This window comes from Myodes glareolus, chromosome 7 (genome assembly GCF_982192425.1).
Source record: "Myodes glareolus chromosome 7, mMyoGla1.1, whole genome shotgun sequence".
NCBI lineage: Eukaryota > Metazoa > Chordata > Mammalia > Rodentia > Cricetidae > Myodes > Myodes glareolus.
The window spans coordinates 73,522,013-73,754,441 of NC_142032.1; the positions used below are offsets into that span (position 1 = coordinate 73,522,013).

Sequence of the window (232,429 nt, forward strand, 5' to 3'; positions counted from 1 at the left end):
AGCCCTCCACAGACCCAAGTGCTCTGCAGAGGGGGTGGAGGCAGAATCCAGAGGGCAGGGGTCGAGGAGTTAGGCAGATTCAGAGACAGAGACGCCACCGGTGTGCTCAGATGCATAGAATTAGAGTAAGCACAGATTTGAAGTGGGGTCCAAAAATCTTCTGTTGCTTTCTGTCATCCAAGCTTACAAGAACAGGTCAGGAGGGGTGCTCAGTGGCAGAGCTTGGTGACAGAGGACACAGGCTGAGGGCACAGGCAGGGGTTAGGAGCCCAGCTCAGGATCTGCCCACTCTCCTAGTGTGTGGCCAGGTGGAAGTAGGCTTCCAGTGGACATGCAGGGTTTACAGGGGCCAGAGGAGAGTCTGTGCTCCTGGCTAGGATGTGGCCTTCTCTGCACTAGAAGCAAAGCATTATTGGATTAATTTTTCTTTTATAAATCCAATACACAGAGGAGACAAATTCAGAGGCAGGAAAGCTCGGAGGGAAAGGAATTGAGACCAGAGCCCTAGACAGTCTCATGCTCACTGTACAGCTCAGCTAGGCCTGGACTGGCAGCAATCCCCCTGCTCCTACCTCTCAAGTTTGGGGGTGGGCCTGGCTGTCAAAATACTTTGACAGTAAAAGTAATTTGAATTCCATGGCCAAAAGTAATCTTCATTAATACTACATCAATAGCCGTGTTATGTATACACATTTTCCCTCACATTCCTGTATATTATTGATAATGGTGACACTGTTTCTCTTTTTCTTTCTTTCTTTCTTTCTTTTTTTCTTTCTTTCTTTCTTTTCTCTCTCTCTCTCTCTCTCTCTCTCTCTCCTTTTCTTTTCTTTTCTTTTCTTTGGTTTTCCAAGACCGGGTTTCTCTGTAGCTTTGGAGTCTTTTCTGGAACTAGCTCTTGTAGACCAGGCTGGCCTCGAACTCACAGAGATCCACCTGCCTCTGCCTCCCGAGTGCTGGGATTAAAGGCGTGCACCACTACCACCACACGGCTGATGCTGTGTTTCTTGATGTGGGGGAAAGTGATGGATGGTGTAACCAGGCACTCTGACAAGACATTAGTATCTCCAAGCACAAGACTCACAACCAGGCTGTGTTCTTTTGCGGTGGAACAAACTACACACCCTCTTCTGGAGCCTTACTCACTCCCCCATCACAGTTCATAGTCTGCTCTCTGACCTTGAGTCTGTCGGCTGCTTCCCTCCCAGCCCAGGGCCAAGGTCACGGTGTGACTGAGTGGTCTATGTGTGTAAGGAAGTGCCTCACAAAAGCTCCGAAGGACAGATCCGCCCTCTTTATGTTGCTTCTTCCCCTTTGCCCCAAACTTTCCCACACGTAAGTTTTCTCTGGAATGGAGAAGTATTATTGGAAATAAAAGAACCTGAACCCTCCTGGCATCTCCCCTATCCTCTGGGTACCTACCACTCCTGGGACATTACTGGCTAAGAGAAAAATCCTTGAGCACCTCCTAGTGGCCACACTGGGGACGTGTCCCATGCCCCCCCCCCCCCCCCCCCCCCCGAGCTCAACCTTTGGCCTCAGCTCTGTTGATCACTTTCTGTAACAACTAAACTCAAGGGCTCAGAGCCTTCAGCTCACCCCTAGAGTCCTCAGCGTGCACACTTCAGGGATTTCTCAGGAGTTGAGTAGTATGTACGCCAACGACAAAAACAAACGCACATAAATGGAAAGAGCTCTAACGCCCCTCCCTGGAAATGCTACTTGCTGGCATCCCCTTGCAGGGATGGCAATGACCCACCCCTGGGAGGGGAAAAGAGGAGCAGGATGCATAACTAGTATTCCAGCTTTGGGCGAATGTCCAGGGGCTGCTTTTTGTCTCACCTGGCATATCCCAGATCCTGAGGGATTGGAGGCGAAGAGTCACCTTCTTATTTGGAGTACCAGCACACCTGCCATGCTGCAGAGACACAGGTGAGCAGCTCCTACAGACAGCATGGCAGCTCCCGTGATGGGGGTGATGGGGAAGCTGTGTGCACACGCTCAGGCAAAGGTACCTCTCTAGAAACGAGCGATGAGGCCCGAGAACCACTGCTGAGGGTTGTTGTGAAGAATTTCCCACATAGAGCCAGTCTCTGAAGACAGAGAGGTGGCTGTTCATGCAAGTGAATACACATGTGTTGTGCACAGTCCTCTCTACCCCCCACATACATAAATATACATGCACACACATACCCTCTTCATCCCACACAGTACATATATGAATACATATGTGCTGTGCACACACCCCTCTCCACCCCCCACATATATGAATACACATGTATGCACACACCCTCTGCATCCCACACAATATATATATGAATACACATGTGCTGCGTGCACACACACCCTCTCCACTCCCACACACAGACATATATGAATACACATGTATGCACACACACACCCCCTCTCCACCCCCACACGCATATATGCACCTAAACGAAAACGTGGAGAGGGAAGCACAGCCCAGTCAAAACAGTAAATAAACCTCCAACTACGCCATAAAAAAGTCAGATGAATCATTTCATAAGAAATTAAAAAGAATCTTCTTAGAGCAGGTATGGTGGGTTGGGTGCAGGCCTGTACTCCCACCACTGGGAAGTAGAGGCAGTAGTTCAAGGTCATTCTTGATCATACAGGGAGCCTGAGATCAGTCTGTCATAAGCAAGCAAGCAAAAGACTGACAGTTGCCCAGTATGCCTCAAGGTCGCACAGACAGCTGGGCTTGTGGAATAGTCTCTTATACCAGAAGATACACCAAGGCAGGAGGGTCATAAGTTCCCTTTAGGAAGCAGAGAGAGAAGGAAGATGATGGCCACCTTTGCCCCTATCTTCAGTCTCATTCCTCTGTGTTGTCTTGATGCGGTCCTTCAGCATTGTAAAGGAGACTGGAAGCACGCTGCTCAGTCCCTCAGGCAGGTACGGGAGGAGCCAGTACAGCTGTTTCCTGCAGCCTCTCACTGACAGCGCAGCATCCCAGCAGGCAACCCCAGGGAAGAGAGGTGACCAAGTGGAAAATAAGCGTGAAGCCAGGCAAGGAGCAGTCCAGGGGTTGGCCCATATGCCCCATAGAGTGTATATATACACTGAAGGCCAGGGAGCAGTTATGTATGGGTACTGTCCTAGAGTTAGGGTTTCTATTGCTATGACGAAACACTATGAGCAAAGCAAATCAAAAAGAAAAAGGTTTATTTGGCTTACACTTCCACATCATATCTTACATTGAAGGAAGTCAAGACTTGGACTCAAACAAGGCAGGAACCTGGACGCAAGAAATGATGCAGAGATCATGGAGGGATGCTGCTTACTGGCTTGCTCCTCACGGTTTGCTCAGCCTGCTTTCATATAGAACCCAGGACCACCAGGCCAGGGATGGCACCACCTCCGAGGGGCTGGGCCCTCCCACATCCATCACTAAGACAATGTCCTACCCACTTGCCTGCAGCTGGATCTTGTGGAGGCATTTTCTTAATTGAGCTTCCCTCCTCCCAGATGACTCCTGCTTGTGTCAAGTTGACGTAAAACTAAGCAGCACAGGTACCAACTCTGGAAGGTTTCTAAGGAATAAAGCTCCTAAACTTTCAAAGGTATAGACCAGAGTTCAGTCTCCAGTATTGCATAGAACAGGGAGTGCGGCACATGTAACCCAGCACTTGGAAGGTAGATACTGGAAGATCAGAAATCAAGGTTATTCTTGGCTATATGATAAATCTAAGGCTAACCTGGTCTATATGAGACTGTCTCAAAAAAAGAAAAATAATAAAAGGGAAGAAAGGAAGGAGAGAGAGAGAGAGAGAGAGAGAGAGAGAGAGAGAGAGAGAGAGAGAGAGAGAGAGATTTCAATGTGATTCTTGGCTGTTGGGGAGAGGCAACAGGACAGCCCTAGAGCTGACCTGGATCTCACAAGTAGATCTTGGCTATAAACAATGTCACAGGACATCAGCATTGGACAGGCCCTCTGAATTGTGGTGAATCAAAAAGAACCGAGACCGCTCTGTAAGCATGCCTGACACAGGCAAACCTGAAACTGATTTGAACCACAGCAAGGATCAAATGTCTCAGTCCTGGCTTCTAAGGGTAGCTCTGCCTCCCTCTTCCCGGGTTTTCTGTGTCTTTTTAAAGATGTCTTGCAGCTCCCCCTGGTGGACTTCCTGCTTCACTGCAACCACAATCAACTTGTCGCAACCACACTCAGTGTTCCTAGCGGTTGACCAGAGGAGGGGTTTCTCCTTACCCGGCCCTGTGTATAAGAGCATATAAATAGCATACAAATCAGACATTTACCAGCAACAAATCACGAAGAAGTTTATTTTGAAACACTTGTTTGGTAAACATAGTTCACTGTTTATTAAGGATGAAAGCAAGTTTGCACACTGGTGAGAAGGCACACATTTATTTTCACATAAAAATGAGATCTTGGTTGAATACTTGATACTGCACGATTTAAAGTATCTCCAATGTTTTTCAGAGTTGGTCAATATTTAGATTTTATAATCGTCAATGCGGAGAACACACCTTCACATGAACACACAGTACAAAGTGTCAAAAGGCACAATGGCCCTTATAAGAAATTGTTGGAAATTCTGTCCCAATCCCATGTCAAAATCCATTTAGTGGAATTTCAAGAAGCCTAAATTAGCAACTCAGTTTCCATTTAAAAATCAAGCATCCAAATAACACAACCTCCAAAATGCTAATCAGATACTTGGGTTCTGAGACGCAATGGCAGGAAAACATAAAAGCCACCGTTTTCCACAACGAAATCCTCAGAGCAGAAGACTTTGCATTTACAGTAAAAACACTGTCGCCTGTCCCATACGGCAGCTCCCGATGGAAGCCGAGGTGTTTCAGGCAATGCCACTGACATCGTGTGGTGCATCAGCCTGTATGCATGGTGCGCACGGCTCATGTTGTATGTTTAGAACCCAGGCTGCAGTGAAGCTGCAAAATGCAACAAGACAGCCAGAAATGTCTTGAACTCGTGCATTTTGAGTTTTAATTGTTTTTGAGCATTGCAGGTTCAGAAATCTTCTTCTATGGTCAAATTTTTCTCAATCCCCACATTCAGTTATATAAACCATATGGGGACAGTCACCCAGTTTAAGAAACCGGGGTCCAGAGCACAGTGGCATCTTCAGCCCAGGTAAGCCACGACCAAAGAATTCAGCTTAGGAGCTAGAGATGGCCCAGTAATTAAGAGCACTTGCTGTTCTTGCAGAGGGCTGGTGTTTGGTTCCCAGCACCCACGTGGTGGTGATAACAAAGGGACTTGACGATGGTGGAAGCCCGTGACAAAGACAGGGAGCAAAGGAAACGAGTGGGGACCGAGAACCAGATAGAACCTTCAAAGGGACACTCCCAGTTACCTGCAGTTAGGCCCCACCTCCTGAAAACGTTTCCAGAACCTCTTAAAATAAACCAACAGCTGGGGAACCAAACATTTAACACACGACACTGTGACAGGTGCTTGATATTGAGGTCGCCTGTCTTAGTTCGGGTTTCCATTGCTGTGAAGAGACACCATGCCCACAGCAACCCTTATAAAGGAAAACAATTAACTGGGGTTGCCTTATTATAGTTCAGAGATTTAGTTCACTGTCATCATGGTGGGAAGCATGGTGGCATGCAGGCAGACAGTGCTAGAGAGGTAGCTGAGAGTTCTACATCTGGATCGGCAGGCAGAAGGAAGAGAGTGCCACACTGGGCTTGGCTTGAGCCCATCCCCAGTTAGACACTTCCTCCAACAAGGCCACACCTCCTAAGAGGGCCCCTCCCTGTGGGCCAACGCAGTTTATTTTCAGTCAAACCTCCATACCACCATAGACTTTGTGTGTAAGCTTGTCTGAAAGAACACAGAATCACACAGTGGCCTCCATCAGAGTTTCAAAGCAGGGCGCACAAGTAGAGCTGGTCTACTAAAAGAAAGAGGAAATAAAATACAAAGACATAGGAAGCTGGGCCAGGCATGATGCCACATACCTGTGACCCCAGCACTCGAGAGGTTAAGGTCAAGGAGTTCAAGGTCATGTGGATCTGTGCAGCAAGTGAAACGTTAGCCACACCCTGTCTCAAAAATAAGATATTGCAGCAAAGCAAAAAAAAAATGCCCCTCTGACAAAATGAACACATAGCTCCCATCTACAGGGGAAGCAAAGGCAAGCTCCAGAATTAACCTGTTTTTTCTGATCGAGGTATCACTCCAAAGCAAAGGACATCATGGTCTGTTATTTGATGTTCTAAGGGCTCCAGAAGAGATATGGACCAACCGAATATAGGTGACAAACAACCCTAGGAAAAGGATGCTGAGATAAAGGAAAGCACCAGAAGATGTTGCCCACAAGCTACAGAGAAACCTGATGCACCAGAGACTCGCCCAACCAAGAAGAGGAAAGAACCAGGAAGATGAACAGGCAGAAGAGGAAGCCGATTTTGGTGACATGCTTTTCTTACCTGTAAAATACGGAATCTCCTTGCATATAATGTGTCCCTTTTGGAGAAAACAAAAGTGGGGCTGTCAGGAACACACGTGTCAGTAGCTTTTCTGTCACTGCGATGAAACACCGTGACCAAGGTGAACTTAAGAGTTTATCCTGGTTTACCATCCCAGGGGATGAGCGTCCGTCATGGTGGGAGACGCGGACACAAGCAGAGCGGAGCGAACACATCTTGAAGCTACAAGCACAGGGCAGAGAGTGAAAGTGAAGTGTCTAGGGTTTACCCCAAGCTCACCCCCCAGGGATGAACTTCCTTCAGGAAGACTGCATCTTCCATAACCTCGCCAAGCCGCGCCACCAGCTGGGGACCAAGTATTCAGATGCCTGAGCCTATGCGGGACGTTTCTCATTCAAAACACCACGCTCTGTCCTGATAGTCCAGTCAACAGCTACTGGCTTGACTGTCCAGCGTAGGGTCATAAACCCCACGAAGTTTCCAGCAGGCTCCTGTCCACACACAGTGACATCATCAGTCATCTCTGATGAAGCTCCTATGGAAGAATCATCCCGCGACTTGAACAGCACCGTGTCATCATCCACACCAAAGGAGGCCACTGTTCTGGTGACGTTCTAGACCAGTGGTTCTCAACCTGGGGGTCGCAACCCGTTCCCAGGGGTGGCCTAAGACCGTCGGAAAACACAGATATTTATATTATGAGTCACCATATGGTGAATGGAAATAATTTAATGGTTGGGGTCACCACAATGTGGAAAACTGTATTAAAGGGTCACAGCATTAGTAAGCTTGAGAACCACTGTTCTAGACAGCTTAGCATTATATATAATTATTATATTACACATATTATATTATCTATATTATACATAATGCCAAGCTGTCTAGAACAGCATATATACATATAATTTTTTTCAAAATTATTTTACTAAGGAAAAAAGAGTTTACATGAGAGTCACATTACAGTATTACATGGAAAAAAGTTAATAAGCTGGAACATAGACCCCTGAGGCTGGGTGGATAATGGATAAACACAAACAGATGAAGAAGTATCTTAAAAGTAGCACAGTGAAAAAAACTAGGTAAATATTTCATATGCCAAGAAAGACAAAAAAAAAATCACAATATGTATAGTTTCTGGGTTTGGGGATGAGGATGCTTTCCTTGCCTGTATTAAACATCTTTTTAGATGAGAATATTTTCTTAAATGGTGCAAATAAAAGAGAAAGCAGGAGAGGTGAGGATCCTGTGAGCAGAGCGAGCGAGGACCCTGGGTCCTCCCTGGCAGGGCCAGGCAGTGGGCGCTGGGCAGGAGAAGCGAGACAATTCCCTGTCCCCGCTCAGTGGGGCCAGAGCTCTGCCAATGGAGCCCACATACAGAGCAAATGTAATAAAGACTCAGAGGGACCCAAGGATGTGGTCCATTGCCACCAGGCCCGTGGCCCACCACGAGTGAGTCTGTCTCCCTCTCCTTGTGCTGCCTGGGTGGCCGAGTTTCAGCCACCTTGTAAGTCACAGCAGAGACTTCTTCTCCATCTTCTCTCCCAGACACTCTGACAGCAGTGGGGAGCTCTACAATGAGTGACTCGTAGCTACTGTGCCTGGGGCAGAAGGGGGGGAGTTAAGGCGAGACACAGGCGCTCGGTCTGTCTTTTACACTCACACACCACACATCCTGCCGGTGCACATGTCCCAGTGGGTACCGGCTCTCCCGGTCAGCCCCAGTGACCTCCCTGCATCTGATCCCTGGGACCCCCACGGTGGAAGGAGAGAGCTGATACCCACAGGTCAGCCCGAAGCCTCCACGTGTGACACAGTGAGTTCCCAAAGATGTCCTCTGGCCTCACCCACACACCGATACGTGGCGTAATAAAGAAAATTAAATCCACGCACACTCCCTAGTGCCTGCTCCCTGCGAATACGGCCGTCCTTAGATATGGCCTTTGCGGACGGAACTGTGGATCTCAAGATGAGATCACCCTGGATTGGCAATAGGCTCTAAGTCTAACCATGGTATCCTTAGAGAGGACTGGATATGGAGGCACAGGCCTGTAAGCCCAGCTAAGTCCGAGGCTCAAGCTGCAGAACTGTAAATTCAAGAGCTGCCTGGACTGCAGAATGCGCCCAAGGCCAGTCTGAGCAACCCCGTCTCAAAACAAGAAAAAGAGGCCTGGAGTGAGAACACTTACTACAAGGGAGTGTTTGAGACATAGAAACACGAAAGGTTGAGAAGGTGGTGTGAACCGAGGGGTTGGAGTGTTGCCGAGGATACGGCAAGCTGGGGGAGGGACGGAATGGGCTGTCCTTGCGTGCCCCGACCTCATCTTGACTTGGAACTTCTGCAGCTCTCAGCTGCTATGTTTGTAGGGATTTGTGCCAGCAGCCCAGAAAACCAACTCCTTTCCACCTCCTCCGTATCTCTCCATCTCATCCTTTACCCTAGTCTCCTTGTAGGTCACAGGTCCAGGTAGGGGCATCTGGGAACCTGGCTGCGACTAGTCGGGTTGCTAAGTGGCTAATTACCTGCCTCCCACCAGATGTCCCTGGGTCATTTCTACCCCCACGTAGAGGGGTAGGTCGTGTTTCAGGGTTGGTCATGCACCAAGGGGCGGGAAAGAAAGTCTGACGGCTTTCTACTTCCTTCACACAATAATAAAAGGAAACAGATTTTTGCCAAATGGCTGAGGCTTTGTAAAAATGAAATCTAAGCTAATTCAATAGATCCACTTAATTATTTAAGCCCGAGTCAATATTTCTCATTTGCTTCCTCTTACAAACCCAGACACGATAATGAAGGAAACGCTATTTAAATCAGCGGAGAAAGAAAGGGGGCCCAGACAGAGGCAGAGACTAAACCTAATAAGACTTAATGAAGGCAAGAAAGGATTCAGCCATTCCCAGAAAATAATTCACAGCCACGCTTGCTGCTAAGACTCAAAGAAAAAAATTTATTTACAATAGAGAATTTTATTTGAAACATGCATTTTTTTTAAAAAAAAAACAACAACAAACCAACCAGCAAATGTGGATCAATTGTACACTCTTTAAGGCAAGAGTCCCTATGCAGGCTGCATACGTTCATGTCACATCAGATGCTGCTCACCAAAGGACAAGGCCAAGGTCAGCAATTTGTCTTTTTTTATAAGAGAATCTGACACTCTCCCTGATACAGGAACTCTGAGGTCAACTTGCTATGAATTATACTAGAAAATGCAAACGGAGAGCAAGAAATCCCGGTAGGTCTCGGCACTGCATACGGTCAAACCAACCTTACTTAGAAAGGGAACACAGTAGTGCATATAAAGTGAGAAGAGAGCCTGTCCGCGGAATCGGAAGGGCGACAGTGTGCCGACGGTCGTATTGCACGCAACGGCCAAGTCCAAGCACTTGGTTCCAAGTTAGCTTTTCCCCATTTTGGCAATCAGTTCGTCACAAATTTTGGTGAGTTCTTCTAGCTCTTTGTTCTGAAAATGAAAGATAAGAGAGGTGTTCTGAAATAATACACACGCAAGCAACAGAAATGGACATATGCATACACAAAAGGAAAAGAAGACAACCAGGCATGATTAAAGGTGCACACCTTTAATCCCAGCACTTGTCAAACAGAGGCAAGCGGATCTCTGTGAGTTTGAGACCAGCCGGATCTACATAGTGAGTCCCAGGCTACCAAGCCAGTCACGGGGCTGAGGCGATGACTCGGTCGTCATAGTGCTTGTGTTCTAAGCTGATGGGTCTGAATTCAAACCACGGGACCCATTTTTTTTTCTAAAGCAAGCCAGGTGTGGCAATGCACACCTATAAGCCCAGCACACGAGAGGGAGACAGAGGAGGATCCCCTAGGCCGATGATCAACCCTGTCTCAAAAGGAAAGGTGGACAGAGTAACTACAGAAACCAAGAAAGTAAAAAGGGATCGTGGTTGAGGGGGCTGGAGAGGGGAACAGCAGGACTCAGAGGTCCCTCAGAAGTTGAAGGTGAATTCCTGTCCTGAAGACACCACTCGCTTCGGACACAGGTCTCGGCAGAGTCGAGGTGATCTAACTTAAAAGCCTCCTTCCTGCTGGTCTGGTTTCCCTAGCACCAGAGAGTGCTGTGTAAACCATGGAGGGAGGGAGGCAATCAATAGTTCTTTCTGGCTATGACACCTATGAATCACAACGATCAGTTGAGCAAGATGTCCCTTGGGTTGCAATAGTGGCACTCATCTTGATAGCAACCAACAACTCTCGAAATGGACTAAGGTCTGCTCAATAGGAGCGACATCATGCCTGGTACTGGAAACCTAGCCAACTGCCCAGGGCCAGTGAGGTCATGGAGCTGAGGGAGACCCTACTACCACCACTGGATTAAACCAGCATAATTCCTAAGTGCTTTCTAAAACTTACCCTTAGAATGAGAAATGGAGTTCTCACCCAAAGAAGCTTCTCTTTGTGGTAAGTGGAGACCACTGCAGAAAACCTCAACTGGTCATCATGCAGTGGAGTGTGAGAACTCCAGCCTCAAGGATATATCTATAACTCAACTCCTGCCACCCAATGCTCAGGGAACATCACAGAAGAGAGGGTGGGAAGATCCTAAGAGTCATGTTGAATGACTATGTCTCCTAAAAATGACAAGGGAGCTACACCCATGATACCCCAACTATGTGGCCAACAAGACTCAAACAATGACAATATCAGTTAGACATTTTAACACGAAAGGGGGAAGTCTCAAGGGGCCCACCCCTCGACAAACATCTACAGGCAACTAACAACCGCTGGAAAAAGAATTAGCTTCTCCCATGGATGAGCCCCCTTAATTGGTTATCCAACGCAAAGTGGTTAGCTCTGAAATAATATACGCACAAGCAACAAAAATGTACATATATACACCAAAAAGAAAAGAAAAAAAGGCCAGGAGTGGTGGTGCAGATGTCTTTCTGTATACTGTAATACATTGCTCTGCTTTGACCTATGGCAAAATAGAATATTGCTAGGCAGGAAATTTAAACAGATATACAGGAGAAGAAGGGTGGGGCCAGGAGGAATGCGAGACAGCCACCCAAGAAAAGAGATGCCAGCAGCAGCCTAAAAGATGTCAGAACAGAGGTAACACCGTGGCCACATGGTGATACACATATTAGTAGAAAGGAAAGAGCTAGCCAGTAATAAGCCTGAGCCATCGGTGAAGCAATTATATTTAATACGAGCCTCTGAGTGATTATTTCATAAGTGGCTGTGGGGACTGATGGGTGGGAGAGAAATCAGTTCCGCAGGACCAGGTGAGACAGAGAAAAACATTTAGCTACAAGGTGTGGCAGCGCATGCCTTTACTCCCAGCACTTGCCAAGCAGAGGCAAGAGGATCTCGATGAGTTTGAGGCCAGCCTGACCTGCTAGTGAGTCCCAGGTCAGCAAGGTCACACTGAGACCCTGCCCCAACAACAACTATTACCAGTCAATCAGAGGCAACATGGGTCTCATGGGGGACAGCACCTACCGAGTCTCTCGGTCTCCCATAAGGCTAGTAATCAGAGGAAATAACTGGAAGCGAGGAAAGTTTACATCCTAGCTATGATGTAGCTGGGGAGCTTGGGCAAGTTGCACAGCCATCCTGAACCCTGGCCTCCTTACCTTTAATACGTAGGTGAGAATGAGAGGAGGTAAAAAGTATGGAGTTGTGTAAATGGAAAGACTCAGTGAGTAGACCACAGAGGAGGGTGGCTGAGGGCTGGGGTGAGGAAGAGCTGGCCTTGGTTCACCGCTTTCCTGACAAAGACCAACTTGGAAGAATGCTAATGTTATTTAAAAGATGCCCAGTAGGTGGCGTGGTGGTACAGGTGTCCTGCAGGAGTCAAGGCAGAGGAAGACACTGTCTTCCCTGCAGAAGCCACCCTTTGCCCATCCTTGAAGCTCAATCAATGGCAACTACACACACGGGCACAGATATCAGGGCAGCAGTTCCTGTCCTGTAGGAAGGGGATCCAGCTGGGAGACAGCCCACAGATACGGCTCTCCATGAAGGCTTGAGATACCAGCAGCCCAAGGCTGTCTTTGTTTATGCACAAGTGCCCAGCGGCCCTCCCTGAGGATGGAAAAATCTGCATCTAATGCAGCTAGTTTTCCTTTGAGAAGCTGAGGAAGGTTGGCCTCCACCAGCCCCTTTCTTAGAACCTCCTGCAGCACTGTCCCAGCTTAGTCAGTCCATGGCTGTCCCTGGGTTAGGGCTCCAGCACTCCACACCATAGTGTGTCCACACCACAGTCCGTGCCCATGCAGGGGAGAAACCTGAGCTGTTTGGGGCGGTGGGGGGGGGGGGGAAGGAAGCCCTGACTTCCAGCCGCCTGGCCACGGCCTACCTCCTGCCAAAAATGTAAATATTAGGCCTCAGCCCACATAGGCGCTGAAAGCCCTGGCCACTACCTCCACTCTGACGGTCATGAATGCCTACCACATGCCAATCACCAAGCTAAAACCATCCCAGATACTGTGGCACCCCTCAGCTCCCACACTGGCCCTTCAAAGAAAGACGGTGTCATGCCATTTGCCAGGGAGGAAACTGAGCTTCAGAGAGGTTAAGTGCTGTGCATAAGATCACACAGCCAGCCAAACAGAAACAGATGTGATCAGCCTGGAACTACATAGCTTTGTTTCCATGTCTATGAGACTTAAAAGGCAGCAGTTCCCGGCAGAAGCCCTGGAGATCCACACAGAGAGGATGGGGTGAAACCCAGCCCCATCAGCCACCACTGGGGCAAACTGCCCCATCATGGGGCCCAACATCTTCACCCCCACCTGCCCTGGTGAAGGCGGTTCTGAGATTCTTGTTTTGTTACTTGTATCTACAAGGCCTTGTTTGTTACATGTTATCTGCTGCCCTCCAGGTGCAAACACCATGATTAATTCCTTCCTCCGGGAGCTTAGTTCAGAACGAAATTATGTTTGCAGATATATTTTGTCTTTGCTGTTATCCCAAACCATGCCCCCCCCACCCCCCACCCCCGCTTCTTTGCATCTGTGTATTTCAATCTACCAGAAAACACAACACCGCTACTTTCCTGCAGTTCTGATCAGGCCAAGGGCCTCGGAGACATCCACCCTGGCTCCTGCTTCAGGAACTAACAGTGTGGCAATCTAAAAGCATCTCAAATGGATTCTATACGGTGGGAACACTGGTGACTTCCCAGACACACAGACCGACTGGGAAATGCGGTCTTTATTTTAATGGAGCATTCCGCTTCTATAAAAACATACAAAGACTCATCGGCAACCCCATAATGATGCTCGGTGATTGTCAAAGACTGAACAAATGTGTGGGTTTGCAGTTGTGTCCTGTCTTTGCGGAGACTGCTATGGACAACCAGCAGAGCCCAGAAGTCCCCGGCGGCTGCAGGAGCTGGCATACCGCACTGGTCCAGCCTTTTCTTTCTAAAACATAATTCTTGTGGTTGACGGCCAGCAGTACTCTGTGCATCCTCAGAAGATGGGGCTAAATAGGATTTCACACGTGTTTTCTCTCTCTTCTTCTTTTCTAAGTGGGGTGGGGTCAGTATCACACTTGATATCAGGGAAATTCTCTCATCTAAAGTATTCTCAGGACTAAAGGGGACCAGTGAAATGAGATGGAGGGTGAGGTTCGCCAAGGCCATATGTGTGTGAGCAGCTGACCTGCTTCATCACCAGGCTCTTTCTGATAGCACCTAGCGGGACAGAGCCAGTACCTACCAGGGCAAAGGTTACTAAAATTCACCTAGACACCCTTTGTCTCTTTGGACCACATGGAATTGGAATGTTTCTGGGATGGCAGAGGTCTTCACCGGGACATCCTGGGAAACTGCATATAGTAGGCTAAGCACCACACTGGAAATCAGGAAACCTAGGCACAGCGGTCAGAGGAGGTTTACCCACTGATCACACACCCAGAGGACATCTGAACGTGCCTGGACCCACTGCTGCCCATTCTCTGTCAGGGGACTGGTGGGCTCCTCACCTACTCCCTAGTAAGAATGAGAGTTAAAGAGGTTCAAGGGCAATGCCTGGCTTGCCGACAGTGTTTGACAAATACTTCACCAACAATGCTGTGGAAGAAGGAGACGTGGAAAAATACCATATGGGTTGCCATCGCAGGACAGGCAGAAAGGAAAAAACAAAATCAAAAAACTGGACCTAATACAGGTATGGTCACAGACATCAGTTTACATGGAAGCTTCTCTGGCTTTGCTTTGGAGCCGTGCTTCCAGCTTCCCAGCCTTCATTACCAGATAGACTGGCGAGAGCCAGCGAGTGGTCTTGCAGCTATGGGTACCTGACCCCAACCCTCTTACCTTCTGCTCCAGCGTCCTTTCTAGCGCGTCCACTCGCAGCTGCTCCTTCCGCAGGCTGGCCTGGTAGGCTGCTTGTTCTTGCTGGGCTTTGCCTCGAACCTGGGCAATCTCTGCATTGGCCCTATTAGAACAAGGAGCACCGGAGGTGGTTTCATGGACCCCTCCCCTCCTCCCACGTCCGAATAGAGACTGAGGTCTGAGTCCAGCCCCACTAACTAGAGCCTCAATGTAAGCACACTAAGAATCCCACCCTTGTCATGACATGTAAAGGCTTTGGGTGCCCCCAGCATTACAATAGAATCCTTCGCTTATCTCAGCCGGCAGTGGTTGAATGAGAGTTTAGCCCAAGTCGTAAAGATTAGCTACCCTTTTGCAGGCCAGTGTCAGAGTACTGCTGGAGCACCTGGCCTACGTGAATAGTGAGTTACCTGTCCAGCTTCTCCTCCGCGTGCACCTTCAGGGCCTGGTACCTCTGCTCTTCTTTCTTCACTCGGGACAGATACTCCTGTGCGCATTTCTTCAGCACCTCTTCATTCTGGCACGGCAGGGCCACAAGAAGAAATACTGAGGGGCACACCAGAGCATCCCGAACAGCCAAATCTGACTCCTTAAACCTCCACAGAGGTCCTGTTTACAGTGGCTTGGGATGGGCTTCCTGGATCCTCACCCTGCACGCCCTCCCCCAACCGTTATTGCTTCCCCACCCCCACCCCGACTCCGCCTGGCTCTGCAGATCTACCTTGCGGAAGCCTTCCAGGACCTCCTTCATCTTCTCGTATCTCCTGAAGAGGTCAGCCAGAGACTTTTCCACAGAGTTCAGGTCAGCCAGGGCTTGCTCCTTCTCGAGGACCAGCTGCTGCACAGTTTGGTGGGAGACCGATTTCTCTCTCTGTTCATCCTCTGGCAGGAGAGACAGAAGTCAGACAGCGCAAACTACGTCTACTCAAGTGCAATGCAAGTGTTTCCTTGGAAGGAGCCCTCCCCTCCCAGAGGGTCCCAATGGGACAAAACTCACAGACCTGATAACAAAAACTTGGGGCCATGGCGCATCGTGTGGGTTAAGTAAGAGTCAATCTTTAACCTGCTCAGTGCAGCCCCTTGCACATCTACAATGGAGACCCCGGGAGTCTACTTTTCCTTCACTAAGCAGATCCACACTGAGTCAGACAGAAAACATTACTACTGTATTTTCTGGGAAGATGAGATTGAAGGTGCTGTTATGGGCCCTAGGGGTAACTCTTCCTAAATGGTATCAAGGCCTGGACTCTTGGCAAACCGAGACAGTTATCTGCAAAGTTCATTTCTCAGCAAGGCAGAGCAGTTCCACTTGGGCCCAGTTTAGTTACTGGTTCCAGTCTGAGCAACAGCTCTGTTCTCGCCCATCCCCCTGACCCTCAGCCACCCCACAATGACGTCAGCTGTCTCTACACTATGGGACAAACCGTCTCTGACATGAATGCAGCTTCCAACCTGTGCACCAGCCTTTGCCTGGGTGCAGATGGAGTATGCAAGGCACGCCTCACTTTCCTGATGACAGCTGACTTTATGACACCCCCTGGCTTCCATCCGTAGCACCAAGAGCTCCCGGGAGAAAACAAGCAGCCCAGCAGATCTTGTCACTCCCCAGGTCACCTGGGAGGGTGCTACCTATTGCCCAGGACTGGCTGAGAGCTGGCTGCAGCTGAAGGCACCAACTGCAGGTGAGGCTATCTCCTTCTGCTCAGAATCCGCCTGTAAAAACCTCCTCTTGGATTGAGAATAAAACCTACGCTGCATCCCACATGCCTACTCTGGCCCTGACAGCCCCACTACCTCAGGCGGCTCCTGCTCCAGAGCTCAGGAGCCCTCGAAAACTCCCAAGGGTCCCCCATTCACTGGTCTCGGATTTCTCACCACTTCCTGTCCATCTGTCATATGAAAAGACATGCCTGTGTCTGCATGTGTGGTTGGGCCCCTTGTGGGTTCTGGTTCTGTTATGCTCCAACATTCCCCACTGCAGGCTTGGGACAAAGGCTTCCCGCTGCCTCTTAGGGTGGTAATTTTGGCAGGTTGGTCAGACTGAGCAATGCGCAGATGAGCACAGCCGGATGTGCCCATGAATGAATCCGAAGGGCACTTGGATCACGAGGACCGTGATCTTGCAAATGCATTCATGACGTGGTGGTGTTAGAGGTGGCAGAAGGCAGGAGGTGGGGCAAGGCTGGAGGAAGGAGGTCACTGAGGCCAAGTCCTAGGGACTGATGGTGCCCTTGCTTCTTCCTGTATCTCTTTTCTCTTCTTCCTGTCTGCCAAAATATGAACTGCATGCCCTCACCACCACAATGGATGGATTGTTCGGAAACTGTTAGGCAAACATCAAAATCTTCCCTTGAGTTGAGCCTGCCTGTCAGGTGTTTGGGAAAAGCAATGACAAAGTAACACAGCCCCCGAAAGTAACCTGGCCACTGTCCTCAGGCGCTGACAGTGGGTCTGTTGGGGTCATTGCTCTGAGCACACAAAACATTTCCATACAAGTGATGCTGCCACGTGGTCCACACAGTGCACAAACAAGGGCAGCCGCACAGTGATCTGTACAAAGTTTTCTTGTCCCCATCTTACAGCAGGAGAAAAGAGGGTTTGGACAACAGTGTCTGTTCACTAAGATGCAGCATAGCCCAGGCTCAGATCCAAAAACAAAAGCATAAGCATGAGTAAATTCCACCTGAACCTCCTGCAACAATGGACGGTTCCCACCAGGACCAGCAAGTGCGGATTTGGGCTATTTGCCCTTCCATTTCTGATAGGTCAGCATTTTGCTGTGTCTTAAGTTTGGCATAGTATTGCTGTGTGGTATGGTGGGGTCACGGACTGAATTTTAGCTCCAAGCCTGACAGAAACATGTTGAAAAGCTCTGCTATTTTGTGGTTTCCAAGCTTTGCGTACAAATCAAGGCGGCTGTCAGATGTGAGCATGCATTAACACCAGCAGGAGGGCTATTCAAACAGACACGTCCATCCTGCCTTTGGACCCAGCAGGTCAGACCAGGGCTTGGAATCTGCACAAGTAACAAGAGACTCAGATGTAGCTGGCCCAGGGCCCTGCCTGGACAACCACTGGCCTAGGAGATGCCTAATGTTCCTCCAGCCCACTCCAGTCATCCCAGGGTTCTTAGTATTCACAGCAGCAGCCAGAAGCTACCAAGGGAAGTGGCTTTGGAATCTAACAGACCAGATTTGAACCCCAACTCTGATACTTCTCTGCTGTGTGACCTTGGGCAGGTTTTCAAACTCACTGAGTCTCCTAGCCAAAACCAGGGGATGGCAGTGTTTCTAGGCCATAGCATTTGGGGACACTAAAAAAGAAAATGAATACAAAGATCTTGGCACCCAGGAATTGTCTGGAATCAGTGACCTGTTATCAATAGCATATCCCTGTCCCTAGAAACATCACTCCCGACAGTGTGTCACAATGGCCTGGGAAGCACTGCCTTCTAAATACAGAGAACTTTCTAATGCGAGTAATCTTCTTGCTACATCCACATTCTTAAAAGAGAGCATTTGCAAATGCTACTAGCTTTTACTGCCCGGATTTTTAGCTGTTTCCTTTATTCCCAGCATGTTGTACGATGTCCATTCTGAGCTGATCTGTGGTCATGTATACATTTCACCAAATGGGCTGAAGGAGTCATTTATCAAAGTCCATCCAATTTCCTGCATCTAAGATGTCGCCGAACCTCAGCTTTCCTTCTGTCACTTTTAAAAATAGAACTGCCCAGTTCCCAGGAGAGCCAGGCAATGGCAACACAGCACAAATCTTTTGCGTGACCAATGAAGCTAGGCTCTTAGAGTCAGGAAATCAGGGTCAGCCCAAGGCACATGAACAACCCTGAAACAGGTTTCTGGTGCTTGCAGGCAAATCCCTAGTAAATCGGATGGGGGATGCAGCAAGTACACAAAGCAAAAATAACAAACCAGAAAAACGAAACACAAAGGGTCACGGTGGGTAGGGATCAGATGGGGTGGGAATGGGGAGCATTTACTTACCAGGCTTGCCTGCTTGTTTTGCAAGCAAAGGGGAAGAAGCAACAGAAAATGGAAGCAAAACAGATAATCAGGCAGTTGTTAGGAAAGCAGAAACAAAAAAAAATTGCAACAATCTGGAATGCAGAAAGCACAGGGGTTCCTTTTGGTCCTAAATTCCAAGGAGCTAGTACTGAGTCTTTAACAAGGCACACTTTCTTCAGAGGAGCTGGAGAGGCGGGATGAGGAGGCATGGAACATGGGAGAGCCACATGGAGGAAGGGCTAGCATGGCTCAGAGGAACCACGGTCTACTTTGGAACACTTCTACATGTACTCTGGCCCTACATTGCCGAGCTCTCAGGCCCGGGTTCTCCTTTCTGGGCAGGGAGAATGAAAATGGAATGGAAATACGGGATTCAGACGAGACCCAGAAGTGTTTCTTTAAGTGAAGACATTCTCTTTCCTAGATGGCAAGCAGGTCCACCCACCTTCCCAGTCACGTCGCAGGCTGTCTATGTGGACCCTGACATATCTAGTGGTCTCACCTAGTGACCCTCCACATCAACTGACATACAATTTTTCTCGACTAGAACAGCTTTGGAAAGTGAATGAGGAAGAGGCTGGTGAGTAGGGCTAGTGACGACACATCCAAGTGAAGATGCTCCCAAGCTGGGGATGTTGACGCCAGTCTCATTGAGCCATTCTGGGGGTTCTCTTGAGAAAACTGTTCTAAATAGGAAATACACCATGCCTCTGATACCCACTTCTTTGATTGTCGAAGACCAAAATGTTCCAACTTCTGACAGCTGCAATTCATCCAACAAGCAGGCACTGGCATCTAGTAACCCCTCTATTACCATAATGGCAGACTGCCCTGAGGTCAGCCAGAGAAGCCCCTTATGCTTGGAGTCCTCCAGGGTGGACTACTGCTTCTCTCCAAGTCCCCAGCTGCGGACAACAAGCTGGCTGTGGCAGCATCCCCTCAGGAGCCACAGCTCACCCCTTTCCCCTCAACACCCCACCTGCATCTGCCTGAGTCTTCTCAAGGACACTTGCCTCCCAAGACACCAGGAGCCCATGGGTCTGATAACCCTTTCCACGCCGAGAGATAAACACGCTTCCTCTCTTGGTGCTTTTGCCAGCACTTACAGACCCCAGAGTTTGAAAGTTTTTATCTCAGCCATGTGCTCATAAATTTCGTTCTGATGTAATACACCCACATTGATAGGGCTGCATGTGCCTCGGGGGCTCCAGGTGGAGGCTTCACTAATGTGAGCCACAGTTGCACTCCTGACAGTGTGGGCCATCCAGCCATTGGCCTTCCTGCTACCTCAAGGACTACTGAGCTGTTTATTTTGAAATAAGTTACAGATAGGTGGAACTCAAAAAGCCAAACATTTGCTAGGTGTTCTTCTAGGGGACCTGTTCACGCATGTCCAGCATGAGCACTTGGTTGACAGTGACTTGCGTGTTTACCCCATAAACCCTTAGGTGGGTAAAATTATTTTTAAAAACGGATTATCACGAACCCAAGCAAATAAACAGATAGCTAGACGTAAATCAACATGAACACCAGTTCCCCAAGACTATTGATATTAAAAACTGGACTTTGGATTGTCTCTAAGACATTCATTATAGAGAGGGAGGATGGGAGGAAGAGAGGACAGAAGAAAGAGAGGGAGGGAGGAAGGTCTTTCTTTCTTTCTTTGCAGACCTAAGCATCTGTCAGCTCTGGCTGCCAGGGATGCAGTGTTCTGATGGAGGTGTCTTATCTCAAGGAGAGCTGGGATTGGCTAACAGGGTTCGCCAGTCACAGAGGATGGGTATTGGGTAGGGAGTTGCCACAGGTTCTATCCTAGCCCTATATCCATTGGTTAAAGTATATGGATATTTAATCATTTGACTCTAAACTAAATTAGGGGTTAGGGATTTTAATTCTATGCTTTTCTGCAAGCAAAATCCAAAACTCCCATCCATCCCAGTGGCCAAACCAAGACTCTGTCCTGACATGGTGGAGCACCCCGGCTGGGCAAGTGAGGGTTACGGAGACACTGGGTAGCATGAAGCCCATATTCTTGTGGGTATCTTCAGGGTACAGTCACAAGTACAACTGCTTTTAGAGGAGCTGGCCCTGAGTCTTGCAGCCCAATCCCCACACCCACTGCCCTCCCTGCTCCCCGCTCCCCAGAGTTGGGCCTGATCACCCCGGTCACGACACCCACCGATCATCTGTGCGATGGTCTTCTCATATTCAGCCACGATTTTCCTGGAAGAAAGGCAAAGGCACGCTGAGCTGTGGTAACAGGATGGTGCCAATCTCTACCCCACAGGCAAGGCTCGCACCCCCGTTCTCTTCCATTCATTCATCAGGTTTGCTTTCCTGGCAGACAACCCTCAGTCCAGCACACTGCTCCACCCCTGCAGCATCTCCACGGCCCACTATGTGAAACAAAAGGCTCCATCTTCCACCTGATGACCGGAGCCTTCAACACCCAGGTCTCACCACCTCCATAAGCTTTACCACCTTCTAGCCGGCTCACGGACACAGTGGCTTACCATGGACAGACAAGCCCTTCCTTGATCTAGGCTTTCTCATGCCAAGTGTAGCCCAGGTTGCTTACTTCCTTCTTCTATTTCAACCACACAGAATCTGTTGCTCAGGATCTAATTCAAATGTTTTCCTCTTCAGGAAGCCTTCCCTGATTTCTCTTGGCGTTCGCTCTTGAAGTTCCCTAACATTCTCTCTGTATTGTCTCCGCTGATGGAGTGTGTGTGCTCCTCAAAGGAAATACAATGCTACTTGTTATTCCCTTGTGCTTTTAAATTAATAATAATAATTATTATATTTTGAAGGGTGAGACAGGGTCTGCACTATAACCCTGGCTGGTCTGGAATACATATGGATCAGGCTGACCCTGAACGCACAGAGATCTGCTTGCCTCTGCCTTCCAAGTGCTGGGATTAAAAACGTGAGCCACCATGCCTGGCAACTTCCCCGGATGAATAGTGAAAAGGCGAAAGCAGCCCTCCGCCAAGTGCAGTCTTCTGAGGCTGCAGGGTTCACCTGGTCGATCTAGTCATCAGGAAAGTGACAGTGGGAAGCAGGGGGGAGAGTGGGAAGTGGGAAGTATTGGGAAGCAGTGGGAAGCACTGGGAAGCAGTGGAAAGTACTGAGAAACAGTAAGAAGTACTGGGAAGCAGTGGGAAGTACTGGGAAGTACTGGGAAGCAGTGGGAAGTACTGGGAAGCAGTGGGAAGTACTGGGAAGCAGTGAGAAGTACTGGGAAGCAGTGGGAAGTAGCAGGAAGCAGTGGGAAGTACTGGGAAGCAGTGGGAAGTACTGGGAAGCAGTGGGAAGTACTGGGAAACAGTGGGAAGTACTGGGAAGCAGTGGGAAGTACTGGGAAGCAGTGGGAAGTACTGGGAAACAGTGGGAAGTAGCAGGAAGCAGTGGGAAGTACTGGGAAGCAGTGGGAAGTACTGGGAAGCAGTGGGAAGTACTGGGAAGCAGTGGGAAGTACTGGGAAGCAGTGAGAAGTACTGGGAAGCAGTGGGAAGCAGTGGGAAGTACTGGGAAACAGTGGGAAGTAGCAGGAAGCAGTGGGAAGTACTGGGAAGCAGTGGGAAGTACTGGGAAACAGTGGAAAGTAGCAGGAAGCAGTGGGAAGTACTGGGAAGCAGTGGGAAGTACTGGGAAGCAGTGGGAAGTACTGGGAAGTAGCAGGAAGAAGTAGAGCTAGAATGAGGTTTCAGGAAGATGTGATGATGATCTGGAAACAGGCTGTGACCATCCAGGTTAGTGGTTCTCAATCTGTGGGTCACCACCCGTTTGGGGATCACGTATCAGATGTTTACACTATGATTCACAACAGTAGCAAAATGACAGTTATGAAGTAGCAATGAAATAACTTTACGGTTGGGGTCAGCACCACATGAGGAACTGTATTAAAGGGTCGCAGCATTAGGAAGGCCGAGAACCACTGTTCTGTGTGTTTTGCTTGCTGCTGGAAACGTGCACAGGAATGCAAGCTGACTGTAATCGGGGGAGACACTTTTACGGTCTACACATTTATCTGACTGGATTCTTTATCTCATGTACAGTGTTATTCTAAAAACACGTGTAGAAGCTAAAGAGACAGCTCAGCAGTTAGGAGCTTATGTTTTTCCAGAAGAGCCAAGTTCAGTTTCTAGAACCCATATCGGGTGGTTCTCAGCTATGCGCCAACTCTGGGGAGGGATTTGATTCCTCTGCTCCCAAGGGCATCTGCATTCATAGGCACAAACACCACACACAGATACACATAATTATGAATAATGAGCTGGGCATTGGCGGTGTGCACCTTTAACTCCATGATTTGGGAGGCAAAGGTAGGCAGATCTCTATGAGTTCAAGGCCAGCCTGGTCTACAGAGTAAGTTCCAGGACAGCCAGAGAAACCCAGTCTCAAAATAATAAAATAAAATAATTAAAAGAAAATCTCTTGAAAACTCCATGTGAAAATATGAGCCTTGAATAATAACGAAGAATGAAATTCTTCTATGGGAGACCCCGCTGGAGGTGAGGACACGTCAGCACAAACCGCCATGAAGTCACAGGCAGTACTTCCAGGCAGCAGGAAGTTGAGCTCCACTGACCTCATTTCCATCACTTCCCGCCTGCTTTCTTCGTATTTGTCCCTCCACTCGGAGACTTCTCTCTCCTTGGAGATAACCTAAGGTCAGGGAGAAGAGACAGGCGGAGCCCAGGTGAGCGCATTCAGTTCTGACCAAATCCAGGACACGTCATACACACACGGGATGAAAACATCTCACATAGAACCAAGATTCCATCCAGAGAATTCTCCAAGCAGGAGAAATAAAGATTACCTAAGGGCCACGGGGAGGAGGGGACCATGATGAGGTATTGTCTACAGCACATCAGTCATACCTGTTAGCATGGTAACTAGGCAGACCAGAACCCACGTGTGCCACCCAGCCAGCTTGCAGTGTTTAGAGGACGGTCTGTCTCCAAAGAGCAGCTACATGGGTAATTACGGCTACTGACAGCTAGTAGATTCAGGCCCTATCCCAGCGTCAAGAATATGGACGGCCCTTGACACCACAGGTCTCATACCTCTGCTCTGGCAACTTGGAGTGCAGAATCCAGGTCTGGCTGCTGGAACAGAAGGCCCGGAGGTTTCTCCACCTCGGTGGGCCCGATGCGGGAGTACAAGGCAGTTTTGGAGATGGAGACATCTGGTGGGTGAGCAGCTTCCCTCTGTGGGTGGTTTTGGTGTTCATTAAAGAGAGAAAGAAACAGGACAGTCAGCACTAATGGCACGACAGACAGGGCTGCACGCATTGAACCGCATTCAACCGCTCAGCTGTATGGTTTCGAAAACAAAGACCGTTGGAGGCATGAGAAAATGCAAAGACTCACGGATGGGGGTAATGCCAGGTCCAGGGGATGGAAAGCCTTCATGTTGCACATATGCAGGCACACAAAGGGGCTAATGAGATGGCGGCCTCTGTAACTAGGAGCCCTGGGGGCTCAGCCTGTCTGTGGCCTGCTTATCATGGCCATTTATCAGGTGCCGAGCCAACTAGGCACTGTAAGCAAAGACCAGCCATTATTCTGTTGGCCCCACTTCCAAAGGAAAGTCTTGCTGGAGACTGATTCTGAATGCTGGTCTATATTGCCTGGTTTTGAATAGCTGAAGATTAGATCATTTTTGTGACCTGCCCACATCTAAATTTGCTTTCCTATGGCTCAAGTTTACAAAGATGTGATCTGCCCAAAATTTGAAGCCTACTAGTGTATCAGTTTTGTCTAGGTTTGAGAGATGCTGCCATTAAGTCTGCTCTATAATGGCGAAGAGGAAAGCTGGGGTCAATGACAGTATCTATCTGCGTTTCCTGGCGAAGTCTACAGCAAGCAATGCGATGCCCTACCCCACCCAATCTACAAATAGGGGTACATGGTTATTCTTCCTTTACGTAGAACATTAACCAAGTTGCAACACAGTGTTAGGAGCATTGTCAACCAGCATGGCCAGGCTTGTCAGCCTATCTCCACGGCAACAAAAACATCAATCAGCCACTCTCAGTCCTATGCATTAACCTCCCGGTGCTGGCATGGCTGCCGAAGCTTCCACCCTCGTTAGAATACAGGTCAGTGCTGCAGTGGGAGGCGATGGTGGTCTACTGGGCAGAGCGGGACTGCTCCATCCTTGGAGAACTAGGAGGGAGAACTGAGTACTACACATAACACCTCAGTTTTGTAGACGGGGCGAGGAGACAGGAGGGTGAGGGCTGAGAAATGCACAGAGAAGATGAGAGCTTCAGTGGGCATGGGAAGGGGTGGAGCTGAAGGCCCAGCGGCAGAACGCTTATAAACACAGGAATCGCTAGCCCTACCAGTAGCTCCTCACTAGAGTACCAGGGCTAAGGGCCTAAAAAGGGAGATAGAAAATGCAGGTAGAAGAGCAATGGATAGGACTGGAGGTGGTGACAATTTAGAACCATTAGTGTTCACATGCAAGGTGCACACAACAGTTTAGCTGTCCTGGAAAAACACCTGCTGGGACTTGTTCATTGTCCCTGCCTGCCCTGAAGATCTTGAGCTACCCCCCAAGTGACTCACTGACCCGGCCTACCCTCAAGACTTTGGGCTTATCCTCAAATGGCCCTCACGGACCACCTGATTCTCACTGCTCATGCCTGCCCTGAAATGCCCGGACTCACGCTCAAGTGAGTCACATGATCAGCCGTCAGAGTTAGGAGCACACAGACCTGGTCAACCAGAACAGAGATTCCGTTCACTGTCAGATGGGATGCCATGAACGTCTTTCTCAGTTTCTGGTCCCAGGGAAGTCTGTTTCTAGGACATCTACCTAGAGCACAAGCTACCAGCCCCTGGCAGCAGGCAGTCGGATCCCTCAGGAGAAAAGTGCCCCTAGGCGGCGGGGCAGAGGCTCCGCGTGAAGGGTTTTAGCTCTGTTCTTGGAAAGATGCTGCTTCACTGAAGGAAACGTCCCAGTAGTAACTGGAAAAGCACAGCCCGAAATCGCCACTCAGGAGTTGCAGTCAGAAAAGCTCACAAACACAAGATTATACAGAGAACTTAAAAAGAAAAAACAAACTCTAGTCTCTTCACTTTTAAATGTGCTCTTTGAAAAAAAATGGAGCTACAAGGGGGCTGAAGAGATGGCTCAGTGGTCAAGAGCACCAGCTGCTGTTCCAGAGGAGTCAGATTCAATTCCCAGCACCCATATGTTGGTTCACTTTGTTGTTCCAATCCCAGAGGATCTGACACCCTCTTCTGGCCTCTATGGGCACTAGGTATACACATGGTGCAGATACATGCAGGCAGGTGAAAACCCCATAAAGTACATTTTTAAAAATCTGAGAAAAAAAAATAAATAAAATTTCAAAGTGAACATGTTGAAGCTGTTAAATTCAGCCCGGAACTTCTGAAGACAGATGCAGGATGTGAGAGGCTGGGCCTAAAGGTTTCTCCAAATGAGATTCAATTCTACCTCAAAGTAAAGCAACTCCTAGCAGTGCGAGAGTAAAAGAATAATGAAAATGAATTACATATCACACAGGGCAGGAGCTAAATATGACTAAGGAACACATTAGAGACGGTCAATATGCCTGATGTCCTTTGTAAAACAAGGAAGGAATGAAAAAAATAAACACAGATTTCTAAAAGGATGCAGGAGTCAGACCCCAGATGCCGCTCTTCATCCACAACCTCTTGGCATCTTCAAAGCAGGGAACGAACAGTTTCGGGACCACCTAGACTCCCCGCCTCCTCCAGCTATATATGGGATGATGAATTTCAGGACCCACACCTCAGGCCTTCCTTTTAAGTCACAAATGTTCCCAAGTGAACGTAAAGGTTTGTCTCTCACTAATATTTTAAGATCAGTTATTTTTATAACCAGTGCAATTTCTCTTGCACTTAGACCTGCTGCTTCACACAGGCCCAAATGCCACCAGTTCCAAAGGCACAGATCTTCGCTGCCACCTTCAACCCGCTATGCTGTCTCGAGTCCCGGAAACTGTGAAGTTCCTCAGGCCACTATCTCCCTTTCAGATTCCTGGGCCATGATTCTCGCTTTAGGGTTTGGGGGCAGGACATCGCCATCATGGCACTGTCCCCACAGCAGCAGGAGGCAAGCTCAGATCTGAGACTTCGGGGCCACACAGGTGAGGTCAGGCACCAGGAAAGCCAAGGTAAGGCTTGAGGTCTCAGGGAGGGATCTGGGCCATGCGGCACCATCCAGGCAGGAGAAGGACCTCGGCCGGATGCTACACATCCAAATCGGACAGCAAGTGGTTTCCAAGCGCAGGAGTTGCAAGCCCAGATGAGACACTTGGAGACTTGGAGCCACACTTCAGTCCCACTCCATGGAAGGCATCATCACTAGACATCACCTAGCTGTGCCTGCCCGTCACGTCAAGGCTAAAATATAGGCTCCAACCAGATTCTGAAGCTGGAAAGCAAACTGAAGCCCATCGACGAGTCCTCTATCGGTCTTCTTCAGACTGTTTTGTGGCTTCCAGGGATGTGTCCCAACTTTGGACTAAGCAGCGAATGGTGGACGAAGGAGTGACTTCTGTGAGAAGCTCATGAAATGATGCTGGTATCCTTGACAACAACACACTGCCCTTGACCAGATGCTGGACTGCTCGACAACAATACACACCCCACTCTTGCTCCAGCTCCCACCAACCCTAGGCACCTGCTCACCTAAGCCAGGTCTCTTGAGGGAATCCCACACAGCCTCGCCCTCCGTGTGGGGACTGTTCCCAATCTAAAGCTTGCCATTTGGATGATCATGTTCCTAAGTTGCCTGAACACATCTTTCCGTCTTCCATCTCCATCTTGGGCCCCCTTATCCAGGCCAACGGGTCTAAAGTTTACAACCAGTTGGTCATTCATGCAAAATTTGCCAGTATGCCCGGATACCCATATCTTCAAAGGCCAAAGACAGGACTGCTGGGCAGTAATCTCAGGGCTGCTGCATTACGTATTGAGAGGGCTTACTCAGACTCATTCCTTGGAAGACTAATGGACGCAAGTGGGAGAAACAGAATAAGAAAACCACAGCCCAGAGGGAGTGGGAGTTACTATATGAAAATAAATTCTTTTTTTTTTTCAATTATAAAGCTGGACAGGGTATGTGAGCATGACTTTGAGAAGGGGAAAGGGGCAATCCAGGAGGCGTTGGAAGGGCAAACATGATCAAAATACATTGTATGCACGCATGACATTCTCAAAGAATATTTTTAAAATAATAAAAAATAAAAAGAAAGTCACGGCCGACACCAGCCCAGCTCCTAGGGACTGATCCTGAGCAGGAGGACACAGACGGCTCACTGCAGTTCTATGGAAGCTGACCCAGCACCTCAAAGCTGCTCTGAATTTTCATCCCCTTAAAATTATTCCCTTCCTCCTAAGTGATTCCATTTTTTTGTGATCCATGATTTTTTTTTGGGGGGGGGGTCTTTTGTTTGTTTCGTTTTTTGAGGCAGGGTTTCTCTGTGTAGCCCTGGCTGTCTTGGAACTCGCTCTGTAGACCAGGCTGGCCTCGAACTCAGAGTGATTAATGGTTTAGAGTGGTGTGTCAGGAAAATGGGACTTCATCACCCACGTCTGAGACTCCAGGGCAGAGAAGGGCCAGCAAGCACAGACACAGGAGAGAAGCTCACAAGGGGAATCCCCCAAATGAGGTCAAGGGATCCTCTAGGGGCTGACTGGTTACAGTCAGAGCATCTATTTTCCATGTTCTGTGATCTCCAGGTATTTTCCAAAAGTGATACACATTATTTATTGGAAATGTCCCTGCCCCCAAGGTGGCACTAGCTCTTCCTCGACAGTTTCCCCAGCTCTCACTTCTGAAGGACAGCAGGGTGGAGAGGGCTTTCTTCCTCTCAGCCTGCAGTCTGTGTGGCAGTGCCATCTAAAGCAAAACCAGAACACATGTTCTGAGGCTGCCAGAGACAGGGCGTCAGCTCTTAGCTTCTGAAAAGCCATCTCTAGCATCTTCGTAGGAGGCAGGGTACTCTCCTTCTAGGAGGTTTTGTTCTTGGCCGGAACTACTTACCAGAATATGTCCAATTCTACTTTAATATTCTCCGGGACAGGTAAACACCGTATGCACAATGGTCAAACTTTTTAAAAAATTTATTTATTTTTATTTATGCGCATTGGTGTTTTGCCTGCATGTGTGTCTGTTTTGAGGGTGTCAGATCTTGGAGTTACAAACAGTTGTGAGCTGCCATGTGGATGCTGGGAATTGAACCCCAGGTCCTCTGGAACAACAGCTAATACTCCCAACCTCCGAGCCATCTCTCCAGCACCCACAGCAGCCGAACTTTATAAAGCTATTCTGTAAAGATCAAAAAATAAATCTGGCAGGGCTGGGTTGTGGGGATGGATGGGGAGCAGGGTCCTCGGCGCTTGGTGCTTTCTGAAAATCTCCCTTCCGCGGCAGTTTATACTTTGGCAACAAGAACAAAGATGCCTCTGAGTTTTGTTTCTTGCCCCTGCCCTGTGTTCCACTGTTCCCAGTCTGGACATCCACACTACGACCACCTCCGGTTTTCAGGAGGGAACCCAATTTGGGCTCTAGCTAGGGAGATCTATGTGTGGGCGTTTGGGATTTCTGTTGCTATTCCACAGTGGGGAGAGCCTCACAAATGATCTGCTCTATAAGATAGAGAGGAACAGGCCGGCCCATTGGTGACCCCAGTTCTAGCCCCCACAAGCTGGTGAACTCTGGATATGTGGTCCCAATTCTCAATCTGTCTAGTGAGACTTCGCTCTGCTCTCCCAGGAGAAGTGCTGTGGAAGATGTGAACGGCAAACGGAAGCAAAGTGCTAGCTTGCAGCAGCCCTTTTTGCTAACGGCACACTGGTATGTTGGGTGTGCAGGCGCAAGGCTGCCATCCACAAACCTGGTCTTCCCCACCACAGGCAAACCAGCCTCATCTCAGAGACTGGAAAACTGAGGCTCAGTCAGGTTCTCTAACTCATTCAAGGCTCAAACTACAGAACAAAGTGGGGTTCTGCCCTGGTCCAACTTCAAATTCACTGGGCTGGTCGAACTCCAGGTAGGCAGAGAGTAGGACTGAGGTCACAGCTCACCAGCAGCTTGAGGGTGAGATGCCACCTACACGTCATCACTATACTGCTAGGAATTATTACCCTAGGCCTAGAAGCAGAGGGAAGACCCCGAATGTCTTATCAACGTCACATTCCACGCAAAAGTCAAGGGCTGGCATGCTTGGTCTGCAAACCAAATGGTCTGCTACCCCTTCTGTGAAGAAACATAAAAAGCATCATCCTGTGATAGGCCGCCTCTCAGCACGCTGCCATTCTGTATTAGCAACAGGGTAACAGAAAGGAGCCGCTGTGGAGAGGGTGTGCCCCGCAGCCTGAGATGTCAACTGTGTCTCTTTGTCCTCATCTAGATCACCAACCAATGTCTGGAGCAAGTCTTGTTCTCACTTTCTACTTATTGTCTCTTAGCAAAGTTAGATAGAAACGTCCAGAAGACAGGAAAGTTACAAATTACTTTATCCCACAGAGAGACAAAGAGGGGGATTCTCTTCTGGTCCTGATGAAGTAACCTGTTTTACATACAACTAGCCTGACATATAACTCGCTTTGTTATTCCCCGTGCTCTGTGGGGGCTTCTCCCACTCTCTGCCCGGTGGCACGCCCTCAGCCCCACATGTGCGCAGGGTGTGTTTGCGCAAGAGTCACACTTTTAGCTTCAGAGAAATCACACTCCATGGGACACCCACAATGCCCGCCTGGCCAGTGGTTAGCAAAGCAGCCCTGGGACCCCGCGGCACACACAGCATTCCCAGAAGGCAGTGCACTGCAGCGGCAAACAGGTACCTTGGCGTCCTGGCGGCTGCGGGAAGCCAGGGCGATCTGCCTGGCCAGCTTCAGGGCTTCTATTCGCATGATGGCAAACTCTAACTCCTCCTGCCCGAGGGGTAGGGGGTGAGCAGACCATAGGGAAAGGCATCAAGACAGACAGAAGGTTTTCCACATCCAGGAATGAATGTGCCACATAAATGCATATGATAGCGCTTGTGGGAAAACATACGCTCAGCTTTCTCTCACAACCAACACCTCAGCAGATCATGAAATAAGGGTTTCATTTCCTTTTTGGGGAAAAAGAAAAACAAAACAACAAAACCCCTCCCCTTTGAAGGTGTGTCAAGAAAAATCATGCAGTCGGATGCTAACCAATTTTCCAAACAGGACGGCAGTTTTTACTCTACGGCAGTCTTTGATTTCTTTCCTTTTTTTTTTTTTTAACGTTGACCAGCGCTTGCTGTCAACAGCCAGGCATCTCTCAAGAGGCCTGCTAACAATCTCTCTGGTCGGCCTCACTTCCTAGTCCAGGGAGATCGCAAATTAAGCTGTTAAATTTCCGCAATAGAGATAATTGTTTTGTATTCCAGAAATAAGATGGAGTCCAGATGTTGTCTCAATGGGAATCTGGGATCATCTTATGTATTTAAACAGCTTGGCCTGACCTGATACCTTTGGTTTAGTGAATAAATCATAAACACTGCCTGTGGGGCTATCAATACATCAAGAAAAATGACTTTGGGGGCCAATTTCACAATAGAAATAGAAACAGTCCGCTCAGTACGTAATCACACAATTTGTATAATTCTGGCATCCTGGCTATAGCACAGACATATATCAGTGTTTGAGATGAAATACTTCAACAGGACATTCCCAATATTGCCTCATTAAGTACTGCCTCGGCTCAGAATTTGGCTCAGGGTTTCATTTTCTACTGAGGTTTTGACAAACTCCCAAAAGGTCACATAGGGGCTACAAACCTGAAGTTTCTGAGCAAATACTGGGGGGTTCTTTTCTGCTAAGTCAGCCTCCAGATAGTCAAGTGCACCACAGAGAGAGGCAGGATGGGCCAGCCTGCTGAGGAGGGCATCTGCAGACGCAAAGGCACCCTCCGGAGCTGTCTGAAGGCCGGCAGAGAGGAAAATGGAAAATAGAGGAGAGTAGAAAGATATTGATTTCAAGCAAGGACCACACACCCACACACTGCGCATTGCTGCATTAAGGCTAAAGAGAACATCAATTAGTGGCCAACACTCAGGTTGCCATTTGAACTGAGACTGGCAGGCCCCGCTCCTCCTCCCAAAAGCTGCGCCTCAGGAGCCCTCCCCTGGTCAAGGTCACCTTGTCTCTGAGCCAGAGCAGTGGAAGCCACATAACCACTGCTATTCTATCTGAAAATCTCCACGAGTGGGGGGCAAGCTAGTTGACGGGTTTCAAATGCCAACATAGGTTCATCAAAGAAATAGCACCAAGGATACATATCAAGGAAGGGCCATTCTTAATAGTGAAAAGATGATTTCAAACAAAAAGGCACCTTCTCGTAGATTAGAAAGACTTCCAAACTGGAGGGTAACTTTGCAGGGGATGAACCACGGCCAAGTCTACCACAGGATATATATGTGCGAGATAGATTCACATCTAGACCCTTTTGCTGTTCACTGATTGTGTTTCCAGTATTCAACCCAGCATCCAACTGCCATAGGCATAGGAGGTGCCCTGGGAATGTCTGTAGCACGAGACAGATCAAGTTGCCTAACAGAGAACAACGCACCAAATCAAACAGTTTCAAACTGGCAGGAAGATCGCTAGGAGGAAGGCGAAAGAAAAAAAAATACAATCAAGCCAATTTGGTTTAACACACGTGGAAGACTCTCAGGTGGTTATTACACACTCTAGGGAGAGCACACGTACCATGCAGGGACTGGGGAAAACGAGGCCTCATCTCAGGGCCCAGGGCCCTGCAAGGCTTCAGGAGGGTTTGGATGAGGAGAAGTTGAAGCCCTGGACCACGAGCAAGAGAAATCACCTATCACTGCGACCCAGGATACACACAGTTGATCCCCAAAAGAGGACGATCCTTCCTCTACCCTCCCTTGTTTTTCTATACAGGCTAGAGAGGCTGACCAGTTTGTCTGTCAGGCAAGTTCCAAGGAGGAAAAAATGGAAAACACACCCGAGCAAAATAAAGCACTTGGCTGAGAACTGCAGAGCCACCATGGTAAAACTGAAGGCCTTTCCCTTGCTGTGAAATACAGGGTCTCACAGGCTGGCCGCTGTGGTCCAGAATCAGAGTGGGGCCCACAACCAGGTGAGGAATGACCTCATCAGAGGGCGAAGCCACAGAGCCCCTCAGACAACACTTACAATTTCAATGGCCTCTGTGGGGGTGCCCAAGGCCATGGCTTCCAGCTCCTTCTGGGAGGACTTCTCTGGCACCTGCAAGAGAGGCTCCTGGTTGGAGACCAGGCCTCGTGTGACAGGATGCTGGAGTTTTGTTGCAGCATTCACAAGGGCTTCGGTTTCCTCAAAACTTGACCTGAGGAAAAGAAGTCAATCATTAGAATCGTCTCCTTGGAGACTTACAGAAGTCTCTTAGGAAGTTTTCAACAGCCCACAAAGACATCACTTCTAAGTCTGTGTCCAAGGAAAGACAAAGGCCAGGTCCTCAGTAGCCATCCACCTAGAGGCAGACTACGGTCCAGCCACGTTTAAGAGCCAACTGACAAGGGAAGGACACAATACGAATGCCTTTGGCAAGGGGACTGAGCTCTGGAGTTTCGGGACCAGTCACTTGTGTGTTCTGTTGGAAAGAGGTTGGGTATCATACCAGCTTTCCTTTTTTAGAAAATGGAGGCAGACACCTTTGAGAAGATAAAGTCAGATGCTGCATGGATACAAAGCACTCCACACAGTGCCTGCCACACTGGGCCACTCCTGGAGAGATGGCATCACTGTCCTAACACCTGCCACCTGGACAGAGTTCCGTCTGCAAGACCCACAGTAAGTCTGAGAGACCAAAGCATGAGCTTCCAGTCCTGCTCAGCACAGAGCAAGCGTCCAGCGATGGATGGGACGACCTAAATAATGGAGCAATGCCGTATACTTTCCCAATCAAAGGCTACGCCATTCAGAATGTGGACACTGGCACAGGCAAACACATTAATATCCACGTTAATAAGAAATGTCTGCCGTGCATGGTACATATGCTAGGCACTCCATATATTAGCTCCTGGAAGCCAGGTTCCCTATGTCTGCCACTTAACCTGGGGACAGACAGTCTTTAATCTCCCCAAATCCCTAGAGGTCACTTTACTCCTCTCACTTTACACAGGGAAACTGAGGCATAGGACGCACAAGTAACTCCTACCAGATACAGAGCTGGGACTTAAGTTTTCAGTGTTGTAGCACACTGCTCCTATTGGACAGATGACAAAGTAGAGTTGAGTATGAACACTCTGTGTGTCTGTCTGTCTGTCTGTCTGTCTACTCGAGGGTACTGCCAGTCAGCCGCTGCACCTTTATTCACAGGGCCCTCAGAAATAGCAGTGATGCATCTGTGCCCTTGTGGGCAGACCGAATTAGGGGCTACTTGCAGACATGCAATGGAATGAAGTCAGACTAACAGTGGGAAGGCAGACAAGCCACAACTCTCTCATCATAAAAGTCATACCCCGAACATGGAGTTGGGGAATCCGACATCCGGACCGGAGGAGACTTGACGGGGCTCTCCTGCGAGGTGTCAAACATAAGGTACAAGGCCTGCTTCTTCGGAGTGTCATCTTCCTGCTGCAAGAAGCAAAGTCACACGTCCATTAGCTGGGCACAGTGGCCTGAGTATGCCACCCAAGTGAAGAAAACACTCACTGACAAGAAACAAGCAAGCCTTCAGTTTTCTCTCGCTCCCAGAAGAGAGGAGAAAGCAGGCGGTGACCAGAAGAGGGTCAGGAGGGTGGGAGAGAGGGACCGTGGAGATCTAAGGTGGGAATAACCTGCTGCTGCTATGTGCCCTGTTCTGATAGTGCTCGGGGGCCACAGTGGCAAACACCAGTGTCTTGGATGCAGAGTGAGCCAGCCACGCTCTCAGTCCTCACAAAGGAGTGGGGGAAGACAGCATGCTGACCCCAGGGATGAGCTCTGCCACTGAGGCCCTGAGGTGGTCTGAATGAGGTGTCTCCCATAGTCTTGGGCATTTGACTACTTGGCTCCCAGATGATGATGTTTGGAAGGTTTAGGAGGCATGGCCTTTTTGGAGGAAGCTGTGTTACTGGAGGCGGGCTCTGAGACTTTAAACTCCTATACCGTCTTGCTTCTTGTTTGAGATGTGTCTCGGCTCTGCTATTGTGGACTTTTATTTCTCTAGAACCATAATCTCAAATTGCTCATGGTGTTTTCTCACAGCAGCAGAAAAGCAACTAAGACAGACCCCCAAAGAAAGAGAGGGGGCAATGGGCTTGGCCAGAAACGACAAAGCATCTTTCTTCTCGGCTGGTCAGGAGGGTCATGATCAGAGGCTATGGGGGCTGCGGCTCAGAACTCGAGAGTCCATCCATGCTCAAGGCCTAGAGGAGAGCGCAGGTGGATCTGGGCACTGACTATACAATCAATGTGTGGCTCACAGGGAGCAAGAGTTACCGGTAAGGTGGTTACACTAGAGTCCCAAGACCTGGGGCGATGAGTCTAGGAACGGGGTCTTGCGTTTCTGTTATGGGACAACTCTGAAGGACCCTGTGCAGCCTTGCTGGAAACCCCACAGAAGCTGCTAGGCCAGGGTAGAGGAGGAACTCACGGGTAAGGAGGAGCCAAGCTTTTCCATGTATTCGATTTCATAGGAGTTTCTGTAGTCCAGCTCTGAAAACAAACAGGCGACGTGAGTACCGGGGGAGACTGAAGGACCTGGCCCAGCAGGGGGTGTGCTGAGTTTTGGGGGACCATCAGTGACGACAGTCTTCAAATCCAGCCTCCAGCGAGGCACAGTTCAGCTATCATCAGACAGTCTGTGAGCTTCCTGCTGGTAGGAGCTATTGCCCTTCGGAATGTGAATGAGCCCCAAGGAAATGAAGTCATGTGTTCACAACACACAGGTCTGCAATGGGGGACCCATGCACTTCTATGGTGTTCAGATTGGAGGTAGAGGAGTTTGGGGGAATGTTTTTTCCTGACTCTCAAGGGCTGCACTTAGGATGACATGGCACAGTGACATCTTGGACCTGTACTGTAGCTGTCCCTCTCTGTGAATTCAGGAGCTGCAGGACAGGCAACACTTCTCCAGGGTTGCTTTGTCAGCTGGATATTTCCCTCAGTTCTACTGGTAGTTTCAGGGCTGAGATCTGACATTTTGAGGTTTTAGGGATCTCTCTTGAGGTCCTGTGATCACAGTTACTAAGGAGAGTACGTGGGTTCAGTGCCTGCCTGAGCTATAGAGATAGGTTCAAAGGCAGCCTGGGCAACTTAATGAGACTTTTGTCTGAAAATGGGAAAAATTAAGAGGGCTGGGGATGTCATTTTAGTGGGAGTGCTTGCCTGGAATGTACAGTGCCCTAGGTACCATTCCTAGTACAGGAAGGGAGGGAGGGAGGGAGGAATGGAGGGGGAAATACTTCTCATCTGCTTTAAATTCTGACCCCCAGAGAGCAGGCATGCAGGCAAAGTCAAGGAGCACCCTCTCACACCAGGCCACATGCAGGTGGCAGGCTAGGAACAGTTCTACCATTAGCACCAAGTGGCACTTGTTTCCACAACTAAGGAGGGGCTGAGTCACTGAAGGATAGGGCTACTTCACACTGAAGAGGTCCATAGTGACGTTTAAAGGATCCTCTTGTATCCAAGGACCACTTGGGAGAATGACCTCACCCCGTGGCATCACAGAGCAAAGAGGAAAGGACCGCTTGTCAGAATCTAATTGCTAGAGCTTTTACTAGGGAAGTGCCCTGGGCGGGGGATGAAGCATCTTCATTTTTTAGAATGAAGTCAAAGTCCAGCTTATTGAACTGCTCTGTGCCTGCCGATTCAACAAAACGAAACTCAAAGTGCCACACTGTCCTGGGTGACAGGACCAAGTGTGACAAGAAGTTCTGCAGTTAGCTCTCCACTCCGAAGAATCACGGCCAGACTTACTGTTGCTCAGCCTAACATTCCTCTTTAAACACAAGCGATGTTTTACTAAGAGGAGATGGACAGAGAGCCCTGGTGGAGGAGGAGGAGACTACGCTCACCTTCTCCTGCCCCCTTCTCAGTCTCTGTCATGAGACAACCTTGGTGCCCACCCAGGCAGACAGCTTGCTCGCTGCTGGATGTGGGCAGAAGGGGCAGATGCAGTTGTGCGTAGAGAGGCCAAGTGACTATGCAGATTTGTGGGTCTAAAAACAATTGTTCAGGGCTGCAGAGATGGCTCAGTGGGTTAGAACAGGCACTGCTCTCCAGAGGACGGGATTCAGTTCCCAGCACCTACACAGAATGGCTCACAACCACCGGAAACTCCAGCTCTTTGGATCAAATGTCCTCTGGACTCCAAGGGCACCCATAATCACATGATACAGAGAAGCTCATGTAAGCACCCATGCACGTGAGGGCAGGGAGCCTGGTCTACTCTCACCGCCACAGGATATAACAATGAAGCCAGGCAGGCGCCTGCACAGATCACCTCAGGCCTTCTCAGTGTGCAGTCTCTGTTTCCTGTCTTAAAGTGGGGAACTGCAGGATCTGCCACAGAGCTCAGAGGAAACGAAGCCCTGCGTGTAAAATGATAGCCCCCACTTTCCTCTCCTCTCCTATGGAATTACCATGGCTGTGCATGTGTGTTCAAACAGTAATTATGACGTCCAACCCAACATTTCCTTTTCCTGTGGTGACTTCTGAGGGATGAAGTCTCAGCTGCAGCTGCAGCCCTGCGCTGACTCACTCTGAGGACCCCATCAGCGCCTGCAGATGTCTGGTGTGCTGAACTTCTCCTTACTAAGAGAACAAGAGGGAAGACCCAACGAGGGGCTTCTCCATCCAGAGCATTACAGAAGTGGTAACAGCAAAGCCAATGCCCCGTAAAGTCATAGTGTCTTCATGTTGGGTGGGTGGATTCTCCAACACTCAAATCTTTACAGTCATTTCCTAAGGAGGCAGGTTTCACAGAGTTTTGTCTCGAAGTTAAAACTATCATACGCCTATTTTCAGAATTCTTTCTCTCTCTCTCTCTCTCTCTCTCTCTCTCTCTTTCTCGTGTGTGTGTATGCAAGTGTGTACAAATGGTCTACATGTATGTGAGTGTTTGCCCACCACAGTGTATGCATAGCTGTCAAAGGACAACCTTGCCATTCTTTGCCCTCCACTTGTCTGAGGTGGGCTTTCTTGTTTTGTCTTGTTTCTTCAGATAAATACGGCAGGCTAGCTGACCACGGAGCCTCTGGAGAGTCTCCTGTCCCTGCCCATAGCTCCCTGCAGGAGTGCTACGATCACAGACCCATGTACTGCACGTCAGCCTTTTGACAGGGGTTCTTGGGATTCGACCTCAGGGTCTCACACTGGCACAGCAAGCACCTTTACTCCCCGAGTCAGCTCACTAAGCCCTCCCTATTTGCTGGATTTTTGCAGACACAGTTATCAGAAAGCTTAGTGACTGTGTTAGCACATGTCAACACACTCCCAAATCAAAAGTGTTTAATTCTCAGTACAAGCCCAAGCTTGTTTCTAAATGCTTTTTCTGGTATTCAGATTTGTTTGTTTTTTAATCTAGCTCAAGAGAGGTGGGCCAGTGGGGAGCTGGAGATATCAGGTGGGAAGTGAGATGCCTGTGTCCAAATGTCCTCGCTGCTTCTGGGGCATTAGGCTTCTCTGGTCCCTATACTTCATGCGGATGATGGCTGTTGCAAAGTTCAAACAGACTGAGCCGACGCTCGGCTGTTTATGTACCCTGGCCTTGCGTTTCTTTTATCTCAAACCCATCTTTAGCACCTATAATATTCATGGTAGTTAGTGTGGGGACATGGAAAGGAATCGGAATGTTGCCTTTAGTAAACAAACAGCCTAGTAAGGAACAAGAAATGCACACATATCTTCATCATGGTGCTAAGAGCCCCCAAATCAAGCATTAAAGGCAAGCAGGGAAAGGAGTGGCTACCCAGGCAAAGGTTGAGACAGGCAAAGGTGGGAAAGGGAGAGTGGACTTCTGGTTCTATCTTCCAGACTGCTGGGACTGTAGGTGTGTGCCACTATACCTAGTACTATGTAGTGGGGAATTAACCCAGGGTTTCATGCATGCACGCCACCAACTGATTACACCCCAGCCCTAAGATACATGAATTATTCAAGCCAAACAACCAGAGAAGAAGCAGAAACTGAATACACAGCACAAAGGAAGACACTGAGATACAAGTGCTTGGGATCTTTCCACATCAATCAAGTCCTCATTAGCAAGCCTCGGGAAAACCTCTGGCTCCAGGCTTGGTTAAACTGTGTGACCACATTGTCTGACCAGTCTGTGGGGGATACGAACAATGACGGCACCAAAAGACCCACAGGCGGGTTGACCTATAGTCAACGTCCTGTGCCACCGATGTTCCTTTGGAGCTGTGTCTTTCAAAACTACAGAAGGTATCAGAAGTCATCTAGCCAAGAACAAGCAAGTGAGGTTTCAGGATCTGGGTTAGAGGGGACTAGTCTGGTTCTCAGCAGGCATCATGTGGTCAAGGGGCAGCAGGTCTCAAGCCTTAGCTTTGCATACAGCGGGAAGTGTACAGGCTGTCACACGGGTAATGGTTACCTGGCTGGCAAGTATCTTTCCTGGCTCTTTGCCCCCTAGCGACAGTATTCTCCAAGGCAAGGTGTGGGTCGGGCTGGCCACCGAGTTGCTTACCCTCTGAGGGCGAATTGAATTTGGTCTCATTTACAAAGTTAGACAGATCCGAGGGCTGTGGGAAGTCCTGTTTGTCAGCATCCAAGTCTACTGTCATACACGTCCACTTCTGGCTGGTGACGGCCAGTTTCTCCTCGTCTGTGGCATGGACCACTGCAGAGATTGCTGGGGGTGCTTCCGGTGTGGCAGCTGGAGTGGAGTCCTGTGAGGAGAGGGAACAGTCTCTTCTTTGACCCAGTCTCAGAATTCATGCCCCTCAAATCAGGGAAACCCCTCCACTTATTTCCCTGGGACTCTGATCCACAGTGTCCCCAGAGGAAACATTCCTCTATTGATCTCCTTTATTGATGATTGATTTTAGAGAGTGACCATGGCTTTACCAAAATTAATTAACTAAAAAAAAAAAGCTAGACATGGTAACTCTTGTCTGTAATCCTAATTAGGCAGGAGGATTCCTGGGAGTGTGAGGCCAGACTGGGCAAGGATGTAAGACCCTTTCTCCAAGGACTGGGGATGTGACTTGATGGTATGCTGCTTGTTTAACTTGCATGTGCACAGTCCTGGGCTCAATACCCAGCACTGAAAAACAATAACAAAAAAGCCTCAGTATGGTGGTTCACCCCTGAGATACCAACACTCAAGAGACTGAGGCTAGCCTGGGCTATGTAGTAAACATCAGGCTAACCTGAACTAGTATGAAACCCTGTCTCAAAACAAAACAATAAAGGCTGGAGAGATGGCTCAGAGGTTAAGAGCACTGGTTGCTCTTCCAGAGGTCCTAAATTTAATTCCCAGTACCCACCTGGTGGCTTACAACTATCTATAATGAGATCTGGTATCCTCTTTTGGTATGTAGGCATATATGCAGGCAGAACACTTTATGAATAATAAATAAATCTGCTGTAGGATGATGCTCTTGTACCCTGCAAAGATTTGTCACTCATACTGGTTTAATAAAATGCTGATTGGGCAGTAGCCAGGAAGGAAGTATAGGTGGGTCAACCAGACTAGGAGAATTCTGGGTAGAGGAAAGGCTCAGTCTGCAGTCACCAGCCAGATGTAAAGGAAGCAAGATGAGAATGACTCACTGAGTAAGGTACCAAGCCACATGGCTAAACATAGATAAGAATTATGGGTTAAACTGTAAGAGCTAGTTAATAATAAGCCTGAGCTAATAAGCCAAGCAGTTTATTATTTTTCTAAGCCTCTGTGTATTTTGTCGGGACTGAACGGCCGCAGGACTGGGCAGGACAGAAACTTCCATCTATATAAATCTTTTTAAAAAACAAAACAACACCAAAACAATAAATAAGTCTCTGTCTTGATTATCTGAGACACCCCAGTCAGTTTTATAGTTGTGCCATCAGCACTATCTAACATTCTTCCCACCAGTTCTTATGAAAAGGGGGTTTTACTGCCTCTACACAGCGAGAACCCAGGGGAGAGTTACAGCTGGACCTGAAGTCTCCTATCCCTGGAGCTAAGGTCCTAGTATGTTCTTTCACCTCCACCTGGTCAGCAACTGAAGCTGGTTTGAATATGAAGATCAACTTGTCTTATAACCCAGAATGGTAGCAAGCCTACCTGAGGATTACCTTCCTTGGTCTAGGAGGAGAGTTTTAAGGCATGGTTCGAGCTTGTTAGAAACACCACTAAGAGGGAAATAGACTCATAATGAATTCAAGCCCCCACTTCTTTTTCTTAAAGACTTATTTTGTGTATATAAGGGTTTTGCCTGTGTGTCTGTATGTGCATCGTGTGTGTGCAGTACCCACAGAGGCCAGAAGAGGGTGTTAGAACCCCTGTACAGACAGTTGTGAACCACCATGTGGGTGCTGGGAACTGAACTTGGATCCTCCGCAAGAGCAGCAAATACCTTTAATCGCTGAACCAGTTCTCTAGCCCCAAGCTTCTTAAGAGTAAATGTCCCTCATCTTCCTGCTCTAATTCTGACGGCATAATTTGGTGTTCCTTATACACAGTGAGTCTCTGCCCTTTTTCTCACTCTGTGTCCACTGATCTCAACTTGATGCAAGTTCTCAGCAGGTTAAACGGTCAGGAAAGACAAAAGAATTTCTGCTATAAAATCTAGCCCTCATTTTCAATTAATTCCTCTCAGAACACACCTTGATCTCTACCAAAGTGATGTGGATCAAAACACTCCATGCCATAAAGAAGAAAAAAAAGGAAAACTCTTTTCTTCCTGTTTTTTGGTTTGCATGTATACAAGTGTGCATGGCGCATGTACATCCGTGCAGGAATGTGTATATGCATGTGTGTGTGTGTGTGTGTGTGTGTGTGTGTGTGTACAGACAAAGCAGCATGAACTTCCTGGTCAGCAGTGTAATGCTCAAGGGATCAAGGGAGTGCTGTACCTGAGAAGGTGGATCAGACAGAGGGGACCTCTTTGGTGACTTCTTCACCCTAAAAGTGTCACTGTAAATAAAACAGAAAACGTAAACACGGGGTCACAGATCATTCCCAAGCACCTGGCAACCGCCCAGCCCTCCCGCCTACTCAAAAGCTCATTCTGACTTTTTAGCCGACATTATTTTTGCCCCCGAAGAGCCATCAAGCTAGAGACCTTTAACAAGAAGCCACTTTGGAGAGCTGACCCAGAAAAATGCAGCTAAATTTAACTAACCGTTCTTACTATCATGCAGCAAAGTTGTGGTGAGGAGAATCATTTCTAAGCCAGCTAAGGCTGGGGGAAGGGCTGCAGGCTCATGACTAATTAACAGGATTCAATTTTCACATGGGCAAGGAGACACGGCTCTTAATGAATAGCCAGCAGAGCCTACATGGAAACAGAAAGTTCTGGATCCTGTGGAGATGCAGGAGTCCTTTGTGCTCACAGGAACACAGAGCCCAGTGGGTTCTTCTGCTCTGGAAGCCTGAGTAGGGTTCTGACTGAGGAATCAGGAAGAGGGTATTTTATGCCTTTCCCTGGCTGTGGGTAACGGACATGACTCCATCCTCTTGTCTCCGCTTCACATAAGGTGATGGAGGTGGGGCAAACTGACCCCAGGAGAAAGGGACGGCTGTGAGCATAAATAGTACTATCTGGTCCATTAGACAGCATGCTCTTGGGGTCATAATCAAAAGTGAAAGCCCTCAACCTGCAAACTGGTCCTCCCTTCCTGGTGTCTAGCTCTCCCCACTATGGTGTGAGAATGAGGCAAAGCCAGAGCTTAGGTGTGGAGGAGGCAGGGTCCGTCAATTAAAATCCCACCACCCCCCTCTGTTTTCCCTGTTAACTAAGGAGGTAGAGAAATCTGACACCCAAGTTCCTTCCTTGTGTACTCTCAAATAAAACACTCCAACAATGGCATTTGATCATAAGAAAAATACCATAAATGGTTATTTATATCATTTATGGCATTTGCCATCAAAACCAGTCCAGTCCCAACATAAGGCATATATTTATTCATGCATATAAATATATAATTGCTTTATAGTTGCTAAATGACTTGAAAATACTAAAGCAGCTGCTTGGGTAGGACAGAATTGGGAGCCTCCATGCTCTCCTGAAGGCTGCCAGAAGCCTGGGTCCAGGTCAGCTTCCCCGGTAAGAGCAGGGAGAAGGCACATAGATTCAGAGCCCCGAGCTCTGCCCTGGCTAGGGTACGGAGCACCAGAGGTATACGGGTGGCCAGTTGCACTGATGCATGGCAGAGATACCCACAGATGACACATGTTAGCATCCAGCCTAGACATAAGTAACCAAGAACATGAACCAAATCACTCTGGCAATGGTTCTCAGCCACGGGTTCCACTCCGAGTGGATCCCACATTCCCTCTGGTTTCTACAAGCATGAATTTGGAAGAGACCAAATGGTACTGCCTCGGCGTAACAAGAAACAACCTCAGCCGTCTCTGCCCCAGGCTTCACGCAGCGCTTAATATGAAAGCATCCCTGCGACTGAACACAATCACCCGCCAGCCCAACTGACAACAAAAGAATGGAATTGGGTGTTAAAAACCAATATATGGATTTCAGAGGAAGATACAGGGGCGGGGACTGGGGGGTGGGGGATGACAGGCAGGGGCAGGCTTCCATTTCGGACAGACAAGCAGGCAGCTGTTGGCTAACCATGTTTTCACAACCAAGCAGTCTCGTGCTAATCATGATGAAACAGATAAGTAACCTTGACTGCAGGGGAGCCCTGACCCATCACTGCCAAGTTCTACACAGAACTACAGCAGCCACCACAGAGAAGAAAGGAAAAGGGGTGCGAGCAGAGACCAGGCAGAAGCCCCACATCGGATGCAAGAGGCAGATTGCATTAAATTTACTTACAACAGAGAACACACAGACATCACATCTTCAACCATCCTAAGACAAAAAGACAAAGAAGAGAGACAGACAGAAGGAACTGACAAAAAGATAAATCTGCAGACACCGGGCACTAGTGGGTTAGGATGTGGCAGCCATCCATAGCGGATTCTGCTCCAGGGCGCACGGTCCAGCACAGTCCAGCCTTCTGGGAAGGGGTTGTTGCCAAACAGCTTCCTCTCTAGCTCTGACCACACAGAGGGTTGGTACCTAAGAGCTCTGCCTCCGCAGGAGAGTCTTCCAAACCAAAAGACCCACACTAAGGGTGTCAGCAGGATACAGGGTTAGCTTCCTCAACCTTCTTAGCTCTGATGAACAAAGGGGAAAAAAACGACTAGGGATGTACTATACTATCTTGGGTCAGAAGAAGGGAGTGCCTACCAGGTGACTCTCTTTCTAAAGATGAGAAGTTATGGATTTGAAGTGTAAGCATTTCTGAATCTTATTCCACTCTCCCCACCCCCATACAGGGGTTCTATGTGTAACAGCCCTGGCTGTTCTGGAACTCACTCTGTAGACCAGGCCAACCTCAAATTGAAAAATCCGCCTGCCTCTGTCTCCCAAGTGCTGGGATTAAAGGCGTGCACTACCATCACCTGGTTAATATTTCACTTTTAAAATAAATTTCTACATGGATTTGGGTGAGTGGGTAGGTAGGGAGGATCTGGGAAGAGTTGGGGGAGGGGAACTGTGAACAGTATATTGTACGAGGGGGGGGAATCTATTTTCAGTAAAAGTTAAAATTAGTTTTAAACATAAGGTTCTAATATGAATCTTATAGAATCTCTATGAAGGGTCTGGTTGGGGAACAGAGCTAAAAACAAGTTCATGTTTGGAGCCAGACCGGCCTTCAGTTACTGTAAGAAAGTGACCGAACAACTTAAGGCCAAAGCAGAACCTGAATTATTCTCAGATATCCAATGCAGATGGGTCACCCTGTGTTAGTAGACCCAGAGGGTCCAGCCTGGGATGGGAGGCTGAATCTCCCACCTGATTAAATTACACTGATGCTTCCCAAGAGAGCCAGGATGTCTGTAGCAACTGGACACATGGTCCTTGGCTTACAGATAATCAGGAATGGACCTATAGTTGACAAAGTTGGACTTCTCAGGATGAGTGCTGGGCACCAACACAAAACAGCTAGGGACAATTGTTGGCAAGTGTTTGTGGGCAAAAGCCATTCTTCCTAGGGATTATAGGGCTTACTTCCCCCCATCCAGGTCCCACCGATCTCTTCAGGTCTTATAGATACTTTCAAGTCTTATTTGAAAAAGATGTCCAATGGAAAGGCAACAAAGAGCCCATTTTTTAAAATAGGCTCACTGGAGGGCAAGCAGCGGCTCTCCTTCCGGGGTCTCCTGCAGCCTGCTGCCCTATGTGGCCCCTGAGTTAAAGAGACATCAGCAGGTAGAAACAAATGATATAGATTCTGAAGGGTGTATATCCCAACCAATCCAAAGGCAATGCCTATGCTAACCAGGGAAGAGTTCAGCCACCAACAGGAAGGTAGCCAGGCCTGCTGCTTCTCTACGGAACTTCCCATATTCCCCTGGAGTTGAAAGGTCATCATTAGCTAAACATAAAACTTCAAGTCCCTGATTTATTAAGGCAAAAGATCAAGGACTTTGTGGGTTCAGGGATAAGGAGATGATACAGCCAGAGGCTGCAGAAAGGAAATATGTATCCTGCCTGCTTGGAGAAATGGCCACAAAAATGGTGTCATTACAGCAACAAGGGGCAGGATGAGGGCAGCTGGGGCTTTTCCAGGCACAGGCAGGACCAGAAGTCACAGTAACGCACACCCACTCTGAATCCTCGCCACCTCCCTCCTTGAACTTACGTCTTCAGGGGAGTCTTCTTCTTCTTGGCGGGCTTATTCAACCCATCCCCGTCCACTTCGACGGTGCTGGCTGGGATCTCAAAAGAGGCTGGGGATTTAGAAGGTGAGCTGGGGGTCTTAGAGGATGTCTTAAAGGGGTCAAGGGACTCTTCACAGGCATCAGGGTCAAAGTTGTACGACTGCTGGGGCAGTTTGGGAGAGTCTTGCATTTTTGAGGTGGAGGAAAAAGGGTTAAAGTTGGGGTCGTCCCACTTGTCTATATCAAAGGTGTAGGTACCTTTAGCAATAGGGATGTCATTGGGTTCAGTAGGGGACCTTGGAGGTGAGGCAGGAGTGTTGTCAAGTTTCTCAGGTGTCTTTTTCATCTTTGGCCTCCTTAGGGGCATTTTGGCAACTGGCTTCTTGCCTATCTTTTTGGTGGGAGGGGCGTTTTCCTGCTGACTGTCCCAGTTACTCTTGTCCTCAGAGTAGTCAAACTCCAGCCTCACTGAGAGTCCTTTGGCAGGCAAGTCCTCCTGCCCCCCACTCTCTGATAGGGTCACCTCCACTGCCTCAGGGGCTGTGGTAAGAGGCACTGATTTCCTCCCCACAGGGGGTGAGTTCTGCACTCTGCCACCTCCAGAAACCGGAGGGCTGACGTCTTCCGCCCTCTCCAAAGTCAAAGGACAGGTGGCCGTGTTCACAGCAGTGGGCTCCAGGGGTGTCTCTTCTGACAAGGTGCACCCAGTGCCCTCAGGTGTGGCCGGCTCCGTCTTTGTCTCTGGCGCAAGGTGCTCCTCGCTGGGGACTGGACTCTCTTCACCTGGCTCCTGCTGGGTCTCCTTCACTGGAGGGGTGTCTGTGGGTTTCTTGGTGGCCTGTTTCTTTTTTAAGGAAGGTGGCCGTGTTTTTTTAGTTCGCTTAAGGGTGCTGGACGCACTGTTGGATCCAGTCCCACACGCATCTGTGGCAAGGGCCCCAGCTTCGGGGCTACCCGGGCAGGAAGCACCGTCAAAATCGCTGGCTTGCAGGCTGAGCGAGCGGGACAGCGTGGACTTGGAAGACGGCACGGATTCGGTGGATTTCCTCCGCGTGCTCACTTTACACTCCTGACCCTTGTAGTCGGCAGAGCATGGCTCCACGCTCTGAAAGTTGTCCACCAGCTCGATGCTGTCAAAGTCTAAGTTGTAAGTTCCGCTGCTGGCTATCGGCTTGTCCTCATCAAACACCGCCGAGGAGGAGTGCGAGGGACGGAAAGGGCTTCCTTCCACGGAGTTGCTGCGAGGGCCATCGGGAACCACAGCCGGCTCAGAGCTGCATCCTGAGGAAACAGAGACAAAGCAGTCACCTAAAGACATGGGACACTGAGAGCACTTCTCACTCTGTACCAGATGCCCACTCTGCAGAGCAGAGGTTGATGAACTCCGAAAACGTGCATCCCGTATGGGCAACAAATCCCGGGTTCATTGCAGCACTGGCTCCAGACCCTGGGCAGGTTTCCCTCAGTTCCCTCATTGGTATAATGGGAACGAATCAGAAAAGAGATGAAGGCTTGCTGTAGGTCATTGTCCTTATAGCCTATCAGCCAGTACCATGGCTACCAAAGCATTCGCTGACTACCTACTTACTTACAAGAGACTCTCAAGATCAGGCCTGATGACAGTCCTCATGAAGAAGGGTTTGCGGAGGGTCATTGGACCCTAACCTATATACTGACTCCTTCCTATACACTCAAGCTGGGTACGGTCTCACTGTAGAGCGTGGAATGCCACTCGAAGGGAGGACTATCTTTGTAGCTATGGAGAAACTGTCATCCTTGCTGAGGTGACTTTCTGTGGTGTGGCTGTTTTGGGGTTACCCACACTCTGTAAGTCAGTCCACGCTGTAACCTTACCAGGAAAGTCACGAAACAAAGAGAAAGTATCTTAGACAGAAAGGGCTATGTGTGCAAAGGCCCTGGGATAGGAGAAGCCCTGGGGTATTGGTGCCGGAGAATTGTCTGTATTCTGTCAATCATGTTTTAAACAAACGCTGATTGGCCAGGCAGGAAGTATAGGCGGGAATACCAGACAGGAAGTAGAGGTGATGCAATGAGAACAGGAGAATTCTGGGAAAGAGGAAGCTGATTCCTCCCATTCCTGCCCAGATCACTGAAGCAGCAGGATGTGATCTGCCCCACTGAAAAAGGTACTGAGCCACATGGCTAACATAGATCAGAATAATGGGTTAATACAAGCTACAAGAGCTAATAAGTAGCCTGACCTAATGGGTCAATCAGCTTTATAACTTATGAAGTCCTTTGTATGATTTTCTTTGGGGCTTGCTGGCTGTGGGGCACCGGGTGGACAGAAACCCCAACAAGCAGGGCCCCTTCATGATACAGAGCATCATAAAAATGATGGAGCTGACACTGTTGAAGTCAGGAGCAAGATGGGAAACAGAGAAGGCAAGCAAAAAATTGTCAACCCTTGTATATAAATTAAATATGGTCACAGTCAACTCTGATCCGGATTGCTTAGGCACTGAGAAGAATGTGCAAGGCTTTATGTGAGGTGCACTGAGCAGGACTGAACTAGCCCTTCACCACCTGCCCCTCCAGACACGACCTGGACGCGCTCCCACCAACCTGCCCTCCTACCTTGCTCTGGTTTTGCCTCCTGTCCATTCTCCATCCTCTCCTCCCAGCTTTTTACCTCCTCCAACCCTGTCAGCCAATGGGGCTGCTCCTTATCTTCCAACATGCCCAGGGACAGCAAATGTCAGTCAAAGGACGCCCAACGCTCTCACTGCCCCACTACTCCCAGGAAACCCTTGCCCGGATTTCTGGGCTCCCAGCTGTACTGCCAGAAAAGGGAAAACATTGTCCCGTGGTCTGCAGAAGGCAGAACATGAAACAGAAAAGGCAGCAGAGCACGGACGGACCGTGGACTGTGCACATGGACAGACGTTATAGTGCATTAGCCCCTCTCTCCAGGTAAGCTTCCAGCTTTAGTCCGGGAAGCCATTATACTTGAGTTTCAGATAAATGGACAGTTTCTAAGCATATGTGTCACATGAGATTCAAACTGGCCTGGGTGTCCTGCATCTTCACTTTCTCAATAGCTGTCTTATCCTTCGTTCCAACCACCCAGGTGTGGGAAAGGCTCACAGTCAAATAAGCCAGCCTACTGTAGACTGCACCTTACTTCCCCCCACTCTGAGCTGTGGATGCTCTCGGCTGTCAGCGGGGTGGGGGTGGGGGTGTCCTCTCACGGTGCTTCCTAACTTTGCTCACAGGGAAGCCCTGCAGCTGGCTCCCCAGCTGATGAAGTGGGAGACGAGAGCACAAGGAAATGGTAAACCTCCCAGGTTCAGAAAAGGGCTTGCTCACCTGTTTCCAACCCAGGACATTTCCCTCAGAAAGCTCAATAAACATTCCTTGTACTATGAGTACCTGGGGAAGCCTGCTTGTCACTCTAGGAGCCAGCGCTAGCGCCGGGCCTTCCCCTCTCTCCCCTAACCCTAACTCTACTAGGCACACATGCCCTGAGCATTTGCAGCCTCAGGTCCCAGTTTCCTACCATCCCCCAAAACACTTGCTTCCTTCCCATCTCAGAACGGGTATCCACCTTTCTTCCTTCTGAGGTCACTTCCCTTCTTCTCTGAGGCCCTTGGGCCTTCAAGCACAGCTTCCTCCTGTCAGCAGCAACCTCTTCTTCCTGCCCCGTGGCTGCTCCGGGATACTTGGTTCAGAGGTGGAAAACCAGAGATCACTGGTGGGGGCATTACATGGACTTTGGCAGCAGGGAGAAGGGCCCCAGTCAGTCCTTCACTCTGTAGACAGACCCTCCAGTGCCAGCCCTTCCCTGTGAATCTGCTCCATAGTCTCGGCAGCCTTCAAAGGTCAGTAGTTTTCCCGCATCAGTCAGCAGATGCTCAGCTTCTCATCCGCTCTATCCTCGCGCCTACTCAGCCTGGTTTTCCTATTCAGAAGTGCTGTTCCCTAATTAAGCCACTGGCAAAGAACCCAGTTTTGCTGTAGTTTCTTATCCCCAGCCCAAAAGATGCTTGGGGGCAATCCCTCATTGTGGGGAGCCAGCCTGTTTGGTGTAAGAATCCTCACCTCATCCTTAGCTCTGACCTACTAGACGCCAGTAGCACTTTTTATCCTAGTGGTGACAAAATGTCTCCAGACAGTGTCTCCTCTCCCCAGGAGGACAACACTCTCCCTAGTCGGGAGTTGCTATTTTACTGAATGGTTCTCAGAGCAGGCGGCTCTTCCCATGGTCCTTTACAAGGTTGGAATGGCCTCTCCATGTCATTGCCATGGGCAAGCCCAGACTTGCAAGGCAAGCATGTCCAGTTGGGTTCCCACTAGATTGTTACATAGCCACATAGATCTGCATAAAGACTTCATTCATCCTAAACCTGGGGTGTCTCCACCTCAAGACAGGGTGACTTCAACAACAGAGAAGAAATGTGTTTCTCTTTGTGCTGAGTTCTAAGGCCAAAGTCCACAATGGAGGTGACAGCAAGTCTGGTCTTTCTTAGGGCTTTTATCCTTGGCTTTCAAGTCTGACTCTGTTGTCCTTACATGGCCTTTTCTCTGAGTAGATATAGCCTTGATGTCTCCCTTTTTCTTTTCTTTCTCTATCTTCCTTCCTTCCTTCCTTTCTTTCTTTCTTAATTTCTTCCTTCCTTCCTTCCTTTCTATTTTAGTTTTTTGACAGGATTTCTCTGGGTAGCTTTGGAGCTTGTCTTGAAATCCACCAGGCTGACCTCGAACTCACAAACATCCACCTGCCTCTCTCTGTCTCTGGGATTAAATGCTTGCTTGTACCAACATGGCTGGCCTGATATCTCCTCTTGCTACAGGCTCCCCCACCCTAAGACTCCACAAACCTTAATTACCACCTGAAAGGCCCTATCTCTCACATATCACACCAGGAGTGAGGACTTTCATGTGGGGATTTAACAGGTACACAGTCCAGTCTACAACACCGGAGCTGAGCAATACAGCAGATACACAATCCAGCCTACAGCACCTGTGCTGGGTAAAATACCTTAAGCTAGACAGACGTGTTCAGAAACCAGAGGGAAGTAGAGGAAAAAGTGTCCTGACAACTGACGTCACCCACCTGAAGTCTCCCTACCTTCAGCAGAGGCAACATTTCTTAGCCTGCTGGAGTGTTTCCCAAGTGACACGCGATGGCTAGAGCTTTCCCTTCTGCTCGGTGAACTCTCTCGGGGACAGGGATGTAAAGGCCAGAGTGAGCCCCTGCCATCCTGACATGCTCAGATTCTCAGCTGACTAATAAATCGAGCCCACAGGAAGCACAGTGGACCACCTAAGCACACTAATATGGAAAAGGTCTCCTCTTTCAGCAGGCTAATGGAGATCAACAGTAATGGATTACTTGGTCCTCTTGTGGCATTTTGCCAGTGGTTGTATGCTGTGGGACAATGGTCTTGTACCCGTCACTTATATTGTATTGCTTTAACAAAACACAGATTGGACAGTAGTCAGGCAGGAAATATAGGCAGGGCGACCAGGCAGGAAGTAGAGGCGGGGCAATGAGAACAGGAGAATTCTGGGAAGAGGAAAGACTCGCCTACAGTCATTATCCAGACACAGAGGAAGCAAGATAAGACTGTCTCGCTGATAAAAGGTACCAAGCCACATGGCTACCACGGACAAGAATTATGAATTAATGTAAGTTATAAGAGTTAATAAGAAGCCTGAGCTAATATGCCGACCAGTTTATAATTAATATAGACCTCTGTGTATTTCTTTGGGTCTGAATGGCTGCAGGATCAGGTGGGACAGAAACTTCTGGCAACAATTATGGATAAGGAGCTGCATCAAGGCTCCCCAGCAGGGTCACAAAGGGAAGTAAGAGGTGTGTAGAGGACCAGGGCCTGGCTAGATTCTTGGTTTCCCCACCTAAGTTTCCCTGGGTGAACACGACCACAGTGGGTCACTGAGGTCACCGTGCTCTGGTTTCCTCACCTGTCTATGCAGCCACAACCTCTTACCATCTTTCTGACATGAGCTGAGTGGGGCTTTGGACTGGCTGCAGTGGGCTCATGCACCTCCTGCTCAACAACATCCTCCTGCACCTCCTGCAGACATCCAGGTGTCTGCAGAACACCTGGGCTCTTCACCTTACACACGGGGAACATGTGTGAGGCTACACATCAGAGTCCCCAACAGCTCCACTTGTTCCAGAAAGCCGGGTACATTCACATCAGGAAGAGTAGGAAAGACACCTGGCCCAAGTGCTGAAGTACCCAGACCCAGCTCTGAAAAGCCCTGATCCTCAACTTGTGTGTCTTCAGCCTAAACATCCATGACCCCTCAAATTCCCATGAGAATGAGAATGAGAAATCTCATTCTCAAAGCAAGACCTCTGAGAGGGGATTAGGTCACGGGAAAGAGTGTTCATGGGATTGATTAATACCTTGAGGGAACTTGTTGGTCCTATGCACCATGTGCTGGCACGGCAGGCTGAGTGCCGTGGGTTAACCTGATCTCCTCCAGACACCAAATCTGAACCCCCGGCCTCAGAATCAAAGCAACATACTTCTGTTATCCACCATCTACTCTGTCTACAGGTAGGCTGGCCAAGGCTGAGGCTGTGCATTTGGGCAAGCTATTTCATAAATCTGTTGCTGTTGCAAGCCAGGGGTTCTTGTGAGGATGGAACGGAAGGCCACATGAATGCCCAGCATAGGGCACAGTTGGTGCCAGGACATAACAGCCCCAGCCCCTCAGATCCTGCCCACGCCAATGACAGCGGCTCCCTGTTCTGCAGTCCATCTCATTACCAGGGGCTTGGGCCATGCCTGGGTTTTTCAGAGATGAGAGCAAATGTCAGTATATACAGGAACAAGCCTCCTGTGGCGACCCAGTGACAGCAAAAGCTAACGTTGAGAGACACGGTCTAAAATCAGAGACCAGAGAGCCATCTCTTTCCAACAAGGGGAAATGTGTAGGCACATGGGCCACTGAGCAGCTCCAATCACCATCAAGACCCTCACAGAGCCCTTCCTACAGGCTAGGAGGGCTGCCAGCAAGAATACGCAGACAACTTTGTCACTACCAGAAAATGCTCCAGAAAGGATAGCAAAGAACTCACCTCAGCTCTTCCACCATGTACCTGTGATCATCTAATTCCTGCTCCCTGACCATCCTGTGGGGCTCAGCTCGGGCTGCAGTTCTCAGGACCAGCTGACAGAGATGCTCAGCACAGGGCTGAGCGCCAGTGGGCATAGCAACGACTCAGCACCTATGAGGCCAGAAGCACCGAGCAGCCACGACACAGACGAGCTGCGCGGGAGGGCAGGAAGCTAGAGTTCCCATCCCAGAGTCTGTCACGTGCTGCAGGACGAAGGGAAGGTCACGACCTCAAAGGGAATGCTATTCAAATAAAGGATACTTTGCTCTCCAAGAGGGACATGAAGCAGACAAAGGTCCTATGACGAGCCTAACACAGGGAAAGTTCATAAACCAAAGCTATTATTTAATCAGGTGAAAGTCAAGTACGTCTCCCATTGATGACATCGCCTAGTGTTTTACAGAGACTAGAGGGAAGAGAATTCACAACATGCAGGCTGCTGCCTTCCTTTATACACAGGAAAACTGGACTCCTCAGTCGGGGACAGACGCAAGGTGGGCATCCCGCATTGTGTCCTTCTGTGCCATGGAGCACAAAAAAAACGCTCATAGGATCCGACATTCAGTAAGAGACCGCTTTGTAAAACAGGTTTCCAGGAGGAAAAACCATGTTTGTATTCAACAGTCAAAGGTCTTGCCTATTATTTCCTGTGGTTCCTGGGGCTCCTTTAGTGACATTCCAGGCATTCTGCAGAGGAAGACTATAAACAATAGATTTTCCCCTCCTGCCCTTTCTTTCCCATGGTTTTCAGAACAAACCTTTCTCTCCCCAGGGTGACCCCACGCAAGCAGAATGGATGGGAAGATGGGGGAGGGGAGGGCGGTTTCCAACATGTGCAACAAATCAGATGATCCTTTGTACAGCCCAAACCAAGGAGGTGGGTGCTTTCTGGAGGCACAGTTCCTAGTTCAGGTCTCCTGACTATAATCTCTATGTTGACTGGCTCTCCGCAATTTTCAAAGAGGTGTAAAGTCTCTGTTCAAAGACTCCAAGGGGCGTAGTCAAAGGTTCTGAGGGATTGTGACTCAGCAGCAATTAACATCTTCAACCCCCTCCACACAGGCTATCTCTTAAGCCTCTATAATGGCCATTCTTTTATGAACTGTCATTTAAGCAAAAGATGGGTTGTGTGTGCTTGTTTTTAAGAATGGAGACAGTCCTCTGCTTCATTGAAAAAGAAGTTAAGGAGTGGCTGGCGCTGCCGTCCCTGTCCGGGGGCAGTTACTGCTCCTTAACAGTTTGCACACCACAGTGACGAAGACTGAGAAGCCAGAGCTTGGCAAATGGGAACTTTTCATTGACATCTGACCGCCAGGGAGCTCCTGCACCACTGTGCCCTGCACTCCAATCTTGCTCTAATGCTCACTATTTCAGACTGGACTCAACTCATTCACAGCATGGCCTATACTTCAGACTAAATGATGAGGCTCCAAAGCACCATGGCCAGACCTATGGATTTCCCAAAACCAGTGGTGCACTGGGATATACATCTAGTGTGCCCTGGGATAGACATTGAGTGTGCACTGGGATATACACCTAGTGTGTACTGGGATAGACATCGAGTGTGTACTGGGATAGACATCTAGTGTGTACTAGGATAGACATCGAGTGTGCCCTGGGATAGACATTGAGTGTGCACTGGGATATACACCTAGTGTGTACTGGGATAGACATCTAGTGTGCCCTGGGATAGACATCGAGTGTGTACTGGGATAGACATCTAGTGTGTACTAGGTTAGACATCGAGTGTGCCCCGGGATAGACATTGAGTGTGCACTGGGATATACACCTAGTGTGTACTGGGATAGACATCTAGTGTGCCCTGGGATAGAGATCGAGTGTGCCCTGGGATAGACATTGAGTGTGCACTGGGATATACACCTAGTGTGTACTGGGATAGACATCTAGTGTGCCCTGGGATAGAGATCGAGTGTGCCCTGGGATAGACATTGAGTGTGCACTGGTATATACACCTAGTGTGCACTGGGATAGACACCTAGTGTGTACTGGTATAGACACCTAGTGTGCACTGGTATATACACCTAGTGTGTACTGGGATAGAGACCTAGTGCGTACTGGGATAGATACCTAGTGTGCACTGGGATAGACACCTAGTGTGTACTGGGATAGACACCTAGTGTGCACTGGGATAGACACCTAGTGTGCACTGGGATAGACATCTAGTGTGTACTGGTATATACACCTAGTGTGTACTGGGATAGACATCTAGTGTGCCCTGGGATAGACATCGAGTGTGTACTGGGATAGACATCTAGTGTGTACTAGGTTAGACATCGAGTGTGCCCCGGGATAGACATTGAGTGTGCACTGGGATATACACCTAGTGTGTACTGGGATAGACATCTAGTGTGCCCTGGGATAGAGATCGAGTGTGCCCTGGGATAGACATTGAGTGTGTACTGGGATTGACATTGAGTGTGCACTGGTATATACACCTAGTGTGCACTGGGATAGACACCTAGTGTGTACTGGTATAGACACCTAGTGTGCACTGGTATATACACCTAGTGTGTACTGGGATAGAGACCTAGTGCGTACTGGGATAGATACCTAGTGTGCACTGGGATAGACACCTAGTGTGTACTGGGATAGACACCTAGTGTGCACTGGGATAGACACCTAGTGTGCACTGGGATAGACATCTAGTGTGTACTGGTATATACACCTAGTGTGTACTGGGATAGACATCTAGTGTGCACTGGGATAGACATCTAGTGTGTACTGGTATATACACCTAGTGTGTACTGGGATAGACATCGAGTGTGCCCTGGGATAGACATCGAGTGTGCACTGGGATAGACATCGGGTGTGCACTGGGATAGACATTGAGTGTGCACTGGGATACACATCAAGTGTGCGACGGGATACACATCTAGTGTGTATAACCCAAGCTCCTATTCACAGTCTGTTAGAGACCTCAGAGCTTTCCAAAGTCGTTCTCCAGAACAGAAGAACCCCAAGTCAGTCCTGATGGAGCCATCTGAGCACATGGATCCACTTATGCATCGTGCCACTGTCTGTGTCCTCGCTTCAAGCCTGGGTGGAACGGGATGGTTCTGATTTGGGCTATTCTGAAGACAGCCTTGAAGGAGATGCAAGGATAGGGTATGTTTCAAAGGATGAAAACAACAAACGTCTCCACTTAATAATGGAATTACTGACTTACAGCATTCTCTATACGAGGGATCCAGGGGCCCTTAGTTCTTGTCTAGGTCACCTTTGGATCTAACCAACCAGGAAGGAAGCAACAGCAAAGTACAAAATTAATGGATCACACAACCTAAAAAATGCAGATGATCATAAGAAGCAAATTTACAGTGCCAGTTGGGCATCCCCACAGAAGAGATGCTACATCACTGTTTAATCTTGTCTCAGCTGGAACAGCCGTTCTAAGATGTGAAACCATCTTGGAGGAAGTTGAGATGATGGAGGAGGGTTACCATAACACTGTTCCAGGTCAGGGTGTTTAGCATCCTAGAAAGTCTGTTGCCTCCACTGCCCTTTGAATCAGTGTACAAATGCCAGTATGGACCACTGAACGCCTGATTCCAAGAGACGGAATGGAGGTTGTGTCTGTTTTTATGTGGTATAATTACTCAACTATCTAAAGTTTGAGATGGAGCAAGATAGATGGTTCAGTGGTAGTAAATAGCTCCAACCAGCAGTCAGAGTATTGGGCAGGAAATCCCGGAAGAGGCACCGAGGGTCACAAAAGAGACCTCCCCCTATGCATGACTTAATGATGTGTTTGAGCTATAGGTCTACAGAGTGTTTGTTATTCGGCTACTTTCCACTAAGAACTAGGGGTGAATTTATAAGCATGATGTGGAAAGTACCTTTTCATTTTGTGTTAGGACACAAAATAGAGGGAGGGACACGAAGTCTTAGATCTGCAAGCAGGTCTCTGGCTCCACCAGTCCTGTCGGCCCTCAGTGTGAAGTCCCCATTCCATGAAAACTGCTATGCTCTGCTCACCAGCAGAAGGCATCCCAGTTGTTCAACCAAACCTTGGGAATACTTTCTAAATCAGAGGCTTGTGTAAACCTTTGGCAGGAAAAATAATCCCATCCATTTTTTTTTCTTTTTAAAACAACATCAACATCAAGACCAAAATGGTATTTTCAGTGACAAAGCACTTGCTTCCTGACCAGGGCAAGGGTGAGCCCAGACTTAGGCCTGTCTTCCTCTGCTGCCGGCTCCATCCCTGCTAGGGATGCCTCCAGCCAGACTATGGGTACTCAGCCCAAAGGTCCCAATTCTATTCTTGGTTCCTCTGAAGACAAAGTAGGCCATCAGGAAAATAGGGTTAGGCCAGGAGAAGAGGTGAACCTTAGAAGTGAATGCCCATAGAACCTAATGCATGATCTGCAGGGAGCTGACTCTGTGTATACTCACCATGGGGGAGGGCTGAGGCCTAAAGGGGGCCAGAGCAGGGTCTAACTAAGGATAGAACCGTGTGGTTCCTGTGGGGTCATTTCTATCTGGCTAAGTCTCTTTTCAGACCTTGTATTAAACTTCCCATTAGAGGTGGCGCCAGCTTCTCTGGTATAATAGGGAAGCGTGCAGAACAGCATCCATCTGAGAAGATCTGTTCCGACCCCCAGTAATGGCCACATCTAAATTGTACTTGAAGGTGCTAATTAACTCCAATGAGGAGAGAAGAGATGTGGGCAAGTGTCAAGCCATCAGGAAACCCAAATGTCCAAGGGGTCATCCTCTACTGACTGACTCTTCTTACTCCTGGGCTGGGAAGCACTCCCCCAGCCTGGGAGAGTTGTCCTTGGAATTCAAGTGTAGTAGAGTGAACTGACTGAGCTGTCTCGTGTCAAGATTCATACGGGAGAAGGGGTCTATCAGATTCTGCCTCAAATTTCCATCACCCAGTTACCTCAACCCTCAAACCTCCCCAAGCCCGCAAGAGCTCAATCAACAGAAACACTTCTAGTACGCACCCAGCACAACCCACTCTATGTTTACCCTTAGACGCCCTAAATACCAGTAAAGCGTAAAACATAGCCAAGAGACAGGGCATCAACCAGTGTGGGCTGTGGGCTGTCTAAGAGTCAACTCTGTCCCCTAGAGCCAGTGGTTCCTGATATCTGGTTACCTGGTTCTTCTGGAGCTGGTGGAGTGCTGACCTCAGGCTCTGGGGTGACTTCAGGGGGTGGTGGAGGTGGGGCTGGCGGTGCTTTGACAGGGGTCGTTGATTCAGGGGTCTCAAAGGCTTCCTCCGAGTCGGAACTCCTGGCAGAGAGAGATACGAAACATAGGTAAGACCGCCAAGTAGACATGCTGAGGGAAAGGCATGGCCTTCTTACTCTCTGACAAGTAGATTTGGGGCTGACACTCAATTCAACTGTTGAGACAGGTGTGAAGGTCACCTCTAAGCATTTTTCCCAGGAACTCTGTCACAGGCACTAAGATCTAATGGTAGGCTCTTTGAATGCAGCTTGAAAGACACATGTCCGCCTGGTGACAAATCACACCCAGTGGGCTCTGTGGATACTTTTTGGTGTGCATTACCTGGCACCGAGTCAGCCTAAGACTGAGTCAGGCTAAGAGACGAATAGTTTTTAAGGTCACCATGATGGCGGCAGTCTACCTCCAGAATCTTCATCTTGTAAATTGTTTGTATTCACTCTCTCCACCCCAGTCTGCCGTTCTTTCTACCCTCTGCCTTCCCTGTGCTTCCAGATATTTACTGGTCTCTTCTCCTGGGCTGAATGAAATCACCATGCAGATGGCTGGCTTTGTTTTGCACAGTACCCAGGGCCTAAAACGGAAGGCAATGAATGACCATCTGGAGAGTGAACGAGTGAGAGTCAGGAAACCTGCCAGTGGAGAGCATACCAGACCAAGCCACAAAGCACAGCTAGCAGCTCCTCAGTGGTGTGGCGACAGCCCTTGGTGGTCCCTAGGGAAGGCTCTTTATGCAGAGACCTGGGCCAAAAGCCCACCAAGGAAAGTTTCTCTTGGTAACAAGAAGTCAGTGGACAAGCCTTCTCCCTTCCTTCTGCCCCAAGCTACCTGATCTCAGCCAGAGGAATGGGCAACCCAGTTATAAGTTCTCTTGCTGCCTATAAGACAGGGGCATCAGTTCACTGGCTCAGGATGGCCACAGGATCGAGGCCAACCTGGGAGAATAGACTCTGTGGGGAGCAGCAGTGTGCGGCCCCCATCTCAGAACAGTTCCAATACACTGATCCCCCGGCAAGGAAGGAGGAGGCTAACTACCAGCAGGGTGGCTACACAGGATGGCTAAAGATTTATAAGCAGGTCATGTCACAGGAGACAGGGCATGTCAGCATTCAGCACACTAGATCACATGGGTATCAGTGAACAGGAGCCTCCCCCAACACTGTGAGAGGCTCCCAACTGCTCAGCTCCACAGGGTCATGGAACTAGTGACCTTGGAAGAGGCCACCATCTTCTAAAGACCATTAGCTGGCCAGCACAGTGTCAGCAAGCGACAAACCCCTCTGCAGACCATTAGGACCCAGGAAATGAGCCGTTTGATGAGTTCTCTTTAGAACATCTACATCAAGGCTGGAGATGGGGCTCATAGGAAGTTATTGTCTAACACGTCCAAAAACATGGGCTTAACTCTTAACACAAACCAGGCATAAGGGTCTGAGTCTGTATAATATTAGCACTTGAGGCTGAGGCAGGAGGATCAGAAGTACAAGGTCATCCTCAACTATGTATCATGTTTGGGACTCAAAGAAATCAACAAACACATCAGAACTGTTTTTATGGAATCCAATGAGCTAAAGCCAACTTTGTATCAGATTTCACTAGCAAATACTTAAATCTCACAAACACAACAGGGAGGCCACTGATTTTTCACTCTCACATATCAAGGCTAACAGACCTAGCTTTTGTCTATGGAGAAAATTTAAGCTCCATCCAAACTTGGACAACATCAGATTGGTAGGTGGAGTTTCAAGAGTATGAAAACACAGGGAGGTTACACAAATGAACAGCAGAGAGGAATGAGTGTCCCGATCCAGGCCTGGAATGTCGTCCTGGGAACCAGCGTCCTCACCCTAGCATCCATACCATAAACATCAGGGACAACCATGACAAAACACAGTTAACTTGCCTCTTTCTGAAGCTTTCCTGGGCAGTGAGCAGCCTGGAATCCCCACGGCTGCTCACTGCTGCCCACATCCAATGGGTCCATTCCACTGGGGACCACATCTGCCAGGAGCCAAAAGCCATCTCCATGGAAAAATAGTCCCAGTTCCCGCCTAGAATGTTCCTGCTCGCATCTCTTGAGATCTAAGCATCTTTCATGACATCAACAGAAAAGAAAGCTGCCCCGGTCCCCCAGCAAGGTATGCCCTGAGCATCTTCTGGGTTCAGAGGCTCCAGGCCGCCTACTCAAGCCACGATGCAAAGAGAGAGGGACCAAAAGCTTATCCTGTTGCTTCTGCACCCCTGGTCACTGGTAACTCAAGGCTTTGGAACACAAAGGGCCCTGGTCTTTCTCAGTGGCACAAGTGACAAGGAGGGGCCGGATGCTCTTGCATCCTAGCTGTGAATTCCAATGAGGTTCCTACTGCAGCAGCTGCCAGCCTGCACACCTGCTCAGAAAACCACCATTCACCCGGGGCCTCGGGTGGGCAGGGCATGAGGACACTGTGCTCATTGCTCCTCATCATCCTTTTACTATGAACTGTGTGCATCAAAACACCACGGGCCACCGTGGGCCACTTCTGGTGCTGCTGGCCTTGTTTGCATATTTCCACACTGCCTCCCAGGAGCAGAGAGCAAGTTAATTAGAGAAGGCAGGCAGCAGCCTTTAAAATTCACTCTTTCCTCCCTGCTCAGCTTCCCCAGGGGCTTAAAAAACTCTTGCAAGAGCGAGAATTTCTGCAGTCCGCCCACCACGAGTCTGTGCACAAGAATAAAGCAGCTGGGTAGAGTCCCACTGCTCGAGTCCCACCGTGGTGTGGCTGTTTGCTTTTTTTTTTTTCACTAGCAAAGTACAAATAATTACACAGCTGAGACTCCACACATTTTCATAATGGAAAAAAAGGAGGAAATTAATTTGTCACAAATATGCATCAGAAACAGAAACGGCGTTGCAGTTTGCTAAAACCCCTCCAAATTTCAAGAAAATATGTTTACCAAGACGTGTAAATGTTGTTTACCATGTAAGTAAATACAAGAGTTATAATATATATATATATATATATATATATATATATGTACACACACACTATATGTGTAAATACAAGACATTAAACACAAGGCTATAATCAAGACTAATATATGCATACATATAACACACACACATGCATGCACACACAGATGTGCACACTTCTATATGAAAAGTACAACAGCCAGCATTTGTGGAACATTCAGTTATGCATCAGACACCAGCCTAGGTCTATCGTGTACATACATCTATCTGTCATCTTCAGAACTGCAGGCTGGGGATATAGCTCACTTGGTAGAGTGCTCGTCTAGCGTGCATACGGCCCTGCATCCAATTCCCAATTCCCGCCACTGCACATAGTAGGCAGGTGGTATACAAAAACCAAAACAAAGTAACTACAACAACGGACAACTAGCCTGCCTGATGGAGAGAGGCCTGTTTCACAGACGACCCAAACACGGTCTAGTGAAGCAAGCTGTTTTGCAAGGCTGTGCAGTTAGGAAATGAGAAGAACAAAGCTCAAATCCCAAACTGCCAACCCCTAAAGTGTGCCTTCACTACATCTATGGCTTCCAATGTCTTTAGCAAGCTCAACGTTTATGTTCTTATTAAATAAAATCTATCCTAGAGAACAAGTAGGCCATTTAAATGAACTTGTGAACGTGACACGGGGGATTGGGGCATACCAGCCGCAGCACTATCCCTGCTGATCTTTCTCCTGTTTACACAATGTTAGGGAAAGTCTCATATATCCAAGGGAGGGATCACTAACAGCCCTGCATGTTTAAGGGTCTATCCTGTGATCACTGATTCTCTGCAAGGCAAACAGGGCAGAGCAGCCCTCTAACTGCACAAGGCAATTTCTCCACCAGTACCAGGCAGTATTTGGGAGAACACGCAACATCACAATGAGATTTACAGATGAGAAGATGAAAATGACAGATTGTCCTAGCCACGGAAACCGGGGCCTGCGGGGCTCCCCAGCTGTGTTAGTACAGTCTAAAAACATTTCTCAGCGTAGGGGGTGTAGTTCGGTGGTAGCGCCTTTACTTGCCTGGCACGCTCAATGCTTAGGGTTCAAGTCCTAGCTACAAGGACACACACACACACACACACACGCATGCACTAAATATGAACCTCTACAGTGCTCTGAGCAGTTGACAAATGCCTGTTCCACACAGGACGAAATCCACGACTCCAGTGACATGCTTCAGGAACGGTCCCCCAAACAAAGAGTCAGGGAGAGGGGAAAATGTGGACTTAAGTTCAAGGGTTTGTTTCCCTGCACTTGTGGCTGAGCTTCAACCTCAAGATTCACTTGTCAAATTACAACAAAACAGTCTAAGATCAGAAGCCACAGATACACGACACAGACACACACATTAATTACAAATGTATCTGTGACACACGAACATATGTGCATATAACCGAAAAACGAGTGTTTTTAAATGAAGAGGTACTATAGTTTTCCAACATGCCATTGATTGCTTACATTTTGCTCGAGTTTTACTGGCGAGAATCCAAGGGGCTTTGTTAGACAGGGGCCTGGTGTCCCAAAGAAACAACCATGCAACGCAGTGTCTCAGCAACACAGAGCATTTTACTTCTGCAGAAGGCTGCACAGTTGCTATAAATGCACCAGCAAGCACACCTGAGCACACCCATGGTCCTACTGGGCTTCTGGTCGAAGTGCAAGGGTCCTGTGCCTCATGCTGGGCCGTCAGAGCCTGGCCTCTCGCTCTTCTCCAGATGGCTACCTCTAAACCTGGCGGGTGAGCCAAGAGTAGCTTCTGCGGACAGGACGCAGCATGGAGGGCATACTTCTATCTTAGAACACTGTTGATTGGGGAAGGGACTTGTGGTGCGAGGTGTCTTTATTAAAGTCTTTTACTGTTTGAGACCAGGCTGGCCTCAGATTTGAAGAGAGGTGGGATTAAAGGCGTGTGCCGCCACACCCAGCCCTACTAATTATTTCATTTAGCCCTTCGATAGAAAAGATGGGACATTTAATTGGTATTTCCCATACAGACCATACAATGCTCTAACTCTGAATCTGAATGAAAAATCAGGACACAGTTACTCCATCTTCTCAAACAGGTAAAGAAACAGATGCAGAGAGCTGAGTTACTTAATCCAGTCCCTAGCCCGTTCATTGCAGCCACGGTGTAGCAATACCTGGGCTTGCCTTCATTAAGCCCCGCCTCCCAGCAAGAGACTCCAAATAACACGTGCACTGGAAACCTAAGGTTCCCTGTCTGATTACTAAGAATTAGTTCAGAAGCATGGCTCCCGAGGAAGGGGGTTCATCTGCACGTATCTAGGCCAACTCCTCAGAACACTAGATTGCAGTTCCCAACATGACAGCGACCAGGGACCGGATGGAGGGCCCTGGGAACACATATCTGCAAGGAAACGACATGGGGCAAGGCCACAAGATCCTCACATCAGCCTCACCTTCTGCTCGAAATGGAGCGTTACCATGACATAAACCTTAGCTTCTCACTGCTGCGTTCAACACGAGCGTGGAGCCCATGAGCCCCCCAAGGTCTCCCTTTTCTGAGTCCCTATTCCCTCAAGACCAAGCTCAAGTTAAAACCATGGCTTTAGCCAAAAGTCCCGCTTCCGGGAAGATTAGCCTGGCGAGTCTAGTCCAAAAGACCATCTGCTGTCCCTGGAGAGAGAGGGAACCCTTCCAGAAGCAAAGCTGAGTTCTCACCAGACCAGTCTCTTTCCTTTGCATCTCATGTGGGTAAGCATTTGATGGGTTGGTGTGTATTTTTAAAACTGCTGCATACTGGAGTCTATTCATCCAAGGATTCCACTGAATGACAACTTTAGACAGCCTTGTCAACAAAAGCCATCCTGGCCAACACCCACCCACCCACCCATACGGGCACACACAAAGACACACACACAGAGGCACACCCAGAGGCATGCATGCACACTCCTCTTCCTCCTGCCTAAGACAACTGAGCCAGATGAGTAACTTTCCAGGGAATGACTGACAGGAGATTTCACTTCAATCTGCCCAATCTGAGTCTGGGCAAATCATTTGATCTGCAACGTCATCCTACACAGACAGTAAAGGTGGGACATGACTCCAACATCACCAAATACCAAGATTCATCTTAGACAGTGACTGAGGGACAGACGGTCAGGAGCTGTGGTCCATGAACAAAAGCTGTCACTGGCAGACCGGACTGCTAGAATTTTCCAAGCTGACACCTATGGTCACCCAGAGAAAATTTATGCAGATGGTGGCATATGTAGCTCAAGATTTCCAGCACCTGGGGCCTGTTGGGCTCATGGAGTTGGTTCTATTTTCAGATGCAGGCGGCTATGTGGAGAGGTCAGGAGGGTTCAAAAAAGGGAGAACACAGACAGGTGGGGTGGGGCATCCCTCCGCTCCGGCTCGAGCCAGTGATAAACTGAGCACAGCTGAGAGACAGACTCGGCTTCGGGTTGGTCAAGGCAAATGTGGAATTTATAACAAGGTTACGGGAGCTTATGCAGAGAGAAATGCGAGCTCCAGCCATTTTTTAGATGGTTCAGCTCTCGGCTCAAGGCTTAAATTCTAGAAAGGTAGTTTCAATCGGTCCATCTTCAGCCGTATGCCTATGTCTTAGCTAAGAGAAGGCAGTGGACCTTAACCCCAAGAGATGAGGCAAACAGAATTCCCCAAAAGGCAGTCAGAAAGGGGAGGGGATAGCGGATAGCCCAAACACAGACTGCCCCCACACACAGCCCTCCTGGACTCATCAATGAACAACTGTGCAGCCTTAATTAAATAAACCACCTGACCACTCAAGCTCTGAACTGCCTGTCCATCAAATGGGGGTTGCTGTAACTATAAGGAAAAGTCTCCCCATAATTGCTATTTAGAGACAGGAGTGGTAAAGCTAGAAGGAAGTTGGCACAGGGGTGGGGGGGATTTCCCAGAAGCCCTGTTCCTATTTGTGCACCTGACATACTATTGTAAAACCCTGGCCTCAACTTTCATGATTAAGTCTCAACTTAATATAACAGAATGGCTGGGTGGCGGTGGTGGGGCACACCTTTAATCCCAGCAGGGAGACAGAGACAGGTGATCTCTGTAAGTTCAAGGCCAGTCTGTTCTACAAGAGCTAGTTCCAGGACAGGCTCCACAGCTACAGAGAAACCCTGTCTCAAAAAAACCAAAAAAGGAATGCTTTAAGCCTGAAAGGAGAGACTATCCTAACCCACAGCCAAGGGATGAATCATGGGACCCTGAACAACCTCACAAAGGCATGATAAGAGGTAGCTGAGAGCTACCACGGTATTTGGAAGCTGTGTCTCCTGAGGTTAAATATCCCGGTGGTGGCTGCAGATAGGTCGTTCCTGCTACACCAGAAATGAGGGCACTAGATCACTCCCTACACGTACACAGATCTGCTTCTGCAAACACCTCCTTATGACATCACTTACATGGGAATTCCGACACACACACACACACACACACACACACACACACACACACACACACACACACCTGACTTTATGGGTTTGAAAGGAACAGGGGAAGAGATATCCTAAAGAGATCAGTTACAATTGTAGTTAAAATTCCGGAGGTAGTTGGGGTACCCCATGAAACACGCATTTACCTCATAAATAAGTCATAAAAACTCACTAGGATCTACAACGAAGCACCCACCACGCTGCTGCCCTCCTTTGGAACAGTCATTCTTTACTAGATAAATTTCTGCTTGCACGGGCTGGATTTTTTCTTCTAGGAAGACAGTAACTGAGAGCCCCCAGCAATGCAGTTGTAACTCTGACGATGCAAGCACTGGGAACTTGGGGAATGCACTGTGCGAGCCAGCTGGGCACATCTTCTATCTTATTTGGCTAAGGCTACTCAGTTGGTCTTGAAAGAAAATCGGGAGGCTAGAGAAAATGTGGCCGGTGCTTTGCCAGGACAACTGTCGAGAGAATGTCCTGTAGAATGGGGGTGAAGCTGAATCACAGGAGCTCAGCCTTGCTCTTTCTGACAGGAAGACACAACTCAGCCTCCCGGGAAAGGCAGTGTTTCCAGAATGGAGGAAGCCCCGTGTGGCAATGGGCACAGGCGGGCATGTACAAGTGCGCATGCGGGTATGTACAAGTGCGCATGCGGGAATGTACAAGTGCGCATGCTCAAACGTCCTTCGCAGACGGTCCTTTGTTACCACTCCAGGGCCCTCTCAAAAGACACCACCATTCTGGTGGCCCCACGACTGGAGACACAGAATGTCAGAGTTTGGCTCCCGGGCTCATGGTCCCATCGTTGATAGCTGCATCTCGTTAGGACTGGCAGAAAAGCCAGATGGAGAGTCAAGACTTGGGAGGAGGAGGGCTGTCAGATGGCTCAGCAGGTAAAGGTGCCTGTCGCCAAGTCTGAAGACCCGAGTTTGATCCCTGAAACTCACACGGTGGAAAGAGAAAACAGACTTTCACAAGTTGTCTTCTAATCTCTACATGTGCACTGTGGATACACACACACACACGCATTCAAACACATACACGCTCGTGCACACACACACACACACATTTTAATAAAAAAAGAAAGAGAAAAAGGCACTCAGACTGCCCTTTATTTCCTTGCCTTCGTACAATATACTCTAGAAATCTCATTTTGTTGCTGAACTCTTTGCTGAAGTAAATTTACGTTGCAATCTTTATTTTTGCCTTGAAGAAGTCGCTATTAAACCCAGGGCCTTGTACATATCAAGCAAATGCCCAACCACTGATCTATATTCCCAGTCCCTCAGTCAGAATTTCTACTTTAAATTTAGATTTGCTAAAAATTTAATCAGAGGGGCTGAATGGCTCAATGGTTAGGAGTGCCTCATTTCTCAACACCAAACATCAGACAGCTCCCAACTGCCTGCATGTAACTCTAGCTCCAGGGCATCTGGTGCCCTCTTCTGGCCTCTGTGGGCATCAGCACAAACGTGTGTATATACACATGCAGACAACAAACACACATAAATAAAAAGAGAAAGTAAAAATCTAACTGGAAACAAGACAATAACGGACATGAGCAAAAAAATGGATATATCACACTGAACTCAGGAAGACAGAAGCTGCTCACAGGCTGTCACCAGTCACAGCCTCAGGGACAAAGGCAGTAATGTCCCACCTGGTCAGAAGCCACCCAAGTAGACAGGTGTTTTTACCCACCTACAACGTATGTGGGTTCGTTGGGCCCAGAAAACCTCTCAGCTCAGCCAAGCCATGTGCACGGAGCTCACGCTGAAAGTGCTTCTGTCCTCTAGGCTCGCCTGGTCTCTGGGAACATACCAAGCTTTCTTCACACAATAGGTCTGAGAGGTTTGGCATCTAGATCGTGAACCCAAATCAAATGAGAAGAGACAAGGTCGAGCTGGCGACCAGCACACGACAGCGTGATGAGAGCAGGAACCAGGTCCTGTTGTCAGATTTACACTTCTTTCTCATGCGGCCGAGCGCTGCTGGCAGGCCAGCTGGGAGTGTCTGCTTTGACTCACTTGGGTTACTGTCACAAAGGCCCTTGGCCTGAGACAGTGATGCTTGGGGAATTATATTTGTTTATTGGAGTTTATTACATGTAATTGAAATCCAAGGTGACTTATCAGCCATCATACCTAAATCACTGGCTATGGCTCTGATGGTTTTGTTGCATTAAAACAAACTGGCATATAAAGGACTGAGAATATCTTAGAATTATGAAAATATGTTCTTCCTGTTATCAATTATATACCAAATAATAATAGATTATTTTAGTCAAAACTTGTCTGAAGTATAACCTGGGATCACTGCCCTCCTTCTGGCACCTTTAACCTTCACTTCCTTCGTGTGTCTGAAATCCACTGGTTTCTCACCTTCATGGTCACTGTTCTCACACCAGCACCCACTCCTGTCCCTGCTGATCATCTCAGAGCAGTTAGCATGAGTGACCTAAAGCTGTCTGAACTCAGGGCGAGCCCTCTCACCCCAGACAAGGTCAAGTCCTCCAGCTGCTGCATGGCTCCTCGCTTGTCCCAACAAATGGTCATCATTACTGCCACCCACGGCCCAAGCCTTCAGGAAGACTTTATTCTCTCTGTCTACCTGGTTCTCCCAAGTATGGGAACCAGCCTTGGGAGAACTTGGCCAGCCTCCATCCTGCCACCATGGCTCTCCATAGCTCCATCAGCCTGCAACCCTGACCCCTAGCTCTGTGATGGATGGGCTGCTCCTTTGCTCTCCATGTCTGAGCTCCAGTGGGCCACCTTATCTTGCATCTCCAATATGCAGCAGTGCCAGTGCTTCTATCTGATTACCTGATTACAGTTCTTACTAAATATTCAAATGGGATTTGGTGCTTAAATTTACGATTCTTCACCCACAGCTGCTTTAGCGCTCTCTCTCTCTCTCTCTCTCTCTCTCTCTCTCTCTCTCTCTCTCTCGTCAAAAGAGGGGTTCAGTAAACTCATAGGTCCAGGTTTTTAAAGAAACTGGAAGCACAAGCTAGCTTTAGGTATCCCCAGTGTGTTGACAGGAAGGATACACTAATTCTAATTATACAGTTTTAACGCTGTAAGGGCTGGTGGTGTTAGTGGGTAAACACTAGCCCTCTACCTAGCAGTATGTAGAGGACACCATAGCTACAAGCACAGCGCCATGGCCACTCCAAGCATCGATTACTTGGGGGAAACTAAGGACCAAGGCTGGTAACAGCCTGTCCATATTGAGAGCCAAATCTGCAGATGCTCAATTTCATAATTAATAAGCATTGTACGGCTGCATTCCTTAAGCTGTCAGAATTAATATTGTAATATACACAAGGAAAGTAATTTAATTTTATACTTTTATCAGTTCAGAATTTGTAATAAGGGGTCAGAGTTTGAGCTGACTAAGCTGCATTCTGTATGAGAGAAGAATGTGAAACTACTCCATGACAGGCAATGCCGTGAGAGAAATGTGCATTTCCAGGCACCGGGCAAAACCCATGGGCTGCTTCGCTTCATGTGCTGTTTTTGCAAGCCATCTCTTCATTTTCATTATATGCAAAAATAGGAAGGCAAGGGAAAAGGGATTTAACTCCTGCTGCTTCTTATTGATCAAGGGAACTGTTTGCAGACTGGCATAAAAAAGGCTCTAACTTTCTTCGCATTTATTTATTTGTGAGTGAGGTACTGGGCACATACCATGGCTCACATACAGAGGTCAGAGGACAGCTTGAAGATGTCACTTCTTCTCCCTGGGTCTCTTGCTTAGGGGAGGTATCATTACCCATGAGGCCATGTCGCCAGGCTGCCTGGAATCACCAAGGGCAACCAGACAGAAGCTGACCCTGTTATACGCTCCTTAGGATGCAGGGGTTCCCCCTCTTGTGTTCCCAAGATTGCTAATTGTTCCAGCTCTGCATTCCACGAAGGTGCTTTGAGGGTTCTGGAACTATTTTCCCTCCGGGGCTAGCTCTGGACACACCCGTAGATTATGCCAGGCTTAGGAGGACACTGTCGTCCAGCGACACCCCACTCCCACAGACTTCCTTTTTCACTTTTTTTAAAAAACAGAAATCGTTTTCGTCTCACAAGAAGCACGTCATTTGTCCAAAAAACCTCTGAGATTTCTCACCCTGACTCAAGGGAACTCCGGTGGTCCTTTTAATCGTCTCCCTACAACATGCAATTTGCTAAAAACCACAGTTTCGGGCAGACTGTCTCATTTGGCAAGCTTAAAGCAGACATCCTTCCCATTAGGGAAATAGCTGAGATTACAGATTCGTACCCTAGAAGAAAATGGAGTGGGTAGTTTATTGGGAGTTAAAGAGGACTAGCTTGGGTTCAGGCCCTCCACTGAGTCTTAGTTTGAGCTGTTGCCAGACTCTATTTTTCCCTTTGTATGTCTCTTCATATTGGGATATTGGGGCGGAAGGTTCTAAGGGAGGTGGGCGTGTATCGGGGGGAGGGGGGATGTAGGCTGAGCTAGACTAGAAGACCCCAGACTGAGCCTAGTCACTGCTCAGCGAGAGCGTTCAACAGGAGGTGAGCACAGGAGCTGCTCTCTGTTCTGCTGGCCACTGACATGAATTCAATCTTCAGCAGGGTCTCCTTAATATGGAGCAGATGCGCGTCTCTGCAGCTTCAGAAACAACTGTATCAAAGGCTCCACCCTACTACTGTCATCTGTGGGAGCCATCATGGGAACGGCTAATTGTTCCTTGTTCTGCATTACAGGGAGGTGCCTGGAATGGTCTGGAAGAAAATACTTCTTTCCTCCAGAGGCTAGTTTTGCATTAGGGAGAGCATGTGCACACCTGTAGGCCATGGCAGATTCTTCCAGAAGAGACTCCTTGAATAAGTGACCTTAAGCTTTCCTGGGGTACAGCGACGTAAGAGTAAGCATGGCAGAGTAAGCATTAGTCTCTTGGAGAGCTGTGAAGGACAGAAATGCACAGAGGGTGTGTATGCACTGGAGGGTAATGCAGGGTGAGTATGAGGATCAGGCACCCTTTTGTATTTGTATCTGGGCATGCTCAGCTCTGGTGGTTCAATCATGTGCTCTAAGCAAGGCTGGTCATATGACCAGGTGCATAAGTGTAGTGTGTGGTTTGGTGGTGTCTAAAGAGGTGTATCTGGGCTTCGCCTGTGGCTGTGGCTTTGGTTGCAAGAAGAGAAGATAAAAGGGACTGAAAGAAAAAAAAAGCAAAAAGAATTAGGTCTTCTGTGATTGGTGGGTGGGGCTCCACCAGATTAAATGTCACAGTGGCTTTAGAAAACTGGATCTCCCACAGAGAAACCCCAAACACTCAAGCCTTGTGTGTTTAGCATCACTGCCTTTGCATTCCAGAGCTGATTTTCCCGACTCCTCTGGGTTGCCTCTCCCTCTCTGTGACCCCTGACCCCTCTTAACAGCTTTCTAGCTGCTGCAGGAATTCTGAGCCTCAACTTCGGAGCTGTCTGCTCCACCAAGACCTGGAACCCAGGTAGGAGATGGGAACGCCCTAGGGAGGGCAGGCATCAAGTCTTGGGCCTCTGCTTGGTCCACAAATGCCAGTGAACATCTCAGCACCTGTCTCCTGCACTAACTGGAGGGCCACAGGAAGCCTGAGACAACTGCCAGAGCGAGCATCTTCAGGTGCCAGAGAAAAGCTTCGGAGAAGCCAGCGAGAGGCAGGAAAAGGCAAGGAAGAGCTTGAGGAGGCTGGGAGCTTCTAGGAGTTTCCCAGAGCCTTTGAGTCCCTGGTTCTGAGGCCAGAAGGGCCATCTATGGGTAAAAAAATAAAGGAAGGGGCGTTCCATGGAAGGTGGCACCTCAGTGCTCAGCGGCTGAGAGAAGAGAGTGTGCCGTACAATGGCTAGATGTAAGAGTTTCCCGGGTCTCTCCTGTCCAGACATGCAAGGAAAAAGAAAGAGAAAGACAGGAAGGGAGGGAGGAAAGGAGGAAGGAAGGAGAGAGGGAGGGAAGGGAGAGGGAGGGAAGGAGGGAGGGAAGGAAGGAGGGAAGGAGGGAGGGAAGGAAGGAAGGAGGGAGGGAGGCAAGAGGGGAGGGAGGGGTGAATGTGTCTGAGTGGTGCTTGCTGACTACTTCCAAAGCATTCATTCTGCAGCTGGCTGCACCGTCTAGAGCTGCCCCCAAACTCCAAGGCCCTGGGCTGCCAGCTGCCTGCTTCCACAGACAGGACAGAAGGCTGTGGCCAGGTGGTGACTGTAGCCAGTGAGTTTTCTCTGGCCCTGTTCACAGTGTGGGGCCATGTGGTTATCGTCACCATGTCTGTGTGACAGTGGGTAGCGCAGGTATCCTTTCCTTCTGATTGGAAGTTCTGAGTTTTCTCTCTGTTTCTCCAACCAGTTGCCACTGTGGTTCATATCTGTGACCTGCATGTTCCCCCTGGGTCACCATGGTAGGCGGTACGGAGCCCAGGGTGTTCAGACAGACTGACCCACTGCTCCCAAGACAAGGAGGGGAGAGCACCCCCAGAGAACACTACCCAGTCTGTCTACTGTCAGGGGCACTGCGGTGCTTTGACAAGTCCCTCAGGGGACACTAGCTCCAGGCAGATGTTCCTACCTGGGGACCCAGCAGACAAAATTATCCAGGACATCTTGTCCCACAGGTGGTCTTTATTATATTCTTTGGGAGCAGTTAAAATAACATCTATCGGGCTGGAGAAACAGCTCAGTGGTTAAGAGCACTGGCTGCTCTTCCAGGGGAGCTGAGTTCAATTCCCAGCAACCACATGGAGGCTCACAATCATCTGTAACAGGATCTGATTCCCCTCTTCTGGTGTGTGCGTGAAGACAGGTCACTCACATACATAAAATAAAGATTTTTTTTTAAAAAAATGCTATCTACCAATAGCTGCAGCTGTATCATCTATAACTGGAGTTCCAGATGGTTGTGAGCTGCTATGCAGGTGATGGGACCCAAACCCAGGTCCTCTGCAAGAGCAACAAGTGCCCTTAACTGCTGAGCCATCTCCAGCCCTGACTCTTAGTAATTTTCAAGAGTCTACAGTCACCAAGCCGAACAGATGTCCTCAACATAATCACCCAGCCTAACTTTAGGTCTGGGTCCTCCTTTCAATACCTTCTGTCCCCTTTCTCTCTTAGCCCTTGGCAGTCATGTTTCTAAGCCCTGTCTCCCCCTGTTACTTAACATTAATTTGCAGAGAACACAGAGTATTTTTAAAGTCAGGTCCAAAGCTACAGTATTACATTGAGAACTCAAAAGCGGCCCTTTGCAGGTTAACTGCTTCCTCATACATAGCCACACAAGTCTAGTGCACTAATGGGCTTGTGCAAATTCATGAATGGGATTGCCAAATTCATACCAATATACAAAACAGAGCTAAACATCCACAGGCACACTTGTGTGTTGTATTGTTTACATCTTCCAGTCTAGAAGGAACGCAGCATTTTTATCTGAGTGAGATTCTGGGAGATGGTGACTTTTAATAGTGGAAAGAAAGCAGCACAGACTTGCTGATGGACTGGGAGAAGACACCATTGGGGGTCCCTCTTCTGAGCTGTCTATAACAAGGGGACTCTTCTGTGGAGAAGGAGAGGATGGCACCGAGCCCTATAAACCTGCCTGCAGACCTTCCTTGCAGGGTACCATTCTGTCCTTTGTACCTCGCCTGGCTTTGTATGTTACACCTCCCAGTTCAGGCCGAGGCACTAACTCTGCATTTCCTTAGACACTGTTTGCCTCCCGTTTCTCTAAATGGGATAGCTTCTCCGGGATTCTGAGCTTAACTCCTGGCATAGTGGGGTGGGGGTGAGGAGTGGAAAGACCATGGGGCTGTCTGGGCTCATCCAGGCTTTCCTGGAGGTGGTTTAAGTTGCCCATGTGTCAGAAGTGTGAGAAATCTGTCCGCTATCCTCAGATGTAGTGTTGCTACTGGTCAGAAATGTTGGACGATGGCAACGGAGCAGTCACGTGAGATAGGAAGCCCTGGGTGGCTGGATGAGGGCAGCAAAGAGCGAAGACCATGGAGTCTTTAGTGAGAGCAGATTAGAGCAGTCTAGGAAGAAGCGATGCTTCCACAGACCCTGCTGGCCAGGGGGAGGCAGCAGGAAGGAATAAGGACAGGACCTTGAAGGGGCCTGTAGGGTCAGGTAAGTCGGTCAGCACTGAGCTTCGCTCAAGCAATGGGAATGCAAGATGTGTGTGTTGGGTTGGGATAAGGCGTGGCAGGGGACCGAGTCGAGCCAATGTGAGGCACGGGGCCAGATCTAGGTTTATGTTCAAGTCAAAGAGAAAGAAAAAAATCAGGTAGGGGAGGAAGAGTCTAAATGTGTTCCTTGCCCTGCAGAGTGTCACTGAGTGGCCCTGTTCATTTGGAGTTCCACATTCTTCTCATGGGAGATTTGCGGGGAGGGGCATAGATTTGAGAGCTGCCTGTGGTCTTTATGACTGTGTGGTGTCCCTGAATCCCTCAACATCTCCCTAGCTAACCAGATAGGAACTGCATTTCAAGACGGGCAATGGTTGGTGGCAGAAGATGCCTCCTAACAGAGGGACTTGCTGGAGCAGGCTGGGCTATGGTTCTAGGGGGACTCAAGGGCCTATGGCATGCATACAGCTCATCCTAGATCAAGAAGAAATTGTCTCATCATGTTGCTTTGTGCGTCCCAATTACTGTAACCTGGAAACAGAGTAAAGATGCTAGCCACCAAGCCTGATGACTTGAATTTGATCCTTAGGCCCCATGGGGTGAAAGAAGAGAACCGACTCCCACAAGCTGACCTCTGACCTTCACTCGCTTTTACACACACACAGTGAGAGAGAGAGAGAGAGAGAGAGAGAGAGAGAGAGAGAGAGATTGAGATTAAAAACCAAAAGACCAGAGTGACCTGGATTGCCAAATATGCATGAAGTTAGCGACACAAGTTAGCAAGCAGGACTCCAGAGTTATAGGGAAAGAAAGCAGGCTCCTTCTAGAAGAAGCTGGGGAGGGGAGATGAGGCGGGGCAGAGAGGAAGGTACCTGCATAGGAGATACAGCTAGACACGGCAGCTGCGGTTGTGCACACGACCTTCTACAGTTTATAATGGTGGCCCAGAGAGTGAGGGGCCAATGAGGCCTGGCCAAAGTGACTGTGATCTGCTCTGGCACACACGGGGTAGATACCTCAGGAAGAGTCTGTCTGATCTGTGGGGTTAAAAGGCTTATAGTGGCCAAGATTGGGCATGGTCCTCCAAGACCACCTGGGAGCTCCAGACTCAGGGAGGAAGGGCACCCAGATACCCTGAATAGTGAATGAGGAATCTTCCCTGCCTTGGAGATGCCCCCAAGCCCTTAGTTCTCGGTGAGTCCTGGTGACAAGAAGCGCCAAGGTGGACAGCACTGGCACACGATGGTGGGTGTGGAATTCACCCCAGGGTGTCTGTCTTAGTCTGTGTGATGCTAAAACAAAACACCACAAGATGAGCGGTAAAAATAATGATGCTATTTCTCATAGCCTTGGAGCCTGGGAGACCCAAGCCTAACTCAGGGTAGGTGTGAGCTCCCTGCCTGTCTCACAAATGTCAGTACTTCTTGATGTGCCTCACAACTGCAGGAGTGAGCCGCAAGTCCCCCCCCCCACACACCAGGTCCTTGTCATCTCCCTAAGGCCCCAACCGACCCCATCTGTGTGGAGACCAGGATCTCTGCAGGTTCTTCCCACCGAACCCTCTCCAACACTTTTCTTTCTGTTTGCATTAGGAGGTGCTCAGGCTAGGCAGGTTCCCAATCTCTGAGCAGCAGGCACCCAGCCCTGTGTTGCTCTTGAGAGGAGAAAGGAATCAAAGTTCTTGGACCCAGTAAGCCTGAGCTCTCCATGGGGAACCCAAGAGGGGATGTGAAGCTGGACAAGAATGGTGCCCAGAGGGGAAGGGCATGCACGAGGGAGCTATCAGCACATCCTGGACCGAGGGCTCGAAGATCCTGGGCAAGGCAAGAAACTCAGGTCTGAGCCTCGTGTCAATCATCTTTACAATGAGACATTAGCAAACTATAACCCATCGCCTGCTAGTTATGAATAAAGTTTTATTGGAACAGTAAGTTACGTATCATCAATGGCAGCTTTTGCCCTGTAGGAGCAGAGCTGTTTACTATCTGACCCCTAACAGTTTCTAACCTTGTGATTTTAACCACTCAGAGGATTCAGTTTCCTTATCTAGAAAATTTGCCTACAAGGTTAATATATTTATATAACAAACAAAACAGCTGCAGAGATTGGTGATCAGCTCAGTTGGGAGAGTGCTTGCCTAGCATGCAGAAGGACCAAACACCCAGCACTCCATAAACGGGGTGGTGCACACCTGTGATCCCAGCACTCTGAAGGTAGAGCCAGGAAGATCAAAAACTCAAGGTCATCCTCAGCTACATAGCAAATTGGAGGCCAGTCCGGAATACACAAGACGCTGTCTTTAAAAAGGCCAGACAGAGAGTGCACAAAAGTTTCTGTTGAATCTGGGTCTCCTCAGCGAAGCTAAAGTAAAGAGCTCTTCCCTCCTGGCATGGAGTCTGCCTCATCCAGCTCTGTTCCCACGTCTGGCACCGACAAACTGCACCCACCTGCCCCGCAGACGCAACCGCTAAGAGAATTCACAAATATAAACAGAGCGAAGTCATCTGAGCAAGCGCAACCGACACAGGATGGGCGTGTGAGAGCAGGCCTGACTTAGTCGGTGCTTTGTGTTCAGTGGGTCTCCCCTTTCTGAAACAAAAGCAGGAGCCTGTGAACAATTGGTTTTCAAGGGACAACGGTTCTCAATGCCAAGTCCACCCTGTGAAGCTTAAGGGGCAAGGACGGAATTGCTCCACACCCTCTGCTGACCTGCAGGGCTGTCCAGGCTCCAGTAATCCATCTCACAAGAGGAGCCAATCATATTTCAGGCTAATGTGGTTTCCTAGGCAACCAACAATATAGTCACAGAAACAGACTGTAGATAGTAGAAAGAAACACAGAGCTTGGAGAGGCACTGACCCATAATCTCCTGACTTTGATGTAACGCTCGCCTGCCGAGTCGTTCATACTGGATCAATACCTGAAACCCTAGGCTATGAGCAACATGGTACCCCAACCCAAGACCCCAGCAGAATGGGCTGCCATGACCCCTTACAAGCCCAGGAGTTACTGGGAAGGCTTTGGAATGTTACTGCCTTTAGGACCCCCAAGGAGCAAACCTCCAAGATGGTGGAGGGCCAGAATCCTGTGGATCTGGGCACGAGGCCATAGAGCCAGGGTGCAGCTATCTAGGAATGATGCCAGAAGAGATGACACCCACAAGGAGCCTTTGGGACTTAAGCTTACACCCCACTTAACAGATAACTTGCGGCCTATTCAATGTGTGGGAACTGGGGGATGGGGGCAGGGAACGACTCCTAGTGCGCCCAGTAATAATATCCAAAGTAAAATCTACTTCAACATGTAGGCTCTAGGGATCCAACTCAAGTCTGCAGGCTTGGTGGGGAGCATTTTGACAGCCCCTAAACCTCTGCTTTCTATTTGTCCCTCTGTATCTCTTCCTCTGCCAATTTTTTTAAACAGCCTCCCTCCTTCTTGCTTCTTTGGCTCCTCTGGGGACCAGAGACCCATGGCTCTCCACATTTGCAGACTGTTTCCTAGAGTCTGCCAACAGCCTACCCTGTAAGAGAACCCTGCCCACTGTCTCAGGTTGCACTGATGCCTCGGTTGATTGGGGGCAGGGGGCTAAGCCGGGGGAAGTCCCTGGAACTGATGACAAAGTGCTTGGTGCTGCTTCACTTAGAGGAAGCCACATCCCCAGGGGTTCCCCTTGGAGAGGAGGAGGAATATGGGGCTCATCAACAGACCTCATTCATCTTTGATGAGAAATAAGTACTTCAGGGTGGGAGTCTCCCCCTCCTCACAACCCATTTCCCATTTGGAAGTGGTTATTGCTGCCGTGAGTCCTTCCCAGACAGGAGAGGAGCATCAAAAGCAGCAGCCACGGCTTTCACAAAGACCTGGACAGAGGAGACATGAGCAGCTCAGGGCTTCTCAAACTCTACCCCAAACCTCGCAGGAATCTTTAATAAGCACTGGTTAAAAAGGAGATTGGGATCTGGGTGGAGCCTGAGATCCTGCACCTCCGCCGGGGGGGGGGGGGGCGCAATGCTCCAGTGTGTGTCCCACTGTGGGACTGCAAGGGTTACCTTAAACCTTAGCTCTCTGCTTTACTCCCTTCGTCCCACATGCCTTCGGGTTCCCCAGTTTCCCTCCCCCACCCTGGCCCCACTGCTCTCTGAGACAGACAAACCTGTCGACTGGGACTACGAAAACCACCTACAGGCACCCACATTCAAATCTAAGAGAGAAAGTCCTTGGGTCACATTCCAGTTCTCTCGCACTTTCACCTTTATGTGTGGTCCTCTGTGAACCCTGCTCTCACCCAAGTGGGAACGTTCACTCTATACTCCTGCTGTCACAGCCTGCACATCCTGCACACCTGACCCATCATCTCACAGTAGAGGCCCGTCTCTGCCGCTTCTGTATCATTCGTGGGCGTGTGTTCTCATACACACTAAGTACTATGAAAAGGCCATGTCTGTACAGGGAAGGGCTGCTTTCTTAACATAGTTTTCGTTCTTTCTTTCCTTTCTTACTTTTTTTCTTCTGGTTGGACAGAGCACATCTGTAGGGGAAACAAGTGTCCCCATTACTCAGAGATGGGTTGCAAAGGCTCGCTATTAGGAACAACCTCCCCCAGACTATTTCCCTCCCTCTGATTCTCCTTTACAATTATGCTGGGGAATGGAGGGTGGGATTTTTGTGAATGAGTAAATATACCATCTTAACAACTGTACCCAGAGACATTTCAGAAATCTGTGGTAGAAACAAGACTGAGTGGACCATGGAAACACTGGAGGAGCAGCTTCCCTCCAAAAGTGGCCACTGGGCCGCAAGTTTTACTCTACTGCCACCGTCCCCTTGGGACAAACTCTTAAAGCCTGTTGTCTAAAAGGACTACATCTACCTAACAGAGACTCTCCAGACTCAACCCTCAGCTTTCCAGAACACAAGACAGTAACTCAACCAGGAAAGAAGGTAGGGACAGTAGCGACCAGGGGACTTAATAGCCGAAGAGTACTCAAGTCTAGAGTCGCATTATCCTTTTTGGTCCCTCCAGTGCTCTGGTGGGTGTCAGCTGTGCCAGCGACAGAGCTGGTGTCCTTCGCCAATTTCCAGTTCAGGGACTTCGAAAACTGAGGCTGCACTGTGCCCCTCTTGAGTCCCACTGGGCACCTAACAATACCGCCCCGGAATGGACAGGACAGCAGGGTGCGGGTTGGCATCATAAAACTCCCAAGCCCAACACACCTCCACTGTAAGATTCTGCATTCCCAAGTTATGGATAAAGACAAACAGTGCTTCCACACCTGCTCCTCGCAGTGACAAGCTGTTCAAAAGCCAAGGCCTGGAAAACCACGCGGTTCAGCCCAGCGTTACATCACCACATGGGTCCAGCTTCTCACTGAAGACCAGTGAAGGGTGGAATCCCCCCCACTCACCTATCATGGGGCCCAAACCCTATTCCACAATGTATACCGGTCCCTGCTATCTTTTAATCTGCATATCAACTATAAGAACCCACAGTACTCTGCCACCCCCACCCCTCAAGCCTCTAGAAATAGTCTCCTCTTTGGAAAAGAGGAGCAGACCTTGGAGTGAACTGGCAGGCCCACTTTGGACAGCAGCCTTACTTGTCCAATTGGGACCTGGCAGGCCGACGACCTCCAGACAAGCCTGGGTTCACAATGAAGCAAACCATAACAGAAACAGCAACTGTAATAGATGCACACCAGCATAAAGGCCACCTCTGATCACATTAGCACTGTGGCTTAGAGAAAAGATCCGATTCCTGGATCGATGCATAGTCAGGCATTGCCTCCACCAATGACAAGGCTGTTTGGCTGTCTATACTAATAATAGCAAGCGGCCTTGTCCTCAGTGTTAGCAGGGGTACAGGGTGATGCCTGGACTAGACCGGCTATGCACGCACTCTAAGCTCCACGCCATCTGTCCTGCCATGCCAATAGCTAACCCGGACCTGTTCCCAGGGTAGAAAGATGCCAGCATGCACAATATTTCTCCTAGGAGGAGGCCCTCTCTCCTTGATGCCTCCGGTTCCCTAGCAGGAAATACCAGGGGGAATGAGTGCAGAGAAAAAGATGCCGATAGCGCAGAAGCCCCCAACATGCACCCTGCTGCTGAACAACCAAAACCGAATTCCAGACGGCTATTTCTGCTTCCTGGGGCTGCAAGACACTCAGTCCAGCTAGGACACAAAACACTACAAACAGAAGACACCAGGTAAAGCTTTGTAAGGCTACCCAGGCCAGCCTAGGCTTCACGCTGCACGGCATGGGGGAAGAGAAGCATTAACAAAGCCGGGCAGCCTCTCCTCCCCACGGGGGCTCCGGGCGGCAGAGCACTGCACTTACATGGCCTCAGAAACCTCCAGGTTCAGGTCACTGGCTGGGGCTGGCTGCAGGGACTGCGACCCTCCCATCCTCGCTGAGCCCTGGCTTGCAGGCTAGCCGCGGGCAGGGCCAGCGTCCTGATGCGTTTCCTCCAGCCCGGGGCGGGCCGGCGGACGGCCGGGGCTGCTGCACTGCAGATGGGAGCAGCTGCTGGCATCCGTGGTGGTGGCGGCGACTGGGAGCTGCGGCTCGAGGCCGGAGCCGGCCCAGGGGGGCGAGCACCGAGGAAGTGTGCACGCGCAAGTGCAGCTGGCGGGCACGCGCCTAGGTGTGCGCGTGAGCGTGGCCGGTGTGCGTGGAACTGCCTGAGAGGAGGCAGTGTGAGCCCATGCACTGGCGTGATCGGAAAGGATCTTCCCCTCTTAAAGACCCTGCTCAGCCTGTGTGTTGGGACTTGATGATGTCACCACCACCAAGTGGCCAGACGCCTGCCTCTTCACAAAGCTCCAACATTGGCTCCGGAAACGCCAGGAGGAGGCGAAGACCCTCCCTTCTACTCACACACCAAGCCGCAGCCTCCAAGACTAGCCCAGAACGCCTGCTAGGGTAGTGTGTCTTTTGAGATGTAAATGCACTGCTCACAGGCAACTTGAGGCCCTCGTCTAGCAATAAATAGACAGAGTTGGGGACAGGTCCCTTCTCGCTCCGGCTCCCACCCCCAGACTGGAGGAGGGCTTCAGGAACCAGTAAAACAGGCTACAGTGGAAACTGAGGGCTGCACACCTGAATGAACTTTCTTCAGATAGCACAGCTGGGGATAGAACCAAAGTCTGTCCCGGGGGCAGCGACCTGGCATGGCTGTCCGGCTCCCAGCGCACCAAGACCAGGCCTCCCTCCAGGTATACTTTCTTAGTATGACCAAAGTCTGCGGAGGTTGAGGCAAATTGGAGAGAAAGAGGCATATAGGGCCACCTTCAGGGACTGGGTCTGCAGTCTGGTCTTTGGCCACCAGAAGAATTTTCTACAAAGACAAGGCCTATGCCATAGAGGCTATGCTCCTGAGTCGGGACCTCTGTATAACAAGAATATGCAGGTGAAAGGTAGCTGTGAGGGACATATAAAGGTTCACCTCTGATCGGAAACACAGGCTGGCTTAGGTGCTGGCGAAACCCAGGGCCAGACCCCATTTGCCTGTTGGGAAGCAGCCAGGTCTCTAGCTCTGAACGTTTGATTGATCTCTGGACCTTCTCACTACTTGAAAGGCTACTTGAAAAACATTCTCTTTCCCTGTAAGTGGTTTGGGGACCTCTTCACCCCTGTCTGCCTCACATTTGGTGGGCTGGCTTTCTGAGCCCTGAACAACTGTATTCAAACACAATTAATTATGGGAAAGCGGACTCACGTGGCTTTTCCCACAATTCCTCTGCTTATAAGGCAGTTCTTAAAGAAATACATACATCACGGCCCAAAATGATGAGATGAACGTAAAACCAATCAACCATACAATAAAACCAAAATAAAGCTACCCAACACATCTTAAGATTTCCTCCAATGTACTGTTTTCCTAAAGTGTGGCTAAAGATGTCGGCACAGGTCAGCACGTACAGAATTTGCTACTTGCCACAAGCTCCGGAGCTCCGGGCCAGCTGAATTCCCTGGCTCACATTTCTTTGTGTCAAAACACTCTCCCATCAAAACTGCTTCCAGGAATCAGCGACATGAAATCTCCAGGAAACGCCGAGGTTTCCTTCTGTATTTAAGTGAAAATAGGGAACAATGGTGCCAGTCTTGTGGCATAGGTGACTCTCAGCAGGGCAGCACCTCCCAGGGAGGCCAACACTCATTGTCAACAGTTGTGTTGTCTGGTGACAGGGATCCTGCAACTTATTTATCCAAACACATTCATAGGGAAAGGGAAGGGGTTCTTTATTTTTTTTTTTAAAAAAATCTTTTTGGTTCCTTCTGTAGTTAAGGAGCCAAAAGAACCTTACAGTGTGTTATATATCAATACTAATGTAGATTCTTCTGAGAAGTGTGTGACAGACAGACTTCAGTTAGATTACACACTGGTAAAACGAGGTGTCCTCAGCCTGCACAAGCCCCATTTTGACCCTCAATGGCTCTATTTTGCCTCTCTAACTTTCTGCTTCTAGAATCATTCTTCCACAGTGCCCTTGGATTCTGGGCTGACTGACTGGTAAACATCTTAATGACAAAGAACCAACAGGAAGGGCCACCAAGCAGTAGTGTGGCATGCAGAACACATCACCTTCTAAAGGAGGAGACTGACCATAGTGGTGAGGTTCATCAGGAATGGGAGAACCACCTCATGAGACTCAGACTGTCCTCTCAAAGGGGGAGGACATCACCTCATGGGACTTAGACTGTCCCCCTCAGAGTGGCAGGGAAGTACCTCATGGGAGCCAGACTGGCCCCCTCAAGGGATGCCAGTGACAGCAACTTCTTCAGACCCTCAGGCAAAAGCAAAACTGAGATAATGGTCTCTTGGCCTGGCCAGGATCACAGACTCTCTCAGTGAGGCAAACCCAGCCCCCCACTTCTGCCCACTCCCCATTTTTTTTCTTATAATATATCAAAGTTTCTATCAGCGCATGGAAGACAGACCTGGAGTTGCTGAACCCTTTATCTGTTCTTCCCAACACAGTCACATTGATTAACTCCACCCTACGCCACTCCTGGTCTCTGACTGGTGTACTGGGACTCCCAGGGCTGGGATGACAGAGCCTGAACCTGGTTTGTGCACGGCATGCGGAGTCACAGGGCTGTCAGAGCATCCCAAAGGCTTTGAAATGAACCAGAGTTCAAATCCTGCTTTCTCCCCTCACCCTTGAGCTAAATGCCTAGGCAAGCAGTCCACAGTACTAACTGACACAGAAAAATGAACATACTCTGGAAGGGCTTTGGAGAAATTAGGCTAAATAAAATCCATAGACTCTTGGGACCGGGTCCTCCTTTCCCTGCGTAGAATAACAATAAAGCATTATTACAGTCAAGTGCGTCTAGCCTGCGTAGAATAACAATAAGAATAACAATAATCATTACAGTCTAGTGCTTCTAGTTAGAATCCCAACAACCCCACAGCTACAACATAGTGAAATATTATATAGCGGATAATATCACCTTGCTGATATTAAATCTATGCCCCCCAAACCATGGTAGAAACAGAGAGCACTGGGCACCTTGGAAGTTACTGACAGCTAAATTTGTGCTGTGTGCTTCCCTACTGAACAGCCACTCAGACCCATAGTTAATTTCTGATGCTGACCATGCCCGCCATTTGAACTAAACTTGATTCTTTGGTAATTTAGCCCACAGGAAATGCAAAGCTGAAGAAATGGGGAGGGAAAGGGTTGTGCAATGGCCTCCAGGTATCTCCTGAAATTTCCACAGAAGCCCCTAAGCCCTGTTATACTGGAACTCAGAGGAAGGGTCAATGGCAGATGAATAGGGTTAGATAACATCATTGTGGGCCCCCTCATAATGGGATTAGTGCCCTTATAAGAAGAAAGAGTCATGTAATCTCCTACACCCCCATAAAAATATTGCAAGAAGAAAGCTACTCGTAAGCCATACAAAGCCTCAAAGAGTTTGCTCATGTGCACACCCTGACCTGGGACACCCAGCCCCCTGGACTAGGAGAAAAAGATGTTAGCTGTCTGATCTTGAGTCCAGGCTGCTTTTGGTTTTTTTGTTTGTTTGTTTGTTTGTTTTAAAGATTTGTTTATTTAATATGTATACAGTATTCTCAGTGCTCTACCTGCTGGCCAGAAGAGGGCACCAGATCTCATTACAGATAGTTGTGAGCCACCATGTGGTTGCTGGGAATTGAACTCAGGACCTTTGGAAGAGCAGGTGGTGCTCTTAACCACTGAGCCATCTCTCCAGCCCCTCCTCCATGCTGCTTTGGTTACAGCAGCCATGGATGGGACCAAGCATAGGTAACACAAACAGCAATGACAGAAAGCCTGGACTCATACAAGGAAACTCCAACAGCAGCAGTCTAGCATGACTGGACATTGGCATTTGGAGACCTGAAGACACAGGCTGGACCCAAGTCCAGTTCCCTCAATGGCTGTGACTCCATACTCTACTTCTGTTTCCCTTCCTACCTCCCTCATCTTCCCCAAATCACATAAAGTCAAATCACAGATCCGTATGTAATTGCATGATAGGAAATTCACCAGGGCTTACCAAGAAGCATTAAAACGCCACAGACAGTGTCCCAGTCACTTGTTCCCTCATTTATTCAAGCATGCACCGAGGCCCTGGCCAGGCCCAGGTCAACACTGGGCGTTCAGAGTCCATTCCTGTACCTTCAGTTATGCAGAAAATGCACAGGGGACTCAGCACTCTGCTTTCCTGACTTTCACATGCTGGCGGCCGTTCCTCCCATCCTTCCCGCCCTGACACTGGTCCAGTCTCCATCCTGGCCTCCCTCTGAAGAACAGCAGAGCACCTCCTCCCTAGGACACATCGATCATGCCCATCACTTTCAAACACTGATAAGACCTGACCTCAAACAGCCCTTGCGCAGGGCTTTGAGCCTTATCCACATGCAGAGTATAAAGCCTGAAGGAAGGCCAAGCCACATGGGCAGGCTCCACTGCCACCTAGCCTACTGATGTCCCACGAGAGTCTAGAAAGCCAGAGAAACCAGGAAACGCCTCTATCATTTCTGAAATAATTAGCAATCTACTGTATATTAACACCCCTATAATATTATAGGCCTGGTCTATATATAGTGATTCAGATAACTTATTCTCACGTTACTAATTGTCAGTAAGCCAGACAAAGCTCTGTAACCACAAGATGAACCATGTGATCCAGGCTCCACATTCCACAGCAAGGATCTGGGACCCCGTTAGGGCTAGAGAGATGGCTTGGTAGTCCTTCTACTTGTGCAGAAGACTGGTGTAGGAGGGTTTTCTTTCCATGTGTTGCTTTCATTGGTCAAATAAAGAAACTGCCTTGGATTTTTGATAGGGCAGAATTTAGATAGGTGGAGTAGACTGAACAGAAGGCTGGGAGAAAGAAAGCAGAGTCAGGCAGACGCCATGGCTCTCCTCTCCAAGACAGACGCTGGTTAGACTCATGCCGGTAAGCCACAGTCAAGTGGCAATACACACTAATGGAGATGGGTTAAATTAATATGTGAGAGTTAGCCAATAAGAGGCTAGATATAATGGGCCAAGCAGTGTTTAAATGAATATAGTTTCCTTGTAATTATTTCAGGGAAAGCTAGCCGGGATCTGGGTGGCGGGAAGCAGCCCGCTGCTCCTTTTCCTACAGAGTGGCACTCCAACATGGTAACTAACTCCACGTAAAACCTAAGAGGGCTTAAAAAGGAATCCTAGACACAAATATAGAGTTTAACACAGTTTTTTGCTGTTTGCTAGGGCATGCTGTAGAGAGATTTCCTGATTCAGCAAAAGCAACAGAAGAAAAGCTGTGCCATTTTAAAACGAGGCTTCCTGGGCCCTGCCGCCGGTGCAATCTCTGGCTATGGAGCATTCGTGGGCTTGGATGTTTATGTGCTCACACGGGATTGGGAGTAAAGTAGCTGAGACCATGCCCGTGGCTCAGCTCCTCCTCCCTGAGTAGGCAGCGGGATCAGGTCTACTAAAAAGTGACGGTTTTAAAACACCGGCTTTCTGGGCTCGGAGCATTTGGAGTAAAGTGCTATGATTTGCTTGATGGCAACTAGACTCGCTGTGTGCCTAAAAGGGGGACATTGCATGCTGCAGCTCAGAGGCACAAGCAGCTCCGCCATGCTAGCGGTGCAATGAGCATGGCTCAGAGGCACAAGCGGCTCCAGTCCATGTTGGACTGGGCGGGGTATGCCTGCAGTACCTGTTTTTGACCTAGGAATGTCACAGCTTAGATTCTTTTTTAAAAAAATATTTATTTATTTATTTATTTATTATGTATACAATACTCTGTCTCTGTGTATGCCTGAAGGCCAGAAGAGGGCACCAGACCTCATTACAGATGGTTGTGAGCCACCATGTGGTTGCTGGGAATTGAACTCAGGACCTTTGGACGAGCAGGCAATGCTCTTAACCGCTGAGCCATCTCTCCAGCCCACATAGCTTAGATTCTTAAGCGCTTAGTGATTTAAAAGCGCAAAGCAAAAATGTTCCTGGACAGTAAAGAATTACAGATTCACAATAGGACAGATTCAGACATAAAAGACCTTTAAATGGGTCATAGTGTTAGATAGACATATGTAGGCTTGGGAGAGAGAAGAAAAGGAGTATTAAAAAGTCATAAAGTAAAGTTAATGCTTTAAAAAAAAGGGTAAAGTCTTTAAAGAGACAGAATAAAGTAAAGTGATAGAGTAAAAAAAAGCCACGTAAAAATGGAAAATTCACAGAGAGCCTGGATTCTTTGTATTATTGTGCTTTCTTTGAATTTTTTGACTGTGAAGGAGCTAAGTACAGAGAGACATTTCATTGTATGGGCTGCCAAGCTAAACCAGAATGGATATCATAAGGGTATTATGACTTCAAAATTTGGGTCTAAGGATATGATGCTTTGGAAAAGAGGGTTTTCTTTTGTTTTCACAGAGGATGAGACCTTGTGGATTGCTTCTATCCCAATATAGAAGCCCTTCTGAAAGGTTGCTGTGAACACCCTCAAAAAAATTACTTCACTCAACTGCCGACTAAGATGAACCTAGCACATTGGATACACCATGAAAGACCTGATTAACAGTGCCCCCATTCAGGACGAAGCAGTTTGGAGAGAAATAACTGTGCTCATGTTCCCAAATATTGTTTATAAATGTTCTTTTACACTTAAAGGGGATATGATGTTGATATAAATAATTTACATTGGTATAAATTTTGCTTTACTGATAGAAATTTAAGGTCAATTTTGTTATATGTATTTTTGATATTGATGAAGGTATTGTGATTGTGTACTTCATTTAAAAATGTAATGTATAATTAAGAAATATAGGTTAATGGATAATCATCAATAATAGTCAAGCTTGTAGTCATGTTAGTTAGATTTTCTAGATATATAGAGATATATTTCAGTTAGATAGGCATTCTTCATATCTTTCAAAGACTACTAACCCTAACCCTAACCCTATATTCGCACGTCACGTTCAAGGCCAGTCTGGACTATATGAGGCCCTGTCTCAAACATTCTTTGTTTGTTTTCAAAGAAAGTTTGAAGTAGTTTTGACACTTTGAGAAATAAACCTAAGTGTCCTGTCCTGGTTTCAGGGAAGACTACATCTGCCCTAACGGCATTCCTTACCCAGCCATGCTGTGGACCCCTGAGCTGCTAATTACCCAAGCATGTAGGAAAGGAAAATAGGTCAGATCACACAACAGCCCAGGAGAGAATGCTAAGGATGTAAACACAGCTAAAGAACAGGCTAGGCAAGGTTCTGTTTCTTTTAGCCCAACCTGCAACATCCAACAGACTAGCCAAAAGGGTGAGCTCTTGGCTCACTGGAGTCTCAGTCTCAGTACATCAGGTGGAGAGTAACCGGGGAAGACACTCAAGATCAGCCTCTGACCCACCCAAAGGCTGGGTGCACATGTGCCCCCGCACATGTGAATATACACAGAACACATGTGTGCATGCCACACACACACCAACATACACAACAAATATGTAAAACATTTAAATAGTAACAAAAAAAAATCATTCCATGGGTGAAGAGCTTTTCTTGTTATTGACATTGCTGACACATTCTCTCCCAAGTCCTCTACTGGGGACTGAATGTGTACGGTGGACGACGGCTTCTCTAACAGTCTACCACCAATCCAGTATTCAGTAGGCACACCAGAAGCTACTGAGCTGTCCCCTGGAAACCAACATCAGAAAACTAGGAAGTTTCCTAGGGAGGTAGGTCTGGTTGCTCCATCCTCTACTGAGAGCCCCACCTGTCATGTCTCCATAGCCACAAGGTTTGATGTTTGACTAGTTGCGCCAGCATGTCTCCATGGCAACAAGGTTACATACAAGGAAGCAGCGGGTACCACCGGGGCCACATTTCCGTCTGCAAAGCCCCTAATAAACATGATCACTTCTCAACTATTCAGTCCTTCTAGTTAGCCTCTTGCCGACTGTCAGGGAGATGCTCAATGCCTCCGACCACAAGGCAGAGCCACAGGCTGGCCCAAGACACATGCTGTTGTGAAGTACATGGAAGAAAGCCTGGCCAAAGATTTCAAGCTTACCAACGTCCCTGAGAAACAGCAACCGGCACAAGCAGGCCTTGTGTGAAGAGTGGAACCTGGCTAGGGTGATGACCACAGGGAGCTTCTGAGAGAAGACAGGAGCATGAAAGGACCAAAGACTCTGGGAAACTGTAAAAAATCACCTACACGCGCAGCAAAAGTCAGGATAAAGTAAGGGACAGGCAGCTCTGACACCAGCAGAAAGACATGTCCAAATCTCCATCCATTGTCAGCACTAACAGATGGTCGTCATCAAAAGCCACAGCAGTGGTTCTCAACCTGTGGGCCACGACCCCCACATATCATATATCCTGCATACCAGATGCTTCCATCACGACTCATAGCAGTAGTAAAATTACAGTTGTGAAGAAGCAACAAAATAATGTCACGATTGGGGGTCACTACCAAATGAGGAACTGTATCCAAGGGTCGCAGCGTTAGGAAGGCTGAGGATCACTGCTCTAGAGTGTGTTAAACTCAGTCCGTCAGCCATTTGACTTCCTTTTTCAAAGTAAAGTTTCAGACATTTCCCTAACTCCTGAGGGTAGAATCTGGATTCCTTCAGCGGATTCATCTTAAGCAGCTTCTCTCGGGTAACAGTTTTCTTCGGGCTCTGCCAGACACCCTTCCTAGAACTCACTTTATCCATCTGAACACAAATGACAAACATGGAGACCCAAGACAGGCGTTTGGCTGAGTAAAACCCCACCCTCCAAAGCCCAGGCTCCTAATTAGAAATAAAGTCAAGTTTCTTTCTGTGCCAATGGACTCACCTGGGCCAGGTGATTGCTTCTGTCTAGGATCAAACAGGCAACCAGTGCTGGCCATCTTTCTCCTTGGTAGCCTTTTACAGAAAGAACGGAAAGTTTCATAGGCAAGCTAAGAAAGAAGGTCTGGGTTCTCAAGAGAGTTTTAGTATGTCTGCTGTGTGGCTCCTCTGAGTTCCTCCAGTGCTGATGCCTCCTGGCCTGCGAGGCTACTTTGTTTTAGGGATAAAAGGCCTTTTAAGGAAAACATTAGGGTGTAAACAGAGATGAGAAGGGACACTGCCAGAATGGATGCAAGGCTGGTTCCCCTAGCCAGACTGGAAAAACAGGCTGAGCATGGTCACCTGCCCGGCTCCGGGAATTTTTAGGGGCTGCAAGGAAGCCATTCGGGATAGACAGGCCTCCCGGTAAACAGCCAATCCAGAAGCCCCAAGCCCCAGTGAGAGCAAAGAAGTGGCAGCCTGTTAACCCTGGGGTAGATTCCTTTCCAAGCTCCACCAGCGAGCAACACAGCCCGGCACACTGCACTCCCCACTCCCCGCCCCCTCCCGTGAGCAGTGCTGCAGAAACCAAGCAAAGCAGCTCAGAACTGCTGACTCAAGGCAGAAACCCAGAACACCGGGCCAGAAATAGCCATGAGAATCGACGGAGAGAGAGCATGTCTGCGGGCAGAGCGAGTGAATGAGCGTGTCCGCCTGTGTGTCTGTGGTGTGTGGGAGTGTGTGTGTGTTACCGAGCCCTAAAAATATCACCTTCTTTACATAAAACATCCCAGAAGCTCAATCTGTAATTCTCTCCATGCCCCATGTCCTCATGGCTAGCCGCACTAGCACACAGCTGTCTGGAGATGCAGGAGGTTTGCCCTCTTGAATACTTAGCTCCTTAGGGATTGATTTGTACACATGAAGACAATTGTCCTGTGACCTCAAGACTGACTTGAGTCTTGACCTATTTTGCTGACCTTACAGAGATGTTGGGAGAGACCCCAGGGCATAGACATGACCAGGCTAACTAACTGTTTGCAGAGTCTCAGGAGTGCACGGCCACCATTGGCAGGGTCACCATGACTTCACCAGCAGCACCTGGATGCAGGCTTGGCCAGAGGAGACACTCCACAGACATAAGAATAGATGAAGATGGATGAAAAGACAGGCCACAAGGCCGACTCAGACTCCCTAGCACACGGTTATCACAGTAGTTCAGGCCGCCACTGTCTCCCGCCTGGACCACGATGACAGTCATATGATCCTCAGACCTCTTGCCTCTCCCTTGAATCCACCCTCCCCTCCTACCAGAAATCACCCCAAGTTAAATTCCATCTGAACTCTCCCTTGCTTGAAGAGAATAGATGGGTTTCCTTTCTCAACGCCTTGGATCCCAGTAACCCGCCAGGCCCCGCTGCAAGTCTCCCACCATTCTGGAACTAACTGGCAACTATGCCCATGGCCTAGGTACCTTCACTCATGCCTCTGCGGCTTCTCCCTGATCTGATGCCTGGGTCTGTGGACTGCTCCACACCCTCAGGGCTGGCATGTGAGTTGACCTTTTTCTACTCTTTGCCCTCACCAAGAGCCTATTCACACTGCAAACCTCTCTGAGTTATTTGGCTCATATATAGTCACTGATCACATTAACCCCCACGAGGTAGTTGCTACTATCCTCATTGTAAAGACAAGTGAACTAAGGCTGAGTGGTCAGGTCAAGAGTCCAATGTCACATAGCTCAGAAATAGGCCAAGTGACGTGTCTTTCTACCTTTATATCCCCTCCCTATACCACATTGCAGTGGCTGGAACCTGGCTTACTAAACACTGGAGTAGACCTCAGTCTGATCTACAGGGTCTAGCCTACAGAGACCCTCATCCCCAACAATTCATCCCTTTGCCCTGGCATGAGAGCATCATGTAGTTGTGCTATGGTTTGTGTATGGTCCATCCCCACAAAGTCACATAGGAGTTTAATCCCCAAAGCCACGAGTTAATGGCATGAACAAAGTGAAAATGGAATGAGAGATGAGGCCTTTGGGACATACTTAGGTTCAGATAATAGTGTATGTATGTATGTATGTATGTATGTATACTCATTCATTCTGAATAAGTCTAGGTAGTTTTATAAGAGGGACAGAAACCAGACAGACAAACAGGTTCCATGTCTCTTGCATGCAATGCTCTGTGGGGAAGCAGTAAAGGGGTGGGAGATGCGCTTCTTTTGAATCCTTCACACACTATTTGGACAGTCAGTCTCCCAAATGGTTAATGAAATACACATCTCCTCTCTATACAGTTACCCTGCCTTGTGCATTTCATTATAATAACAACCAGCAACAAAACCTAATCAAGACTCTGCCTAAAAAAATTGAACTGCTGATGCGGAAAACCATGCCGTGCAGTGAGCGCTTCCCAGGGAACTCCGGTATCAGCTTAGGAGAGAAGTTAAGACGTCCCTGTTCTCCTCTTGCCCCAGAAAAGCTCTTAGGTCTTGGAGGAGCTTTGGTAGAGGTATGGAAGCTATCTGGGCCATGTGGGAACAGTTTCTCAGAAAGCTTGGCAAGCCACAGGCTGTGCTTCAGGGCAGTGTTTCCCATGTCTGCTGCTCCCTGAGCCTCCTGCATTGGCACCAAGGAACCAGCTTCTTCACTGAGAGAGACAAGCTGCCTTCCCAGACTGCTCTCTCTAGGCCTGTTCAGGAAGGCAGCCCTAGGCGTAGGTTTTCAAGACACCAATTCTTAAGAGATAGCTGTCCCTAGAAGAGACAGTGAGAGGTCAGGTCTGAGGTCAGGGACGATGTTCAGTTGGGCTTTTGTCCCAGAGCACACTAAGCTCTTGGCCTCAAGTTCTGCAAGGCTGGCTCAGGCGGCGCTAGTCTGAGCGAGGGCTTCCAACTTGCATCCTTGAAGATTCTGACGGTCAGGCTCCCAACCTAGCCTCAGTCTCTACTGGCTTTACCAACAGCATGAAAGATGAGGGAAAAGCCTCAGGAGGTCAATGCTGGAGCAGACAGGAGTGTGGCCAGAAGTGTGACGTAGCAATCGCCCATCATCTCTTTCCCAGGAGAAGCTTGTGGCTTTTGGAGGGTTTGCTCAGCAAAACGCCGAGTCCTCTCTACGTGGTTTTCCCTTCCTCTCCCTTCAGGGCACATCTGTTCTGCACAAACATGTGGCCAAATGATTAGCAGTGGGCACAAGGGAGTGGGCATGCTCCTGTAGAAAGCCATTTAATCCGGAGTGTGGGATTGTGACAGCATGCCCCAGAAGCAGGAGGCTGCAGAAGGTGCCCAGCAGGCTTGCAAGAACAGAGCATCCACAGAGCTAAGGAGATGCACCTTTCCAGGCCCTGACTTGGAGAACAAAGCCACAGATGCCAGGCCTGTGGTTGCCTGTGCATCATAAAGACACAGGAGGCAGATGGCTCTAGCAGAAGACACTGCATGGAAAATGTAGAGCAGGGCTACAACCCCCACACCGTGACCAAGGGAACCTCAGACTCTGGCCAGGCTAGTGAATCAAGACTTGCATTTCAGTGAAACGAAGGGCTAATTTGTGTATTGTTGAAACCAGAGTTGACCCATTCAAAAGCCCATCCGATGGGGAAAGACGTGATTTACATGGACCCCTGAATCCGGGCCCTGGCCTTGTGACTAACGACATGGAGACAAGAGAGATGGAGGACACACACAGGCGATGGATGGAAACACAGACAGCCATGTCTGGTGCAGCTGAGCCAGGATATGGAGCCTCAGGGCACATCAGCCATCAGTCCTCGAGTGACTGCTGCCTTGACAGGCAGCTACCAAGGCCTTTTAAAAATGCAAATATGATCACATCACTGTCCTGCCAGGGGGCTTCTGGACACACTTAAAAGAAAGGCAAGGAAGCCCAGGGCTAAAGCGGTGTGCAACAAAATACAGAAGCCTTGGATTAGAGCCCAAAGTATTAAATAAATACCCATGAGTCCACACTGACATTAATAAGTGATTGAATACATTAGGAAATGGGGGAGAAGAAAGTAACCTCTCGAACAAAAGGATTATAAATAACTTATGCACCCTCCCCTCTTGACAGAAGGGAGCCCAGCTCCCTACACTGCAGAGGGGGCTGCACAGAATGACTTCTCTGCAGAAGTTATAGGATAGGCGAGGCAAGTCATTCAGTCAAGTAGCCAAGTCAGCTGTCACTGGGACCCACCACTTTATAAAAAACGATACCTTTAGGACAGAGAGTTGGCTCAACAGACAAATGTGCCGACGGCATAAGTCCAGTGACTGACTTGAATCCCTGGAACCCATGCGAAGGTGGAGAGAGAAAACCAGTGTCACAAAGCTGCCCTCTGACTTCCAAGGAAACACGGTGGCACAGCTTTATCTTAAACAAAAACTCAGAGGTCCTGAGTTCATTTCCCAGCAATCACATGGTAGCTCCCAACCATCTGTAATGAGTTTTGGTGCCCTCTTCTGGCCTGCAGGCATACATGCAGGCAGAACAATGTATACAAATCTTTTAAATAATAAAAACAAAAGATTTATTTTTCTTTTTGTGTGGTGTTTGGCCGGCATGCAAATGAGCCGTGTGGATACAATGCCAACAGAGGTCAGAAGAGGGCTGTGGGTGTCTTGGAACTAGCGTTACAGACAGTTGTGCACCAGCATGTGGGTTGCAGGGAACTGAACTGGGGAACTCTACAGAAGCAGCCAGTGTTTAACTTCTCAGCCATCTCTCCAGCTTCAGCTTAAGAGAGAGAGAGAGAGAGAGAGAGAGAGAGAGAGAGAGAAAATGATACTTCAACTCCTTCATCTTCTTCCTCTAAAACTCACGGCTACAGTCTAAGCCATAAGAAAAATAGTTGCCAAGTTCCAGCTGATGGCGCTCTGACCAGAACCGCGCAAACTCTCAAGGTCACCAAAAGAGGCAGGCCTGATAGCTGCCACAGCTAAGGGGCACCCAGGGAGACTGAAGGCAACAATGTTCTGAGTGGTCTCTGGGAGAATTGTCTATATTCTGCTAATCATATTTTAAATAAATGGTGATTGGCCAGGCAGGAAGTATAGGCGGGAAAACCAGACAGGAAGTAGAGGTGGAGCAAAGAGAATGGGAGTATTCTGGGAAGCAGGAAGCTCCCTCCGCAGTTCTGCCCAGACCACCAGAGAGGCAAGATGTAAACTGCCCCGCTGAGAAAGGCACTGAGCCACGTGGCTAACATAGATAAAAATAATGGGCTAACATAAGTTATAAGAGCTAATAAGTAGCCTGAGCTAATGGGCCAATCGGTTTATAATCTTACGGAGTCCTCTGTGTGATTTTCTTTGGGGCTTGCCAGCTGTGGGGTACCGGGCGGGACAGAAACCCCAACAAGCAGGCCCCCTCATGTTACAGGTCTCTGGGACCAAGAAATGGTGTTAAGGAAAAACTACAGACTCTGAATAAGGAAGCCCTCAGCTAACAAGAATGCATCAATATGGAGTCAGTGACAGCCACCTTAGCACACTGCTGTTAGGATGTCAGCAGAGGGGATTATAGAGCTGGGTTAGATAAAAGGAATATCTCTTTTTATCTTCTAGATTTTTCTGTAAACCAAAACTACACTAAAAATAAAACTCTCATTACCAAAGGAAGCAAAGAGAAAGACCCTAGTTATGGCCTCTGGTGGTAACCACCTGGCCCTGCCTGCTGAGACACAAGGAACTCCCCTTCCTACCTACCCCCCTCCCCCAGAGGCTCCAGCCTCTACAGCTCTTTCGGTTGAGCTCCCTTGTCCTGCCTTCTCTGCCCAGGGTCCTCACACATGCAGACACTTCTCAGGCTATGTCTATTCCTTCCCCAGTAACCTCAGCCCACACAGAATTAAGCCTGCTGGGCTTTCATGTCCCAGGAGAGCATCTTAATCTAAAGGCTCATTCTGTCTCCAGAGAACTCAAGGCTCCACAAGGGCCAGGCAGCGTGTGTCTTCTAGATTTGTGTCCTGTCTCTGGCATGGTGCCTGGCCAAAGCAACTCTAGTCCATGCCGCTGGCCCTCAGAGGCATAAACGAAGAAGACTTAACAAGTGCTGGAATAGAGTATCCAGAAAATAACCACGCCGAGGATCGGCACAGTCAGCTTAGCGCGACTTGGTGAAAGGCTTGGGAGCCTCCTATGTGGAACAAGCGGGTGGCGCTCACAGACACCCACTGGACTCAGGAAGCAGAAGGCAAGCTCTACGACCTTCAGACTATGCGTCAGAGAGCAGTCACCCTAGGATAAACTTGACATAGTCACATAACCACCATCGCACCCGAGACGCAAGACAGGCTCTGATCTTAGAGTCAAGATCTTCCGGCTCCCTCCTTGGCCACCACACTTGCCATTCCTCATAGTTCTGCGTTTCCCACAGTCTCCTGTGGAAACCTGTAGAGGGAATGTCCTCCCTCACAGGCTATCGGTTCTGCCTCTTGGAAGTCCCTGCCTGACTCACTGTGCCCCCTGCTACGGAAGAACTAGCTGCTTCAGGAAGCCAAGCTTGAAGCCAAGCAATTACAGACATGGCGTCAGTGCCTTGCAGGGCGCCATCCTAAACACAGCTCACCCCAGGGCAGGGGGAGAGACCCCCAGCCCTGCTTTCTCTGGCAGTAGCTGCAGAGGGGGGGGGGGGTTCCTGCAGATTACCTGTTTATGTTCTCGGCCAGGCGTTGGCAGGAGGTCGTGGGGGCTTTGATTCCATGGCTAGCTGTGGCGGAAGACAAGACTGCAAGTTCTGAGGCCGGAGGAGCAAGACTTGCATGGGCACAGATGGGGAGGCGCAGGGGACACAATGGGACAATTATTCCAACTGGAACTCGGCTCATTAATGGCACATTCATCAGTCCTTTCTTACCCCACCCAACCCACCCACACTTGTGGAGTGGACTATTTAAAGACATGGCATATTGTTCCCCGGGCTGCCACCGCCACCATCACACATACACGGTTGGGGCCACAGTCTCCAGTACGAAGCTCCTTCCTCATTTGACTCCAGAGAAACTGGGGATTCACTAACTGCTCAAGTGTTAGGGACCTTGGGTATTTTCTTGTCTGAGGTTTGCTCGAAGAAGATTTCTATAGAGAGGGAATTCTAACATAAGGGGCATGCAGTGACATTCTGAGTTGAAAGCTAAAACACAATTCTGCAAGTTCTTCACAATTTGCCCCCAAATTTCAAGAGAGAGAAAGAGGGAGGGAGGGAGAGGAGGAGGGAGGGAGGGAGGGATGAAAAAGCTGTTGGGTCACCCAGGAACCAGTGTGTGAGGCTAAGTGACTAGGGCCAGGATTAAAGGCAAGTAGCCTTCATGTGGTAGATGTCGCCCCCTCCTGGACGGCCAGGGAACCTGCCAATGTGCAGAGGTCTCGCAGAATGCACCTAGAACCACAAGCCCAAAGCCAAAATCTTGGAGCCTAAGAGGTTCTAACACTGGCAAAAGGCATGGCATCTACAGCCTGGGGAGCAGTTTTCAAATCAAGGGACCCTCCATTCTCTGCAACTAGCTGTACTGCTGTTGGTGGGAGCTGATTGGCTGAGGGCCTCTCAGAGCCAGGCTGGAGTCCATGACTCAGACAGGGCCTGAGACCCAGCCTGCAGTGGCAGCTGGGGTTTGAGGGTTTGTAGTCTGTGATGCAGGACACCTTCTTCTTTGGGGGACAAATAGCCATAGGAGCATGGGTTTCTGAGTCACCATACCCTGCTCAGTGCCAGCCTCGTGGGCTCTGCCTCCAGATGAGACCTGGCCCTGAAAGACAGCAGCCACCACATGAAGTGCCCGACCCTCAGGCTCAGGTATGGGAATTCTCACTGGCACTTAAAAATCTGTGGAGATTTAGTAGGCTCCCCAGAAACAACGCCAGCTGTGCCCCTCCCTCCCTTCTGGCTCTGCCCACCCTCTTCTGTTCCCATAAGAGGCTTTCCTCCTGGGCAGGCAGCTCCATCCTTGGTGGGGCAGCAAGACCTCACCCTCCAGTATCTAGTCCACTTCCTAACAGGCTCATATAATCTCCTCCACGCCTTACTGTGGCTGCACTTGTCCCGTCTCTCTACCCTCGGGAGATGAGCTATAAGCAACCAGGAGTAAAGACAGCTGTGTTAACTAAAGTTCCCAGAAAGAAGTCCCACCCATATACAGAGTCTACAAGACTGATCAGAACTTCAGTAATTCTGGAGGGTTAGAATATTTCAGGTCCAGAACCAAATTATCTTGAACTATCTTAGCCTCCTAAATAGACATTCACTGCCCATTTATATGTGTGACCTAACATCCTTTCATCTGTGCGGTAAATAAATCTTGCTGGAATATACAAACAGATCCCCAGCTTCCTTCCACCAATCGGAAGCTTAGATAGCATTGGAGGCCTATAACAGATTTCCCTAGTTTGCTGGGGAAACTATATGATGTTTCCACCAACGTATCATGACTTTCTTTCTTCTGTTACTATATAGGAACATCATGAGACTACATCCATGCTGAAACATGGAATTTGGGGGAACCGAAATAAACGGTCTCTTATTCCCTTTGATGTGAGAGCTATGTTGTTTTATCTTGGTATGTGTGTGTGTGTGTGTGTTTGCCCTGGCACACATTGTGGATGTCAGTGGACAGCTAACTCAGATGGCCAGGCTTGACAGAAAGTGTCACCCATCTCTCCAGCCCCAAGATCTGTTTCCATATTAATAGCACCCACATCTGCCCCGTGCTCCACAGTGACCCACTACCCAGCCTCGTTCGTCACACAGGTGAATGAACCCACAATGCCCACTGGCTATGGCAGAATGTCAGGAGTTCAGTCTGAGTTGGACCGCATTCCTCAAGCACCCCACAGGAGTCAGGAAAAAAACCAAGGGCCCAGAAAGTTATGACCCCTGTAGGCTGAATGAGAGGTAAGCCGGGCCTAGGGGAAACGCCTGTAACCCAGTACTTGGGAAGTGGAGGTCTAAGAATCATGAGGTCTAAGCCAACCTAGGCTATATAGTAAGACCTTGTCTTCAAACAAAATATAAAAAAAATGACTGCAAAGAAGCAAAACAAACTGCTGGGGGCTGTTTATCTCCTTCAGGGAGTTTGGCTCTGAACAGCCTTTAACATGCTTACAATCAGTAAAAAGCCAACTGCTGTTGGGCATGGCGGCATACAGCTTAAATTCCAGCATCCGGGAAAGGCAGGAGGATCTCTGAGTTTGAGGCCAGGCTGGTCCACAAAGAGTTCGAGGACAGCCAGGCCTACATTGAGGGACTCTGTCTCAAAGAAAAACAAAAAAGCAAACCACTAGTCTAAATTTTAGCTTTCTCAAGAGACTCCGCTGGCTGGGCTCCCTCCACTTCACACATCCTAGGAAGATTTAGTTTAATTAAAGGCACACTGAGAAAGGGGTGCTGCCTGCAATTTTATGGGTACTCTCTGTTGGATTAGAAGGGAAGTTACTGGAAAGGTAGGGAAGATGGCCTCAGATCTGCGGTTCCAGGACAGCTCACGGCCGAGGGTCTAACAAGGATGTTCTTAGATTATAACTAAAACTGTCCCTCCCAAGAACGTCACAGAGCATTTTCCAGGGTCACCCAGTACCAAGTTTCCCTCTGCTTGGTAGCCTGCACAACCCACTTGTCTTTAAAGCCAGCCATGTTCCCAAAGGGTCACCAGGCAGCTCCCTCCTCTCTTCCCCCCACTGGCCCCATCCTCCATAGTCACACCCTTCCTGGCCTGGCCAGTTCCCATCAGCTAAAGGCACCAAACAAATGACTCAACTGCTCAATTAAGACTGGGGCTTCCCTCCCACTGAAGCTAGTTCTTGGCCCGTCCAGCAACTGAGACAGTCAGGCCCCAGCAGGGAAACCGCGTGACTCACTACCACATGGGGCAGGCACTAGGAACCCCTTGCTTCTCTCTGTGTGCTCTTGGCACCCTACCCGCCGGAAGTCAGGACTATGGGATTTTTCCTGTTCTCAGAGGCTCGGGACCCCTAATCACCTCTTCCCACTGAATCACCTCCTTCTTCCGGATCAGTCCTTTCTGTCAGGCCACCCTTCCTCCTCTCAGAGCAGAACTCATGGGGTATCCAAGGATACCAAGGATAAACATCTGAGTTTATCCCCTTGGGTTCACAGCTACCAGAATGACCCAACTCAAAACTTACCTAATACCACTCCCTGGCCCATCTCCACAGCTCCCTGCTCCATACAGCAGATAAGGCCCCTAAGTCTCCCAAGCAGTACCGTTGCTTGTCCGGGCCCTGCATCTAGAAGGCCCTTGCACCTTCACATAGTCACCAAGCAATGAAATCCTCACTTGAAGAGAAGACAGTCGCCACCAGGCCTTCTGAGTATCTGGTCCTGCTAGGTCAGGAACCCAGAGGAGGCAGGAGTCTCTGCTACCATGGGTGGGACACGCTTAAGAACCTTCCACAAGCAACAGGTCCTCCCCTCCCTCATGGACCTCTTGGACCATGGAAAGTAGGACAAGTGTTCTATGTTCTGGGAACAGCAGACCAGGCCATGGAATCTGCAAGCAAAATGAATGCAACCAAAGGGCACCATGAACATCTCACCATGTTCTAACAAGCATCAGGAATTCAAGAAGCAGTCAGGCACAGGGCCTTCTGTGAGCGGCACTCTTGAGTGACAGCTCAAGTCACACACCGAGACAGCCTTCCCTGGGTCTAGATCTAGACCTTAAGTGCATGCCCTGCTCCCCTCCCTGCTTCCTGCAGAGAACTTTGGCTGCCACCGCAGGGACAGGAAGGACGTAGGAGTTCCTGGTCAGCAGCCTTGGCCAGCTCCTGTCTCTATTAGTCCCAAATGACCAGCCGCGACCATCTTAAAGACATTATTCCCAGGAAGGCAGGACTTCATAGCTGAGAGTCGCTGCCCAGGACCACTCCCAAGCCTGTGTTGGGTCCCATGGGGTGCCTGCCAAATTCAGCACAAGAAGGGCAGAGCAAATTCAAAATGGACTCACGTCTTTCCACTGTCTCATGTCACCTCTAGAGCAGTTCCACTGTCCTTTGAAAACCAATGAGTGGGTGGAGGTATGCAGAGTCCCTTCTGCTTGTAAATATCCATGACCCCTTCCTTCCTGTGTAAGGGATTCATTAGTGTTTTCCAAACCGTAGGAGAGTAATAATGACGCCAACTTCAGATTCGCGCAGGGTGTTTATAAATTTTGGAAGGCAAAGAGAAATGCTACTTTCATTTAATCTTTTTTTTTTAAATTAATTAACTGACAACTAGAGAAGACCTAAACAACCATGATCTAGTAGGCAGAGAGGATTTTTATCAAACTAGGAGTTGCTAAGCCCAGCCGGACAAGATCTTTGCCTGGCTGGGATCCACTGCCTACAGGTCAGTTTGCTGTCCTGAAATGGTTCTTAGCCAAGGTCCCATACAACGTTTGGTTCCGTTAGTGATTCGGCAGCAGTCAGTGTCCACCCCACCCGCAGCAGAGAATTCAACCTCATGATTGGCATGCAGTCCCGCAGCCAGAGAGCCCAGCTACGGAGAGAGGCGGTCCACAACAGTTATCCTTTGATTCCCTGTTCAGGGCTTTTGAGTCCCTTCTTGGCAGAGTTCCCACTGAAGAACTGATAGCAAATTTCATTTCAAAAATCAGCTGGGGCTGTCAAATGATGCCCCTGTCCAAGGACAAAGACCAGAGTGACTCGGGCTGTCACAAGAGGGTGATAACATTTCCCAAGGTGCAAGCTGAACACATCACGTCCTATCGCGCCAGATGGGCATCTTATCTCCCCGTTCACATCACCATCTGGAACACATTTAGCACACAGCCCTTCCTTACAGGCACTTGGCTCTTTTTTCATCCTCGAATCCCCAAGCGCACATGATCGCTCCCAGACCCGGGCAGGCCTTTCTGAAGGCCGAAGACTCAGCTCAGACTGAAAGTGGGAACCGAGCAACCCAAAGGAAACGGCTCTGAAATTGCTGCTGCGGTAAATACTGGACAGTCTGCCTGTGGTGTGACAGATGGAATGGGAACCGTGTGGGGCGGGGAGCATGATTCTGAGCTGCGACTTCTGGAAATGTCCAAAGCCCAACTCAAAAGATACTGAGAGAGGCCACATATCCAGATATTTCCAGCTGCTAGTGAGAGCTACCAGCACATGGACACCAGTCCCCCAGGCGCGTTTGTAAACAGCCCCAACATGCTGAGCTATGGATTTCAGAGACCAGGAGGTAGGGCAGGGGAATGGCAGGTCAATTACCCTCCCCCCACCCTCTTCGTTTTAGCCACACCCCCTTCACAGAGCTAAATTGGAGTCCAGGAGAAGGGCGGCATCTTCAAGCTTGACCCAAGCAGATCTTCCGCAGAAAGAAAATATTAACTGGGGGAAAAGTCATCAACAACAATCATGCGCAGACTACAGGAGAGACTTTGAGCCGTGCCGGAAGAGGCCTCCAAGTCTCACCTTGGCGGCGCCTGTGCATGTGTGAAGTTTCCTTCTATGCCCCAGCACCTGCCGGGGAAGACACAGACGAGATGCAGAGAACAAAGAGAGGCTGGTCTCCGATGTCAAGGGCATTGGGGCACAAAGCCCAAGGGCCCCAACCCCGATTGAAGTGGCTCACTAACCTCAAAACTGCTTGTTAGTATAAACCATTCGAAACGGTCGCTATTTGACAATTGCCGATATGATGGTCTCTCGTGATCTAATGGTCACCCGCTGGGAGCTGGGAACACAAAGATTCTAAACAAACACACAAGCGGACCTCACCATGTGGAACAGGCAGAGAGAGTGTGGACCGAAAGTCAAAGGAGCTGTTAACGGAGTTCTGTCCTTCAGACTGGCAATGTCTTTTCTAAATTAAAAAAAACATAAACAGCAGCACTTCCTGCCGTTTGTGACTCAGCGATTAACTGTCTGATTATCATTATCCTTGAATTCGCAGAGCTCCTCCGGCCTCTGTCTTCCAAGTGCAGGAATTAAAGGCGTGCCCCACCACTGCCTGGCAACTGCCTGATTATTAAATCTATAATTTTATAGATTTATAAAATAAATCTATAAATTTTATAGACTTATAGACTATCTTCGAAACTATACCTTTCGGAGATAGTGAATCCACTCAAAGACAAAGAATTGTATTGTGCAAGCAGACAAGAACAAAACCACTACAAGATTTGGGAACAAAAGGAAAAAGAGAAGCAGGGACCCTGGGTTTCCGCCTAAGCTCCACAGAGATGTCTGCAGGCATTCTAGCAGGGCCACCATGCCTCCCCAATGTCAGACGCTTTTGACAGAAGTCAGAGGCAGGTTCAGCCACCAACTGCTGGCCCAGTTGCTGCGACCAGGACAAGACTGTCTCCACCTAGTGTGTACCACATGTGGGCCCCAGCACGGCAGCAGGGACATCCCTGCGGACGAAACCCCTCAGATTTCTAAGCAGAGACTTGGGTGGGGCAAGTCTGACTCCCACCAGCTCGTCTGATGAAACCTAAAGTCTGGAGTGAAGCAGGTAGGTGAGTAGTTTTCCAATGGTATCCAAGGACTCCTCGGGATCCGCCGGGGTTCCAGACCAGGAAGAACACAGTCCACAGTCCAGCGATTCCTGACGTGACCTTCGTAGCCTGTTCCACTGCCTGCTAAGTGACACAGCCAGAAGGCTTCTCTTGGAAAACCATCCTGTCTTGCTGTTTATTTATTTAGGAAAATATGGAACAAATGAGAACGCAAACGGCTGTGGACAATGTGGTCATTTCTAAAATGTCCTAGAGGACTTGAGCCCAGGTTTCTGGGTCACCCAGAGACGTCAAAACCAAAACAGAACAAACCATAGGAGCAAGTTCGCCATCCGCACAGAGGACATGAAGAGGTCGCTCTCCTTTCACCTGAGGGATACCTCCGAGAGAGCACCAGCTCCCTTCCCATGAAGAGCACAAGAAACTTGAGGATTTGACACCAGAGCATCAACAAGCGATCCTGAGTGGGGGTTCTCTTCTCTCCCTCTCAGGAGGTTTACACACGCTCCTACTCTGATTTCTGTTACTTCGTTGTTAAATCTTTGAGACAGCCTCACAGAGCAGGCAGGCATCCCTTGTAGTGGAGGCAACGGTGACTTGTTCTGCCTCCCTAGTGCTGGGATCTCAGACATGAGCCACAGTGCCTGGCTCCATTTTCTTGAAATACCTTTTTTACTTTTTCCTAATTTTTTTTATTGCATTTGTGTGTGTGCGCGCACGCATGCACACACGTCTGCAAGCAGATGCACACATATGGCATGGCGTGAGTGGGGAAGTCTAAGGGCAGTTTGCAGGAGTCGCACCTTTATTTACTGAGCCATCGTGCTGATTTAAAAAAGTATTTAAAGGAGAGGTGATTGACAGCTAAGAGTGCTTGCTGCTAGTTCCCAGCATCCATATCAGGTGGCTAACAACCTGTACCCCTAACTCTGGGGGATTCAAAACTTTCTTCTGGTCTCTGAGGGAACCTGCATACATGTGGCGCACACACGCATACACATAAATATTTTTTTAATTAAAAATCTAAAAAAATAGTTGCGAGTTATAAGGAACTTTTTTTTTTCTGAGCATGGTTGTGCACACCTTTAATCCCAGCACTCAGGAGGCAGAGGCAGTTAAATCTCTAAGGAAAAGGATAGCCTGGTCTAAATCAATAGTTCCAAAATAGCCAGGGCTACATAGTGAGATCTTGCCTCAAAAACCACTTTTTAAAAAGTTTTTATTTTAAATTCTGTTGTTTAGCAATCTCCTCAAAGATAAAACAGTTGTGACTGGGATGTTCCAGAGCCGTGGTTCTCACCCTTCCTAACGCTACGACCCTGTAACACAGTTCCTCATGCTGTGCTGACCCCAACCGTAAAGTTATTTTTGTTGGTCTTCATAACTATAATTTCGCTACAGTTATGAATAGTAATATAAATATTTGATATGTGACCCCTAAGGAAGGGTCATTTAACTCCCAAAGAGATTGCCAACCACAGGTTGAGAACTGTTATTCTAAAGGCAGATGAAGCATTCCATCCTGCAGGGAAGTGCCTTAAAACTCAGGAAGTAGACAACTCAAAAGCTTCAGAAGCCCCTGAAACTGACCAGAATCACTAGGCTCCTCAGTAGGACGGCTGAAAGATGCTCAGAAGAGATGGTCTCCAACTCGCTGAGCCGCCTGCAGGCTGTGTAGTGTATTCCAGGGTCCCAGCTTTCATGAGCTGTCACCCACACTGGGGTGGGCTTTGGTGACACCGCTGTCTTTGAGTCATTTCTGATCCTGTAGCCCCTCACCCATTCTCCAGAAAATAACCCCAGTAAAACTCGGTGATTCACCAGTTTGGACTCTGGTTGTATCCTTACTTTGGTCTGTCACTGGTACTCTATCTGAGGACAGTAAAAGTTTGCTCGCATCTCTCCACAAATATTGTCACCCAAATTGAACAAACAGCAAGCCTTGTTTCTGCAGCAAGCCAAGCCATGCCCCCATCCCACATCTTCCTTTATCTCCTGCCTACTCTAAGCGGGAAGGGGAAGACAGTCACTTTTGAGGTTAAAGTCACTACCGCACCCTCCAGGATGCGCTTCTTAGTCACTCCAACAGGTGGGCAGGGGTTAGTCCATTTGCTGTTTGCAATTCACAGCAATGGTCTATGGAATTCACAGATATGACTCAGCCAACACCAAACCACTTGGATGGGGCGGGGGATATGCTCTAGGTTCCCGAGAGCCCCTGGGAAGACTTTGATCAGTCAGTCTATCCAAATGCAACCTTTAGTGTGTGTGTATTTCTATTTGAAAGCATCCAAGGTCACACTCTGATTTACTAGCACCCTACTCAGACAATGGCATTAACTCCTGCCAGACAGAGCAAAGTTTCAGTGACCCCCATATTTTCTTCACTGGGCACATTCAGGCTCCTCTGAACTTCAACATTGTACATAGGGGTTGTTCCCAACAGCAAGATCACCAACAAAAGCACCAAAGGTTTCCAGTGCACCATGAAAAGGTCACATGTTCACAGCACGAGAGCCGAAACATTGAGAAAGCATCTTCCAGCTGACAGCGCTCATGTTGAGTAACTGCATTGTTTGCACTGCTCTCAATACATCTGCAAAGGACTGAGGGGGAGCCATGAAAACTGACTCTGGGGTTATCATCAAGTCTTGCTGAAGAATCAAATTCACAAATATGGGCTGAATAATGAGAATTGATTGTATTTTATGACAATACAATTTTAATCACCTTGGGTGACCAAAGTGAAACCGACCAACGGCAGTTCCTAAAGGGACTGCCTCGTTCCCACCAACCTAGTGACACCCTCCTCCTGCACAAATGCTCTGGCTCTCGCTGGCTTCTCTTGAGTTGAATGCTTCCCTGATTTTGGCTCCTGCCTCAGTCTTAGCTATTCTTCCTCTGGGAGGCAAGGTCGGGAAGCTGGCCTAGTCCTCGGTACTAAGAGCTGACCTATGCTGATTTATGCTGACCTCCCTTCTCAACCTGCATTCTGTGGTCACTCCTAGGTAATGATGTAGATGACATCTGCCAGGAATGAGGTTAGGAGGATGCTGAGCATGCCAATGCACCTGCCTCAATATGGCTGCTATATGGCCTGAGCCTGTTAACACTTGGGAACCTGAGTCAGTGCATCTGTGAGATGCAGCCAGAACAGCACTCCATCATCCATGGGCCCTGTGAGGGTCCACAAATCAACTCAAGATGGTGCACACAGTCATCCTACTGTGTCCCACGCTAAAAGAGGCCTGGGGCAATCCTACCAAAAGCAATCTACAGATTCAACACAATGCCCATTAAAATCCCAGCAAAATTCTTCACAGACCTCAAAAGAACGGCACTCAACTTCATATGGAAAAGCAAAAAAAAACCCAGAATAGCCAAAACAATCCTGTACAATAAAAGAACTTCTGGAGGAAACACAGTCCCTGACTTCATACTCTACTACGGAGCTACAGTACTGAAAACAGCCTGGTATTGGCATAAGAACAGACAGGAGGACCAATGGAACCAAATAGAAGACCCAGATATCAACCCATACATCTTCAAACACCTAATTTTTGACAAAGAAGCAAAAAATATCAAATGGAAAAAAGAAAGCATATTTAACAAGTGGTGCTGGCATAACTGGATATCAACATGTAGAAGAATGAAAATAGACCCATATCTATCACCATGCACAAAACTCAAGTCCAAATGGATCAAAGACCTCAACATAAAGCCAGCCACACTGAGCCTCATAGAAGAGAAAGTGGGAAATATACCTGAATGCATTGGCACAGGAGACCACTTCCTAAATATAACCCCATCATCACAGACACTGAGAGAAACAATTAATAAATGGGACCTCCTGAAACTGAAAAGCTTCTGTAAAGCAAAGGACATGGTCAACAAGACAAAATGACAGCCTACAGAACGGGAAAAGATCTTCACTAACTGCACATCAGACAGAGGTCTGATCTCCAAAATAAACAAAGAACTCAAGAAATTGGTCACCAAAAGAACACATAATCAAATAAAAAAAAAGGAATACAGATCTAAACAGAGAACTCTCAACAGAGGAATCTAAAACGGCTGAAATTAACCCATTTCTATTAATCTATGTATCACCACAAGGCCGTGGCCTACTGGTAAGGTTCCGGCATCTTTCTCCTTCAGCAGCTACATAGCATCTTTTTGACTCTGCTTACTCTCTCTATATATCTGTTTGAATTTCCTGCCTGGCTTTATTCTGCCCTGCCACAGGATGAAGCAGCTTTTTTATTAACCAATGGTAATAGAACATATTCACAGCATACAAAATGTGTACAGATGGAGACTATGAATATAAACTAAGATGTGTACAGCCAGAGACTATGTCAGTTAATATTGTCAGCTTGGAAGGATTTAGAACCACAGAGGAGACAAGTCTGTGGGCAGGTCTAGGAGGGACTTTCTAGATGGGTTAACTGAGAAGGGAAGGCCTACCCTAACTGTGGGTGGTCCTGTGCCATTAGAGGAAGTGGCAGAGTGCCAGAGGTCATCCCTCTCTGCTTCCTGCCTATGGGCCCTAAGTAACCAGCTGCTGTGCAGTCCTGCGGCTGTGCCTTCTGTGCCATGATAGACTGGACCCTCAAACTGTGAGCCAAAACAAATCCTCTGCCCCACAACTTGCTTTTGTTGGGCATTTGTCATGGCAACAAGAAAAGTAACTAATCCAGAGACCCAAGTGTTGATGGCAATGTGCACTGTGTAATTATTTATAAAAATGTGTGTGTGTGTGTGTGTGTGTGTGTGTGTGTGTGTGTGTGTGTGTGCGCGCACGCACACACGGGTATTAGCCCAGTCTCAAGGCCACTGCTAAACAAGTCTGGTCTAAATGCAAAGGCTGCAGGAAAAGGGGGAGGTGAAGCTGAATCCAGGCCAAGCAGGGGGTAGCAAAGAACTGGGGTGTGAAGGGCAAGGAAGACGGAAGGACTGTAGGAGGCAACAGGACAAAAGACGGAGCCAAGAGTCCAGGTCTCTGTGCTGGGCAGAGGCCCAAGAACCTGGCTCCTCTTCCCACGCCCTGCTGACGCCTCTGTTCTCTGATCATCACCCAAAGACAGAAGAAAACAAGCAGCTGGACAAGCTGATGTCCCAGCAGCCAGCAGGTAGCCAGCTCCCTAAACCAGGTCCTGAAGCAGCAATACACTCTCTGGAGGGCTTCCAGTGTCCTTTCAGAGTATAACGAAGGCCAGAAGAAGCTAAGCCCTGGAACAACCTACTGTGCTTAGAACAGGTAGACAGACACTGTGAGAAACGAGTGTGGGGATAGGGAAGAGAAGGAGGGAGAACTCATGGGGCCTGGGCTCAGGCAGCCCCAGCCATGTTTCTACTGTACCTCTGGACTGTCAGATGTGTAGCGACTGAGCTGGCGTTGTCACCATGATGGGAAGAGTCAGCTAAGGGTGGGTGTCCCAGGTCTGCAGGAGCAGCTGGCTGGATGAAATTATCGGTTCCAGGGGAGCTACGGAGAAGGAAAAAAAAGAGTCAAGAAACTCAGGAAGTTCCCAGGAGATGCAGATGTATTTTAACATCTGGCCCTGGGCAGGGCTCACACTCCCTCTCTGTAACAGGAAGGAGATAGCTGTGCTTCATATAGATAGTCCAAAGATATGCTGGTCCAGGAAGAGTGCTCTATCCATGGCTCAGCACAAGCAAGTACAGAAACCTGTAGGAGGAGGTTAGCGTTTACAGCTTCCACCCACCGTAGTCAAGCAACCCCTTTGGGGTGTTGTTTTTATTACCACTTAGAAATAAAGGCACAGGCAGGTTGAGTAACTCAAGTCTGACCTCAGCAGCCACCTTCTCCTTCACCACACCTGGCTGGACCCCCAAGATGGAGGAGTAAGAGAAAGGTAAGCAACTCCCAGTGCAAGGCCATTCCTATCTTTGAAGACCATGATTAGGAAGGAGTTTGACATTCTGCAGAACAGGAAAAGGTCACTGTAATTAGAGCACAGACAAAGTGGGGCTATGGAGGGAAGAAAGGCATGCGAGGTAGGTCACAAGATCAGGGGGAGAAACTAGGACTTGGTCACAAGCCAAAGGACTAGCCTGAAGCTTCTAAATGGTCAGGCACCAATCGGGGCCCCTGGCATGTGTATGAGTGAGAGTAGGTGGGCCCAGGAAACGTCCTAAAACTACATTCTAAAAACCAGTGGGTAGGCCCAAATGTATGCCCATGCATTAATATTCTCTGTGGGTCCTACCCACCATTCCAATTCCTCTGGGGCAGCCGCTGGAGCCCCATGGCTACACATAGGGGTCAAGGAGGTCATACAAGGAAAGAGGGGGTAAGGAGCCAGTTAGGAGGGGGAGGAATGGCCAGGATAGGTCTTTGGTGGATTACAACTTGGAGACTCCGAAATTATGGACATGATCAACTTTCTAAATATCAAAAAGTCAGAGGAGAAAAACAGTCCTGGAGTTTTGACAGCACACACAGCACATCATAAAAGATCCAGCTTCCTTCAACACACCATGGCCTTTCCAAGATACTATTTCAGGAGATGATGAAGGCTGGGAGTAGGGAGACTGTGGTCACAGTAGCAAAAGCCACGGAAGGTGACCAAAATGTCCAACGGTGAGGAGCGGTTTATCAGATTGAGGCACAGCCACAGAACAGATTCATTTGCAACGGTTTCAGAATATTGGTTGAGCTTGGGGCATCTGGGTGAAAATATTTTCATTATTAACTGAAAACCGGAAAAGTAAACTATGGGTCACATAATCGAGCCTCGTGTGGCTGTGTGCAGCAATGAAGCAAACAGAAACAGTACAAATGGGCCAGCAAGCAAGGTAAAACCTATGGCAAGGTGTTATCAGCATAATTCTTTGGCTCAAGCTAAGCATTTTTCTTCATAGATTTGGTATCTATTTTCTAATTCTTTTTTTATGTTTTTTTATTTTTTTTTTTTGTTTATTCAAGTATCCGAAAACACTCTTTCCACTTCCTCCCCTCCTCCCAATACCCTCCCGCTTCCCCCACTCCCTCTCCTCCTCCCTCACCATTCCCAAGAGCAGTCAGGGTTTCCTGTCCTGTGGGGAATCCAAGTTCCTCCCCCCTCCCTCTGGGTCCAGGAAGGTGAGCATCCAAACAGGCCAGGATCCCAAAAAGCCAGTCCATGCAGACGAAATTCTTTAAAAGAAAATTCAATTATAGTCTAATTTATTGTGTATGTGCGTGTGCGTGCATGTGTATGTGCATGTGTATGTGCATGTGGTGGTCAGAACACAACTTCCAATAGGGGTCTTGGGGATTGAACTCAGGTTCCCGGGCCTGGCAGCAGACACCATTTGCGGCTGAGCCATCCCATGAGCCCTGTTTTCTGGTTCTATGCTGAATGAATACCACTAGTATAGTCAACGTAAACAAGAAAATATATTTTAGAGAGATTTCAGGTGTCAAGGAACAACTTAGCTCCCTGTCCTAGTGACTGACTGCTTTGTGACACGGGCACCATCAGAGCAACACCACTTCCGAGCTCACGCCATCCCCGTGAAGACTTGCCCTCCTCATTCTGAGGCAGAAACACACCCACACTCACTCATTAGGCATCGCCCGAGAAAATGAAGGCACAAGAGAGAAGTTTCCAAAAACATATACATCCACCCACCCAGAGCATGGAATGGCATTTTTCAAAGACCACTGACACTTCCCCAAGTTTTGTGAACAGAAATAGTTTCTGGGCGACAGTTTGACTAATATCCTGATCAGTTATGACGTTAGTGTGCAAGCATGCTATTACATTCGAAAACTGTCGATGATGTCAGGAGGGCTGGATTCCAGAGCAGCCCCACCTTGGGATGTCTGCCAGGTGACTGCTTGGGACTTTAGCTTTTCCATATGTAAGAGTGAAGGCCTGGGCTGCACCGTAACTGCGGGGTTCCTTGATCCAGTCAAGCCCCTTACTCTGCTTACTAACTTACCTCCCTCTTCCTGCTGCTTACATTAGCTCTCTGCGTCGACAGGCTACAGGCTGAAGCATTAATAAGTTTCCAGTAATGGTCTGGCAACCTCTTGTATAAAATATAAAATTACGATTTGAAATACACATGTATGTGCATCTAGAGTAAGTGAACGAACTGCTAAATATCTGTGCTTACATAGATGAGTACATATATCAAATTCACACTGTACCACCAGCTCGGAGACCTTCCTGATTTCTGGGCAGCTAGAACTTCTTATGAAACCTCTCTTCAGGGGCTGAAGAGATGGCTCAGTGGTTCAGCACACCGGCTGCTCTTGCAGAGGACCTGGGTTTGGTTCCCAGAACCCGCCTAGTGACTTGCAACCATTTGTAACTCCAATGCCAGGGGATTCAATACCCTCTTCTGACCTCTGTGGGCACCAGGCACAAATGTGGTACCCATACATGCATGCAGACAGAACACTCACACACATAAAAGTAACATCTATAAGAATTTCTTCAGCAGATCTTTGGGAGTTCAAGGCTAACCTGGACTATACAGTGAGTTCCAGGAGAGTTGGGTTTACAAAACGAGATCCTGTTTCAAAAACTATTTTAAAAAATTTATTTTTTAAAAAACCCCACATTTCTTCACAGATCTACTGAATGAAACTATAAAAGCTTTCTAAATTCTACTAGTGGATAACACTGAATCTAGAACGACTAAAATATTTTTCAGGGGGCAAATTTTGGTTAGAGATTTCAACTACCAGCTCCTACCACCAGCTGCCGGGCCCCCTGCAAACCTAGGCAGCGGAGGTTGAGTGGTTGGTGGCATGTGTGGGGAGCTTGTGCCAACAAGTGCTTTTCCAAGAGACTGTGCATCATTACGACAGACCGAGGCAGCAAGGGCCCTCCTTTCAAGAGGAAGGTATTGTGAGATAGTTAACTCTTTTGGGGGCCTGCCACCCAGTTTCCAAATAAATCACAGATGGAGGTTAATTCATAGTTACAAATGCCTGGCCTTAGCTTGGCTTGTTTCTTGCCAGCTTTTCTTACCTTAAATTATTTCGACTGCCTTTTGCCTCTGGGCTTCTTTCCTTCTTTCCCCATGGCTGGCTGGGTGACGGGGTGGCTGGCCCCTGACATCTTCCTCTCTCTGTCCTCTGGCTCCTCTTTCTCTCTCCTCCCAGATTTCTCCTTCTATTTATCCTCTCTGCCTCTTAGTCCCGCCTATCTTTGCTCCCATCTGGCTATTGGGCATCCAGCTCTTTATTAGGACCATCAGGAGTTCTAGACAGGCAAAGAACCACAGTTTTGCAGAGTTAAACAAATGCAGCATAAACAAAAGTCACACCCCTGAAATTAACATTCCAATAATATCCCCAACAGGAAGGTGTCCACGTGCTAGCGTGAAAGGGCCAACTGACACCTCAGGCTCCACACACTTAGTACATCTGTGCCCCATCAGCATCCTGTGCACACCTGAGTGAATAGCTAGCTTCACACATAGTACATCCATCCCCATCTGCATCCTGTGGGCACCTGAGTGAATAGCATGCAGCCATACACTGCAAGTTGGTAGGCTAATCCAGAGTAAGGTAAATTCAAAATGCAAGGAATAGTTTCTCAGGTGTGGTATCTTAGTGCGTCAGGGCGATGTAGCAGATGCCACGAGACTGATGGCCTAGAAACCACTGCTCTGCATCTCTCAACATTCTGGAGGCGGAGATTTCATAATCAAAGCCAGCAGGTCTGCGGGCTGCTGGGAGTCCTCCTCCAGGCTCAGTGTGTGCTGTTTCACTAGGGCACAGGGAGCTTTCCCTGGTTCCCTGCATAGAACACGAGTCCCATCCATGAAAGCTCGCCCTCACACCTAGCCATCTCCCCAAGTCCCCACCTCTTAACATCTCCTCCTGAGCCTTCAAGTCTGTTCTAGCTAGTTTTATGTCAACTTGACACAAGCTAGAGTCAGCGAGAGAAGGAGTCTCAATGGGGGGGGGGGGGCTCCATAAGACAGGGCAGTAGGCAAGCCTGTAGGACTTTTCTTAATCAGTGATTGATGTGGGAGGGCCTAGACCTTTATAGATGGGGCCACCCCTGGGCTGATGGTTCTGGGTTGACAATAACAAACAAACAAACAAACAGAACACGTGGAGCAAGCCATTAAGCAACACCACTCCACAGCCTCTGCATCAGCTCCTTCCTCCAGGTTCCCTCCCGCTTTGAGCTCCTGTCATGGCTTCCCTCAAAGGACTATGACTTCAGATATGTAAGTCACATTAACCTTTTCCTTCCAAGTTGCTTTCGGACGTGGTGTTTCATCAAAGCAATGGCAACAATTACTAAAAGAAGGTCTTAGGCTATGAATTTGGGAGGACACTGTTGGACCCTAACAAGGGGTACCCGATGAACAAGCTGCCACAGAAACCCAGGATTCTTCCAGGCCAGAAGGATCTGGTGAGGATCTAGCAACAGTCTAGGAGCAACTGAAACAAGGGAAGGGCATCATTGGTCCAATGTGTGTGAAGAGCCTTGCAAATTAAAGACGGTTCCTCAGGCTGAGCGCAGGTTCCATCGTCAGCACCATACAACAAAATGAAAGCTCCCTCCCCCTCTCCCTTACTGTTTGGTCCTAAAACCACTGGCTTTCCTTCCCCTTCCTCTGGTGGACAAGAGTGGTGTGGAGGAGCGAGGGCAAGGGTAGCAATGGCATAGAGAAGACCAGGGTTCTAAGGAAGTCACCAGCACAGGGAGGACAGTCAAGAAAGCAACAGCAAGTCAGGTAGGACAAGCCAGGCTCTCATGAGAAGAGGATCTGCAAGGACTAAATGTGATGGGGCTGGAGGAAAAAGAGAAATGGAGTTAGACAGCAGCCATCTCCCGCAATCAGAGATTATCAATTAATCTGGGATCGAGGCAGAGAGACGTGTATGCATGTGTGTGCATGAGTGTGCCTGTGTGTGCCTGTGCATGGACAGAGAGCCTCAAAAAGGAAAACAAGGGACTAGAGAGATGGTTCATCAGTTAAGAGCACCGATTGTTCCTCCTGGAAAGTGGGGTTCAATTCCCAGCACCCACACGGCAGCTCACAATAAACTCTAGTCTCCTAGGATCCAAAGACCTCGGAGGGCACTGCATACACACAGGGCACAGACATACATGCAGGGAAAACACCCATATACATAGAATAACAATAAAGGTTAAAGAATTAATAAAAGATAGAAAATACAGAAAGTGTTGGGTCACAATCCATGGAATTAAAGTAATAACCCATGCATCCGTATGGACTGAAATGATAACAAGGACAGATGAATGAACAAGGAGGACAGAAAGAAAGCATTTTATTTGTATGAGGAATGGTGGAAATAAAGATACTACCACTAAGGGCCCATCATGGAAGAGGTGAGTACAGGCCAGGCAGGGGACATGGAAGGATACCAAGGTAGGCGGGTGGTGGCGCAAAGAAGCAAATGGTAGCACGGTCTCTAAGGCTCCTCTACCAAATGCCAACTGATCACAAAATGAAAAGGGATAGCTTCATGGTGGAGATGTCTGGTATTGCCAGCCTTGCCAGGTATTGACCAGGGTCGCCTGCCACCACTGAGAAGGCCCAGCTTCACGGCTGTAGAATCCCTGCTCCAAATGGGCGGTTAGTCTCCACACAGATGCAGACAGATTGAAGACTTTCTCCATCGGGAAACAGCTATGCTCTTCGAGGTCAAGGGAAACTGGGAAGAGGTAAGCCAGGACCCTAGACTGAGAGAGTGTGGGCAAGTATGACACAGGACCCAGCATAGGACTGCACCCTGGATCTGATGGGGGAATGAACGGTGGTAGTGATGCTGAGAAGATTCTGAGGATTGACGAGGACTCCCCATTGGGTGGCTGCATTGGCACCATGCCGGAGGATGCTGCTGTTGGGAAAATGCATGCTGGAGCTCTGGAGGGCTGGGGGGTTTGGTTTGGAGGGGGCAACTTTATGCAACTTGTTTTTGAATGGTGCATGGAGTAATAGTAAGAGATACCCATAGAGCGAAGGGGTGACGGGCAGAGCCTGCATGGGAAGTGATCAGCAATTGGAGAATTCGGGTGAATGGAGTGTGGGCGTTCTTTGTGCTGTTCTCACAGCGCAATTGGAACGGCAATGTGTACAGCAAAATTTAAACAAGGCCTTCCTGAGCAAGGCCTGTAGGCAGCCGCCCAGAGCTCGGTCTGGCTCTGGAGGGCAGCACGGGTTGTGGGGAGGGCAGGATGATTAAGGTAATCACGGGGCTGACACTGGATGGCTGGGGCTAGAGCCAGCTCTGAGGGGCCTCAGAGTATCAGGAGAGCAGGACAGGAACCTCTAATCTCAGGGTGACGGATGTGTCACAGAGCTATTTGCAGGCAAGTGGCGGGACGTTTAAAAACTGACGGTCATGTTGCTGTAGAGAATAACCAAAGAGAAGAAGAATCCCCGGCGAGGGAGCCCAGAAAGAGCTCTGGGACTCTCCAGGAGCCAGGTCAGGCTGGACAGGACACAAGCCACTGCAGAGGAGGGGGCTTCAAGATGTCCTAGGGTTGAGGGAGCGGCAGAGGGAACAATCAGGGACCATTTGTGATCTGAGCATCTAATGACTTGGCAAGTTCCTAACTGCAAGCGTCAGACATAAAAACTTAGGACTTCCTGTGTCATTAGGGACTTATCTCTAACAAGGGTTAAAGATTATTTACTTAGCTTTAAAGGAAGTCCGGTTCAACTTAAATAAGTTTACATCATTCTGACTAATAGCACGGATCCCTGGAGTTTTTCACTTTGCTGTTGACATTGCTATATTTAAAATTTTTTTTTCTTTCTATTTTGAGGATCTCATGTAGCCCAGGCTGGCTTTAAACTGCCTGTGTGGGTGAGAATGATCTTAACCTTGAACTCCCGACCTCCTGCCACCGCCCCCAGTGTGCTGGGATTACAGGTTAGGTGCTCTGGAGCCAGGTTTCCAAAGCTGGGGATTTGACTGAGGCCTTTGTGTCTACCAGGCAAGCACCAACGGAGCTCCACTTTTCCCTGGCTGTTCTTTCTTCTTTCTCCTAATGTAAGTTGAGAATCTTACTTCGTTTTAGCAGTGGGGTCTCACCACGTTGCCCACACCAGTCCACTCTCATGCCAAGGCCTCTTGACTAGCTGGGACTGTGAGCCTGCACCACAGTGTCAGCTAAGGTAGATCACTAACCTCAGGGCTGGGCTCGCCAGAAACGGGGCTGCACTGAAGAGAACTGGACGAGTTCTCGCAGTCAGAGCCTGGCAGCCTAGGGCGGCTCACCTCTGCTGTCTGGGTTTCGGAAGGCATGCCAAAGTTTGGCAGAATGGAAGCTTCTCTGGTTGCGAATCTCCTGCAGAAGCCATAGGCCAGTTGTGAGCTAGTATGATACAGGAGGGGGAGGGGAGGATGTATGCCGCCTGGAGCACACCCAGGGAGTGGCCTTCCCAGAGCATCGCTCCTGAGCATCCTGGGCAAATATCTGTCCTCTGGGGAGTGAAGAGGACAGAATCCTTGCTCTGCTTCTGCCAGTATTCACTGAAGTATGGCTCTGGGCAAGCCAACCTGGGCTTTCTTTATCCGGATCTGGCAGGTAAAATTGGGACAAGTTTGGCCTGGCATTCCTGCAGGCCAGGCAGAAGCGGAACTAAGATTCCTAGACCAGCAAGATCAACTTGCCTAGGGTCAGGCATGAAACTTAAGGCTGTGATGGTCCTTGACCATAATCTGGGAACGCTTGCTTTATTGTTACCAACACTCTGACGTACACGAACCTGGAAAGAGACCGACACAAACATAACAGCTTCATTCAGAAGAACAGCTACTCGCTAGGCCTGTGTGAAGGGCATCATCCTCCCTTGGCAAGCCTGTAGAATACGATCAAGATGAGACCAAGGGCATGGGAGTCAGGAAATCTCACAGCCAGCCAGAGGGAGGAACCAGGAAGATGCCTCCCACGGGGCTCTACGGAAAGGGGTTTGTGGGAATGATTCTGAGGCAGAGACAGACTAGCAGATAAGCAAGTCTAGCAAAGTGAAGACTTGGCCTTTGGGGTGGGGGGGGGGGGAGAAAGAAAAAAAAAGAAACACACTTTTTTTTTTAATAAGAGAAAATTTGCACAGTATCTCAGGGCTTCGCTAGCTGCTGTCTGTGATCCCTCAGGATTCCAGACAAGAGGGCAGCCTATTGCTTTACAGCAGTGGAGACCAGGTCTTGGGAATGCAATGGCTTGGCAAGGGAATACCAGTGAGAATTTGGGTCTTCCACCACTGACATCCTTCAGGAGCCCTGAAAGGCGCACAGCCCTGACTGGAGCGCAGGGAGGGCTCCAGAGGGGCACAAGCAGTCATGAGACTTCCCAGGAGACAGGAAGAAACAGCAGGTCCGGAGAGGAACTTGAGACCCGAAGCGACAAAAGCAAGAATATTTCTCTTTGCTGACAAACCTCAGCTCGGAGCTCAAAAGCAAGTTTGTGGGAACGTATGAATGCGTGAACAAATGAACCAACCAGCGACGGTTGCACAGCCATAAGGAGTCATAGCCACAGAGGTTGATATACTGCACCGTCTCATTTCAAGCTGAACTTCTGCTCAATTCAACTATGACCTGTGCTTTTCACGTCTTGTAAGGACTCATTTTTTTTTTTTAATCCTCAAATTTATTTTGCCTACTTCTGAAAAGCCCTGGGCTTTAGTACTGGGCCTTTGCTGATGAAGAAATAAAATGCCTCTTGAGAAGCAAATGGCTGCAAAGACTGTAAGGGCAGAGACCACCTCAGAACCATCCCTCTGCAACAAAGAGCGGCTTTGCCCGAAGCTCAGTCTCCCAATTTGTTACCCCGGCAACAGCAGTGGACAGACTCATAACGCCAGTCCTGAGAGCATCTATCTCTCCAGTAGGGTGCCTGGCCAGTGGGATGTGTTCCAAAGGGAAAGGTGCCATCAGCACAAACATAGCAGGTCCTCCCTCACTCCCGCCTTCCCTGCCAGGTATGCCTCCTCGGGTGGACACACTCCTCCTTCTCCCGGGCTGTGTGAGCACCAGGAGAATGAGGATCAAGAACCGACAGCGGTCAGATGGCAGCAAGCGATGGGACTAAGGCTTACAGGCACACAGGACGTGCTCAACACAGTGCAGACCTGTCTTCACAAAGAGCTAGAGCACATACTCGCGGTGGCTTGAATATGGTTTGCCTCTGCCAACCTCAGCTGGAGTGCAGTCCCCTCCCAGGCATGTTAAAAGGTGGCACCAGGTGACACCTGTAAGAGGTAATTAAGGCTCTGCCCTCAGGAGTGGATTAACCCATTTAGGCATCTAATGGATTAGTGGATTATCTTGAGAGTGGATCTGTTATAAAAGTCGGTCTGGCTAGGTCTCTCACATATTCCCAGTCTCTTGTCATGGGGTGCCCTGTACTGGTCTGTGGCTGTGGCAATGAGAAGGCTATCACCAGATGCATCCCTTTGACCTTGGATAGAGCCACAAGTCAAAACAAACTTTTTTTTTTCCTGGGTAACTCAGTGTGTGTCATTAACTGTGACACATTACTGTGTCACCAGTATAAAATGAATTAAGGTATCCCTCCACCCTAGACACTCGACAGAACATTCCATCCAAGCTGTTCCAGCTCTAGATCTGAGATCTCAGATCCCATGCAGGTTATGGTGGTTTCGACAACATCTAGTAACAGGAAGTGCAGAAGAGCCAATGGAGAGCTACCTCCAGGAAGTCTGAGCAGTGAGCCACGGAGGCCTTCCTCTCCAGGGCCCTAGGCATCGCCCCACAATATGAAGATTTGGACTGTTTGGTCTTATGGATCCCACCTAATCCTAAGGGAGCTGATCAGAAACCCAAAGCTCTAGAGGGAGAGCCCCCTGGCTGGGCTGAAAAATGACAGGGGAGCAGGTCCACACTTTGGAGCAATCTCAAGGGTGAGGACTAAGAATAGGAGACAGAGTGTGACCTGCTGACCCCAGCCTTTGGCCACCCAGGAGACCCTGAAAAGGAAGGCAGGACAGCAGATGGCAGGGAGCCTTCGAATCTACAACTTAATCATCCCTCCAAACCAAGCTGTTTTTGTTCCCATACTTTCCTGGTTAATGAACTCAGGTCTGGGTTTCACGAGGAGCTCAGGGGAGGAGATATTCTCAGGACGAGCAGAGAGCAGCCGCCACGTTTCTCAAAAGACTAAGACATAAACCCTTCTAGGTCAGGCAGATAACGACACAGTTGTTCCCTAATCAAAGAAGCGCAGCACAGTGCCAAGGCTCATTTAGCACCTGCAGGTCCTTCAAGTTAGGATTCCCCATCCCCCACCGCCTACCCCCACCGCCTACCCCCCACCGCTGGGGGCTGCTGTCCTGCAGCACCAAATACACAGGTACATTGCTTCTCCCAGGATACAGCATGGAATTCAAACAATGGAGGAATCGTTGGGAATTGGGTGGAGTTGGCAAGGACCTCAAGTGGAGCCTAGAGTAAAGCTCTGACCCAGCTGGATTATTTACTAGCCCTTCATAATCTTAAGCAAGCTCATTAAACTATTATGACCCTGTTTCTGAAGCTGTAACCTAAGGACGAAAAATCATGAAAGGGCACTGAGCATGGAGCTCAGCTGCGAGAGCGTCTGCCTAGCTCGCATAGGCTGTGGGATCCATCCCAGCACAGAATAAAACAAACCAGTGATGTAGGCTAGCCCTCAGGAGATGGAGGCAAGAGGAAGAAGGGCTCAAAGTCAGCCTCTGCCACACAGTGAGTTAGAGGTTAGAGACCAGCCTGAGCTACTTGAAGCTATCTCAAAAAAAAAGGAAAAAGAAATATCAAAAATATTAAAATTGATAGAAGCAAAAATAGAATGGTGGCTACCACGTAGTGTTAGACATGATTGTCTAACAGAGAGAGAGAGAGAGAGAGAGAGATTAGACTGATAAGGTAAGTAAGTACTGGGGCTCTGACCACACAACAATATCACTACATCAACAATGTTGAGCTGAACACTTAGCTGTATAGTTAAGATGCAAAACTTTACGCCAAGTGATTTGTTTAAGTGTGGTTTAAAAACATAGGTTAGCCAGGTGTGGGAACTTACACCCGTGACCTTAGCATTAGGAAGTAAGAAACAGGAAGACGTTGAGTCAGAAGCCAGCCTGGACTACAGAGCTACATACTGAGCTCCAGGCTAGCCTGGTCTATGCAATAAAATCCCCAAGTAAGGGATGGCACTCTCCTCACCATGGGTCATCAGGAAGCAGGATTGGGTCATAAATATTATACGGACACAGGGAAGTGACCCAAGCGAGGTGATGTTCATAACTGTCTGCTCTGGCTCTTTCTGGCTGCCACTTTATTCAGGCCAGAACCAACACCCCTCTAACATGTTTGAACTGAGAACAGGCATTCAACCCATGCACAATGAGCGGAAGGCAGGGCAGAGGCCTCCAGTATTTTTATGTAGACAGGAGACAACTTTGAAATTAACAACAAAATAAAAATGTATCAGAATCACAGATTTTTCTCTGGTTCTAAAACCACACGAGCAGTAAAATTACTCAGTATTTTCTCTGTCACACAAGAAGGCTGAGTTCTTGACCGAAGTAAATCCTTCCCTCACGAGGCAAGAGGGGAGAGGATCTAGTCCCTGAGCCGGTGAGGAACTTCTAGAGAAACGTTCTACACAGTTCTGAGTGCTGAGCACAGAGAAAAATGAGGCAGGGTCTTGTCAGACCTCAAGGAGACAGACTTTGAGACATGGAAGACCAGAGGACAACCTGGGAAACAGAAGGGGAACGGAGACTTAGAAGCAGCTTCGGCTAAAAGCACTGACTTTTCGTTTGGGCCTACAGCTGTCTGTCTTGGCTGCTGTAACCTCTGGATCAGATCCCTGTTCAACTCTGCAGGTAAATAACCACTCATTTAAGGGGCACCTGTCTGAAAATTACTAATACAAAGTTGAGTGGTCCTAAGTTTACTGACCCTTTCCTGGCCTCTTTCAGGGCTGAAGACACCAAGAAAGACATACGACCTTTTCCAAATGCCAAAACAGTGAGCCTGGAAGGCAATCACCCCATGATGAACTAAAATGCCCCCTCAAGGACAAGCAATCATCCCTTCCAAAACTGAACTTTCCCCCACCCCACATAGGAGCCTCCCCAGATTCAGCAGGGTCTCCCAGAACCAGATCTGACTTAGGGTTCAGGTAACATGAGCAGGCTTGTCTAGAAACACTCCTAAGCCAGGTACTTCAAGGCATGAACACAGTTCAGTCAAGGTGGAAGAGCTAGCATGGGAAAAAGGGATCTGGACACCAAAAGCCATAGGAAGCCTGGGGCTAAGGAAGAGCCATGTGCACAGTACCAGGAAGCAGGGAGAAGAAGCTACTGAGCTGACCAGACAGATCTTCTTACTGTGTGCTCCCCAGGAACCGGTATGAATGACACCCCCAGGCCCTCAAGGGCCTTAAATGCAAGAATGGTGAGTGGGCGCTTTTAAGTCTAAAAGGCACAGACACAGAGATGGCTCATAGACCTTGGGGGATTTAGTATGCACTGGAGAAGACCGCAAACGAGAGGAATGATGGAGCTGAAGAGAGCAGAGATATGAGCCAGGGGAGCAATGGCTTTCTCTTCCCAGCTCCTTCCGCCTAGATTTGCCCTCTGTAGCAGAATCAGGTTACACATCCTTTACTTGTGCCAGATCCAGGGAAAACATAAGGGAGTCCATGTAATTTGGGCCTAGATAGTAAGGTTAGTTAGTAGCTTCTAATGTGTGTAGCCCCCTTTGATGTGGGATGCTGTGAATGTGTTTTATTACCATTGGTTAGTAAAGAAGCTGATTTGGCCTATAGCTAGGCAGGAAATCCAAGCAGAGAGATAGGGAAAAAGAGGGCAGAGTCAGAGAGATGCCAGCAGCTGCTGGGAGAAGCAAGATGTAAGGTAATGCCATGGCCATGTGGCAATACACAGATGAATAGAAATGGGTTAATTTAGTTGTAAGAGCTAGTTAAGAATAAGCCTGTGCTAATAGGCCAAACAGTTTGTAATTAATAGTAAGCCTCAGAGTGATTATTCAGGAACTGGCAGGCAGGAGAGAAACCTCCAGTTACACCCCTTGTTTACATTTCACAGTAATAACTAATAATAATAAATAAGAAATACAAAGTACAGGAGACACCAGGAGATCTACCTCCAATAAACAGGCACCTTAACTATAAGGTAAAAATACTAACACAAATGACTGTCCCTTTGCAAAGCACTCTACGGTTTGCCAGTATCTTCACATACGTGGCTTCACCAGCATCCACAGCTCTGTGAAGCTGAGGGGCCTGCTTCACATTACCCCTACCATTAATTAAAGAGAAGAAAAAAGACTCCTGATGGTTTGAGACTCCTTCAAGGTTACACAGCTTGGAAGAGGAGAGACAGGGCTCCTAAGATTGGGTCTATGTCTCTAAATCCTGGGCAGTCTCTATATTGCCCCTCCCCAGCCCAGGGGTAATGAGTCTTGGGAACATTGCTCTCTCTTAACTGGCAGTCCTGAATCCATTAGTTAAATGAGAAGCTGAAACCCTATAACACAGTACACAGGGGCGGCAGAGATGGGGGTGGTGCTGAGCATCCCCATATCTGGAGGGGAACCTCCACTGCAGCCAATCGCTGTATTTTCTTGAGGTCATTACTCTATTTTTAGAGGTTTTGCCTTGCAAACTTTTGTCTCCCCGGGTCTTTGTTTTCACGCCTCTCATTTCTCTCAAATGATTTCATAATCTGTGGGATGTTTTGTCATCCCAGGGAGTTGCTGCGGCAGTGATTATTAAGGTTATAAACCAAGGACTGTGGCCTCAGTGGGGCAGAGGCAGAAAAATCTCTATCACCCGGTCGGATTTCACAGACCTGGATCTCAATGGGAGGGATCAGGGGATCTGGCCCCGAGGCCTTCTCTTTCTTAGGTGTGCTCCACTGGACAGCCTCAACTACTGGCGCTGCCAGCTTCTCAAACCTTCTAATAATCTGTGCACATGAACAAGAGTCTACCAGACCAACCCCAACCATCCAAGGACCAAATCCTAGGAAACACACACAGTCAGGTATACATCCGCATGCAAATGCTCTCCACCAAGCAAGCTCTCCTTGCAGGCTGCCCTCTTCTGCACCTATGACTTGAAGTCTGGCAGCCATAGGCTCCTTTCCTCATATTCTCTCTCGAATTCCTGTGACCTTGGCAGAGCCCTCTACATAGGTCACTACCGGCACTCTGAGTAGCAATTCCAGGTTGTGCAGGCCCCCGACTCTCACCCACCAGATGCCTGCAGTGCACGCAGTCACCAAGACAACCAGATACAGCCTCCTGGGTTGCTAGATATCCCTTCCAGGGAGCTTCAGCCTCAACCAAAGTCTGCCCATCAGATACAGATACGCTTGCCACCCCACCCCCATATACACACCCTTGAAGTCTTGAAGTCAGGTGTTTTAGGCCAAATTAGCATCTTATTTAATTCAACTGCCATCAACCACCCAGGGCCCTGTCACTTTATTGGAGTGGCTCTGGGAACTAGAAGTGTCTTTCCTCATTCGGAGTCTGTCTCCATGGAAACAACAAACAAATAACACCAATGCAATACCAAATAAAACCAGTGAGGCTGCCTGCGGGACCTAGCACCAACAGCACCAGGTCAGGTGTCTGGGGTCCTGCACTGGAGCCCCACTTGGAAGTGAGACCCTGGATAAGACCCTGGACTCCTTTGACAATTCTTTTTCATAACTGTTACGGGGAAACCTTGGTCTTCAAGCTTCCTTCCAGTTTAAATAGTCCAAGTATTCAAGCACGAGAGACAGGGATGAGGTGGACTAATTTTATCTAGGTCTCACAGGGGCCCAACACTTGTCCTGCAGACTCCCGTAAGCAAACATGCCTGTGTATGAATGACTAGAATACACGCAGGCCGTATTCCACAGACATAGTCTGAGGCTTGAGGTAACCTCAGAGTTCTTTTTAAGACGGGTCTTGTTATGCCTTGCCGGCCGACGTCCAACACGTCATCCCAAATAGCTGTGATTACAGGCACACAGCAAGGCACTCAACTCGGGACCTAACATCTGAGAGAGAGCCGAAGGAGGAGGAGGAGGCCTGGAGACCGAATCCACTCTGGTGACTGTATAAGGGGCAGCTGCTGGCCTATTTCCTGCTCCAAGTTTCCTTACAGGGAAATGCCTAGGACAGGGCTGGGTCTGTGAAGAGGAGACCCATGGGAATCCTTCCACTGCCCAGCCCAGCCCAGCCCTTCTAATTTCCAACTGTCAGCCTAAAAGCCTGAGAGAAGATTCACCTCTGACAGCTACGTGTGGTTCTGAATGGAAGTCAAAGTCATTGCTTCCTATGAAAGACTGTACTTTTGAAACTTGGCCTCCACAGGAGATCAGAGAAATGAATGGAGGGAATCCTCTCTGCTTCCTAAGAGAATTGTACTTTTCCCTGGGCTAAAACAGGCAGTAGTCTGCCCTGGGACCCTCAGTTTTCCATGTGCTGTTCAGTGGGGACCTGGGGTGGTCACAGGTGCACGTGTAAGCCCATTCAGCAAGCCCCTCCTCTCTCTCCTCTTCGGTAGGCTTCTACCACCTTCCATAAAGTTTCAGTTCTGTTTCCAACTAGCTACCACAAACTTTTGTCTCTGTATCTGACCCCAGAAGGCAGCGGTGCCCCGTCGCCGATCAACGCTGGACAAAGTTAGGAGAACAGCAGGCAAACGGAGGGGTGTTCCGAGACAATCACAACACTCCTGAGGCTGCGTGTGCAGGACACCCAAAGTCAGAGAACCCTGTGGCAGCCCAGCTGAGCTAAAGGACGCCTAGGGGGAAGCTAGGCTGGGTCACGTGCCGCGCTGGAGCCCAGAAGTGCACTCGGCTGTGCTGACGTAACTGTTCGAGAATTTAAAAGTCTCAAACTCGGAGGAAATCCTGTGCAGATCTTTAAGACTCATACACACGCATCTAAGTGGCTGCCAAAGGTGCCCCCAAGAGACCCGGTGTGGCCAATACTAATAGAAAAACAGAGGCCAGCGGAGACGGCATAGAGGCAGCCCCTGGATAAGGACACCCCACCCCCGCCCCAAACCAGGAGGACCCCCAACACTCCGCCCACAGACGTTGTCTCCTGGTGGCCCACTCAGGGGAACCAACCTCTGGAACGGACGCTTGGGTCCCGCTAGTTCCCTGACAGACACACGCCTCAGCCAGCAGGGAACACAATGTGTACTTTCAGCTCCAACACAAGTCCCTCTTAGGAAAGCTGAAAGGAGCTTCGCAGCCCCTTCTAGCGCGGCTTTGTCTGGCGGCCAAGGTCCTAGGGTCGTCTGTCTCCTCCCTGACCCCACGTGCGCCCGCCGTGGCCACTGCGCACTTACCCGGACGATCGGGGTTGGCCCTCGCGTAGCTACCTTCCTCCGGGGACGCAACTGCCAAAGAGTCCCCAAGACAGGCTGAGTCCTCCGAGCCTGGCGCGGTCCCCACCGGGTAAACCCAGGAAATGCAAACTTTCCCGGGGCAACGGGCGCGGGGTGGGCGCAGGCTCCCCGAAGGGCTCGGGAAAAGTTGCAGCACAAAAGGCCAATGACTGGGAGAGCGCCGGCGACCGGGCCAGGCTCCTCCCCCAGCTCCGAGCGCTCGGGGCCAGCGCAGCCAGCTGCTCGCAGGGGCGCCCGCCGCGCTCTCCTCCCCGGCCAGGAATGTGCAGCCCGGCGCGCCCACACGCACCCAGGGACCCGCCCGAAGCGCACCGGCAGGCAAGGGACCCAGGGACAGGCCCGCTCCCGAACGCCCTGCCGACTTCCAGGAGGTTTTGAGTCACAACAACTTGTTACTGTTAGTCTTTTTTCCACGGCGCTTTCCCCTGTGTGAAGGAAGGATTGGAGTCCAGAGCTGGGGCGGGGTTGGTTCCTGCCTGCTAGCGGGAGAAACCTTAGCAAGAAGTTGGAAGTGGGTGGGGTGGAGACACTACCTGGAACCACACTCTGGCCTTGTCTTCTGCTTGCCTTCCGGATGCCTAGCCACAGAAACTTTCGGTAAACCTCGTACAGCTGCTGTCCCGCCTGCTCGTTGACTGTTGCAGCTTCAAAAGCAGGCTTATTTCTAGGGACTGTGTACGTTTCTATTTGCTTTTTTGTTGTTTTGTTTTTCCTATAGTCTGAAGCGAACTCCTTCCCTCGCATCCCCTTTACACACAGAAGTGGTACTTCCCTGCCCACACCATACCTTTTCTCTGGAAATGACTGCCTCTAGACCCCACTTAGAAGAGAATGTGGCTGTATGTGGGTGTTAGGCTTCCTATTTTAAGGTTTGTGTCAAAGCAACCATTGCTCTATTTTATAGACTCAGGGACCAAAGGGCAGAAGACTCGTTGTGACTCAACACTTCCTTTCCTCCCCTTAAAGAAACAGATGCCCTAGGATGGAGTGCCCAGGTGAGAATTCCCTAGTAGGATTTGTAGACTTTGCAGCCACAAAAAATATTTTCTGTATTTAAAAAAAAATCACTACTTCTGACCGGACAGTGGTGGCGCACGCCTTTAATCCCAGCACTTGGGAGGCAGAGGCAGGCGGATCTCTGTGAGTTTGAGACCAGCAAGTTCCAGGACAGGAACAAAGCTACACAGAGGAACCCTGTCTCCGAAAAACCAACCAACCAACCAGCCAAACAAACAAACAAAGCAAGCAATACTCCTATGAGTCACATTTTGAGGACCATTTAATAGATTCTGGGTTCACTCTCTTGTCATGAGTGTATTGGTACCGGTTTGTTTGTTTATTTGTTTGTTTTCAAGACAGAGTTTCTCTGTGTAACCTTGGCTGTCCTGGAACTCACCCCATAGACCAGGCTGGCCTCCAACTCACAAAGATCCATCTGCCTCGGCCTCCTGAGTGCTGGAATTAAAGGTGTGTGCCACCATCGCCCAGCTGGTGTTGTATTATTGCGCTCATTTCACAAACTAGGACCCAATCTACTGATTTGCTTAAATGCGCCATCAGCTATTTCTGAAGGATCCCAGTTCGAGTTTCTGCGGCAGTGATAGAACACTGATCAAAAGCAGCTTGGGGGAGGAAAGAGTCTATTTCCACTCATACTTTATAATCCATCATTGGGGGACAGACACCAACGCAGGAGCGTCAAGCAGAAATCACAGACACATGCTGCACCAGGCCTTTCCCAGGTGAAACCCTCTTCCCCAGGTGACGACTGACTACACAGCCTTCATAATAGAGGAAGGTCCCTTTGCTATCCATGCCCCCCTCCCAACCCCCCACCCTGCCAAGGATGTCCCTACCCTAGTCCCGTTCCCCACCCCAGTCTGTGAACCAGAATGTGCTGGACACGACCTGAAATCACCTAGGAAGCGCCTCAACCCAGAAATTATCTAGCCCAGGTTGGCCTGTGGGCAGGTATTATGGGGGATTATCTTGACAGTTAATTTGTGTAAAAAGATCCAGGCTGCCGTGGGTGGCACCATTTCCTTGTTTGAGGTACTGGACTGTTCAGAGTAGGGTAGCTCACTGAGTACTGCCCAAACAGGCCGCATTCGTTTCCTCTCTTCCCCCTCGACTGTGGATGTGGCGTGACTAGCTCCTTGGATTTTGGCCTTAACGTCACCCCAGGGCGGAGCATGACCTGGAACTGTCAACTAAAACAAACCTCTCCTCCCCTGTGTTACTTTTGGCTAAGATAGTTTATCACAGCAAAAGAAAAGAAACTAGAACAATGAAAAAAAAAACCAATAGTTGCAGGTGGAATTAAGGCGCTAATCATCTGACCTTAAAATAAGGAGATTCATTTGGGTAATCTGGGTGTCCCAGTGAACCCAGTTAAATCACAGAGGTCCTTCTAAATGCAAGAGGGAGACAGATTGAGAGGGGGCGGAGTCTTCTGAAATACAAGGCCTGGTCCTGTCTACCAAGGAGGTTTTGCTCTGTTTACAGCCTCTGTTAATACCCTGCTGTGGCAACAGTGCAGAGAAGGGACAAATCTGGTGGACAGAGAACGCAGACGGGAGGCAGGCTGGAAACCTGCACTCGGACTAGGCCAACAGAGAAGTCACCATGAACTGCAGTCACCACCCCAAGCGCCCATGGAGACCTAAAGAAGTCAAAGACAGGACCCTGCCTGGAAAGACAGGAAGCAGGAGTGTGAAACCTGGAACACAACAGACATCAGTGCCTGGCACTGCCCTGCGAGCAACATTAGAATCTCGCAAGAGGCTGGAAAGAATCTCCACTCTATCCAAGGACTTGCTTCTTCCCATTGGACCAAGGGCCCCTCGTTGGTTACTCTACTCCTGAGCTAGCAATGCCACAGTTTTATACACAGAGAAATCCTTGTAATGAGGACTACATCAGCAAACATGGGAGGCCAGCTATAACTGACAGGGAAGACACAAAGCAGGACAGAGGCCAAGCCTTCCTAGACAAAGCACACGCTCACTCCTTGCTAGAGGGCTGAGTGTTCACAAAGTCTATCTTTTTGATATGCTAATGAACACAAAGAAACACTTAGGCACAGGGACCCGAAGTTTCAGCACTTTATTTTCAGAGACTCACAGGCCTCAGAGCACACAGACATGCCAGCTATCATAAGCTCTGCTTCACCAAAGGAGCTCTGATGGAGCCTCACTATCCTTTGTGAAAGGAGCAGGCAAAAACACCTTGATCCGAGAACTGCCATTTTGACTTCAGACTCCATTTTACCAGCAGGGTGAAATAAAGTTCAGGTCCCCACGCCCTAGTGAGGCTGAGAACTCTCCAGTGGCTGATCACCCTCCTCCCTAAACCATAGAAAGAGTCATTATGCATCTTTAGCTCTCTCTAGCAACATTATGGCTGTTCCTAATAGCAGAAGGAACAAATGAATCTGATTGACTGGACTAAAAGACGTGCATTGTATGTCAGTCGACAGTGATGGGTCCCTCAAGAAAGGTTCCTCATCTTTGATTTCTGGTTGGTGAAAATTGTAACTGTTGGGGGCTGGAGAGATGGCTCAGCGGTTAAGAGCATCGCCTGCTCTTCCAAAGGTCCTGAGTTCAATTCCCGGCAGCCACTTGGTGGCTCACAACCATCTGTAATGAGATCTGGTGCCCCCTTCTAGCCTGCGGACATACACACAGACAGAATATTGTGTACATAATAAATAAATAAATAAACAAACAAACAAATAAATAAATTAGAAAATTGTAGCTGTAACTTGGCAACAAATGTTTGTGAATTTTATGCTTATGAACCCCACTTTTGCCCCTGCTTGTGGCTTTCAGGAGGACAAAGTCTCCTGAGTCCCTGCCCTGCAGCCCTGCTTAGGTGGCGACTTACTAAACCTTCGGAAGCCGTAGGTGTTGTCTCTCTTTCCTCGTGGCGCATAGCAGGCTAGGTGTAACACTCTGGGGCCTGAGATGCACTAGGATTGAAGTTATATGCATGGAGGCCTCTGTGCCCAATCCTACCTTCAGGAGAGGATGGCTACCACCCAACACAGACTGAAAAAGAATCTTTAACCCAGTGTTGGGTATGGGGAGATATTCCAGAAGAGGGAAGGCATTGGCTGAGTTTCAGGTAACTGACTGGAATTACTTGAAGACGTCTCCAGAGCTCTCCCCAGTAATAATCAGTTAAAGAAAACTAAAAACACAATAGAAGTTTTTATTTTTGAAACCGTGTTTGGCTTTCTCTGCTTCCTGTGTACAGAAAAGATGTGAACAGTCAGTGTCCGGCTCCTGCTGCCTGCTGCCTGCTGCCTGCCGCCGTACCTTCCCCCCATCGTGGCCTCACTCTCTGGAACTGTAGGTTCCATACCAACAGGAACTGACCAATACAGGAACCAAGAAATAGGGCAGTGATATGGCCACTGATAGCCATGAAGTCGAGAAGTCTTTGAAACCACTGCTTACAGCTAAGGGTTTGCCTTGGGTCTTAAAGGAGACTTTGAACATAGGTTTTGAGCAGTGCTGGAACCCTTAAGATTTTGGCAGCTCATAAAAGCAAACTGAATACATGTTACATTGTGAAGGGGTGAGAGCCTTTCGGCGCCAGGCTTCACCAGCACCAGCTGTCCATCAACCCTCTGCAACACCGTTTCTAACAAGCAAGTTACTCCTTAGCCGTGAAGCAAGCAGTTTTGCTCCATCGTGTGTTTTCACTGTACGCTATTCCCTCGCCAGAGGCCTAAAAGTATGGAGCCTGACAATCACAGACTGAAGCCTCAAAGGCTAGGGGACCATCTGGACAGGTTGATCTTCAAAGGGTGCAGCTCCACTGGAGGAAGTCAGTCATTGAGAATGGGAGGCTTCATAGCTGGACCCCACTTCCTGCTCACCCTCTGTTTCCTAAGTGTAAACAGTCAGTCTCCTGCTCCTGCGGTCAGGCCTTCTCTGCTCTGTTATGTATTCCCCACCACGATGGAACCAAAGCACACCTTTTCTCCCTTCAAAAGTGCACTGTATATCAGGTAAGCTTGTGTGTGTGTGCGTGTGCGTGCACTTATGTATGGAAGGTCAGAAGTTCAAGCATCTTCCTTAGTCTCTCTACCTCGTTTTCTGAGTCAGGGTCTCTCACTGGACTTGAACTTCATGGATTTTGCTAGAATGGCTGGCTAGCCACCTTCAGGGATTGACCCGTCTCCATTCACCAGTACCAGGGTTACACCTTACACCACCTTCTCTGACTTCCACATGAGTAATGGAGGTTCCAACTTAGGTCTTCATGCCTACACAGCCAGAGCTCCCCCCACTGAGACGTCTTCCAGGCCCTGATCCCAGGTGAGCTCTGTGAGCACCGATGTGTGGCCAGCGCTCTGTGGGGGTCACTACGCCACTTCTTTCCTCCTTTAATCCTCACGGTGAACCTTGTGGTAGGCATCGCCGTAACCCATACTTGACACAGGAGGAACCAGGCTTAGGGTGATGACGTTACAAGGCCACACAGAACAAGCCTGGGTGTCTGCAGAACCCAAATTCCTCTGCAGCCCACAGGAATGAAGGACATTTGTAAGTTTTCTGTATATTCTGCAGACCTGGAGAGGACACCAGAGCACACCCAGCACCAGCGTGCTCCGCCTCTTCCCATAAGGGCTCAGCCCTCACACTCACAACACAGTATCCGTCTCACTGGTGCACTTGAAGGAACTTTTTATTATTTTCCCTAGAAAGGATCTCTAGGGATTCTAACTCTTCACAGTCCGTGCAATGTTGTGAAGTCTTAAGACACATTCTTCAACTGCTACCCAGAAACACACGGTTGTGGGGCAGAAAGACATATTTCCTCCAGCCTTCTAAGACATTTAGCCATTGCCTCCACCCATGTTAAGATGAAACGTCAGCCTTGAACCCAAAGTACACAAGGAGCAACACCCTCGAAGGCAGCTTTCGGTAGTTCTAGGTGTGGTCACTGGGTTTTCCTCGTAGGCACATGAAGTGCACGCCACACGCTTCAGACCTGTATTGCTCCAACATGAGTATAGCACCAAGGTGTTGACCCAGCTCCCACAAACTTTAACTATATCTTGAGTAAACAGAAGGCAGAAGCCATACTGTCTTCCTTGGCAGGCAAAAGGCTTTCTCCAGAAAACAGAATCATATGTTCACGTGGTATCAGGGCAGGGATGGAAAATAAAACATCTGCGGAGCAATGGCAGTGCTTCCGGGTCTGGCAGGACTGAGGTGAGGGAAGTTCCGATGTGTTCTCTATAGTGGTAATGTGTACACGTCGTTTTCAACTAAATGATAAACATCTAAAGACTACTGAGCGGATACAGCTCGGACAGTTAAAGTCTTCCAAATCCTGCTGTACTGTGTCAGTTAAAGCCGAGACCCTGGGGCGGCGAGGTAAGCATCATCCTTGGGGTTTTGGTGACTTTTTTTTTGTTGTTGTTGTTGTATTGGGAATTAACACTAGGGCTTTGAACTTGCTAGGCAAATACTGTATCATAGAGCTATGCCGTCCACAGTATTCAGAGTTCCTCAGAATATCTCAATGTGCAGCCAAGATAGGGGTGGCACATGAGTAGCAGTGTTAAGTCACGGAGTATGTTGCTAAAATACAGATGCCCACTAAGCAGGCCTGAGGTAGCGCCTGAAACACTGAATTTCTACAAGCTCCCAGGAGATGCTCCTAATCTAAGGAGCCATGTCTCAGGCATCAGAATCCTGACCTGTGGCTCTGCAGGGACTTTTGGGGAACATGCACACATAGGTACAGGTATATGCATGTGGAGACCAAAGGTCTCCTCATTCCGCTTTGTATGTTTTTAATTTATTATTATTATTATTATTTTGTTTTTTCAAGACAGGTTTCTTTGTGTAGACTTGGCTGTCCAAGAGCTTGCTCTGCAGACCAGGCTGCTGATCTTGAACTCAGAGATTTATCTGCCTCTGCTTCCCAAGTGCTGGGATTAACGGCATGTGCTATCAGTGCCTGATATTCTTATTATTTTTAATATGTGTATGTATGTGTGTGTATATGTGTGTGTGTGTGTGTGTGTGTGTGTGTGTGTGTGTGTAGGTATATGCACATGAGTGCAGGTGACCTTGAAAGCCAGAGGCAGCAGACCCTCTCAGAACTGGTGTTAGAGGCTGTGGTAGTTTGAATGTAATTGGCCCCCTTAATCTCATAGGGAGTGGCGCAATTAGGAGGTGTGGATTTGTTGGAGTGGGTGTGGCCTTGTTGGAGGAAAGGTGTGACGGTTGGGGCAGACTTTGAGGTTTCCCATGCTCAGAATACTGTTCAGTGTCTCAGTTGACTTCCTGCAAGATGTAGGACTCTCTCCTGTACTATGTCTGCCTGTACGCTGCCATGCTCCCCTACCATGGTAATAATGAACTAAACCTCTAAAACTGTAAGCGAGTCCCAGTTAAACGTTTTCATTTGTACGAGTTGCTGTGATCGTGGTGTCTCTTCATAGCAACAAAAATCCTAAAACATAGGTGATTGTGAGCTGCCTGATGTGGGTGTTAGGAACTGAACTTCGGTTCCCTAGAAGAGTATTAAGTGTTATAACCACTTGGCCATCTCTCCAATCCTGTCCATTTTGCTTTGGGGCCTGGAGCTCACCAATTAGTCTAGGTCGGCTGGCCAATTAGCTCTAAGAATCAGTGTTAATTAGACTCTCTCTCGGCCTTTGCAGTGCTGGGATCACCAGTGTTTTCACATGGAACCTGGGGGTCAAATTTAGGGTTTCAGGCCTTCACAGTTTGCTCTCGGCTGTCATAACTGGGGGGATGGTACTGACATCTAATACTGCGACCACCCTTTCATGCCTAAGAGAGCCTCACGCCACAGTTAGCCAGTTCAAAAAATGTCAGCAACGCTGAAGGTGAGAGACTTTATCCAGAGGGCTTGGACTAAGGCCTTAGTATAGGAAGCCCCCAGTGTGAATGGTTGGATAATGAATTGAGTGAACAACTTCTAGTGACAATGACCTTGCTGGTTGATGAACTAGCTTGGCCAACCGTTTTCTCCTTGATGGAAGATCCAGACACACCTGTGTCACTGGGCAAGCCATGCCAGCCTACAAGCATCTGTTGAGGGTCGGTTGTGTGTAATTAATTGTACTAAAGGTTAGGGGTCCAGCGTGGTCCTTTTCCCTTCAAGGCTCACTCTCCCACACTAACGTACCTCCCCAGAACCTGTGCCTGGGTCAGCCCTGAGCAAGCCCTTCCCACATGCCATGACACTGAATCCTCACAAGGTAGGGACCAGTGTTATACCCATTTTAGAACTGAGGAAACAGACCAGAAGAGACTGAGTAAGAGACAACTGCCCTACTGTGACTAAGCGACAGACGTGAACCCAGATCTGTCCAGCTCAGATCACCCCAGCTCTTCAGCAGAGGATGAGATGCCAGTCAACTAACCAGGGCACCCTTGTTCTTGCCTTCAAATTGGAGCCAAGCGGCAGAAAAGACTCTCTCAACTTGGACAAAGACTGAAGGGATTTCTGGGTAGTTGGAGAAATGGGAAGGCTGCATAGGAACCTCGCTTGTCTTAATTCAGACTCAGGAGTAGGGGGAGGGGCAAGACAGGCTGAAGGGTCAGCAGAATCTGAAAGCAGAGGGACAGAGAGATGGCTTGATGGCTTAGAGCACTTGTGGTACAACCATCAGGACCAGTGTGCATCCCAGCACCCACGTAACAAGCCAGGAGTAGGCACACATGTATCGATAACTCCGGCACTGTGGGAGGCAAAGACAGGAAGATTTCTAGGTCTTGCTGGCTGTGAGCTCCAGGGTCAGAGAGAGACCCTGTCTCAAAGGAATAGGGTAGAGTGACAGAGGACACTCAGTGCCTTCCTCTGGCTTCCACATATGTATATACACCACATGCATACACACACACACACACACACACACACACACACACACTCGATGAAAGTGTGTAGCTGTAGCTCTGGCCAGCATCTCAGACCCGCTAGAGCTGCTTCTAAGTGTCTTCAAGTCTGAGCCTACCTCTGCATTTGCACATTTCTCTACACGGTTATAACAAAGGGAGAGAGACTTGGCAGAACGGACCTGCATGACCTTGGATAGGCTTTAAAGCCAGTGGCCCGTTTTCCTATTTGCATCATCCCTAGACCCCACATACAAAAATGCAAAGGAAAAACAATTTCCAAAAGCAAAGACTTCCCCCATCTGGGGCCATTTCTAGACCTCATTTGTCCAGAGTCCCAGCCACTGGCATGAAACTAATAGGTGTGAACGCTGGATCCAGGTTGCGGTGGGGCTTGGTGGTGTCTAACAGATGCATTTCTCATCTTCAGGCAAAACCAAATCAAGCCCTGCAATGACCTTTGAGAAACGGCACAGTATCTCCGAGGGATCCATGGCCCCGCTGCCTCACAGAGAAACTTGAGCCAGCCAGTCCTGTCCTCTGAGGTTTCCTCAATGGACTGCTTGCAGACTCACAGCCCGGGAGAGGAAGCTCAGGTTTCGGCAGATCTTTTCCCTGGTGGGCTCTAAGCGAGATTCGCCTCCCCTGTTAACATTCCACATATTCCTCGCGTCACTGTAAATTAGAGAATCTGCATGCGTGTCTGTCCTGCTTGCCTGCAACCCTCTCCCACAAAAGCTTCTAGCCACTGTCGAGAGCCAGCTGCTCGGGCGTGGAGACTCCAGCCTACTTAGTTTACAAAAAGGCCAGGGTGAACCTGCAGGAGCCGCTTCCTTGGAAACAACCCAAGGTCGAGATTACCTTGGATAAACTATCAGTCCGTTCATAAAACAATCCAGAATACCAGCTTCTAAGATGCACCCCGGGGGTGCTCCTTCTGCTGCAGAGGGGCAGCCTACTTGCTTGCTGCAATGCCTGCAGGGCTGAAGCTAACAAACCACATTCAACAGCCGTGGTACCCTGAAAGGCTCAGAGAAGTCACATACCCTTTCTGGGTTTCAGGTCTCTTATCTGCAAAATGAGGAGGCTGAAGGTCCCTGGAGATCCTTCTAGCTTGACTGTGAATGGGTGAGCCAATCACAGAGTGGTTTCCATCACAAAGGCCAGCATCCTTACTGCCAGATGCAGGAGACAGAGAGGAATCCTCAAGATCTCCTCCATAGGTGGCCTGGTAAGGCAGTCAAGCCCAGGCTTGGCATTCCCACCCTCCCCCAAATCCTGTCTGCCAGCTCCAGACATGAGTATTTACTACCCATTGCTTGATCATCTGCCAGGTGTCCAGCAGGCAGCAGGGCCAAATACTTTCCACTTCCCCCTCTCTAGGAGGCCTGGGTGGGTTGGCAGCCCCAAACATCCTGCCAAGACAGTTAAGGCGCTCAGGGCTCACTTCCCAATGCTGTGCCCTGGCTCACCCACTAATGTTAGCTTGTAGCCTTTTGCAGCCGCCCTTGGTGAGAGGTTAACCCCAAAGTCCTGGTTTCCACAAGGAAGAGAATGCTTTCTCCCTGAGTGCCGGCTGATTTGACCTTGCCTCCAAGACAATATTGCAACATTGAGGGTTGCGGCTGCAGGATGGAGGAGTGGGGGGAGTGAAAGGGAACTGGCACATTCCAGGGAACGCAGAGCAGACTCGTGTGAACGTCAGCAAGTTCCCAGTGCCTGCTGTGTAAAAATAGTCTTTACTGCTTTGTTTGTGTGCCTGGATAGTATTAGCGTCGATCCAAATGATGACGGCGATAAAAAGAATATTATCAATGAAAACAACCCCTAATATTTAGGTGCTTATTGCAGTTCACCCAGGGACTCTGATAGGGTTTTTATACATACTGTTTTTCATTCTGTTTTATTCATTGTGTGTGTGTGTGTGTGTGTGTGTGTGTGTGTGTGTGTGTGTGCATGTGTGGAGATCACAGGTCAGTCTGCAGGTATCATTCTTCCCTTGAACCACGTAGGTCCAGGTGAGTAGGTTTGGCAGCAGGGGCCTTTGCCTGCTGGTCAAGCTCACTAGCCCCAGAGCTTGTCTATTTTTATATAACCCCCATAGTAGTTCTCCGAGGCTGCAAGTATTATACATTGTTCTAGATGAGGAAACTGGCCTTAAGAGCAAGTGTAAGGTTGAAGAGGCTAGCGGCAGACCTGGCTGCCTTTAAATCCCCTGAGATCTGGTTGTGTTTAATTATTCAGCAGACACTTAGGGAGTCACATAGTATCGGGTGCTAGGTAACCAAGAACTAGGCCCTGCAAGCCTAATTTCCTGAAGAAACATGGATGTGGGATATCCTTTTGGCTAGAGACCAACACCCATTGTCTGTCCAGGTTACCATGGCTAGACCAAGAGCTAAGAACCTTGACATCCAGCTTCCCAACTTGTGCAGAAGGTTAACCTGCAGCTCAGGCAGGTAGAGGGTTATTGCTTTTAGAGGGCACCTGGGGAACAGACAGATTCCCAGGGACAACCTGACTTCTCAGCTGAGTCCTAGGCTAGGCACCAGCAAACCACATGCACCACTCAGATACAGTGAGACAACTTGCCTGATGTGGGACTCCCCTCTGTATGATGGGAATACCATTGGTTAATAAGGTGACTGCCTTAGCCTGTTGATAGGGTAGAACTTAGCTAGGCTGGGAAAACTAAACTGAATGCTGGGAGGAAGACGACAGAGTCAGAGAGAAGCCATGGAGCCACTGGAGACAGACACACTGAAACTTTGCTGACAGGCCACGACCTCATGGTGATGCACAGATTAATGGAGATGGGTTAAATTAAGATGTAAGAGTTAGCAAATAAGAAGCTAGAGCTAATGGGTCAAGCAGTGATTTAAATAATACAGTTTCTGTGTGATTACTTTGGGAGTCTGGGTGGCCGGGAAATGAACAAGTAGCCCCTTACAACACTTGCCTATGTGTTTGACTGTCTATCCCACATTCTTCTAAGGTGAGGAGCCTGTGCCCAATGTACCATGAATGCCCATTGCAGTGCTTTCCCTGATGAGACAGATGCTGGCCTCTCGTTCTCAGCATACAGCATGGTACACACTCACTAGGTAACTGCTGAGTCAGCTCTGGGAATGCTGCTGTCCACAGATGCTCACAGCCCAGGGTTCTTGTCCACACAGCCTGCAGAAGCTGATGGCCTCTGCTCTGTTACAGCTACAGTCACTGTTTGCTGTGAGCTGACACTGGACAGTGTGCTTTGTGTTTTGCTCACTTGCTTCCCATTGCAACACTCCTTTCTTGCCAAGAGAGACAACCAGTCCTGTTCACCTGCACAATCATTGCGATTTGGTGCATTCTTGTTACCTCCCTACATGAGGGCTGGAAGCTGAGTGTGGGAGCTGAGCTTGCCTCTGAGCCTGATGTCCTCCAAAGCTTCATGTCCTGGACCTTCCCCTGCACTCTCCCTGCTACCTGGAGCACCTGCAGCATCTGGCTGTCCTCAGAGATGGGGAATCTGGCCCAAGAAGCCAGTGCTGACCCAAGCCACCATGCACCTTCTGTAGAGGATGGCTGCACCCATCTCCTGATATTTTCATCCCCGTCCCCTCACACTGACCTTAAACAATGAGAGAATTAAGCAAAGCAGTAACCAGACCTGTCCCAGTTCCTTCTCTGCAAATAGAAAAATGTGTTCAGCATCTATGTGCGACTCATTGGACTGTTCAAATATTTAACAGCAGGTAACCAAGAAGCATTAAGAAAGAAAGGGTATTGCTGATCATTTTTGTAATGCAAGCACTTGGATTGCTGAGGTAGTAGGAGTCCCATGAGTTTGAGAGTAGCCTAGGATAAACAGTGAGTCCTGAGAGGATGAGAGCTGTCAGGAAGGAAGGAAGAAAGGAAGGAAGGAAGGAAGCAAGGAAGGAAAAGAAAAGGAAGAGAGAAAAAAGAGACACAGAAAGAGAAGGAGGAAAAGGAAGGAAGGATGGCAGGAGGGAGCAAGAATGGGGAGGATGTAGGAGGAGGAGAGAATGAGGAAAAAGGAAACAAGAGTCAAAATCAAGATGCGGTGATCTGAGAATCTATTGATTCTGCACATCAGGCCTTTTAAGCCCTTTCTGGACCCTTCCAGGATCTCAGGACAAGAACAACACAGAAACAGTAACTCAAAGTCAGCACCATTGCCTGGCTCTCCCAGGAATGAGCAAGAAGAGCCCTGGCAGATGCAGCCACCTGGAGATGTGTAGGCAGAGAGGGTTCCTTCTGAGTGTGCTAACTGCCCCCCCCCTCGATGACCTTTACAGTAAGACTGGATTGTCTTACTGCAGACAATCCAGAGACAAACAGGTCTGCAGGCCCGAGTGTGTAGTCAGCAAGCAAAGCCAAGATCTCGGGACTGGCATATTTCTTAGATGAGTGCACTAGGACTCTTCCTGCTGGCCTGCATGACTGGGCAGTAGGACCATAAACACACCTCAGGCTCTACCTCACAGCCACACATCCCCAGGGTGAGATGTGGCTCAGAGGGAGGTCACCTGCCTAGCATACACGAGGAGGCCCTGGTCTTCACCGCTCACAGAACTAGGCAACAGGAGGGAAGTAGTGGTGAGGGGTAGTGAGGAAGAAGGATCTAATACCTAACCACCAGCAGGTGTGTTAGAAAGTTCCAGAATGTCACTCACAGAACTCACTCTAGCTCCAGTGGTGAAGACTGGGCCCTTTTATAGCTGCTGCAAAACAATGGACTCCAGGCTACCTCAGACAGAAGCCTCCAGCCCCATTAAACTAAGCTAGCAATTTGGGTCCTCATTGGCACAACCTTCAATTTTTTTCTTTTGTTTTTTTGAGATAGAGTTTCTCTGTGTAACAGACTGTTCTGGAATTCATTTTGTAGACCAGGCTGGCCTTGAACTCCCAGAGAATCTATCTGCTTCTGCCTCCCGAGTGCTGGGATTAAAGATGTGCACCACCACTGCCCAGCACTAGCCTCAGTTTTGACGGTTTATTTATTTCTATTTTGTGTGGATGAGTGTTTTACCAGGGTGTATGTATGAGCACTATGTCCATGCGTGGCACCTCACTGGAGCTAGAAGGAGTCAAATCCCATGGAACTGGAGTTACAGGTGGTTGTGAGCCACTTCATGGCTGCTGGGAACCAACCCAGCAAGTTCTCTTAGCCACTAAGTCAGCTCTCTAGCTCCCAACACTCGCCTCATTACAAGTACACAAAACCACACAAGGCTATTGGCTACTGTATTGGGCGGGGAGATCTAGAACATTCGATCACTACAGATGTCTTCAATGAACATTTTCCTCTAAAAAGAAAGAGGAACACACAGAACCTCACCGTGGGCTGAGAAGACACACGGGGCAAAGCTAGGTTTGAAGGCACGGAAATAAAGGGATAGATTTGACATAGAGAACTTAGCGTCAACTGTCATTGATACGGTGTCTCACTTCATCCCAATCATAACACAAATCTCACGGTGTGGCCCTGTGGTACTAAACAGGCTCAGAAAGGGTGACACCAGTTCCTATGGCCAAAGAGCCTGAACCTGACCTAGAACTTGAACTCAGCCAATGTCTGTGTCTGTGTGTCCTACTTTTGGCCTTACTCACGCAGTCTTCTCTGGAAAGTCTAGAAGGGGTGTCGAGGTGACTGGTATTAGCAGGAAGAGTAAGCGCAGTCCATGGATGCAGGAGAAACACCATGTTAAGTGCTAAAGAGGCCAGTTCTAGCTCTATGCCTCAGGCTCTCCCTATTAGAAGCCTCAGTTTCCCTCTATTAATACGAGGCCTGACAAGAAGTCGCCGAGTTTTACTCCAGGTGGTATGTAAGATGTTGATTTCCCCAACCTTCCTCCTGAGCCAGGCCCGAGTTCCAGCCTGAGTGTAGCTTCCCCTGTTGACGATAATGAAAGGCTGCAAGAGGAGCTATGTCAGCCTGGCCTCGTGCAATTTGGAAAATGACCACCTTGCTCTGGAACCAGCCCTGGCCTTTCCAATGGAGGAGCTGGCATCCTTGAGCTGGGTTTAGGGAGAGTGTGGGCAGAGGCCAGAGCAGAGGGGCTACCAAGAGGGAACATCTGTTAGTCAAGGTAATTGTGTTCCCACCACAGCCTCCACGGACAGAAGCCAGTCTCTGAGGAGACTGGGCACCTCATAAAGAAACTTGGCACCCTTTCAAAGGACACATTCATCTCTTAGGAAATCAGTCTCGATTGGGAAACAAAAGCTTCAGAACGTGACGGCTACATGTTAAAGGGCTTCTGACCTCTTTTATAGGACAGTTCGCAGTGACTGAGGGGCTGCTGTAACACCAACCCATCCTGACTATTCTCTTTGGTTTCCTGAGGACATTTTGATCTGTGTTCTAAGTTCATGAAGAAGCTCCTTGTGGGCAGAATGGGGTGAGTGGAGGCCCACTGGGCAGACAGCAATGGGGGCTTATGACTAGACATAGATTCGGTTTCTACTCTTGTGGGCCCCATTCCTCCTGGGGAGTAGCAGCTGCCTTTGTAACAAAGTTCCCATTGCACATCAGGCCTTGTCCCAAGATCACCCTACTCCGACCAGAAATGTGTGGTTTTCACTGCCCTACCTTAGAGCTATGGAAATGGCGTGGGGAGTTACAAAGTCAGGAAGCTCATCTAAGGTTGACAGCAGAGATGTGAGTAGGTCTATCTTCCGAGCAGTCTATCACATCTGAAGAACATGACGCTGCTATAAAATCAAAGCCAGGAGGCTGCGTGTGCACAGCGCGCTGTTGTCCTTGCTCTCAGCTGAGCAAACGGTGCTGGGAAGCCGTTTTCCTTTTCCTCAATTTGCACAGCTGTGGCCTCTTCTAACCGTATTCTTAAACTTGAAAACCCGGTGTCACTGTACCGCTGGTAATTTTAGAAGGGACGGAGAGAGAAGGAAGACTCAGAGACTGTGTGGGAACATAGCGTGGGAGGAAGAAGAGCAAATGCCTGGTGTGGCCTTTTAGGTCCCACCAGGGCTTCAGAGGCAAGCAGTCAGCCGTCTCTCTTACTTCTTCCACCAGCTTTTCAACCCAGCTGCCCTTTGTGGTTAGCCTCAGTCTATGCAGGGCCTAAGCATCTGGAAACACGCTTAGATTCTTTTAAAACACACTAATGATTGAGTCAGGCATGGTGGTGAACACCTTTAGTCCCAGTACTCCAGAGTCTGAGACAAGTGGATCTCTGTGAGTTCAAGGTCATACCGGTCTACACATAGGTTCCAGGTCAGCCAGGGCTACACAATGAGACCTTGTCTCAACAAGAAAATGCACTAATAATTGGGCAAGATGCCTTGCCAACCATTTTCCCATGTGGAATTGAAGACACCTCCCTTACATTAAGTAAAAATTCAGTGTCCAAGACTTACTCAGAGCCTCTTGCCTAAACATTTACAATCAAAATGCCAAACCCAAGCTATTCCACCAACACAGAAGATGATCTAACGATGGTGAGAACAAATCAGTGCTCCGCATGGAACGTCTTGACTCCATGACTTCTATCCGGATCAGGATTGCACTAAGTACAGAAAGATTCTGCAAATGATGTATCTGAGCTGACCTCTCAGAATGGGTGAAGAGATGCAAAGCCACAGACTACCTGTGGCTTGTCGCCAGTAGTGCCAGTCAGATACTGTAAGCTGGAAGGTAGGTAGGTAGATATAGATAGATAGATAGATAGATAGATAGATAGATAGATAGATAGATAGATAGATAGATAGATGTAAGTAGGTAGGTAGATATAGATAGATAGATAGATAGATAGATAGATAGATGGATAGATAGATAATAGATAGATAGATAGATAGATAGATAGATAGATAGATAATAGATAGATAGATAGATAGATAATAGATAGATAGATAGATGTAGCTAGGTAGCACCCACTTCTACGTGAGTGTGGGAGAGTGTGGGAGATCAGGCTATCAACTCGCCCTTTTATTACTAAAAACGTAAGTGTCACTTCTAAGACACCGAGGGTAGGACTAGGGCTGCACTGAGGGAAGAGCACTTGTCTAAGACACTGAAGATGACAGGTGCCGCCATCCCAAGTCAGCAAGATGTCTGAATTCATTAGATTCCACGGGAGCGGCTCCCCACCACTGACCAACAAGAGAGGAGAAATTTGGGTGTGACTGGATATGCATCTTGAAGCATTGTTTTGATGCCAGAATACAATGGGGCACACACACAAACAAAGATACATAAAGCATCCCAGTGAAAAACCATCACAAGAAATATTAGCTTATGTCAGGCAAGATCTGTGGGCTCTGGGTGGGAGTAAGAAAGGGGTCTTTCTCAGCCCATAGGATGTCTTAGGGTGGTGTGTGGCGGTGTACTTTTGGATGGCGTGGTGTTGACGGCATAGTAGCGAGCTCCGTTGCCTTCCAAAATATTTTAGCTTGCGAAAAAAAAAATTTCATTTCTGGAAAACAGAAACTGGCAGATTGGAGCCCCAACTCGGGTGCATATACGGAGATCCCAGGAATCGTTTCCACACTGGAGAGAGATGTTTGATGGCTGAGCTCATCCTACGAGGAAAGCCAGTCACAAAGCTGCAGGAGCTTAACCCACACAGGGTACACCAGTGTGGCACTTGAGCCAGTGAGCTCCTTCAACCCTCTGGTGAAGCAGGGGCACTTGCTGCCATTACCATCCTGTGTAAGCCATGAGGAGCAGAGAAGGGTGTGGATTCAGAGTTTTGGCCTTGACTTTTAGCACACAGATTCTGTTAGTATCCATCCACTGTCTCCCACAGACAGCTGCCCATTTGGATCTTTACATGCAATGCCTATGGCCCCAGTCAATGCTTATTGCCTTGGCAGAAGCTTGTCAGGGTCATATATACTCCCTGAGGTACACAGTTTTTCAGGAAGAAGCATCCTTCTCATTTGTGGTAGATCCATAGGCATGAGCTTGCTAGGCAGAGAGACAGGGGTTTTAAGACTGTGTAGAAAGGTGCAGCCTTCTGGATCAAGCATGAAAACTGTTAGAAGGGCATCTAAGAGCATCCAAGACCGCAGCCACTGGCCCTCTGTGGCTGCTGAGTGTGGACAGTTTCAGGTCCCCATTGAAATATTCTGTGAGCATCTACTAAGTACAGACTCAAGATGGAAAAACAAAAGAGCCAGGTGGTGGTGGTGCACGCCTTTAATCCCAGTACTCAGGAAGCAGAGGTAGGCAGATCTCTGGCTCGAGGCCAGCCTGGTCTACAAGAGCTAGTTCCAGGACAAGTTCCAAAGCTACCGAGAAACCCTGTCTCAAAAAAACAGAAAACAAATACAAAACCAGAATCCAGCATATCAATACAATAGTAAGGTAAACGTCCCCTGAGTGTATTTAGTTTTTTTAATGTGGCTACTGGAAAATTTGAGATTACCTTTGGAGTTTGTGTCACATTTCTATTGGGCGGAACTGGTGCACGTCCTCCCAGAGACCTCTGCTTTGTCCCCTAAGCCTATAGGGTCTTTTTACTCAGATGTTGCCTTCCCTGAAATTCTCTTCAAGGGAGAGGTGTCGAAAGTCACACAGCCCTAGGCAGGCTGGGGAGTTCTTTCCAGGGAACTTCAGCTGATAGCGGGCTGCATTGGAATCTTCCCCCACAAGGGAACAAAGCACAGATCAGGTCAACTCTCTACCTTCTTTCAAGGGCCAAAAGGAGAGGGTCAGGAAACCAAACCATCTACAAAGGCATGTACTCTATGCATGCAAAGCCCACAAATGCAATTGTTTCACTTTAGTTTAATATTTTATTTTATATGTGTGAGTGTTCTGTCTGCATCTAGGTGTGTGCACTGCCTGTGTGCTTAACGGTGCCAGGTCCCCTGGACTGGAGTGAGAGTCAGCTGGAAGGCTTCATGCGGGTGCTAGGAGTCAAACCTGGGTCCTCTGCAAGGGCAGCAACTGCTCTCAGCCACTGAACCATCTCTCTCCAGGCCTCCTACACATGTGACTTTTAAAATTTGGGGAGCCTCATAAAAGATACAAAAAAAAGAAATGAAACTAATTTTGATAATATATTTTGACATGCCCCCAAATTCTAGATATTATTATTTCACAGATAAGCAGCATAAAAGCAATTAATGACATATTTTGCACTCTCTTTTAAAAATATTAGATCATCAACATGTGTGTTACCTTAAACATGCATGCGTGCACGCACACACACACACATCACATGGTAGATGGCAGTTGCCACATTGGATCACGAAGGTCCAGAGCATGTAAAAGTCTTTAATGGGAGGACAACAGCATCTGAGATTCATGACTGTGAAGACTGGAATTGATCATCCTGTGCTGACTACAAGGGCCTAGGTCTGCAAAGAGTTTTGATGAGATGGAAGAAAAAGCCTAAATATTTCAATAGGTGAAATTATTCTACAGTCTTAAATAACAGTAACAAGTGGTGTGATAATTTTTTTTCTTTCTTTTTGCTTTTTTTTTATATCATGCATACAGTGTTCTGTCTGCGCATATACCTGCACACCAGAAGAGCGCACCAGATTTTATTATAGATGGTTGTGAGCCACCCTATGGTTGCTGGGAATTGAACTCAGGGCCTCTGAAAAAGCAGTCAGTGCTCTTAACCCCTGAGCCATCTCTCTCCAGCCCCTCTTTTTCTTTCTATTTTTCTGGGTTGTTGAGACAGAGCCTCTCTGTCCTGGAACTTGCCCTATAGACCAGGCTGACCTCGAACTCACGGAGCTTTGCCTGTCTCTGCCTCTCGAGTGCTGGGATTAAAACCATGAACTACCAATGTCCAGTAATTATAATTTTTCTTAAGATTTATTTTTACTTCTGATTATGTATATGTGGGCTGTTTTGAGTATGGTGTGGGTGTGTGTATGTGAGTGCAGGTACACTTGGAGGCCAGCAGAGGGAGGTAGAGCTCTTAAAACTGGGTTTACAGGTGGCTGTGAGCCATACACGCCCCTCCAGGTTGTGTTCTGGGAACAGAATTCAGGTCCTGTGTAAGAGCAGTAGGATGGGCTCTAACTGTGGAGCCACCTCATCAGCTCTCTCTTTTCTTCTCCTTTTCCCATGCTTTACAGATGTGATAGAAAAGAAACCCTAATTTCTAATATTTACTTAGAAAACACAATTTTTAATTCTGAAGTGATTAAAAGCAATGAGCCATGAACTATTTATGGGACCACTCTACACCTGGCCCCGAGCTTCCCCAGAAAGATGATCACATGCCTCTGGATGCTGAGAAGGAAGGTGTTGATACTGGTTTTTTTTTTGTGTGTGTGTGTGTGTGGGACAGAAGAGATTTTCTGGATACACAGATATTTTTCCTATACCTAAAGTTGGAATGCAGGCGATACATGCCAGTGAGTGTCACAGGCAAATGCTCGCATAAGATCTGTTTGGACGGCTCAGACCACATGTGCTGGCTCAGAGTCATGGGAGTTGTCCTTGTGGGGCAGCAGAGGCAGCTGGGGGAAGTGTTGAGACTCGAAAAACAGGTGACCATGCATTCTTCCAGCATGTGAAAATATGAATCAAATAATTTGCAAAACACCCACAGCTGTTGGCAGGAGGCATAGCACAGGTACTAATTTAGACTCTTAAGACACACTTCCTCTCTCTCTCTCTCTCTCTCTCTCTCTCTCTCTCTCTCTCTCTCTCTCACACACACACACACACACACACACACACACACACAGAGCACTTCAACAACAACCAAAGGTCTAAGTAGTCAGCAAAGCACAAAGTCATGTCCACAGGGCCTCCCTATCCACTAAGGATAAATCTAAGCAGCAGCTTCTGCAGGACCACAGGTGACACTCACTTACTTGGGGGAGAGCAGGGGGTAAGGTCTGAGTGACGTGGTTCCATCTGTCATCCACCCTCCTAATCTGACGATCGCTGTAGCCTGGCTTCTACTGTGATGAGCTGCTCTTGCTTCATAGATTAAAGCAGTGTTGACTAGTGTTGGCCTCAAAAGGCATCGGCTAGGTTAGTGAGTATCTATGCCAAGGACTGAGGGGACCTGGGTGTGACATCTAGGGGCTATTTGGGGTGTGTGTGTGACAGAGTACTGAAATTGATTATGGCCTTCATCATAGATCTCTAAGCACACTAAGACTCTCTCTCTCTCTCTCTCTCTCTGTGTGTGTGTGTGTGTGTGTGTGTGTGTGTGTGTGTGTGTGCATGGGCATGTGTATCTAGACTTTAAATGAGTGAATTATATGCTGTGTGAATTGTAGCTTAGTAAAGTTGTTTGGCACGGAAGCAAACACCCCTTTGGGCAACAATGCTGCCCTGTGTCACCGCCCACTACTGAAGTGCACATAGCAGAGAAATGGTATCTGCCCCATCCCCCCACACACACTTGAGGCAGCATCTTAAACTAAGCTCAAACCCAACTCATGATTCTCCTGCCTCAGCTTCCTAAATGGTGGGACTACAGGTGTGTCGCACCAGCCCCGGTTGCCTCTCATGTATAACAGCTCATACACAAACAACTGCTCTCAGCCTGGCATGGTGGTGTATGTCTACAAGCCCAGCACTCAGGCAGTGGAGGCAGAGGATTAGGAATTCAAAGATGTCCTCGACTTCTGACTGGATATGAGGCTAGCATGGGTTACTTGAGACACTCTTAAATAGACAAACACTGCTGTCCTTTGTGAAATCAACAAGGCATCTGAGGAAGGTGCCACAGGCTCCCGAAGCCTGTATGTCACTGACCTTTCTGGTCCTCCTGACTCTCTGGCCTCTGCTGAAAAGGCTTGCGGAGCATATGTCTCAGGAACTGAAGGTAAGGTGGCTGAGCCGGGCCCTGGGCTCTTTCTGAGATGAGGAAAGAAATTGATTGCTAGGATCAGATAGTTGGAGAGCGCTGTCCCCTCCCCAAGTTCTATTTTCAAAAGCACATTTCCCAGTAAATACTAAGTGGGCACCATACCAATATCCCCAGGGAGAAGAGATCTTTAGGCAGCGATAGACTTGGAGCTGCTGGGAATCACATAGGGCCCCTTCACCTAAACAATTCCACGTTTGAAAGCAGCCGTGTCTGCACTCTAGAGAATATGACTGCCTGAAGCCTATCGCCCAATCACACATAGCCAACCAATGCTTCATGCATTTCCAGTGGTTTTAGAAGAATTAAAGCACACAAGAAAAGGAACAAGACATGTCCAACTACATAGATCCCGTGCATCCAACCTCCCCTCTCCTGCCTTTCAGAATCCCAGCACATCCAGACCACTTAACCCTTGAGACAGAGACGAATCTAGCCTCCTGTTAGATTCCCTAACATCAGCATCAGGATCGTATGGGATCTGAACCTATTAGGGCATTGCATCTAAGTACCTGCCAGTGTGGAGTTCTGGAGCTAACAGGTCCAGCTTCATGTCTTTACTTCCATCGGGCTCTGGAGGCGAAGAAACATTCGTCTTCCCATGCCCTACAGGAGCAGGGAGCTGAGGGCCCAGTTGTTCCTGGTCCTGCTGGTGTCTGGCCTGGCTGTCCCCTTGAAGGGTGGCTGTGCCTTCCATTGTCTGAGTCCTGTTGGTACATCCTGGGTCTGAGTAGCTCCCAGGCAGTGCTGACTCACCTGCCACAGCGGGAAGCATCCTTGCAGTACCTGTTTCAAGGAGGTCACCAGACACACATGCCCTCGTCTCAGCTGTGCTTGGTGTGATGTCACCTTCTGCTGCCTCAGCAGCTCCCACCATTTTGCTAGGCCCCAGAGGAGTATCCAACGCTTCTCCGGCCAGGGGTTTGGGGGTATCCTGGTAAGCCAGCACATTTTGCATTTCTGCAGTACTAACAGCAGCTTTGGGGCTTCTTTCACCCCCAGGTGTGGCAGGGATCCACAGCTTACTGTTAGATTCAGGCATAGTCAAAGGACTTCCATGAGGAGAAGAGCCCTCCAGGGCACCAGTAGATCCTTGTAGATTACTTGAACACTCAGTGTGAACAGGGGCCCCAGTACCGTCTCCTCTGTGCTGTCTATTGCTGGCCAGTGCTTTTAAGTTCTCTTTTCCAGAAGGACTGCTGTCCCCTCGAACAGAAGCCTCTTCTGTGTGACTCTGAGGAGCCACAGGGAAGCCAGGATCTCTTTCTGCTGGTACCCCCTGAACAGCTGCAGAAGAGGGAAGGCCCAATGCTGACTCCTGCCTGCTGCTTCCCTGCTGTGAATGAGCCTGAGCTCTCTGGTCAGACTCCCCAGTCCCTTCTAGCCTCTTCCTGGTCACCATCAATGGGTCACAGGTCACTTTCCCCTCAATCCTGGCACCTGGAAGGTTCTTCTCCAAGGCTGTCTTGGCCAGACCCCCCAGCTTCTCGGATGCTGGATCCTGGGGAAGCAGATGAGCAATCTCAGCCTCCAAGGTCGACTCTTGCTTCTTCTCCACCTGGAGTCCAGCAGGAGGTACAGGGAGATGGGCAGCAGCCACTCCTTGAGTCCCATCTAGAAGCTTCTCCGGGTTGAGTGATATGCCGGGTCCCTCAACCAGAAAATTCCTTGATGTGCCTGCCTTTTCACCAGGTAAACTCTGGGGCCGATCAGCAGCCAGGGCTCCCAGCACAGACTGCTCAAAGATCTTGGTGATGTGCTCTCTGAAGTCAGGAAGACCCGTAATTATACTGGTCTGTTTGGAGCTCGCAACCTCGCTACCCGATGCACCAACCCTCAGATCTGGGGTAAGTTCTACTGCGCTCTTCCTGTTACTGCCTGTCTCTCCTGCTGCATCCTCACTGGCAGCGGGTGCTGCAACCTCAGGGGGCCTGGCATTTCCCTCTGGAGCTGCTGTCACATGCAACTCTTTTGTCATCTGCTCATCTTTGGCCAGGGATGTCATCCTGTCCAGGTAGGGCATAAGACTCACCGGTCCCTCAGTGGTTCCAGCTTGAGGGCCACCACTACCAGCCCCTGCTGCGGAGATTTCCCCACCTGCAGTTTCTGGTTGCAAGAGTGGAGTGATGGAGACAGCTGATACCTCTCCAGGAGTGTCACTTTCCAAAGCAGGTGGGAGCTCCTTTGTGGGACAGGAATGTTCATGAGGTACTCTGGGGCCTTCATCTCCTGCATCCTCCTTGGCAGTGCCATTGATATGCAGGTAAGGGACGCCAGGCACAGTCTCTTCAGGTGGTCGAGCCGGCAGGAGCCTCTGTGGATCTGAAACAGCGCCGCCGTGTGCCAGAGCGTCCACTGTACTTCCGGGAATCCTATCTGATTCTCCAGCTGGCCCCAAGGAATCCCCACAGCTGGGCTCAAGCTGTGGAAGTTGGCACGGCTCAGTCAGGGTGGAGGTGTAACCTTCTTTCCCAGGCGTGAGGCGCTCATCAGTCTGAAAGAAGCCACCATGCAGAGCTGCGTCTGATCCCTCGGAAGCCTGCTGCATCCCTTCCCCGGCATCAACATTCGCCTCCACAGATCCACCGATACCAGCTTGCTCTGCCCCTCTGGGGAAACCGCCAGGAGGCCCCTGTGCTTCTGCACCTACGGTGGCCAGCTGCTCCATCTCCAGCTGTGGGGCCGACTCCTCCTGACTCTCATCGCGGGCCTCACTCTCTAGGGCATCCTGGGTGGGCGTGACTCTGGTAGGCACCAGGACCAGAGCACAGTGCGCTGTATCCAGGAGAGCTACTGAGTCAGGTGGACAAGGTGGGGCCTCCACTATGTTTCTACTTGCCACCTCTGTCTTACCCAAGCCCTGAGGCAGGGGCAGTCCATCACTCTCTTTAGAAATACCTGAGTCCCCACAACATGCTTCTTCACGCTGGCTGCCTGCTTTCAGAGTATCACCCGGCTCCTGTTGGGACTTGTTCGGCCCCTGCCCAATACAGCAACTCTCTTTTCCACCCAAGCTTCCTGTAAGAGCGGTGTCTTCTGCAGGATGTGGGATCTCCGAGGGCTGACCACCAGTGCCCCCACCCTCTTGCTCATTTTCCCCTAATGCAGGCAGCTTCTGTCCCAGTGGGGTTGGTGGTTCGGACTCCTCTGATGGTGCCTTTCCCAGATCTGTATCCTTGGGTGCTGAACTTGGAGTATTGCAAGGACTGCCTTTGGGGGAACGTTCTAAAGCCTGCTCCTTTCCTTCATGAGTAGGCAAGCTCGCACCTATGCAAGGCTCCCCTTCCATGGGTACTAGAATTGGGGAAGGATTTGTACCCTCCTTCTTCAGACCTGGACCACTTGGACAAGCCCCTTGCACGTTTGTAGGTGATTGGGCCTTCTCGCAGAGAATAGCAAAGACAGATGCTTCTGGGTCCAGTTCGGACGACTGGAGTGGGTTCTCCGGAGGCGGTGGGGGGCTGTCCTCTGGGCAGGACAGTTTTCCCTGACAGTCTAGTTCCAAACCAAGCATAGCGAGTCCATGACCCACTACCGAGTTCGTCCCACTGAGGGGAGGTGACACCTCAGTATGGACTTCCTGTTCGGGTTCGACCTTCTCCAGCCTCTGCAAGGGTGAGTGGCTCTTCTTTATTTCCAATATGTTCCCCGCCTCCCCAGCTTTGGGTCCCTCCTCCACTGCTGGAGCAGACAGGAAATCTGATTTCTCAGAGTCTAAAGCAGGATGTGTTGTTCCCAATTCTCCACTGCCCTGAAGCATGCTGGGGCTTTTGGTCTGAGATCCTGAACTTGCCCAGGTGGCTTCTTGGGGAGGAGAGGGCTCATCAGTTCCAGCTGATGCTGAGGACAGGATGGGGTCCTCTTCATGGTGTCTGTGCAGTGGCGTGGATGTGCCAGTTATATGGGATTCAGCACCTACCTGCCTCACTGCCTCTGCTGACGCAGAGAGGGGCCCATCCATGTGGCCAGCAACCACCTGTCTGGGTGACTGTGTTGAGTCTAAGTTGGGAGAGTCACTGTGTGGCTTTGCAACCTCATCTTTGTCAGATTCCAGATGGAGCTTGCTGTGAATGGCTTGGGACCTCTCTTCCCCATGATTTCCAGACTCCGTACCATCAAGGACGCTGATGGCCTCTTGTCCCTTAGGGTTGTCTCCGGGTGATCTGCTTTCTTCTCTAGCCACAACTCTGGTTTCAGTATTCTCGGGGGCCTTAGGGCCATCATTTGATCCCACTGACTTTCTAGAACTTTCATTTGAAGCCCCAGGGGAGAAGGTTGGCAGCACTAGCCCTTCCAGGACTGTATCATTTTGCCCCTGCAAGAAAGGGGCAAGGGCCCCTCGGAGGCTGCCTTCCGGCTGTTCTTCTGATGTTCTTCCCAGACCTGATGTTGGCTTCAGTTCCATCACCCCCGTATCAACCTGTTCTGCGGCCAGATCTGTAGAAAGTGGCAGCTCAGCCTCAGAATCTGTCCCCTTGGGCAAGCTGGGCTCGCCTACGGTGAGAGAATTCCAAGCAGCAGGCTGTGCAGCGCGACTGGAGGCTGGATGTGTTTCCTCTGTTCTAGGAAATGGAGGGGCCTTAGCGCTCCCAAGCAAGCTACCATCTGGCTGGTTACCTGATGCCACACAGACAACCTCCTGGGGCCCAGGTCCTGATGTCCCTGTCTGTGGTTGGCTTTGAACATCTCTGGTGTCTCCTCGAGTCTCCTTCCAGAGGTCACTATCTCCCGGCGCTGTGGCAAAACCTAGTGGGTCTGAGGGCCGTTCTGCCTGTGGCTGCTGCTTTTCCACCTTCTGCTGGCAGCTTTCCTGGGTGGCAGCGATTGCTCCAACTCCAGGCTTAGCCCCCAAGTTGCTTTTAGAAGGATGGTGGCCTCTGAGAGACTCCAAGTTCTTGACTGAATACGTAGGTAGTACCTCTACTCCCCCTCTTTCTTTATCAAATGATCTTAGTACTGGATCTTGTGGGAACATGGTCTCAAGTTTTGGGGGTGCCTCCTCTGGGACACCCGAGCTCTCCATCCCCAGCCCAGTGGCAGCAGGGGCCTTAGCGGCAGACCCTGGGGGCGAGAAGTCATCTACATCCGCTTTCTCTTGGGACTCAAAACCACCAGGCCAGTCACTCTCTCCACACAGCAGCTCCGTCCTTGGCTCCGGGGGAGGCACTAGGGAAATTCCTGGCAATTGGCCAGTGCCACTGGAGGATGAGTTCTGTCCCTCTCCTTTCGGTTCTGTGTCTTCTTCAGCGCTGGGGGCTGTGGTAACCTTTGTGTGCTGTGTGGAGCCATCCCTTTTAGGAGTAAACGTTGCTAAGGCGTCCCCTTGGAGACTAGAGGATGCGTCCTTTCTAGGGTGATGGGTAAGAGTACCATCTTCAGGTGCTGCTTCTGAGCTTGCCAAACAACCTTCTGGGGGACACTCGGTGAAGGGCATGGGGGCCGAGGGGCGCGCCTGTTCCCAGGGCAGTGATGAGCTGGGCACTGGAGAACCTTCTGGCCCCCTGGATTCCTGGGGGTGCTTCCCTGGCTCGGTCACCTCTGGGGACACACTATATGGATCCAGGCTGGCAGCACTCTCAGAAGCAGAGTAGGAGCCTCCTAGCCCAGTGCTGCCAACAATGAAAATATGAATTGTTTCATTGGTCCTCACAGATGCCCAAAGCGGAGCCATATACAGGCAGAATGACCCCCAACCTGACCCCCACAGAAAGCTACCAGGAGCCTCCACCAAAACCATACTGACCCCCATGCAAGGAGCACCACAGGGAGCCCCAGCTTCCCCCTCCCATAATCATTATATGTACCCTTGCTTCTTCGAAAGCCAATGCAGGAAGTCTCAGACATCCAGGTGTGGGGCTTTCTGTGTGGGTCAGTAGTGAGCAAGAAATATGGAAACTCATTAAAAATAATAAAGAATGCAGGCAACCCAGGAACCCAGGAAAAGTGTGTGTATGTGTGTGTGTGTGTGTGTGTGTATGTGTGTCTGTAGGTACACACATGTGGAGGCCAGAGGACAACCTTGAGAGTTGATCCAGAATCTTTTGACAGTTTTTCTGCAACGTACACCAGGAGGAATCTCCTGTCTTTGTTTCCCATCTTCCGTTTTAGCATGGACTTACGGATGTGTGGACTACATCTCTGGCTTTTGTAGGGGTTTGGGGGTTTGAACTCAGGTCCTCATGCTCGCTCAGCAAGTGCTTTTATCTGCTGAACCATCTCTCTAGCTCCAATGTCTCATTTTTCTGAGACAGAATATCACAGGCCTGGAGCTTGCTTAGCAGGCTAGGCTGGCTGGCCATGGAGCCCCAGGGATATGTCTCTCTCCAGGAGCCCATTACTTGGATTATAAGCATACTCCATAATCCTGCCTTTTTAAAATGTGGATTCTGGGAATTTAATTCAGGCCCTCATTCTTGACAGACAAGCACTTTTCTCAGTTTCCCAGGGAGCCTTTGAATCAATCAATCAATCAATCAATCAATCAATCAATCAATCAAAATATACAGTAGGGTCGGGCGGTGGTGGCACACGCCTTTAATCCCAGTACTCAGGAGGCAGAGGCAGGCAGATCTCTGAGTTCAAGGCCAGCCTGGTTTATAAGAGCTAGTTCCAGGACAGGTTTCAAAACTACAGAGCAACCCTGTCTTGAGAAACCAAAATCCAAACCATCACCCCCTCAAAATGTAGAGTACAGTAGGGCGGGGTGTACAAGTTCTGGATAATTACAAGGTGGTCTCAAGCATTCCTTAGATCATTTTATATTTGGGGAAAGGGCATAAATTAGAAAAGCTGTGATTTTGAAATTGAGGGCTATTCTTTTTTGTTTGGTTGGTTTTTGAGACAGGGTCTTAATATGTAGCTCTGGCTGTCCTGGAACTCACTCTGTAGACCAGGCTGGCCTCGAACTCAGAGAACCACCTGCCTCTGACTCCCGAGTGTTGGGATTAAAGGCGTGTGTCACCGTCCCCTTGAATATATTCTTGAAGATAGCTGATTCTTCAGTGTATGGTGGGACAGCGAGAGGAATAATCCAAGTCACTTGTCGTTTAAATGGAATTTCTCCACTGACCAGCAGATATCCCCTGAGAGCTGAAATCCCTTCATACCTATGTTTGTCCTGACTTGAATATGCTTACCTAGACAATGTATGACTCACTCAGAGAACTGGGAGGACCTTGGCTCAGAGTTAGAGCACTTACCAACCCTCCTGCTCTTCTAACACAGACCACTAATGCTATATTTGAATACGTTGCTCAGTTCTCTACTGTTTTAAGTGCATTTTTGTTTTATTTTATTTTTATGATTTTGAGGCAGGGTCTCAAGTAGTCTAGCTGGGTTGGAACTTGCTACCTTAAGGCTGACTTTAAATTTCTGATCTTCCTGCCTCCACTTCCCAAATACTGGGATTGCAGGTGTGCACCACCACGCGCAGCTGCCTTTTAATCTTATAACCCAAGTATGATGGACACAAAACCGTGAAAACATGCTTATGTGCTTTCCGCTTGCAGTAGTCCAGTCACCCCCTTTCTGGTTTCCTGTGCTGCGCTGTAGGATGTGGGCTTTGTTATTTATATAGCTGCGATTCTATGTACTTGCCATGACTCTATATTTTCTAGTATCAAGAGAAGTTATGGCGTAAGTCAAAGTTAACAGGAATACAATTTTTCTAAAGCTTTAAATTTTTATTGTAAATGTTTTATTTTCTTTTTAATTAGGTGTATATGTATGTAGTGCTCATGGAGGCTGAAAGAAGTTGCTGGATGTTCTGAGCTGGAGCGGCAGGTGGTTGTGAGCCACCGGACATGGTATAGGGAACCAAATTCAGGTCCTCTGCAAAAGCTGCGTGCACATTTGATTGCTGAGCTATCTCTCCAGCTCCATCTAGGACTTTCAAAAGTCATTTTCTTTTAAGATATTTTATGACAAAAATAGCAAAGGAAGCTTCTAGAACCATTGATAACTGTTACATACACACATCTATAGACCCACTGTATTCAGAGGATGGTTCTAGTCTCCAAACCCACCAAAAAATCTCCCACACTTGCTTTCATACTTGCAGGAAGCCTATGATGGAAAGAGAAGTGGAGTGTATTTCCATTAAATGTGATGAGATCAGAAATGGGGCTCAGTGGGGAGCTTGTTTACTAAGTAAGCCTAAGGACCCAAGTCTGCATCCCCAGCATCCACATGGAGCCAGGTGTTGTGGTGCAACCCCAACACTGGAAGAGGGGTGAGAATCATGTAGATCTCAGGGGCTCACTGGCTGACCAGTCTAGTCAAAACAGCCATTCCAAGTCCAATGAGAGACCTGGTCCCCCAAAACAAGGTGGGCCCTAACTGGTCTTCATACACATCATCATCTGGAAGAAAGCCAGGCATGCAAGTTTTGTAATGATTTGGAGTCTTAATTTTGTTTTTATTGTATCTGATAAGATAGATAGTTATCTAATTGTTCTTCAATTATGTTATTTTAATAAAATAAATTAAATGAAATGAGGTGGAAAGCAATAAAAAAGACTCTCAATGCCAACATCTACCCTCCACATTTATACAGGTAAACATACACACATACATATGCACACACGTGCATGTGCACATACAACAAACACACTACTCACCAGCTCCCCCCAGTTATAAATACATGTTCTAGACTGATCCATATGTCTCCCCATATCTGCATTGAAGCCCTAGGCGCCAGAATAACTCTTTGGAGATTAGGAAGAAAAGTTAAATAAGATCATGGGGTGGGTGCCTAATCCAGGAGGACTGGCGTCCATATGCAGAAAGACAGACAGCAGGGGTACATGTGCAGAGGAGGGTCATATGAGGACACAGTGAGCAGATGATTTCTGCAAGTCAGGAAGAGAGGCCTCCCCAGAGGCCAGCCCTAAGGCACCTTGCCCTGGACTTTCAGCAGCCAGCATTGTGAGAAAAACATGTCTGTCATTTAAACTGGCAGCCTGTGATGGTGTATGATGGCAACCCAAGCATGAATAAAACAAGTATACGGTTTTATTGTATATATAAATTGTATGTATGGGCATCTATTGTTTGTATGCGCATCTATTGTACGTATGGGCATCTATTGTATATATGGGCATCTATTGTATGTATGGGCATCCATTGCATGTATGAGCATCTATTGTATGTACAGGTATCTATTGTATGTACGGGCATCTATTGTACATATGGGTATCTATTGTATTATGAGCATCTATTGTACGTATGGGCATCTATTGTATGAACGGGCATCTATCGTCCTTTCTTTCCGATGTTTTTGAGATTTCAGTCTTTCCCACCTAACAAGCTGAGAAATGAAAATGGATGCAGTGGTGTCAGAGTTTGGCATAGGCCATCTCATTAAACCCAGGAGACAGTCGATGTGATGGGTGTGACCGCTGCTATTTGCAGATGAGAACACAGAACAGGGAGGCTGAGCTCGGATCTTGGTTGGACATCTTCCTACTCTTTCGGCACACTGCCTGGAAGAACAAAACCTCCCAGGGAGAGAGGAGGCTCTGTCCTCCACCCACTGCAGCCTCTCTGCCAAGCCAGTCACCTCTGCGTGGGACATCATCTAAAACCTTTAGGGAGGTATATGCATCCCATTGCCATGGCAGCTATCTTTGCCTAAATGCCCGTTCCTGCACGTAAGAGGAGGGATGGGTACCTGAGGACCCACGAGGGAGCCGGCTACAGTTTCAAGCAACTCAGCATTTTCTCACTCAAAAGCAATGTGGGCAAAGGCAGAGTAGAGAAAAATGAAGGCAAGAGAGATATATACATCTCTCCAGTGTCCATTCATGTGGTCACTCAGACGGCCATGGAGACACCCAGCCCAGCCCTGGCATGTATGTGCAAAACTGCCTAGAATTTGAGTAAAGCATGTGCACTTGGACTTCCAGAAAGAACCCAGCAGGGATCCAGAACTGTGATGATCTATCAGCCAGATGGCCTGTTCCCAGCACTGCTGTGACCCCACCTGGAGGCTCTTCCTTTCAGCAAGGACTTTATATATTGGTGTGTTCCATCTGTGAACGGGGTCAAAAAAGTTTCGCAGAGGATGAGATTAACATAGCGTTCCTGTATATGTCGCCTGGCTTGAGAACTGCAGGAGCAGCCCCTTCGTGTCCCCTCTAACCCACTGGAAATGACACAGACAAAGCCATTTCCGCGGCTGCCTTCCAACAGGAATGGCCAGTGAAGCATAGCCCATGGCTTCCCTTAGGCTGAAGTTATTGTTATCCGAGACAGACTACTAAATGTACCATTATGACACCCTGTAAACTTACTCATTCTTATCGGAGAGCAACTAAGAATGAATCTTCCACAGAGTGTGGGTCACACAGCAACTCCCTCTGAATACGAGACCAGAGGTTGGTCTCTTCTGCAGAAGGCCAGAACCAGGGATCTCTTTGATTACCCATCAGAAGCAATTCTTAACGTCAGATGAAAGGCAATCACCAGAAGCAGATTTGCCTAAGGGCCGGAGAAATTCTAAGAACTGGTCTGCTGAGGACTCTACGTTAATTAAGCTGACATAAGTCCTTTTATGCCTCAAGATTGAGTAGAGATGTGCAGGACACAGCTGTACTCACAATCAGTTGGGGCCACAAGTATCCTTAACGGAGGCCTTTCAGCTCTGGGGTGAGGTCTGAAGAACAAAGGACCCCAGCTTCTTTCCGAGGCAAACTCTGCCTACAGCACCCTGAAGGGCAACCTAAGGGTGTTGGCCCAAGAGCAGCAGCGATCTGCTAAGCAAGTACCGTGGGGTACAGAAAAGGTGTTCCCCACGACCTTGGTACGAACAAACATATCAGTGCAGGCTCCTAAATGCACAGATCTGAAGACAAACAGCAATGCGTTTCTACAAGGAGGCTATAACTGGAAAATGTAAATGTGACTGCTGTATTCCTGGCCACTAAGACCAACAAACTGCAATGCAAAATAGCAGCGGGGGAGCATTGCCACATGCTGAGCGTTTACTGGGGCCAAGTCTGTGTTAACAACTCTGAGTTACAATTTCATTTAACCCACACAGCAGCTTGGCAGAGGGGATGCCCCCCATTGGTATACATGAAAAATTATTCCCAGAAAAGGTCTAGCCCAGAAGAAGGGAATGAACTGCAGATCTTGCAGGCAAGATCAAGGCCCCGGCACTGCCTGGCTCCAGAGCTGTTTTCTTTGTGTGTTGTCTACACCAGCCTCTCTCCTGGACAGGTAAAACTCTCTTTTCCCATGCACCCTAGTCCCCTTCTTTCTGAACTCCAAGTGTCAGACAGAGCAACGGCTTAGAGATGTCATCTGTGTGGATTTTTCGGACATCTGTGGCCTGGCCTTCATCTCCTGCTCTATCCTATACAAAGCTACCTGGAACCTGGAGCCTTTCTGTCCCTCCCCAGAAATCTCAATGAAGTCCCTCTGGCCTTGACTCCCACATTACAGCTCTTTTACAGGGTCACCTAGTATTAGGCACAGTAACCATCCCTGGGACTGATGACAATTTCCCTCCCCAGAAGCTGGACCCTTGTCTGCTTTCAACACTGTATTTACAATGCCTGTCATATGGCAATACTCAGTAGATAATACTGTGAAATAGGTGGACATGTGAATGGATGGATGGATGGATGGATGGATGGATGGATAGATAGATGGATAAATGGATGGATGGATAAATGGATAGATGGATGGATGAATGTAGATGATGGGTAGATGGACAGATAGATGAATGGGCAGATGGATAGACATATAGACGGATAAATGGGTAGATAGAAGGATAACTGGACAGATGGGAAGATGGATAGGTAGACAGATGGACAGATAGACGGATGGATACAAGTGAACTCAAATGAAGAATAGTAAATATTTAGCAATGTTCTCAAATCAGTGTTTCACTTGAAGATTAGGGAAGTGTTTTTCTCCTCTAGAGCCACAGCATTTCTATAACCTACTAGTCTAAGCCTCTTGTTTTACAGATGGGAAAGGCACAAAGGCAAAATATTTTTTAAAATGTTTCTTGGAAAAGTCTGGTGAGGCAGTATGCCTGAGCCCCAGCCCGTGTCTCCCAGCAGGTTCCATCGGTTATAGGTGTACAACAAGTAACTTATTAGCCACTACACAGCCCAGATGTCTGTGAATGACTTCTATTCATAAATCAACCTAATTCAAAGGATTAGAAGATTTCCCCATTTAGCATCGTTGCCATTACTCATGGCATTCCAATGTTCTTTCTGGAAAAGAGGAGCCAGGGGCAGAGCGGAAGCAAGTGAGTTACAACAGGCCTGGGAGTTGCCAGCCCTGATTCTTGTCCAGAGACTGGGTGCCATAGTGAGGCGGGCAGAGGGCTGTTGCCCAGGTCCCCACACTCCTGCATTGGCCATCAAACTAGACACCACCTCTTATCAGTTCTTTCTTACAAAGTCTCAGTGTGTAGCTCAGGTTGGCCTCAAAATTGCAGTCCTTCTGCTTAGTCTCCCTAGTTCTTGGATCATGGGTGAGTACCATCATTTATATCAAAGTGAATTTTTATATCATGTCGTGATCAAGGTGTCATTAACTCATCCACCAGCTAGCTTACTGCAGAGGAGGGAACGAAGAAAAGAAAATTTAAAAACTATAACTTAGCCAGGTTTTTTCAGCAACTCTCCCAGGGGCACCTAAAAGATAGAAGAGTGAGCCACTTTCATGACTCGGGCTAGAACTTCAAAGAGGCTGAAGTGCTGCACACAAGAGCTACCCACTGCTGGGACCATCAATGTCTCTCCCATCTCTCCCATACTGTTCTTCACACACATCTAGATTCAGACTTTCAGTGATCGAATCAAGAAACAAAATTAATCACCCCCTTAGAGAAGCCATCTGTTTTGGGTTATGAGCCTTGGCCTTTGGCAGTCCACAGCATCCATTTTTATTCATATCAAAGGAAAGTCCTTAAACGTCTGATAAACCCAAATCAAGGAATGTGGCACAATATTCATCTAAATGTGAGCATGTCATCCATTCAAAGGTAAACCCCGCCCGTCACTCGTGAAAATGTGTGTTTTGCTCCTAGAATTGGATTTTTTTTTTTAATCTTGTTACCTCAAGGGTAGAAATTCTGGTGAGTGCATTGTTGCCCTGTGCCTTTTGATAGGACTTTCAGGGTGTATTAAAACAATTTGCATGCTGCAGGAAATGCAGTGCAAAACAGGGAACATAACAGAAGCATCTCTCAGTGACTGAAAATCTTGTGTGCAGGCATATGTTTTTGTGTATATGGTTACAGATGAGGACATACATGTGTGCATAGGTTTGTGCGGAAGCCAGAAGGAACCACAAATACTTTCTCCAGGTGCCTTCCATGTTGCTTTGGCTTGGGGTCTGGTTTGGTTTTCTTGGAGAGAGTTGCTTGTTTTAGTTGTTGTTCTGAGATAGGCTCTCTCACTGGCTTGGAACTCACAGAGCAGGCTGGCCCACGTGGGCCAGTGAGTCCCAGAGATCCTCTGGTCTTGGTATTGGAATTAAAAGCATGCACCACTCCACCGGGTTTTTTCCAGTGTGTGTTCTGGGGTAGAACTTAGGCCTTCATGCTCTCCTGGTAAAGAACTTGCCAACTGTGGTCTCTGTGTGTTTGTTTGTTTTTATAGTGCTAGGGCTCAACCCCAGGCAGGTGCTCCTCCACTGAGAATTCAGAGAATTCGCTGCCTTCCCCGAAGCAGACGCCACTTGTGTACTTGTTTACTGAGCTCAAAATGTGACGAAGGGATTCCTCTTTATACTAAACCTCAGTCCCATCTATTGTGCTATCCGCCTCCTTGTAAGCCATTGACCTATGACCTATGTGGTAGGAGAGTGGGAGGCCACGAGTCCACATTACTGGGAACCAAGCTGCTTTGATATCAAAGTCATAAAGACATCCCAGCCTCCTTCCGGGGCTGCCACAGCTGCAGGGCTGATCTTGGAAAGATTAACTGCTGTCGTGGTTGGCATCTGAGACCATAAACAGACCCAGGGGACTGCACATGCCTGTGACACAAGGACCTTTTAGAGGGAAGAGAGAGACAACCTTTGTACTCCAAACCACCCTGTTCTTTTTTCTTTTCTTTTCTTTCTTTCTTTTTTCTTTTCTCTCTCTCTCTCTCTCTCTCTCTCTCTCTCTCTCTCTCTCTCTCTCTTTTTTTTTTTTTTTTTTTTTTTTGCCTAGAAGGATCTCCTCACTCTTTCCAGAACAAATGCCAGGGGTTTTGCTCATCTCTAGTTACAAACCAAGTTTCTTTCTTTCTTAGAAACTGGACAGGCTGTTTCAATGTTTTCAGAGTGCCTGAGCTGCTGCAAAATGTCATAACAAGAATTACTAATTAGAAAAGAGTTCTTTCCTGCATAATAAAGCTCTGAAGTTCACTGCTAAAATAAATAGGTAAATAAATAAATAAGAGTTCCCAGTTACAGGAACGGGACTGCTAAAGCTGAGAGGAGGAGAGAGATGACAAGCCCTGCAGGGAAGGAAAAACTGTCCTGCTGTCCCCAGCCTAGGGCTGGAGACGGTGATATGGAGGCTGGGGGGAAGATTGACAGGCTCCCTTCCTTGAGGAGACAGAGGTAGGGGTCTAGGGAGACCAAGGCAGCTAGAATTCCCGGGCCAGAGTGAATATTAGCACGGAGAAGGCTGGACAGATAGAAAGTTCTAGAAATAGAGAGGTCCCAACTGGCATGTACCCATACCGAGATCATCTGAAACGAGATACATGGAATAGACCTCAGAGTCACACAGAGCTGGGAATGGTTCTGGTTCCCACCATCCAGGGTGGAAAATGTCTACGGCTCACAGGGCATCTGTCAGGGGACCAAGAAGGGCTTGGTCTCCATGGTGGGAAATGAACCCGCACATAAACATGGCAGTGGCCCCACCTTCCAAAGCGAGATTTGAAAAGATTGAGCTATTCCAAATAACTGTCCCACAGCAGAGTTCAAGGATATTTATAGAAATATAAAAATATCTACTCCCCAAAAGCTTAAAGCTCACAATGCCTGGCATGCAAAGGAGCAGGGACAGATGAGCCACGAGGAAAAGAAAACGCAACTTGTCAAAACCGACCCGGAGTTCACAAAAGCTAACACAGGGCTGGGGGCACAGCCTAGTAGGAGTGCTTGCTTAGCATGTACGGGGCCTGGGATTAATCTTCAGTTGCACGGAAATAAGAAAACTATATTTGATATATCCACTGGGTTTGAGGAAAGCCTGAGCCTCTAAAACACAGGCATGATATATATATGTGTGTGTGTGTGTGTGTGTGTGTGTGTCCAGATCTGATTTTCAGGGGCAAAAACAGTCACATGAATGAAGAATGCACTGGTTGAGAATGGTGAATTCGATACTCAGAGGCAAAAGCCAGTGTCCTTGCAGGGGCTGCAATAGAAATGTCCAAACAGAGGACAGAGACTAAAGGAGATGCACAGAATCATGGGTGAGGTGTGGAGTGGCTTCCCATGGGTCAATATGTGTGTCACTGGAGTCCTCAAAGGAAGACAGTACATAGAAGACATTTTTGAGGGGAAAAAAAGGCCAAAAAGTTTCAGAATTCACTTTAAACTGTAAATCCATGTCATGGCCAAGAATACCTGTTATATGTATAGGAAAAAAAAAAAAGAGAAACCGCACCAAGGTACATCACTGTCAAGATGCTTAGTGCTAGTGAGAAATAAAATAGGAAAAGCAACTAGAGAAAATAAAAGAACGAAATTAAGGATGATAGCAGATTTAGTATCAGAAATAACATAAGCAGAAATAGAGTGGGGTAACGTTTGACAGAGAAACAACCACAACCCCAGCAATAAACCTGTGTACTGAGAATTCTTTGCTCAGAGAAATATCTTTCTGAAACACAAGAGGGATAAAGATATTTTTTAGACAAGCTAAAGCTAAAAGAATTAACCAGCCAAGTACAGTGGTACAATGTTTTTAGTTCCAGCACTCGGGAAGCAGAAACAGATGGATGTCTGTAAGTCCAGGATAGCCAGAGTCACACAATGAAATCCTGTCTCAAGAGGAGGAGGAGGAGGAGGAGGAAGAAGAGGAGGAGGAGAAGGAGGAAAAGAAGAAGAGGAAGGAGAGGAAGAAGAAGAAGAAAAAGAAGAAGAAGAAGAAGAAGAAGAAGAAGAAGAAGAAGAAGAAGAAGAAGAAGAAGAAGAAGAAGAAGAAGAAGAAGAAACCAATTGATTTACTGTTGTTTTTATTGTTGCTGAGAGTGGGTACTATGTAGCCCTGACTGAACTGGAGCTCAGAGATCTCCCTGCCTCTGCCTCCTGCTAGGGTTAAAGGGGAACTCTATCTCCCCATGCCAGATTTATATTTCAAGAAATGTTAAAGGAAGCGCTTCGCCAGGAGGGAAAGAATGCCAGATGATGATCAGATCCTACACCAAAGTACAACAAACAGGCACTGTGCAATACTCTTTTCCCCCTTATAGTTTAAATCTCATTTAAAACATAACTTGTTGCTTGAAGCAAAAGAATCTATTGCCGAATTTGTAACTTACACAGGAATAAAATGTGCAATAACAATAGAAGAAAGGCTGAAAGAGGCAAAGTGGGAGTTTGCTCTTTCTTTTCTTTTATGAGATCTATTTTTATGATGTATGCTAAATTTCTGTACCTTGGTCTGTGCACCATGTGCATGCAGTACCCATGGAAGCCAGAAGGGGGCATCAGATGCCCCTAAAACTAGAACAGTTGTGAGAACAGGCAGATGTGAACTGATCCTGGGTCCTCTGCGAGAGCCAAGGATCTTAAGCACTGAGCTGTCTGTCCAGCCCCTTACTCTTGCAAGCTGCTCCTAATGTACATGCGGTGCTATCCCCTCGCTTCAAAGCAAATCGTGATACACTAACAACACATGTGCTAGTTCCTAAAGCCACCATGAAAAATAAGATTTGTGGTCACTAAGTCAAAAGGAAAGAAAATCATAAAGATAACCAAAACAAAAGAGATGGACGACTAGAAAACAGCTCTAGATTATTTACTGTAGACTACAGAATCAAGTCAACCATTTTATAATCACATTAAATACTATTACGCCTCTAATTAAAAGGCTTAAGTTTTTCAAACTGGACTAATGACCGAGACCCAACTATACCTTGCCTAAGTACAACAGTGACAGTTAACCACTGATTTTTTTTAAGTACCAATAAGTTAAAAGTAAGTATGGGAGGCTGGATGTGGCAGTACACACCTTTAATCCTAGTATTTAGAAAGAGACAAGCAGGTCTCTGTGAACTTAAGGACAGCCTGCTCTACATAGTGAGTTCCAGACTAGCAAGGGATACATAGTGTGTCCTGTCTCCAAAAGAAAGAGGAAGAGAAGGAGGAAGGGTGAGAGAAAGAAAGAAAGAAAGAAAGAAAGAAAGAAAGAAAGAAAGAAAAAAAAGAAAGAAAGAAATGTTTATCTTACATCAGACAAAGTAGATCTTTGTGCAAAGAACACTATAGGCATGAATAATAAAATAATAAATGGTTCATAATAAAATGGTTCATAATAAAATGGTTCAATTCATCAAGAAGATATTAAAATTTTCTAAAATTCTATGTACCTAATAACAACAGAGCTTCAAAATACAAAAAAAAAAAATCAAAAATTGACAGACCAGAAAGGAGAAATGAGGTACCAGAGCAATGGCTTAGTGGTTAAGAACCCCTGCTGCTCCTGCAGAAGACCTGAGTTTGGCTCCCAGAACCCACGTCAGGCAGCTCACCACCACCTGCAGCTCCAGCTCCAGGGTATCCGACCCCCTCTTCTGGTCTCTGTGGGCACCCCCATACCCGAATGCATGCATGCACACTCACGCATGCACACACACACACACACACACACACACACACACACAAATAAAGATAAAATAAATGTTCTAAGAGGAAGAAAAGGAGAAGTTGCCTCTTGTGGCGATTGTGCCACCTATAATCCCAGCACTTGGAGGTGAAGTAGGAGCATCAGGAGTTCAAGTTCATTCTTGGCTGAACACTGAGCTCAAAACCAGCCTGGGCTAGTTGAGACTGTCTCAAGACCAAAAGAAGTGGGCAAACGAAAAACAGGGTGGGGTGATGGAGAAACGGACAAGGCTCTATTGTAGTCTGATATGTCTACTCTGCTCACTTTCTCAATAGCCAAACGAACAAGTAGGTAGAAAATCGTTCTGCCTGTTCAGGCGCTGACATCACCATCATCCTGCCTGACCCAGTCGACACCGATTATTAGAGGATCTGTATTTGTGCAGATGTGTATGCCAGAGGATGGTATGAAGGGGACAGTTCTTCCTACCATGCAGGTTCTGAGGATTCAGCTCAGATTGTCAAACTGGGCAGCAAGAGCTGTTACCCTCTGAGGTATTGCTCTAGCCCAAATGTAGCCCAAGCTGGCTCTGAATTCATGGTCCTCTTGCCTGTGTCTCTTCAGCATATCCTAGGACATGTGCTACTACAACGGTTTAAATAGTACCTGTATTCTTACTACAGTGAAATAATATTTAAAAAATAATCAAATAGCAGAGCCTAAAAATCAAGTACCAAGCCACCCCACACCCCTACCATTTAATCCCATTACTAGGAAGTTAGAATGAACAAAACCGCTGGACAGTGGTGCTACACTCCTTTAAATTCCAGCTTGGGAAAAAGGCAAATTTGTGTGAGTTCGAGGCCAGCCTGGTCTACAGAGTAAGTTCCAGGACAGCCAAAGCCACGCTGAGAAACCCTATCTCAAAAAACCAAAAAAAGAAGAAAGAATTAGCAAAACCAATTAGTGATGACCGAAGTCAGGAGAGCTGCCGCTGTTAGGCAGGAAACTAATTGGGAATGAAAGAGAGAACATTCGGGTGACAGACAAAATATCAACATGGGTATGGAGCGGTCTATGTGTTCACCAAATTCTCAGGGATGGCTGCTGGTATGCATTCTATACCAAAAAAAATTTTTGAGACAGGGTTTCACTGTGCAGTCCTAGCTGGCTAACCTGGATCTCACTGTGTAGACCCTAGCTGGTCTTGAAGGCACAGAGATCCACCAGTCTCTAAATGCTGGGATTAAAGGTGTGTGCTACTACAACTGGCTACTGATTTAAAAGACAACACAAAAAGAAACTTTAAGGATTCCTGAAAGAGGATTAGCAATTGTCAGGGTCTGGGACAGGGGACAGAGAACGGAGAGACGACTAGGCAAAGCCCAGGGACTGTCAAGGCAGGGAACTATTCTTTATGACATCACCATGAAGGGAACATTACATGACAGGCCTGTCAAACCCATAGCACATGCGTCACGTTGAGTCTTAGTGTGTGTGCTGGACTGCAGGGAACAACAGGGCTGCAGCATGGGCTCCGTGATGGGAACAAACATACCAGTTAATTCAAGACAGTCACAAACGCAGAAACCATGTAGAGGAGGGAGAGCAAGGTGCCTGGGGACCTTCTATTCAGTCTTTCTCCTCCTCTTCCTCCTTGTCTTCCTCTTTATCCTCCTTCTCTTTCTTTTTTTAGTTTTTAAAACCAGACACTGTGTCCCATGCCTATAATTTTTTAAAAATTGTATGTATGTATATATGTAGATATGCATGTGTGTATGTATATGTGCATATGTGTGTGTATGTGTGTGTGTGTATGTGTGTGTGTATGTGTGTGTGTGTGTATGTGTGTGTGTGTGTGTGTGTGTGTATGGGGGTGCACATGAGTGCACTGTACCGAACTCAAGTCCTTTGCTCTTAACTGCTGGTCTGTCTCTCCAGCCCTTACATTGTCTTCAAAACTTTTCTGTACATCTAAAACTATTTTTAAAATAGCCTATTATTTTAAAAGTATATGAGTGTGTGTATGTGAAGTGTGTTTATATCTACATACACATATACACACACATATATGCAAAAAATGTAGTTTTCTCACAGTTGAGCAGTTAGAAAGCAAACCCAGAAAAGTACGGGAGACGCTAGCATTTTGAGTGTCATTATCTGTAGATAGGAAAAACAGGAGAGGTTTTTTGTTCTCCACTCCCCTCTGTGTTCCCAGTTGTCCCCGTGAATGGGTATTGTTTCACGAAGGAAAAATACTCCCTTTCCTCTTTTCAAAACTGAAAATGGCCTGTTGCCCCAAAAGGGGAGAGAGCAGACCCAAGGCTTCTTTCCAGCCAGCAGCTGAGACCAGCTTAGCTACTTCCAGCCAGAGCCTCCAGGTTACTTGTCTCCCTTCCACTCCCCTCAGGGTGCCTTCTGGCCAGAGGTAAACAATGAGTCAGAAGACAAAGGTTGGCTGACTCTTCCTCTTAGGCAGAAGCCAGGAGGTTGCAAAAGATGGCTGGCAAGAGAGTGTAGTGTGCTGCCGGGGACCTGGGACCTAAAGAACCGACCACACAGCGGCTCATAACTCAGATCAAATCTCCTTAAGTTTTCTCTAAGACCCGACTGTTTACAAGAAAATTAGACACTAAGGGTTGACTGGGTCTTCTGCTCTAATTACGAAAACCAAAATACACTTTCAGGCCCTTAGGAAAGCGAGTCTGGGGTTATGGGACTGGGTTTAGGGTGGCATCGACCAGGAATGCTTCGAATTCCATAGTGTTCCCTCCTGTCTGTGTGAGCCTGGGTAGGTTGTCCAGCCTCTCTGAGCCTTGTTTTCCTCCCAGGGTTCCCTTGGGTCATCTATAAGCATGTATACAGAACTGCTTTGCATGGGGATGTGTTCAACCTTGGACCTCATGTCTAGCACACAGCAGCCATGTTTGCAGAGAGCAATAGGAGACACCCTTGCCTTTCAGTGAAGCCCATTAATTTTATTTTTTTAAAACTCCTGGCCACCTATCTCTACACTGCTTTTACTCAAACACAAAGGATTTTCATTTGAAGCAGGAGGCTGTCTTATGAAAAGCAGTTAGAAAAGGGATGGTTTATCCAGTGCCCATATGAGTCTGTCGTGCTCAGAGGAAGCACCTAGGTGCTGAGGCTGCAGAACTGACAGGGGCATGGGTGTTGCTTCATTTACCCAATACACAGGTAAATCTTATAATCAGGGAGACTGGAGACTACCGCTCCCTGCCCCATGAATCCGTCTACTGTGGTCCATCCCAGCCCTCCCTGCTCCATCCCTCTGCTCTACAATATGGTTTAAAGTCATTGGAATAAGAATGTTGGGATGACCTGGCCTATCTGGGAATAGCTATAAAAATTATAGAAACTACAGTAAGGACCTCATAGGATTTGGGCCTTAATTGTCCCATTAAATTGTGACTCTTCTGACATGGAATTCCCCTCTGTATGCTACGAAAATGTTTTATTACCATTGGTTAATAAAGAAACTGCTTTGACCTATGGCAGGGCAGAATAGAGCTAGGTGGGTGGGGGAGGGGTACAGGGAACTAAACTGAATGCAGGGAGAAAGAAGTAGAGTCAGGGAGATGCCATGTAGCTGCCTGAGAAGAAGAATGCCAAAACCTTGCCTGAAAGCCACAGCCTTGTGGCAATACAGAGATGAAAAGAAATGGGTTAATTTAAGATGCAAGAGCTAGTAGGTATACGTCTGAGCCATTGGCCAAACAGTGTTGTAATTAATACAGTTTTGTGTGATTATTCAGTTCTGGGTGGCAGGAAACCAACACGCAGCCTCTGCTTACACTCTTCCCTACTGCCAGGGGCCTGCTTAGATAAAGACCAGCTCAGGAGTCTTCCCAGCTAGTGTGTCCTTCTCATATAATCTTTCCTCTTCCACATCTAAGTTGATCCCTTTCTCTGCACACTTGCTCGCAAGCATACTGCAGGGTTGCTTTGGGGATTCTTGGTCCCAAACCTTAGCATCTTTGACTCACCATTTCCACCCACCCCTAGGGAACACTATGAGATCATAGGGTTGTTTCTCAGATTCATTAGACAGGATTATAGACTGGCCCAGAACTTATGTCACACAGACCAGGCTGGCTTCAGATTCATGGATGCTCAGAGTCTCTGCCGATGGCATTAAAGGCATGTGCCATCACACCCCCACAATAATTTGTTTTATAGGGCTCTCAAATGAGAATGTAAAATTAGCAATCAATCATACCTGAGGCCTGAGCACAGGTGACCCTACCTTTGCCAGCTGTAAACAGTAATTTGCTGAGATTATGAACCTTGTCTACAGTCAAAACAAACGCTTTACCTTCCTAGTGGCCTTCTTACAATAGAGTCCTTTGACCTTTTGACTTTTTTTTTTTAATCAGACTATAATCCTGGCCAATGTATCTGAGAATCTACCCTACAATCTCATTCTCATTGAAAAAGAAGAAGAAGGAGGAGGAGGAGGTGGACGAGGAGGAGGAGGAGGAGAAGAGGAGAAGTAGGAGGAGGAGGAGAAGGAGCAGGAGCAGGAGGAAGAGGAAGAGAAGAAAAAGAAGAAGAAGAAGAAGAAGAAGAAGAAGAAGAAGAAGAGGAGGAGGAGGAGGAGGAGGAGGAGGAGGAGGAGGAGGAGGAAGAGGAGGAGGAGGAGGAGGAGAAGAAGAAGAAGAAGAAGAGAAGAAGAAGAGAAGAAGAAGAAGAAGAAGAAGAAGAAGAGAAGAAGAAGAAGAAGAAGAAGAAGAAGAAGAAGAAGAAGAAGAAGAAGAAGAAGAAGAAGAAGAAGAAGAAGTTCCTTATGAATGCTATGAATAGAGCCAGCAAGGTGGCACAGCAGGTAAAGGCACTTGCCAGCAAGCCCAACGCCATGAGTGAGTTTGGTCCCTGAGAACCACATAGTCAGAGAGAACCAGCTACCAAAAATTGTTCTCAGGCCTTCCTAAGTGTGCCATGGCACATCTTCACCCCTATAAGTAAGTGCCATTATAAAAGAAACACTGTGAACAATGACTTCAGGAGCCGGCAATATCGCCCCATATAACTAGTTATCTAACTAGTATTAAGATAGTCAGTATATACCTGTCCTTCCTGAGGATCCTGTCTCTGTGTCTTGAGTGTGTGCTGTTTCTCTCCCAAGCATCTTTCTGATCTATAACACGCATGCTTCAATTTAGTTTATTTAATTTTTAAAATGATTTATTTTTACTTATTTGTATATGTCTGAATGTATGTATGTATGCATATGCATGTGAATTGTGAATCTTTAGAAGACACACTGGAGTGCTGGATACCTTGGAGCTGGAGTTACAGGCAGTTGGGAGACACCTGATATGGATGCTGGGACCTAAATTCTGGTCTTCTGCAAGAGCAGTAAGCACGCCTAACTGCTGAGTCACCTCTCCAGCCCCTTGAATATATTTTAAAATCCTTTCTCACTAAACTCTGACTTTGCTTCATATTGTATGTTCTGTGGCATAGTCAAAGATCCTGGCTTCACCTGAGTGGAAGTTTCTCCTGAGAAGCTCCGGGACTCCTGCCCTGCTTCCTCCACTGAGGCCCCATAGCTCTGCTCTTCTATGACGGTCATGTGACAAGGTCAGCTGCACTTCGTAGGGCTACCACTCTTAGTTGTTGGTACTTAAGGAGAGAAGGGCCCCAGAAAGTGATGGGCCTGGAACCAGTCCAGATGCAGACATCTGGGCCAGTTGTATTGGGTAGACGTTACCTGGACTAAGATAGCTTCACTCTGGGGGGCCCAGGACTGACTTCCCTCAGGAACCCAAATGCAGGCAGGGATGGACACTTAGTGAGTTTGGACTATGTAAGGTCAAGTTATAACAGTGACACCATGTGGTAATCAGGAAGCAAGGCAGTTGGACAAGCTCCTCTCTAGGTGAGCAACCTACCCCTGGAGGCTACGTAAGCCCCTGGATCTACTACAGTTCCAAGAGCGGGGTGGGTCTTTTTTTCATATTTTTTTTGTTAAAAGAAGTACTTTTCAGTTTACATACCAACCCCAGTTCTCCCTCCCTCCCCTTCTCTCACCCCCATTCCTGTTTTCCATCCCCCATCCACTCCTCAGAGGGGGTAAGGCCTTCCTTGGGGAGTCATCAAAGTCTGGGATTCCAACCTGAGACAGGGCCAAGCCCCTCCCCCAGTATCGAGGCTGAGCAAGGTATTCCACCATAGGGAATGAGCTCCAAAATGCCAGTTCATGCACTTGGAGGTGTCAGTGCCAAGGCTGAGAGGGGTGGTTCTTAAGGCAAATCAGTGAACTTTCTACTGTTAATGAAGATCAGGCAGTGTTCCAAGTCTGTGTCCTTATCTGCGGTGTGGCGATAATGTCTGAGCTGAGAGCTCTTTGGTGATATTAATTTGTGTCTCTTTCTTTCTACATTCTTCATATTTGCTGAGGATATGGGGAATATGGAGAATATTTGCTGGCTCTAGGTACCCCCAAATCAAAGGGTGCTCAAGTTCCCGTACTCAAATCCACAGTATATTCTCCCAAATACTTTAAATCATCTTGATTCTTTTAAAAATCTGTCTGGCTGTTGTTTTTGGACAATGTCTGGCTGTATGCTCTGTTGTAGCCTACACTGGCCTCTAACTCATGGTGATCCTTCTGCCTCGGCTCCAAGTGCTGGGTTCAGAGTGAGTTCCACTCCACTATAACTTACTAGATTACTTATATCTAACAATAAACATAGATATCCCACTATATTTTGGGGGAAAAAATTTTTAAATCCGTGTATGTTCATTACGAGCGCATTTCCCCTGTCCGCAGGGCACTGTATTCATAGATGCAGGGGCTAAAGGATAAGGAGGGCAACTGTTTTCCTCCCACCCCCCAGCTGCTGCAGACCTTCCTGCATTTCTCCTCTCTGGAGCTTTGGCAAGGAGAAAACACAGTCTGACGCTCATGGCTTTTCCTAGCTTCTGTAAAAACCCTGTATCCTTTCAGGGTGGATGCTGGTTGTTCAGTTAGGGCCATCAAAGAAGGCAAATGGATTTAAAGATGAGAGAGCAAAGTTCTGGATAGGGTGGGGATGGAGGTGAGGTAGGGTGGGGTGGTGTAGGTAGGCAGGCATGGGGGGGGGTAATGGTGAGAATCCTTCCCCTGGCTTTCTGACCTTGTTCTGAGGCTCAGAGGTGATTTGTGGGATATTTGTACACTGTGTGAAGATGTTTTGCTGTTATTGGTATAATAGAGAACTGAATGGCCAATAGCAAGGCAGGAGAGGATAGGCAGGATTTCCAGGAAGAGAGAGAGAAGAGGAGGAGGAATCTAGGCACACAGATATTACCGGAGCAAGTTGGACACACCGTCTTGAGGAGAGGTAGCTGAGCCATGTGGCAGAATGTAGATTAAAAATACAGGTTAATTAAGTTAGAAGAGCTAGTTGGAAACAAGTCTAACCTAAAGGTCAAGATTTAATAATTAATAGTAAGTCTCTGTGTCATTATCTGGGGGCTGGCAATTCAAAGACAGTCTTACAAGAAAGTTTACTGCAAAGGTGGATGAACATGGAGGATGCAGCCCCAAGAGAATGGTCATGTGGCAAAGGTTACAGGGAGACAGTATAGTCATGGGGTCGGTGGATTGTGTGGCTGGACCAATAGGTGTCTTAGCGGTGGTATGGGGGAGTAGAAGTCATGTGACAACCTCAATACACCAGACTTTAGAAAAGGGATATCAGTCTAGGGTGTGGTGGTACAAACCCTTAATCCAGCACTTGAGATGCAGAGGCAGTTAAATCTCTGTACACTCAAGGCCAGCCTGGGCTAGAACGACCAGATCTCTGTAGAGAGAGGGTGTATCTCAACAAACAAACAAACAAATAAATAAATAAAAAGGAGTGCCCCAAGAACAGCAGTTGTGGGAATTCCTGCCAGCCTGGCAGAATTAAGGATTCAAAAGCAAAGCTGAAATTGGTACAAAGAGAGCAAAATTTCATTTTGTAGCCATAGCTCATTTGGTGTGCTGCCTGGCACCCGTGTACAAGTGCGTATCACACTGCCATCCTTCTGAGCGATGCCAAGGCTGCTGTGACCCACACAGAGCCTAACCCTTTCTTGCCTCCTATAAACATCCTGAGTGCATGAAGAATACAGGGCCAGGGTGGCTTTGGGATGAGTTCGGCTCTGCGTGGGGACAAGCATTCATTTAGCGAGGTCTGTCCTGTTTTCAGTTGTGACTAGGATGTTTTCTGTTCCTAGACACCCACCGCCTTTTTCATACCCAGGTCACATGCCCACGAGAGACAGTTCCTCAAGGGAAAAATAATAGTTGACTAACACCGAGGAGCAAGCGACAGAAGAGCCTTGAGTTACTTGGAAATCCATCTGTGATGCAAATTGGTAACCTGTCCCCTAGTCTCCTTAGGGACCCCAGGACTCCCTGAGGATGAGACAAGAAGACCTGGGCCTTGAGTCTCAGCCAGCAGTGGGTTCCCAGGTGTAGGATGCCACAAAAAAAAAAAAAATTCTATTAGTATCGTGTCATTGGAGTCAACCTAGAAGTCTGGATAGCTCCAACTACTAAAAGCCTTGCCCTGTTACTTGAATAAAAAGTTTGTGAACATGGAAGAGCTGATAGAGAGCTGGGGGGACAGAGAGGCCCCCATGCTGAGACAACAAAGATCAGAGGTGCCGTGCCAAGTGTCACTCCTGTGCCCGGCCTAGCAGTGTACACCTTTGATCTCAGTTCCCCAGAAGCAGAGGTGGGTGGATTCTGAGTTTAAGGGCCATCTGGTCTCCATAGAGAGTTCTAGGCCAGTCAAGGCTACGTAGGGAGACCCAGGTATCAAAAAAAAAAAAATCACTCCTGTGACCCAACAAAATACCATGCCCCATCCGACTGTTCCCCTAAAGAAGCAAATGTTCATGCCAAGAAGAAGCGAGAATTTCCTCTGGGCACCACTACCCAAGCTACCCAGAAAACATCCACTTTCTCAGCACGGCAATTCCTGCTACCAGGGGCCACTTTCATATATCCAAAGTGAAACATTGCCACTTTTTACATGGAGGCTTAAAAATGCCTATGACGAAACATGCCATGACCTAGTTTCACTGTCTGTGACAGGGGCTGATCACTTGATTTCGAAGTCTTGGTCCTAGGAACTCCTGTTTTTTCCATCAAAGCCTGAAATTACAGGCTCTGGGAGCTGTCCGAGAGAGTTACACCAACCAGATCCAAGGCCTGTTCATGACTTGAACCCACAAGTGGTCCCTAATGGACTTCACTGCGCTTGGCCCGCGTCCCTGCTGGGGACCAAGTATTCACATCCACTGGCTTTCAGCTTGTGAATACCTCTAGAATTGAGGGTGCAGAACACTAGGTAGAAAAAGGTTTCATAGGGAGCCATGAAAACCAGGCTTGGCCATGGTCACAATGAGGGGCCCCTGACCAACGGGCTACACTTGAATTGACCACATGCCATGGCCACAATGTGGCCGTGTTGGCTTCTGGAATCTATCCACCAGCCTCCCTGGGTGGCCTGAAGAAAGGCTTTCTGGAGCTCGTGTCTGTGGCCGAGTGCCACACCTCTCTCTATGGCCTCCACCCTGGATTACAGACTGCACATAACCACATATTAAGCCCTTTGGAAGCCTCACTCTTTCTCATTTTCAGTTCTGATCGTGAAGCTAAACTACTTGAAATATTGCTGGAATAAAAATGTCTGGTTACTAACTTCATCTTTGGGCAGAAAAACTATGAATTTTCCAATCCCTGCAGGCTTAAGTCAAAGGCAGAGTGTTCCATGAATCATTGGTCTGAAAGCGCACCCCTTAGACTTATCACGTGTCTGAATTTCCCAGCACAGATGCATTAAAGCAAGGGCTGGAACAAGCAGTGAGCAGCTCATGCTGCAGGCTGCATCTCCCCATGCTCCAGAGCCAGCTCCCTACCTGCGAGCCCTGGTTCCAGGCGAGTCCCCTTGCTTCTTCTGTAGAGGCTGACTGTTCCCAGGTGGTTGCAATGATCTTGGACTCTGAACTGGTGACGTCCTCTGAACCAGAAGGAAAGGATATTAGAAATGAAGTCAGGAATCGGCAAAACCACAGCAATACTTTTCAATGAGCCACAAACCCAAGACACGCACGGTGATAGCCTGTGGTCCACAGGAGCGCTGCCATCAGCCAGGCAAGTGAGCACGGCTGAGAGGGTGTAGGGGACATGTGGAAAGCTGAGATGAGGTGGTGTAGCTGTCTTCAGACACACAGTTCCAGTCAAGCAGGATAACTGCTTCAGTATGACACCAAGAGAGGGGGCTGGAGAGATGGCTCAGTGGTGAAGAGCATTGGCTGCTCTTCCAGTTATCCAGGTTCAATTCCCAGCACCCACGGGGCAGCTCACAACCATCTGCAACTCCACTATCCTCTTTTGGCCTTGTGGGCACTAGGCATGCACATGATGTATGTACATACATGTAGACATAAAAGAAAGGAAGAAATGAAAGCAAGCCAAGACTGGTGATAGCTATCAAACTCTGGAGGGTTCCTGAAGAAAGAAGGTGTACTTTCTTTATTTTTCTTTCTTTCTTCTTCTTTTTTTTATTTTTGGCAGATTTTCTCTGTGTAGACCTGGCTATCCTGGAACTTGCTCTGTAGACTGGGTTGGCCTCGAACTCAGAGATCTGCCTGCCTCTGCATTCCCCAGTACTGGGACTCAAGGTGTGTGCCACCACTGCCTTGTTAATTTATTTTTATCTATTTCTCTCTCTCTCCCTCTCTCTCTCTCCCTCCCCCCCCCCTCTCTTTGTGCCAGGGGGCCCAGGATCGTGTGTATGCTAGGCAAATGCTCTACCTCTAGTGCCATATCTCCAGTCCCAATCACTATTGGTTTTTATCTTTTTATTTTTATTTATTTATTTTTTGCATGTTTTTATTTGCTTTTTCAAGACAGGGTTTCTCTGTAGCTTTGGGGCCTGTCCTGGAACTAGCTCTGTAGACCAGGCTGGCTTTGAACTCACAGAGATCCACCTGCCTCTGCCTCCCAGGTGCTGGGATTAAAAGCGTGCACCACCACCGCCCGGTTTCACTATTGATTTTTAGAACCAAACCATACAAGTATCGGGTTAAGAATTCAAGTCACAGAACAGAACAATGAAATGTTTTTCCCAACACTTGATTTAAGTGATACTTGCTGAGACATAATTCAGAAATCAGGAGAGGGCAAGAGGCTCCTGTAAACCCCAAGTCATAGTTCCAAAGGCAGCCATTGTGTTTTGTCTTCCCAGGAATGGCCTTGCACCCCCATCTCCCCACTAAACAGCACACCCTTTAGGGAATGATCTGCCTCTGTTTAAATGTTTCACCTATGCCCTCTGACCCTCAGGGTCTCTTAGAAAATGTAAAGCATGAGGCCCCTTGCCTACCCACTAGAGTGTGAACAGGCATAGGTATGGCCTGGTCCTTCCACAGGACTCCTTGAAGGAACAGAAATGTTCAGATCTGGTGACAGATGGATTTCTGAGCACCTTGAGCTTAGTCATGGTGGAGAAGGCATCCTACAGGCAAGGGAGAGAAGATCATGTAGAACAAGATGAGGGTAACGCCAAGGAGAGTGCTCTGGTGTAGCTGGACCCAGGGATCCATGCTTACAGGCCCACCTAACTAGAGGTGATTGGAAAAGGTGTTGAATGCAATGTTTTACCTTTCAGATACAAGTTGGACATTTTCCACACATCTATTACTTGGTCATCTTGGAAGGAAGGAAGCAATACTTTCTGTGGACAAGTGAATCTGAGGTGCTACATTTCATAGCCCTCTTTCAGAAATCCACAGAGCATGTTAACATCTTAAAGGTCTGGAGGGGGGGTCCTACATGAAATAACTCACTGGACTTTACTTTTTTTTTTTGAGGCAGTCTTCTTTTGTAAGCCAGGTAGGCCCGAAATTTGTGATTTTCTGTCTCTGTCTCCTCAATGCTAGGATTACAGGCATGTACCACCACGACCAGATTGATTCATTGAGTTTTTGACTCAGAGCACCCGAAACTTCCTGACTACCCTGTGTTTGTGACCCCTAAAAAAACAAAACAAGAAACAACTTTTAGGCAGGGGATTTCCCCCCAGCCCCCCTAAAAAAACAAAACAAGTAACAACCTCTAGGCATGGGATTTTGAAAGTTAATTTTGGAGTTTCTGAAGGACAGAACATGAACTTCCTAACCTCTCTGAACCTGGGACTCTTTTTGAATTCCCAAATCTCCTGTTACATGGCCATTGCCTTTCCCCGACTTTGCCTGCTTCCTTATCTGGGTTTATTCGATTGTGTCCAAAGATAAACCATAAAGAATACATCATTAGCCAAGAGCCTGGATGGTCTGGGGTGAACGTGAACACTACAATGTGAAATCTCCGTTCACTTTAGCTGACGGATGGTAAGATGAGGAAGGAATGCCTGCCTATAACCCTAGCCCTCGAGAGACTGAGACAGGGGAATGGTGAGCTTGAAGCTACAGAGCAAGGTCCTTTTTCAAAAGCAAACAATTACAAGCAAGAGGAGCAACAATGGCTCCTGTTCATGAACCACTCACTAAGAGAAGCACTGGCCTATGAACTCTCAGCAAATCATCACTGTTTATGGAAAGATGATGCCTACATCCTTGCTTTAGAGTCAGGGCTTTCAGAGGTTCAGTAACGTGGACCACAGAGCAGGGGCCTGTTTCTAGACTATGTGATTTTTTTTGCACACTTTGTGAAGGTGTAATGCTGTGAGTGATTTAATAAAAAGCTAAACAGCAATGGTTATGCAGGAGAGAAAAGGAGGAACTTCTGGGGACAGAGAGGCACATAGGAGATGCCAGTGAGGCATGGAACAAGTCAGATGTACAGGACAGAAGAGAGCTAACAATGTGGCAGAATGTAGATTATTATCTCCTTGTCGTTGTTGGGGAGATGGCAGCCCAAAGAAAGTCCAACTACAGGGGCCCAAGCGGACCTGCTTCTCCCTGATCCTAGAGCTGGGACAGGACATTTCTTTTCCTGGCCACCTCAACAAGGGAGTGAAGAAGGAAGCAGAGAAAGCTGCAACCTGGTTCCCACCTTAGGGGAGATTCCTGCCGCAGTGCTGGGAGTTGACAGAGTCCCCTACCTTGCTTGTAGGGCTCAGCCTCCCAATTCAGCACCTAGGGAACACCCATCCCCAGGGCATTAGCAAGACAGTGCACCCTTGGATCGCTCCAGTTTCAAACTCTGTACTCTTGGAAGATGATGGAAGGCTCCTCGTCCATTAGATATCTCTATGCTTTCATGAGTGGTTTTCTACAGTAACTCAAGGATCACAGTTCAAAAGGAGTGACATTTTTATACCAGGGTCTTGAATTTATGAAGATTTATTTTTATTACTTTTAACTGTGTGTGTATGGAGGGATCGGATTCCTCTGGAGTTGGAGTTACAGGCAGCTGTGAGTCACCCAATATGGTTTCTGGAGACTGAACTCAGGCCCTCTAGAAGAGCACTCTTAACTGCTGAGCCATCTATCCGGCCCCAAGGTCTTCACTTTTTAAAATCACTGCATAGCTTTTGCTGGTCTGCTGCGCAAGTGTCCATCTCTAACACCCGCAGCCGGCTCCCTGCTCATTACTATGGTATCCGTGCTGAATACTCTGCAAGTAATCGTCAGGTAAATCCCCTACCCCAGCGTCCTTGATCAAGGAACTCTGGAAAGACATCAGTTCATCTAGCAACTCGGGCAGATACAACGGACAGAAGGAAAAGGAGGCCGATCACAGATCACTGTTCTAGCTAAAGGCAAAGCAGGTGGAACAAGGGCTCGGTCTCTGGAGGAATCAAAGCGTCAGGCCCATCTCATCAGCCCAGCTCTTCCCCTGGCACAGCCAGGCTCTCAGAGCAGAAACCGGTCTGGTCAGGATTCAAAGAAAAGCCGCAGGACAGAGGCATAACTCATGGATGGCGCACAGGCTGGCGTGGGTTTAACTCTCCCCTTTATCAAAACAGCAGTAATCGATGTCATGGTCCTTGTTTGTTGTCGTCATCATAAAATATAAGCGACGAAGCAATTCACATACATGGTCTACAAGCTTTTCAAAGATAACACCCTGTGACTCTTCGGGATCCCTATTTACTAAACAGTAAAAAATGTTTTCTGTTTTCTAGATAAGAAATGGAGAACTAAGGGGCGTATCCAGGTCTTCTGACTGGAAGTCTGCTTTTTCCCCAACAGTATTAACAACTGCCACTTAGAGAACACCCTGCTATGGTGGAAAAAAGCAAATGCATTATTAGATATGTCCTCTTAGCTATTCTACATATTTAAAATCATGTAATCCTGATAAATAAGCACACAGATAAACCAAGAGGTTAAGGGACTTGCCAAGGATCACAAAGATCACCAGGGAAGTGGTGGGTTTGGACCTGGCTGGTCTGTGCTCTTTTTTATTTTAGAGACAGGGTCTCTCTGTAGCCCTGACTGGCCTGGAATGCACAGAGATCCATCTACCTCTGCCCCAAGTGCTGGAATTAAAGGCCTGTACTGCCACGCTCAACTCAGTTTTACCACGCAGTGGGAACAGCTGCTTTACGATCTCTGCCATGTTGCCATGCTTCATCATGCTCCAGAACAACTGGACCATCACGACTGATACAGCCCAAGACCTAGATCTGATGCCTAGAGTCACACCTGTCATGGGAGAGGCAGTTTAGATTGCTTGCTAAATATATGGAGCACATCTTATAGCTATTCAGTCTGGTAGCTACTTCCACAAGATGCCTTTGTTGCATTTCCGACAGTGCCTTTGAATCCCCCTTTCCAGTTTCCCTTTCTTAGCAATGGTCCTAAGATGACCTGTGTGCGGGATTCCTGCTGTGTCAACAGATAACACTATAAAACCCCATGTCCTTCTAACGTTACCCTCCCTCCGCTTCCAAACTGCAGGCTGGGAAGGTCGGAAGCAGCACTCACGTGACAAGCCAGCTGCCCCGTTGCTTCTTCACATCCCCTCCGAACTGTCACTGCTTGAGTAAAGAAACAGCCCTCAGAGCCCTCCGTATATCTTAAAGCAATCTTTAGACAATGACAGCAACTTTCCAGTCCTAAAAACATCCTCCATCAAGAGTAAAGCAGTTACCATTAAACATTTTTTTTCACCGCTCTTACCTTTTAAATGTGCTCCATCTCTCTAGACCATGCCAATAAAATTAATGAAAGCACGCTTAATCAACAAGGCTAGATCATCCCAGAGTGCCTACCTACACCGTCGGCTCCTTGGATGAGCATCTAGGGAGCAGGATAAGGGCAGGTGAATGCTGGGAAGTAGATCATAGGTCATCCCCATGGTACTAAGTATCAGATTTCAGGAATAAATGCCAGGCTGGCCAAATACGGGAGGTGAGCACATGTCCATGCTCTAGCCAGAAGACTGCCCGTCTGCTTGTCAAAGGCAGCTGTGCACACCAGTTCTGATCAACTGAGTCCTTCCCCCGAAGGGGAACACGGGAAAGAAGACGCCTCAACACAGGCTGAGAGGACACCCTAAAGTCAGGCAGGAGACACTTGAGTGTTAGGTTGACAAGGGAGAAGCCTCAGGGTGGGGTCTCAGCCCATTAGATGCTAGTCTCTAGTGTAGATCAGCATGATGGCCCAGGAGGGATTCACAAGCGATTCTGGGGACAGCGAACAGGTCTGAGTCCATGCTCTTCCTTGAATTGATAGTGAGTATAAATTTAGAGTGCCTGCATACACATGTGTGCGTGCATGTGCCTGTATGTGTGTATGTATGTCTGCATGTATGTGCATGTGTATATGTGTGTGTGCACATGTGCTTGTGTATGTATGGATGTGTATGTATGTGCATGCCTGTATATGTGTGCATGTGTGCATGTGTATGTGTGCGTGTGTGTCGGGCAGCAAGAGCCCCAGTTCTCAGTAGATATAAATGAAAGGAATCGGGTATGGTGGTCGCTGCTATAGAAGCTGGTAGAGTTGCCACACGAGAGACTGCATTATCTGAAACTTCTCAATAAGTCTGAAGTACTCTAAAAATTTAATTCAAAAAAGACACAAGGCTGGGTGTGGTGGAATGCACCTTTAATCTTAGGACTTATAAGACAGAGACAAACAGATCTCTGTGGATTCAAAGACAGCTTGGTGTACCAAGTGAGTTCCAGGCCAGCCAAACTAATTTGTGAGACCCTGTCTCAAGATAGATAAATAAATAAGTAGACACAAGATTTGACCTATAAACATTCCATGTGGAGCAGGAGAGGGACTGCTGGAGCCCAGTGCCTTCCTGAGAATCTCTGGGCAGCTAGTGGTTGAGGAGGAAGGGAGAAACATTTTCTTGAGTACTGAAAGGTGTAAGGGTAGGGTACTCAGCGCCTGCAAACTGTACCTCATCTATGCTTCTGTAAGTAACTCTAAACCCAGAGGCTCACCAAAAGAAAATAGTCATGGAAACGGGAGGGGACTAGTTGGGGAGAGAAAGGGAATCAGTAGGAGTAGGAGGGGGAAAAAAAAGGGTAATGAAGGGTAAATGTAAAAATTATATATATATATATATATATATATATATATATATATATATATGAAAATAAAACCAAAGCTATTATTATATGCAATTAATAAATATTAATAAAAATTTTTAAAGACATATTTCATTTTATAAATGGATTTATTTTCAACTTTTATTTATGTATATGTGTGTCTATCTGTATGTTACACACATGTAGGTACATGAGGAGACCAGTAGAGGGGGTTGGGTCCCCTGAAGCTAGAGGTACAGGCCATTGGTGAGTTGCCTGATGTGGATGCTGGGAGCTGAGATCCCCTGCAAGAGCAGGATGTGCTCCTGACCACGGAGCCACCTCTCCAATCCCAGTGAAAACCTTCAGGTGCCCCTTCCATCTGACTTGTCAACAATTACAATACGGAATAGTTACCTACGGCCAACAGAGCTTCTCACAAAGGTTCCGGCTCGCTGGAACCTGGCTCACTAACCACCCTAGTCTTCCCTGCCCCCTCCCCCAGCCTCTTCAGTCTCTGGTAACCCCCAGTGGACTCTTGATTTCTGTGATATCAACCTTGGCTGAGCCCATGTGAGTAATATCACAAGGCATTGTCCTTGTGTGCCTGGCTCACTATTATCCAAAAGCTGTCCAGTTCTCTTCACTCATTTACTGGCTGATTTATTTGTTTATTCACTTGCCTGGTTTGCAGGTGCGTCCCAAGAGGCAAGGATTCACCTGCCTCTCCTTTGATTTGGATGGGGGTGGGGATGGTCTCCACAAATGGCCATGGAATAGGAGTCTGTGCCTAGGTGTTGGGTTCTGCGATGAATCATTGCGAAGTGTCCTAAGTCAGAAGACCACACTGCTCCTAGCCTGGCAGAGGTACCCTTAGGAGCCTAGACCTGGGGCCCCAGGACAGCCTGTTGTCCTGAATCTGTCACAGATTTATGGAAGTGGGCAAATGCCTTGATCTTCTGATCAAACACGTAAAACTGAAAAACAATCGAGACGGAAATGTGAAGGGGTGGCTTTCTTTCAGCCTTGAGTCTGAGCCTGAGAGACGTGCCATACTAGACAAGCTGCGCTGGCTGGTGACCTGGATTCTCCACAGCAACTTCCTCTTTGACCTTGGGCCAGTCCTCAAGGATAAAAGAACTCCGTTTGGAAACCAACTGGCCCTGGCTCTTTTTTTTTTTTTTTCAACTTGCTGGAGGCCAGGCTTGTAATTCTCACTCCTCCACTCATTCAAATGGCCTAGCTGATTAACAGTCAAGTCCCCCGTTTTCTGCAAGATGTGAGCAATCCACACAGGCTGCTCACTCACGGGACTGTGAGGAAGCCAAAGGACACAGCTCGTGCAAACAGACTTCACCATGGGCGAGCTGTGACACCACGCGACTTCAGGTTGTGTGAGACAAACGCCTGGAGCATGCCTGCCTGGAAGCCGCCTTCAGGGTGGAGTGGCTTTTAAAAGCAAATTAGACACACCTGTGCAGGCAGGATCAGGATTGTAGAACAGGCCTCCCCTAGCCACACCCAGAGGCACACCCCTCACAACCCCTCCAGAAAGCTCCCCTTTCTTTCAGCTGCAAACACCCCGAGCTGAGGCTGGGAGCTCAGCTGACTGCATTGCCATGCGATGACACCCACAGCTGACGCTGAACTGACTCTTTATAATGACACATCATTCTGCCCACTGGCATGGAAGGTAGGGCCGCCATGCCATTCCCCAGCCTCCGTTGAGGACAAAAGACATCAAAGCCAAAGCCTTCAGAAGGATTAGCGCTGGCTCCCAGAGTCTGCATTCTCTCTTGCTGACAACACAGACCTCATTCAGCAGTTCACAGCCCATCGCAAGCCAGTTCTCAAAGAGCCACATTCAACATGTTAGTTCTAAAATTCTAAGGCCATGTTGCTGATTACTAGGTGGTTTGCAGCTTAATAGGGATGGATAGGACTAGGTATTAGAGAGGGAGGGACGAGCTAAATATTTCTATGCCCATGCTATGCCCATTGTCAGTAGCCACCTAGATGACAGACAACTGAGAGGCCAGTCATGCAAAGTGCACACATCTGTACCTGTGGAGGGGCAGGGTTTGGAGGCCCCAGGACGGTGTTGTGGGAGCCAGTGTCCTCCTGTTGGAAGCAAAGGGTCTTCCTGTTAGGACACAGGGTGAGAAAGAAGCGTCTTCCAGGACCTTCAATTTCAACACCTGCCCACTTGCCTAGCCTGTGGTTGCTGTAGCCCAGGGTGGCATCACCTACTGTGGCCTGGGCCCTCCCTCGTCAGTAATAATAATAATAAAATGCCCCACAGGCTTGCTCACAGGCCAGTCTGGTGGGGGCGTTTTTTCAATTGAGGTTCCCTCTTTCAAAATGACTTCAGCTTGTCTCAAATTGATGTAAAACTAGCCAGCACAGATACCCAAGGGAAGTCAGACACCAGAGGGAGGGGAATCTATAGGATGAATATGTGGGAGACAGCCAGGGCCAGGACTCAGCAGACTTTCCCCTCATCCTTTGAGCTGGTGACAAAGGTGGTCCTTAATCTAGGGAGAGGAGGATCACCAAAACTCACGTCCTTTCTTCTAAGGACCCAGTTTTAGGCAGACTATAGAGGGACCTCTGCCAAGGGTATCTTCATAGATGAAGAATCTAAGAAATGGGCACTTGGGCAGGGCAGGAGAGTGTGGGAGGCAGAGAAACCAGTTAGAGGCATTACCAACGCTGCAGGTGTGAACAAAAGGGACATGGACTTGTCGAGGGAGAAAGTGGTTGGACAAGGAGATAGGTTGGCTCTATCTTCCCTTCTCCTTTACGAAATGGCTCCAAGCAATGCTGACAGGCTGTCACTGTGCCCTGCAGGGTGGATATAAGACTTGGGGTGGACCACTTCACAAGTAGACCCAGTATCTGACCCCAGAGTGGGAATACGACACACTCAGAATGGGTCTGATTCTTTACAGTGGGCAGGTCAGGCTGGACCACTAGCTAGGTAAACATGGCCACTTATCTGCTGGCAGCACTTCTTTTCGCCCCACTAGATATCTCCTGAACATTTAGAAAGAGGGAAATAGAGCAAGATCCAAAGGAGAAAACTTCTACATTATCTGCTGGAGCCCTGGACTCAGCCAACACTGTAAGTAGAGCTGTGGCCATCTCCGTTCTGTAAGCCAGTCCCCCCTTCTCTGCTTGTGATCATTTGTAGACATGGGGTACCTGTCTCTTAGAATCCTCTAAAGGCCTAAACAGAAATTCACAAGGCTAAATGGCCAGACCACCCATTAACTCACTGACCAATCATAGGATGTTGTATTAGGCGTGTAAAGAGACAGCGGGTAGAGTCAGGGTGACCTTCAGATTTTGGTTTTTAGAGGGCAGGAGAGTTAGTGCTACCCAGAAAGAGAAATGCAGGATGAGAAGCAGAATGATGAGAGACATTGAGTAGGGGTTGAGGAACTCAGGAGGGTGTGGTTGTACCAGTAGAGGTCTCTAGAAGATGTAAAAAGATAAACCGGGGGCCTCATCTCCATGAGGAACCCCAACCTGCAGCCAAACACTCCCACACTTTATCCCTCTGCTTCTCTGTGGAAGGCAAACCTCATCCTGCTCCTGGAATCCTAAGACAACTCTACAAAGGCCCACTGGCTTGTGCCTGGTTTGACTAGAGATGTGGAAACTCCCAGAGCCATGAAGGATTCCCTGTCTACTCTCAGAAGGCAGAGCTAAAGGGTAGAGGATAGGAATGGAGCTGGTAGGAGGTGGGAACTGAGGGAAAGAGTGGGAGGAAGGGATTTCACTTCTAGAACATCTTTACTTTAAACTAGCAAAGGCTTAGAGCATTAAAATAGACGTTGCTGGTGAGAATACTGTAAGAGGACCGAAGAGCAAGGTAGCATCCTTTTGGAAAGCATTTTGTAACATATATAGCAAGAGTCTTGCAAAAGTCCTTGCTCTAGGACCCAGAAGTTCCATCTCTACGGAATCTGTGCTTGGTAAATAATAAATACCTCATTCTGGACAGCATGATTTGTGAGAATAATGGGGAGAAAATATAAGTCATCCTAAACTGTTGGCATTCAGATTTAAGTTCATCTTACCTTAATTGAGTAAGGCAGGTGTGGTAGTTTGAATGAGAAAGACCTCCATAGGTAGATGTCTGAATATGTGGTCTGTGGTTTGTGGTACTATTTGGGAAGGATTAGGAGGTGTGACTTGTGGGAGAAGGTGTGCCATTGGAGGTGGGCTTTTAAGGTTTCAAACGTACCATTCTCTCTCTCTCTCTCTCTCTCTCTCTCTCTCTTTCTCTCACTCTCTCTCTCTCTGTGTGGGGGGTAGGTGTGTGGAGGGGGGGTGTGGGTGTGTATGTGCCTTGTGGTTGTGTCTCAAGATGTGAGCTCTCAGCTACTGCTCCCAGTGTTGTATCTGCCTACCTGATGCCACGATCCCCACCATGATGGCCATGGACTCCAATTCTTTGAAACCATAAGTCTCAAAGAAATCCTTTCTTCTACAGGCTGCCTTGGCCATGGCGTTTTGTCACAGCAGGTTTGCTCATCATCCCTAGGGTTGTGTTACAGTAGCTAAAGCAAATATTCCTCTAGTCTAGGGGCGCTCCTCAAGGTTGATGGCTCGTGTTAGGTAATTCTTTTGGAGACTGTAGAATATTTGGCGGAGTTATGACTTCTTCCAACTACAGACTGATAACACCCTTTGTCACTGTGGTGACAACCAAGACTATTGCTGGATATTGCTGCATGACCCTTTCCCATGGAAGATAGCATGGCCCCTGGGTAAGAACTACTGTTCCATCCTGTTTATAGCCAGCAGCCTGTGAGGAGCTTGGAGCTTATACAGATCTGCAAACCTCAGGGAAGGGAAGCTAGCTGGTGTATGAGGAGGAAGAGGGGTCAAAGAATGTGTAGTGCCCCTCAAGGGCTCTCAGCTGATGGCCATGCCCGCCTCCACTCAAGCTCATGATGGAATGTTCCCGTAAGGGACAAGTTCAAGAATGCTGACCAGCCAACAGCACCTTTATTGACTCACAGGGTATTTTAAAATAATTGAAGTTAGCTGTTAACATGTTTTTATGGTTTTGCAGGTGTTTTTTGTTTGTTTGTATGTTTTGCTTTCGAGACAGAGTCTTCTGCTTCATAGCCCAGGCTGGCCTTGAACTCTGAGAAGATCCACATGCCTCTGCTTCCCATTAAAGTTGTGTGCCACCATGCCCAGTTGTGAGCATGTTTTTAAATGTAAGCCTTCTTTCTACGATCTTTGAGAATCACAGGTGTAACCAGTTCCCGACACATTTTGTGGGATTAATAATAAACCAGACCCCCAGAGTATCTCCCGTATAAACTTGGACACAAAAGTCCAAACAATATATTAACAACAAAACAAAACAAAAAACAAAACCACTGTAACATAGTATCAAAATATTTATATGCAATGGCCACATGATATTTATTTCAGTTATGCAAGAAGGAAATAATCTAATTACATCAATCGATGCAGAGAAATCCCTAACAAAATTCAACTGAATGATTTTAAAGCATACTAAATAAACTAGATGCCTCAACTTGATAAACCATGTTTGTTTAAAAAACAAACCTAACCAGGCAGTGGTGACTCATGTCTTTAATCCCAGAACTCGGGAAGCAGAGGCAGGCAGATCACTGTGAGTTTGAGGCCAGCCAAGCAAGAGCAAGTTCCAGGACAGCCAAGGTTTCACAGAGAAATCCTGTCTTGCTTAACCAAAACCATACAAACCAACAAAACAAACCTTATAGCGATCAGCTTCCTTAAGATTAGAAAACTCAACGATCTCCCCTTGAGATTAGGAATAAGGGCAAAATATTCATTCTTTCTACCCTTAGTTAACAAAGCAATGGGCATCCCTGTCACTGTAAAATAAGAAAAAGAAGAGAAAGAATAAAGAAGAAGAAATTAAAACTTCTCAGAGGTTGTGGAGGGAGTAAAACTGTCTCTATTTACAAATTACATAATTTCATAGTAAATCTCAAAGAAACAACGAAAACAGCAACACCAAAAAATCATTGGAACTAATAACTGAGTTAACCACAGAAAGAACAGCACACAAAACCCAATTCCCTAAATATAAATATGTGGACCCTGAAGTGATCGTCTACTTTTTTTTTTTTTTTAAGACAAGGTTTCTCTGTAGCTTTGGAGTCTGTCTTGTCTTGGAATTAGCTCTTGTAGACCAGGCTGGCTTCAAACTCACAGAGATCTGCCAGGTTCTGTCTCTTGAGTGCCACCCAGCTGATTCTCTATTTATAGTCACCCTAAAGAAAAATGTAGTTCTTAGGTAAAAGCTTGACAACACATAGGCAGGATCTGTTTGCTAAGGATTATCAAATGATTTTAAAAAGAAAGAAAGAAAAAAAGAAATGGCCCTGTACATCATCTCAAATGATCAAGGAAATCAATTTTTCTCTACTTTATCTACTCCTTAATGTGATTCTTATCAAAATCCCAGCAACTGTTTTGTAGACATAGGTTTATTCTAGCATTTATATGGAAAACCCACAGATCATGACAAAGACTCACTGTATTCGACCTTAGGATTTAACACACAACTGCCACAATTAAGAGAGCCATCATAGCTTCCGTTCTGTGTGCCTGTTCTAAGTGTATAGAAGTTCACTGAGGTTCTAGACTTTGAATCTGGTTAACGCTGGTGTGGTGTTTTTATTTATTTGCAAGATTTTTCAAAATAAAGTTTATAAATTCTTTTTTAAAAATCTAACTATAAAGAGAATCAGTGTTGTAGAACAGAGGACCTAGGCTAAACCTACACAAATAAACCGAACCGATTTGTGAAAAAGGTGCAAGATCCATTCGATGGGAATAAAAACAGTCTCTTTTCAACAATAAAACTAGGACATGGGCATTCATGGCCAAAACAGTAAATGTCAAAATAACAAACAAACCAACCTTCATCTTTAAGAGAATGATAACAGAAACCAGAAATTGGGAGACGGTATTTGCAAAAAAAAAAAACAAAAAAAAAAACATCTAAAAGAGAACTCCTATTCAAAATATATTTAAAACGAACCCTTAACATTCAGCAGTAAGATGCAGACCATGGTGGGGGTGTGTCTTTAGTCCCAACACTTTGTGAGTCTGAGATCAGCATGATCTACACAGGAAGGCCCAGATCAGCCAAAGCTACATACCCTGTCTCAAAAAAAAAAAAAAAAAAACAAAAAGTCACCAAGCTTATTAAAAATGGGCCCAAGTTTTTGAAAACTCAGCAAAGGAAACAAGTAGAGGTAAATAGCATAGGACAGAATGCTCCTTACCATATATCATCTGGAAAGAGCAAACTAAAGGAACTGTGAGGCACCACTATGTCCCTGAGATCCAGTAACGATGTGACTACAATCCAGATCACTGCCAATACCCGGGGAGCACCGGGGAGGATGGGAACCAAGGGGAAGTCCATTTGTTAACAGGAGGACCGTGAGATGGAGGAACAGTCGGAGCAGGTAGCTGGATGGGTTCTTACAAAGCTAAACTTTCCCTTACCACATGATAGAGCAACCACACTTCTTCATATCTACTCAAAGGAGCTACAGCTTATATTCACACAAGACATAAACATGGATATCCACTGCAAGTTTGTGCAACACTTGGGAGCACCCAGGATGGTGCTGGGTAGTTAAGCAAACTCTATCTAGAAAATAGAATGTTATTCAGAAAAAAAAGATGAACTATCAATCCACAAAAAGAAATAGGAATTTCAGATAGATTTTGCTAAATCAAAAAAGTTGATCAGAAAAGACTGCACACTATGTAATTCTAATCACATGACATTGTGAAGAAGATACTTCATTGAAACAATAAAAAGGTCTGTGGTTGGACCTGCAAGATGGCTCCTGAGATAAAGATACCTGTCATGCATGCCTGGCAGCCTGAATTCTATCCCCAGAGTCCATACAATGGTGGAAGGTGTGAACTGACTCCACAGAGGCGTCCTGTGGCACACAGACTCAAACACACACACACACACACACACACACACACACACACACACACACACACTGATGACAATAACATATAAGAATTTTTTTCGAAGAGCTGTGGTTGTCAGGGCATGAAGGATGGGGAGAAATCAGGCAAAGAGGATTTTAGGAATATCATACTATTGTGTAAACTGCATGTGATTACGTATGTCAAAGTGCACAGAATGTATGCCATCAAGAAGAATCTTCACATAATGTATGGGCAGTGAGTGATAAAATGTGTCAATCTGAATCTGCGTCAGTTCTATCAAATGCACCACTTTGGTGGAGGAAGCTCATGAGGATGACTATGAAACTAAAACTAACCGAAGGAAAGAAATCAAAAGTCAGGTGTGGTGGCACGGACCTGTAATTGTAACACTTGGGAAGTGAAGACAGGAAGATCAAGAGTTCAAGGCCATCCTCAGCAACATAGGGAGCTCGAGGCCAGCCTGGGTACCTGTTGGCTGTGTGTGTGTGCATGTGTGTGTATGTGAGAGAGGGACAGAGACAGATACAGAGAGACAGAGATAGAGATAGAGAGACAGAGAGAAAGACAGAGACAGACAGAGAGAAAAAAAGATGAGCCTCAAACTTAGACCTTGTACCATATAAAAGTTAATTCATGAATCATGGACTTAAATATAAAAAGTCAAACTTTAAAGATTTTAGGAAAAAGGAAAATCTCCAGGATGTGGAGCTAGGCAGATTTAACAGTAGAACTATCCATAAGAAAAACAAATATACTATACCTCACTAAAATTAAAATATTCTGTTTTACACAAGACATTATTCAGAGGACGGAAAGATAAGTTACAGAGCAAGACGTCATCTACAAATTACAGTCTGACTTCTAGACTGTGTAAAGAACTCCCAAAATACAACACTAATGATAATAACAGAAAACGAGCAAAAGGTATTTTACCAAAGAGATTAGCTGTCTCTTATCCACATTCCCTCCTAGACCCTGCAAGGTGGGAAGAAATGGTGGGCAGCTCTGAACCTGCACTGGTTCCGCTCTTTGCTGTGCACACAGACCTTTGCTGAACTTTGCTTACAAAGTGGTCAACAAAGAAGATAACAATGACTAAAAAACAAAAAAAACAAAAAAAAACAAGACAGCATGCTATAGTAAATGGCATGACTGGTTTCTTTTTTTTTTTCTTCAAACATCTTTTTAAAAACTTACTTGTGTGTGTATGAGTGTGTGTATGTGCGGGTGTGTCTGTATGTCTCTATTTGTGAATGTGAGTGCTGATGCCCAAAGAAGCCAGAAGAGGGTACTGGGATACCCTGGATATGGAATTACAAGGCGTTTGTAAACCACCTGACGAGGGTGCTGGAAACTAAATTCTTATCCTCTGCAAGAGCAGCAAGTGTTCTTCGCCTCTCTCCAGGTCTCAAGCATCTTATTGTGCTGTGTGCACCCTGATATGATGATGTAATATTGCCTATGGGATGCTGGGAGGGGGTAGGTGCATGGTGGGCACTGTGGTGTCGATCTGAGCTGCTGTGGACAGGCAGCTTGAAAACAAACATTACAGTACGGTTGGTCTGGAACCTGAGACTGCTTCTAAGTGACTAACGGGTAGTGGCCTATGTAGCATGCATTGCGTCTTCAGTGCCTGATTCCCACCCCTGCAGCTCAGAGCAAGGCATTCTAAGAGTTCTACCGATGCTTCTCAGATGCAGGGAAACTGATCTTTCATAGTGTACTGCGAGAAAAAGGGAAGCAGGCATAGTGACCAGAAATCATGGTGACTGGGGGCCACAGAGACTGGGAAACGGTTTGACAATGCAACTAAGCATGCAATCATTATAGGAGCCAGAAATTGAACACTTGGGTACTTATCTCAGAGAAATGAAAATGAATACACACACACACACACACACACACACACACACACACACGGAGTGTGTGCTTGTGCATTTGTGCCTGAACATAAATGCACATGACAACTTCATTTGGAATAGTCAAAAACTAGAAACAAAGCAAAGATGCTCTGATGGGGGAATGACCTGAAAACTGTATAGTGACAGGGAACAGACTCTGCTGCACAACAGCATGGGTGTATTTCAAAAGCATTCTGCCCACTAAAAAAAAAGTCATTTCTAAAAGATAACATGCTGTCTGACTCTGTCTTAGCTAGGGTTTCTATTCCTGTGAAGAGACACCATGACCATGGCAACTCTTACAAAGGAAAACATATAACTGAGGTGGTAGTTTAGAGTTTCAAAAGTTTAGTTCATTATCATCATGGTGGGGAGCATGGCAGTGTGCAGGCAGACATGGTACTGGAGAACAAGCTGCTACATGCTGACTTGAAGTCAACAGGAAGTGGTCTTCTACATTGGGTGGTATCTTGAGCACAGGAAACCTCAAAGCCCACCACCTGCATAGTGATATACTTCCTCCAACAAGGCATATGTACTCCAACCAAGTCATACTTCCTAATAGTGCCATTCCCTATGAGCTTATGGGGGCCAATTTCATTTAGACTATCACAGACCTTCTTTCTATAATATTCCTGAAATGATAAAACTGTACTATTGTCAGTAGCCAGAGTTATGGGTGGTAGACAGGAGAGAAGTAGGTGTGGCTATAAGGGGCAACAAGAGGAATCTGGCTATGGAAGGGCTCTTTGACCTGGGCATCTCAATGTCTAGACTGTGAAACTATAGAATAATTATGTAAGATGCTACCCTTAAAACTCTCTCTTTGTATTTTTTAAACTATACATAGATTTACCATTATCTTAAATTAAAAGGCTAAAGGGAAATGTAAGAGCCAACAAGATGGCTCAGTAGGCAAGGACACTAGCTGGTGAGTTTGAAGAAAGGCCTGAGTTTGCTCTCTAGGACCCACATGGTAGAAGGAGAGAACTGACTCCCATAAGGTGCCCTTTGGCCTCCCCACATGAGCTGTGATATGTGTGTGCCTCCACACAGACACACGCACTAAATAAATAAAATGCATTAAAAAAACAACACTAAAGACTTTATCGATAACCATAGTCTTCTGACTTCTTTGGAACAAATAAAATCCTGCTGCACTAGGCCCACTTTTGCCCACGACCACAGTCAGCTGGAGTGGGTAGTGGCTGCCTCCATTAGGCCAGAGCCACCTGTTTGTCACAGTTCTTGCTTCTTGCTTGTCCCCTAAAATCCCTAGTTTGCCACTTTTATCTTTTCATGTTATTTCCCTGCTTGGGAGAAGATTGTTTGAAAGAAGGAAGTGAGAAAACAATTGGCAATAGACTGTCTTGTGTTTATTTTTAAGTGTGTGTGTGTGTGTGTGTGTGTGCGTTCTCAGGTGTGTGCAGGGTATTCAATTCTGAACGTCGTTCCTCAGGTGCCATCACCTTGTGTTTTGAGACAGGATCTCTCACTGAAACTGAAACTTTTCCATTCTACCAAGTTGATTGGCTAGTGAGCTCCAGGGAATCCTCCTGTCTCTACCTCACCAGTGCTGGGATTAAACCTGCATGCCATTGAACCTGGCTTTATATGTAGGTTCTGTAGGGTTAAACTCAGGTTCACATACTTGGGTAGCACACACTTCCAACAACAAAAATATTTCCCAGCCCCAGGCTGCTTTTTAAATCTGATGACTTCAATCAAAGAGGTCCATAACCGTTAATCCAAAATGTTCGCACGGTGGGAGTCAATGAGAAGGTCTCTGACTTCGTTCACCAGGGCATTAAGCTAATATTCTCAAACTTAAAATGGATAATGACAACATTTGGATACATACTACTCAATAAAATAGTTAAAAGTCCATTCTTCGACTGTGAAAACCTTTTCTGACTTGGAAACAACTTTGCGTTAAATCAGCTCTGCATTCAAACATGTGCAAATCCTTTTAATCTCTGCCATGTCCACAGAAGCTGCTGAGTAGATACAATCTGGAGATGTGCTCAGCTCTCATTACATCAATTTTAAAAGCACAGGATAAACAGTAGTGGTCATGACTTGTGAAATGGGGCCAGCTGTCGTGCTAAGGGACGGCTGAGGATGTAGAGGCGAAATGGCCCCACAGGTACAGATACATCACACGTATCCAGGGGGCTGTGTCTTCCCTTGCCTCTCGCTGGACACAGATGTTGGGGGCCAGTGTAATCAAGAGAGCTGTGCAGCAGGAGGCGGAGAAGCCTCCTGAACCCACCTGGTGGTCCGAGGTGCTGTTCTCGTTGCCCATGGTGACTCAGGGTGCCCAGCGTCCCTCAGAAGGGTGTCAGAGAGACTGGAAAAAATGAAAGGGCATAAACATCTGGGAAGTGGAAGGAGAGCTAAGGTCTCTCTCTTCTGAGCATCTCCCCAAACTCAGAGCCAGACAATGGTAAATGTTTATCTCTTCAGCCACATCATGGAAAATCACTTTGGGTTCTCTTTTGCAACATGCCACCCAGACTTCTTTCCCAGAGCGGGCTGCCGCTTTCACTCCCCACCCAGGCTTGGCGGCAGCTTCTGACAGGCAAGTTTGTTCCTGAGTCTGAGTGAACGCCAGCGTGCACACATATGCACAAACACAAACGAACACAAAAGGCTCCCCTTAATGCCAAGAAGCCTGGGGAACCCCGCTCCCAGGAGGATTTTCTGTTTCCAATTGTACGCAGTTTGGAAAGTCAGTGCGGCTGCTTTCTTGCTCTGGATGACAGTGCAGCCCGCTGCCAAGCATTAGGAGGCGGAAAATCTACTTCTCTCCAACAACATGGTTGTGGTTGTTCTTCCCTCTGAACACTAGTCTCATGAGCGCAGCTTCACTTCTGTGTATGTCTTTAAAGAAAGCAGAGCCGGGCTCCTTGCTGAGAAAAATAGGAATCTTGGGGGCCAGGCTAGGAATAAATACTCTTATGAAGCTGCCAAGACAAATAGAAATCGTGCTGTGGGGCATTCGGGGACAGCATTGACAATCCTCCTAGCTAAAATGTGCCCTGCACAGAGAGGTCCTGCCCTTTGCCTGGTATCACACACTAGAATTCAGGGACCAAGCTGAAACCTTTCCTTTATTTTCTTCATGGAGAAATTAAACCACAGAAACTTTGAGGGGAAAAAAAATCAGATGCATTTTAAAGCCGGTGCCTCGAAGAACACCAGTCTGAAGGAGTGTGGAGGACCAGAGTTCAAACCCCAAAAGCCAAGTAGGAAGCCAGATGGGGTTGCCTGCATTTGTAATTCCAGCATTCCTGCCACAAGATGGGAGGCAGAGGCAGAAGAATGGCAGGGAGTTTGCAGGTCAGCTAGACTGGAGGACACAGCCCAGAAACCAGACCTTGCTGGCCTTGATCGGTAGGTGGTGAGGATTCCTGAAAGTTGTCCTCTGACCTCTGCAAGTGAACTATATAGCAGGAGTCTGACTTCCGGCATGGTTGTGTGCATGTGCACACACACACACACACACACAAATTAAAATGAATTAATTTTAAAAACAAAACTTAAAATTAACCAATTGGTTTGCTTCGTTATTCAACCAACATTGATGGAGTAACCTATCCATGCTATGCGTACTGAACAATCGCAGATCAATAAAATGTAAGTATTATGAGCAGGCCCAATTAAATGAATCTGGAGCCTGGGAATGTGGCTCAGTGAGCGAGCCCTTGTCTAGAATACACAAGACCTTGGTCCAATCCCAGCACGGATAAAATAAAATACCTCAAAACTGATGAAATGGCAGTAATGTCACCCTCGTGCACAAGTCTCTTGTTCCTAACTGTTAAATTAAGAGAATATAGTTTATCAATAATTTTAGACAATTTGTTTTGAGTATTCACCCCACATACTAAGTTGTAGAATGAAAAAAGTCATTTATTTAAAATTGATCTGTACCATTTATTTTTCTTTTGTTCATTTTAAAAGACTCCTAATAAGCAAATAATGTTGCTAGAATCATTATTCCTTAATCAGTTATTAGATTCCTTGTATGTACTAGGCTAAAATACATGGCATTAAATGTCACATGGTCCATTGTAATTTTAATTTTTTTCCTTTTTAGCCTTTTTGAGACAGGGTCTCTCTACACATCACTAGCTGTCCTGGAACTCACTATGTAGACCAGGCTGGACATAAACTTGCAGAGATTTGCTTGTCTCTGGAATTAAAGGCATACACCACCATGCCCGGGTATAATATTAATTTTTGATACTCATTCACTAAATATATTTAATAATTTTATTAAAAACCATAAAAGTTCCCCCCTCCCAAAGTTCCCTCAAACTCAGTGTTGCTAAGGATGGCCCAATCCTCCTGCCTCCACCTTCCAAATGCTGAGCTGGCTTTTTGAACAGGCAAAAGCAAACGGCAAAACTTCTGACACAGCATGACTCTGAGATGGCGAAGAGAAGATGGCAGAGTCACATCAGAGCCCTCCTCTGGGGACTACAGGACAGGCATCCTTCAGCTGGCCCAGGCCAGAAAGGCAGGTGCCCTATCTCTTTTTCCACTTACCTTCGGGGATAGTCTGAACTTTGGAGGTTTCAGCCCACGGAAAGTTTGCTTTTCAACAACTGGACTTTCTCCTTATCCTTTCAAAACCCAGTGAGGTCTAAACTGAGCCCTGCTCCAGTTGGACGAACGACCGTTCCCCACCCTGGTGCTGTCACCGACCAGCTGGTTTCATACCTGGGCTGTGGCTGAGCTTATCCAAGCCTTCCTGCCTGAGACTCTGCACCTCCCAGCTGGTCCCTCCCAGGGCCTCTCTGCCGAGCATTTTCCCCTTGGTGACGTTAGTTAGCAGAGGCTCCTTTCTGAGCCGGCTTATTCTAACCAAAGCTGCCCCTGCCCTCTGATTGGTCACGCCTAGCCTTGCTTGCTTTTGTGCACGAGATCAGGGAACAGATCTCTTTCTAGAAAGAAGTCACGTGTTCACAGAGCTTCTTGTGTGCACCTGGGGAAATTCCACCGCAGATACTATGGGAAGACAGAGAAAACTCGTGGAAAGCGGATGACGTGGCAGTCTGGCACGCTTGGTGTGTGCTGAATGAACTTAGCCAGGCGTGGCTTGGGTTTCAACTAGTGAAGTCATAAAAAAAAAAAAAAAGCACTGTGTGACTGGATTTGCTGATAGGCAGGCTGCCTGCCCTCTGGGGTGAAGGAGACCTACAGACCTGATAGAGCCCCAGGCACCCAGACAAACTCCCACCCACTGGATTCTACTCCCATGATTCTTTCATTTTTTACTTCCAGTGAAAGAAAGTACCTGCAGAAGGCTCTGACCCTGTGACCAGAGAGAACCCATTCAGGGAAACAAATGGGCATTTTGTTCAAGGATCCCTGGGTACCAGGTGAATACTACACACTCCCTGGAGGTGTTGAAGGCCCCTCTTGGGGAGAACTGGGGCCCAAAGAGCTTGAGAGTCCATTTTGCATTTGAATAGAGCAGAATTGTGTGTGTGTGTGTGTGTGTGTGGGCATGCGCCCAGATCACCAACTTTCTAACTGCACAATGGAATATTATTCAGCCATAAAAAGAAAGCATTGGTTCATGATACCGCTCTGTTAAGTGTCCAAAGTGTTGAGAAGTGAAAGGAGACAGACACAGTAGGCCACACATCGGGTGACTCTGTTTATATTGACAGAATTGACAAATCCACAGGGACAGAAAGAGAAGATGTGGTTCCCAGGAGCTAGGGGAAGAATAGAACAGCTGAATGGTTGGGTGCAGGGATTTATTTTGGTGTGATAAAAGTATTCTAGAGGGGCTAGAGAGATGGTTCAGTGATTAAGAACACCGACTGCTCTTCCAAAGGACCCAGGTTCAATTCCCAGCACCCATATGAAGGCTCGCAACTGTCTGTAACTCCAGGATCCAACACTCTCACACAGACATACATACAGGCAAAACATAAATAAAATTTTTTTAAAAATATTTAAATAAAATATTCTAGAATTAGAGGTAGTAACTCTACCAGTGAAACCCTGGAACAGTATGTGTACAGATGGTTTTACTGAGTTGCTTGCTTAAAAATTAAATGTGTAAATTTATGTTACCTGAATTTCATCACAACTATTTTCTTGAGTTTTTGAGATTTGTAGTTCCGGGTGGTTATGCAGCCCAGGCTGGCCTTGAACTCCTGATTCTTCTGCCTGCACCTTCCAAGCACTGGCATCAAAGGTGCACACTGCCATGCCTGCCTATAGTTCTCGTAAAGCTGTATTTCACATTGTAGGGTTCTGTGTAATCTATAGTTGGGGCGGGGGAGGAATTCTAGCATTGGGGGGAGAGGTTTGAAGATTGTTTCTGTTGTGTTTATCAGATGTCAAGGTTCAGAAAAATGGGGAAAAAGAACTCTTAAATGACAGGGGAATTTTTCCAGGCTAGAGAAAAACCCTATGAAGCAAAGGTCTTGGACGAGCAGTGGCGGATGAAGAAGGGAATCTTGAACAGATGTTAAACCCAGTGAAAGCTAGACAACGGGAAGTGGAAGGAGTGGGAGACTGCTCCTGAAGGAAGGGGGAAGCAAGAAACTGGCCAGCTCTGAGGTACGCAGGGCTCTGAAAGGGGGGGGGGGGCATGCTCAGTGCCCAGTTTTCAGTTCCATGTATTTTGGTGACATGACTCCTTGTCACTGACCCCCAGATCTCCAGCTCATACTCAAAAGGTGTGAGTGTTCAGTTAGTGTTCAAGATTTCTCCAAGAATGTGAGTGGGTTCAGGGCCCAGAGCCATGAAGGGTCAGCTCTGGGCAGGGAACCATGGCTGAGTGCCTGAGGTGAACGTAGGGAATGCCACGGATGTAGAGGTAAACACAGCAGTGCGTTACCCTCTCTTGGTACGGGTGCCTTGCTTGGGATGCCTCTCTCTGCCCTGGAGACATCTGTCCTCTTCCAATGCCTTTCCATGATTGTCTCTCAGTTGCTGCTTATGAGAACATCAGTCAAGTTGTAGATTAAGGCCTACCAGTATGGCCTCATTTTACTATAAGCCCCTCTTCAGGATTGTGTCTCCAAATATGGCCATATCCCCAGCACTGAACCTTATGAGCTTAATATACAAACAGAATTTGGAATCTATCAAAAGAAGAAATTTGAAGACACTTGGAAAAACAAAGCCAAAGAATTATTATTATTATTATTATTATTATTATTATTATTATAAAAAGCCTTAGAGAAGACCTGCAGGGCTCAGAGTGGGGCAGATCAGACATCTGAACTCACTGGCTTCAGTAGTCTAGAGGTCTCCGGATACACTGCTAACTGCTTACGGGGGCTGCTAGTGTATAAAGTGCCAGGCGTTTAACTGGTGAAGACACAGAGGACCTGGCCTGGAACAGAGAAGATATGAGAAAGTGGGGCTTTGCAGGGGAGAGTGGAGTTGGGTAATTGTCTGGGCCCGCTTGGTCCTGGTGCTGGAAGATTAAAGGGACAGAGAAGAGGCTGGGGAGGACAAGACAGACGTGCAAAAAATGAAAAAATACCCCCAGGCACCTTGCCCAGAACCATGCTGCCGGCAACTGCTCTTGAGAAATGAGCACCAGCCCCAAATCTGGACCTGCGTCCTGTACTCAGGCAACACCTAGGCCTTTGACACAATGTTCTAGTTTCATTTCTGTTGCTATGATAAACAACCCTGACTAAAAGCAGCTAAGGAGAAGAATTTATCTGGTTTACAATCCCAGGCTCCACTCCATTAGTGAAGGGAAGGCAAGGCAGGAAAGAAATCAAAGTGTCACATCCAGTGAAGAAAAGAGAGAGAGAGAGAGAGAGAGAGAGAGAGAGAGAGAGAGAGAAAGCGAGAGAGAGAGAGAGAGAGAGAGAGAGAGAGAGAGAGAGAATAAACACAAGGATTGAGATCCTTGCTGCTCCTTCTCAGTTCCTCCTGGTGCACTTTGTTCAGGACCAGCAGTCTAGGGAGCAGCACCGCCCACATTCATGGGGATCTCCCCACCTCAATTAAACATCAAGACCATCCCACACAGACACGCCAGCAGTCAACCTGATGTAGTAATTCCTCCTTTCCAGGTGATTCTAGGTTGTGTCAAGCAGCTAAAACTAATCAACAGGAATGTGTTGCCCATGTGAAGATTCGGGTCAAAGAACCAACTGTCCTAGTCAGACACAAGTAGGCTTCCTCTTGCTTTAGTTACCCTGGAGCTGAAAACCCAAGGCACCCAGGACTAGAAGCTTTTTATTGTGGAATATTCCTTTACACTGTCTGAATATATGTTGCCATGATTGGTTTAATAAAGCAGCAGACTGGCCAATAGCTGGACAGGATAAGGTTAGGCGGGAAAACTAGACTAAGGACACTGGGAGGAAGAAGAAGGGAGGAGTCAGAGAAGCCGCCAGTCAGACATCAGAGGAAACAGGAGGTACAAGATGAAAGAGAGATAATGTCACGTGGCAGAATATAGATTAATATAAATGGATATATATTCATATACATACATATATATTTAAGTTGTAAGAGTTAGCTATTAATAAGCCTGAGCTATTGGCTGAGCATTTATAATTAATAAGACATTTCTATGTGGTTATATAGGAGCAAATGCTGAAACACAGAGAAGCTCTGCCAACATTTTATCATTATGACTGTTATTGAAGGGAGGTGGCTCATCTTGAACAGTTATTATTTGCTGAGGGCATAATCCTGGTACTATGTTTGGTTCATGTATAATCTTTGTAGCCAACCTATACGGTCAGAACTATTATTGCTCTTCAGCAGGTGAGGAACCAGAAACTCACTAAAGTCAGATGTGGCCAAAGGGTGGGAACCCTACCTAAAGGTGGAACTAGAATTCCGGGTGGGAGTGGTTTTTTTTTTTTTTTGCTTTTTAAATTGTTTTTATTGAGCTATAGATTTTTCTCCACTCCCTTCCTTTTCTCCCCCTTCCCTTCTACCTTTTCCCATGATCCTCATGCTCCCAATTTACTCAGAAGATCTTATCTTTTTCTACTTCCCCTGTAGATTAGATCCATGTATGTCTCTCTTGGGGTCCTTTTTGTTGTTTAGGTTCTCTGGGGGAGGCAGGACTTTTTGATCCTCCCCTATGACCCTTTCTTCCCAGGGCATGAGCATGGGAGGTATTTCCTCAGAGTATCTCAACCACACATGAGACAGTTGCCCATAGGGGGCATATGCTTCTATAGATTCATCACAAGGCAGAATTTACTGACATGCTGTATCTCAGGGGAAAACAAAACAAAAAAACAAAACAACCACATTACTGGACCTCATAGGCTGGCACACACAGGGTTGTTACCATAAAGCCAAGTGCCTATTGTGGCCTGGAATAAGAAAGCTGGTTGTCAAGCAGATCAGGGTATTCAGCTTGACCAGAGCTGCAGTTGTTCCCCCTTGGACATAATATGTGGCTACTCTGAGGAGGGCCATGAGTGGGTCACCGGGTAACGGGCATCAGCCCCTGATAACTGCTCCTGGCTCCTGGGTAAGGCCCCTGGGTTCTGTCTTACTCCAGCGATGCAGACAGCTGGCGCATTCAGACAAGGGAATCTTGGGGAGCAAAATGAGCCACACTCATTGACCTGAGTCACTGTCCATTACTAAGGTCACACCAAGAATAGACCTGACTGGACATTTACTTTTGTTAACTTAGTGGTGGCTGCTGTGACCACGGTTGGTGCCACCATTCCCCTTGGACACAGCCAACAGTCACCATTAACTGTGGTTGTTAGATACCACCTCTGACTCCTGCCCTGACCACCATCAAGCACCCGGGGCTACCTTTGCCAGTGTGAATGAAAGCACATGAACACAGACCATGCGTGCTGGTTGCATTCCTTACTGTGATAAAATACAGAGCAGGAACAACTTATGTGTAAGACGGATTTCTTTGTTGTGGCTTGAAGTTTCACGGGAGGCAATGCATGGCTGCCATTCACAGGGCGACTCCACCCTAAACTCTGTGGCAACAGGAGCTTGCTCACACCAAATCAGAAAGCAGAGACTGGACCTGTAGGTGGAAGGCCCATTCGCAGGCAGCCCACTTCCTTTAGTAAGGTCCAACCTCCTGGAAGTTCCATACCTCCCACAACAATTCTACTATCAGGGACCAAGTGCTCAAATACATGACCCTATGGGGGTGGGGTTATTTCACATTTAAACTATAACACGATCTTTTCAGCGACTACCCCAGGCGCTGGAGCTGTGTCCTTTATGATTGATGAGGGACGGGGCTTCAGGACAGCTTCACTTTGAAGGCAGTAGAAGGGACAGAGTCCCTCAGCATGGAGACCACCAATTCCACTACTCACATGGTATGTAAACTCTGGTACGTCAGCTTCTCCATACTCAGTTTTGTCATTTCTAAATGGGCATCATGATATTACCTACCTCACCAGGCTATGGTGAGCTCACTCCAATAAAGCTCTCAAAGAATCAGACTTTGGATTGTGTGTTTGTTTTGTTGTTGTTGTTGTTGTTGTTGTTTGAGACAGGGTTTCTCTGCGTAGCCCTCGCTATCCTGGAACTTGCTCTGTAGAGAGTGAGAGATCCGTCTACCTTTGCCTCCCAGTAGCTGGGGTCAAAGGTGTGTACCACCACCGCTCAGTGAAGCCAGACAGTTAGTGAACCGTGGACTGATTAGTAACAGTGGGTCTCTGGAACCTCCAAGCAAATTCCTGTATAAAATGAAGCTTTCCCCCAAACACTAAAGTTGTGAACTATAAACACTACTAGCTCATCACACTAGGAAAAGTTCACACACACACAAAAAAAGCACAAAGCACAAAGCACAGCTAACTAACTTGTGCACTAGCTGAAAAAAGTGGTTGACTATGGGAAAGAACAGTATAGGCCTGAGGAGGAGAAAGTAAATGCTTTCAGAAGCTTCTTGTCAAGCCATTTATATTGAAATCGTTGCATGGCTAGTGACTCAGGCCAATCCTCAGTATGGCTACTCATGGACATTGGATGCTTATATAGCTACAGATCCATCTTTCTGCCTTCTGATCCACTCTGATGTGAGCAAGCCACGCACATGCTTCCATTCCCATGTCTCGCCATTACCATGGATCAATATCCTTGATGCCAATCCAAACTAGATTCTCTCAGCTGCTTCTGCCAATTATTCTGTCTCATTGATGAGAAATAGAACTTAGAAGTGTGGACGAGAACAACTATACAGGAGCTTCACATGGGTGGGTCAGATGGAGAACACCACTGCAGCCGGGACTGTGAGTCTGGGCTGTGCAGGCGTGGGGAAGAGGGGAACTGGAGAACCAGAGATGAAGCTACTTGGGAGCAACTGCATCCATGATGGGACAGAGACATAGGGAGGTTTTCCAGCCCCACCTGCCCTGGGACAGCACTACATGTAACCTGCTGGACTTTGTGGCTATGTCAGTGAATTAATATCATATATATATATATATATATATATATATATATATATATATATATATAAAATTTCTTTTTCCTTGGTGCATTTCAAACATTTGATAAATTCTGGAGTTTCTCCGGATACAGATGGAATTGTTGGGAAAATATGAAGGTCATCTTCTCTACTACTTCCTTTCATCTGTGAAGAACTGAGGCTTGGGAGGTGTCAATGATTTCCCCCAGCATCTCTTAGCATGAAGGAGCTGGACCAAGGGCCAGCCTCACACAGTTAGTCTCATGCCTGCAAGGTGCTTCTCTGGGGCAAGAGCCAAGAAGCCAGTACGGATGAGAGGTTTATGCCCTGCCTGCTACGGCCCTGGTCATCAGTCCACCGGCTGCACCAGCAGAAAGTGGGGCCCAGGTCATATTACTCACCATGAGAAGATCGGGGTGGCTCCAGCAGCTTGGTCAGTCCAGTTGCCCACATCAGCTTGGTCCTCCAGGCAGCCAGCCAGCCAGCCAGCCAGCCAGCCCTCTTCCTAGGCAGCCAGGAACCTCAGCTTCTCCCTGCTGGGATCCAGTTCAGTTGCTCTGACACCCTACCTTGCACAGCAAAGCACAGAGCTACTTATAGCTCTGTTATCATGTTCCCACTTCAATACAAACAAACAGCTGTCGCCTGGGAGAGAGATTTACGAAGAGACATTGCCTGGTTGTCACTCTGGCAGGAGACTTTTATGAGTACCGAGGACTTGCTTGTTCCCTGAGGTCTGAGTGAAATGATAGCTCTTCCTTCACACCCTCCCCTGTGGGTCTTGTATTTTTCCCTTCCTCCATTTCTCAGGCCTCTGAGAAATTTGGACATCCACAGTTCGTTCCCACAGAACTTTAGAGCATGGACAATCTAGGACCCCCTGCTCCCAGGACTCTGATTAGAGACAACACTGACATAGTCACTCCTGCTGGGACATGTAGACAGCCTGGACTGGCTGCTCCAAAGCTAGCTCCGCACGACTGTGCCATTTTTACCAGCCAGCTCACATCAGGAGCACTCAGGATAGTCCCACTACACAGGCTGGTTATGGGGAGTCTGAACCTGTGGGGAGAGGCTTCCTGATGTTGCCCCCACCCCCCCTACACACATACTCACTTTGTCTTGCTTTATTAGATCTTGGTAGGAGTGATTGGGGATGAACTGGAAGAAGCAGTTAAACTTTACCCACGCAGGTAAATAGAGCAAAGAGAAGCAAAAGCCCCAAGGCATAGGAGGCCGGAGAGGGTGAGCCCTTGGGAATGCACGATCTCAGATAGACTTCAAAGATCTGCTGCCTATGCAGATTTGAGCTGGAGTCTAAGGGACAGGGAAACCCCAGATGACATCTGAGGATATATATATATGTATATACCTACTTCTCCCAGGGCCTCGTGAGTGTAGGCAAGGTGTCTACCAAAAAGCTACACTCCCAGTATAAACACGTTTATAAGCAGAAAACCCACAAAAACAAAATTGAGATTTCGAAACTGCCTTTGAAAAAAAACTTAGCAGTAATCTAACAAGACTTTCCCATGCCCACAGAAGGATGTTTCCCAACTGAAGTGGACACCAAGTTGTTTCCCAGACTTCTCTGTTTACAAACGTGTCCCCTCTTCTCCATAGCTTGTCTCTGTCTGGGATGTTGAGGAGCTTATAAAAAGGAAGCCGAGGCCTGCCGTTGGTTAGATCAAGCGAAAAGATTGCTGAAACAAGGGAACTGTGAACAGGGGTCGGAGCTGAGGCAAGTCCCAGCTAATAGGGTCGGAAGTAGACGAGGACTGAGTAAGTGCATGAACTGGGGCAGAGAGCAGTCCAAGTATGGTGAAAAGGGACACAAGGTACTCGGTGAGATGGGAAGAGAGGCCGTAACCAAATTGAGAACATAGGCTAGCTTGGGAGGCAGAGCTTCTGGAGGTGGAAGCGCTCTGCCCTGAACCCTGGTGTTGTATTTTAGTGGGGAGACAGAGAATGATATCATAGGATGTTTGAAGTGTGTCTTGGCGGCCCAGCCCATCAGCACCATCTTGATTTTGGGGGATGAAGACCCAGGTACTTTTGACATCGCTGTCTGTCAAGCTAGCCCTCTTAAAAGTAGAACCTGGGTTAGTTATAGACTCTCCAGTGCGCTCTGGGTATTGCTAGTAGTGGGAAATTCACTACCTCCTGATGATAGACATTCCAGCCGGAGAAGGTCATTCTGGATCCCTGGGAACTTACTTCCATTGTTCCATTATCTGCATCCCATCAGGATTCTGGAAGTACTCTCCCAGGGATCTCTGAACCATGATCACATCACTGGGCACGGGCTGGGTGGCAGTCAGTGATGCCGCCTGCAGACTAGCGAGAGCCATCCCATTGAATTTCCGCACCATCATTCTAACTAGCTACTAGCCCAACTTCAATTTACCTCGTTCTGGGATTACACTGAGCTAGCATGTTTCTCTGTCTCTACGGCTGGTGACTGAAAGCGAGCCAGTCCACAGCCGACCACAGGCATATCCCAACAGAAACCGAGAGAACCACCCAGAAAAGTAGCTGGCCTACCTGAAAGTGTTCGCCCACAGAAGAAAAGCTAATGAGGTCTCTCTTGTTTCAGATCATCAAGTGTTTGGGGGTAGTTTGTGAGGTAGCATAAGTGAACCAATCAGATTTCACCACAGGTCCTGTTAAATCCCTTTCACAGCAGCCCTGGTTGGCACTGGGACCCGTGAATCTGATTACAAAGAACACCGCACAAAGGAGGTCTGCGCAATGGGTCCCTCAGTTCAGATGGTAATTGACAAGCATGGCCTTTGCCTGATGGTCGCTGGGGCCAGTCTATGGCAGACTTAGGCTTCTGGGATGAGGCTCAGAGGATCCTGTTCTGAAAGAACAATATGATATTAGCTCTGCAGAGCCCCTGGGCTCTCAGTGAAAACATGAACTCGCATCTGGATTTGCGGCAGCGGGTCTCTGCTCCTGCCGCACGGATATGTGACGACACGCTCCAGGATGTGGTTCTCTTATCCCCTCTTTCCACATGCCCCTCTCTGCTGACGAGATTAGCAGCAACCGCACGGCTTATGCAAACAAGCTGAAGCAACCCACAAAGAATTCAGACATCAGTTTGAATCCAAAACCTGAGCTGCGTGGTCACATTTGGGAATCGAATGCAGTATCGATATAATTGGGAACTGTGGGCTCAGGGAAGGGGTGAGGCAGGCTAGAGTGAGGACAGAGACTGTTCCAGGCCAAACCACATGACAGCCATCTAAAGGGGAGGAGGGATGGCATGCGAGTCAATTACAGCAGTGTCAAAGGTATCAGTAGTAACAAGACATCTGTTAAGGCCCGACTGAGAAACTGAACACATCTGCCCTCCACATGACATTGTAGGACTTTGTAAATACTGTTATTAGACTCTACAGTTGTTTAAATAGAAAGTAGTTTTTTTTAATTTTTAAAGGATTTATCCTTTTAATTAATGTATGTTTGAATGTGGGTATGTGCACATGAGCGTGGGTGTCCTTAGAGGCCAGGGGTGTCAGGTCCTTCAGGAACTGGAGTTGTGAGCCGCCCAACATGGATGCTAGGCTCAGGAGGTAAGAATGCTTGTTGCTGGGCAGTGGTGGCGCATGCCTTTAATCCTAGTGCTTGGAAGACAGAGTCAGGTGGATCTTGTGAGTTCGAGGCCAGCCTGGTCTACAGAACAAGTTCTAGGACAGCTAGGGCTACAAAGGAGAAACCCTGTTTTAAGGCGGGGGGGGGGTGTGGGGGACAAGAGAGCTTGCTGCTCTTCCAAAGGACTTAGGTTCAATTCCCAGCACCCACACAGCCAATCACAACCATCAGTAACTCCACTTCCAGGGGACCTGATACCCTTGTTTGGCCTCTGCAGGTACCAGGCACACAAGTGGCATACAGACCTACATGCAGACAAAATATCCATACATAGTTTTTTAAAAAAATCAACTAGAAATTTAAGTATTCTATATAATCTGAAGAATTAATGACGTAAAACCTCAGGTGGCCTGAGAAGCTCTGGAAGGAAAATTACCTTGACTGATAACACCCCAAGGAAGCCTCTGGTCAGGAGATGCGCACATTAAACCGCTGGTATCTGCCACCCCCTGACTGCAGGGGAGCTGACCTGCAGATGGGACTCTTCCATGCCCAAACTTCCCCCTTTCCCATCCTATGAAACCCCAAACTCCCCACATCATGTGAGCACAGTCTTCCTTCTGCAGAGGCACTGTGTCCCCTCAGTTTTTAGGATTAAAGAACACGTCTGCTTCTGTCAACATTTGCCTGCTGTCTTTCATTTCCATGTCACTCCACCAATCCCGATCTAACGTAATTAAGAATTCTGAAGTCAACGGAGAGTTTGGGAAGTACTGTTCGAGGTTATTAACGCTTCCGGGGGAGGGCTCAGAGCATTTGCCTCTTTATATTAGCTTTCCAGGTACCTGGAAATAATAGAAGCACCCTAACTCCCTGCCTCCAAACCTCCTTCCCCGTGTGATGACAAGCAACGAGGAGAAGCATATACACACAAACAAGTCTCTCTGCCTTCAGGGAATGAAAAGTATAAGCATTCTTCGAAACAGCTGTGAAAAAAGAGTGCAGTCATAAAACCTTAGCACAATTTGTCAAGTTTTGCCTTCCTCACTCCTACAAATGTCTACAGGCAGCAGACTGACTGACCTCCCAAGGAAAGTGTACGAAAACAGAAGCAGGTAATAATGGATCCTGGGTGGAACAAGAGTTCACGACAGGTCCTTTAAAATGGCCATAGGAGGATTAAGGGGGCAAATTTAAAAACACAGGGGTGTAGGGAGAAAAGGGCCAGTGAAAAAACACCCTGGCTCCGAGACCAGAGCCAAGGAAAAACACCCTACCCCTAACCAAGCTCTGGCCACAAAATCCCACCAATCCCTAAACACAAAATCCAACCAATCCCTGAGCTTGGCCCAGAGTCTGACCACAGAATCTCACCAAGCTCGGGAATTGAAATCCCACCAATCTCTTACTTGTCCCAAGCTCTCGACTTGAGAGCCCACCAATCCCCACCCTGGAAAGCTCCGCCCCTAAGAAACCCTATATAGACCCTGTATTTGGTTCAGTCTCTTGCTGTCTCTCTCCTGAGCAGAGGCAGCCACTCTCCCAGTTTTTCCCTCCCAATAAATCTCTTGTGTGATGTTTGTTGTGTGGTGTGACTTTGTGGTGTTCGTTGGCTCCCAACTGCCAGGGTAGCTTTCCGTCTGAACTGTAACGCTTACAAGGGGACTTAAAGGGGCAGACAGAAGTTAAAGACAGTCTTCAAAACGCATGGATTCTGGGAAAGGGGGGTGATGAGCAGAAACAACAGAGGTACCCTATGTGTTGAAAGAAGGAAGAACATTTAGAGTTCTCCAAGAAAGAAACAGAAACACGGAATCAGAAGCCTGGGAAACGTTCCTGGCACCTGATCACAGAAAGCATGGCCTCCCTGTGGAGTCAGAACTAGGACTGACAACTGGGAATCCTGAGATAGACCAGCCTGGCAAAGATGTATAAAACTGCCAACAGATCCATACAGAACCACTGAAAAGAGAAGTCAGGAGAAAATCCTTCACATACATCCATCATGAAATTCTTTTATGCACACCACAACTAGCCTTGAAGCAGGAAGAAACTGTAAGTCAGCACTCTCCCCAAAATGAAATATCATCAAACATCTGAATATATGGAAAGTACCTTGGATAAGAAACTTAACAGCGCAAATAGAAATAAACAAAGCTAGTCTAGAGGACTGTTCACTTTTGATTTGAAAATCAAAGATCAAAAACTGGCAATTAACTGTAACCGAACAAGACTCAGAAATAATTGAGAGAGAAAAAAAGAAAGGAAGGACGGAAAGAAGGAAGGATGACTAGACACAAACAAAAAGATTATTGATTCAACTCAGGAAAGAAATAGAGAAAAAGGCAAAGATACTCTAGAAATAATAGATTATAAGATACTCATAGAAGAATGCATTCAACTACAAACTTAATAAAGGTCATTGAAGAACACAAGGAAATGAAAAGAATTAAGGACTATACGGAAGTAAATAAAAAGAGTCAGGGTGAAAGGAAGACAGGGAGCCAGGCAAGCAAAGAAGGAGGAATATAGGTAGCACTTGTACACCTGAGATAAAAGCAAAATAATAGGGGCTGTTTTATATATACATGTATATGCATGTGTATTTTATGTATACATGTATATGTAAGTATATTTTATGTACCCATACATATCCACACATAAAGCAAGGTAACAGTTGCTCCAGTTTCTAGAACACCCAGGGGTTAGAGGTATATCTCTAACAAACACCGTGAAGCCTGCTTCCTGGCTTGTTCCCAGGTCACGAAGAGGGCCCAGTGCTGACGGCAGTGTTGTCAGAGGATGGCATCCTTCCTATCTGAGTTGGGGTTTGTCAAGAAGCAGAAACCTAACGTGTTTCTACAAAGCCCTAAAAGGCTGACTGAATGCTCCTAACTGCAACTGCTAGCACCCCATCTGTCTGAGAGAGTCCCCACACCTATCACCTGGCTGTTCCAGTTTTCCAGCAGCCTCCCTCTACCATATACCCATATAAAACCCAACAAGTCTGGCAACTGGGTGCTGTCCAAGGCAGCCTGATACGTTGTTTTTTTTTTTTCCTGCTGTTTATTTGTTTTAAAACAAACTGCTTTGTATCCAAGGAGTGACTTTGATAGGTGGTTTCTTGCTGGACCTACTTACATTTGGTGCCAAACTTGGGGTTGGGGGAGGGGGAGGAACACTAGGTCCTCCTTTGGGGGCATGGTCTCTTCTTTGACTTAACCAAAACAGCAAACTTAACCCTCCTGTGGCACGAATCATTTGTTTCTGCTGGCCTCTGTCATCCACCATATCTGACTCCAAATTTTAAAGTTTGTCTCTTTGGCTTTTTCTCTCTGCCACCTACTCTACCCACTAGTCTCTTCTCATTTACTTGGGTTAAGGGTTGTCTCAGGACTGCCTATGTGCTCTCTCTCTCTCTCTCTCTCTTTCTCTTTCTCTCTCTCCTTTTTAGTAGAGACTAATAAAAAGCTGTGCTGGCAAGCTAGGCAGCCCCCTTATGACCTTTAGGGTGCCCATCACAGGAAGGAGGGACATCTCTCTGCTGTTCCCAGGCATCTCTCTCACAAGCCGTGTTGATCCCTTGCCATGCCCTCAGATTGTGGCTCTGTCTTACAATGTTTCCACTTTTCTCCCTGCAGCTCCATTCCTACACTGTTGGAGTCTTCCCTCTGCCAAAATTTCTACTTACAGCCCCCCTTCTAAGTCTCTTTCACCTCCACCTCATGGAAATTCTTTACTTTCACTTTTTTTCAGGATGCCTCCTTTTCTACCTTCTCTGTCTCTCCCTCGCTCCTGGAGCTTTCTGTCTCTCTTGCTGGCTCGCTGGAGCCTGAGCTAACCATGGGCTCTTTTTTTTTTTTTTTTTAGTAAATTTTATTAAATTATAAAAGTTTCCATTTCCGCCCCCCCTCCCAACACCCTCCCACTCCCCCCAGTCCCCCCCTCCTTCCCCTCCGTCCCCCAGGGCAGTCAGGGTTTCCTGCCCTGTGGGAAGCTCCAGCTCCCTCCCCCTCCCTCCAGGTCCAGGAAGGCGAGCGTCCAAACAGACTGGATCCCCAAAATCCAGCATATGCAGAGGAAACAGGTCCCAGTGTCATAGTCAATGGCTTTTCAGAAAGACCCCGGGCCAGCCACAGTCAGAGAATCCGGCCAAATTCCGAGAATCTGGCTAGATCACGTCCTCGTTCAGTCCCAGTCCGACTGGCCCTGGTAAACTCTCATCAGATCCGTTCCCTTGTATCAGTGGGTGATAGCATCCCTCGCAGTACTGATTTCGTCTTTCATGTTCCTCCTCCTTCTGCTCCCCCTCCGGACCTCGGGGGGCTCAATCCGGTGCTCCAATGTGGGCCTCCGACTGCATAGCCGTCCTTCGCCAGACGAAGGATCACTCCGAAGGCCCTCTGGATGGAAGCTCCCATGGGCTCTTATTATAGGCATCAAGTCCTCTCCTACCCTAATCTCTTTCCCTCCTTGGACTCATACTCCAGTAAGCCACATTGTCTTACTACAAATGGCTTGGCCTCAATACAAACTAGATAAATCAGTCTCGATGACCAGAAATGACACAGTCAATTTCTAAATCCTCAAAGACTGTGACAAACTTCTACCACCACACAGGCAAATGATCCCCAAATCCCTTCTCTAAGCTTTCTTTACTCTCTGTTCTCAAAAATGTCTTCTCTCTAGGTCTTTTTTTTTCTTTTTTCTTTTTTAAAGATTATTTATTTACTTTGTATACAGTGTTCTGTCTGCATGTATGCCTGCTCCGCCAGAAGAGGACACCAGATTTCATTATAGTTGGTTGTGAGCCACCATGTAGTTGCTGGGAATTGAACTCAGGACCTTTGGAAGAGCAGCTAGCTAATGCTCTTAACCTCTGAGATACCTCACCAGCCCTCTCTAAGTCTTTTTGTTCTCTGCTTTTGTCCTTCCCTCTGATCACTGGGTTTAGCCTTTTAGAAGTTCAAATGTCTTTTAGGTACGAATAATATAGAAATATTGTTACATACTGTTCTAAACTGTGAAAGGCTGGCTCTGGAGAGTGGATTTGGTGTGCCTGCTTCAAAAGTTTCTCCCACAGTCTTTGTCCTGGGTCAGGGTGACCAGCAGGCTCTGTGATAGGGAGGAGAACACAACAGAACATCCCAGGAAAGGACACTCTGTGCTTGAGAACAGCTAAGAGGTAGGTTATTGCCAATAGAGGTTACACATGACAATGACAAAATGTAATTTCAGAAGTTTAGCTTTCCGAACACCACCCCTCTTTCTTTGGTTTTGTTTACTGAAACTTTTTTCTAAATGTAAACTTTCTTTTATCTCAAGGTCTGTGAGAATAGTGAGATTGTGGTTTTATAAAGATCTCTGTAGTCTGTAACAGAAAAAGTTATCTTAAAACTTGTAACAAGAACACTCCGGCATTGCTGGTGGGAGTGCAAGCTGGTACAAACCCTTTGGATATCAGTGTGGCGATTTCTCAGAAAATTAGGAAACAACCTTCCTCAAGACCCAGTAATACCACTTTTGGGTATATATCCAAAGGATGCTCAATCGTGCCACAAGGACATGTGCTCAACTATGTTCATAGGAGCATTGTTTGTCATAGCCAGAACCTGGAAACAACTTAAATGTTCCTTGACCGAAGAATGGATAAGGAAAATGTGGTACATTTACACAATGGAGCACTACATAGCAGAAAAAAAAAAAACAAAAAAAAAAAAAACGACACCTTGAATTTTGCAGACAAAGGGATGGAGCTAGAAAATATCATTTTGAGTGAGGTAACCCAGACCCAGAAAGACAATTATCATGTGCACTCACTCATCAGTGGTTTTTAAACATCAAGCAAAGAAAATTAGCCTACAAACCACAATCCCAGAGAACCTAGACAACAATGAGGACTCTAAGAGAGACAGACATGGATCTAATATCTAATCTATATGGGAAGTAGAAAAAAACAAGAGATCTCCTGAGTAAATTGGGAGTATGGGGACCTTGGGAGAGGGTTGAAGGGTTGAAGGGGAGGGGAGAGACAGGGATGGGAGCAGAGAAAAATGTAGAGCTCAATAAAAATCAAATATATATATATATATATATACTTTATAAAAACTTGTAACAAATGTGTTGATACTTTAAAGTCTATGAATAGGTAATCTTAATTTGCTACACCATACTAAAATAGATTTGCTACAGCATACAATATGTATAACTTGGATTCAACTTTTGCTTGTAAAAAATAGAATGTGGTGTACACCTTTTATCCTAGCACTCAGAGGAAGAGATAGGCAGATCTCTGTGAGTTTGAGGCCAGCCTGGTCTATAAAGCAAGTTCCAGGACAGCCAGGGCTGTTACAGTGAGAAACTTTGTCTTGAAAAGACAAAAAAAAAGAAAGAAAGAACAAAAGGAAGAAAGAAAGAGAGAAAGAAAAAGAAGGAAAGAAAGAAGAAAAATAAAAAAATCTATCTATTTGTATTTATCAGATTGCTAACAACATATGTTTAATAATTAATATTTAACGTTTATGAATTCCCATGGTTATAAAGATCTATTCAAGCTAAAAGAAACTAAGATAAACATGTACATCTAAACTCTTTGTTTTTGGTAACTTTGCTAAGCTTTTGTTATTTGGAAAAACTGAGTACTAGAAGAAACTGTGATGTTTTGTAAAGGTATGCTATGAAAGGATCAAGAAAACAAAGTTCCCAGTCTCTCAGTGGACTGAATTTATAGTTTAAAGTTTAGTCCGATACTAAAGAAACCTTCAATTCAAAAGCATATATTTTATTTTATTTTTTTAAATATTTATTTATTTATTTATTAGGTATACAGTGCAGGCCAGAAAAGGGTACCGAGATTCATTACAGATGGCTGTAAGCCTGGCTGTAAGCCACCATATGGTTGCTGGGGATTGAACTCAGGACCTTTGGAAGAGCAGGCAAAGCCCTTAACCACTGAGCCATCTCTCCAGCCCAAAAGCATATATTTTAAGTCTCAAACTTAACAGGGACAAAATTGTGAAATCCTAACCTTATAAAAGCTACTAGTTTGTTATAAACTGTTAAAAGATAATTAAGGTATGTAAGTTACTGGCAAATTACCTCTCAAATGTTCAAACTCTGTAATGTGCTGAGAATTATGTTTGTAGTCATGCCAAGTACACATGTGATTCATTTACAGGGAACATGTTTTAGCCTTCTGTTTATCTTGTCAAAGCTAAGCCTAAAGCAAGTAACTGAAAACAAGTTTGTTTAATATAAAATAGTATTCAAAATTGAGTATAATTTATAAAAGAACTTCAGAGGCCTCAAACCCCTTTGGAGAGATCTGCTGAATATGGCCTTTGAGGTGTCTGGTGAAAGGGGGGATCAGGAAAAGGCCCATAGGCCTCCTGTGATAGAAATGCGGCTTCTGGTGGCAGTCCTGAGGTGACCTGTAAGAAGATTAGATACCAATGGACTCCACTCCAAACCTGTTCAGATTTGGCAACGAAGAACTGTCTCTCACCTCTCCTGCTCCCAAGACCCTGCCCAAACTGTGGACAGGCAGGATCCTAGAGGGTTGGCTGCCCCTCTTTGCCACACCAAGATAGGTCAGTCCCTCGCGTTCTTGTCCTCCTCAGGGAAACCCAGTGCTACCCTGGGACCTCAGCCCCAGCAACACCACCATCAGGAGTACCACAGAGAAGCTAAGGGTAACTCACAAATAGTAAGTCTTTGTTATTGTCAAGAGATGCGGGAGTTGCTTGGTCTATACTTCCTGCTTACTCCTGTAAAACCTATTCTTCTCAGAGTTCTGTGATGGGAGCTGATGCTGAGCCCCACAGGCCTAGGGCCACAGGTCATCTTTTGTTTCCTCTGGGGCCACCTGATGGCTTGGCTCACACCTTCATTGTTTTGCCTAAAAGCCTAACCTGGTTATTAGGGAGGGATATCATGGCCAAATGACGCTTTCCCTTTTCTTTTCATCCAAGTCCTTCTGGAACTTTCCTTCTTTTCTTAGCCTCAGAGGAGAAACCTCCAGCAGTTTAGCTTTCTTTTAAATATGAACTGAGTATATTTCTTGTTTAATATCAAGCAAATAAATCATGCTGGTCAAGTGGAAAAACTATAGAGACATGGAGATGCCTTGATAGTCTTTTGGTTCTTCATCTGGTCAAAGTTTAGTCTGCTTTTGCCTTAAAAGCATTCTGGCTTTACAATTACTATGGATTCAAAAGATAGACATGTTGTTTACAGATGATAAAAATTCAGAGTTTTAAAAGAAATTAAATTACCTGAATCTCTTAAATAAGAAAGCTTCAAAACTGAAGCGCAGTTACCTGCCAGGCTAAATGGGTTTCAAGTGTAAAATTTAGGCCTTGTTTTTTTCCTAGAAATAACAGGTTTCTACTAAAATGGGTAATCTCACAAATAGGCTTCATGAAAAGACAGATACACATACACATACACACACACACAAAGCAAACCTTAAACTACCATGCTGTAGTTACTGACTTAAAAATTTGCTTTTTATTGTTCCCGTGCTCCAATAATGATTTAAAAAGGACCTGCTTTATTAATGACTACTCTCAATAATCAAGCACCTATGTTTTATAATATTAAAAAAAGATCAATGTTAAACCTCTAGTTAAATCAATAGAATTTTCATAAGTAATTAATCTACTGCTGGTGACACTTATAAGTACTGGCTACTAAAACTTTAAAAAAAACAATTAAAATCATTATAGTTATAGGATCAAAAATGTGAATTTCCTTTGATCATTTAAAACTTTTTCATGTTTATGTTGTTAACTTTCAGACTTTATTTTTGCTATGGCTCAAAAACGTGAGTCTGCTCAGTTGTTAAAAGTCCTGACTAGTTTTCTAGAGGACCTGTGTGTGATTCTCAGCACCCGCATAGTGGCTCACAGGCATCTGTAACTCCAGTTCCAGAGAACTCATTTCCCCCATCTGGCCTCTGTGGTCACTGCATACACATGGCATACAAGCATACATTCACGGGAAACACCTATGTACATAAATAATAAAATAAAAGCAATTTATGAATCCTGTTTGGATTTTTTCTAAGGATTTATTTTTATCTTATATGTGTGATTTTTTGCATGTATGTCTGATGCCTATAGAGGCCAGAAGAGGACATTAAATTCCTTGGAACTGGAGTTACAGATGGTTGTGAGCAACCATGTGAGTGCTGGTAACTGAATTTAGATACTCTTATAAGAGCAACAGAATTAGAAAGTGAGACAATCAGAGATGTTTGAACAAAAACTGGATTTTGAATATTAAGGAATTATGTGGATAAGTACTCTATGGTGATGCATATACAAGGAGAGTCCTAATCTTTTTAAAAAAATTTAATTGCCTTTTGATTTACTACTGTGCATGCGTGTGTGTGGGGTGTACATATATGATAGCACATGTGGAGGTCAGAGGACAGTTTTTGAATGTCAGTTCTCTATACTATTTACCCACTATGTGGGTCTCAGGGGTTGGACTCTGGTTGTCAATCTTGGTGACAGGCACTTCACCTCACCCAATCATTGTTCTGGCCTGAGTCCTCGTCTTTTGAACATATACTAAGATATTACTGATTGAATGGTGGTCTTATTTGCGTTTGACCAGTCTATAGTGAGGACAGGGCAGTAGATGTCAGTGGAAAGTTGGTCAATAAACAAAATAAGATTGATTGAGTGTGGACAGTTGTTGGGATTAGTGATGGGCACATCGGGAGGTTTCCTCCACTCTCTTATTTTGTATGTGCTTTAAACATCCATCATAAAAATTTAAAGACATAAAAAATGGAGGGAAAGAAGAAATTCTTCCTCTCTCATTCCAGTTCCTGAGATAATCCTGGCTGGGCCAGATTACATTCTGTCTGTGAAGGCTCAACGGCTAGCTCGCCCTTCGCTGACATCAGGCAAGACAGTCATGCAAGCCATTAAAACAAATTAGTTTTATTTTCCTTCTTTTCTTCCTACTGTTTCTTTTTAATTTTAATTTTAGTTTTGAGATAAGGTCATACAAGGTAGCTTTGGCTGTCCTGGAACTCTCTATGTAGACCAGGCTGGCCTCAAACTCAGAGATCCACTTGTCTCTAGCTCCCAAGTGCTGCTGAGATTAAAGCTACCAGCCTCGGCTTCATTTACTCTCTTTCTTTCTTGCCTTTTTTTTTTTATTTGAAGATTTATTTACTTTCCCTGAAGGTTGTGGTGTACACCTTTAATCCCAGCACTTGGGAGGCAGAGGCAAGTGAATCTCTGAGTTTGAGGCCAGCCTGGTCTACAGAGTGAGTTCCAGGACAGCCAGGGCTGCACAGAGAAATCCTGTCTCAAACAAACAAACAATAACAAAACTGAAAAAGATTTGTCTTATTATATGCATTTTGTCTGCATACTACACGAGCCTGGTGTGGGGCCAGAAGAGAGCATTAGATACCTGTCACTGGAACAACACACAGTCATGGGCTGCCATGTGGGTGCTAGGAATCAAGCCCAGTCCTCAGGAAGAGCAGCCAGTGTTCTTAACAGCTGAGCCGTCTCTCCAGCTCCCTACTCTCCTTTAAGACAAGGGCTCACTGTGTAGCTTTGGCTGGCTTGAAACTCACTGAGGCAGGTCAGATTGGCCTTAAACTTGAAAGATCCTCCTGCCTCTGTTTCCTGAAAGCTTTGGTTGCAGGTGTATGCCAGCAAACCTGACTTGATCCTCATTTTCCAAACTGAATTTCTCTGCTGTACTTGAGCAAAGGGAACCAGGACTTCCAATGAACTCATGGCCCAAGTGTTGCTTGCGAGACTTTAGCTCAGCCTTCCTCCCATGGATGTGGGTTTGGGATAGTGTGTCTGATCATGATCCACTGCTAAAACTTGGACCTGAGGACTGTTCTAACCATGTATGAATGAATCTCCTAAGGATAATTCTTTGATTTCCCTCATGCTCTACCTATCCATCTGACAGAGGCTATGCTGCCAATCACTGATCCCCCGTGGGCATTGCACCATTCCTTCTCCAGCTGCTTCTCTAAAGTTAACAGCTGTACACTGAGCTACAACAAACTGAATCTCTTTAGGCTAAATGAAAAGAAGATGCATGCAAACACTAGAACATCCCGGGGCAGTAGAACAAGCAGGAGCTGGGAAAGGAGAGGTGCTCCTGACAGACGCTCCATTATGAACGTCTCAACAGCAATGCAAACCCTTCACCACCAGGCGCTCTTCAGAGAACCAGAACACATGACACCGTGATCTTATGACAGATCAAAATTCAAGACGTTGTTGTTTCTTCTGTTTGCTATGAAATATGACACACAAAATCACTGCCAATCCTACCTCACACCTCATTATCCACCTCAGCAGAAGCATATGCCCTGGAATAGTTTTCTGAATGACTGAAAGCTAATATAGAACCATGGGGTTTTTTTGGCTTTGTTTTTGTTTGTTTGTTTGTTTGTTTTTTGAGACAGGGCTTCTCTGTGTAACAACCCTGGCTGTCCTGGAACTCACTTTGTAGAACAGGCTGGCCTCAAACTCACGGAGATCCACCAGCCTTTGCCTCCCAAAAGCTGGGACTAAAAGCCTGCGACACCACCGCCTGGCAGAACCATGTTTTTTTGTTGTCCCTGTTTTGTTTGTTTGTTTTTTGCTTTGTTTTCGAAATGGGGTCTTATTATGAAGGGCACCTGGCCTCCAATAACAATTCTGTTATCTCTGCCTCCAGAGTGCTGGCACTAACGGCGTGTGCCACCATGCTCAGCTAGAGATACATTGGTTTTCAAGTTCACAGGTTCATTTATAAAATTATGTTCCCTCAAAATGAAAACCTTGGTTCTACTTATAAATAAATGACCAGTCTGGTTACACACACACCGGTCTCTTTTAAACTCCTTTCTCTCCATCTGTTTCTTATCTACAGCCAGTCCCCAACTTGACTCCTCGAATTCCTTCTTTCATTGCCTCCTTCCTTCCCTTTCCCTTCACTTGGGCCAGCTCCCTCTCAGAATCACCAGAGAAGCACTTGCTATGTTTGTCCAGCAGAGTTCTCGGGAGACAGTGACAGTAGGAGTCTTTTTGAACTGCCCAGGTCCCTTCTGCTATAACTGCAGAGTAACAGGATGCAAAACTGGAAACCAAGGGCCATATTTACAGTAGAACTAGCTAAGAAGTTTTCCTCTATACCTAGCTATATATGAAGAAGGTGAGAGGAGCCATCAGGGCTCTTGTCCCACCTGAGAACAGAACAAATACAAAGGACAGTGGGCTGATCTGAAAAGCCACAACCAAACCTAGGAATGCTGTGTAGCTTGATTCTTTTTTTCTTTCTCTTTTGTTTTTTGAGACACCAGAATGCATGACCTAAGTCTTGTAGCTTGATTCTGGGAAGTACAAAGTCGGCTACTCTGGGAAAAGCCAGTCCTTGGGAGAGCCAGGATATTTCTTTGCAGGTTGTGAACACCTAGACATGGGTTCTTTCAGTTTTGAACTTTGTACAGATGCAGGATTTTGACTGCCGAACACGGATCTCTGTGTTGAACATCATTTCTTGTTGCTGGGTTTAATCTCATCATGATTCTTTGGTACCAGTTCTGGCACGGAGCTCCGCCAACGCTGTTCCCTGACTTGAGTGCAGAGAGAATTTCCCCTTTTTAGGTCACAAACTCAGAGCCTTCAGTCATCACAGCCTCTCTCCACTGTGTCAATTTTAAACACCCACATTAATAACATTCACGAAACACTGGCAAGTGCAGTGATCTTGACTCTGCTGCTATACACAGGCATCTCACTGGATTAAAACACAGGGACAAATCTGTGTCTTCGGGGTAGGAATATAAAAATACCTCTTCTAAACAAAGATGAATTAAAAACCCAGGGCTAAGACTCTCAAAAGGCTGTCGGTGACCCACAAAAGATGCCAATGACAAGCATGGACCCAGCTTTTAACTCTACGGCCATGAACCACACATTTGAACAATAATGTCTGGAGGTTTGTATTTTGTACTTTAATCTGAAAATTCCCATCCACCACCCTTCCATCTGTGACTTCTCTATTCCTTTTCTCATCTTCTTCCTGATTGAGTAGCCTTGGGCCACTCCATGTATCTACCTCTGGGTACTACTATTGGTAGCAGAACTAGATACTGGCTCAAAATGGATCAATCAGATATTCTTTCTTTGTATAATTGATAGGGACCCTGAAAGTCAATCAAAAGAGCCCCCTAGTAACAAGGGGTGGAGATCAGTGATGGAGAATTCTCATCTACACTTACTGAAATTAGGAAGGAGCAGGATAAGGGACCTCACAGAGACTAGTCTTTCCCTAAGAGCTAAAAGAAGCCATGCTGGTGTGAATGTTGCTGCAGGCCCATGGTCTACCCACACAACAAATACTGCCTACTCCCTCTTCAAAGTAAGTTTCTGCTTCTTGCATCCAAATGATACTCACTGAAACTACACTCAGAACTCAGAAGTTGCTCATGACCCCAAACTCACACCTCATCTTAGATCCTCTCTCAGTACCGGTACAGCCCTGGCCACTGGCAGCTCTACCCTCACCTCTATCCACTTCCCCTTAAGCCTTTACAAACAAGGTGCTGCTCAGTCCTGCTCTCCTTGTGTTGTCCTTCCCATCCTCCCAGGAAAGCTGTTTGCTGAGAACTGGTACCCACCCCACCATCTAGCTTGGCCTTCTCCATGGAGAGTCCACTAGCTCCCATGGACTTCTCACTTCCACCCTGAGTTAACTTTTTTCTCCTTACTGGGCATCCCTACTTAAAGACTGCAGTGGGCTCATCTATTTAAAAGTAAATTCCTCCATCTTTCCCCCAAAGCTGACTCCTCTTCCTCACCTTTCCGTTTCTATTTAAAAGACCCAGTCTTTCAGCCACGTGGCCCGACACCATCATGGCAACTCTCTACCTCATAGTGATGGTCTGCTGAGTACCCACTTCATCTGCTAGGGGGAGCTCTGTGTGGGCAGAGATTATGCCAGTGCACAATATGACCACAGTCTGTCTCAGTGAGAGCATCAGAGGAAGGGAGGGATGGATGTCTGATCACTGCTTGCCCTCTGCTTCATTTCTCTTCCTTTTTCATAGACAACCAGTCTCCAGGCTCTCTGGATGCTTGCCTCCTCAATTTCTGCCACCGCCTCCTTTCTTTTCCTCCCCTTCTCCTGGGCAAGAGCCCTACCAGAACCACCACCCCAGTAGCAAGCTCCTTCTCCTGCCTAGCAAAAGGAGACAAAGGCAACAGGGATCTTTTTGAACTGCCCAAGTTCCTTTTGATACAGAGCAGCGAGATGCAAAACCGGAAACCCAAGGCCATAATTAGAGCAGAACTAGCTAAGTTCTCCTCCATACCCAGCTACACATGGTCAACAAGTCTCTTGCTGCACCTGAGACAGAACTCCAAATACAAAGGACAGTGGGCTGATTTGAAAAGCAGCAACTAAAATTTGAACTGTTGAACTGCTGTGTTTTTGTCTTTTGGTTTTTTTTTTTATTTGAGTTTTGTTGTTGTTGTCGTTGTTGTTTGACACAGGGTTTCTTTGTGTAGCCCTGACTGTCGTGGAACTCACTCTGCAGACCAGGCTGACCTTGAACTCACAGGAGGCCCGCCTGCCTCTGCCTTTCAAGTGCTGAGATTAAAGGTGTGTACCACCAACGCCCAGCAAGATTTTTGTTTTTGACCCTGTGTACACTGGCCTTGAATTCTGTGTGAATATAGAAAGAGGGATGACCTTGACCTAGTACCGTCTCCAGTACTAGGATTATACCTGTGAACTACCAACTCCCCATTTATGCAGTGTTGGGGAGGTGCTAGGAATTGAAGCAAGGGCTCTCTGAGTGCTAGGAAACACTCTTTGTATTGAGCTCCACCCGGTCTGAGCTCTGGCCTCTGTGCAAATGTAGACATTTGCATGAAAGATCATAGGTGATGTAATCTGGATAAGGAATTTCAGTCTTTGGCTTGGGGGACGAGGTGAAAAACAACACACACACACACACACACACACACACACACACACACCTTTGAGTAACTGAACAGGATTTTGCCTAACTCCAGCCCTGACGAGTCAATTATAACTGATATCAAGTTAAACTCAGAAATGCAGCCTTGTCGAGATCAGAAGGCAGCTCATGGAGTTGGCAACCATATCAACAAAAGGTCTGAAAATGAGAGTTGACAGAAATTTATTCTCAGATACCCCAAGGCCGACAGTGACAATGAGTCTTAAGATAACCTTTCCCCTCCTGTATATTAGCCTGGGCCTTAGGGGTCTCCAGTGAATATTCTACACAATTACCAACACTCGGGAACACAGTGTGCAAAGGACAGAACCCCAGAAAGCAGAAATTACTGTAGTTATCCACTGCTCCAATCACTCATTTTATAACCAAAGGGACCAAGGTCCAGGTTAATGGGGTTGTATCCTACCCAAAGTAACCAATAATACATTAACAGGAAAGACAGCTCACTTAGTTTAGGAGACAATGTGGGGAGGAGGGGAAGAAGCAGAGATCTGCTTTGATTTCCCTTCAGGAGGAGAAAATTGTGAAACCCTCCAACCTCCGCAACCAAACCAGGTCAAAGGCATGCATCAAAGGAATGAAGCTGTCAATCTGAGACTCACTTACCCCAGTCTCCGCTTAGTGCAGAGAGAAGCAAGGAGGCACGAAGCCTGTCTCCGAGGTCACAACTGAGCACTGTCCTCTGGCCGTGGTCTGCCTTCCTCGGGATCACATGGAGTTGTTCTATAAATGTGCACTGGCTTAAGGTTGGGAACACTGGCTTGTGAGGCAGCGGTGTGTAAGCAATCTGACCCGGGCCAGGTGGCAGCCTTCCAGAAGGCTCTCGCAGCCCAGTGGGGAGGATAACAAGGAGCAAGGGAGCTTGCAGGTGCTGCCTGCCAGCCGCCTGGTTCCCTCCAAGTTCACCTGGAAGAGTTAATGTCTCCTCCGGCCATGGGCTGCAATTGGATCCATGTGGAACAGGGCTACATTTGAACGGGGACAGCTGCTTTCCAAAACAAAGCACCTTAAAGAAAAACCAAAAATGAGAAGTAAATTACTAGAAGTAAATTACAGGTCCTTGTCAGCTTCAACTGACCTTTTCAATATCAAGTTGCCCTTTCTGAAATGCCAATAGGAATTCTTGAGAAAAGATGAGAGCAATCACTAGTGCACCAATTCTGAACCAGATGCCCACAGTTCCACCAGTCCTTGATGGAGCAAAGGGGAGGCCGTATAATGGCAGACTTGAAAAGAATATGGCGATTTAGTGGACCAACCCTTAAAATTCTCCAATATGTAAGTAAATGACAAATGTAAGGGGCAGAGAAGTGTCTAGAACTGACTACCACTGGCACGATGGAAAGAAAAGCAGGGCTAGCTCTAATTTTATGTTGATCTTTTTGCCTCAGCCCCTCTCACCCAAATGCTAAGAAAAAAACATTTTTCAAAAAGTTTCTTAAAAACTGGAGAGGCCATCTGTTAATATGAGGCTTCTCCATGTGTGTGGACACAGAAAATGGGTGGCAGTCTGGTAACAGAGGCAAGCCGGGCAAATGTGGCTCAGCCTAGAGTTGGGGTGGCATCGAGGTAGAAGGGACCCAACCAAACAAGATCCAGTTCCCGCCTTGACCTCTTCACAATGATAGAGTGTAACCTTAAATTGTAAGCACGTAAACCCTGCTTTCCCTAAGCTGCTCTTTGTTGACATGTTTTATCACAATAGAAACATAGGAAGAACACTACTGATAGATAAAGCTACTTTCCCCGGGAAGCAGAGCAGGGAGGGACACAGAAAATAACTGATTGGTTGACATTCAGGTTAGGGCGATGGCTACTCTGCTTGTCTCATTTTAAAAGAGAGAAAACTTTATTACACGCTGCAAAACTGGCCTGCCTGGAAATTCGAGTGTTAATCTCTTGACCTCTTGCTCTCTCGGGTCAGATAAACACCTTGGTTCCATCTGGATGATGTGGGACTTTAGCATGAGTGACTCCATTTTATTCTGGTCTCTTTAGCCTAGTACAGGAGCTCATGCAAACCAATGTCCTTTTATACATCAAGACAAGAGATGCAGACAGTTGGGCTGGAGGTTCACGGTGGCTTGCTATCATGGCTGGTGGACGACACAGGCTTTGACTGGGAGTGCATCTGTAGCCTATAAGTAGGTGGCCTGTCTATGGGGCTTGGGCTTTTTACATAACAGGGAAGGTGGGCTCCACACATGAGAATTTCCACAAACAATGTAGAAGCTGTCAAACTCTTAGAGTCCAGGTCCAGAAACTGGCACAGTGAGCCAAGCAAGCACAGGGAGTAATTTAGAGACCTGGGATTCTACTTGATGTGGGTGTTCATACCCCTCTTCTAACAATGCTTTTGGCGACATCAGACCCTCACCTGTATGGAGCTGTGCACTGCCCCCAACTCCAAGCAAGGGGATACTTTTGAGGCTCTTAACTGTTTCCTGGACAGTTTTCTACTCAAATATATTTCTGGATATTTTCAGGATCAAGAGGCAGTGGGCAGATCTGGCCTAAACTGATTTTGAGTACCTGGGCAATAGGCAAACTGTTCCTCTGAATGAATTTTTAGAAAGAATTCCCTACTTACCACTTTGTGCTTATGCACACATGGGAGAACATATAGTTAAAATCAGATGCATCATGAGATGGGGATAAAGAATAGGTTCAAGAACCCAAACTTGTCTAAGAACTAAGCCTCTTAGTAACCGTCTTGTCCTTCTATTGAGCGCCATAAAAAGAGGTCCCAGACAATAACCTGGACTGGTCCCGGAGAATTGTCTGTATTCTGTCAATCATGTTTTAAATAAATGCTGATTGGCCAGGCAGGAGGTGTAGGTGGGAAAACCAGACAGGAAGTGGAAATGATGCAAGGAGAGCAGGAGAATTCTGGGGAGGAGGAAGCTAATTCCTCCCACTCCTGCCCAGATCACGGAAGCAGCAGGATGTGAGCTTCCCCACTGAAAAAGGTACTGAGCCACATGGCTAAAATAAATCAGAAAAATGGGTTAGTCAAGATGAGAGAGTTAGCTAATAAGTAGCCTGACCTAAAGGGCCAATCAGCTTTATAACTTACTGAATCCTTTATGTGATTTTTCTCTGGGACTAAACAGCTGGGGTGCAGGGCGGGAAAGAAAAACCCACAACAAACAGGCCCCATCATGTTACAGAATGGCACCCAACGTGGCCACCTCATGTTACAGAATGGCGCCCAACGTGGATAACTGCATCCACAGAAAGCCTGAGAAAGCTTGGGAAAGGCTAGAGTAAAGCATTTTGGTTTTCAGCCGTAGCAGGAAAAAAGCTGCGCTGTTTTAAAATGTCAGCTTTCTGGGCTGTCCTGCCAGGGAAAACTCGTGACTCTTTCAAGCAGGCAGTCCAGACTATGGATACAATGTTGCAGCTTGCTTCCTGGCAAGGACCTTGAAATGCCATAGGAGCTTTTGAGTGTTGTCTTCTCCATATTCCTTAGCAAATTAAAGACCCATGTGGTCAGAAAAAGAGAGATCTACAGTAAAGAGAGATTCAAAGAGTAAAAAAAAAAAAAAAAACCTCTAAATGGTTTACAATATGCTAAAAAAAATATATGCAGGCTTAAAAAAAAGGTTAAAGCCTTAAAATAAAAAAGAAAGAAAGAATAGTTGGGTGTGGTGGTACACACCTTTAATCCCAGCACTGGGAAGGCAGAGACAGACGGATCTCTGGGAGTTCATTGATAGCCTGGTCTACAGAGGGAATTCCAGGACAAAGATATGCAGAGAACCTGTCTCAAAAAGCCAAAAGTTAAAAGTAAAAATAAAAGAAATAGAGGTTAAAATAAAGCCACATAAAGATGGAAAATACACAGAGAATCTTGGTACTGTATGCTATTATGCTCTATTTGAATTGTTTAAATGCTGAGGAAGGAGCAACAACTGCTAAAAGATATTTGCTTATAAATGCTGCAGAATTAATCCAAGATAAATATTTTGAAAATACCTTGGCTTCAAAATTGAAGTCAAAGGGTGTGTTACTTTGGAGAAGAGATTTTGCTTTTGTTTCCACAGAAAATGAGAGGCTCTGGATTTATTCAGAGTTAAGAAAAATCATCTTTGACCAAGGGAGACCACCTGAGAAATCTCCAGTAGGAACAAATGGCCCAGATGTCTGAGTTCTTCATCCAGAACAGATTCAAGACTGCTGCCTGAGATGGTCAAGACTCACAGGATATTCCAGTCAGGACTTGATCATGACTCTAAATTTTCTATAGGTCCCCATAAGATTATCAGGGCCCCCAACCAGCAGGAAGTAGCCTGGAATACTGCGCCCACATTCCCAAAAAATGGACTATGGATATTTTCCTTTGTTTTTTAAAAAAGAGGGGGAAGTGGTGCGGGAGAATTGTTTGTATTCTGTCAATCATGTTTTAAATAAACGCTGATTGGCCAGGCAGGAGGTGTAGGTGGGAAAACCAGACAGGAAGTGGAAATGATGCAAGGAGAGCAGGAGAATTCTGGGAAGGAGGAAGTTGATTCCTCCCACTCCTGCCCAGATCACCGAAGCAGCAGGATGTGAGCTGCCCCACTGAAAAAGGTACTGAGCCACATAATAAATCAGAAAAATGGGTTAGTCAAGATGAGAGAGTTAGTTAATAAGTAGCCTGACCTAAAGGGCCAATCAGCTTTATAACTTACTGAATCTTTTATGTGATTTTTCTCTGGGACTAAACAGCTGGGGGCCCAGGCAGGACAGAAATCCAAACAAGCAGGCCCCCTCATGTTACACTGGACTTTTATATTCTCTTGGGTGGCCTGCTGCTTGTTTGGAGTGTACTTCTGATCTCTAGAAACCCTTTGCTTTTGAGTAGTTTCTTGGCTAATTCTTTAAATAAGATGCCACGAACCTGGAAGCACCTGGTCTGGACATTGACCACCAGGAACAGAGCCTGGATTGTACAGAACGTGTAGACACATTCTGAGAAATATGTTGAGGAATTTGTGTCCCTCTTTTGTCCCCTACATCTCCTAAACATCTACAGAGTAAAAAAATTAAAACAAGCAGGTCCCTTGTCCAAAGGGGTCCAGATGGATCAAAGTGGCCAAAGGGTCATTGTGATCTGAAGCTATCTGAGACTCAACAAACGGAGAGGGAAAATGTTCACTGAACTCCCACTGTGGGCTGAAAAGCAGACCCTCCAAGAAAAGAATTCACCCATGTTCACATCTCGCTCCCTGGTTTCCATTAGCAAGGGAAGGCTGACTCTTAGCACAAGACTAGAGACCTGTCAGCACTCCATTCAGACAGAACCACAGACAGATGGACAGACTGCTGCTAGCTGTTGTCTCTTACAGATCTCCTTACATTTATAAAGACAAAGTCTGGCTGGAATTGCTACTTTCTAGCCAGTTAGAAAAAATAAATCTAAAACTCTGCTCCATAAGGTAATCAAAAGATGAAAGCAGTTGTTTAAACCAAATCAAAGCAACCCTATCCAAACAAAGAAAAAGATTCTCCTTGTGCAGCCCCGATTGGCCTAGATCCACCCCACTGGGCTTCAAGCATGCCGGGATTAAGGATGTGTGCCACCAAACCCAACACTTTAAAGGGGCTTTTTAAAGTCGTTTTGTTTCATTTGAGACAGGGTCTCTCGTGTCTAGGCTTGCCTGGAACCCATTTGTAACCAGGACCTTAAACTTATGATCCTCCTGCCTCCCCCTCCCCAGTGTTGGGATCATAGGTGTGCACCATCATGCTTGGTTTGATGAAATGTGGAGGATTGAAATCGGGGCTTTCTGCCAGATAGACAGGCACTCCACCAACTTAGCCACATACCCAACCCAGCACCAGCACCAGACTCATTTTAATGCTGAGGAATTGCCTTTGCTATGGCCTTCTAGTAGAATATGGTTTCCCTATACCTTTCTAGTAGAATATGGTTTTCCTGTATCTTTCGAGTAGAATATGGTTTCCCTGTATCTTTCGAGTAGAATATGGTTTCCCTGTATCTTTCTAGTAGAATATGGTTTCCCTGTATCTTTCTAGTAGAATATGGTTTCCCTGTATCTTTCTAGTAGAATATGGTTTCCCTCTATCTCTGCACAGCTCATTGCCTGTCGCAAATCAAATCTCCTTTCAGTTGTCACGGGTGTTGCTGCCCATCATATCGGCATTGCTGCAGGTCTCCACAGCCCTCGGCGTTAGCAGGTCATATTTTCTGCTTTATTTTTTTCAAATATATTTTTGGAAGAGTCCTATACAGTATGTCACACTGGCCTGAAGCTTACTGTGCACCCCAGGCTGGCCCTCAGGTGATCCTCCTGCCTCCACCTCTTCAGCGCTGGGTTTACTGGTGTGAGCACGCTTGGCGTTCTCTTGCTGATTCTCTGCCTTATTCTCCAGAGTTTAAGGTATACCTGGAATATGTGTCAAGTGAATATTGCTTGAAAAGCTATTTCAAGAAGACAATGAAATAGTTCCTTTAAATGCTTTGGGGTTTATTATTCTTGTTAGTGTGTGCCTCTGTGTGAAAAAGAGTGTGAAGTAGAATAAGGCAGAAAAGACTAATTATCAGTACTGATTTGCTGATTTATTTGGTGAAATCACTGCTTGCACTCCTTATTGTCAAACATAACTCCATCTTGTTACCTGGGACAGAACAGCCTGGACAGGGCCCAAAGGAGTCGAAAATTTTCAGCCCCAAGATGGCCATTACCCTTAGCAACTTGACCACAAAAGCTTACACTTGCCACCTGTAACATATATCTTTGAAACACAAAAGACCGCAAGCTAACGGCCACATATGTTTCTGGAGATAGGCCTGCTTGCGTACTTACCTCGCCTTGAGGTTTTGATGAGAACGCAACTCTGCAGAGCTGATTCTCTCCCTGCGGTCCAGGGCTTGAACTCGGCTCACTAATCTTGGGAGGCAAGAACCTTCATTGGCTGAGCCATATTGCTGGCCCTTCCTTTACATTTCTTGTTCATTGAACTAACCTGAGTTTTTATTACTAAAAAAGGCTTCATGTTTATTTTGCTTTTTACTTGTGTCTTCGACATTTTCACAAGGACTTTCTGGTTGTTAGTATTCAGGCATCTGTACTGGCCCGTCCTTGGGGTCCTGACCCTGTGCGCATTCTCTTTTAAGAGGTGGTGTTATCATTTTGCTGACCTTCCCTGTCTCCTGGGTACCCTGTCCCTTTAAGATACCAGCTCGCCAACCCCCTTCCACCCCCTTCCAGCCTAGGCAAGCTGATCTCTAGCCTTCTCTCCATCCCCTCCCTCCCTCCTTCCCTCCCTCTCTCTCTCTTTCTCTCCACTCCATAATCCCGTTACCCATTAAATAAATTCTATACCTGCTCTTTTCGTATCTGTCTCCCTCCAGACGGGTCTCCCACCAGTCAGGGGACCTGTCAGGGTCGCGCCTCTGTGAATCTTTCAGGTGGGCCTTGCCCACATCCTCTTTCTCTCTCTCTCTCTCTCTCTCTCTCTCTCTCTCTCTCTCTCTCTCTCTCTCACCCCACTCACCACTCATTCCCAGGGACCGATCTCTGATGTCTACCCTCCTCTTTGCCCCTTCTACCCCCTTTTCCGCTCCTTCTCTCTCCCCTTTCAATAAAGTTCCTATGTGAGCCTTGTTGCATAGTGTGACTTCCGAGGTGTTTTTAAATAAATTGCAACACTGGTGATAATGACTTCATGGAGATAAGGAAAGCACTCAGTGATCTCATTGTGGACTGAATTTAACACGCATGATGCCACTGACCTTGCCTTTTTATTTTAGATAATCTCGTAAAGATTTTAGGCCTCACAACACACACATACACACACCCCATCCGGCCTGGGAACATACCACATGCAGACTTTCGGTGCTTTCCCCAACCTTCTTGCTATAAAGGTAAAAAAACGATCCAATTGCCAGGGGTTTCCTACCTAGTTTTGCTAGAGGCTGTATTGTAGGTAAGCCTGTGAAGGTATGTCACACCGACTATTCTGAATATCTTTACCACTGTCCTCTAAAGAGAGGCCTCCTTTAAGTTCTTCTAGTCAATTCACCAACCAATTGAAGGGGTTACATAAAGACATTTTTCTTTTCATTTATTTATTTGGTCTTTTTTGAGTCAGAGTCTCTGTTATGTAGCTCTAGTCGTCCTGGAATTTGCTATATAGACCAGGCTGGCTCCAACTCACAGAGATCCACCTGCCCCTACCTCCTGATCGCTGGGATTAACGACATGCACCACCACACCTCACACAAAAAGGCATTTTTCTTGACTCTTAATACTTTGTCTCCAAAAGTTGGGAGTCATGACACAAATCTGTAATCCCAGTCCTTGGGAAAATGAGGCAGGAGAATGGCAGCATTCAAGGTGAACCCAGGCCATAAAACCAGACCTTGTCTCAATCCCACTCCAAACACACACATATACATACATATACCCTTACCACTTCCATCACCAAGCTGGGTTATTTTGTGTAGCTCTTTTTCTTTCCTCTTTTTTTTAAGTACTCCAGGAAAGCCAAGGAATTAATCAAACACAGAACCTTATGGGAGTAACCTTCACAGAGGACTTTGGTAAACGGAGGCCCAGTGGTGACAGTTGTGCAGCAAGACTGGAGTGACATCTAAGCTGAGGTGAGCAAGCTGGGGGCCTCTGGGATGCCGATCTCCAAAAACACAAACGCGGGTTTCAGAAGAGGGAAACGGGCGGAGGGCTTGGAAAAAGCTTGGCACTGTGCAGATTTAAGGTGTGTAATAAAAACGACCAGTAGCTGTAGAAGAAAACCAAATCAGAAGCAAATATAGTCATCGAGCAGATGGCTCATTACACTAAAACAAAAATAAGCAGCTGTGGGAATTGTTACCCCGAGTTATATTTCCCTGCCCCCATTTGTGGTGCTTATCTGCAAAGAATCATAACTTCCCTCTGCTCCTGGAGTTGGATGAGGAAGTTTGAGTGATTATTCCTTGATCCCTGCTGGGGTCAGGTGACAGTCCCTACTGGGGACAGGTGAAGGTTGAGTGCACGTGATCAGTCCTTGACCCTTACTGGGGTCAGGTGAGAGTCCCTCCTTGGGTCAGGTGACAGTCCCTTCGCAGCCCCCTCCCCATTTGGTGCCATGGTATAAAAGCTAGCCCCAGCAGAACAATAAATGAGCTGCTGTTTCACCTCAACCTCGGGCTCTGTGGATTCATTCAACCTGGACACCCTCCGCCTAGACTCGTGGTTCCAGACCGTGCTGGCGTGGTAAGTAGCAAAAAGCCAACACCCACAGCAACCCAACAAGGAATACATTCTTCAGTGAAATTTGAGGCACCCTGCAGAGGAAAGGCAGGTGACTCTCCTAGGGTCATAGAACAGCCTTAGGGTGTTGAGGTGGAGTCTGTGACGCAGGTGAAAGAACGGGTGCCCTCAGGTGTTGAAAGTCCTCTAAGCAGGCGGTTGGTCGTGTCCAGTGTCCCGTCCAGTCTCTGCCCCCCCCCCCCCACCCTAGAGCTGCAGAAAGATCCCTGGTGTGAAACTCTGGTCCTTTCAGTCCCTGTGCTAGCAACAAACTCACTTTCTGGTTTGGGTTCGTGGCTGCTTCTGGCAGCACCTGCCTCTTGTGCTTGAGTTTTGACAAGGGTTCCTCAACACAGACAGAGGTGGGGTTTAGGAGCTAGACTGTTAGCCACCTGGACACTATCTCAATCGGCTTTGGGGCAGCTAGCAGTGCAATGTTAAATACTTTCACAGTGGTAACTTAAGTGATAGTTGGGATGGAAACGTGTTAGCTGAGATGAATCAGATGTTAGAGGTGCAAAAAAAAAAAAAATGGTGACCACAAGACTATTGCCAAGCTTGATTGGCACTTTGAGAAAGGATAACACAAGTTAAGTGGCCCGTCAGCAACTGCGGATACATATGAAAGCCCGAGAGCCCTGCACAGCAGAGATTGCTACAAACAGGAGGATTAGGTAAATAAGGAACTACATAGATAATAAAAACCAGACTTCTCACTGTTGAGAAGAAATGTATAAAAATAAAAAGAGGATGTATCAGTCAGGGTTCTCTAGAGACCCAGAACCAAGACATTTGCATAGATACAAATGAGATTTATTACATGCCTTGCCTCATACAGACAGGGAAGCCAAGAAACACCTCAACATGTGGTCTGGAGAATGAATTTAGTCTGTGTCTGAAAGTCGATGAACCAGAGAAGCTGATCGGTTTCCTAGTCCAAGGTCACAGGCCTGAGAGAGAAGTAGGTGAGAAGGAGGTCAGGGCAGTACAGGTCTATGACCTAGAACCAGGAGTCCAACTCTGAGGGCAGAAATAAATGTCACTGCTCAAGGAAAGTGAGAGAAAGTTCTCTTTGTCGCTGCTGCCCGTTTCTTCCACGCGATCAGGCCCTCATGAATTGGATGCTGCCTACCCATGTTTCTGAGGGCAGGTCTTCTTTACTCATCTGAAAACTACCGCAGACTCACCTACAAATGTTTCTGCCAGCACTCTGGGCATTGCTTACCCAAGTTGTCACATAAATAAATGGCACAAAATCCATCATTATAAGTAGAGGAAAAAACCCCCTGGAGTGCTGGACTGGAACCAGAGACATTGCTATAAGCTTGGGTTTTATTTCTTAAAAACGATTTATGTGTATGCATGTATGTCTGCTGATCTTATATGTATATGTGCAGGAACCCAAAGAGGGTGCTGGATCTTCTAGAACTGGAGCTATAGGCAGCTGTGAGCCGCTATATGGATGTGGAGGACTGAACCCAGGTCCTCTGTAAGAGCAGCCAGACCTCTTAATTGTTGAGCTGTCTTTCCAGCTCCAAGTTTTAATTCTACTCACTGTCTATATTAATATAGAAAAAATGGATTTCATCAATCACATTCACCTCCTTCTTCCCCAATCCTCTTAGGTTCAATGCAAATTTGTGTTTTAAATTAACCTAAAAGTATAAAATATAAACATGTATTTATATACGTGTAAGGGTTTTATGCATAATTTCCTAGATCCTTTTCTTTGGAGACTCTAGAAGCAATGATATTACCGTAGCAATGAGCACACAATAGGCTTCGGATTTTGGTTTAAAAATCCACTCAGCCCTTGGGAGGTAGTTAAAGTCAGGATGATCAGAAGCTCAACATTATTTTCAGCTACATAGTTTGAGGCCAGCCTGAGTTGCAGGAAATCTATGTTGAGAGGAAGGGAGGGAGGAAAAGAAGGAATAGAGAGAAGACATGACCTCAGGATCCCTAACGTGGCATAAAAATTGATACTTGGTAGCGTGAATCTAGAACCCCAGTGCAGCGGAGGTGGAGACAGGAAAATCCCCAGGACTTGTAGTTGTTTGGTTTTTTTGTTTGTTTGTTTTTTTGTTTTTGTTTTTTTTTTGCTCTATTGCTCTTTGGGGGGCCCGCCATCCAGCTCCCAAATAAACCACACAATGAGACATCTGAATCACATGTATTTGGTACACGACATGCATGTGAAGAAAGCACTTAAACACATACAACAAATCTGAAAACAATGTGGAGCAAGAGGGGAAGACCCCTGAAGCCAACCTTTGGTCTGCACTTGCAGATGCACCCTTATACATCAGTACCTATGCACAGTGCATGCACAAACGATTACACGGAGTGAAACGCATACATATATCTTTGAAACATTGAATATAATTATCTTTCTCAGTAGCTGGGGAATCAGCTGTGAACATGTTGTGATACTGATATTTAGAAGGATGGTTAACAGTTTACTATGCGACAGATAATTAAGGAACTCTGCGTGT

General features: G+C 47.5%; 1 protein-coding gene across 24 annotated transcripts; it reads right to left on the reverse strand.

The window, feature by feature from the left end:
• Window positions 1–9,369: 9,369 nt before the first annotated feature.
• Tacc2 (transforming acidic coiled-coil containing protein 2) lies at window positions 9,370–221,409 on the reverse strand. Of its 24 annotated transcripts, none has more exons than XM_085693193.2 (25): window positions 221,281–221,402; window positions 202,454–202,588; window positions 192,906–192,983; window positions 182,793–182,849; window positions 174,151–174,251; window positions 146,942–152,038; window positions 146,318–146,419; window positions 107,671–107,796; window positions 57,904–58,040; window positions 45,640–46,939; window positions 43,764–43,799; window positions 41,839–41,899; window positions 39,371–39,665; window positions 35,408–35,469; window positions 34,292–34,407; window positions 32,986–33,157; window positions 31,602–31,742; window positions 30,637–30,726; window positions 23,854–23,997; window positions 23,376–23,452; window positions 20,964–21,007; window positions 15,481–15,641; window positions 15,170–15,276; window positions 14,742–14,862; window positions 9,370–9,905 (listed from the first exon to the last, which is right to left on the reverse strand). In XM_085693193.2, the coding sequence occupies exons 3-25, from the start codon at window positions 192,936–192,938 to the stop codon at window positions 9,840–9,842; spliced, it is 8,646 nt and encodes a 2,881-aa protein (XP_085549319.2). In that variant the 5' UTR covers window positions 192,939–192,983; window positions 202,454–202,588; window positions 221,281–221,402; the 3' UTR covers window positions 9,370–9,839. The 24 variants fall into 24 exon arrangements, with proteins under 24 accessions (XP_085549319.2, XP_087764499.1, XP_087764500.1 ...); XM_087908373.1 differs by having other exon boundaries at window positions 39,464–39,665; window positions 221,281–221,401; XM_087908374.1 differs by lacking the exon at window positions 107,671–107,796 and having other exon boundaries at window positions 221,281–221,409.
• Window positions 221,410–232,429: the final 11,020 nt, after the last annotated feature.

Coding starts and splice junctions, on each gene's coding strand:
- Tacc2 (XM_085693193.2), bottom strand. CDS start 192,938: ATGGGCAACGAGAACAGCACCTCGGACCACCAG. Junction 107,797..146,317: donor GAGTCAGGAGGACCAGAAAG/GTCAGTGACATA, acceptor CCTTCTCCGTAG/CTCCCCTGGAACCGATAATT. Junction 41,900..43,763: donor ATGTCTGTGTGTTCTCTGTT/GTAAGTAAATTT, acceptor TTTTATTTACAG/TGACACTTTTAGGGTGAAGA.